Source organism: Balaenoptera acutorostrata, chromosome 19 (assembly GCF_949987535.1).
Source record: "Balaenoptera acutorostrata chromosome 19, mBalAcu1.1, whole genome shotgun sequence".
Classification (NCBI taxonomy): domain Eukaryota; kingdom Metazoa; phylum Chordata; class Mammalia; order Artiodactyla; family Balaenopteridae; genus Balaenoptera; species Balaenoptera acutorostrata.
Window position 1 is genome coordinate 63,699,162 of NC_080082.1, and position 233,765 is coordinate 63,932,926.

The following is a 233,765-nucleotide window of genomic DNA, read 5'->3' on the forward strand; positions in this document are numbered from 1 at the left end:
CTCAGACCCGGAAGTTCCAGCCCCTCCTCCCTCAGCTCCCCACCTCTTTTTTTTTTATAAATTTATTTATCTATCTATCTATCTATTTATTTATTTGGCTGCATTGGGTCCTCATTGCTGTGTGCGGGCTTTCTCGAGTTGTGGCGAGCAGGGGCTACCCTTCATTGCGGTGCGCAGGCTCTAGGCATGTGGGCTTCAGTAGTTGTGGCTCACGAGCTCAGTAGTTGTGGCTCGCGGGTTCTAGAGCGCAGGCTCAGTAGTTGTGGTGCACAGGCTTAGTTGCTCCGCGGCATGTGGGATCTTCCTGGACCAGGGCTCGAACCCGTGTCCCCTGCATTGGCAGGCGGATTCTTAACCACTGCGCCACCAGGGAAGCCCCCTCTTTTTTTGTAATTGAAGTACAATTCACATAACATAAGATTAACCATTTTATTTTATTATTTTATTTTATTTTATTTATTTTTTGCTGTGCCACGTGGCTTGTGGGATCCTAGTTCCCCAACCAGGGACCGAACCCCAGGCCCCTGAGAGCGCCGAGTCCTAACCACTGCACCACCAGGGAAGTCCCTAATCGTTTAAAATTATACAATTCAGGGGCATTTAACATATTCACAATGTTGTGCAACCACCACCTCTATCTAAGTTTCAGAGCTTTTTCATCACCCCAGAAGGAAACCTCGTACCTATTAAGCAGACACTCCCAATTCCCTCCTCCCCCAGCCCCTGGCCACAACGAAACTGCTTTCTCCATATATGGATTTTCCTATTCTGGACGTTTCATATAAATGGAATCATATAATATGTGCCTTTTCATGTCTGGCTTCTCTCACTGAGCATGATGTTTCTGAGGTTCATCCACGTTGTAGCATGCAGTGCTTCCTGCCTTTTCATGGCTAAATAATATTCCACCAATGCCAGCCATCTGGGGACTCAAGGGTCTGAGACCCGCTTTTCTCCTCCTCTGTGCTGCAGGATTTCCAGTGCCCCAGCAACTAGGACCTTCAGCTCTCATGTTCCTTGTGAGTTAAAAAAAAAAAAAAAGCAGAGAAACAGACAGACAGACACTATGAATATTTCTTGAAGGAGGAGGCCCAGCGATCAATCAAGAGTAAGATCTCCGCCTTCAGTGGGTTCCCAGCCTGGAGGGCAGACACACACGGATCCATAATGAGAACACAAGATGTTACAATGAAGGTAGCACAGTGCATGGGGGTCCCCAGAAGAGGAAGTGGCTAACTAGCAATGGTGCGTTTGGTTGTGGGGGACGTTTAGGAAAGTCTGATGAGCCACACTTAGAGGATACGTGCAAGCTTCAGCAAGGCCTTCTCAGTAGAGTCCAGATGGTTCCTGAAACCAGGCACCTGAGGGTTGAGTGCCTTTGTTTTGTCGACTAAAATAGAAATGCACGACCTGAGAGCTGTGAGATTCCGTTTTATCTGGGGACATACTGAGGACTGTGGCCCACGAGACAGCCTCTCAGAGAGCTCTGAGGAACTGCTCCGATATCAGCATCTACGTGATTTTGGAGAAGGGGTACATGCCGTCAAGCACACATCTCTGTAGAAAGTTGCTGCTACTCACGAGGAATAGATACCTTAGTTAATGACTTTAGTGCTTTTCTAAGTATGAGAAGATGCAAGAAATTGGGTTCATAAAATCTTCTCCTGAAAATATCTAACTCTTTGTTAGATATTTGGCCTGCTCTGCCAGTTTTCCCAGAGCACAGAGTGCCTCATTCCTGATCCCTGCCTTGAACACCCTTCAGGGTGTGTCGAAAGTGAGTAACTCCAGTGGCTAATGACTCAATCCTTGTAGAGCCAAGTGGAGAGCAACATTCCTTAGTAGGCAGTGTGCTGGGTTACAGACTGTGGGGTCCACTAGGAGAAATGAGCCGGGACCCAAAGCTCTCAACTGCCATAAAGGGCTTGGATGTTACCCTGAGGGTACTGGGGAGCCATGGAAGGTTCTTGAGCAGGGAAGACTGAGAGGAGCTGATACTGGTGGTGTGTAGACATGAAAAAGATATAATGATAGTAACTGTTACCCCATCTTACGTGTCAGGCACTACCCTATGTGCTCCACATGGGTTAACTCACTAATTCTCATGACAGCCCTAAGGTGTCGTTGCCGTAATTATGGACCAGATTCTCTAATCCTCATGAAAGTAGAATTCCTCGTTTCGTTTTCTTTCTTTCTTTCTTTTTCTTTTCTTTTTTTGGCCACATGCTTGTGGGGTCTTAGTTCCCCGACCAGGGATCGAACCCGGGCCCTTGGTGGTGGAAGCTCGGAGTCCTAACCACTGGACCACCAGGGAATTCCCAAATTCCTGGCTTCTTGACTCACTCCTACATGCTCCCCCCCCACCCCCACCCCAACACACACACACACACACACACACACACACACACACAGCCCAGCGATCCTGAGGAAAAAGCATCTGGAATAATTCCAAGCTTCCCACATCTAAGTGATACCCCAGAAGATCCAGAGCTTTCAACTTGGCAAGACTTGAGTTCGAATCCCACCTCTGCCATTTAAGAGCTGGGTGCCTGTAGAGTGTCCTACAGCTGCTGTAACAAAGTACTACAAACTTAGTGGCTTAAGACAACACAAATGTATTAGCTTCTGTTTCTGGCGGTTAGAAGTCCAAATGGGTCTTATGTGCTGAAATCAAGGTGTGCGCAGGGCTGAAATCAAGGTGTGGTCCTTCTGGAGGTTCCATGGGAGAATCCATTTCCTCCTCGTCTTTTCCAGCTTCTAGAGGTGCCTGCATCCCTTGGCTCATGGCCTCTACCTCCCTTTGCATGGTGGGAGGTGCTTCTGTCATCACACCCCCTTCTCTGATTCTGATAGTGACCCTTCTTTCATTTGTAAGAGCTGTGCGATTACGTTGGGCTCACCCAGATAATCCAGGAGAATCTCCCCATCTCAAGACCCTTAATTTAAGCTGCAAAGTCCCTTTCACCATGTAAGGTACCACCAACACACGTCCTGGAGATGAAGATATAGACATCTTGGGCGGCGGTGTTATTCTGCTCCCACAGGACCCTTGGGTGGGGTGGGGGTGGGGGGGTCTCAGTTTCCTCAATCTGTAAAATGGGGCACATCGTACCATTTGGGAGTCTGACTGCCTGGGTTTGGGTCTCCGCCTCTGCCTCTTGCTGGCGGTTTAACCTCCCCCAAGGGCTTCATCTCCCTGAACCTTTGCTTCCTCATCTGTGAAATGGAGATAATAGTAACTAGCAGGGGGCTGCAGCGTGGAATTGCGGAGCCAACCCACCTAACGCGCTCAGAGCATGTCTGACATGTGTGCGTTTCTTTTTTTTTGGCCGCGCCGTGCAGCTTGTGGGATCTTAGTTCCCCAACCAAGGATTGAACCCGGGCCCTCAGCAGTGAGAACACAGAGTCCTAATCACTGGACCGCCAGAAACTTCCCTGACACCTGTGTGTTTCCAAGAGGTAGCTGCTGTTCCTTTTGCCTTTATCTGGGGGTTCATGCTCAGAATCAAGTGAAAACAGAATGCGTGGTCCGCCTTTGATGGGTGCCTGGCACGTGGCTATAGTTCAATGCAGGACGCTTCCTTAGTTTAGCTGCCAGTGGCAGGAGGGGGAATCAGAGTTCCTGGAATTTTGTTTTGTTTTGTTTCCCACTTAGCAGATATTGGCTGAGGACCCACTGTGTGCCAGGCACTGTTCTAGACGCTGGAGATACAGCCGTGAACAAGCAGACGAAAACTGCGCTGGTGGAGTGGCGCTCTAGCAAGTTCTCACCCCTCTCCCCCGACCCCACCAGTGCCCTCCTTTCGTTTCTCAGAGACCACTGTCTCAGCCATGGCTCAGCGTCTTCCTCCAGAATCCTTCCTTCCTTCGTTCAGTAAATATTTCCCTGAGGTACCTGGGCTCCCAGGGCTGATCTGACCCAGCCCCTGTCCTCGAGGGGGTCCCTGTGTGCAGGGGATGTGTGCCCTAGTGGACATCACACAGAGCCCTGAAGGAGCCCAGGGGAGGGAGGGCTGGATACTACCAGCTGCTCTCCCTGCCAGGGAAAGTGTGCCCCCCACCTTGCCCCAGCTGTGCTTGTGCCTGTCTGATTCCTGCTCCTCTTTCAAAAGGAAGTAAAGATGCCAACTCCCAGGTGACCCTAGGCAAGACTCCCCCCTGCCCTGCTCTGGGCCTTGGTACCCACCTCCCTGCATTGGTACAAAGGCTAGGCTTACTGGTGTCCCTCTGGTGGCTGTTTGATATCCTCAGGACATCCCTGAGAGGACTGGGGGAAGGGCGACTCCAGCCTGGTGGGCTACTTTCAATTTGGGAATCAGGCTCCTCCCACTGTCCACTTGCAGGCTGGGGGCCTGGAATCTTCTGGATCCTTCCAGAAACAGGCTGCTATCCTGGCTCGGCTGAGGGGAAGAGGCCGTGGTCTTCCTCTGGGTGAGATGATATTACAGTTTCACTTTTAGGAAACTGCTTCTGCTTGGTGGTGGGAATCGTTTTCCCCAGCAAAGGGAACCTGCCCGGGTAGGGGATGAAGGCCTCTAGGCATCTGTTTTCTCAGCTGTAAAAGCAAGGATCATAATGGTGCCTCTGTCATGGCGTTCAGGAGTGAGTCCATGCAAGGACTTAAAACAGTGCCTGGCACATAGTGAATGCTGCATAAAGGTAGGTATTCACGTTGTGAGGTCCTCCAGGTTGTGTTCAGAACTTCTGCAGAGCGGGACTTCCCTGGTGGTGCAGTGGTTAAGAATCCGCCTGCCAATGCAGGCGACACGGGTTCGAGCCCTGGCCCGGGAAGATCCCACATGCCGCGGAGCAACTAAGCCTGTGAGCCACAACTACTGAGCCCGCGTGCTGCAACTAATGAAGCCCACGCACCTAGAACCCGTGCTCGGCAACAAGAGAAGCCACCGCAATGAGAAGCCCGTGCACCGCATCGAAGCGTAGCCCCCACCTGCCGCAACTAGAGAAAGCCCGTGCGCAGCAACGAAGATGCAAAGCAGCCAAAAATAAATAAATATAAATAAATTTATAAGATAAAAATACAAATAAATAAATAAATTTATTTTTTTAAAAAAAAAGAACTTCTGCAGAGCCTCCTGCAACCCTGAGAAGTTGTGCTGCTCTGTAGGGTAGGGAGCTCGAGCTCAGAGCAAGAGGCTTGCTGCGTCCCTGGGTCCTCCAGAAGGCAAATGCTGCTGTGGCGTTAGCAATGCAAGAGGTTTATTGGGGGTGACACCAGTGAAAGATAGAGGGGAGGGAGACGAGGAGTAGGCGGGGGAGTCGGTCTGCCACCTGTAAAATGAAAGGGGGGAAGGAAGGTATATTTAGGAAGAGCTTGAGACCATGCAACTCAGAGAGCTCAGCCCAACGGGGAGATGCAGAGCAGAGATTTCACTGCGGACAAATCCATAGGAACAGAAAGTAGGTTGGTGGTTGCCAGACGGGTGGGGAGTGATTGCTTAATCACTTCCTTTCTGGATGGCGAAAACGTTTTGGAACTTGATAGGGGTGATGGTGGCACAAGAGTGCAACGGTACCAAATGCCACTGAATTATACACCTTAAAATGGTTAAAGTGATGAATTTTGTGTTACTTGAATTTTATCTCAATTTAAAGAAAAAAAAAAAAAAAGATTGCCATTAGATGAGTCCCACATTGGGTGGAAGTGGTCAGGCCCCAGCACGGCCCCCACCCCAATGCTAAGTCATTGGTTGGGGGCTTCCCAAAAAGAACGTCGATCCAAAAAAAATAATAGTTGCAGGTACTGCAGCTGGGGGCTGTCAGCCAAATGCACTCCTCACAGTTGGGTAAGTTCTTTATTGAAGGGAGATCCATTTCGGCTGCCGTACTTCCCAGTGTCACTGGGGAGCTGGGGTCAGAACTCAGGTTTGTCTGGTTCTAAAATCTGGTTCTTCCTCCTACACAGTTGGTGGGAATGTAAATTGGTACAGCCACTATGGAGGTTCCTTAAAAAACTAAAAATAGAGCTATCATATGATCCTGTAATCCCACTCCTGGCTATATATCTGGAGAAAATTATAATTTGAAAAGATACATGCATCCCAATGTTCATTGCAGCACTATTTACAATAGCCAGGTCATGGAAGCAACCAAGATGTTCATCAACAGATGAGTGGATAAAGAAGATGTGGTACATATACACAATGGAATATTACTCAGCCAGAAAAAAGAATGAAATAAAGCCATTTGCAGCAACATGGATGGATGGACTTAGAGATTATCATACTAAGTAAGCCAGAGAGAGAAAGACAAATATCATATGATATCACTTATATGTGGAATCTAAAAAAAAATGATACAAATGAACTTATTTATACAACAGAAATAGGCCCACAGAAATAGAAAACAAACTTTTGGTTACATATACACACTACTATTTATAAAATCGATAACAAACAAGGACCTTACTGTATAGCACAGGAAACTATACTCAATATTTTGTAATAACCTAAAAGGGAAAATAATCTGAAAAATTATATATATATAACTGAATCACTTTGCTGTACACCTGAAACTAACACAACATTGTGAATCAATTATACTCCAATAAAAAAAAACAAAATAAGAAAATAAAATCTAGTTCTTTCCAGTATGCCATGCTTCTTCCTCAAATACCCATATCCAGCCAAACTTCCACCCAACCCATCCATTCATCTGTGCATATGTTCTTGCCTTTATGCATTTATCCAACGAGTTATTTACCCACTCATCCACTCACTTGCCTATCTATCCAGCCATAATTTCTTCAGATATTCTTCAAGCTCTCCAAAGCTCCATCTATCCATTCAACTATCCATTCACCCACCCATATGTTCTTTCATTCTTTAATCCGTTCGATCAGTTCTCTGTTCCTGTTTATCCTACCATCCATCCATCAATCCAATCATCCACTTTCCCATTGATCCAGTCCACTTAATCAACCATCTATTAGCTTCCTATGGCTGCTATAACAAATTCCCTCAAACCTGGTGGCATAAAACAACAGAGCAGAGTAAGGGGATGGCTGCGGTGGGTGGGTGATTCCAGGCAGGGCTGTCGGGGAAGGTCTCCTGAGGAAGTGACATTGCAGCAAAGACCGGGAGCAGGTGAGAGAGTGAACCCTGTGGATATCAGTGGGCAGAGCTCTCCTGGTAGAGAGAGAGCAGGGAAAGACCTGGAGATGCTTGGGACTTTCGGCTTCCAGCAAGGAAGCTGATAGGACTATAACAGAGTGAGCAATGAGGAGAATAGTAAGTGATAAATCAGAGGAAGAATGGAGGCCATTGTAAGGACATCAGATTTTAATCTAGGTGTGTGTCCATTGCCTATAGTTTAGGACGTCAATAAACATTTATCATCTCACATGGTTTCTGTGGGTCAGGAATTCAGGAGTGGCTTAGCTGGATGGTTTTGGCTTGGGGTTTCTCCTGAGATGGCTGTCAAGCTGTGGATGGTGCATAATCCTGTGAAAGCTTGGTAGAGACAGGAGGACCGTTTCCAGGGTGGTCACTCACATGACTGTCAGATTCAGTTCCTCTCTGGCTGTTGGCAAGAGGCCTCAGTTCCTTGCCCTTGCCTCGTGGATGTCCCCATAAGGTGGTTGCCATGACCTCTTGACATTGCACTGAGTTCCCCCAGAGGAGTGAGTGATCCCAGAGAGGATGGTGTCTTTGATAACACAGCAGTGGACATGCCATCTTTTCTGCAATATCCTGTTGGTTACACAGCTCAGCCAGGTTCAATGTGGAAGAAGCTACACAAGGCATGAATCCTGGGGAGGGGGTGGGGTGCAGAGTGAAGGTCATCTTGGGGGCTGGCTACCAGGGTATGAGTCCATTGCAGAACTTTGAGCAGGGTGATGATGCTATAGGTAGAGACAGATATATAGATAATTATGTACATGCATGTGTGCATATGCATAGGTATGTATATATAGATATAGGAATATGTATATAAATTAACACATAGTATGAATACTTATATTTTATTCTATTATTATATACATTTTGTTATTACACAAGTAATACATGAAAACAGAGAGACAACTCACCACCAACCATTTATTTTTTCCAGCTTTATCGAGGTACGACTGACAAACAAAAACTATGTATATTTAAGGCATACACCATGATGTTTTGATATATGTATACACTGTGAAATGATCACCATGATCAAGCTAATTAACACATTCATCACCTCACATAGTTACCATCTTTGTGTGTACGTGGTGGGAACACTTATGACCTACTCTCTTAGCAAATTTCAAATGTACAATGTTTTATTATTAACTATAGTCACCATGCTGTACCTTAGACACCCAGAACTCATTCATTTTATAATTCGAAGTTTGTACCCTTAGACCAACCCCCGTTCCCCCCTCCCTGTAACCACCATTCCACTCTTTGTTTCTGTGAGTTCGACTGTTTTTTATTTTTTATTTTTATTTATTTTTTTAAATGAATTTATTTATTTTTGGCTGCATTGGGTCTTCGTTGCTGTGCGTGGGATTTCTCTAGTTGCGGTGAGCGGGGGCTACTCTTCGTTGTGGTGCGACGGCTTCTCATTGCGGTGGCTCCTCGTTGTGGAGTATGGCTCTAGGCACGTGGGCTTCAGTAGTTGTGGCACGCGGGCTCAGTAGTTGTGGCACATGGGCTTAGTTGCTTTGTGGCATGTGGGGTGTTCCTGGACCAGGGCTTGAACCCGTGTCCCCTGCATTAGCAGGCAGATTCTTAACCACTGCGCCACCAGGGAAGTCCTCGACTGTTTTTTAGATTCTACGTATAAATGAGGTCATGCAGTATTTGTCTTTCTGTGTCTATCTTTTCTCACTTAGCATAATGTCCTCCAGGTTCATCCATGTTGTTGCAAATGACAGGATTTCTCCCTTCCTCATAGCTGAAAAATATTGCAATGTATGTATACACATCTTCTTTATCCATTCACCTGTCCACATACACTTAGGTTGTTTCCATGTCTTGATTATTGTGAATCATGCTGCAATGAACTGGGGAGTACAGATATCTCTTCGTGATAGAGATTTCATTTTGATATATACCCAGAAGTGGGCTTGCTGGATCACATGATAATTCTATTTGTAATATATATATATATATATATATATATATTTTTTTTTTTTTTTTTTTTTTTTTTTTTTTTGGCTGCGTTGGGTCTTTCTTGCTGCATGCAGGCTTTCTCTAGTTCTGGCGAGCGGGGGCTACTCTTCTTTGCCGTGCGCGGGCTTCTTATGGCGGTGGCAGAGCATGGGCTCTAGGGCTCAGGCTCAGTAGTTGTGGCGCACGGGCTTAGTTGCTCCGCGGCATGTGGGATCTTCCTGGACCAGGGCTCGAACCCGTGTCCCCTGCGTTGGCAGGTGGATTCTTAACCACTGCGCCACCAGGGAAGTCCCTATTTCTAATTTTTTGAGGAAACTCCAAATTTTTTCTCACAGTGGCTGCACCAATTTACATTCCCAGCAACAGTGTACAAGTGTTCCCTTTTCTCCACATCCTCCTCCCAATCATTTAATTTACACACACATAAAAGTAGATATCCCTTTCTCCTCAAAATATGATCATCCCGAATTTGCTGTTTTATAGCACGCTTTCCCCCTTAATAAGTCACGTGCCCCCTTGAGAGTTACCAAGCCCACGATATCCCTCCAGCAAGTGAATGACTGGTCTGAGGAAGCCACCTGCAACACAGGTGTCTCCTAAGGCATGCTTCTCATACGTTCTGGAACATCCCAATCACCAGTCTGGGTGATTCAGATTTAGGCGGTCAGGGGCGAGGTCTGAGATTCTGCATCTCTACCAAGCACCCACGGAATCCTGCTTGATGCCGCTGGTCCATGGCTACACTTTGGGTAGCAGCATCCTGAAATGATTAATTATTCAATATTCGACCAGCCTCTCTCAAGAGGCTGAACCTTGGAATCTATATGTTCACTACTTTCTCTAGGTGATTCTTTATTATTTTCTCTCTTTTTGTTTTTTGGCGGAGTTTCTTTCTTTTTTGGGGGGGGGGTGGTGGTAGAATATACATAATGTCAAATTTGCCATTTTAACCATTTTATTTATTTATTTTTGGCCTCACCTCGGGGCATGCGGAACTTCCCCACCAGGGATTGAACCTGTGCCCCCTGCAGTGGAAGGTGGAGTCTTAACCACTGGACCACCAGAGAAGCCCCATCTTAACCATTTTAAAGTGTACAATTCAACGGCATTATGCACATGTGCGATGCTTTGCAACTATCACCGCTCTCTAGTTCCAGAACTTCATTCAAAAAGGAAACCCCATGCCCAATATCAGTCACCCCCCATTCTCCCCAGCCCATGGCAATCACGGATCTGCTTCCTCCCGCCCCCCACCGCTTTGAGGCATGCGTGATCTTATTTTCCCGACCAGGGTTGGAACCCATGCCCCCTGCAGTGGAAGCACTGGAGCCCTAACTCCTGGACTGCCAGGGAATTCCCCGGATCTGTTTTCTGTCTCTCCAGATTCACCTATTCTGGATATTTCATAGAGATGGAATCACCCCATATGTGACTTTTTGTGTCTGGCTCCTTTTACCCAGTATGATGTTTTTAAGGTTCATCTGTGTTGTAGCATGTGTCAGAGATTTATTCGTTTTTCCGAGGTGCCTCTTATGTCATCTGTGGGTCGAGAACCAGCTGGATCCTGTCCGGGCAGTGAAGCAGCAGGGGTTGAGAGTACAAACTCTGTAATCTGGTGGTCAGTTACACCTCCTTGGAAAGCCTCACTCTGCTCATCTGTAAAATGGGGATAATAACAGCCCCTCCCTCACAGGACTATTTGCAAAGTGACTGGAGTGTGCTAAGATCTCAGTAACTGTTAGGTACTATTGTTCTTCCGTCTTGCGAATATGCTGTAATCGGTCCAACCAATCTCCTACAGCTGGACATTACAGCTCTTCCTATTTTTCTGCTTTTTCAACAAATGCTGAGACAAACATCTTTAAATATTTTAACACTTGTCCAGTTATTTCTTTGGCATAAAAGCCTGGAAGTGGCATTGGTGGGTTAAAATGTTATTTGTATTATGAAATATTTCTGACACGTAGAAAAAGAACAGACAGTGAATACAATGAACTAGGGCTTCCACCTCCGGGCTTAAAAAACAAAAAATTACGAATAACAATGTCCTGAGTAGCTTTCCTGGTTGCATTCCTTCCGCTCTGCCCCCAGGGGTCGCCACTGGGACTCCCCCGCCCCTTATCATGCCCATGCAAGTTTGTGTATAATTTCATGTGTCCACACACGACCCCTGTTTCATGTGTTTTAAAACTGCGTGCATTCGACTATGTAAACTTCTGCAACTAGCAGCATGCTTTAGGGTTGTCCAGGTTGATATACAGAGTGCTGGTTCATCCACTTTCACTGTAGCATGGTGTTCCCCTGTATAAATATGCCATGATCCATTTAAGTCATGCCTCATGTGATGGACATTTAAGCCGCTTCCAGTTTTTCACCCTTACGAACACCATTGTCGCAAGCATTCTTGTGCTTATTTTTTGTTCACATTTTTGAGAGTGTTTCTAGGGTGTACACCCGCTGGTGGAAGGGCTGCACTTTTAAGATTCAGACCTGCTGATAGGACTTTCCCTAAGAGCTGAGTTTTTTTGTTGCTGTTGTTTTTTTTAATTAATTTTTATTGGAGTTTAGTTGATTTACAGTGTTGTTTCAGTTGAGCTGAGCTTTTTATAGGGTCCTCTCTGCTTGTTGGCTCCCCTTCTCCGGGTGAGGCTGCATCTCTTCTCCGGAGCTGTAGCCATCCTTATGGGGGTGGGGGTACCTGGGTTGGGGGTGTCTCCGAGCTGGGGATAGTCCCAGATGGGGAAAGAACAGTAAGAACAGAGGGTGGGGGCCTGCAAGCACGAGTGAAGGACACCTAGGAGGGTGTTAAGGACCCCTCAAAGAGGGACCAGTGTGGTCCTTGTTTTATAGATGTGAGCCTGAGGCCCAGAGAGGGCAAGCCACTTCTCCAAAGTCACAGAGTGACGGATTGCAGAAACCAGCTTCATACATTCATTCCTTCAGCACAAATTAATGAAGCACCTATTCCGTGCCATGCATTGTTCCAAGAGCACAGGATATACAGCCGTCAACAAAACAAAGACCGCCTGCTCCAAGTGTGGGGCTTATTATTCCGGACGTAATTATGATGAATTGCTAATTATGTTTGCCTCTAGGACTGGAGCAGAGGGGTGATCCCAACTGTGGGCGTGGGGGGGGGGGTGCCCCATGGGAGCTCCCCATGAGTCAGGGCTTTCTTCAAAGCCCCCACCTATCAATCTCCTTCTTTCTGACCCTTTCACCCACAGAGTGTTACTGTGGGTACTCAAAATTAAACAGGTTATTTAGGGGAAGAGAAGGTGGTCTAGAAGTGAGGAAGAGAGCGAAAAGCCCTTTGTACCGGGCAGGGTTGTCAATAAAGTTTTGTCGCCTTGGCAACCGCTGGCCCAGACGGGCGGGGGGAAGGAGGTGCGCGCGCATTCGCCCCCCCTCCCATCCTCCCCTGCTTTCTCCCTCTGGTGGTCGAAGGTTTCGCCACAGAAAAGGAACAGGGAGGTCGCGACTCGATGGTGACAGGCGGAGACCTTAGCCAATGGAAGCATGAGTCGCTCCAAGGCCAACCAATCACATGAGGGCTCTAGAGCAGGCGGTACCCGCCTTCTTTCCACTTGGACCCAAATAACCCGACCCAAACCCGCGTTTCGCCCGGAGCGACGGCGCTTTCGGCCAATGAGGGCGTCAACTTTGGGCCGTGGGCGGGGATACATCTCCATGGCAGCGCCGGAAGGACAGCGGCGGCAGCCACTGGGTGCAGTTGGCGGCTCTCAATGGCAGCGAGGGCGAGGCGGAGCTTTTTAGGGGCGCTGACCGTGGGGCGGGCGGGGAGGGGCAGAGCGGAGCCCGGCCAATGGGAGCGGCGCAAGCTTCAGAGCGACTGAAGAGTGGCGGCGACCTTGGCCAATGGAAGGCCGTAAAGGCCGTTGTGAGGCGGGCCCGGCTGGGCAGACGGGAGGCGCGGCGACCGTGTCTGAGGAGAGCTGGAGAAGGCTGTGGGAGGTGGTGGCAGCCGCAGCGCGGGCGCCTGAGGAGGAGGAGGAGAAGCGGGTGAGGGGCGGCGCGGGGCCCGACTTCTGAGCCCCCTCTCGGCCCCCGCCCCGCGCCGCCTTGGCTCCCGGTCGTCCCCAGCCCCGACTGTCCCCCGCCCCGCCCGGCCCCTCCTCGTGTCCAGGCGCCCACGTCTCCTGGCCCTTCGGCGAGCCTCAGGCTGCTCTCGGCGCCCAGCCCCTTTCCTGTGCTTCCTTGCCCAGGCCCCGCTCTCGCGCTCCAGGCTCTTCTCTGGACCCTCAGCTCGCCCTCTGACTCTACACTCCCCTCCCTGGACCTCAGGCCCTTCTCCTGCACTCTCCCTGCCTCCCCAGGCCCCTGTCTGCTTCCCCCAATTTCCCTCTGGACCTCAGGCCTTTCCCCTGGATTCTCACTGCCTACCCAGGTCCTTCCCTGGAGTCCAGGCTCTCTTCTCGCGGCTCTTCTATGCTCCTCCCTGGATCCCTAGGACTTTCCCCTGTCCCTGTTTGCTTCTCCAAGCCCCGTTCTGGAAGCCCTAGGCCCCCCTATACCATCTCAGGACCCTCCCTGGACCTCCAGGTCCTTCTCTACTTTCGTTGGACCCCTGGTCTCCCTGCTAGCTTTCCTGGGGTCCTCCCTGGATCCCCAAGCCTTCCCACAGCCCTCGGTCTCCCCCGCAGGCACCCCCGCCCCTTCTGCCTGCCCCAGCTCCCTCCCTGTGGTGTCCGTATTACCCACTTGCCCCTCTGCAGCTTCCGTTCTGTCCCAGCGCCTTCCCGCAGCGCCCCCTCTTTATTTATCCCCAGCCTGCGTGCCTTCTCGACCCCCTTTCCCAGCTGCTCTAGCTCCTGATCTCTTTCCAGCTCCCCTTTCCTCGCTGTCCCCCATCTGCTGTCCCTGAAGCACCGTGGTGTCGGTGCCCACCAGGCCCTCTGCAGTCGGGGTTAGGAGGCTTGTTTTGTTTCGTTTTGCTAATCCCCGTCTTTCTCCTCTTTTTTTATGGGCCTCTTCTGCCTCTCCACACCGTTCCTTTCCTCTCCCCCCTCCCCCCGCTTTGTCCTCTGTGCCCCTCCCTCCCCCGGAATCCTTGGAGAGAGAGCAGGTGCTGCGAGCCTTCCGCTGCTCTCCCTCGCCTCACCCGCCCCCGACTTGGGCTGCCTGGGGTTTCACCCAGAGCCTTCTGAGGACTCCCAAGGGCTGCTGGGGATGGGGGTGGAGGCCAAGGCCAGGAGAGAGTGGGGATGGGTGGTGGGGCAGGAAGCCTTGGCTTTTTCCTCGGTGAGGGCCAGAGGTGGAGCTGCTGGGTCCCCCCTGACTTCCACCCCCTGCAGGACTAAGCCTTTAGGGTTATCCCAGACTACCAATTAATCAGCCTTCCGTGGGCCAGTTGGCACGTTTGCGTGTGTGTGTGTGTGGTGTGTATGGGGGTCCTGGGGAATCTGCGTGTGCGCACGGGGTCTGTGTGCGCGTGGCGGGGCTGTCATAGGTGCTTGGAGGAGATGCAGCTACTAACGATGGTGGCTGGCATTTCTTTGGGGATCTCCCCATTGTCAGAAGCACTTGTTGCATTTCACCTTCACCGAGAGCCCTGTGAAGTCAGTATTGCTTTTCTCCCTGCTTTATAGATGAGGAGACCGAAGGGCTTGCCCAAGTCTCCCACAACCTATAAGTGACCTAGAGCAGGCACACGCCCCGGGCGCCGCCCCTCCCCCTGCCCTGAGCGCTCCGCTCTCCGCAGGAGGCAGCATGGTGCCTGGGGCACCATGGGCCCCGACAGAGTGACAGCCAGGGAACTGTGTGAGAATGACGACCTCGCCACCAGCCTCGTCCTGGACCCCTACCTCGGCTTCCGCACCCATAAGATGAACGTCAGGTGAGGCGACCTGGGGGAGGGCGACCGAGGGCTCGGGACCCCTTCCCTTCCACTGCCACCCCTCAGCCCCATCCTCCTCTCAGCTCCGAGTGGGGGTGGGGGTGGGGCCTGGGAAGGCCCAGAGGGAATAGGCCAAGGCCCTGGGACCCAGGCGTGCCCTCTCCCCCAGCCCCGTGCCCCCCCTGCGGCGACAGCACCACCTGCGCTCAGCGCTGGAGGCCTTCCTGAGGCAGCGGGACCTGGAGGCTGCGTACAGGGCCCTGACGCTGGGAGGCTGGATGGCCCACTACTTCCAGAGCCGGGGCCCGCGGCAGGAGGCTGCCCTCAAGACCCACGTGAGGGAGCCCTTCCCTTCCCTCCCCTCGGCCCTCGTGTTCTCCCCGTCTCCTCTGCCTGCCCCGGGTCCCCCGCCCTGCCGGGCAGACCCTCAGCGCAGCTCCCCGGGACTCCCTGACTTCCTAGCCATTGGGACCATCTGAGGCAAGGCTCAGAGAATCCTAGGAAAAGAGAGCTGGGGGGCCCTCTGAGATGTAGTCTAACTTCTTCATTCGACAGATGAGGAAACTGAGGCCCCGAGAGGGGAAGTGAGTTCCCTGAGACCACACAGCGAGTCAGTGGCAGAGCAGGGCTAGAACCCAGGAGAGAGGGCCGAGGACGACCCCGCCCCACCTCCTCACCCCGTCCACCCCTCACCTCCCCCAGATCTATCGCTACCTCCGAGCCTTCCTGCCTGAAAGCGGCTTCACCATCTTGCCCTGTACCCGTTATTCCATGGAGACAAATGGAGCCAAGATTGTGTCTACCCGCGCTTGGTAAGAGGGCAGAACATGCCTCCCCGGGCCCCAGGCCTGACGGGAGGCATCCCTCCCTGGGGGCTGCTGGGGGAGGAGACCCCCTCCCTTCTGGAGGAGACTGGGCACTCGGCACAGGGCCACGAAGGTGTCTGTGTTGAGAGAAAGGAGGCCGGGTCTGGTCCCCCAAGACCCTCCTGGCCCACCACGGCCCTGCTGGGAGATGAGATCCCCTCGAGACCCAGGCTTTCTGGGGCTGCCAAGAAAGGACTGATCTTGCGCCCAGGACTGTGCTGTCCTTTTTTTCATCCCCACTGGAGCCCCTGCTGCGTAGCAATCGCTGCTGGGTACGGGGCAGGACGGTGAACAAGACCACCCTGCCCACTGCTCACGTTCTAGCGGGAAGGCAGGTGGTAGCTGAGTGAGCGCACAGGGCTGACCACAGCTGCTCAGTGAGTCCTGAGCCTGCCCGGGGATTTGGAGAGTGTTCCTGGGAGCCAGGCCTAGGCTGAGGCCCGAAGGATGAGCCGAAGGGTCTAGTGAAGAGTGTGGGGGCGCCTGTGGGGACTTCCGGGCGGGACTGGACTGCGGGAGGCCGCGGCAGTGGGCACTGGAGGCTGGAGGAAGCGAGAGCGGGAGAGGCTGCGGGTCAGGCTTTCAGGAGGTGGAGAGTGCGGGTCAGGCTTTCAGGAGGTGGAGAGTGCCGCGGGCGCCTGCCGCAGGTGTAGAGGCAACGGCGGGTGCATTTCAGAGAGATTCCGGGAGCTGGAACGCGGTGGCTGGTGCGTCCCATCGATTTCTTCCCGCCGGAGGCCTGGGATGAGGGGCCCCTGGCCCCAGCACTGGTGGTCAGGGAGGTGCTCACAGACCCACCACCTGGCTTATGGGCAGGAAAAAGAACGAGAAGTTGGAGCTGCTGGTGGGCTGCATCGCAGAGCTGCGGGAGGCCGATGAGGGGCTGCTGAGGGCCGGGGAGAACGACTTCAGTATCATGTACTCCACCCGCAAGCGCAGCGCTCAGCTGTGGCTCGGCCCGGCCGCCTTCATCAACCACGGTGGGGACAGGGAGGGGGCTGGGGGGCCGGAGGGGGGAGTGAGGGCGGGGGGGGGGGCGAGGAGCCAGCGGGGGAGGGGTTGTGCCCCGGCTTTCTGGCTCGCTGACCCAGTTCTCTTCTCTCCCCGCAACCCCCCAACTGGCTCCAGACTGCAAACCCAACTGCAAGGTGAGACCTGGGGACCCCCCTTCCCAGGACTGGGCACGAGGGAGGGGCTTTCTGGTCGGTGAATAGGCAGAAACTGTCCCGGGTCTCCCCACCTGACAAAGCAGTTTCCCACCCCTGGCTGGGCAGCACTGGCGCTTGTGCCTGCGATTGTCAGAGGAGGGAGGAAGGGGCTCTGGCTAAAGTCACACTGGAACCCAGGCTGCCACCTGCTGGCCGCGTTCTCCCCTCTGAATCTGGGCTGGGAGCTGGGCCAGTTGGGGGGGGGGGGAGTGTGGTGATGGGGAGACACAAAGTGCCCCGGGCTTCCCCGGGAGACACCCACAGCAGCTGTGATAGCAGGAGGCTGGGGAGGGCCTCCTGGGGCGGGGTCAGAGCAAGCCCTGCCCTGGAGGACAAGGACTCTTCCTGATAGGAGGTTCTGGGAGGCCACTCCCCACCCTGTGCTGCACGTGAGAGGGAGGAGTTGCGGGGAGATGGCCCCTGTAAGGCCTTGGGTGCGCACCCTGCCAAGCGTGGGGCTCACCTGGACGCCCGTGGGGCCCTAGGGGTGTGAGGGGGGGGTTTGAGTCCTGGCTCTGCCGCCCCGGCCCTGGTTTCTCTTCTCGGATGGGAAACGGGGAGAACTTGCCTCCTGGGCCAGTTGTGAAGGCTGGGTGTGTGTCAGCGTCCTGTGACTCTGCACACCGTTGCGTGGATTTCGGGGCACAGACGCTGGGTAGGATGGAGAGTGAAGCAAGGCTCGGTGAGGCGGGGGTCAGCCACCTCGTGGTGTGGGACCGCAGGCTGCATGGAAGTGACGCCGGAGCCAGGCGTTGAAGGAGGAGTAGGATCTTCCTAGGTGTTGAGGGCAAACGGGGCCGCTCTAGGGCATCCCAGAGGGGAGGCACAGTAGCTCCCGCCTCGTGTGTCAGCGCGAGCTGGGTGTGCCCCGTGGAGGCTCCCACGGGGTGAGTGAAGGGGGCTCGGTTCTCAGAGGCCCTGGTGCCGCTGCTCTGGGAGCTTCGGGGGCGGGGCTGGAGGGAGGCAGTGCATGAGCTGAGGCTGGCAGGTAGCCTGGGGCAGAGCTGCGCAGGAGGTGATGAGGGGCAGCTGGGGTCTCAGGGAGGGAGGGAAAGGGGACGCCCGACACTGCCCGCTCGGGAGGTGCTGGCCAGTCGTCCTGGCGGCGGGCGGGCGGGCGGGCGGGCGGCCAGGGCCACTCCCAGGTGTGTGTCAGGCTAGGATGGACAGATGGGTGGGCGGGCGGGTCACGGATGGATGGGAGTGCCGCCTCTCCCACATGAGGAACTTGGAGTGAGGAGCAGGCAGGCGAGAGGGGTGGCGATCCCGGACTGGGGCTGCGGATGGACACTGGCCTCGGGAAGGGCAGGCGGCAGAGCCAGGCCAAGGCGCACGTCTCGGCCACTGAGGTGCAGGCTGGCAGGGTGTGTCAGAGGAGCCCGAGAAGGAGTGCTGGAGGGAGCGGTGCTTGTGCGCGCTGCCAGGGCCTGGTTAGGTCATGTCCTGCAGGGAGGGTGGGAGCCAGCACAACGGGGGAGGGTCAGGGAGTGCATGCCGAGGGCAGGCCCTGGGCTGGGCTCTTCCCCGGGCTCTCGGCCGCTGCCCGTCCCCGGGGGGACCCTTGAGGCCAGGGTGCCAGGCCAGGCGGGGTGGAGCCAGGCCACCCCCAGGACAGGGCGCTGAGCCTCCTGGCCCCCAGTTCGTACCTGCAGATGGGAATGCAGCCTGCGTGAAGGTGCTCCGGGACATCGAGCCGGGGGACGAGGTGACCTGCTTCTACGGCGAAGGCTTCTTCGGTGAAAAGAATGAGCACTGTGAATGCTACACCTGCGAGAGGTGGGGATGGCCTGCAGGAAGTGACACAGTCCCCGGGATCCTGGGAACCAGAAGTGCATCCTCAGGGCCCACCCCTCCCTCCCTCCTCATTTCCCTCCCATCCTCAGGAGAGGCGAAGGAGCTTTCCGACTGCAGCCCAAGGATCCCCTGCCGCCCCGGCCCGTGGACAAGTATGAGCTCCGGGAGACGAAGCGGCGGCTGCAGCAAGGCCTGCATGGCCCCCGGGCCTGTGCCCACCCACCCCCGCTGCGCCGGGACCCGTTCTGTGGTGAGTGCGGGGCGGGGACCCTGTCCTGTTGGCCTGTCCTCATCAGCTGCTCCCCCATCCCCAGCCCCTTGTCTGCCCTCCTCTCGTCTTGTTCCTCCTGGTACCCCCACTCGGTCCCCCAGACAGGGTCTCACTCCTGAGCATCCCTCTCTTCATCTGTCCCCTCTGAAGAGCTTCGGGGGGCGGCGGCTGGCCTGAGCGGGAGCTGTTCCCCTCTGGAGAGGCCCTGCTCACACAGCTGCCCTTTTTTCTCCCCGCTCCCCCTCCCTTGGGCCTCCACAGCTGCCTGCCAGCCCCTGCGCCCCCCGCCCTGTGGCGCCCGCCCTGATGCCTCGCCCCTCTGGCTCCAGTGGCTGCCTCAGCCCCAGCTCCGGGTGCGTCCCCGGAGGCGCCGACGCCCCCAGCCCCGGCGGGCCCCGGCGCCCCCTGTTCTCCGTGCTGCCCGCGTCTCCCTGCACCGATGGGGAGGCTGCAGCCCCCACTGCTGCCTGCGGGCGGAGGCCCTGGTGGCCCTGGGGCCGGCTACCCGTGCCCGCTGGGCCCCCCAGCAGGACTGGCATTGGGCCCGGCGCTACGGGCTGCCTTACGTGGTACGTGTGGACCTGAGCCGTGTGGCCCCGGCCCCGCCTGCCACTGCCACCCCCGCCCCCGCCGGGACCCCAGGCCCCATCCCCATCCCCAAGCAGGCCCTTGCCTTTGCCCCCTTCTCCCCACCCAAGCGCCTGCGGCTGGTGGTCAGCCATGGCTCCATTGACCTGGATGTCAACGGTGATGGGCCGTGACGGGCTGGACAGGGAGGCCCAGGCTGGGAGAGGAGGGCGTCCCTCCTGGTCCCCTCCGCCCTGAGTTCTCAGTAACCGACCTCCAGAAGGAGCTCTTGGACCTCTGGGAGGGCGTTGACTTTCAACCCCAGCACAGCTCTGACCCCGGGGGCGGGTTGGTTTGGACACCCCCGGGGATCTGACCCCTGACCCTTCGTGACTGCTGACCCCTGAGCCACCCCCATCCTAGCAGGGAGCCCTGGCCATTGCCGCCCTCCCACCCTAGCCCCGGCCTCAGGGCTGAAGGAGCTGTTCCCTCCCCACCCGCCTTCTCCTGCCCAGGGAGCAAAGCCATAAGGGGTGGGGGCCGCCCCGTGGCTTCTCCAAAGAAGCCCAGGCCTCGGGAGGAGGTGGAACTGACATGGGCTGGCGCTCCCTAGACACTGCCCTACAGAGGGGAGTCAGTGTGCTCTCGGCTCTGTGTCTGAGGTGGGGGGCGACGAGGGGGCGGCCAGGGGCACGTCCCCACCCCCCCCGTGGGTCTCAGGGAGGCCGGTGCGACCTCATCTTTCTCATGGTGCTATCCCTGGTGCTACTGGGCTGTGGGGGCTCCCTCCCCTCCCCCACACCAGAATGGGGTATGTTGGGGGATTGGAAGCACTTGAACTTTCTATTTTATTTTATTAAAACCTTGTCATAAGCAGTGCCCTGGGAAGCATTTCATCTTGATTTACATTTTGAAGTGATGTCCGTTGGGAGGGTGAGGCCCGCCTTGCTGGGGAGACCAGACCGGGAGGAAGCAGCCCAGACTTTGGGCCCTGAAAGCTTTGGAAGGGTGGAAGGGCAGTGGGCTCTGAGGATGGCAGAGTACAGAGGCGCAAACTATGCTCATAAAGAACGCTTTCAGTCCCATCTTCTCACCCAGGTGGGGAGTCTCCCCATTTTTCAGATGAGATTAGTGAGGTCCAGCAACTAGAGTGACTTGTCCTGGGTCACCTGGGGCCAGGTCACCCTTGTCTGAAGTCAGAGCCCCTCCCAGACCTCACGTGTGTCATCTCGGTTGGCCTGGCTCTGTGAGGCCAGGACAGTGAATCTTCTTGTTTCTTCAGATCCAGTTCAGTTCTCAGTTCCCCAACCAGGGATTCAACCTGGGCCACAGCAGTGAAAGCCCAGAATCCTAATTACTAGGCCACCAGGGAACTCCCCCCAATCGTCTCTTTTTTTTTTTTTTTTTTTTAAAGGATTTTCTTATTTATTTATTTATTTATTTATTTATTTATTTTTGGCTGTGTTGGGTCTTCGGTTCGTGCGAGGGCTTTCTCCAGTTGCGGCAAGCGGGGGCCACTCTTCATCGCGGTGCGGGGACCGCTCTTCATCGCGGTGCGCGGGCCTTTCTCTATCGCGGCCCCTCCCGTCGCGGGGCACAGGCTCCAGACGCGCAGGCTCAGCAATTGTGGCTCACGGGCCCAGCTGCTCCGTGGCATGTGGGATCTTCCCAGACCAGGGCTCGAACCCGTGTCCCCTGCATTAGCAGGCAGATTCTCAACCACTGCGCCACCAGGGAAGCCCCCCAATCGTCTCTTAATTCTCACCTCAACCCCCATTCTACAGAAGGAAATACTAACAGCTTACAATTAGTGAGTGCTTCCTGGTACCAGGCACCCCCTGCAAAGCGTCTTGTGGATATGTTTTTCTTGTTCATTGAGGCCTCACAGCCATTTCATGAGGACAAGCCAGGAACGTCTGAGGGTTGTGTGTGGGCTGCAGGCCCCAGTTTATCTCCTCCATGTCGGCCGGCCTTGGAAAAGTTTACCCTGGAGGCTGACGAGGCCAGGCCATATGCATGAGGGACATGGGGGTGCTGAGGAGAGAGGGTGAACACGCATGGAGAGGCTGCAGGAGGACTTGGGTGGGCCGAGGAGATGGCCCAGGAAGGGGCACTTCCACAGTGGACCTGGGGATGGGGATGGGGACAGTTCAAAGCAGGTAACTTTTTTTTTTTTTTTTACTTTATTTTATTTATTTATTTTTTTAAATTATTTTATTTTATTTATTTTCGGCTACATTGGGTCTTGGTTGCTGCACGTGGGCTTTTGGCGAGCGGGGGCTACTCTTTGTTGCGGTGCGCGGGCTTCTCATTGTGGTGGCTTCTCTTGTTGCGGAGCATGGGCACTAGGGCATGCAGGCTCAGTAGTTGTGGCTTGCGGGCTCCAGAGCGCAGGCTCAGCAGTTGTGACACACGGGCTTATTTGCTCCGTGGCGTGTGGGATCTTCCTGGACCAGGGTTCGAACCCATTTCCCCTGCATTGGCAGGTGGATTCTTAACCACTGCGCCACCAGGGAAGCCCTTTTTTTTTACTTTAAAATTCATATTATTTATATATAGCCTGCTTCATCCCTTTCAGAATGAGAAAATGTGTCTTTCTTCCATGCAAATCCTACTGAACCCTCTTAGTTTTCTCCCTCAGGTTAAAAATGAGGGAGAGGGCCTCCCAGTCAGCAAGTGGCAACGAAGAGAATGAAGAGAGATGGTTGACACAGTCGCTAAAGAACTTGTCCCTCTAGACAAGCAGAAATTCATGGCTTCTAGACAAGTATGACAGCAGAGTAAGGAGTCTTAGCCTGGATGGACATTGGAGGTTCCGAGAACCTCCTGGAATCCTATTTCAAATGTAGTAACTGCATATTCACAGGCGTGTTCATGGCGCAGAGGGTTTAGAGCCTTCATCCAACTCTCAAAAGTGTCTGGAACCCAAAACACGAAGATTAGAAACCGGTGATCGGAGTCTCTCACCCTCAACACTGCTGCCGTCTTGAGCTGCTAATCCTGTGTCACAGGACGAGGAGTGGCCTCTCAGGCCTCTACCCGCGAGTTGCCAGTAGCATTCCCTTAGTGGTGACAGAAATATCTGTGATCATTGCCAAATGTACCCCTAGGGGTCAAAGCCAGCCCCCAGTGGGAACCACTGGGCTAGAGTGACAGGATGACGGGGAAGGAAGACCTCCAGGACAATACAGCTGACACTGATGGCAAGTCCTGTGCATCCTGGCATCAACCTTCACAGCAGCGCTACCAAGATCACCCCCCTGCCTTTGCAGGCAGTCGGGAGGGCAGGCACGTCTGCCTGAGGCCGCACAGCTGGTACGTGGACAGAGCCCGCCTTGCTGCCAGGTTTCTGCCTCAACCACCAGGTAGATGGAGCCCCAACCACGGTAGGGAAGCGAGAGGAGTGCGTGTTGGGTCCAGTGAGCTGGCGGGCCCTGGGATGTTCGGGTGGAGCTGGGGCTTGGGAAGCCCAGGGGGAGGGTCGAAGGGTCAGGGCTCAGGCTGAGAACCCCGTCATACACATGGGGGCCAGAGCAAGGAAATGGGGAACCTGGCTGGGGCCGGAGGAGGAGGGAGTTGAAAGAAACAGGAAATAATTACAGGCCAGGGTCTCAGGAAGCCCCGCTCTCTGCGGTGCCCTCCCCAAAGCTTTCTAAGTTCCCCTCCTTGGGTTACTGGGACAGCGGGGGAGCGAGGCAGGACATCCCCATCCTGGATCCCATTTCTCCCCTTGGGGGAGCTCTCTGGTGCTTTTACCCTGTGCACGGGGCTGACCAGATGCCTGCAGGAGCTCCAGGGCCCTGTTGATGGTGTTGGTCATCCTGGGGGTGCTGATCCAGGAGGGCAGCTGACGATCAGTCACCCCCGCCTCCAACATGATATTGGGCACCAGCATCGGGCCGACACGAGGACTCTTAAGTGCCTCAAGTTATTTATGTAGACAGAGAACCCGCACAGCCCGGGGACAGCTGCACTGGACACTGTTCCGGCTGGGGACGCAGCGTCACCCTCTCCACGGCCCTGTGAAGTCTAGGTGTTGTTATCACTGTATTTTAGGTGAGAAGGCCACAGAGCAGAGGGCTTAGGAAGTTCGTCTGGGGCCACAAGGCTGGCACGCTTCAGGGCCAGGACTTGAACCCATTCTCAGAGCTCAAGCAGGCTCTGAGATCCTTGGGATGGGAAAGAGGCAGACACCAGAGGGGAGGCTGGGGCCGTGCCCACTGGAGACTCAGGGCTTGTTTCAGCAGTGGCTTCCATGGGATGAGGGGGGCGGGGTGGGTGGAGACGAGGGCCAGAGCAGTGCCTGGAGGGTTCGTGGAGCAAAGAGTGAAGGGCACCGAGTGGTTTTGTGATTTTGACCGGGAAGCACCTGACCCTTTCGGTAGACTGGGAGGAAGGAGCTGCAGAGGGAGGGGAAGAGGGTAAGTGTGCGGTTGATGGGCTGGGGCTGGGAGAGGGGTAGGAGGGAGAGGAGGAGGAGAGCAGGGATGCAGGTTGTGAGGAGGGATGGGGAAGTCAGTTTCCTTTGTCCTGGGAGGCTGTTTCGGGACAGTGAGCTTGACGTTGGGGGTTTCAGGTTGTGGGCGGGCGAAGATGGCCCAGGAGCCTAGGAAGAGGTGTTCAGAGCCAGAGTTTGGGGCCTGAGAGTGTTGGCCCAGCCAGCTGGAGGTGAAGTGGGTCTGGCCCTGCCCTGGGTTCAGGCATCCATAGGGCAGTGGTGGCCAGAAGGGAAGCCAGCAGTGTAAGCATGCCCCAGGAGCGGTCAAGGGATGGTGGCAGGGATCCTGGCCCCAGAGGGAAAGAAGGGGGGACTGGGAGGGGCTGCTGGCCCGCAGGGCGAGAAGGCGCTGCCAGCTCCGGCGCTCTGGTGGGGCCAGGAGGCCGGCCGTGGCTGCACAGGTGTCAGGCCCTGAGCTTGGGTGCTACCTGGACGACCGCACCCAGTGCTCAGACAGCCGCCGGCCCCACTCGCTCGGTGACTCAGCGCTGCCTGGCCTGCGTGGCATCGCGGCTTTCCTTCTTTCCTGCAGCAGCGCCACCTCTGTGCGGGCCAGAGGTCTGCAGGTCGGGGGAGGTCACATGGACGACTCGCCCCTCCTGTAGCTTCCAGCCTGTCTGTCTGAGTCCACACCCCATGCCCTCGTTTGCCCCTCTGCCGCCCGGGTTGTGGTCTGAGAGGGGGGCCCGGGGCCAAGGTTCCGGGTGGAGCCGTCCTGGGAGATGGCGCACCTGGGCTGTGCCCTGGGTAGGGGGTGAGGGCAGCACAGAGGGGCGAGGGGAGGGGACGGAGCCAGTTCTGCCCTGAGCTCAGCCAGCCCCTCCCACCGTTCCACCCCTCCTGATAACGGGATTTTGCACCACCTCTGTTGACAGCTGGGGAAACTGAGGTGACGACGCAGGTCAGGAGGCTTGTCCAGGGCCACCCAGTAATTGTCGTATGATTGGTAATAGCCACTTTTGAACCCTGAGGTTGAATGGGGACCTCATGAGATCACTTCAGGCAGAGTCTGGGGGTCCAGGCTGCCCCAGGAGGCTGACAGCTTCAGGCAGAAAGTCAAATCCACCGCCACCCCCGTGCCCAGGACTCATGCCCATGTAGGGCAGGCTAGAAGCCCCAGGCTCCGAGCTCTGTCAAGGGTCACTCCTCCGCCTGGCTCGTGGGGGGGGGCGGGGGAGGGGAGGTGACATTTTGAGGGGCATCTGGAATCAGGATGAATCTCAGCATTGTGGTCCCTGAGCTTGGCTGAGGGCAGGCCCAGAGCCCGAGTGGGGCGGGAGCGAAGAATAATTTATCCTGGAGCTCTGAGCGTCCTGGAGGAGCTCGCAGTCAGGAGCGGGCTGGCAGGAGAGACTGAAGTGACGTGTGTTTGATCAGAGGAGAAGGCTGCTCCTGGCTGTGGACAGGGTGCTCCAAAGACCTGGGGGACCCGTGCAGAGCACCCTGTTGGGAGGGGCTCACGTGATGGGCTTGGGGGTGTACTGGGAGGGATGTGGAGTCAAAGGGGACAGGGGAGTGAGGGAGTGGCGGCGAGCCGGGAAGGGTCGGGAGCAGGGGAGGGAGTGATGGGGTCCGCGCTGGGTGGTATATAAAAGACTCCTTGGAACCTGAGATGGGATGGAAGGGGTGGGGCAGGAAGTCCAGGAGCCAGCTGGGGAGGTGGTCCAGGAGGGGAAGAGGATCCTGAAGGAGGTGGAGGGAGGACTTGGGTGACAGGTAGGTGTGGGGACTGAGAGGCAGGAGGACCCTGGAACCATCCTGGTGGGCAAGTGTTGGGACTCAAAGAGCCAAGGGGGACCCTGCTGAGAAGAGACTGCTGCCTGCCGGAGGGGGGAAGGTGGGAAGGGGGCGGGAGCGGGGGGGCTCAGCTTGCTCCTTCCCTGACTGTCCTCCCTCCATACCAGCCCTGATGGAGCCCAGTCCTCCCTCACCCCTCCCACGATTAGAACCAGTAGTGTTGGCTGCAGGGCACAGACAGGGAGGACCTCCCGACGCCCCCGCACCTCACTGACCAGACATTAAGAAGAAATATCAGCAATACCATAGCTTTATTTGCGGCTTAAAGATGGGGCGGGGTTTGGGGTGGTGGGGCCCATTCTCCGGAAGACGAGAGAATCGGGGGTGATGACGCTGATACTGATCCCTCGGAGAAGCCGCCCTCAGGCCGTTAGATTTTGCCAGCCAAAGTCCCGTCCTTGATCTCGGTCCAGCGCTGCACCTGGGGTGGGGGGGTAGGAGTGAGGAAGGTGCGGAGCGGGCGCTTACTCAACTCAGCCGGCCCGTCCACCCTCGTCCGGCCCGTCTGTGCGCTGCCCCTCTGTCCGCTCACCCAGCTCATGGGGCACAGCGCGTGGAACACGCGGAAGTAATGCTCGCAGGGCTGTGTGCTTCTCCCGCGGCGGTTCATTCTCTTGACGCAGGGATGGTAGTCTGCCGAGTGGGGCGGGGCGGAGCGGGCAGGTGGGCGGGGTCTCAAGCACACCCCGCCCCCTCCACGCCAAGGCCGCGCCCTCCAGAAAGGCCCAGCCGCAGACCCGCCTCCTCCCCGCAAGGCCTCGCCTGTCCTCTCACCCCACCCTTCCATGACTTGATCGCACGCCTCCAGAATAGGCCCCGACCTTCCACTGATCGGTCCCGCCCCTTTCATACAAGGCCCCTCCCCTCCCAGGTGGGCCCCGCCCCTTCCGACCGTGGTCCGCTCCACCTCCCACCCCAAAGGTCTCCGCCCCCGCGGCGAGTCCGGGACCCTCTCCTCGTCCTCAGGTGGGGCGCGCCCCTTCCTGCCTCCCACCTTCTCTCACCCGCTCCCCCTAATTTGGCCCGCGAGGTTTTACCCAGGAAGTTCTGGTAGCAGTTACGGGTCTGGTTCTGCTTGGGGAAGCGCGGGTCGAAGGGTGGCGTTGGCCATCTCCCCTTGCAGGGCTTTGGGCAATCAATACCCAACATCCACGAAGGCGGCGGCTCCTGCGGGGAGGGATGGGGTTCCGTGGGGCCTAGGGGGCGCCCCTCGCTCTGACCCGCACCCAGCTCCTGAGCCCCACCACGAAACCCAGACCCCGTTCCCACCCGTCCTGCCCTCACCAGGCTGTTGTCAGCGGGTCACTGGATCAGTTGTGCTTGTGGCTGCGTCCGGGGAACCCCTCGCTTCTGAGTCTCGAGGGTCCCAGCCCAGGAAAAACACGACCCTCCCGGCCGGATTGGCTGGGACCCCCGGAGCCCCAGCCAGTGGACGCCGTTGCGCCGTTGCGTTGGGTCGCGGGGCGGGGTCGGTGTGGACCCGCCTCCCCCGCCGCGACTCCCACCTCCGGCCCGACACCCCCTCTTGGGTCCGGCGCGCGCACACACAGGCACACGGGCGCTGCTCTTGCCGAGTCTCAGCCTCCGGCTTTTAATCTCTGCGAAGCTGGGCCACCACGCGGGCTCTCCCTCGACCCGTCCCCCGCCACCCACCCCCCCATTTAAAGATATAGATAGCTCTGGTCTCTACCGGAGAAGGAGCATCCCCGCCCGGCCTTTTCAGCACCCTGATTCTTAACAGTAGAGGTGCACAACACCTAGGGGCCTGTGAGGAAGAGGAAAGAGACAGGGTGGGGTCCGGGCTCCTGGACGCCAGCTCCAGGTATAAGGCTGATCTGCAGGGTTCAGGGGCTACCTGGCCTCGCTGGGCTCCTCTGGACACTTCGGCGACTGAGGTTGAGTCCCCTGCATCCCGCTATTGAGGCCGCTGGGAACGGTGCATGCTGCAGAGAGAGAGAGAGAGAAAGCCAGAGAGGGCTTTGGGGGATCGGCAGGGAGAGAGTAGTGCACTAATATCTCTTTCCTCTTAAGAAGCCCTCTTTTGTCCCACATCCTATACCAGCTTCCTCTTCAGGTCCCTCCTCCCCTTCCAGCAGATCACTTGGAAAGAGCTGGTCTACTCCTCCTCTCCGATTCCCCTCTTTACATACATATGTATGTGTACAAGTAGTGGGAAAATACACATCCCATGAAATTTACGATTGTAACAATTTTAAAGTGTACAATTCAGTGGCATGAATTACATTCATAATGTTGTGCAACCACCACCACTACCTAGCTCCCAGGACATACTCATCACCCCAAAAGGAAACCCCAAATCCATTAAGCAGTCACTTCCCGTTCCTCCCATCCCTTGCAGCTCCTGGCAGCCACCAATCTGCTTCCTGTCTCTTCGGATTTGCCTCTTCTGGACATTTCTTGCAAACGAAAATCGTACACTATGTGGCCTTTTGTGTCTGGCTCCTCTCGCTCAGCCACATGCTTTCAAGAGTTGCCTCACGGTGATCCACTTCCTGTGCTCCCTTAAGCCTGCCCCATTCAGGTCTTCGTCCCCACCAGGTCACCTCCTTGCTGTTACATCCAGAGGTCCTCTCTCGTCCTGTCTTCCTTCACCTGCTCGCAGGATTTGACACAGCTGCTCTCACGATGTTCCTTGTCATTTTCTTCACTTGGTGTTCAGGATGCTGTTCCGTGTTCACTCTCTCTGACTATGGTTCCCCTTTCCCTAAACACCTTGGCCTCTGTCTCCACCTGCAGTCACTTGCTGGTGACCTCCAGTCTCATAGCTTGCAGCAACCATCCATTTGCTGATGATTCCCCAAATCATTCCAGACTCACGTGTCCAGCTACATACCCCGCATCCTCACCTGACATCTCAGAATCAGGATGTCCAAAATGGAATTCCTGATCTTCTCCCTGACATCTACTCCACTCACAGCCTCCTTGACTGCTGCATCTTCCCAGTGGCTCAGATCCCAAACCTTGAAGTCACCCTCAATGCCATGTCAACATGCCCAATCCATGAGCTGATCCGTTGGCTCAACCATCAATACCTCCATTACCTCCATCCCTTCCCCTCTTGTCCAAGCCACCATCATCTTGTGCCTGGGTCATTGCAACTGCCTCCCCACTCTTCTCCCAGCGTCCACCCTTCCTCCTCTACCTTCTCCACACTTCAGCCAGAGAGAGTCCTTTCTAACATACAGCAACTCCAGCCATTCTGCTCAAAACCCTCCAGTTTGCTCAGCGTCAAACCCAAAGTACTTAAGTTGGCCCCACGTGATGGTGCCACCCTCGTGACTCCTGTGACCACAATTCCTACTCTGGGCTGTCCTGGAGCTCCCTCTTGGTCCAGCACATCGTGCACATTCCTGCCTCAGCGACTCTGCAGTGGCTGTTCCTTCTGAAGGGAACGAATTTCCCCAGACGTCCACATGGCTTCCTCACTCCCCTCCTTCAGATCTTTACACAAATGACATTAGCTCACTGAGGCCCTCCTGGACCACCCAATCCAATACTGGAAACTGCCTACCCCCACTCCTAATCCTCCCTACCCTGCTGTTTGCCCGGAGCCCTATCAGCTAATAATGTACAATATAATTACTGTGGATTTTATTGTCAGAGTTCCCAGCTTCAGCACTACTGATATTTTGTGGAGGATCATACTTTGCTGTGGGGCACCATCACGTACATTATGGGATGTTGAGCAGCATCCCAAAAGATGCCAGGAGCAGCCCCCTCCCCAAATTGCTCAATGCCATGTCCATAGCGCATAGAATGATGCCTGGCACATAGTTGACACTCACTATACACTGAGAGCACAAAGGAAAGTGAAAAGAGAAGGAATGATCCTCTCTACCTCGTGGATAACAGAGTTGACAATACACGTTAGCTGTCACCCCAAATACCTGGGCGAAGTAGCAAAGACGCCCACTTCCTCCTTTATCTTCTTCACCTTGGAGGCCGTGTCCTTCATACTCTCAATTTCCAAGAGAGTGGGCAAGAGAATCTCCAAGGACGACCCCACTGTGGCCATGGGGCACTGGTCCGGCACCCTCTTGGGCTCTTGAGATACTCTCCTGGGCTGTTGGGAGACCCTGGCCTCCATCTTTGAGACAGGGGTCAGCGAGGCAGGCGACTCGGTTACATCTTCCCACCTCATTGAGGGCAGAGGGATGGGAGTCAGGGAGGCAACATTCATCTTGGGGCTGCTGGTGGCACGCTTGGGGCAGGGGGACGCTTTGGAAGGCCCCTTTGGGTCCCGGGGCACCTCCTCCACCTCCGCCCATGGATGCGTGTTCCCCTTCGCCCAGGCCCCCAACTGTGACTGCTCCCTGACCACCACCGGCGTCTCCTCCAGCAAGGACACCTTGGTGGTGCGGAGGGGTACCGTGTCCATAGTTGGCATGGCAGACCCCTGCTGGGTTGAGAGCCAGGAGGGCAGATTGACCAGAGCTGATCTCAAGGAGGGATCCTTGGAACTGGCAATGATCAGCTTGTCAAGGGTGAGCCCTTCCACTGAGAAGGGCCTGGTCTGCCCCTGCGAGGCTTCCTCGATGGCCAGCTCCTGGGTCTTGACCCACTTCTTCTGCTGCCCCACCTCCTTGGATCTGAAGCCCGGCATGTCTAGAGAGATCTCCTCCTTCATCCTGCGGACTTTGTCCTCCAACTTGCCCTTGCCCTTCAAGCCATCCACGGTGATGTCCTGGGCTCTGCTGACCAGGACTTCCTCCGACTCCTTCTCGGTGGTGGTGAAAGGCAGCTCCAGGGGTGTTTTCTGAGTCCTCATCTCTACTGTGTTTGTCTCCTGGGTGCCCATCAACACCACGGGCTCTGGCTTCCCTTCAGGCTTGCTTTGCTCAAGCACATCTCCTCCGTGACTTCCCGCAGGCAACACGCCAGTGGTAGCAGGGTCCAATGTCATTTGGTATTGGGTAGGTAAGGTCAGAGCCTTCTGGGACAGGGTAGGTAGGAACACAGATTTCCTGTTTGGAGCAGAGGGGGACACAGCCTTTGGGGGAACAGCAAGTGCATGTGGGGCCTTCTGAGATGGGGCAGGCATGGCTGGGGCCTTGTGGGGAGTAGCCAATACATGTGTGGTCTTCTGAGATGGGGCAGGCATGGCTGGGACCTTGTGGGGAACAGCCGGTACATGTGGGACCTTCCGAGATTTGGAAGGCACGGCTGGGGTCTTGTGGGGAATAGCCAGTACATGTGGGATCTTCCAAGATGGGCCAGGTGTGGCTGGGGCCTCCTGGGGAGCAGCAGGAAAAGCTGGTGCTTTCCGGGATGGAGCAGGTACAGCCAAGAACTTCTGGGGCTGGTCAAGGATGAATGGAGCCTTACAAGAGGCAGCAGGGATGGCTGGGGGCTTCTGGGAGGGCGGCGGCCACAGTCTCTGCACGGAGTCCAGAGGCCTGGCCTGTTCGTTGCACCTGCGGAAGTCAGGAGGGTAGGCGGCTGGGCAGAGGGAGGACGTGGACAGGGTGCTGGCCTCCGGGTCCATCAGGTCGTCCATGTCCTGTTGCCACGGGTACATATCCAAGTGATCACAGGAGCCCAGCAAGGGCATTTCAGGGCTGTCCTCCGAGATACAGAGTGAAGGGGTCTGAAGTAAACCTGCCAGGCATGTGGCCCCCTCAGAATCAGAGCAACCCTGTAGGTAGATGGAGGGGAGGGAAAGGATGGTCAGGGCCAGTGGAGATGCCCAGACCCAGGTCCCCAGCCCCCTCCTCCCTCAGACCCAGGGGTCCAGACCCCCAGCCCCTCCTCCCTCAGACCCAGGGGTCCAGGCCCCCAGCCCCTCCTCCCTCAGACCCAGGGGTCCAGACCCCCAGCCCCTCCTCCCTCAGACCGTGAGTGGCCCTCCTCCCTCCGATTCTAGAGTTGGCCCCGGCCCTCAGTATATAGCTGCCTTGGAAGAGGATGCCATGTGGTCAGGTGTATTGGAAATGATGCTGAAGATGGTCCAAATGGTGATGCTGGGCTTCTCTGGTGGGATGGGGCGGGAGAAAGCAGTCTGAGCTCTCAGCACAAGGGTCAGAATTTCGGGGTCCATTCATGGAGGCAGAGGGAGGGGGTGTGCTCACCGGAAACTTGGATTTCGGCTTGAGGTCTCTCAGGGGAGAGGTCCGGTTGGGACCTGTAAGGGCAATTTGGTGTGACTTTGGCGGCTTCAGCACTAGGATCCCCACCCTTCCCCCCTGCCCTGCAGGGCAGCAAGGCCCCAAGGCTACTTCTTTTCTGTAGATTTCTTTCTCGTGTCAGCTTGCTCCTGCTGCGACCAGACGAGAGGCATGGAGTCACCCACGGCCTGAGACTTGAATTTGCTCTTGAGGGTCTGGCGGCGGGAGGAGGGAGGGAGGGCAGTCAGGAGGTGCAGCCCCGTCATTCCCTTCCCCGCCAGGCCCACCGGGGCCGCTCACCTTGGCCTTCCTCTGTCTCTGAGCTGTCAGAATCTTGTAAGGAAATGTGGGCTCGACAATCATGACTGGAAAGACAGGGGGACACTTCAGGTCAAGGACCCCAATGGGGATGACACGGTGCGGGGGGGAGGCCCAGAGGGGACTCCTGGGGGGCTCGGCCAGGGGAGAGGGGGGAGGATGCTGAGGCTCTGTCCGCGCCTGGTGGAGCAGAAGCTGAGACTCGCGGAGGGGCCTGATGGACACCCAAGCAGCTCACCTGAACGTCTGTGGTGGGGTGGGTCCTGTGGACAGGAAGAGGGGCAGTGACGAAGGGTGAGATCTTCCTGGTTTCCACAGCTCCGTTACCTACCCAGCCCAGGACTCCAGGGCCCCAGCCCCTCCCCACTCAGACCCAGGGGTCCGGGCCCCCAGCCCCTCCTCCCTCAGACCCAGGGGTCCGGGCCCGCAGCCCCTCCTCCCTCAGACCCAGGGGTCCAGGGCCCCAGCCCCTCCCCCCTCAGACCCAGGGGTCCCGGCCCCCAGCCCCTCCTCCCTCAGACCCAGGGGTCCGGGCCCGCAGCCCCTCCTCCCTCAGACCCAGGGGTCCAGGGCCCCAGCCCCTCCCCCCTCAGACCCAGGGGTCCGGGCCCCCAGCCCCTCCCCCCTCAGACCCAGGGGTCCGGGCCCCCAGCCCCTCCTCCCTCAGACCCAGGGGTCCCGGCCCCCAGCCCCTCCTCCCTCAGACCCAGGGGTCCGGGCCCCCAGCCCCTCCTCCCTCAGACCCAGGGGTCCGGGCCCCCAGCCCCTCCCCCCTCAGACCCAGGTGTCCAGACCCCCAGCCCCTCCTCCCTCAGACCCAGGGGTCCCGGCCCCCAGCCCCTCCCCCCTCAGACCCAGGGGTCCGGGCCCCCAGCCCCTCCCCGCTCAGACCCAGGGGTCCCGGCCCCCAGCCCCTCCCCCCTCAGACCCAGGAGTCCGGGCCCCCAGCCCCTCCCCGCTCAGTCCCAGGGGTCCCGGCCCCCAGCCCCTCCCCCCTCAGACCCAGGAGTCCGGGCCCCCAGCCCCTCCCCCCTCAGACCCAGGGGTCCAGACCCCCAGCCCCTCCTCCCTCAGACCCAGGGGTCCGGGCCCCCAGCCCCTCCCCCCTCAGACCCAGGAGTCCGGGCCCCCAGCCCCTCCCCCCTCAGTCCCAGGGGTCCGGGCCCCCAGCCCCTCCCCCCTCAGACCCAGGTATCCAGCCCCTGGTCCCTCCTCCCTCAGACTCTGGAGTGCAGGCCTCCTCGTCCTTCAGAGCCAGGGGTCTTGGCCCCCAGCTCCATTCCTGGGGCTCCTGTACTTCTGGCTTTTGGTCTTGGCGCCGTCTCGAGTCTAGAATCATAGCTGCCCCCAGGGGTCTGTGGGGTCAGGGCCCACCTGGCGGCGCCAGGTGGAGGCAGGAGGTGCCACGTGACCCAGGTCCATGGGGGGCGTGTGTAGGGTCCTGGGAGCCCGGGAGGTGGCAGGCTGCTGGAGCAGGTTGATGAGGCGGATCCAGCGGTCAAACAGGAAGCTGACCTCACTGTCAGGGGCGTCCAGCTCCAGGTAGTAGTAGCGGCCGGTGACCAGACGCAGCTTCAGGCGCCAGGCAGACAGGTCGTGGACGTAGAGGTGGGCCAGGTCCAGCGGGATCATCCTAGCAGAGGCAGGAGATGGAAGCGGTAGAGCAGGAGATGGGGGCGAGGTGGCAGGGGATGGGGGGATGGAGGCACCTGGTGAGGACGAGGCTGGAGCACTGCCTGCCCTCGGGGGGCTGGGCCATCAGCAGGATGTCTGGCAACACCAGGCCTGGCAGGGAGGCGGCCACGCCCATGGTCACTCGGTTGGCTCTGTGGTGCACGTACACTGGGGCCCCTCGACTGGTCACCTGGGGGTCCAGGGAGAGGGGCTGGGACCACTCCTTTCTCTTATGCTCCGCTGGCACCTCCACACAGAGCTCCCCCACCAGCCCCCCAGCTGCCTTGTGCCCTCCTGGGCCCAAATCCCCCAACCCAGGGGGTCTCCCTTCCCTCCTGCCCCTCTCTGCCCCCAGGGCACAGGGAGCCAGGGACCTGGACAAAGTTACTCTCGAACATGGGCAGCGGGCGGAGGGGCAAGTACTCGCCCTTCTGGAGGGTCTTCTGCAGCTCCCCCAGGGTGGGGACCCACTTCAGGGGTCCCTGGAGTGGCTCCAAACGCCTGACGTTCCAGAGCCGGTTCATGATGGCTGCAGGAAGTGTAGGTCACCCGGGGCACGGAGGCAGGGTGCCGGCCCCAGCCCCTCGGGCTTCAGCGGTTCCAGAGGGTGGGGCTTCCCCAGGGCTTGGACATGGCCCTGCAGGGGTGCTCAGCCCTGGCCTGGGGGAGGAGCCGTCGGTGGAGGAGCTTTGTGACCTCATCGGACACAGTTGCAGCTCTTCCTGGGAAGTCTCCAGGGGCCTTCGGCTCCCTTCCCCTCCAGGAACCTGTCCTGGAGTCTTGAGGGCTGGGCTGGGTGAATCAGAAGCCCCTGCTCCAGACCCAAACTAGGGACAACCCGGGGCCCTGGGCGGGTCCGTCTGGGATGTTGTAAGTGAATAATTAAACAAAAGGGTTTCTGACTCTTAAGAGGGGAGGCCTGAATTACAGTCCCAACTTGCCACTGACCCATCTCTAGACCCCGGGTAAGGTCTATACCCCCAGGAGCCTCAGTTTCCCTGTATCTAACTCGTTTGTGTCCGTGGCAACGGTTGCTGTACATTGGTTATAAGGAAAGGGACATGAGGTTTGGAATAAGCCAGACCTTTGGCAAAATCATATTCTGCCTCTCCCTAGCTGTGTGGCCTTGAACGACAGGCATCCCCGAGGGGCCTCAGCTTCCCTCATCTGTAAAATTGGTGGGTATTGGAGGATGCACGGGATCCTGTAGGTAAAACCCCACACTTAAGGCATGCCGCAGAGCGGGCGCACAGTAAATGGTCATTCCTGTCCCCTTCTGAGGGCTTTCGGGGTGGGGGGGTGCTGATATTCTGTCATTCTAAATATAGTGGTTATTATTTTTTTTATGTGTCATGCAAAATACATGGTCATTGTAAAAATTCTGGAAAATACAGAGAAGCACAAATAACGAAAGTCACCCACAATCCCACCCCCACCTTCTACCCTGAGGTGGCCATAGTCAACACTTTGGTGTATTTCCTTCTAGGATTTTTAGATAATCCATGGATTATATGTATCTATACAAAATGGGGATCACACAGTGGTTTGTAGCCTTGTGGCCTGCTTCTTCTATGCCTAAAGCAGGCTCCGTAGCGCCCCTCTTCATGGCTGGTATATTCCATCACATGGATGCACTGTCATTTATATAACCATCCCCTACTGTTGGACATCAGGGTTGTCTCCAATTTGCAGTTGTAAATACTGCCAAAATGAACAACCTTGAGCCTGCAGCCTTGTCCTGTACTAGTACTGTTGGTCACAGGGTAACCTTCTGGAACTATCCATTAAATATTTATTTATTGACTGTGAGACTAAGAACTCACAGTCTCTGGGGGACTGATGGTTTCCCCTCTACTTCCCTGTCCACGCAGGGCCCCCCCGGGACCCCAGCACTCAGCCCCTGGCCCCCAGAGAAATCACCTCTAAGTGGATGTGTTTGACAAATTTAATTCCCTCTTCTCTATCTCACAAAGGTTCTCACATTTTTGTACAAAAATCCAGGCCTCCTTTCCCCCTCCCTCCCCAACCCAACACAGAAAGTAATTGTTTAATAAATAATATATGCTCCTGCCCAAGCCCAGAGGGGTGGGGGTCAGGGAGACACCGTGGCCAGACTTCTTAGAGATCCAAGAATCCGGGACCCCGGTTCCCTCCTCCTCAGGGACCCCCGAGTCCACCTGCCTCCCACCCACCCCCTTAAATAAATAAGTATAAATAAGGCACAGATGCCCCCCTGCCCAGGTCTCCTGGAGGGATCGTCTCTAACTAGAGGGAGACAATGGTGAGGGCGGGGTCCTCTGGCTACCACGCCCCCAGTCCCGAAATAAATAAATAAATAAGGTCTGGCTTTGAAGGGCGCTGGTGGCTCTAGGTGGAGGGTCACAGACGAGTCTTCAGCAGCAGCAAGCCCCGCACAGCCCAGTCGAGCGTCAGGTGCAGCCCCCCAAGGATGGCATGGGCCGCCCGGACGCCTCCCCAGGGTGAGGCCGGGGGAGGCAGGGGGGGTGCCGGTGGGTCTGGGGGCGCCTGGGGCAGGGCCAGGCGGGACATCTGTCAGGAGAGGACAGAGGGTTAACATCAGGCCAGGGGTGCAGTTAGGGTCCGGGAAAGCGGGTATTTGGAGCCTGTACTGAATCAGGGTTGGGGAGGTCCACCTTGCATATTTCCACTGTGTCTCTGGCCTGTGAGGTGGGGTGTCTGGGTTGGGAATTCTTCAGGACGTTGGGTTCAGAAAATTGAGGCTGGGGCCGAAAGGTGGGGGTCTTAAGCCTGGGGTTCTAGGGCCAGGTTCAGAGGGCTGGGGGTGAGGTCTGTAGCATCAGGGCCAGGATCCTGGGGCTGAGGTCTTAGATGTGGGGTCTCATTGTAGGATCAAGCTCAGGGACTCATGTGTGAGAGCTGGGGTCTCAAGTCTGGGGTTTCAGAGCTGAGAGTTGGAATTTGAGTTACAGGGTCTTTGGGGTCAGGTCCAGGAACCAGGGTCTGAAGTCTTATAATCTCAGGGTCTTGAGTCTGGGGTTTTGAAAGTCAGGGTCTGGGGTCTTCTAGTTTGAGATCTCAGGGTCCAAGTCCTTGAGATCTGAGGTTTGCAGAACCAGGGTCTGCAGGCTGGCTTTGAGTTACGGTGCATCATCTGAGGGTCTGGGGTCTTGATGTGTCAGGATCTCAGGGCCAGGATATGGGTGGGTCTCAGGGTCTGGAGGTTCAGAGTTTCCTCGGCTTGGGTTCTGGATTCCTCCTGTTTTGGGACCGGGGTCTCCAGGTCTTGGGGTGAGGGTTTGGATTCTCAAATCTTAGGGCTTCAGGATGGGAGTCTTGGAGTAACAAGACCATGGGGTTTCCGAGTCTCAGGGTGAGAGTTTAGAGTTTCCAGGCAGGATTTTGGAGTCTGGGGCCTCAGGGACACAGGGTGAGGGTCTTGGAGTAGGCCTGGGGTCTGGGGTCCTGGGGTCTCAGAGCCAGGTGATCGTACCAGGAGCTGTAGCCGGCGCAGCAGCCGGTCCAACCGGGCCTGCAGGGCGCCCAGATCGGGCTCCAGGGTCCGCAGGGAAGGGCCTCCTGCCCGGCGCAGCCACTGCACGTGCCTCAGGTAGGAGAACAGGTCTGCCCGCAGCCGTGTCAGCACTCCCGGTAGCTGGGGGACGGGCGGGGTGGGGGATGGCGTCGAGGAGCACCTGGCACCTGCCCACTCCAGCCCCTAACCCCCTGCACCCCCTTCACTGCCCAGCTCCCACCTTTGACCCATCCCCTGCCCTTACCTGCAGGGCTCCCAGCGCCCCCGCACTCATGGCCAAGGTGGGGAGGGAATCCAGGTTGTGGTCTCCGTCAGCTGGGAATTTGTCTCTCTTGGGGGGAAAGAAACCGTGAGAGGGACCCTGCCCAGCTCCGGGGGTCCCTTCATCCCCCACCACGAGCCCCGGACTCCTTTCTCCCCCCCGTCTCTGCCACCGTGGTAGCCCAGACGCCCTCCCCGCTCTCGGTCTTGGCCCCAGCCCATCCCCTCCAGGCTCTCCTACCAGCTGTGCGGCCAGCTGCCGAGTGTCCGCCAGGAGAGAGCGGGTCAGGAGGACGGCGCTGTCCAGCTCAGCCCGAGGGTCTGGGGAGGCCCGTGGGGGGCCAGGAGGTGGCCCCGGGGCAACAGCTCTACCTGGCCACAGGCTCAGCGCGACCAGGACCAGGCAGCAAACACCTGAGGGAGGGAGAGGACAGAAAGGAGGCTCAGGCCCGACTGGGGGATCTGAGGGAGGAGGGGCTGGGGTGGGGGTTCTGAGTCCCAGGGCGGAGCGCCCAGGGCACGTCGCAGGGCCTGGGCTGGTTTCCCTCTCCCTCTCTGGCTCTGGTCGCCCCGCCCGTCGGAGCAGACGCGCCCCGGGGCGGGTAGACGGGCCGGGCGTCTCCCGTCCGCCCCCGGACGCCGGAATCTGGGCCCCGGGGCGGGGCAGGAGGGGGGAGACACAGGCCAGAACCTGCCCCCTCCCGGGGCTCAGGAGCCCGAGCCGGACTGAGAGCAGGGGAAGGAGACCTGGACAGAGGTCCGGGGGCCGTGACCCCTCCCCGGGAGACCCCCGCGTAGGCCCCACCAGAGTGGACCGCGGAAGGCCGGGCCGCAGCGCCGGGGATACCCCACAGCACACCTGGGCGGAGAGAGGCAGAGGCGCGGGCGCGCCGGGCTCGCGGCGGGGAGAGAGGGACCCGGCGGTGCTCAGCGCGGGGGCTCCGGCCCGCTCCCTCCGCGGCCGCCCATCCCCCAGCGGCCCCGCCCACCCCTCCCGCCAGCCAATCAGCGACCCCCGGGCCGCCCCGCTCCCGCAGCACACCCCCAGCCCGCCCCCTGGGCCCTCCCAGGCCGCGGTCTGTCCGCTCGTCCGTCCGCATCTGTCTGGCTCTCCTGTTTCTGTCTGCACCCCTGTGTCTCCCTCTGTCTTTCCTCCCCGTAGCTGGGGTCGGTGTTCTGGGCTTGCTCTCACCTCCTTGGCCTCTCTGCCTCAGTTTCCCTCCCGGAGCCTCTCTGTTGAGGTCCCTGGGAGTCTGCGTCTCTCGGTCCCCGCTGACTCCCTGGGGGGTCCCGGGCCCTTTGGGATCACCCCCTGGCATTCGTCTGTCTCTGTCTGCGAGTCTCCATTTCTCTCTGCCTCGCGCTGCCCTGTCGGTGTCTCTGCGTCTCTGATCCGTCCTTTCATCTCTCGCTCTGCCCGTCCCTTCTCTAGGCCTCCTGCTTTCTCTGAATCTCCTTCCCGCTCGCTCCGTCTCCGCCTCCCCATCGCTCCCTCGCTCTCCTCCGTCTCTCGGTCCGATTCCGCTGTGTCTGTCTGCTCCCCACCCTTCCCGCCGACGGTCCCTCCCTCCTCCCTCCCTGTCCCCCCTCCGGGAGCTTGAACCAACTTACTGTTCATGTCCCCACAGGGCAGGGGTTCCCCAGGGCAGGGGGCAGGGGGCTGGGGGCCTTTAACCCTTCCCTGTCCGCTGCCGTGGGAGCCCTGGGGGTCAGCTGGGCCTCGGCCTGGGGAGGGGAGGCATGTGCGTGTGAGCAGAGAGGGCCGCGGCAGTGAGGGAGTGTGTGCGCCTGGGGGGTTATATAGGGGGCCGGGGCGGGCGGGCGGGGGGCAGGCGGCAGGGGAGGGCGGCCTGACACATCCTGACTCACCCTCCCTGCCTGCCTTTTCCATTCCGACGGAGCCGGCTGCCTCGCAGGGCTCACGCCGCCGCGCTCGGAGGAGGGCACGGAAGGAAAAGTTGGAAAAGTTGAAAAGGGAAAGGGGGGGTGGTCGGAGAGGGGCTGGTGAGGTCATTGGCGTCCCCTCCCTCCACCTCCTCGGCCGGCCGCCGCCACCGGGGTAGACACGCGCAGCTCAAGAGCTGGGGCCTGGCTGCGGGGCGGGGGTCCGGCTGGACCAGGACAGGCAGAGAGATGGGGTGGCAGGGGGTGATGGGGACGGGGTAGAGGTGGCAACGGGGCCACAAGACGCAGGCCTGGCGGGCTGGAGGTGAGATGGGGTGAGACTCCCAGGGACAGAGAGAGATGGAGAGGCCGAGACCCAGGCAAGGAGGTAGAGACACACAGAGAGATGGGGACACGGGACAGAGGTGGAGAGTCTGAGGTGCAGAGATAGAGACAGCCAAGGAGACACGCTGCAGAGGCAGAGAAACAGGAGAGCGAAGTGAGGTTTGAGGGGCAAGATGAAGACAGCAGGAGACGTCTGGAGAGACCCAGAGAGACCCCCAAAAGGAAAAGGGACAGAGACAGGCATGCCAGAAAGAGGGGAGGCAGGCGGCAGAAAAGAGAGACACGAGGCAGGGTGACAGAGGTGGAGAAGCCCCAAGGGGCAGAGATCCTCCGAGAGATGCAGATGCTGAGATGACGAGGACTCAGCAGTGGGGACTGAGAGAGGGGGAGCCTTTCTCCAAGAGACAGGTTGGAACATGGTGAGAGAGAACCAGAGGCAGAGAGACAGAGACCAAGAGAAAGAGGCATCGAGACACCCAGTAGAGGTGAGACCTCGGGCACATGGCTTCACCTCTCTGTGCCTCGGTTTCTCCATCTGTGAAATAGGGATACCCCGGGCACGACCCCCTCCCGAAAGCCTGTGTGAGGATACAGTGAGTTCACTCCTGTAAAGCACACAACCAGCTCTCAGTAAATGCGAACCATTGCTATTCTCACCGTTGATTTTTATTAACATATCCAGGGAGACAGAGAAAAAGAGGGAGCCCCTGGGAGAGATGGAGATGGTGAGACACGGAGAGAGCAGCTGGGGTGGGTGGGGGGAGCTGGAGACCAGGATAGGGCAGGGAGGACACCATGTGGAGAGGTGGAGATGCGGAGAGGGGTGGGAGCAGGAGTGGGAGACACAGACTCAGGGGGACAGTGGTGCCGACACAGACGCACACAGGGAGTACCAGGTATACGGAGCAGAGGTGGCCCCGGGGATTCAGGGCAGAACGAACGAGTGAGGGACCATGACAGGAACCCAAGTCCCCAGGAGCACCCCGACCCCCAGGATAAGGGTGGCAGAGAAGGGTGGAGGGTAGTGAGAAGACGGAAGGTGACAAGGACTTCCAAAGGTCCCCCCGCAGACACCCCCCCCCACCGGCCCCTGAGACTGCTGAGCTGGCAAGGGGGCTCTGAGGATGAATGGCGGCTGAAGTCCTCCCCCTCCCATCCCCCACCACTTGGGGGGGCAACTGCTCAGGTCCCCAGGGAGGTGAGGTCACAGCCCCCCCATGGTGGGACATGACCTCATCGCCTCAGGTAAGAGCTCCCTCTGCCTCTCTCAGTCTGTCATGGCCACCCCTGCCAGGGCCCCCCAGGGGCCCTCCCCAGCCCCTGCTCATGCTGGGACCCAGGCCTCTGACCACTGGGTCTCCGCCCCCAGGGGGCCTGTTTCCGGCTGAGTCAGCGTGGGGGGGCCCAAGGCTGCGTCAGTGAGGGGAGAACTGACGTAGCCCCCCCCAAGACCGGTGGGGCCAGCCAAGGTGACTCAGGCCACCAGCCTGGGGGATGGACTGGCCTGAGGGGATGGGAGACTGAGCCTGGGGCCAGCCTGAGAGCCACGGCAGGGATCTGATGATGGCAGCCCCTTCCACCCCTCCGGGGAACCGACCCCATTGCTTTAACCTAGGAGTCCAAGAGCCCAGCTCCTCCTTCCTCAGACTCAGGGGTCCAGACCCCCGCCGCCTACTCCCTCGGATCCAGGAGCCCAGCTCTCAGCCCCCTCCTCCCTCAGACCCAGGTGGCAGGTGTCCAGGCCCGAAACCCTTGTTTCTAGAAAGGTAGAGAAAACTTGTGGCCATTCTGCAATTTGGGGGTGCTCTGTTGGGGAAGGTCAGGAGTCTAGGCATGGGTCATCAGTCCCTCACTAGTGCCATTCCCCTCGGCCTGCTCCGGCCCTCTCACCCCGGGGATGCGGGGTCGTCTTCCCTCACCGTGGCAGCAGGAGGCCGGTGGCTGCAGGACGGGAGGGCGGGGGCTGCTCAGGACTCCTGGGTCTTCCCCAGGGTTGGGGACACTCAGGCTACTTCTGTGGAAAGGAGGGCAAGAAGGAGAGACAAAGACAGAGACACGAGTAAAGAGATGGAGAGGCAGGGTAGGAGACTCACAATGACAGGAGATGACAGTGACAAACAGAAAGAGACAGGAGCACAGAGGCCAGAGTGAGAAAGAGACAGAGATGAAAAAAAAAAAAAAAAAATTGGGACCCATACAGACGCAGAGACAAGCTCAGGGGCTCGGAGACAAAGACTGGGGGAGACACGGAGCTGAGACTCTGAGGGGTGATGACAGCCGTGGGGGGGAGATGCCACTGGGATATGACGGGGGACCCCAGGGGGTCCTTGCTCATGTGCTGGCCCCTGGGTGAGGTGGAGCTGGCTGGTGTGAGGTCAGCAGGTCCGAGGCTGTGTGTGTCCGTCTGTCTGTCCCTGGGGGGTCCTGTCTGGCCCCTGGGGGGTGACGGGGCAGGCGGGCCGCAGAGGCAGCCCAAACCTGTCATTAGTGGTGAGGGCCGTGACGGCGGCCCCCCCAGCCCCAAGCCGCGGTCCAGGGCCCGGCGGCCCCGCCCCCCCACCCCCTCCTTGATCCCTGAGGAATCCCGGGAATTGGGAAGTGGGTCCAGATGATGTTGACACAGGAAACGGTCAGCAGCTGCCCGGCCTCAGCCCCACAACCCCTCTGACCCCCACCCCCGGCCCCCTGCCGAGCCCCTCGGACCTGTGTCATCTCTGACGAAGGCAACCCTGGGCCCACTCAGCACCCACCAGGATGTTTACGGGAGATGGGTAGGACGGGAGGCAGCCTCAAAGGGCTTCTTGAGAAATGGGGTCTGGACTCCTGGACAGCTGCCCTCAGACCTAGTCCCCTGCCCCGTCCTCCCTCAGACCCCGGGGTCCAGACCCCCAGCCCCTCTTCCCTCAGACCTGGGAGTTCTGACCCCCAAATGCTCCCTTCCCTCTGATCCAAGTGTCCAGACCCCCCAGCTCCCTTCTCCCTCAGACTCAGGATCTGGACACAGAGACACACCGCCCCAGGAGAGCTGAGCCCCCTCCTTACTGGCTGGAAAGCCAAGTGGAGGTTCAGGGGAGAATGAGGGATCACGTTCCCACCCCAGCCCCCAAGTTGGCCTCCTCCCCCACCACTGGGGTGGACCAAACCAGAAGCTTGGGGACCCCAGTCGGATCCATTTCCCTGTTTGCAGGGGGGGAAACAGACTGAGCTAGAAGGGGCTCGCTTCCCATGAGTCCCCTCCCCACCACCCGGGGCCTCAGATCTCTCCGATCCTGGCCCTCCCTTTACACACTCCCCATCAGGAGGCCTGGATGCCTTTGGGACCAGGGGACTCCTGAGCAAGAGCTCTGGCCTATGGCCTGACCCCCATTTTCTCATCGCCCTCTTGGGTCTCCTGGTTGCTAGGGGGCCTCCCTAACAATGGGGCTCAGTGAGGTCTTCTGGGCCTCAGGCCCCCTGCCCCTGGTTGCTAGGGGGAAGACTCCCTGGCAACCAGGTCTCAGGAGCCTTTGGGTCACCTCGAGCTGCCTTTCAGGAATGTTTACTAAGCAGAGGGATTCCCTGGCAAGAAGGTCTCAGGGTGCCCACTCCTTGGGTCCCCTGGTTGGCAAGGAGGAGATGTCTTAGACTCCCACCTGCTTTCTACCCAGGTTGCTAAGGAGGCTCTTCTAATGCCAGGGCCCCATCCCACCCACAAGGCCCCTTCCACCTGGTTGCTAAGGAAGCAACTCCCTAGCAACCAGGTGTGACCAGGCCAGTATGACCCCCCCCTTCTTTCTTCCCAATTGCTAAGTGGGCTCCCTAGAATTAGAACTTAGAACTTTGGGGGCCAGCTGGGCAGGTGGGTGGGGCCGAGCCGGTTGCTGGGGTGATGGCCTTCAAGGTCTCTCCCCACAGAGGCCCCAGGAGTCTGGGGAGGCGACATGGTGGGGTCTGGGATCCCAGCTTTGGGCCTCTTCCTGCTAATGCAGGGCTCAGTAGGTGAGGGGGCTGATGAGAGGGTCAGAGAGCTGAGCAGAGGGCCTCCTCACCCTCCATACAGCCTCCCAACACCGCTCTTTTCTTTCACAGACGGGAATGGAATCCAGGGATTCTTCTATCCATGGAGTGAGCAGTGGAGGAAACCCTGGGTCCCCTGGGGACAGGGAGCCCAGACTAGACTCTTGGGTCTAAAGGGAGGAGGGGCTGGGGGCCCGGACCCCTGGTCTGAGGGAGGAGGGGCTGGGGTCTGGACCCCTGGTCTGAGGGAGCAGGGGCTGGGGGCCCAGACCCCTGGGTTTGAGGGAGGAGGGGCTGGGGGCCCGGACCCCTGGGTCTGAGGGGGGAGGGGCTGGGGTCTGGACCCCTGGTCTGAGGGAGGAGGGGCTGGGGTCTGGACCCCTGGGTCTGAGGGAGGAGGGGCTGGGGGCCCAGACCCCTGGGTCTGAGGGAGGAGGGGCTGGGGTCTGGACCCCTGGTTTGAGGGAGGAGGGGCTGGGGGCCCAGACCCCTGGGTCTGAGGGGGGAGGGGCTGGGGGCCCGGACCCCTGGGTCTGAGGGGGGAGGGGCTGGGGGCCTGGAGTCCAGGGTCCAGCACGAAGTAAGCACTAGGCCGGCAGCCCCAGAGCCTGGTGTTCGGGTCAGGCTCTGTGAGGCAGCTGCCCCTTGCGTTGGTCCCCAGGCTGTGAGGGAGATGTGTGGGACCGGGAGAGCTGTGGGGGCCAGGCGGCAATTGAGAACCCGAATCTCTGTCTGCGTCTACGATGCTGCTACCGCGACGGGGTCTGCTACCACCAGCGGCCGGATGGTGTGTGCCGGGGATCCAGGGCCCCTGGGGTGGGGGCTGGTGGCAGGGACCCCTTGGTCTCACGGCTCCCTGCTTTGTGCAGAAAACATGCGGAGGAAGCACATGTGGGCGCTTGGCTGGACATGCGGAGGCCTCCTTTTCCTGATCTCCAGCATCTGCCTGTTCTGGTGAGTGGGGTCGGGGCTCGGGTGGGCTCCCCTGCCCTGGGGGGCGGGGGCAGGTGGACGGCACAGCTGAGGGTGTCCCCTCCCTGCCAGGTGGGCCAAGCGACGGGATGTGCTGCGGCTGCCGTGGTTCCTGAAGGGCAAGTGCAACCTGTCAGGGACCGTCTCTCTGTTATCCAAGGACCGGACACCAAGCGAAAAGAAGACGGCGTCCATTGGCAGCATGCTCACGGAGGGGGCCCTGGACGTCTCGGGGGGCACTGACGGGGAGGGCACGGAAGGGGGCGAAGAAACGGAAGCAGGGGAGGAGGAAGAGTAGAGGCACCCCTGGAGGGACCCCTCAATACAGATATAGCACAGAGATGCATGGTCTCTTTTCTGAGAAGCATGAAGCAGGGGGCGGATAAGACCCAGAGGCCGGGAGAGAGAGTGTTGTGTGTGTGTGTGTGTGTGTGTGTGTTTTGGGGGGTGCCTGGGCTGTGATCATGGGGGGTGTGAGCTGACGGGCGTCTGGGGTCCAGGAGTAAGTGGGGAGGATCCGAGCTGAGGGGGACTTGGGCTGATGGGGGCGGGCCTGAGCTGATGGGGGTCCTGAGTTGAGTGTAGGTCCTGGGCTGTGATTATGGGGGGTCTGGACTGAGGGGCTTGGGGTGAGTTGGGGGTGGCCTGGGCTGGGACTGCAGCTGGGCTGGGGGTACATGGACCACCGTGCCCCTCAGCTGTCCTTCTGCCGCTGCCTGACAGCCTCTGCTGCCTGCCCTTGGGATCCTGCCGCCCTTGGGCCAGTAGGCATTTGCCTTGCTTCCCGCGAATGCCCGGACAACTACAGCTCTCAGACTCCCTAGTGGCGGGACGGAAATTTTCCTGGAAGTTCATTACAGTTGAAGATTCACCCTGCTCCGTCCTCTTTCCTCTGCCCCTCCTCCCTCAGGTAACAGAGCTACTCCAGCCTACCCTCCATAAGTATTCCCCCCAACAAATATCTTGCAAGTCTTTGTCCCTCTGTCTGCATCTCTGGGGACCTCAAACCAACAGAGGAACCTGGGCTGAGGGAGGTCTGGACTCAAGGGGTGGGTCTGGGCTTGAGATCCTTGCCCCCCACTCCTGTCCCCCTCCGTGAGGGGACAGCGTGAAGCTAGGCTCCTAGGTCCCCAAGGGCTTGGGCAGCCCCTCCCTCACCCCTGCCCCAGTGCCGTCCCTCCCCAGACAGATACGCAGCACAGTGAGGCAGAGCCCTTTATCCAGGGGAGGATAGATGCGGGACACGTAGGCATCCTGGCAGCCAGATGATGACGGGGGCAGCTGCGCACCTCCATCGGGTCCTGACAGGTGTGGCCATGCGTTCGTCTGTAGGAGGGAGGGTGGGGTTAGTGGCTGCTCAGGACCCCTGCGTGTATCCCTGCATCCCAGGACCACCACCCAGGAGAAGGAGCCCCTTCCTCCCGCTTCAGACCCTCAGCATTGACTGACGCACTTGCTCATTGGCTCCTTCATTACTACGTGCCCTGACGTGCGGCAGCGACTGTGCCTTTAACTCACCGGAACCCAGTGGTACAAGGTGGGGAATGAGAGGCAAGGAAAGGCAGAGACGGAGACACTTACACACAAAAGAGAGAGACAGAGGGACACATATGGCGAGGGAAGGACAGAGGCACAAAGACAAAAAAAGACACGGGAGATAGACTGAGACAGACACAGGGACAAAGAGAAAGACAGGCAGAGACAGAGAAGATGAAATGGGGGGAGAAATGACATAGGATGGCTTAGGCTCTGCACATCTTCTCAACTAATTTTGGTCCCAGAGGGAGAGGGAAGTGACCAGAGCCAGGACCGACAGGCCCCTCTGTTACAATTCCAGTTCTCTGTCCCTCATGTGTTGGAACAACCTCACCCTGCCATTATGGAGTCCTGTGTTTGGAAAGGCCCGTTTTCCTTCTAAGAGGGGCCTACAGGCCGGTCAGCTTGGCCAGTTTCTGGCAAGTGGTTCTAGCAGCAGAGGTCTACCCAGCTGTGTTAGACTTCTGGGCAAGGTAAAGTGTTTCCAGGGGTAATTTTAACCACAGGTGGTTATTTCTGCATTGTATGCCAAATTTTGTGTTAGCTCATGCTTCATCTATGCATAAACTGTTTCCTCATCTGAACCACAGAACATAGCATAAGAATGGACTGACTATTTTCAAAATTCTCACAAAAAAAGGGTATATAACTATCCTTCTGGATGCAGAGAAGGGAAGTTAATTCATCACCTATAAAGAATGTCTTAGGACATTAGGATTTAATTCTTTTATGTAACCCCCATTTGAGAAACTGATTCAGTCACTCATCCATCCATTATTCCACTTATCCATCCACCCACCCACCAACCCATCTATCCTCTCATCTATCTACTTACCCATCTGCCCAAACATCCATACAACCCCGCATTCACCCATCTACCAGCATCAATCCCACCATGTCCATCCATCCACCCACCCGTCCATCAACCAATTCATCCATCCATCTGTCCCTCATCTATCCATCCATCAATCCAACCACATCCACCCATCCAGCACCTATTTATCCATCAAGCAATTCATCCATTTATCCCTCTATCCACCCACCCATCCACCTATCCACCCACAACTTCATCTACCCATCCATCCATCAATCAATCCATCCACTCATCCATCAACCCAATCCATCCATCCATCCATCCACCCACCCACCGGATCATCAACCTCTGACTTCCTGAGTTCACTCTTTGCTGGGGAATGCTAAGAACAAAGACACCAGAGACCCAGGCCTTACCCTCCAGGGTCTCCCTGTTGGGTGGGAGAGACAGTATCAGCACACACACATACAACACACAGTGATACAAGCAATAACAAGGGTAACTCAGACAATGTGAAGACCCAGAGAAAGGCACTGAAGTTGAGTTGGATCTGAAAAGACACCTGGGAAGTTTTCTGAGTGGAGTGCAGACAACAAGGGCACCCCCAGTGTAGGTGAAGGCATGGACAGAGGCCAGTTGGTGTGAGACAGCCTGGCCATCGTGGACTGAGGGAGGTCATTCTAACTGCAGAGAAGGCAGGAGATGTGGGGCTGAGATGGGGCGAACACACACATAGTGAGTGGCTTGGATTTAACCAGAGGGCAACAGGGAGCCATAGCAGGTCTCTGGCAGAGGAGTGCACTCTGGAGAGTGCAACAGGTACCTCCCTTTTGGCAAGAGGTGGCACCTTTTGGGGCCTCAGTGTCCTCCCTGGGGTGGGGACAGTAATAGCAGTGACCTCAGAGACTCTATTACACTTGGAGGATTAAATGGGAAACAGGACTCGGTGCACCTGGGGACTGGAGCACAGGGACGAATCATCTCCAAGTGTTGGTGGAGCTAAAGGTGACTCTCCAGCCCTCACGCACGTCTGGGGGCAGGGTCTCATTTGTCTCTCCCCAGTCTGCACCCATGCCTACTGTCTCTACGTCTTCATCCTCTGGGTCTCCGCTAGTCTTTGCTTCTCTGCCTTCCAATCTTGACCTCTACCTGTCTCTCTCTCCCCATTGTCTCTGTCTCTCCATCTTTCCCTCTCCATTTCCATCTCTCCTTGATGTCTCTCCATCTCTCCCCTCTGTCCTTCCCTCCCTCCCTCCCTCGCACTACCTCTCCAGCTCTCCGTCTGTCTCTTCATCTCTCCCACTGTCCTTCAATCTCTCCCGCTGTCCCTCCATCTCCCTTCTGTCCCTCGGTCCCTCCATCTCTCCCCTCTGCCCCGCCCCGCTCCCCGCCCCTCACCTCGGGCTCACTCGTTGCCCGCACCCGCCGCCCCAGGCCCGGCCTCGAGCGAGACGAGCTGCAGGCGCACGCGGCGGGAGCCGGGGGCGTGCGGCGGGGGCGTGCGGGAGGCGGCGCGCGCTCCCCAGGAGACGGGCGCGGCGCGCCGGCCGGCGGAGGAGGAAGCTGGCGCCGACCAGCGGCGGGAGAGCTTTCGCGCGAGGCGGGAGAGCGCCGAGGGTCGCAGGCCGTAGTCGCGCTCGAGCTCCTGGCGCGAGATCTCGATGTTGCCGGTGTACCAGAGGATCCAGCCAAGCAGGCTCAGGAAGACGAGCAGCGCGCCCGAGTAGATGAGCAGGTCGCCGAAGTCGCGGCCGCGCACCTGCAACTGCGCGAACACGCCGGTCAGCAGCGCCGCCATGCCCGCCACGTCCAGCGCCACGGCCAGCAGCAGCGCCAACCGGCAGCGGCCCAGGCCCGACGCGGGCACAGGCGTGCCCGCCGGAGGGGACGGTGCGCCAGGCGGGGGCCCCTGCGTGGCGCACACCGCTGGCGCCGCCGCCATGGCCCTGCTCCACCGCAGCGGCTGGCTCCGACGGAGAGCGTTCCGCGTTCCGGGTGCGGCCCGGTCCGGGGCGGGGTCAGGGGACTGCGCCAGGTGTGCCCGGCACCCGCCTGGTCACCTGAGCTGGGCTGGGTGCGGTCGGGCCCGGCCCGGGGGCGCCCTGGCCCTCAGAAGCCGATGCTGGGGGCAGCTGGGCGCACAGATTAGTGCGGCCCAGGGCCCCTGCATCCTAAGAAGCCTGAAGCAGCGCATGGTGAAAATCCGGGGTGCTCTAAGAGGCAGCAGGGCAAACCCCAACATTCCTGTTTGCTCAGATTTCTCCTGGGGCCTCTGGACTGTCAGGACTCATTACGGCGAAGTCCAGGGGCACAGAGATGGGCCAGACAAGGCCCCTGCCTTCAAGGAGTTTCTGGACATAATCACAACTCAAGGTGCCCTAATGGAGGTGACATAAAGCACCGTCATTCCTTCTGTTCACTTGGAGTCTCTCCAGGCCCTGTGCTGGTGAGGCTGAGGACTCAGAGGTATATCAGGCGAGGCTCCTGCCCCTTAAAGAGGACCCTGACAACAGAAAATAAACTTCCCTAAAGTGTAACGGGTGTGACATAGGGCGGAATGGAGGGGGAGAATAGGGCTGGAGTCCGCGAGGCACAGGAAATAAGCTGGGCGAACAGATATGCAAGCCCTAAAGGAACCAAGACCTTTCCCAGGCAAATCTCGTTTCCTCCAAACACACCTCGCCCTTAGAAGAAATGGGCGGCAGTCTGCGAGAAGGGTCCGTCCGGCTTCTCTCTAGACTCGAAATGGTGCAGGAGCTTAAGAGGACACAGGGGAGGGCGAATTGAGAGGGAGCTCCCGGGGTTAGCCGAAGGTTTCCGAACGTGGCTGAATGGAGACCGAGTGTTTCCGAAGAGATTCGAAGCGTGCATGGGCCAATAAGAGGGAAGCTGGCCGCCCTTCGGAAGAGTGTTTCCGGAGAGTTCCGAAAATGTCCGACCGAGCCTGCTGCCTTCGTCGGGAATAGCCGAGGGCCTACGAAGAACGTGGAAGCACCCGAAGTCCTTGTGTGGTTTAAATAGTTCACGCACTAACAAGTTCATTCATAAAACAATGTTTATTGAGCACCCACCCTGTGCCAAGCTCTGAGTGGCAATATTGGAGAGAAGCCGTTGAGGAAGGGGACTTGGGACTTCTGGAAAGGGACACACTCGGAAATCCAGCCGTGGAGTTCCGAAAACACACGAAGGGCCCTCGGAACTGTACCACTCCGCGTTGAGAACACGCCCTCGGGTCCCTAGCCGAAGAGTTCCGAAAGTCCCCGAACGGTTTGAGACTGACTGGAGGAAATAGCCGAACGTGGCCGAGCTGCCTCGGAGGCTGGCGGAAGGAGGCGGGGACAGGCGACGGCGCGCGCGTACCCTGAGAGGAAGCGGAAATGCGTGTTGCTATTAAAGGCGTCGCCCCGCCCCCCGCCTGCCTCTTTCCGTATCCGGCCGCCGCCACGAGAGGAGGTGAGTTGCTCCCGCGTGACCGCCTCTCGCGCCTGCTGCCGGGTGTCTGTGCCCTTGCCTGCCTGTCTCACTGTGCCCCTCGCGCTCTTGGCTTCACTCCGGCCCCGCCGCCTTAGGTCGCTGTGGATCCTCACCTCTCGTTCCTCGTAGTTAGTCTCGGCCGCCCAGGTTCAGCGCCGCCACCTTAGGCCTCCCAGCCCCGCCTGGCAAATTTCTAGGCGCTCTCGGCCCACGCGGTGCTCCCATTCGCCAGGTCCCCAAACGCACCCTTTCTCTGTTGTCCGGCGTCGGCCTGCTGCTCCCCTGACGTTTTCCCGCGCCTCTTTCTCCGCAGCTGCCGCCATGTCCGCGCATCTGCAATGGATGGTCGTGCGGAACTGCTCCAGCTTCTTGATCAAAAGGAATAAGCAGACGTATAGCACCGTAAGCGGGGCTCTGACGCGTGGGTCGGAGGGAGGGACCTTTACGATTGCTGTGCCCCCTTCCTCTTCATGACCGCGATGCGTCCTCCTCAGGAACCCAATAACCTGAAGGCCCGCAACTCTTTTCGCTACAACGGGCTTATTCACCGCAAGACTGTGGGCGTGGAGCCGGCGGCGGACGGTAAAGGGGTCGTGGTGGTCATGAAGCGGAGATCCGGTGAGCATTTGCCCTGGCTGGGCCCAGGCAACAGACCCCCCATCCGGGGCAGGGGGCTGTGGTTTTTCACTGTCGGGCCGCGGGAGTGATTCTGCTATTGGACGGAGGATTCCTGGGGTCAGGATGTTTGCCTGGGAGGCTGGTTCCTCTCCAAGCTAGCCCACTAGCTATGTGAGCTTATCATCTAAAAAGTGGAGAAATTAAAAGCACCTGAACTCCGCTGCGTGCTTGTCAGGGTTAAATTACAGGGTTGCACGGTTTGATGACGTTTTCAGAATAAATCCTTGAAGCAGGTGGAAGTCTGCCTCCACCGGTGGGAAAATTCAGGTAAACAGATGGGGAGCCGCCTTCTAGCTCCCGCACAGGAAGTGACAGCTTGGGTTTGAAGCAGTAGTTTGGCTCCCATTCTGGCTTCGAGGATTCAGAATGGGGCGCTCAGCATCCCACCTGCCTGTGTCTCAGGCACAGACAGGCCCTTTTAGAGTCTTAGAGGAGGTCAAGGGGAGGCAGGGGTGCCTCTGGGTAACAGCTGAGTCATGGTATCGCACCCGCAACACTTTTGTTTGTAGGTGGGCAGTGGGTTTTAAGAGATAGGAACGAGCTTTTTCCCGGGTCCCTGATGAGGACTGGTTTCTCTTTGGGTTCTGAGTCCTGTGTCCTGTTCAGTGACAGCAGCCGCCACGTCTGCTGCCTTCTGTTCTCAGAGGGAAGGGGGTTAATCTCCCTTCCAGAAGCACAGACCCAGGAGCAAGCAGTTGCTTATGCTTTTGGGCTTCTCAGGTTTCCACACTCCTGAGAACCCTGTTCTGGTGCGCTGGGTCCCAAAACCTTTGCTTTCCCTTCTTGGATTGTTGGGTGGCTTTTCCTGGGCTGTCAGGAATCGGGTTGACCTGAGGAGGTAACATGGGCTCTCCTCTGGGGTCAGAAGGCTAACATGAAATCTCCAGTATGGTACAGGGTCTTCGGCATCTGGGGGGAAACCCAGGAGCACAGGATCCTAGCCAGGACCCCATCAGGTCTTTGGCGCAATAAAGGGGGTGTTTTCCTTTTTATCCTGGGCAGGGGAGTCCAACTCCACCTGTGCACAGGTGAGGGACAGGTGTTTTCCCCAGGCCTCTTCTTACCCCTGGTCCTCCTGTGGCCCCACATCACCCCAGCCTCACAGCTTGGCGTTTCAGACACTTGTTGCGGAGCGGGTAGCTAGGGCCCAGGAGGGTGCGGAAGGGAGAGGAGCCAGAGCTGCTTTCTGGGGAGCGCTCGCCACCTGGTCAGCGTGGTGCCAAGTGCCCACCTCGCCCAGGCTCTCCTTGGAGTCACACAACTGTGCTTGTGACCTTGGGCAAGGGAGTCCTGGTCCCTTTGCCTCTGCTTCCCCTTCGGTGCAGTGAGATGAGCAGTGTTGTGTCTCAGGGACAGGCTGGGGAGGAGACGCCTATACAGGTGGAGGGCCTGGCCTGTGGTGGTTCTCGCCATCGTCCTGTAAGTTGATGCTTGGAGATGGGGCTGCCTCCCAGGCTGACACAGTCTGGGCACTTGGGTTCTCTGGGTGGGACTGTGCCCTCACCCCGGGGGTGGGCACCAAAGGTCCAGACCGTCTGACCCCTGGGGCCCCTCTTCTCCCCACCACACCAGGCCAGCGAAAGCCAGCCACTTCCTACGTGCGGACCACCATCAACAAGAACGCCCGGGCCACCCTCAGCAGCATCCGGCACATGATCCGAAAGAACAAGTACCGCCCGGATTTGCGTATGGTGAGTGGGGGCTGGAGAGCTGATGCCAGGTGGTGGAGGCGACTACACAGCGGGGACCCAGGGAGCCTGGCCAGTGCTGTGAAGGACGGCCCTCCGGTGACTGCGCTCTGGGGAAGAGGGAACGTCGCCCATCTGGGAGGCATGCGGGGGTGGGGGGCACAGCTGGTGGGGTGGGTGACCTGAGCCCGCCTTGCCTCCCAGGCTGCCATCCGCAGAGCCAGCGCCATCCTGCGCAGCCAGAAGCCTGTGATGGTGAAGAGGAAGCGGACCCGCCCCACCAAGAGCTCCTGAGCGATCTGTCCCCTTCCCCAATGCAATAAAGCTGTCAGCTGACTTGCCTCAGCCTCCTCGCCTTCCAGGCTGTGTCCCCAGGGGCTCCCCTACCAGCCGGCAACACACGGTCGTCCCATTGTCGAGTCTGGAGGGACCAGGTCCAGGTGGGGGAGCTGAGCCCCAGCTTTCGTGTGTGTCCTTGGCCCATCGTTTCTGCCCATCACGGAGGGCTGGCGTTGGTGTGAATTTTTACATTCGACGCTCAGAGGTGATTGTTCAGTACCGCAAAAAAAGGAACTGCAGGTTAAGTAAGATCTAGAATCAGCGTGATCCCATACTCTGCTAATGCATGACAAAGCTTCAAGAGAGACATAAAGTGGAGATTTTTGTTTTTTTAACGTTTAGTCTAAGGTTCCTGAGGGGTGGGCATCTAGACCAAGGGTCAGCGCACGTTCTGTTGTGTGTAGTTCTGTGGCCTGTGTCACAGCAGTGTTGGCAGTGTGGCCTTTGAAGGAGGAAGCATTTACGGTCTGGGTCTTTGCTGTCTGGGACCCCCGCTGTAGACCGTTTCTTCCTCCTGGGGTGGCCTGGAAACCCCAGTGGCAGCTGGGGTGAGGAGCAGGCTGGCCCTGCCCTCCCACGGCAGGTCCTGGGGCAGCTCGGCCTCTCCAGGGGGCTCTGCAGGTGTGAAGTGAGCATCCTAGGACTTGGGGGTGGACAGGGCCCTCAGTATGCCGTGGCCGTTGCTTCTGGGCCCAGAACTGCACTCACGGGCACCAGTGCAGCTCCTGAGTCCAGAAGCCTGTGGGACTCTGTCCACAACTGGGGGAGGGGAACATGAGCTGCACCAGCCACCCAGGAGGAAGGTGGCAGCCTCGGGCTTTCTGCCAGCAAGTGTGTCCTTACACAGCCTTTTTCTGGCGAGGAGCCCACCTGGCCTAGCGTGTCTGCCTCCGGCTGCACTGGGGGTGAGCCCAGCGTCCCTGCAGCTCTGGCCCTCACGTGCTTCCTGCTCTCAGCAGGTGACTGCCCTCCCCACTGCCTTCAGCTGCTCCTGGCCGCCCTCCGGCCCTCCCCCAGGCTGCGCCGCTCTGTCTCTTCAGAGGTCTCTTCTGACCGCTGGCTCTAACGTAGGTTCTCCTAGTTGCTTCCTTGTGTGTATTACAACCGTGACGTGGGCTCGTGGGCACTGCCTCTGGGCACCTGCCTGGGTCCTTCTGCCAGCTCAGCTGCTAGCTGTGTGGCCTTGGGCAAGTAACTGGATCTCTCTGCCTCTCGTCAGAATTACGTGGGCTAAGGCAGCGGTCCCAAACCTTCTTGGCACCGGGGACTGGTTTTGTGGAAGTCCCTTTTTCCACGGACTGGGCGAGGGGAATGTGGTTCAGGCAGTAACGCGAGCGATGGAGAGCAGCAGATGAAGTTTCGCTTGCCCGCCGCTCATCTGCTGTGCTGCCCAGTTCTGACAGGCTGCGGGCCAGAATTGGTCCACGGCCCGGGGTTTGAGGACCCCTGGGTTAAAGAATGCAGGTAAGTGTGGCAATTAGCTGTTGGCGTAGTGTTTTAAGCCTGTGACAAGCTGGATGGCGTCTCTGTAACTCTTCAGATGGGCCTGTGGCGTGCGTGTGTACACATATACGTACACACACGTACACTTGAGGAGTGACTGTTTTCTCTGACTGCCCCAGATGCCCCATGAAGCAGATGTCATCCCCACCTTACAGATGTAGAAACCGAGGCTCAGATGGGTAAAGGTCACCCACGTCATTGCTCGTGGTGTGTTTCCTGTGCACCTATTATGTGCCAGCCACTATGCCATGGGCCAAGGATTCAGGTCTCTGCCATCCTGAGGACCCTGTGCAGAGACGACAACCCTGCCCCCACTTCACAGCTCTGTGCTGGGGCCCAGGAGCTCCACACACCCAGACAGTTCCTGACCCCCCTCCCACCCCGCTGCCCCCTCCAGCCTTCCTCAGTGGGCGTGAACCTGATCCCTTCCTGCCGAACCCTCTTTCTCCCCTGGACCATCCACCTTCACCCCACGGGGGTCTGTCCTCAACCCAGCTGGAGTGGCATCCTTAGTTCCAGGTGGAACTTAGGCAACTTAACACCTGCTCAAAACCCTCCCATGGTTCCCATCCCACTGCTAGTGGAAGGCAGCCCCCTAGCCTTGGCTGGTCGGGCCCATCTCCACCCGGACGCCCAGCCCCCTGCTGTCCACCCAGCCCACGCGGTTCTGCCTGGGAGCGTCTGCACTAGCTGTTCCTCTGGAAGGTGCTTCCCCTCAGGGAGCCAGGGCCTCTTACTCTGACATGTTGCAGGGCAGTGAGGTCTCCTGACCACTTTTCTTCCCCTTTGGCCAGCATCCGGGTTCTTAGTTCCCCGACCAGGGATCGAACCCGCACCCCCTGCAGTGGAAGCGCCAAGTCTTAAACTTTGGACTGCCAGGGAAGTCCCTCTTCTGGCCACTCTTAAAAATCAAAATCCTCCCCCCCCCACCCCGGCTTCATTTTTCTCCACAGCACTGAAGTCCATCTAGCGGGTGTGTCCTGTGAGCCAGGACAGCCCGGCACCCAGCGTACCAGACGCACACAGCGCTGAGCATCTGCTCCCCGCCGTGGCGGCCGGCCGTCAGATGGTCCGTCTCCTTGTCTGCCCCAGAGCCCTGCTCCTCTAGGCCCTTAGCCCACGTGGAGTCCGGCTGGTCACCTGAACCCCCAAGATAACTACCTCCCTCTGTGGCCTGTTTCCTCCTCATAACACAGCCTCACTCAGTCTGTGGACCTCTAGCCCTGCGGGTGGCCGGGCCATCGGGGGTGGCTGGGCTGGGGATGCCATGCCGGGGGTCTGGATGGCACTTAGGGGAGGTGGAACCAGGAGGGCTGGTGGGAGGGAACAGGTCTCAGTCTTGAGGCTCTGCTGCTGGAGCCCAGTGCTGCAGGCATTCCAGGCCTCAGCTTCCCATCTCCCTCCTGGGGAAGGAGAGAGCCTGGCGGCAGGTGTGGTTTGTATGGGGGGCCATCTATGCAAACTTTGTTTTCTCACAAGTGATGTACGTCGGCATGGAAATTGGAAAAGCAAATAAAGAATTAATACAAGATTTAAAAAATCATAAATACCCAGACACATCATAGTAAAAACGCTGAATGCCAAAGACGGGGAAAATCTGGAAAGCAGCATGAGAAGAGCAACTCACATGCAAGGGAACTGCAGTAAGACTCACTGCTGGCTTCTTAGCAGGAACAGTGGGGCCAGGAGGCGGTGGCATTACCGGCAAGTGCCCAGAGAGATGCCCGCACCCCTCCCGTCCCCCACCACCCACAGCATCCCCCTCCAGTTCCGCGTGCCAGTTCCTACGCTTGGGTGAGTCACTAGTCTCTCTGCGCCTCAGTTTCCCTACAGGTGAAACAATAAGGTCGTTTCTAGCGTCTGATTCCTCAGGGCTCTGCATTGCAGAGATCCTGGTTTGGTTTGCTGCTGTTGTCTCCAGTGCTGATCTGTCTGCAGAGTGTAGGGCGCGCCCTCGGCAGCTGCCCCACACAGGGTCACTCAGAGCAGTGGAGACTCAGCGCTGAGACATGCTCTGTTCATGGGAGGGCCTGGCCTTGATTATAGTTCCATCTGCACCGATACCTCAGATACCTCAGGGCTCCGTCACTCCTCAACCTCTGTGCCCGTGACACGTGCATGTGAATAGACCTTACTTCCTAAGGCCCTTGAGGTTAAATGTGCAGAAAGCTTGTAACATGGCTGGCCAGGACAAGCCCACAGATCTTCCTTGTGTGAATGAACAGTTTAGTATAAATTATCTTGAGCAGATGGGCTCAAAACAATCACAAATGTCCTCCCGTGTCTGTAACTGTTCGCACACCAAACAATGCTCGTGTTCTTCTGAGCACTTTGAGGACAAATCCACACACGCTAGTGCCTGTGGCTCTCGGTCTGCATGAGTTCTGTGAATACACCGCTGTGTCCTCGGCCGCATTCCCTCCAGGCTGTTTCTTCCCAGTCCAGGAATTTAAAAAATCTCTTTGTTTCTCTTGTAGTCATTTGCTGTAGTAAAATCTATTCTTTACAGTCTTTCATTATGAAAATGACATGAGCACGTGGTTTGGAGACGTGCAAGGAGCCCCGGATCCCAGCCCCGGATCCGACCATGCCGCCTGGCATGTGGGATCTTAGTTCCCTGCCCAGATATTGAACCCGTGCCCCCTGCAGTGGAAGTGCAGAGTCCTCACCACTGGACGGCCAGGGAAGCCCCTTGTGTTTCATCTTGAAAACTGTTCACAGTCATCCACCTGTGGGCCTTGAGCACCCCAGGCCTGCTGAGTTCACCCTGACTGTATGTTACCCCCATGGCCCTTGGCCAGGTTTTCACAGCAAAACCAGCACATTTGTTTCAGCACCTTCACTTAGCGTAGCATTTATGGAGGAGATGCACCCAAGGGCGGCGGGGACACTGTATTGTCTTCACGATTTCTGTGTAACTCCAAAACTGTTGTAAAAAAAAGTCTTTTAGGGCTTCCCTGGTGGCACAGTGGTTGGGAATCCGCCTGCCAATGCAGGGGACACAGGTTCGATCCCTGGTCCGGGAAGATCCCACATGCCGTGGATCAGCTAAGCCCATGCTCCACAACTACTTCGTCTGCACTCTAGAGCCCATGAGCCATAACTACTGAGCCTGTATGCTGCAACTACTGAAGCCCATGTGCCAAGAAGCCACTGCAATGAGAGGCCCGTGCACCGTAGCAAAGAGTAGCCCCGCTTGCAGCAATGAAGACCCAATGCAGCCAAAAATAATTAAAAAAAAAAAAACTTTTAAAGATAGACTAAGATAGTGTTCACCTCTCAGGTTGAGAAACACCCAAAAGTTGGGTAAAAATCAAAGTGCACTTAGTGAGGCCGTTGTGGGGGGGATGGGCACACTTACATCACTGACAGCGTCAATTGGTACAAACCCACGGGGAACAGTTTGGCCATATCGGTACAGAATTACAAATGAATGTGCCCTCTGGCACAGGGATGTCACTTGAAAAGGTTGACTCTGTTCCTTGTGTGCCACGGGATCCACGCACAAAGGTCATTCCTTCCAGCTCAGTGTGGCATAGCTGAGGGCAGGGAAGGGCTGTGAGTGCTGCAGGACAGATGGCCAAGATGTGCTAAGTTGAAAAGCCCAGGTGCGATGTGCTGTGTTATACACAGATGAAACGCAGGACGTAAAAGAACATACGTTTATGGTTTATGGGAATTCCCTGCCGGTCCAGCGGTTAGGACTCCACGCTTTCACTGCCGAGGGAGCGGGTTCAATCCCTGGTCATGGAACTAAGGTCCCACAAGCAGCATGGTGTGGCCAAAAAATAAAAATAAAATAAAAAAAATAGAAAGAACATATGTTTAAATTTGCTTATGTTTGCATAGAATTTCCCCAGAAAAATACACAAGAACCTGCTGACACTGGTTGTCCCTGATGAAGGGACTTGGGTGTTGCGTGTGGGGAGATGGGAATGAGAGGGAGCCGTTTCATTGAAGAAGCTCTTGTTATATTTAAAATTTTAAAAAAGTCAAGTCTTTGCTTGCTTTTTTTTCTTAAGTCTTTGTTTTTTGAATGGGTAACATGCACATGGTATTCCAAGCTCTCTTTCTTGGGACAGTATTTGCAGGTGCTGATGTAACCTTCCGGAGGCATTCGATGAATATGCAAGCAAATACACATCCTATTTATTGATTTATTTTTGGCTGCGTTGGGGCTTCGTTGCAGTGCACAGGCTTCTCATTGCGGTGGCTTCTCTTGTGGAGCACAGGCTCTAGGCACGCGGGCTTCAGTAGTTGTGGCACGCGGGCTCAGTAGTTGTGGCTTGCGGGCTCTAGAGCACAGGCTCAGTAGTTGTGGCGCACGGGCTTAGTTGCTCCACAGCATATGGGATCTTCCCGGACCAGGGCTTGAACCCATGTCCCCTGCATTGGCAGGCAGATTCTTAACCCCTGCACCACCAGGGAAGTCCCACATCCTATTTAAAACAAAATTAAAACAAACAAAGACAGAAATGGTAGCCTATCTTGTACAGCATTTGCATGTTGCTCTTTCTCATGTATTTTGGAGATTGGTCCATATCTCATAATGAGCTTCTTCATGTTGTTAAAATTCTGAAATATAGCAGACACAGAGAAAAGCACACAAAACATATTTGTACACTTCCCTCCTGGGCTCCCTACTGGCTAGAGGTAACCAGTGTCCTGAGCTTTAGGGAAACAATCTTGCTTTTACAGCTTTACCACCAAGGTGTGTGTGTTTCGCAGCACAGCTTGGTTTCGACGGTTTTGGAATTGTGTGCGAAGGCATTCAGACTGTGGGTCTCCTGTGACTTGCTTGTTTGCCTGATGCTGAGTTCTCCATGCTGCGGGAAGTAGTGATGGCCCACTACTTTTGTGTTGTATAGTGTTGCTCCTTGAATGTACAAGCATGTTTATACTGCTTGCAATTAGGACAAATGTGGTTTTGCAGCCCATGGTACGTGTGCAAGAAGGCTGAGTAATGAGATACTACTGCGTCCCCACGTGACTTTTACCATTTCACGCTCCTGCCAGGGTCGCACTGTGGGCCAGGAGAGTATGTATCCGTGGCTCTGCAAGTGGCGTTGTCAGATCTTATCACTGTGGCAAGTTTCACGGGAGCATAGTGGTCTCAACTTTGGTTTACACTGCACTTTCCCCATCACTAGTGATGACAGGAATCTTTGCATGTGCTTGGTAGTCGGTGGGATTTTCCCTTTTGTGAAGCATTTGTGCAAGTGCTTTTGCTAACTTTTGTGTTGTTTCTTACTGATTTGTAGGAGCTCTTTATACATTTGTTTGGATTTGTCCTTTTCGACTGTATGTCTTGCATACAACCCCACTGACTTGTCTTTCATTCTACTTTAGATAAACAGAAGTCCTTGATTTAAAAAGTTAAATCAACTTCTCTTATACTTTACACAAAGTAAAATACACTGTTTTAAGTATATACTCTGTAAGTTTTCTTTATTTTTTTATTTTTTTATTTTTTAATTTATTTATTTATATTTGGCTGCGTTGGGTCTTCGTTGCTGTGCGCAGGCTTCTCATTGTGGTGGCTTCTCTTGTTGGGAGCACGGGCTCTAGGCGTGCGGGCTTCAGTAGTTGTGGCACAGGGGCTCAGTAGTTGTGGCTCACGGGCTCTAGAGTGCAGGCTCGGTAGTTGTGGCACACGGGCTTAGCCGTTCCGCGGCATGTGGGATCCTCCGGGACCAGGGCTCGAACCCATGTCTCCTGCACTGGCAGGCGGATTCCCAACCACTGCTCCACCAGGGAAGCCCTATACTCTGTAAGTTTTGACATCATTCTGCACCCTTGAACCCCGCCATAATCGGGATCTGCAATGTGCTCATCACACCCAAAGCCTTCCCACACCCCTGTACACTTTACCCTCCCCGATCTCAGCCAGCCAGTCATCTGCTTTTGGCCATTAGTGACTAACTTTGCCTGTTCTAGAATTTCGTATCAATGGAATCAAGTATTTTGTATTCTTCCATATATGGCTTCACTCAGCATGTTACTTTGTTTATGAATGTTTAGCTAAGTAGTATTCCACTATGTGAATTCACAATTCCTTTACTCATTCATCCATTGGTGAACATGTGGGTTATATTTCCAGGCTTTGCTGATCACAAAGGAAGCAACTGTGAAAACCAGGCTTACCAGGCTTTCCTTTCTCTTTGTATTTTATGATCATTTTTGACACTGTGTCCTAAGGCCCGGCACAGAGCCTGACAGAGGGCAACAAAATCTTTGGCCTCCCCATCTGTGCCTTCGTTGGTTTCTGCCAAGACGGACCACTCCCTACTTTCCCACCAGCCGAGAACCCCGACACTTGTCCGGGTCTGCGGCCCTTACCTGACCCTCCGTAACAGTCCAAGAGGTACAATGACCAGCAGGTCTGCCCTCCTGCAGATGAAGGAACAGGGCAGGGAGAAGGGCCATGCCGCGGGGCGCCAGCTGCGTGCAGGAAGCTGACGTGCGCCGGTCTCCCGCCCCCGCCCCCGGAGTGGGGGCAGAACCTGTGACCACGCTGGAACGTGCTCCTGCAGTCAAGTTATCACCCGGGGTTCATCAGCTTCATCTAATCAACTGGGTCCCACAAAAGAGGGCCGTGGGGTGAGAACCCCGGCAGCTTCTAGCAGCTGGGGATAGCCCCAGGCCCTACAACCCCAAGAAACTGAATCCCGCCAACTTTGAGTTTGAAGAGGACCCGAGAAAGGAACGTGCCCGGTGGATCCTCAGCTTCACTTCTGAAACCCGAGCAGTGACCAGCCCATCACAGCAACTTCCGACCAACACAAACTGTAAGACAGGTGTCTCCTCAGGCCTGGGATTTGTGATATGTGATACAGAAATCCACAGGAACATGTTCTGTTGGCTAGAGCTGGATCAAGTGCCCCAGCGCACGGCAGACAGACGGGGCTCCCACACCCACTGCCCGGCCACTGTGCCCATTTCAGGAGAACAAGGGCAGGAGAGATGAGCAGCAGGCCCGTGCCTGGCACTGCACCCCTCAGACAGAGGGTGCCCCGACCCCAGCAGGAGGCCCGCGGAGCTGAGGGCCCTGTGCTCAGCCCGCGAGGAGACTCGGGCTGGGGGGCCCGCTGCTCAAAGCCAGGCTGGTGGAGGCAACAGCAGCTGCTTTTCCAACTTTATTTAGAAAAACAAATCCAGGTCCGAGTGCCCCCGTGCCCTCCCCCACCCCAGCCATAACTTAAATAACTTAGAGACAGAGTTGGGGGCAGGCGGGTGGCGGTGGGAGAGGGAGGGAGGCGAGCCCGCTACAGCCGCCGCAGCGCCCGCTTCTTGTCCGTCTTCTTCTTGGCTGCCAGCTTCTTATCACGCTCGCCCGCGTGCTTCTTGGCCATGGGCCCCTCGGCCCCTCCTGGGCCCCCGGGGGCCACGGGGTCAGCGGAGGAGGCCACAGCCCCGCCGGCCTCGTCCCTGCCGCCGCTGGGCCCGCCTGCGCCCCCGTGGATCTCGGTGAGCAGGCGCGCGCGGGCGGCGTACTCCTCGTAGTTCTCCAGGAGCAGGCGGCCCGCCTCCTCGTTGAGGGCAGACTCGGGGTTCGGGTGGATCAGCAGGCACTTGATGGTCTGTGGGGAGAGCGCCAGGGTCAGGGGGGCCCCCCAAGCCTCACACGGCCGGCCCTGCAGCCCCCGCCACCAGTGACTCGCCCCAGCTCATTCAGCAAGTGACGGGGGGCTTCCCTGGTGGCGCAATCATTAAGAATCCGCCTGCCAATGCAGGGGACATGGGTTCGAGCCCTGGTCCGGGAAGATCCCACATGCCGCGGAGCAACTAAGCCCGTGCGCCCCAACTACTGAGCCTGCACTCTAGAGCCCGCGAGCCGTAACTACCGAGCCTGCGCTCTAGAGCCCATGCTCCGCAACAAGAGAAGCCACTGCAATGAGAAGCCTGCGCACCGCAACGAAGAGTAGCCCCTGCTGGCTGCAACTAGACAAAAGCCCGCGCGCAGCAACGAAGACGCAATGCAGTCAAAAAAAAAAAAAGGAAGTGAGGGGGACAACTTAGGAACTAGCAACTAGACAACTAGCTCTACATTACACTACAGGAAGATGCTTAAAGCTAGAGCTATCGCTGGCTTTAACAGGAATCTCAAGGGCAGAGGCACAAACCCTGGCTGGACAAGCTGTTAATACCCAAGAGAAAGGCACCAGGGCATAAACAGAGACTGATGCCCGAGGACAGTCAGAGGGTGGTCCAAGAAGGAAGTGAGTCTTCAATATTCCTTAATACGCCCTTTTTTTTTTTAAATTTTTATTTATTTATTTATTTATGGCTGTGTTGGGTCTTCGTTTCTGTGCAAGGGCTTTCTCTAGTTGCGGCAAGCGGGGTCCACTCTTCATCGCGGTGCACGGGCCTCTCACAATCGCGGCCCCTCCCGTTGTGGGGCACAGGCTCCAGACGCGCAGGCTCAGTAATTGTGGCTCACGGGCCCAGCTCCTTCGCGGCATGTGGGATCTTCCCAGACCAGGGCTCGAACCCATGTCCCCTGCACTGGCAGGCAGATTCTCAACCACTGCGCCACCAGGGAAGCCCAATCCGCCCATTTTAACTGCAGAGTAAATCGAGGCTGAAAGGTGTGACCAGCCAGCCCCCAATGGACCCTTCTAAGAGGAGTCTACACAGACAGCTGTGGCCCCTAAGCCGTGTTTGTTTTACCTCCACTTTCATTCTAAAAGGGAACACAGAACACCCCAGGAACCCAGAACTTGTCTGGCCTTGAGCAGGTGAAATGCTCTCTCACCTGTAAATGGGGGCAGTAACGAGTACTCTCCAAAGCACCTGGCCCAACACACATCACTGATAATCATGAGGGACCAGGATCACACCCTAATTCTGACAACTGCACCCCACAACCAGACTTCCCCACAGCTGCCCTCCCATGGCTGAGCCTGGGCTGGGCCCCGCACTGCAGGCGCTAGGGTCGCTGGGGACACTTGGGGTTATTCTGTGCGTTCATCTCTGGTGTTGCTGGCAGGCACCACTGGCGCTCCAGGGAGAGGAGGGAAAGGTCTGGGGTCTGTTTACCTTGGTGCTCAGTCCTCCCCCGGGCCCTGGAGGAAACCCCAATTCCCCATCCTCCCTACCAACTGCCCCAGGGGCTCATTAGAAATTCAGTGTTTGTTCTTTTAAATTTCACCTTGTGAGAGGGGTGGAGAGGCATCAGGTGACCTACATGCTTTGAGTGGCCTATGGGGACCCTGGAGCACGAGTCGTCTGGCTGTCTCCACCTCCGCTTGGCTGAGGTGGGCCCGGATGGTTCTCCGCGGGGTGGTCCCTGCGGCAGGATGTGCAGCAGCTTCCCCGTGGCCACCCACTAGGTGCTGGTAGCACCCCCAGCTGTGACAATTAAAACTGTCCCCAATGGAACAAAACCCCCCCTGGCTGAGAAACAACGGAATGACAATGGTGATGGTTGTACAAGCTGTGACTACTGAAGCACCAATGAACTGTACGCTGCTGGATACTGGAAAGTCTATCTTCACCCTAACCAGATGCTTGACTTGTACCTGTCAGAACACTACCCCGCTACACAAACCCATCACTTGTTCCACAGCAAAGGCAGCTGGGCACTGCCAACCCTTCCACAAAAGCTGGAAATCTGGATTCTTATGTGGAAGCCCCAACCACTTCAGCGTTGACTTTAGAAGAGAAACAAGGCTCCGTGGCTTGGACATCATTGGGACGCGCCCAGAAGGGAGGCCCAGGCCCAGGCAGAACTCACCAGCAGCACGTGCCGGATGCCCAGCTCAGCTGTCCAGTCCCTCTTGAGCACGTTGACGCAGATCTCACCGTTGGCGCCCACATTTGGGTGGAAGATCTTGGTCAGGAAGTAGCCCTTGGGCGGGGAGGCAGGAAAGTCCTTCCCCAGCAGGAGTTTCATGCGGAAGAGGCCTCCGGCATATGGGGTCCCCTCTGGAATGCAGAGAGGGGGACAGCGTCAGGAGGCACAGGCCTTCCAGGCACCCCCAAAACCCAGTCTCCACGGTCTGGCTGCGAGGCAAGTGCCCCACCGCCTCCTCCACCAGACCGGGGGGTTCTCGAGAGGAAGACAGGCCCAGGTTCCCAGGGGGCCACAGGCACCATCCCCAGCTGACTGACTGGTGGGCCCCACCCACAGATCCCTCTTCATTCCCAAGTGAAGGCACAGCACACCCTTCCCAAGAGGCACAGACACACATGCCTACTCAGCTCCTCGGAAAAACATCTATGTGGAAGCCTCTCAGGCAAATGTCAGGACAGTTGTGTCCACTCCGTGGTCTTCCCTGCTGCAGCAAACACTGGGAGCTGTTCCAGACCCGTGGCTGTTCCTCGTGCCCCAGCCCCCACGTCCAACCCATCACAGCCTGGGCAGCTGACCTCCAGGTCCACTCCTGAATCTGAGCCCACCTCCAAGTCCAGCGGAACCACTTCTCTCACCTGATGGATGCCCATGGTCAGTGGCTTCCTGACCAGCCTCCAGATTCTATCCCCACCCTCGCCGACATCAAAGTGAAGTCTGAAACGACCCACTGGCCCGGCTTTAAACCCTCCAAAGGCTTCCTTTCCAGACTCCTTTGAAAAGAGGCCTACAAGCCCTAAAAGATCTGTTCCCTATAAGCTTCACAAGTCATTTTTCTTCTGTTCCTCAGGAAGTCTTCCCTGACCCCCTCCCGACAAGTTCAACTCCAGACTAGGTCCTTCATCACATACTCTTCACTTAAATCGTAAAAATTCAACTGGTAACTTAAATGTAGTGCATGTGAAGCGACCTGCTAAACCACTCTGCAAGATCAAACGATCCTCTGTAGTCATTTGGTTATTACTGGTATCTCCCTGCAAGCCTGCATTTGGCTTGTTCTCTGCTTGGTCCCCAGAGAACCTAACACTGGTGGCAGGAAGGAGTTTGAGATGATCCAGCCTCCCCTCCAGGCCTTTGCTGACACTTCTCCTCACCTGGCATCCTCTTCCCAATCCCACTTAATTCCTACCCATACTTCAGGATGGAGGAAACACCCAAACCCAGGTAAGGCCCCATTATATGCTCTCCTGGCCTCCAGAATTTTTCTCACAACACTTACAGGGAAAGTATACACAATTACTTGCCATTTCTAGTGTCCTGCCCTGCATACTGCGAGCACCATGTGTAACAGGTGTGCCTGTCATGTCTACCCTTGCGTCCTCAGGGTCTGGCAGTCCACCCTACAGTGGGAGCCTCCTATCCTTGCTCTAAGATTGACGAGAATCTAGGAAGTGCACCTCTCCCTCTTGTTCCCACACTCACCAGGGCCCTCGATGGTGACCTGCAGGTCAGTGAGGTCCTCCTCATTGGGAAAGACCTTGATACCGTCAGGTGGGTCAGCTGTCAGTGTCGTCACCTCCTTGTACACCAGGCGGATGATATGGGGGGGCAGGTTCTCCACGTTGGAGTTCTAGGTATGGAGACAAGGGGGTGAGCCAGAGGCAGAGCTAGGGCCCGGTGCCTCCTGCAGGATCTAGGATGCAGTGGCACCCTAGTCTTACTCCTGCAGTCCCAGGCTGTCAATCACCCCGAGCTCCCAGAACCCCCAACCCAGGATGCTTCAGACGACCGCCCCAAGCTGATCTCCCACTAGAAATAGGGCGGATTGCCGAGGGCTTGCGGATGACTCCACTTTCCCCAGAAGACCCCAAAGCCCGCTCGTAGCTCCGCAAGGCCCCCCAATGATCCCGGGCAGGCCCGAGGCCTATGCCGGTCCCCCCTCCCCACCTAACCTTGGTAAGACCACCCTGGAAATCCCAACTCGGGCCTGAAGACGGCGGCGGCGCGTCGTTGTTCCCGAAACACCCACGGGCGGGCCAAAAAGCCCGGAGCTCGGCCGGGCCCTCCCCTCCCGCCCCGCCTACAGGAGGGCCCCTGGGCCCATCTCAGGCCCGGGATACCCATGTGGGCCCTCCAACCCCCCAAGCCGCCTGCGAGAGGCTCCTGAGACCCCCGCCTCCTTCTCTGGGGAGGGCCCAACCACCCCTCCCGGGCCTGGACGCCTCGCTCACCATGACTGCTGCCGGCCGGGGGCGGGTCCCCCCGGCCCCCTTCCTGCGCTCTCCGGCCGCCGGCCGGGGCGGGGGGCCCAACTGCTGCCGCTGCGGCCCTAGCGAGGCCCCGGTGGCCCCGCTCTGCTCCCCGCTGCCTCCAACGCCCGCCGCGAACCGCGCCCGCAGCTCCGCCCACCCCCGGTGCCCGGCCGCACTAAGCCGACCGCGCGCGCACCGCCGCTCTTTTATATCCGCCCACAGGCCGCGCCCCCTCGCGGCCCCCTCTCGCCGTGCCTCGACCCGTGACGTCAGCGCGCACGGCCCTCGGCGTTCGACGGGCTCGCTCCCTTCCAGCAAGCTGCGGGCCGAAGTTGGGGAGGGGGCGCTCCGCGGGCCGGCCAATGAGGGTGCGCGGTGGTCGGGGAGGGGATCCGGGAGGATGGAGTGGCGGAGAAAGGGAAGTAGAGTGGAAGAGGACGTGAAGGGCGACGCGACCGCTGATTGGCCCGTTTGAATGAGACGCTGGCGCACGCGCGCGCCCCGACGCCCAGGAGATCACGCACGCGACTAACGGTCGGCCGTGGAGCCTGGGCAGGACGAAGGGAGGTGGGACTCTGGCGGTTTAAAAGGACGATAGAAGGCGCGCCGGCCAATAGGGACGCGCAGTCGTGGAGTGGCGTCACGAGACGCGCGCGGGCCAATCCTTGACGGAGAAGGCAGTAAGGGGGTTGGGGGGCGGCGAGAGAAATGGTGAGCGACCAATGGGAGCCTTGCCTAGCGCGGACCCAGGCGCTCGCAGCCAATGAAGTTCGTTGGTTTTGTGTATGCAAATGAGTGTGCGCGGATGCCCGCTCCCCTTCCTCAGCCGGGAGTGGGGGTGGGTGCTGGGAATCGTTGTACGTTTTTTTCCGAGGCGCCATTTTGTGCTGAGAATGACCTGTGACCTGCGTGGTGTGTCCCGGAGGTTCCAAGACCAGTCAGCCCGGCGCTGAAGGCTTAGACGCCTGGCCGTCCAGTGTGTGACCTCTGGCCCCAGCCAGGCCTCAGTCTCCTCCTGTGAGGACTGTGCCCGAGAAAGAAGGAAGAGCCCCCAGCCCTTGTTGAGGGCCTGGCCCTGCCTGTGACTGACCGCGGCTTCCCGCCAGCCAGGCCTCGCCGGGACTCCCTTTCCCTGTCTGGGGAACCGGCCCAGAGCGCCCCGGGCGGCCCAGTGTAGGCGCCCTGAGAGCGGGAGGCCCGGGAGCTGACCCGCCTCCTCGGCTCCTGTGCGGTGCGGCCGCGGTGCCCCCCTCAGGCCCTCTCTGCCCTGTAAGAGAGGGTCCCGACAAGACCCCTCAGGGGGCCCCAGCCTCTGGAACAGGGGCCAGGAACGTGCAGAGACGCCCACCGCCGTAGCCATGACTAGTTTGTGGCAGATTGGCCGCACGCGGGCATCCCACGCGCCTCGCCTTGGGTCTTATCCCGCCAGGTGCAGAGGAGTCCGGCCCAGTTAACACTCGAGAACCCTGAAGGAAGAGAGGGGTCAAGTGACTTGCCCAGCTCCCCCCCCCCACTTGGGACATGGCGGAGGTGGTGGTCAGACTGAGCTGTATCTCAAAAGTCCACCCAGCAGACGTAACTGATGATGGTCATGAGAATGGTGGTGATCGATCCGGTGCTCGCTGGGCAGGGCACTGTTCTAGTTTCTTTGCATGCTTCATCTCATTGAATCCTTGCAACAGCCCTGTCGGGTGGATGTTATGATTCCCCTCTGGACACCCTCAGTCGTTCAGTACGCTTTTATTTTTGAGCACCTATCATGTGGCAGGCAGGATGCTCTGGGGATATGGCTGAGCGTAAAAGGAACAAAATCCCTGGGCGCTCAGGGAGCTGACATCTTTGTGGGGAAGCCAGACAGTAAACAAGTAAGTATATCCTATCATGTCAGCGAGTGATAAAGACGTAGAGGAACAATCAGTCAGGGCCGAGGGCATAGAAAGGGAGGGGTGGGGGCTGCTGTCTGAGGAAGGATCACTTGGGCTCCATACGAGAAGGTCTAGGGGAAGAGCATCCCAGAAAAGGGAACAGCCCGTGCAAAGGCGAGGCGAGGGGATCGCCCTTGGTGTGTTTGGGGCGCCACCAGGAAGCCAGTGAGGGTAGGTCGGATGGAGGTGCTGAAGTCCGAAAGGTAAGGGGGGGCAGCGGTTACGTCTCTCGCCAATGCCGAGGTGGGCGGTGTGTTGTCTTCACGTCCTGGGGAGCCATTGGAGGCTTTGACAGGACGGTGGGCGGTAACAGAGAGGGAGGCGAGCAGCTTGGTGGCAGTGGCGATGGGAGACGTGATGGGGATCGCTGACGTCGACAGGACCTGAGGGAGAAGGAAGGAATCGCCTGCACCTTAACATTGGGGTCGGCAAACCTTCTCAGTAAAGGTTTTTGATTTTGCGGGCCATCAGTCTCTGTCCCCCCGTACCCAGTTCTGCTGCCATAGCCCCGGAGTAGCCAAGCGCATGTGCAGATGTAGGGGCTGGCTGTGTTCCCATCAGCCTTTGTTTACAGAAACAGGCAGTGGCCGGGGTTGGCCCGCAGGGAGGCTGCTTTTTACTGACCCCTGTGAAATCCCAACAGGCCCCACCCCTGCTAAGAACTTTTCAGGCGCCCCCAACACACTGCGTTTCGAATGAATCCCAAACTCCCATGAGACCCATAAGTACACTCTCCCTGAGGCCCCCTTGGCCTCTTTCTGTCTGTCTCCCTGCGACAAGCCAAGCTCTGTCTGACCTGAGAAAGTTTACACGGGAGTGCCCTGTGCCAGGAGAGCCTTCCTCCTCCCGCTCTGTCCTCCTCATGGCCTAGGCTCAGCTTAAAATGTCGCCTCTCGTGGGACTTCCCTGGCAGTCCAGTGGTTAGGACTCCTCGCTCACTGCCAAGGAACTGAGTTCAGTCCCTGGTTGGGGAGCTAAGATCCCACAACCTGTGCAGCGCGGCTGGGAAAAAAAAAAGTCACCTCTCAGAGCAGCTTCCTCACCCCCACTCCCATGCTCTGTTTACTTCACCCTCTTTGATCTTCCTGGTCCATAAGAATTTATTATTATTTGTTTGCTTACGTGTTTGTCTCTGTCCCCCGATGAGTGCAGCCCCAGGAGAGCAGGGACCCTGTTCTTAGACTCTAGCAGAGTGCCTGACAGATCAAGGTGTTTGTTCAACAAGTATTTATTGAGCACCTGCTGTGTGCCAGGCACCGTTCTGGGTGCTTGGGATACGTAGGCAAACAAAGATCTTTGCCCTTGTGGGGCTTACTGTGGTGAGAGAAGACAGACACAGAAGTGAAATGTAATAAATAAAATACATGGTATGTTAGAAGGGAGCAAGTGCTATGGAAAAAGAGAAAAGTAGAGCAAGGGAGGGGCTCAGGGTGTGCCAGGTTGTGAATTTTAAGCCAAGTGGCCAGGGAGGCCTTACCAAGCAGGTGTCATGTGAACACAAGTTTGAAGGAAGGGAGGAAGTGAGCTATGTGCTCATCAGGGAAGAGCATTCCGGGCAGTGGGAACAGCTGGAACAGAGGCCTAGCACGTGCGAGGAACTGCAAGGAGGCTGGTTTGGTTGGAACAGAGTGGGCAAGGGGGAGGGTGTGGGGGGCTGAGGTTAGAGAGCTGTATGTGTGGTCGGAGTGGGGGAGCCGGTATCATTCAGGGCCTTGAAGGCCGTGGCTAGGACTGTGGTCTTGTCTCTGGGGGAGTGGGGTACCACGGCAGGGCTTTGAGCAGCGGAATGCTGGGGTCTCACTCTGACTGCTGGGCGGAGAAGAGAATGAAGGGGGGTGAGGGCGGAAGCAGGGAGGCCAGGCAGGAGGCTGTTGCAATAACCCTGAGAAGAGATGGTGCTGGTGGTCAAAGAAGATACATAAACGGCCAGTAGGCACATGACAAGATGCTCAGCATCATCAGCCGTCAGGGAAACGCACATCGGAACCACGGTGAGCTACCACGTTACACCACCAGGGTGGCTGTAATCAAAAAGTGAGGTGATAAGTGTTGGGGAGGATGTGGAAAATTGGAACCCTCACACAGCTGGTGGGAATGAAAAATGGTGCGGCTGATCTGGAAAACAGTCTGGCAGTTCCTCAGATGATTAAATCTAGAGTTACCATATGACCCAGCAATTCCACTGCTAGGTATATACCAGAGAAATGGAAACATGTCCACGTGAAAAGTCATACGCAGATATTCATAGCAGCATTATTTATAATAGCCAAAAGTGGGAACAGCCCACATGTTCAGCAACTGGTGAATGGATAAGCTAACTGGTATTTACTTACAATGAAATATTATACAACCATAGAAAGGAGTGAAGTACTGTTATCTGCTACAAAATGGATGAACCTCCAAAGCGCTATGCTAGGGGAGAGAAGCCAGTCACAAAGGACTACATGTTGTATGATTCCTTTTATATGAAATGTCAAGAACAGTCAAATGCATGCAGACAGAAAGTGGATTAGTGATTGCCTAGGGCTGGGGGATGGAGAGTTGATAGCTAATGGGTAGATTTTCTTCTTGGGGCGATGAAAATATTCTAAAATTGTGGTGATGGTATAGATGCACAGCTCTATGAATATACCAAAACACTTTAAATTGGTGAGTTTTATGTATGGCATGTGGGTTATATGTCAGTAAAGCTGTTATTTTTCTAAAAGGAATTTTTAAAAAATACTGAGATGGGAGGAACTGAAAGAAGGCCAGAGGGGTGGAGAAAGAGAGAGAGGTCTGAGGGAAGAATGTTCTGAGCCGGTAGAGGTAGGCATGGAGGGGCTAGGCTTGGTGGAGCCCTAGGGAGTCAATGAGGAATTCTCACCGGGACGTGTGAGTGGATTTGGTACTGATGTTGAGATTCTGGCTCAGGGCTGCTGGGTAGAGACTAGATTGGAGGACCCAGAGTGGAAGCAGGAACTCCAGCAGGGAGTTGGTCGTGGGTTGGGCTGGTGTGGTGGCTGTGGCCGAGAAGTGGTGGCCTGGTGATGGGCCTTTTGTGTTAGTTTGGGAGACTGGAATCTGCAGGGGATGCGCTGGGGGAGGGCTGTCCTTACTTTCCTAAATATTGGAGACCTGGAAACTTACTTTTGCTCAATGAAACCCAAATGGTCCCTTCAGCTTGAATTCTAGCTTCAGAAATTAATCTTCATTTCTTCTGTTCATCTGTATTAAATCACTAAAGAAATACACGCTTGGAGGGAAATTCACACAGTTACTGCAGTGCAAGAAGTAAAAGTAGGAGGTGCAGCTCTAGCTCTCCTTCCACTCCCGCATTCGCAGTCCCACCCCCTCAGGTACCCGCTGTTAATATCTGGGTGTCTTCCTCCCCACACTGCTTGGACGTTTACATTCCCACACATCCTCCCTGGGCAGCATGTACAGCGGTCCTTGATAAGAACACGGGAGTTTCTAGCATTCTCCAACTAACGGGTGTTTACGCCGGTCCAGTCTGTGGCTAGAAGCTGCAGTGAGCATCCTCAAACGTTTATCTTTGGGCAAAGGTGTGAGCTTTCCTGAAGGAGAAATTCCTAGAAGTGGAGCCTCAGGATCAAAAGAGCATGAGTGTTTGCAGTTCTGCCAGGTGGCCCTTGGCAGGGTTCTAGTTATTTAGATCCTCACCGTTAGGCTCTGATCCATTGATTCAAGAATTCATTTAGAACCAGCTGTTTGCCAGGCCCTGTTTCTGTGTGCTTGGGATACATCAGTGACCAAGACGGGAAGCAAGACACCACCTTCCTGGGGCTTCCATTCTGGTGGGGAGACAGATAAACAGTAAGCGCTAAACCCAGGGTGGCCAACTGTACGGGGTTGCCCAAGATGCTGGACTTGCAGTGAGTGCCAGCACTGGGAAAGTCCTGGGCTAGTGGGTAAGAAAAGTTGGTAGTATAAAAAGATATTACTATAAAAATTAGAGCAGTTAAGGTAAGGGGGTTTAGGAACACTGCGGGGAGTGGGGGAGAATTTTAGATGCGGGGAGTCAGGGTAGATCTTCATTGAGAAGGAAACAAATATTTAAAGGAAGCGAGGGAGCAAGTTTTGTGCTTATCCAGAGGAGAAAGACTATTCCAGGCAGAGGAAGCAGCCGATGTCAATGTTTTGATGCAGAAATGAGCCCGAGTAGTAGCAGTCTTCAAAATATGTGCCAGTCATGGGCAAAGGTGCCTCATCTTTCATCGGCATTTCCTTTCTTCCCACTGAGGCTGAGCGTCTTTTCATGAGAAAATGCCTCCATCTTTATTTCTGAGTTCACAGTCTGTGGTTGCTGATGTGTTCTCTGCCCCTTAGTGGCCTTAATATTTTTAAGCAAGTTGACTGTAAGGCTGTGGTAGGTACTTAGCAAGAACCACTTTCCTTTGTGCCCCTGAGCAGAGGTTAGCGCTCTCCCCCAGTGAGAGGGGCCCGCATTAATTGCTAAATATGCCTGCAGTGGATCAGGTGCTCCCTCTAGTGACAGACGGCAGCAATGAAGCGCGTTGCTCTTATCCCGCTCCGAAAACCCTAGACCGCAGAGCAGAGACTTCGTGTTGGACAAAAGCAAGCTTTAGTAACTAGGGGCTTCCTATAACGGCCGTAAAACAGACACCTCTGATGCACATCAAGATTAAACAGAATAGTGCCTGATGCCGGCGAGGGTGGGAGCAAATGGACGTTCTCACGTACATGGACTTGGCAAGGCTCTCGGAACTGCATCTTGGCGTTGTGTAGCAAAAGTCTTAAAAACGCACCTCCCTCCGACCCAGAAGTTCACCCTCCTGGGAGGTCATCCCAGGGAAAAGTAAGTGAATGCTCCCCATGGTGTGCAAAAAGATATTCCTCAAAGTATTGTTCATAGTAGTGAGAAATGGGAAAACCCTAAACGTCTGGTGGTAGGGGCTGGAATAAAAATTATGCTGCTGCCTGGGCTCCAAAAACGTGTGTCATGAAAGAGACTGAGGAGCTGTTCAAGTCCAAGGAGCCTCGAGAGACACAGTAACCAGATGCGACACCTAGTCCCGGAGTACCGGGGACTGGAAAGAGAATTGCTCCAAAGGACAATACTGGGACAGTTGGTGAAGCTTGAACATGGACTTCATCAGTGTTAAGTCCTTGATTTTGATAACTATACTGTGGCTGTGTAAGAGAATGTTCTTGTCCTTCAGAAATGTCCCTTAGGGGGCAACTTACTCTCAAGTGTCTCTGAAAAAAATATATATGGGAGGAAAACCATAAAGCAGTGTGATGAAATGTTAGCAATTAGTGAATTGACAAAAGCTGTACATGAGTTCTTGGACTTACTCTTGTAACTTCTGCACGTTTGAAACTGTTTCAAAATATAAAGTTGAAAAGAAAAGAAAAAAAGAAAGGCACATGCACACAACATCTGGTATAGATTTCAGAAGTTTGCAAGCCTGCCCCCTCAAACGCCGGTTAAGAATAGCTGCTCAAGCTGGGCCCATGAGCCACAATTACTGAGCCTGCGCGTCTGGAGCCTGTGCTCTGCAACAAGAGAGGCCGCGATGGTGAGAGGCCCGCGCACCGCGATGAAGAGTGGCCCCCGCTTGCCACAACTGGAGAAAGCCCTCGCACAGAAACGAGGACCCAACACAGCCATAAATAAAATAAATAAATAAAAATTTTTAAAAAAAGAATAGCTGCTCAGAGGCTGTATTTATCAACACAGTGGAGTTGCAAATTGAGCAAATGTTAGGTTACAAAGGCGAAAATGCTTATGCCAGATCTTATCCTTGACTTGCCTAACTAAAGCACGGTACATGTGGATCAGATTGCTTTCTTCTTGGCTGAACAGAAATGAAGTAGTTGACAGGCACACAGAGGCCATGTTGAATGAAAAATACATACGTTTAAGCCTTGGCATTACAACTCAGAGTGGAAGCTAATCACCTGCGCGGGAGGGGAATGAGACTCTTGTCTCCTGTGTCAAGCTCGCCCCTGGGCATCTGCTCAGTGAGGGGAATGGCAGTCAAAGCCGGCACCGTTGACGTTTACATTTAGACTTTAGTTTTTTAAAAGTAGGTAACGCACCTACAAAAAATTCAGAAGTGCAAGAGTGTACAGCAAAAAAGCCATCCGGTTCCCCTCTCCACAGGCAAGGCACGTCGGCCAGAGTAGGCTGCACTGTCCTGCAGTAACAAGCGGCCCCGAAGCCCCAGGTGTTAAAGCAGCAAGGGTTTGTATCCGGCACATCTGACATCTGGGGGGCAGGGAAGTACGGGCCTAGTCTGTGCCCAGGAGGAGACTCTCTGCGTGCTCAGTGATCCCATACTTAGTCACACTGCGTCACCACCCTCCCTCCCCACCCACCCCCAGTTTTCTATAGACAAATCGCCAGCACAAAGAGGCGATTTCTAAGAATGGGCGAACAACCCTTACACGCACCAGGTGGGGCATTTCACCAGTGATCCAACACCAGTACTTGAAGGCACCACCCCCCTCCCACCCCACTAACCTACGGTCAAACAGATGGACCTCAGCAGGTGAAATCTAGCCGGTGGTGAACACTTAACTGCACCGAAGGGGGGCAGGCTTTCTCAACCACAGATCACACTCCTTCCAGCAAGCGCTTCCCTGCGAGGATGGTTAGGTTTCATGTGTCCAGTTGGTCGGCTACAGTGCCCAGCTGTTGGTTCAAACACAGCCCAGGTGTTGCTGTGATGGTATTTAGTAGACAAGATGAACACCTACAGTCAGTTGACTTTGAGTAAAGGAGATTATCCTAGATCATATGGTGGGCCACGTTCAATCAGTCGAAGGCCTTAGAGCAGAAACTGAGGTTTCCTGGAAAAGAACAAACCCTGCCTCAAGACTGCAGCCTAGAAAGCCTGCCCGAGTTTCCGGGCTGCCTTACAGACTTTGGATTTGCCAACCCCCACGGTCACATGAGCCAGTTCCTTAACAGGAATACACACACACACACACACACACACATTGGTTCTGTTTTCTCTGGAGAACCTTGACTGATACAGAGTAGAGTCTAATATCTGAGAAGCAAACAATTAAATACACTAGAGAGGAAGGGGTTTTCTTAATGATAAAGTCAATGCTGAAATGCCCTGCACACACAACCCAGCGATAACAAGCAAACTAATGCTTTGATGTAATATGAGTCTGATATTTGTAAACAAACACGTAGATGCTCCTGAGGTGAGCTGTCCTAAAGTTCATAAAACCAAGCCTTAGAGGCACTTCCTGAGACAGAAGGAGGGGGCAATTCTAGTCATCACTGTGGAAATATTTTAATGCACTGGGTGGGAGGAGAGAGGTGTGGAAAATGCTTCCCAGTTATCATAAAAACTGACACTTAGACTATTCTGTCACACCCCGTTATGGGTTGAATTTTGCTCCCCGCCCACAAAGATGTTGAAGTCCTAACCTCCAGGACTTGTGAATGTGACCTTGTTTGGAAACAGGGTCTTTGCAGATGAAATCATTGGGGTGGGCCCTAATCCATCATGACTGGTGTCCTCATAAAACGAGACATTTTGCCAAGGAGACATACGTACAGAGGGAAGATGATGTGTCGAGGAATGCCAGCATTGCCAGCAAGCCACCAGAAGCTAGGAGGGAGGCACAGACAGATTCTCCCACACAGCCTCAGAAGGACTCAGCCCTGCCGACACCTCCCTCTCAGACTCTCAGCCTCCAGCACTGGGAGAGAATACATTTCTGTTTAAGCTGCCAGTTGTATGGTACTTTGTTACTGCAGCCCCAGGAAACTAATGCAGATGCACCCCACACACACACACTTCAATGATGTTCAGGCAAAGAATTCAAATATAAGGAGGCGCAAACAAATAGAATCTGCAAACAAATGCTTACCTGCTCAGAGGGAAGAAGCTTTCTTAGGAAGAAACTAAGGGTTTGAAGGCACCTCACACTGCACCTCCCCACGCCTGACTCCTCCCTTGGTGGCAGCTGGAGCAGCCCTGACCACCTACCTGCAAAGACACTTAGATGCCCGCCTTCCTCGGCCACAAAGGGGGCTCCCCAGTGACCTGCAAATGCGGGGATGGAAACCCATCCTTTCCCGACAGTATACTTGAGACCGGGGATCAGGAAAACATCTGTTTATTCAAAAAAATACCAACTTGCAGCTCGGCTGGCTGTCCTCACCAAGGAACTGGGGCAAGAGTCCGGTGTTGGGGGGAGGAATAGGGTGGGTAGGGATAAGGAAGCAGGCAGAGCTTTGGAAGTTCTTTTGGTCCAGAATTGATCTTCTTTCTGTACCGCCCTCCACTGCCCCCTCACTGGAATGGGAGTGTGTGTGTGTGTGTGTACGCACAAGCCTGTGTATGCATTTATGAGGTGGTGGGGACTGGTGGGGGAAGACTCAGATGGCGAGGTCCCAGCTCTGGAAGCATCAAGGGGATCTGGCAGGACATGCCCACTTCCTCACCCACCTCGAGACCTCTCCCTACTATGGCTTATTTAAGATAAGAGGTCAAGGCCCCAGGGTCAGGCAGCCTGTGTCAAGTGAGTGGGGGAAGGGGGCAAGATACTTGGAATCCAGGCCGGGAAAGAGCAAGTTGAGGGGGGCATACAAAAGCTGAAAGGCCCCGAATCCCCCAGTTCTGGGGGCTGGAGAAAGCTGGGGGCTCCTTGAGGGTGGTGAGCAGAGGGAAGGGGTCTGGGAGGGGTAGGCGCCCAAGCTGGCTCCTTTTGGGGGAAGTCACAGTCTGCCATAGGGACACTGGGCGTGGTGAGGCCCTCAAAGGGATTGGGGGAACCCACAGGAGCAGCTGTAAGCGTGGAGTTGAAAACCCGGCAAACTGGCCCTGGGGCCCTGGTAGATTGGGGGTCACCCCTCAGTTTCGTCAGTGTGGTGGGAGCTGAGGGTCAGTTATCTGCCCCTGGCTCCTGATGAGAGGGGATGAGCTGAGGTGCCAGGATTTGTGGGGAGAGAGGAGAGGGAGGGGGACGGCCCAGGGGAGGGAGAAGAGGCCCCCTCACCTCGCCCTGGGGGCTGGGAGAGGGGGCATGTAGCCCTTTAAGAGTGGGGGAATGGCCGCCCCAGAACATGGCTATATACAGAGAGAATTGGGGGCAAATTGTGCGTTGGGTGTTGGGGAATCCCCGAAACCCCAGAGGCTCCCCTGTGTGTGAGAGGGAGAGGAAGGAGAGAATGCTGCTTCTCTGCCATCTTGGGCTGATGCGGAGCACCACCCCCCGCCCCCACAGGTGCCACTGGCAGTGGCCGTGGCTCTCCAGACGTGCCTGCCCCACGACCAGGGCAGCAGAGAAAACCACTGAAGGCCTCAGGGAGGTCGGCAGCTGTTGGCCCAGCCCAGGGGGGTCTCTAGGGAGAGTTTGGCCCAAGCCAATGGGGTGCAGCTCTGGGTGGGGATCCAGGTAACAGGGATTGGGCAAGGGGCAGTGACATCACCTGAGGACTGGAAAGCCCCCCCTCTGGTGATGATAAGAGGTCTCTTTGTTGACCCTGTCACCGATCAGATGGTTGGGTGAAGGGCAGTTATCAGGAGGGACCTGGATGCCCTCACCAGGGGGAGATGGAGGACTGGCCAAGGCCAAGTCTATGGTGCGGTTGATGCAGGCAGGCGTCAGCCTAAGTCAGGAGCCCAGCAGTGACATCATCAGGAAGGGCCAGAGTAGGATGATGTCATCAGAGGGGGCCCCATCCCACTCCATTTTTGAGGGAATGGGAAAATGATGGGTATTGTGCTGGTTCCTCTTAAGGGAACAACTGTAGGTGACCCCAGAAGACAATTGAAATACAGCTGTCATAGTACTTGGCTCCCAAGCTGATGGATCCTGGAAGGTGATGATACATGGTTGAAGTGGATCCTGCTAAATGACATCATTGGGTGTCCTGGATCCTGGGAGATGATGATGCCATGGTTATGGTGGATTCCAGTAGATGGCGATACCATGGCGGAAATGGATCCCGGGAGATGATGACACTGTTGGGTGTCATGGGTTCTGGGACCCCATTGACTCTCATGGCTGCTGGGAGGTGGTGACATCACCGCTGAGTTGAATCCTGGGAGGTGATGACACCAAGGCTGTGCTGGATCCTGGGGCATGAAGACGTCATGGTTGAAGCAGATCCTGGGAGGTTGATGATACCATGATTAAAGTGGATCTTGGGAGGTGATGACACCATAGCTGTGCTGGATCCTGGGGCATGCAGACATCATGATTGAAGTGGATCCTGTGAGATGATGACACCACAATTACAGGGTATTATGGGAGATTGTGGCATCATCAGTCTTAGTGGATCCTGGTAGAAGATGTTACCATCAGCTATAGTGGATTCTGGAAGGTAATGACACCGTTGGTCATGGCGGATTCTGGGAGGTGATGACATCATCAGCTATGGTGAATCCTGGGAGATGATGACACCATGGTTGTGGAGAATCATGGGAGATGATGACACCATTGGCTATAGGGAACCTCGGGAGAAGGTGACACTATAGTTATGGTAAATCCTGGAAGAGAATGATATCCTAGTTGTGGTGGATCTTGGGAGATGAATACACCATAGGTCAAAGGGAATCCTGGGAAATGATGTCATCATCAGGCATGGTTAACACTGGACCCCAGGTGCAACTTACCACCAGGAGTGGTGGAAGTCTTGTGGTGCTGATGATGTCATCAGCTAGATCAATAGCAGGCATACCCCCACCTCCCCCCACCCCCAGCAGGAGGCCAGGACTTTGTTTACAGAGGTGATGATGTCTGTAGTGACGGCAGAGAGAAGTAGTGCCACCTATGAGTCCCAGGACTCCAGGAGCCTGGTGGGCCAGAGTGGCCTCCGTGGGAGCAGAAGCCAGTCTGGGAGTGCTGTCCTCCAGGAGTCACCCAGGACCCGTGGCCCAACCACCCTTTAGGTGAGGTTCTGGTGGAAATCCCGCAGGGCATGTCTCTAGGGTCAGGGGAAGGAGTGACCAAGCCAAGTCATGGTGGGACAAGGCAGAAACTCTGGTGATACCATTACAAGTAATGGCCTTCCAGAGCAGGCAGTGTCTCTGGTGATGACATCACAGCACTGGGGCAGAGCCTCAGCTGGGGCAGGGCCACTGCCAACAATCCACAGACGGACTGTCATCTGTGGCAGAGACCTCTCCGCCGGGGCAGCCTCCCCAGTGAGGACACCCCTAGATGACACCTCAGGACAGGGCACTTTCTCTGGTGACCCACCAGGATAGTCACGGACTCTGGGTGTGCCCTGCCGCGCCGGGACTTGGCAGCAGCAGTGGAGGTGTCTCACGGCGTGTGTGATCTCGGAGCAGGCAGTGGAGGTGTCTCACGGCGTGTGTGATCTCGGAGCAGGCAGAGTCTGGTGGTGACATTGCAGAAGGGGCCTCGTCTTGGAGATGTCCCCAGAGTGGGCTGCCATCTCTGCTGATGACATCACGGAAAAGGCACAGTCCCTCTGATGACATCATAGGGCAAGGCACCTTCTCTGGCGATGGCATCATAGGAAGGAAGCAGAGTCCCTGTGATGATGTCGTAGAAAGGAGGCCTTATGTCTAGTGAGGACACAGCTGGTGAGGCTCTTTCCCCTGTGATGTGTCCCAGGAAGATGGCTTTGTCTGTAGTGGTGACTTCAAAGACAAAGGCATCTTCTTTGGAAGAAAATATTTTCCTGGTGATGATGATGTCAAAAGAGGCCTTTTGGTGCCAGAGATGACATCATAAGGATGAGATTTATCTATGCAGTGACATCATAGGAAGGACTCTGTCTCTAGGGATGATGTCATAGGACAAAGGCATTGTTCCTCTTATGACATCACAGGAGGGACGTCTGTGTGATGACACCATGGAGCATAGACATGGCCTCTAGTGATGACCTTAAGGGTGGGCCTTTTCCTCTGTGATGACCTCATGGTAAGGAGGTTTTGTCCCTGTGATGAACAAAGACATTTTCGCTAGTGATGACCTCACATACAGGCCTCTTCCTCTGTGATGACGTCATGGGAAGGAGGTCCTGCCTCAAACTGTGACATAGGAGGAGGGGTCTCATCTGCCGTGACATCGCAGAAGGAAGCTTTGTGTCTGGTGATGATTTCATCCAAAACAGTGTCCTTGGAGGCAGCCCTCCCGGCCACTGCAGATCTGGTCCCAGGCCCCTGGAGTGTGTTGGGGGATGCAGGCTGGGATGGGGGCCCCAGGCTGCAGCCCCCAAGCCCCTGGCCCGACCTCAGACACTCAGACAGTCACCTCATTCTTGCTGGCAGTGCGGAGGTGTTGGGGCAGGTGATGGCCGGGGATGAACTGCAGCTGCTCCAGCGTGCCCTGGCGCTGGAAGGGCGGCCTGCGGGCCAGCGTGCCCCCACCTCCGCCGGTGTCTGACATCCAGGCGGGCTGCGGCGAGCCGTGCAGGCCGTGGTGGTGGTGGTGCGCGTGCAGGCCGGGCGGCGGGGGCAGCCCGTGCAGCGGTGTGGGGGGCCCCCCAGGCCCCAGCAGCAGGTTGGAGTGGGAGGCGGCCAGGCTGGCGCGGGCGGCGGGCTCGGGGGGCAGCGCGGGGCTGCGCGGGGGTGACAGCAAGTGCTCGCGGCTCTGGCGCAGGGCCTCGGGGGACGACAGGAGCAGGTGCTCCTGTGACACGAGGCGCGCGCGTGGCAGTGTGAACTCATAGCGTGCCCGGCCCCCGTCGCCCAGTAGGTGCTCCTGGGACATGACGCGCCGTGGGTTGGGCGCGGGCGCCAGGCCCAGCTCCTCGGGGCCACCCCAGCCATCCATGCGATAGCCGCCGCCTGTGCCAGGTCGCCGCAGCGCATGCAGGGGCAGCGTCCCGCGGGGCACCTCCGCCAGGTGCCGGCGCTTCAGGTAGGCCTCGTCCAGATCCTTCTCGGCTGGGGGAGAAGGAAAGAAACCACAGAGGTGGGTCCTCAGCCAGCCCAGAACGTGCTCCCTTCCCTGGGGCACCCCCCACCCCAGGAAGACCCCAGACACTACCTGGAACTTCCTGGTCATTAGCCTGGGCAGGGACACAATTTTAACCAGTCAGAACAGTCAAACTAGCAGAATGCAGATTCCCAGGCCCAGCTTGCAATGCTGCGATCGTAGACGAGGGGGGACCTTTTTTTTTTTTTTAATTGCCTGGGAACATCCCTTCTTTTGGGAGTAGAACCCAACTCTTGCTTTTGAGGAACCACTTTTCCTTCCCTTTCATCCTGTAGCACGTATTTTTCAAACTTGGAGATTCTACCCATTCATGGGTTGTAAAGTCAATTTTGTGGGTAGGGACCAGCATTTGGCAAAATGAAATAGAATAGAAAATTATCAGAAAGTGTCCCATAATAAGAGAATAAGGGTGAATACCATTCACAAAATTTTTATTTCAGTTTTGTGTGTGTTATTGATATACTAATGGATGAAGTGACATGATATCTGGGATTTGTTTTGAAATAATCCACCAAAAGATGGGATGGAGGGAGGAGAGATTAACAAAATGTTGCCCATTGTTAAAGCTGGGCGACAGGAACATGGGGCTCGTTTTACAATTCCTCTACTCTCGAGTGTGTTTGAAAATGTCCATAATAACAAGTTTCAAAACTTTACTGTAATTAAAAAATGTGCCAGTGTATGTGGGTCTCATGGGACACAATATAAAAATCCTTTCTTACTGTGGATCTCTGTTTAAAATGTTTGAAGGCTACTCCACTACCAGGGATCAGCCACTGACCCAGAAATGTCCAATCAGAGTCACAGTGATTGGTTCTGGGACAAGCATGTGACCCTTTTTTGGCCAGTGGGATCCAGGCTTGGGATTTTTGCTGGAATCATTGGGAGAGACTCTTCTGGTAGAATTGCCCTGAAAATTCTCAGGACAATCTTTGCCATCACAAGGGGGAGATTCTGTCTGAAAATGAAGCCAGCCCACTGTTCAGCAGAGCTGAGAGATGTAGAATCCTGGAGACAGCTTTTGAGCACCTGGGTTCAGCCACACCTGAAGCTTGTGGCACATAGACTTTCTGTTATCAAGCCAGCATAGTCACCTTTTTTTTTTTTTTTTTTAAGTTGTATTTCTGTTCTTTGCAAATACAAGTCCTGATGAATGCAATAGATCTTGGGGGGAGGACCATGGGTTTGCATTTTAAAAAAGCACCCCAAGTAATTGTGATAGAAAATTACCTCAGGTAATTCTGGAACAAACTTGGAGAAAATTCTAAGGCGGGGGGCGGGGAATCTAAAGCTTTAGAAGGCTATCGGGTCACTGTCCCTTGTCCTGAACCCAGGCCCTGACCCCGCCCCATCGCCCAGGTAGCTCCCCTTCCCGGGACTCACCCAGCCTCTTGAGGGAGGAGTAGCGGTTGAGTTCAGATTTCACAGCGGCCTCGTAGGACGGGGGCAGATGCGAGAGGTTGTGGAAGGACCGAGAGCAGGACAGCGTGGAGTAGTGCAAGGAGGGGCTGGGCGGCGGAATGGCCCGCCAGTCTGGGGCAGAGGGGCATGGCCGGGCTCAGTCCAGGCCCTCCTCCCTCAGACCCAGCAGTGCTGGCCCCCAGCCCCCTTAGAGCATTAGAATCTGGAACTCCAGCCCCTCAGAGCTGCAGCAGTCCAAGCTCCCTCCGCACACTCCCCCCAACCCTCAGGTGCTCTTTGCTGGGGAAGGAGGAGGAGGATGGGCAACTGGCATTTGCTCAGCACTCGTTGTGTGCCCCACCCCAGGCTAGAGGGGATGCACTCCATGCAGCTTCCCGCAGACCACTTCTGGCATAGAGATGAGAAAGCTGAGCCTCACTGGGTTACCTGGCTGGAGTGTGAGGACAGGCTCCCAGGGTCTCACACCTGCCCTATGCTGGGCACCTGGCTCCGGCTCAGTACCAGGGTGGGAAGGGAAGGAGCCCTGCCCTCCCCGCAGCCCCGCCCTGGTCCATACCCAGAGTGGCAGCATGGTGTTTGGGGCTGTTGACGTTGAGGTGCAGGTAGTTGTGGTGCAGATTATCTGTGGGGACCAAGAGGGGAGGTGGCATCACTGCCATTGCCTGCTCCCAGCTGGCACCGCTGTCCTGGTCTTGTGGAAGGATCCCCACTCATGTCCACTTGGTCCCCAGCTCTGGTCCCTCCTGCCTACTGACTCTTTGCCCTGACTTGCTTCTCCCTCCTGGATCATCAAACCAGCCTTCTGGCCAAATGGCCAGCCCATCTCCAAGATCAGCCCCACTGCGGTACTTCTGACATGTACACCTGCCCCTGTCCCTCTGCTGCTCGAAACTCTTCCCATGTCTCACCATCACCCATGGGACACAGTCTAAGCTGGGGGTGGCATCTGAGGCCTGTGTGACTTGTCCCCAACAGACATCTGCAGCCTCATCTCCCATCCCTCCCCTCAAGCTGTTCTTCTCTCTGATGCCCAAATGGTCCAGCTCAGTTCTGCCACAGGGCCTTTGCACATGCTGCCATGCTGTTCTCTCAGCCTTGAATCCCTTCCTCTCTCCTTCTTTGCCTGAAGACCTCCTACTCACCCCTCAAGATCCAGGTCAAATGTTTCTTCCTTATCACTACTATTCAAACCCATCTCCTCCCCTCCATTCCTGATCCCAGATCAAGCCTTGTCCTTTACTGCCTGGATCATCATGCCAGCCTCCTCTGGAGCCTTCTTCCTCGCATCTGTCTTCCTTCATATGGGTTCCAGAGACATAGTTCTTCCACCCGCTTCTGACTTTGCGGCTCCCTTGCTCTAAACTCCTCCATGGCTCCCCATTGCCCTCAGGACAAAGGCAGAGCCACTCAGCTCAGCCTGGTACTCAAGGCCCTTCCCGAGGTATCTGCCCACCCTCTCCTCAGCCTCAGCTCTGGCCACCTCTCAAGCTCTGCTCCAGCCACTCAGAGATCCCCCTGCCCAAGAAACTCCCGTAACCCTCCTGGCCACTGCTCAAACATCACGTTCTGAGGGAACCTCCTCCCCCTCACACCCAATGAGACCCTTTTCAAACCCTCTTCCAGCTACCTGGACTTCTCCACTGATGCACTCATCATAAACTATAAGAATAACAATAATATGAAGTGAGTACTGTTACGATTCTCATTTTATGGATGAGGAAACTGAGGCCCAGAGAAGCGAAGTCACTTGCCCTAGGTCACAGCGGTAGAGCCAGGATTTCAATCCAGGCGTCTGGCTCCCGACAAATTCTAATTCAGTTACTAAGTGCGTCCTTGTGTGTCACTGGCTGTTGGGTGGTCTGACATGAGTTTCTCAAGTGCAGGGGCTGAGAATGTCTAAATCTAAATCATCCATCGTAGCACCCAGGGTTCCCACCCAGGGTGCCCACAAGAGGTCAGAGAGGAGGTCTGGCTCACTGCCAAGTCCAGTGCATTGCCCAAAACAGGTCTCGGCTATAACGGTTCAGGGAAGGCAGAGACAGCAGGCTGTGGCTAGGGGCAGGGCCTGGGCGATGGGAGGTGGAGCCATCCATGGAGGGCGGAGCTACAGGGATGAGGGGTGGGGGCAGATGCAGAGGCAGCAGAGGCGGCAGCCGAAGCCCCACTTCTCACTCACCGAGATTGGAGGGCTTAACGGTGTTGTAGAGGTTCTTGGGCGTCCTCGGGGGCATGCTGTCTGGACCCCCGACCCCCGGGGTTAGGGAGCTGCTTCGTGCCCGGTCCGGGCGGGTCCCAGGCCCCGTCTGATGCCTCAGAATGTCCACCAGAGCCCTAGAAGTGGCAGAGGGATGGTCAGTGGCCTGGGGACTGGGGGTGGGGGTGGAGAGAGGGAGGGCGCAGGCCTCTTTCCCCTCCCCGTTCTCACCTTTGGGTGTATCCGTTAGCTCAGCTCGGCTTCTCGCCTTTGGCCACGCCCCTTGCTAATATCAATCTGAGCACCGCCTGCCCCAAGGTCCCTCGGACCACACTTCCCGCTTGAAGCGCCACTTCCCCTATTTATTTGGACCCTACCCCTTCTGCGGTCCCTCCCACATCGTCCTCTCTGTGGCCCTGCCCCACCCTGAACCTGGGACCTCACTCCTGTTCCTTTTGCTGCCTCCCCCATGGCAATAAAGGGTGCTATGTGGACCCCAAACCTTAGAATCACCGTTGACTCTTTTCTTTCCTGCACGGCCCTTAGCAATACTGTGGATTCGCCCTCCAAAATGTATCCCAACTCGGAGCACTTGTCACCACCTCTGCTGCTACCTGCCCCATCTCTCACCATTATTGCCACAGTCTCCAATTGGTCTCCCCATTTCTGCCCTTGTCCCTTGCAGTCTAGTTTCACACGCACAGCCCAGGGATCAGATGGTGACACACGGAGCTCAGGACACTCTAGTGGCTCTCCCATCACACTTAGGATAAACCTGGCCTCTGCCTACTTCTGTCCACCTCCTCCTCACCCACTGCACTCCAGCTGCATGGGCCTCTTCGCTGTCCTGCAAACGCTCCACCTCAGGGCCATTGCACTTATGGCTTCCTCTCTGCCTGGAATGCCCTTCCCACAGATATCTGCTTGGTTCTCTGTTTTCCTTCAAGTCTCTGCTCAGAGAGGCCTTTCCTGACCACTTCGTGTAAAACAACACCGTCCCTCCCATTCACAACTCGTTATGCTACTTTATTTTCTTCACAGCAGTTATCAATATCTAAAAATATATTGCACATGTGTTTTATTGCTTACTGTCTTAATGATAACGGTAGCCAGCATTTACTGAGGGCTTACCATGTGCCAGGACTCAACATGAATTAACCCAGGTAATCTTCATTACAGTCTGAATAGGTGGGGAACAATTATTAGGCCCATTGTACAGACGAGGAAACTGAGGCATAGAGAGGTTTAAGCAAATTTCCCAGGGTCACACAGCCCGCAGGCAGCTGACCTGGGATTGGAAACCAGGTTTACTCATCAGTGCAGGGACTTTGTTTTGTTCACTGCTGTGTTCCCAGCTCCTGGCTCACAGAAAGTGCTCAAGAAATATTTGTTGAATGAATGAAGGCCTGAGCCTACCCGGTCACTCCATAGACTGCCACTTAAGTCACGTATATTCTCATGTCCCGCCCATCTCTCCAAGGCATTCGCTTCTGCGCTCCCGGTGGCTGCCTCAGTCTCTGGCCATACGCCCTGCACCCTGCCCCCCCCCCCCCCCCCCCCGCCACCGGCCCCACTCCCTGATGGCTCCACCTCCCGTGGCCCCGCCCCCGCCCCCAGGTTCCCCACCCTCCGGCCCCAGAGCACACACACCTGGGTACGTTGATCTCCCGGTGGGCCCTGGGCGCACGGGACGCCTTGCTGAAGGCCACTTTGGCGCCGACGCCCACGGCCAGGGCGAAGCTGATGACCCCGCACACCACGTAGGCCGTGCTGCCCCCTGGGCCCTCGCCCCCACGCGCCCCGGCGCCACCCGCCCGGCCCCCTTCCAGCCACCCGGCCTGGCCGGGCCCGGGTCCCCCGCCCGCACCCCCGGCGCCCCCGGCGCCCCCGGCCAGTGGCGGCGGCGTGGTGGCCCAGCGCGGCGTGTCGTAGTTGGAGCAGGAGGCCTGCGCCAGGCGCATGTGGCGGTGCTCGCAGCAGAAGCGGTAGTGGCAGGTGCCGCAGCAGAAGCGGTAGGAGCCAGTGCTGCAGTTGAAGGTGGCGTCGTACTGGCCCATGACATCGTAGTAGCCGTGGCAGAGCTCGGCAGGAGGGGGCGCCCGTGCCGCCGCGCCGGCCGAGCTCGGGGTGCTGGTCCTGGTGCCGTTGGCCCCCGGGCCCGCCGCGCCCCCGCCGCCGGTCAGCGCCCCGGTCAGGCGCCGCAGGTGCGCCAGCAGGGCGGGCAGCGGGCCCGGGGGTTCGGTGCTTGTGGCGTTGGACGGGCGCGCCCCAGCCTGGCCGGTAGTCGAGGCCAGGAGCAGGAGGGTCCCGAGGAGCAGGAGGGCCGGCATGGGGCAGCCAGGCTGGGGGAGAACCGAGGCTGGAACGGTGGGCGGGAGAAAGATGGCCAGAGGTGGAGAAATGTGGAGATGGGGACCGGAGATGATGAGGAAGGCAGGCCAAGGGAAGGTAGAAGGACGGAGAGACACAAACCAGGAAACAGAAAAGATGGAGGGGACATGCATGGGCCCAAAGTTGGCAGTCCCACGGGACAGTGCACGGTGATGGGGGAGCAACAGAAGGATGTCCAGACACCGCGGAAGGAGAAAGGAAATGATGATGGCAGAGAAGAGATCAAAGTGAGTGGTGAATGGTGGAGGAAAGAATGGGAAAGTTGACAGTGACATCAGGGGTGCGAAGAAACAAGAGAGGTGGACAGAAGCCAGAGGAAAGATGTGATGGAGGGAGAAGAAACCATGGAGGCAGGTGAGGGAGAGAGGGCAGAGGGAAAAGCCAGAGGTGAGATGCAGGTGAGGGAGAGAGGGCAGAGGGGAAAGCCAGAGGTGAGAGGCAGGTGAGGGAGGGCAGAGTGAGAGGTGGGCAGAGTGGGGAGGAGGTTGGGAGGGGTCAGTGGGGGACCAAGGGGGGCAATGAAGGGAGACGCATGGTGGGGTGGGCAAGATGGGAGGAGTCGGGGAGATGGGGAAGGAGAGAGAAAGAAGAGCAGATGGGGAGGAGAGAAGGAGAAAGAGAGATCGGAGTTGAGAACCTGAGTTTATAGACCAGGAGGTGGAAAGAGGGAGTGCAGGGTTTCTCACCCTGGGCGCTACTGCCATCTGGGCACAGAATGTACTTGCTTGTGGGGGACCGTCCTGTGCATTGTAGGGTGTTCAGCAGCATCTGCTGGATGCCAGGAGCATTCACATTCCCCCACATCGTGATAACATAAGATGCCTCCAGGCATTGCCAAATATCCCCCTGGGGGGCGCGTTTGCCCCCAGTTAGAACTGCTGCCTTAGACCCACGTGGCCCTCAGTTCCCCCAATGCTTGTTTCTCTCCTGTATTTACGTCTGATAATCAAGGGATCTTGAGCCTCAGTCTCTGTCTCTCTCTGTGGTCTCTCTCTCTCTCACGCACACACACACACCCACGCTCACAGTTTCAGGTCTGACGTGTCTCCTTGCACAGCTGGAGAGTCAGGGTAGTAGTGGTTCATCCCCCAGCTCCACCATGTGCCAGGTGCCTGATACTGGATACACCTAAGTCCCCATGTGCCTCAGTTTCCCCATCTGTAAACCAGGGGTGAGGATGGCTATCACTGGGTGGTTGGAAAGACGAACCGATTTCATGTGTGTAGAGAGTTTAGAGCAGTGCCTGGCCTAGTGCAGGTGCTGTACTTATAGGAGGGTGAACAGGATGGGAGGGGCCAGATGGGACCGGTCAGCCCAGCTGTTTTGTACGGCAACAGGCTGGCAGGAGGGGTCCTTCGGCAGTGTTTACTGAGGCTGGGGATGCGGCAGTAGATGAACCACAGGGTTCCTCCTCTGTCTTTATGGGGTTTGCCTTCTGGTGAGGGGAGAGAGCCAGTACACAGACACAAATTAATGGGATGCACGTTGAAAACTGTTATGAAGAAACACTAAGAAATTATGAAGGCCATGAAGAAATAAAAGCAGTGCAAGGAGGTGGCAGAGAGGGTGGGTGGGTGGGCCTAGTTGAATAAATGTCGTTCGGTATTATTTTTATCCTTTGTTCCTTCCCGTTGAGTGTACGTGTATCTAGGGACCACACCATTATCAAAAACTGCTGGGGCCTGGGATGGGGAGAGGGCTATGGGAGGCTGCACTCAGGGCCTCAACGTTCCCTTTGAGCTCTGCTCCGGCCCCGCCCCTGAACTCGCCGCCAGACTGCCTGCTGGATGCCTCCACTTGGTGTTTAACGGGCATCTTAGAAGTGCCTGGGCCCACACTCTGGAAAGCAGTTTGGCAGTTCCTTAAAAGTTAAACATAGGGTTGCCACATGACCCAGCAGTTCCACTCCTAGGCATATGCCCCAAAGAATTGAAAAACATGTTAACACAAAAACACGAATGTCCTTAGCAGCATGATTTACAACAGCCCCGGACTGGAGACCACCCAAATGTCCATCAGTTGATGAATGGGTAAACAAAATGTGGTCTATCCAGTCAATGGAATACTATTCAGCCATAAAAAGGGATGAAGCACCAATACATTCTACATCATGAAGAACCTCAAAAACATTAAGAGAGAAAAGCCAGACACAAAAAGTCACATATTGTATGATTCCATTTATATGAAATGTCTGCAATAGTCAAATCCATGTAGACAAAAGCCGATAAGTGGTTGCCTGGAGCTGGGGGCAGGAGGGAATGGGGAGCGACTGCTTAATGGGGGCAGGGCTTCCTTTCAGGGTGAAGAAAATATCCTGGAACTAAATAGTGGTGGTAGTCGCACAACATTGTGAATATATTAAATGCCATTGAACTGTACACTTAAAATGGTTAAAATGGTAAATTTTATGTTACATGTATTTTACCACAGTTAAGAAACAAAAACCAACCAACAAAGGTCAGATGATGTCGCAGTGCCCAAGCAATGGTGCTAGGCTTTGAACTCAGGGCACCACCACCCACAGAACATGGATGCCTTATCCCACACAGAGAAACACGGGTTGTCATGCACACAGACACACCCCTTCTGAGAGTGACACGTGTGTGGCGATGTGGATTCCTTCATTCATACGAGGGCTGCCACGTATGGTTGGGCAGGTTGTGTACTGCACAAGAGGGTCTGGCTGAGAGGCTGGAGTCCAGCCGGGCTCTCCTTCCTAAGAATGCAGCTGGTGGGGCTGCATCCATCTGTGGGAAGGGGCACCTTTTCAAACACACGCAAGGGTGCCAACTGTCTGCTAAATCATAGATGCTGGGGAGCTGCACTGGGCTGGGGGCACCTTTGTCTCATCTGCCCCGCAGGGGTAGCAGTTTGCCCTCTCAGTCCCTGTGCTGTGCCAAGCCTCTAGCTGGGCTCCATGCACAGAATTCCTCCCTCTGCTAACAGAGTCCCATTGTCCCTTCCAACTTCACACACATGCACATACCCAGGGAAACGAAACTCTTGGCCGTTGACAACTCTGGGAAGTGGGGCAGGAGGAGCAGTGGCATACATCCCCTCAGACCCAGCAACACACGCACACGGCCCCTCTACCAATGGGGGTCCCGTAGCCTCCTGTCCCTGCCTCACACCTCCCGATGCAGGGCAGCACCTCCAGGTGGGGAGGAGACACACTGCAGACACAGCAGCTGGTCCAGACACAAGGATACAGGGGACCAGTTCTTCCTCTACCTCACACAAAACTGTACACAGACACACAACAGAGCTTACATACACACAATGACACAGAGCACAGGACACCCACACAGTGTCCCAGACACAACACGCAAGGACACCCAATGTCATCCTGGCGGCACACCTGAGCCTCCCTCCTCCCAAAACACACACAATACAGCTCCATGTGGACACACAACCATGCATTTCTGGGCATTCCCACCCACAGCACACAAGAGTCAGACACAATCTCAGACACCTTGACACACCGGGACCATACACAGCTCCAGAACATGGCCAGGGACCTGCCCCAGCCAGCTGCACGTGGGCACGCAGTGGCACACATCACAGCCCACAGTCACGCAACCTCGTAGGCACACACAAACCAGTGCGAACCCAGTGGTGGAGAGTCTGGAAGCAGGCATGTGGCCCTCCACCAGACACACCCAGACAGCACCCCCCACACACCAGAAGGCACACTCCTCCACAGCTGGAGAGGAATGCCCCCCAAACCCCGATCTCCCTCCCCACACCACACACACCTAGCAGCTTGGGGCCAGAACCCAGCACGCCAGCCCAGGACCTGAGAGACAGAGATGCGAGGACAGAGATCAGGAGAGCCAGTGTGAGGAGGGGTCCCAGAGCAGGCCCCACCCGGTCCCTGGGCTCCCGGAGAAGCCCCTCCTCCACCTGCTCCCCTGCAAGCGCTGTGCCTCAGTCCACCCCACCCCACCCCTCTCCTGACCCTGCCAGCTGGGCTCTGGGGGCAAGGACCGCCTTCTGAGAGGCCTGGCAGCAGAGAAGGAGAGCTAGAACAGGGCGCGGGGGCGCAGGGGGAGAGAGCCCTCGGGGTGGGGGTAGAGGCCCAGAGAGAAGGATAAAGACCCAGGGAGAGGGGAGCAGAGACTCAGGGAGAGGGAGACAGAGACCCAGAGAGAGAGGGACAGAGATGAAGAGAAGGGAGTACAGATACCCAAAGAGAAGAGGACAGAGCCCTGGGAGGGCAGAGACCCAGAGGGCGAGCAGTGATGGGGTGGGGGTGGGGCAAAGACCCAGAGGACTGGGGATCAGAGATTGAAGGAGAGAGAGAGAGCGAGCTCGAAAGAGAGAACCAGAGGAGGATAGAGACCCGCAGAGGGGAGGAGACCCAGAAAAAGCCAGAAGCCCTGACCTCAAGCAACTGGGTGCTGGAGAGGGGTCCGCAGGTGGCAGCGGGGTGGGGGCTGAGCGTGGGCGGTGTCCGAGTGCAAAGGGACGGCCTCCTACGAATATCTGGGTTTGAGGGTGGGTTTGGGTTAGGCATGTGGAAGAAGGCGGCATCTGGGTTCCAGAGGAGGCGGACCCGGCCGGAGGGGGAAAGCGGAGGGAGAAGGGGAGGGGTCTGGATGCGGGGGCGGGGATCCCAGTTCCGGGCGGGGGAGGCAGGGTGGAGGGATCCAGCGCCGCCCCCGGCTCGCCACCTGGGAGGTGGGAGGTGGGATTGAGGGAGAGATGCGGACCCTCCCCACGCACTCCCAGCGGCCCGCCCAGGTCCCTAGGCCTTCCTGTCTCTTATGTCTCTGTCTCTGGGAGTTTCTGCGTCTCCGTGTCCTTACCTCCTCCCGGGACGTCGCCTCCCACCTCCTCTACTTCAGCCTGCCGGCGGGTCTCTCATCTCTATCGGGAGGTGCCCTGAGTCGTGGCCTCTCTGAGCCTGTCTCTCTCTACGTGTCTCATCGCATCTATGCATCTTTCAGTCTCTGTCCCAAGTCTCCTCTGTGTGCCAACATTTTCTCCTTCCCTCTGCCCCGTCGGTCTCTGTCTCTCTACATCCTGTGTCTTCCCCGTTTCCACATCCCCATCTCTCGCTACCTCTTTGACTCCGTGTCTCCGTCTCTGTGTCTTTTCCCTAGGTTTGCTGTCTACAGATCTCTGTCCCTCTGAGTGTCTCTGTGTCTCCCCCCGACCGCGGACCACCAATCTCCCTCCCCGGGTCCCCCACTCTCGCTCAGGCTCAGGTTGGAGGGGCGGGGTGGGGGGGCGCTGCGGCGGGAGCTGTGTGTTCCCAGCGCAAAATAGACTCCTGTTGCCATGGCGACGCGAGCGCGGCCTCCGAGACGCGAAGCTTCAGGCTGGGGGGGTGAGGAGGGGGGGACACCTGGATCCGAAAGGCGGGGGCCGGGGGCGCCGGCGCCCGGTCCCAGGGGCTCCTGGAGGAGGGGGGAGGCAGGGACTCCTAGATCCCTGCGGAGAGAGGGGGTGCTGGGCGCTCTGACCGCGGGGTCCGGTGACCGGGCCTTCTGGGAGGGGTCTGGGATCCAGGGGCGGGGGGGGTCTCTGCTTCCCCAATGGGGGGCGGTCTGGCTGAGAGCTCTGATGCCTGGGTCCCTGGGGGACTCAGATTGCCTTCTTGGGCACCCAAGGATGCGGTGGGGGCGGGGGGAGGACTAAGACTCTGAAGGGGCTGAGGGGCCCTGACTGGGGGGTCCGTAGAGTCCCAACTCCCAGATTTCCAAGGGGGCTGCAGAATTCTGGGAGCCCCTATGTGGATCCCCGGGCTCCTGCGTCTTAGGGGAGCAGGGACCACTCAGATGAAGCTGTCTGTCCTTCCCATCCATTCATCCATTCATCCGCATGCCTGTCTCTTCCTTCCTCCCCGTCCCCAAGTCCCTCGTGCCTCAGTTTCCCCCTCCGCATCGGGGTGCGGTCACGCTCACCTCACTTTCCGGATGCGGGACCCTGGGGGAGTCGGGGGTGGTGGCGACGTGGGGGGCCGGCCAGGGGAGGCAGAGCCAGCGCGTGTCTGCGAGCCAACCCGGCTGGGCGTGTGCGCGCGCTGATAGGGGGGGCGACCGGCAGCGAGTTGGGCGACCCCGGGCCGGCAGTTCTTTTCCGTGCAGATGCGCGCCGGCTTCGGTGCAGATGTGACAGTGGCCAGCCCTCGCCTTTGCCTCGCGCCGGCTTGGAGTTGAGAAGAGGCACCTCCCCCTCCCCACCTGCTGGGGACCCCTCTTCCCCCACCGCCCGCAGCCCCCAGTCGCCCCCGGGATACCCCCCAAACCCAAGAATGGTTCAGTCCACAGTCACATCAATGTTTATTCTCTGAGACCGGGTCCCACACAGCCTGTGACACTCCCTCCCCCTTCCCTCGCCACCCCTTGAAGTGGCCCGGGGGCCGAGCCCCACCTCCAGCTCGGCTCAGCCAACCCCCGCCCAGCTTCCAGGAGTTTCATTTGCATTTCCGGGAGCTGCCGCCCAATGGAAAAGCGGCACCCACATCCCCTCCTGAGGGGGCGGTACCCCCGGTGGACTGCACCACTCTTGGGATCCAAGAATGGGGGGGAAAGCGCTTCTGCCAAGGTCCCAGGGACAAGAAGGTGGTCTCCCCTCAAGGCAGGGTAGGGAGTTCAGCGGAAGAGGGGGTTCTGGCCATGGAAGAGGCCCAGCAGCCCGCTGTCTGGGGCAGGCTCCTTGATGATCTTCTGGATCTGTAGGGTAGGGGTAGGGAGTCAGGAAGCGTCAAGGGTTCTCATCCCCATGACAGATCCAAGGGATACTTCTCCATTTTCATCTCCCTTGCCCCCTTAGTAGCAACTGGCCAAACCAACCGCTGCCTCTTCTCAAAACTTTTCTTGGGGCCTTTCACCATAGCCACCAGGGTTAGCACCTGGTCATCTGCCATCTTGGTCCACCTTGCTGACTTGGACCACTAAGGGTGACCGACTCTGTCCTGGGGCTTCTTGTCTGCACATGCTTCTTCTTAAGTACTCTCACCTCTCCTATCCCTCAACTCTCAAATCCAGTCTTCGCCTTGCCCCTCAACTCTGGACTCACTTATCCAGCTGCCTCTTAGATGTTGGTGGTCACTTGACCTCTCAACCTCATTGCCGCCACCTCCACCCCCATCAGTAGAGAGCTTGAGCAACTGCGCTCAAGCCGGATCCCCTCTCTGTGCTGCCTCTTCACACCTTGCACCCATCAGCAATCCCTGTCATGCTAACCTGCAGAGATTGAAAAATGAAAATAAGCAAAGCCTGTATCCCCACCGCTGCCTCCACCCTGGTTTCCCCCCTTCCTACCACATATCCATTAGCCACCTGGCACCACACACAGATCTGACAGTGTCCAGCCCCCCTGTGCAAACCCCCATGGCTGCCCCTCCCCACCCCCACCAAAATCTCTGGGAAGTCTCGGCTCTGGCTCCTCCCTGCCTCCCCTCCTCCCACACTCACCCTGCACTCACCATGCCCTGCTACCGTTCCCTGAACAAGTCAAGTTCAGTCCCACGTCCAGGCTTTTGCCCTAGCTGTCCCCTCTGCCAGGACCACTTTTTGGATGACTGGCTGCTCCTGCACTTTCAGGTCTCCACTTTAAGGCCACCCCCCAGGAGGGGCCTCCCAGCTGCCAGCCCCCATCTTATTTCTCACACATTCCACATGTTCCCTCCCCAGCTCCAGGCCACAATGCGAAATTGAATACAGACTGTCTTTTGCTATTGCCCCTGGACCTGCCACACTGGCTGGCACATAGTAGGTGCTCAATAAATGCTCAACAGAACTGAACTAAGAGGAGGGGAAGGGGCAGATCTCAGAGGGCTGGGAATCTCAAGTTCGGGCATGTCCCGTTATCCTAAGGGCCAAGGGTGTGAAGCAGTGGGGACTACCTGGTCAGACCTGGGTACTAGGAAGGCCACTCGGGTGGTGGGTGTGGAGGCTGGACCTGAGTGCCACAGACTGGAGGAGGGGGTGGCGGGAAAGGGTCAAGGGGCTCCCGTCTGCAGGGCCCCTGCTGGACTGTTCTCTCCCGTCTGCCTGGCTCCCTCCCATCTCTACCTCACTCTAAAATCACCTTCTTCCGGGAGGCCTCTGGACCACCTTAGGCAGCCCCTCCTCTGCACACCTGGCCCCCTCCCCTGCTTTATCTCTCTCTACAGTCCTCGTGGCCAGACAGCTTCTCCTTTCATTGATTTATGGTGTTGACCCGCAGTCTCCCCCCACTAGAACTTAGCGCCCCTGGAGGCGGCAGCCTTCTGTGTTCCCAGATGTATTCTGTGACTATGTGGTGGGTGCTGAAAAGATATTTGCCGTTTGCCTGGGAGATGGGGGAGGTCAGAGTGTGGGGCGTGGGGGTCAGTACCTCCTTGAACTGGGGGTGGGCGGCATCACGCACGAGCTGCAGAATGAGCCCTTCGCTGGTGGAGAGGAAGGCGCCGCTCTGGTGCATCCGGGACAGCGCCACCAGCCGGTCCACCTGGCTGCGGGGGGCGGGGGGGGGCGGTGTGTGTATGCGGTGTCAGCGCCTTGGTCTGGACACCCAGACACCTGGCAAACTCGGCAGGGATCCCGCCCCCTGGTTCTTCCTGGGAGCCCCAAACCCATCCCACATGCACCCCACCCCTGAGGGGACCCTCTCACCTGCGGGAGGAGCAGGCGTCCACCACCACGTGGACCTGCAGCCCTTGGTCCAGGAGGTCCAGGGCTGTGTGCTAGGGGCAGAAAGAGGTCAGGACTACCCCTGGACAAGAACAGTGATTGGGGAACCAGGATGGGGATGAGGGAGGCTCGGATCAGGGCAGGAGGTCCCCAGATTACAACAGGATCCTAGGCAGGATGGGAGCCCCAGGTAAAGAGAGGGGTCCTTAGTGAAGGTGAAAGTCCCAGGTCAGGAGGGGAGTCATGGGTCAGGAAGGGGAGGATAGAGAGTTCTGGTCAGGAAAGACACCCTTTTTAGGTTGGGGAGGTCCCAGGTGTGAATGGAGGTCCCCAAGGTTCAGCTGGGGTCTCACCAAGATGCAGGCTTGTGCCTCCAAGCCACAGAGGAGCACAGAGCGCAGCCGGGGCCGCGCGTCCAGCTCCTGCTGCACCACGGGCACCATGCTGAAGCAGGTCTTGGCCCGTGGCTGCAGACCCTCAGCCCCCAGCTCGGGCACTGTGGGGCCCAGGCCCTGTGGGTACTGCTCAGTCAGCACAACGGGCACATCCAGGAGCCGGGCCACCTGGGTTGGGGTGAGGAGCAAAGGTCTGAGCCCAAGGAAGGGGCTGGGGGCCCAACTCCTAGGTCTGAGGGAGGAGGGGCCGGGGCCCTGGACTGGGGGGTCTGAGGGGGGAGGGGCCGGGGCCCTGGACTGGGGGGTCTGAGGGGGGAGGGGCCGGGGCCCTGGACTGGGGGGTCTGAGGGAGGAGGGGCCGGGGCCCTGGACTGGGGGGTCTGAGGGAGGTGGGGCCGGGGCCCTGGACTGGGGGGTCTGAGGGGGGAGGGGCCGGGGCCCTGGACTGGGGGGTCTGAGGGAGGTGGGGCCGGGGCCCTGGACTGGGGGGTCTGAGGGAGGTGGGGCCGGGGCCCTGGACTGGGGGGTCTGAGGGGGGAGGGGCCGGGGCCCTGGACTGGGGGGTCTGAGGGGGGAGGGGCCGGGGCCCTGGACTGGGGGGTCTGAGGGAGGAGGGGCCGGGGCCCTGGACTGGGGGGTCTGAGGGAGGAGGGGCCGGGGCCCTGGACTGGGGGGTCTGAGGGGGGAGGGGCCGGGGCCCTGGACTGGGGGGGTCTGAGGGGGGAGGGGCCGGGGCCCTGGACTGGGGGGTCTGAGGGGGGTGGGGCCGGGGCCCTGGACTGGGGGGTCTGAGGGGGGAGGGGCCGGGGCCCTGGACTGGGGGGTCTGAGGGGGGAGGGGCCGGGGCCCTGGACTGGGGGGTCTGAGGGGGGAGGGGCCGGGGCCCTGGACTGGGGGGTCTGAGGGGGGAGGGGCCGGGGCCCTGGACTGGGGGGTCTGAGGGAGGAGGGGCCGGGGCCCTGGACTGGGGGGTCTGAGGGGGGAGGGGCCGGGGCCCTGGACTGGGGGGTCTGAGGGGGGAGGGGCCGGGGCCCTGGACTGGGGGGTCTGAGGGGGGAGGGGCCGGGGCCCTGGACTGGGGGGTCTGAGGGAGGAGGGGCCGGGGCCCTGGACTGGGGGGTCTGAGGGAGGAGGGGCCGGGGCCCTGGACTGGGGGGTCTGAGGGGGGAGGGGCCGGGGCCCTGGACTGGGGGGGTCTGAGGGGGGAGGGGCCGGGGCCCTGGACTGGGGGGTCTGAGGGGGGAGGGGCCGGGGCCCTGGACTGGGGGGTCTGAGGGGGGAGGGGCTGTACCTTGAGCATGCGGGCGGCCACAGAGACGATCTGGGGGAAGAACAAGACATGGCGGAACTTCTCCTGCATGTCGCACAGGAAGAGGATGGATGATCCAGGGATGACGCGTCCCAGGCCGGGCCTCGCAGCTGCCATGTCCTGGGGTGGGCAGGGGTGCTGAGGGAGTGAGGTCAGGCAGGGAGAGGGCGTCCCAGGCCGAGCCTCGCAGCTGCCATGCCCTGGGGTGGGCAGAGGGGCTGAGGGAGTGGGGTCAGGCAGGGAGAGGGCGTCCCAGGCCGAGCCTCGCAGCTGCCATGCCCTGGGGTGGGCAGGGGGGCTGAGGGAGTGGGGTCAGGCAGGGAGAGGGCGTCCCAGGCCGAGCCTCGCAGCTGCCATGCCCTGGGGTGGGCAGGGGGGCTGAGGGAGTGGGGTCAGGCAGGGAGAGGGCTCCTCTGCATGTCCAGGGTCCACACGCTTACACCCCAGGCTCCAACTGTGATCCTCCGCCCACCCCCGGGGGGAAACCGAGGTCTAAGCAGTGACGTGTCCTGACTGAGGGCCCGCTGCCCCGTAGCAGAGGGAGCAGGACTTGAGCCCCGAGGCAAAAAGAGCTGCATTCTCCCAGCTGCGCCACCTCCCTCCTTCCTGGCCTGGGGTCCCTCAAGTCTGACTGCCTCCTCTGAAATGTAGTTCACCCGTGTGGAAAACTCACCAGCTGAGCCCCCCTCCAGGTCTTAGAAAGAAAGGCTGGGGTACCTGTGGAGTGGAATATTATCCAGCCATAGAAAGGAACGAAGCAACGACACAGGCCCCAGCGTGGAGGCCCCTCACCGCGATGCTCAGCGAGAGAGGCCAGTCACAAAAGACCACACGCAGGAGTCCGTTTACGTGGAATGCCCCAAACCCAAAACGGCTGCGTCCATAGAGACGGAGCAGGTTGAGGCGCTTCCCCCTCAGGGCGGCGGGGGGGGGGGCGGGGGGGGGGGGTGCGGGGTGCGAGGAGTGGCTGAAAGGGCTACAGAGTTTCCGTGTGGGGAGATGGCAATGTTCTGGAACTAGACAGTAGTGACGGTTGCCCAGTATCATGAGCATACTAAATGCCTCTTAATTGTACACTTCGAAATGGTCGAGATGGTAAAGCTTAGGTTATGTGTATTGTACCACAATTTTAAGAAAAAGAAAGAAAGGGACTTCCCTGGCGGTCCAGTGGTTAAGAATCTGTGCTTCCACTGCAGGGGGCACGGGTTCAGTCCCTGGTTGGGGAACTAAGATCCCGCATGCTGCGAGGTGTGGCCAAAAAAAAGAGAGAAATATAAAAATTAAGGGGGAGGGGACTGGTAGAGCCACCTGGCCAGCAGCCCTTTTAAAGGGGAGGACACTGAAGCCCCTGGGAGGCCATGAAGGCCAAGGTGCTGTGGGGACTAGAGGGGTGACTGCCCCTCCCCGCCCCCGTCAGGGTGAGCATCTGGGCCCTGGACACCCCAAGCCTCACATGTCCCAGCCAGAGGCTTGTGTCCCTGGGTGCCTGAGTTGCTGCACAAGTGGGAGTCCTGGCTTTTGTCTGCAGCTCCCTCCCTCTCTGCATGTTACTCACTTGTTTGTTAATTTATTTAGGAAACGGAGACCCTGTGGACCCAGTGGACCCAGTGGAGGGCAAGCCGGCTGACACTCACTGGGGGGAAGGTTCAGTGCTGGCTGGTGAGTCCCCGCAGGCGTCTATGATTATTCTTTAAACTGAACACATCTACCATTGAAAATGTTTTCTATGTGTGACATATCTAAAGTTTAAAAACTAGTGGATGGCTAAAATGGTGAATTTTATGCTGTGTGAATTTTGTCTCAAAAAACAAATGGAATGGAAACTCCCTCAAAAACAAAACCGCACTGAATTAATTAATTGCATAATTACAACTGTGGCCAGTGCTAGGATCTCTAGGGAACCTAATCCATCTTGGCAGAGCTCTCCCTGCGGAAGTGAAGAGAGAGGGAAAGAAAACCACCTTTTTGAAAACACAGAGCTGACCCTATCTCTCAGCTCTCCCCAAGGCCCCATGGCTTCTCTCTGTCCTCAGGACTACGTACCCTCCTCCCACAAGGCGCTGGACCGGGACCTGCCCGCCTCGGTGGCCAAGTCCCACTTCAGGGCCTCTGCCCGGGCAGCTCCCTCCACCTGGAGTGCTCTCCTCACTCCCATTCTCGGCGTCAGCTCTCCAGGGGACAGGAGGGACAGGGTCAGGTGGGGGCGGGGGCGCTGGACCGTCCGGAAGCCTGTGACAGTGACAGGAGTCTAGAGCGAGGAGGAGCTTCTCTTTGGGCTGTAGGAGTGGGGATTGCAAGAACCCCTAGGGAGAACCATGTGCCCATATTTCTCAGAATTACGGATGCACAAACCCTGTGACCCAGAGAACTCACTCCTAACTATCCTAAGTATTTATCCTGCAGACATACCGGTGAAATGACACAAAGTTATTCATTACGGGACAAGGTTATTCATTACAGGACAAGGTTATTCATTACAGGACAAGGTTATTCATTATGGGCATCTTCCCAGAGCAAAAGAATAGAAATAAATCCAACATCCACGGTTAGGGTACTGGTTACGTAAGTTATGGTATATCCATACTATGGAATTCTTTGCAGCAGGAAGAATCACAAGGGAGATCTTTAAGTAACAACGTGGAAAAGTGTCCAAGAGATGTTAACAGTGAAGAAAAAAAAAAACCATAATAGTGTGTCTAACAATGCTCCCATTTGTGCCAAAATGCAAGAAGAAAACAAAGTGTAGGTACTGTTCCTATCTGTATCTGCTCTCTCTGGAACGCACATAAGGAACAGGCTCTTTCTGCAGGGACAGGCCTCTGAGGGGCGGAGTGTGAAGGACATTTGATTTTCACTGTGTACTAGTCTGTTCCTTTTGAATTTTGGACAATGTGTAACAGGTTGTCTAGTCAGGAATAAATACAATACAGTAAAGGATTTACATAAGGCAAGAACCCAGCAAAACCAACCTGTGGCATTAAAGTTATGATAACAGTTATCCTTGGGCGGCAGTGTTGAAGGAGGGGGTGCAAGGGGGGTTTCTGGGGTGTGGGGGACGTTCGGCTTCTGGATTTGGATGCTGTTCACACCAGAGCGTTCTCTTTGTGAAGTTATTTGAGCTGTATATCTGTGATTTCTATTTTCCTACATACGTGATATACTTCCATAAAAAGTTTTCAAAATATACAATAAAATAGGGAGGCCTCGCTGGCTGCGGTGGGGCTGGACTGGAGGTGGAGGCCAGGGCGAAAGTGGGGGCTGGGGTCCAGGTGGCCAAGGGTGAGGCCTGGGCTCCAGTTCAGGCAGCGGGGACAGAGCGGGGAGGGGGCAGCTGGGCCTGGCTGTGGTCAGAGAGGGAAGAAGGAAGATCCTCAGGTTGCCAGTGGTCCGAGGGTGGCAGGTTCCAGGGACTAACTGGGGACCTGGAGAGGGGAACTGATGTGGGGGAGAAGATGAAAATGTGTGTGTGGGTGGCGGTGAATGTGGGGAGGGGTCTCGGCTGGAGACAGAGTTGGCGGTACTCTGGGGAAGTGATGAAAATTCAGAACGCAGCTCTGGGTGGAGGGAGCCCGAGGCCGGAGGAGGAGGAGCGGCCCGAGGTGGGCGGCAACCTGAGGAGCGAATGGGGCTGTTTAGATCCCCACGTGGGCTGGGGAACCCGGTTCTGCAGCCGAGACTGGCTGGCGGTGTGACCTTAGGCAAGTTTTAGCTCTGTCTGAGCCTCAGTTTCCTTCTTGAGGAAATGGGAGCCAAACCCACCCACCACGCAGGGGTGACGCGGAAACTTGGTAGAGAGGGCGGAAGCGGCCCGTGGAGAATTCGAGCCCCTGGCTAGCCAATTCTGGAGGGCCCAGGCAGGAGTCCTCCCCCGGCTGTCCTCCACCAGCAAGGCAGGGAGGTCGGTCCCCCCGCAGCGCCAGAGGGGCCTTATCAGGAAGGCGCCGGGACGGGGCCCGGCCCGTCCGCCGCAGGTGAGGCCTGGAGCCACTTACCTCCCGCAGCCGGACTTCCGCCGCTCAGGCCCACCCGCGGGGTTCGCAGGCCTGGTAGATGTTTCCCAAAGCCCGGACACTTGGCCCGCCCCCGGCTCCGTCCGCGTCCCGTCCACCCGGGCTGAGCCGCCCAATAGGCACTCGTCTAGCTCTGCTCAGCCCCACCCCCCGCTCCCAGCCAATCCGCAAGCGCCGCTACTTCTCCCTGGGGGGGGGGGGCTGCGTGTGGGCCAGACTGTGCTTCCTGAGAGCGTGATTGGCCCGTCAGGGGGCGGGAAAGCAGCCAGTCTGACCAATGGGGAGTCGCGACAGGCGTGAGTGGCGGGCCTAAGGCGGAGCGGCGCGGTGGGTACCGAGAACGCGGACTCCAGCTGGAGGAGTGGGTGGGTCGCTACCTGCCCCGCTGTAAAGTTCAGACCCCGGGGGCCGAGAGGGAGGGAGGGAGGGGCTGTGCCCAGGGCAGGGGATGGCTTGGGGTTCGAACCCTTGCTCTTCTGTTTAGAGACAGAAACTTAGCAAAGAGACCCAAGCATTTTCCTGGAAAGGGTTAAAGGCGCGAGGAAGCCAAGAAGTCCCTCCCTCTCCCCGCACGTTCGTTCTCTGTGCCTCAGTTTCCCCATCTCACAGCACCTGCCTCCTACGGTGGTGTTCGTAATATTTAGACTGTGCTTGGAAATGGGGTTGAAAGAGAAGGAGAGTGAACTTGCCATCAGTCTTGGAATAAAATCCAAACTACTCCCAATTCATGGTGTGCCTTTGTCAGCCTCTCGACCTCACCTCTTACCACTCTCCCTCGTCTCACTCCACTCCAGCCATGCTGGCCTCCTTTACTGTTCCCGCAACGTCCCACCTCAGGGCCTTTGCACGAGCTGGTTCCTCTGCCTGGAATCCCAGACTTTCGCAGTACCAGCTCCTCCTTGTCATTCAAGGCCCTCCCTGACCACCCTACATCAAGTAGTCACCTGACCAGGTCGCTGTTCTATTTTCTTCACAGCACTAATGCCAATCTGAAATTGGAAATTTATCTCGTGTTTAAAAAAATGTATGGATGTACTCATTTATTTTCAGTACCCCCGACTTTACTCCCCTCCCATGTGAACTCCGCGAGGGCAGAGATGTCATCTGTTTTATTCACTGCTGAATCCTCAGCACCCAAACCTGGGCCTGGCACATGGTAGGCACTCAGCAAATCTTTGGGAATAGTAAGATGACACCAGACACTAGGCGGAGGTGCACCAGGGTAAGAGGGAGCGGAAGGGACAGTTGCCAAGGAGGTGGGGCTGGGAAGAAAGAAGGGAGGAGGTGGGGGAGGGAGAGCGTGAACCCCTCCCCCCCGAAGGGGCTGTGGTGGGGGAACTGGACCTGGGAGAAGACCCATGAGGCCGGGGTCAGAGGTGGGAGTCTGGGCTTGGTTCATATTCCCAGAGGCTGCCAGGAGGGTAGTGGATGGGACAGGGGGCTCCTGGGGGGGCGGTGGCTGAAGAGCTGTCACGGAGGGAGGGACAGTTTGGTTTGTCTGGGAGCCTGGGCTGGGTTGTGATTGGGTGTCATGGGGAGCGGGTCCCCCAGCCTTCAGGGATCCTATGAGAATGGCAGGCACAAGACACCTCTCACCTGCCCACCCAACCCCCCTCAGGAGCTGAGAGCTCTTTCCCTCCCCCCCAGGGCATGCAGGGTAGGGAGCAAGGGGTCGTAGAAGTGTGGGTCCTGCCTCAGGTCCGCCTGGCCCAGCACACAATGGGACAGGTCAGATGGCGCTGAGGGACACTCTGGGGGGACCACAGTGTCCTCAGAGAGGTCGTGGGTGGAGGCGTCCAGGGCAGCGAGACTCAGGCTGGGGCCGGCATGGGGTGCCTCAGTGAGAACCACAGCACAGGCCTCCCCCAGGAAGGGGGCTGGAGGTGGTGGAGGTGGCCTTTGGGGTGGCGGTCTCTGGGGAGGTGCCTCCTGGGACAGGATGGATATGGCCAGGCGCTGGGTGGCAGCTTTGATCTTGGCAAACTGCCTGCAGAGAGAGCCAGGCATTAGCTGGGTGACCACGAAGGATTCCCCTCCCATCTGCCATCCCAGGAGTGATTTGTCCCTTCTCTCCCTCCACATTTTTCTTCTCTGTGCTAGTGTCTCTGCCCCGGGTCCACTTTCATGAGTCTGACAATGTAATCGTTTTAACCCCATTCATAGGGAAGCTCTGAACAGCTGTGGGGTTTGTGCACTGCACAAGACAGCACATCTCGTCCAACACTACGCACATTTTTTTTTTTTAATTTTTTTTTTTTATGGCTGTGTTGGGTCTTCGTTTCTGGGCAAGGGCTTTCTCTAGTTGTGGCAAGCGGGGGCCACTCTTCATCGCGGTGCGCGGGCCTCTCACTATCGCGGCCTCTCTTGTTGCGGAGCACAGGCTCCAGACGCGCAGGCTCAGTAATTGTGGCTCACGGGCCCAGCTGCTCCATGGCATGTGGGATCTTCCCAGACCAGGGCTCGAACCCGTGTCCCCTGCACCGGCAGGCAGATTCTCAACCACTGCGCCACCAGGGAAGCCCACTACGCACATTTTTGACATTTAGATTTAATATGACTATATTCCAACATGTAGAAGTAAAAAATGTCTTAAGGAAGGGGTGCCTTTAAAAAAGTTTTCACACAAAGGCGCACTGTAGGCTGGCAATGTGACTATAACATGATGCCCTGTGCATTCTACTGCCTAAATAGTTATGAATCTGCATCTCCACCAACCCTCTCAGTATCTCCACTAACCCCTGGTTGGAGTCCCCAGCTTCCCCCACCTGGATGATGGTAATAGCCATTGCACAGGTCTCCCCCCAGTATTCCTAACCCCTCAGTAACAATGCAGACGGATCTCACAAACTGTTAGGGGCTGAACTGTGTCCCCCTAAAATTCATATGTTGAAGTTTTAACCCCCAGGACCTCAGAATGTGACTGTATTTGGAGACAGGGTCTTTAGAGAGGTGATTACATTAAAATGACACCATCAGTGTGGTCCCTAATCCAGCGAGAGGAGATTAGGACACACAGAGGGATGACCATGTGTGAAGCCAAGGAGAGAGGCCTCTCCCTGCCGACACCTTGATCTCGGACTTCAGCCTCCAGAATCATGAGAAAGTATCAATACCTTTCTGTTGCACCAGTCTGTAGTGTTTGATTATGGAAGTTCTAGCAGGTTAATGCAAAAACATAATGTTGAACAAAAGCGGTGAGACTTAGAGTAAGTGGATACGTGACGCCATTTCAATAAAGTTCAAAAACAGGCTAACTCAATCGACAGTGAGAGAAATCAGGATGTGTGACTCACGGGAAGGAGGTACTACCAGGGTCTCTGGGACAAGGAATGCCCTGTTCCTGGATCTGAGTCTTGGTTACGTTAGTGGGGCCCCTTTGGGAAAACTCATTAAGCTCCACACGGATGATGTGTGCATTTTTTTGTACTATGTTAAACTTCCAGGAAAAGGTTTATTTAAAAATGTATCTGATATTGTATGACTCTGTTTATGTGAAATGTCCAGAATAGGCAAATCCCTGGAAACATAGAGCAGATTCGTGGTTACCAGGTGCTGGCGGGGAGGGGAGGATGGGGAGGGAATACTAATGGGTACCGATTCTCCTTTGGGGTTGATGAAAATGTTCCAGAACTAGGTGGAGGTGATGGTTGCAAAACATTATGAATATACAAAATGCCTCTGAATTGTACACTTTAAAATGTTCAAAATGATGAATTTTATGTTATATATATATATTTAATTAATTAATTAATTTAATTTATTTATTTTCGGCTGCATTGGGTCTTCGTTGCTGCACGCGGGCTTTCTCCAGTTGCGGTGAGCGAGGGCTACTCTTCCTTGCGGTGCACATGCTTCTCATTGTGGTGGCTTCTCTTGTTGCAGAGCATGAGATATAGGCACGCGGGCTTCAGTAGTTGTGGCGCATGGGCTCAGTAGTTGTGGCTCGCGGGCTCTAGAGCACAGGCTCAGTAGTTGTGGCACACGGGCTTACTTGCTCCGCGGCATGTGGGATCTTCCCAGACCAGGGCTCGAACCCGTGTCCCCCGCCTTGGCAGGCGGATTCTTAACCACTGCGTCACCAGGGAAACCCAATATTATATATATTTTACCATATTTAGTGAGAACTGCCACTGTGACACTGTCTTTGATGCCAAGGAGAATAGTTATGCTCTGAGTGCCCCAGGGAAAGTTTTCAGTAATGGGAGGTCAGGTTAAATGACAGAGAGGGTGCGAGGGTGGGGACGGGGGACTGATTTAAGATTCATGACAACTACATGCCATGTATGGTCCCTGACCTGAACAAAGTAAGGATAAATGGTGTTTAGGGCTGAAGAGTCGTGACATTTGTGATTTACTTTTAAACTATTTAAAAACATATAGATGAAGGAAATAGGCTAAGATGTTATGGACAGTAAAATCTAAGTGATGTTACATGAGGGATCAATAGGTCAGTGGCTCTTAAACGTCAGTGCACAACAGGAAGGACACCTGGAGGGCTTGTGGGAGTGCTAGTTCCTGGGCCCCTGAGTTTCTGTGGGGGGGTCCGAGAATTTGCATTGCTAACACGTTCCCAAGCGATGCTGAGGTGCTGGTACTGCTGGTCTGGGGACCACCTTTTTAGAACTGCTGCCTCAGACAACTGTCTTGACTTTTCTGTGGGTTTGACAAATGTTCACAAAAAGTTAAAATTTCATAGCGTGGGTGGGAGGGGGTTCCTGAGCGAGCAGGGCCTGAGCGGACCTGGAGGGAGGAGGAGGGCGTGGGTGGGAAGATGCTGAGGAGAGCTTGTCTCTGACCTGGATCTTCCTAGGCTGAGCTTGAGTGCTGAGGGGAATGTGCTTCAGAGCTACCCGGGCTGCCCTCAAGGCCACTGGTGGGCAGCCTGTGTCTCTGGGGAGCATGTGGCAGAACCGGGCATGGGGGTGGGGAGGTTTGGGATGCTCTAGCAGAGAAGCTGGCCCTGGGGAGCAGGGAGGACAGACAGGGAGCCTGGGAGGCCAGAGGCTGGCATTATCACAGGGTCCAGATTGGGGCGAGGGCTGAAGATAGGGAGGGGTCCTTGAGCAGTTGATGAGGAGGCTGAAGAGGAGTTAGGAGGCCAGCTCTGGAACACAGGGCTGGACCCTGTTTGGGGACGTGAGTGTTTTCCTCTTCAGTGGTGTATGTGTGTGTGTGGAGTGAGCATTCTGGGTGCGGCCACAGCTGGGCATCCTGGTGGAAGGCGGCTTGCAGTGTGGGCGCAGTGGCTAGGCTGGACCGGGCTCCCATCTACTCAAATTTGGTTCCACGACCTCCCGAGGCAAGGTCCTGGGCTGGCTGGGAGGAGCCACCTACTTACAGAAAAGCAGGTCCTTTGGCAAGTCACTTTACCTCTCTGTGCCTCAGTTTCTTCATCTGAAAAAGGAGGATTATAAGAGCACCTACCTCCTGGGGTTACTGTCAGGGAGTAATGAGTTCATACTCACTGTAAGTGAGTACTGTGAGTTAAAACTGAAGTACTTAGAACAGTGCTCGGCACATATTAAGTATCAGATAAATTTTAGCGACCATCATCGCCATCACCATCATCCTCACCATCACCATCACCATCATCATCACCATTATCACCACCATCACCATCATTGCCATCACCATCATCATCACCATCACCATCACCATCACTATCATCACCATCATCCTCACCATCATCCTCACCATCATCATCACCAACACCACTATCACCATCATCCTTATCATCATCATCACCATCACCATTACTATCATCATTACCATCACCATCATCACCACCATCACCATCACCATCACCATCACTATCACCATCATCATCCTCACCATCATCCTTATCATCATCACCATCACTATTACTATCATCATCCTCACCATCATCCTCACCATCATCCTCACCATCACCATCACTATCATCACCATCATCATCCTCACCATCATCATCACCATCACCACTATCACCATCATCCTTATCATCATCATGACCATCACCATCACCATTACTATCATCATCACCATCACCATCATCATCACCATCATCATCCTCACCATCACCATCATCATCATCACCATCATCCTCATCACCATCACCACTATCACCATCATCCTCTTCATCCTCACCATCACCATCACCACTATCACCATCATCCTCATTATCATCACCATCACCATTACTATCATCATCACCGTTAATCATCCTTACTACCATCATCACCATCACCATCATCATGATCACCATCACCATCATCCTCATCACCATCACCATCACTGTCATCATTACCATCATCATCCTTACTATCATCATCGCCATCACTGTCACCATCACCATCACCATCATCCTCACCATCATCACCATCATCACCATCATCGTCAAGTCCCTGAGATGCTATATCCAGGCAGGACTATAAAGTGGTCCAGAGCTTGGGCTCTGGATTCAGACTGCCTAGGGTTGTATCAACTGTCTAGCTGTGTAGCCTTGGACAAGTCATTGGACCTCTCTGAGCTTCCTTGTCTGTAATATAGGGGAAAGACAGAACCTACAGTGTGAGTTTGTTGGGAGCATTAAGTGACGTAGTGTATGGCAAGGCCTTAGTACACTGTACCTGGCACACAGCAACCTCAAAAAATGGTTACTGTCAGAGGGTGAGGGGAGAGCACAGGGCAAGGTGGGATGGTGCTGGGTGGGTGTGAGAGGGGGGACAGGCTGAGCAGAGACCTGAAAGAACAGAAGTCTCCATCCACATTCCTGGAGACAGGGAAAGGCATTGTACCACAAAGGGAAGAGCATATGCAAAGGCCCAGAGGCTGAATGGTGAAGTGCTAGATGGGGAGCTGAGGCTGGCAAGGGGAACAGGGGCTAATAGGGCAGAGCCTTTGTCCTGAGGGCGATGGGGAGCCATGGGAGAGGGGCCAAGTGTGGTGTGTGGGTTAGAAAGGCGCTACCTTCAAAAAGCCCCAGAGTCGGACCCCATCTCCACACCCCAGTCCCCCACCCATCATCTGAGCCACCATCATCCCTCGCCTGGATCACTGCAGTAGCCTCCTACACAATCTGATCTCCGCTCAACAGTCAGAGGGATCCTTTCAGATTGTACCACATCCCAGCCCAGAGCCCAAGTCCCTCCAGAGGCCCATGAGGTCTCCACGATCAGGCCCCTGTTTCTTTTGAACCTAATTCCCTTCCCCTTTCACTCTGTTCCAGCCACCCCAGCCTTCTTACTTGCCCTCGCACACACCAGGGATGTTCCTGCCTCAGGGTCTTTGCACATGCTGTCCCCTTCCTGGGATGATCTCTGTCAGACATCCACAGGGCTCCTTCCCTCACCTCTCTCAGGTCTCTGCTCAGATGTCACCTCCTCAGTGAGGCCTTACCTGACACCTTACCTAAAATACCAACCCTCCCCCAGCATGCCCTCCGCAGCACTTATCACCTTCTAACACACTATATTGTTTGTAAAAATCGAGGTAAAATTCATATCACTTAAAATGAACCATTTTAAAGTGTGCAATTCACTGGCATTCAGGACATTCATGATGTCGTGCAACCACCACCTCTAATTAGTTCCAGAACTTTTCATCACCCTGGAAGGAAACCCGGTAGCTATTAGCAGTCTCTTCCCGTCACCCCCCACCGGCCCCTGGCACTCACTAATCTGCTTTCTGGCTCTGTGCATTTGCCCGTTCTGGATGTTTCACAGAAATGGAATGATACAATAGGTTGCCTCTTGCGTCTGGCTGCTTTCACTCATCACCGTGTCTTCAAGTCTCCTCCGCTTTGTCGCATCATACCGTATCATTCGTCTTTTTATTTTGGCCGTCCCTTATCAGCTGCCTGCCCACTGGAACACGAGCTCCGTGAAGACAGAGAATTTTGTCTGCTTTGTACTGATGGGTCGCTGGGGCCTGGCGCACAGTAAATGCATACTGGTGTTGATTGCATCCAGCTCCGGGGTCCACTTCTCTCTGTTCGGTCTGGGCCTGGTCTCCCCAACACCAAGGGCTCCCCTCCCACCCCGCCCCCCTCACCTGCAGATCTGGTTGTGCAGGAACCTCCTGCGGTTGGGCCTCCTTTTGGGGGGCCGGGGCCGCCAGGGGTGCAGGGTGCGCAGCACATAGGCGGCTGCCCCAGGCACGAAGGCACACAGCTCCCGGGGGCCGGGCTCGGAGATTCCAGGGGCTGCCGGAGCCCCGGGGTGCATGGCCAGGGTGATGTGGAGTAGCTCCCCACAATGCTGATCATAAAGCAGCCCCCCAAATCTGTGAGGGGCAAGGAGCAGCCAGGGCTGGGGGTTCAGGGCTGGGGGTGGGGGGACAGGAAGAGAGATGGGCTTTGGGAGGGGGGGTGGGCTGTGCAGGGAAGGGCCCTCCCCGGGCTGGCAGAGGCAGGGCCTGGGCAATTAGAACAGGGCCTTCGTCCTGTGCCCTCGCCTCATCCCTGAGGTTTGAGGCACCTGTAGGTGGGGGTCTGATATAGGAAGGCAAGGGGGCAGGGAGAGGAGGGGTCTTTCTGTGTGCCCCCCAAAGGCCCAATGAGCACATAGTTGGACCTGCGATCTGGGACAGTGCAGTGTAGGTGGGGGGCCAGAGAAAAGCTCCTGGAGATGGCCAATTAAGGGGACAAAGCCCTCATTAGGGAAGCGAGGCCAGGAGCCGAGTCAAGCGCAGCGATTAGCAGCGATTAGCGTGGAGGAGCCATGATTGCAGGCTAGCGGAGGGGCGGTGGGAGACTTGGGTGCGGGCTGGGAAGGAGGGGAGGTGGCCCCCCGGGGGCATGCCGGGAGCCCCCCGCTGTGGGCAGACATCCCACATCCACCCACCCACCTCCACACCCACTTGCCCATGCCTCCTTGCCTCCCTCTGCCCCAGGCCCGGCGCCGCGGGGAAACAGCCTCAGAGAGCAGCTTGCCGGTGCCCAAGGTCTTCCAGCCTGCAGGAGGGGCTGGCTTCGGGGGGAGGGTTGACCCCCAATCCTGCGTTTCATTTCATACCCGAGCTTCTGAGTGAGGAGGGGAGAGGGGAGGGGGGACACCTGTGGTGTGGGCCTCGCTGCTCAGGTGGGTGACATGGGTGACAGCCAGGCTGTGGCAGGAGGGGAAGAGAAAACATGGGCATGGTTCCCCCCAAGGCATTTCACTGGGGGACTGGGGGGCCCTGGTGTTTCCAGGGGGCTGGGCCGTGGCAGGGAGGAGGGGCTGGCTCCTGGGGCTGGTAGTGGGGTCCTCTTGCCTCTGGGAGGGTGTTGGCCAGAGTGGGGGAACCTGGTCTCGGCCGGTGCGGGAGGGGGCGTCTCAGTGTTTGCTCTGAGAAGACTGCATTGGGGGTTTGTGTCGGGAGGTATATGAGTGTCCTGCGGATGCCCTAACACATTATCGCAAACCTAGTGGCTTAAAACCATGCACAGGGGCTTCCCTGGTGGCACAGTGGTTAAGAATCCACCTGCCAGTGCAGGGGAAACGGGTTCGAGCCCTGGTCCAGGAAGATCCCACATGCTGCTGAGCAACTAAGCCCATGCACCACAACTACTGAGCCTGCGCTCTAGAGCCCGCAAGCCACAACTACTGAGCCCACGAGCCACAACTACTGAAGCCCACACACCTAGAGCCCGTGCTCTGCAACGAGAAGCCACCACAATGAGAAGCCCGCGCACTGCAACGAAGTGTAGCCCCTGCTCGCCGCAACTAGAGAAAGCCTGTGCACGGCAAGAAAGACCCAGCGCGGCCAAAAATAAATAAATAAATAAATTTATTTTAAAAAACCCCAAAAACCATGCACAGGGATTCTCTCGCAGTTCTGGGGGTCAGAAGTCCAAGATGGGTCCCACGGGCTAAAGTCAAGGTGTTGCTTCTGGAAGCTCTAGAGGGAATCTGTTCCCATGCCTTTTCTGGCTTCTAGAGGTCTCTCCCAAATTCCTTGCCTTGTGGCCCCTTCCTCCGTCTTCAAAGTGCATCGCTCTGCCCTCTGCCTCTGTTGCCCCATCTCCTTCTGACCCCGACCCTCCTGTCTCCCTCTTATAAGGACTCACTGCGAAATCCAGGATCATCTCCCCCTCTCAAGATCCTGAACTCCACCACACCTACAAAGTCCCTTTCGCTGTAAGTCACACAGTTGGAGGTTCTGCAGGTTAGGACGTCGGCGTCTTTGAGGCGGGGCACAGAGGGAGAGGCTTGGCCCCAGTGATGGCTCCTCCCGGGCTCCCCTCAAGGCCACGTTAACTGGGCCAGTGGTTGCAGCCACTGAGGCTGAGCCTGGGGCTGCCCCCGGCGCCCCCAGCACGCAGGCAGGGAGAGAGACACAGAACAGCGAGGGCTTCCCCCGGGGCTCCCCAGTGCCGACACGCTGCACCTCGGTGAGGCCCCCTGCCCCTGGGCACTCACAGGACGGCATTAGTGTCCCTGTTTCCCGAAGGAGAAACTGAGGTCCGGGCACACAGTCACCCAGAGTCACAGGCAGCTGAGCTGGGGAATTTAACCCACATGGGGAAAAAAACCCTTAGGAGGGAAACTAAGAACTTTCTAAAAGCTCTCATAGTTGTTAAATACTAAAGTATATTATTTCTAAGATCTATTATAAATATCCTTTTTAAAAAAATTAATTTATTTATTTATGGCTGCATTGGGTCTTCGTTGCTGTGTGCGGGCTTCCTCTAGTTGCGGGAGCTACTCTTCGTCGCGGTGCGTGGGCTTCTCACTGTGGTGGCTTCTCCTGTTGTGGAGCTCGGGCTGTAGGTGCACGGGCTTCAGTAGTTGTGGCTCGCGGGCTCTAGAGCGCAGGATCAGTAGTTGTGGCACATGGGCTTAGTTGCTCTGCGGCATGTGGGATCTTCCCGGACCAGGGCTCGAACCCGTGTCCCCTGCATTGGCAGGTGGATTCTTAACCACTGCGCCACCAGGGAAGGCCCTATAAATATCCTTTTTGTCCCCCAAATGATACCTTGATAAAATTATCAGCAGCAAATTATAAAAGACTCTGGCTCAAGAAGAGAATATACATAGGAGTCCTTCCTCCCACCCCCCGGCCAGGCAGCTTGTGGGATCTTAGTTCCCTGACCAGGGATTGAACCTGCACCCTCAGCAGTGAAAGCACGGAGTCCTAACCACTGGACCACCAGGGAATTCCCAACATAGGAGTCCTTTTGTTTATATATATATATATAATATTTGTTTATTTATTTGGCTGCACCAGGTCTTAGTTGCGGCATGCGGGATCTAGGTCCTTGATCAGGGATCGAACCCGGGCCCCCTTCATTGGGATCGCAGAGACTTAGCCACTTGCACCAGGGAAGTCCCAAGGAGTCCTTTTGAAATGAGAGCTACCAAATGTGATATAGTGTAATGTTAGGGAATAATTAAAAAACAAAACAAAACAAAACTCAGTGCCACCACTTGGGAGATCCTGTGTCCTGATTCCAGCTTCCATTACCTCACTGGTAAAACTGGGATAAGAAGGTAGCACAGAGGGGAAATGCTCCAAGCTCGCACAGCGAGTAAGTGGCAAGGCTGGGGTCTGAACTTGAGATAGCATAGGCCCGAGACCAGGCCTTTGCTTCCCAGGCCCGCTCACCATCCAGCAATGCCACAGGCAGCGTCGGCACAGCGGTGGCATCCCGGTGGGCAGTGGCAGTGGCAGAGGCCCAACCAGGTGCAGGGCTCAGGGTGGGGGCCACCTGGCAGAGGTTGCCAGAGGCCCAGTCCCTTGGGAGTGTACTGTGAGCTGCAGTCAGTGAGGCCAGTAGCGGCGGGTGGGCCAGACGCCAAGTGCTACCCGTGTGCCTCACCACAGCCGAGGACAGGGCAGCGTGGACACAGGTGCGGGGACATGACGGGCCCCCAGTGCTCCGCCCCCGGCCCCCGTGACTCCCCGTCTGTCTGGGACTCTCACCAGCTCTGGTGTTGTCTCTCCATCCCCCTTGCTCTCTCCTGCTCTGCCCCCTGGCTCTCCTGCCCCTCGCTGGGTTGTCTGCAGCCCTCTCCTCTCCACTGTGTCTCTGAGGACGCCGCCCACCACTCGTGTGCTTCTGGCTTCTCTCACCGTGTCTGTCCCTTTCACCACCTCTCGAGTGTCTCTCAGACTTTGACTGCCTCTCTGTCTTGGTCTGGGCAGACTGTGTGTGTGTGTGTGTGTGTGTGTGTGTGTGTGTGTGTGTGTGTCCTGGACACACGTGTGGTGTTGTGGGTTGGCATGGAAGGTTTCCCGTCCTGTTGCTCTCAGGCCCAGGGGGAGGGCCCAGGGTCCCTTGGAAAGGGGCTAGGAGGGGAGTAGACCCCCAGGTCTCTGGAGGATTGAAGGTCAGAGCTCAGGCCCCAGGACAGGCAAGGGGCCACCCCTGCATGGCTGGGGCATGACCTTTGCTAACCCAGCTCCAGGAGTGGGCTCACATCCAAGCCATCAGGAGCCAAGGGCAACATCTGCTGGCCAGCTCTGTCCCACCGCCAGACCAACCTGGAATACACCGGGGGCCACCGGCCGGCCGGCCGGCAGGGGCTGGCCTGGGGATGTTCCACCAGGGGGCGCCAACGTCCCAGGCTGGCGCTGGGTCTCCCCGCTGGAGCGTCCTCAAGGTGTGGCCCTTCTCCCCCTGTTTTCGATCTTGATAAGAGTCGCTCACAGCTGGGGGCTGGCTTCATCTGATGTTTGTTGAGGACCTGCACTTGCAGGTATGAGAAGGTATTCACAGGCTCCTTTCTCCTATCCTAGCCCTTGGAATTGGGGGTGGGTGGGGCACATGTAATCATTCAACAAACATTTATGGGGACTTCCCTGGTGGTCCAGCGGTTAAAACTTTGCACTCCCCATGCAGGGGGTCAGGGTTAGATCCCTGATCAAGGAACTAGATCCCGCATGCTGCAACTGAGAGCCCGCGTGCCACAACTAAAAGATGCCGCATGCCGCAACTAAAAAAAAAAAAAGAGATCCTACATGCCGCAACGAAAGATCCCTCTCGCTCAAGGAAGATCCTGCGTGCCGCAACTAAGGCCCAGCGCAGCCAAATGAATAAATTTTTTTTAAAAAAAGCATTTATGGAGCACCTACTGTGTGCAGAAGCTGCGGGTGCAGTGGTGAGCGAGACAAGTACCGTCTGTCCCTGTAGGAGTCTGGGAGGGAGATGTCTGTAAACAAGAAATTATGGTTCCGGATGTGCTGTGAGGATGCTGAGACTGGGCAGTAAGTTGGAGGCCAGACGGGGCAGGGGTGCTGCTTCAGTTGGAGAGGCCCTCTCTGAGAAGGTTATAATTGTCTTGCAACCTTAATGGAAGAGGTAGCAGCCAGGAGCTTCCCAGGCAGAGGGCACAGCAGGTGCAAAGGCCCTGAGGCAGGAGCAAGCTTGAAGGGAGTGAGAGAGGTAGAGTGATGGGAGGAGGTGAAGTCAGAGAAGTGGATGGGGGCCAGACCCATGGGGCTTTGTAGGCTAGGCAGGAGTTGGGTTATGAGGGCAAGAGTGATGGGGAGCCATGGAGGGTTTGGGACAGAGGTAGTTCCCGGAGCTCAGGGCCTTGCCCCAAACCTCCTTTGCAGGCCTCGCTGACCCTGCCCCTACATCCCTCTCCAGTGTGGGGAGGGGGAAACTGAGGTGACAGGGCCAGGCTGGGAGCCCAAACAAGGCTTGTCCCTCCTTGCCTTCACCCTGCTCCTATGCTGCCTCTCTTCACCCAGTCCAAGAGGGACTTTGTTCCCCTTAAAATTTATTGTAAAAATGTACAGGTGGCAGGTTCCTGGTGTCCCCAGCCCATAACTCAGAGGGGCCAACACTGTTGTATTTGTTTTACATCTTTTCTTCTGAGAAGAGCAATGGGCTGAATCATGTCTTCCCAAACTCGTGTTGAAGTCCTAACCACCATACCTCAGAATGTGACTGTATTCACAGATAAGATCTTTAAAGAGGTAATTAAATTAAAATTATGTCAGTAGAGTGGGCCCTACTCCTATATGACTAGTGTCCCTACAAGAAGAGGAAATTTGGACACAGACAGGTGCAGAGGGGAGACCATGTGAGGACACAGGGAGAAGGTGGCCGTCTGCAAGCCAAGGAGAGAGGCCTCAGGAGAAACCAACCCTGCTGACACCTTGATCTTGGACTTCCAGCCTCCAGAATAGTGAGAAAATAACTTTCTGTTGTTTAAGCCACCCAGCCTGTGGCACTTTGTTATCGCAGCCCGAGCAAACCAACACAAGAAGTGTATTAGTTATCTGTGCTGCATAACAAATTACCACAAACACAGTGGTGTAAAACAACATGCATTAATTTTCTCACAGTCCCCGTGGGTCAGGAGTCCAGGCACCACAGTTGAGCTGGGTCCTTAGCTCAGGGTTTCACAAGGCTGCAATCAAGGTGCAGGCTGAGGTCGGGGATCCTCTTCCAAGCTCACATGGCAGAATTCGTTTCCTTGCATCTGTAGAACCCTTGGAGGCTGGTGTCTTCAAGGCCAGCAGGAGAATCACTGATATTCCACTGCTCTGACCTCTAGACCCAATTTTAAAGATCTCGCCTGATCAGGCCCACCCAGGAAAATCTTGTATTAGTCAGGGTTCTCCAGAGAAACAGAACCAATAGGCTCTATCTCTATCTATCTATCTATTTATCTATCTGTCTATCTAGAGAGATTATATATATTACATATATAAAGAAATCTAGGAAATTCCCTGGTGGTCCAGTGGTTAGGACTCCGCGCTTTCACTGCTGAGGGCCTGGGTTCCATTCCTGGTTGGGGAATTAAGATCCCGCCTGCCACGCAGCCAAAAAAACAAAAAACAAACAGAGGGGTCTGTTTTCCCCACACAGGTGGGACCCTGTGAACTGTCCTCCTCCAGGGAGTCTGCCCTAGTTTCCCCCCAGGCTGGGTGAGGGGTCTCCTCTGGCCCCCATGCCCTGGGCGGCCTCTATGGGCTTCTGACACGCATGTGAGACCCGCTAGATAGGCCTTGGATGGAGCTGGACCCTGGGGCTGGAGACACTCCCAGTTAAGTCCCTTCCTGGTTGCAGGAATCACTGCCAGCTCTGTGCCTGGCCAAGAACCTTCAGAGAGCCTTACTGCCCCGCCAACCGCAGTGAACTGGGGATGATGCCCCTTCCACGTGGAGAGGCCTGGCAGGGCAGGGCAGGCTGGGGCACCCCATGAGAGCCCCCAGAGGTGCTGGAAAGGAGCATCCTCAGTCTGTGGGAGGCACAGGCTGGCCCCTTGGTTCCTTCTTCCTGGGACAGCTGACAGCTGTGACTTGGGGACTTCTCTTGCCTGCCCCCTACCCCCCCCCACTTAAAGTGTATCTCTGCTCTTTTTACTCCACTTATGTGAAAAAGGATATTTTATTTTATTTTTTATTTATTTTTTTATTGGAGTATAGTTGCTTTACACTGCTGTGTCAGTTGCTGCTGTACAGCAAAGTGTATCAGCCATACGTATACATATATCCCCTCTTTTCTGGATTTCCTTCCCATTTAGGTCACCACAGAGCACTGAGTAGAGTTCCCTGTGCTCTACAGTAGGTTCTCATTAGTTATCTATTTTATACATAGTAGTTTGTGTATGTCAGCCCCAATCTCCCAGTTCGTCCCACCACCACACCCCACTTTCTGCCTTGGTATCCATACGTTTGTTCTCTATGTCTGTAGGATATTTTATTTTTAGTCTCTGGCCTTGGGAGTCCTATCTTTGCCCCCAGACACCTCCTCTGGGGGGTTGGGTGAGGGCTGCTCCAGGGAGAGGTGTCCCCAACCCCAATCCTCTCTTCTCCAGTGAGCGCAGGCTGTGCTGTCACCAAGGTGTTGGACTGAGTGGCCAAAACCAGAATCGAATGTCCACACAGCAGGACACCCCCCCACTTCCAGAGGGAAGGGAGGCTGGCCGAAGGGCTCAGGTGTCTGGGGTCCAGGAGCACTTGAGGGGGCACGGTGAGTGGGACCTGAGCTCCCTCCATGCTCTGTAATCAAAGTGCGCAGGGCCCAGACTCTGGTCCTGGATGAGCCACCTTGGAGCTGGACTGCCCCAGAAGCCTGGCACACGTCCCCCACTACCTGGAGTGTGGCTGGTAGGGATGGGTGAGGGAGAGTGGGGAAGAGGGGAGGGCCAGGCTCCCCAGTTCCTACCAGGGTTTCTCCTCTCCTTCGACTACTTCCTTGGGATGGGGGTGCAGACCTTGCCAATCCTTTTGGCTGGGATGGGGGTAAATGCAGAGACACTCTGACGTGCACACAGGGCTTGTGGGACGTGAGTGACAACCTTGGGCCCAGGGAAGTGTTGGGTAGGTAGTCTTGGCCACCTTCAAAGACTGCAGTCCCCACTCCCATCCCTGTACCCCATGGGAAGAATGGTTCACCTGGCTGGCAAGGCAGGGGGCTCAGGGGGACTGGGGCTGGATGGGATGCCTGATCTAGTGGGAGGGGTTCAGCTGCGAAAAGTACCTGGGGCGGGGTGTTGTTGGCCAGAAATAAGAATGCCTGGGGGGACTTCCCTGCCAGTCCAGTGGTTAAGACTCTGCGCTTCCACTGCTGGGGGCGTGGGTTCAATCCCTGGTGTTTGATCCCCAATCAGGGAACTAAGATCCCGCGTGCTGTGTGGCGCGGCCAAAAAAAAAAAAAAAAAAAGGATGCCTGGGGACTGGACAGGCGTATGTCCAGATGTTTGCTTAGTCCCACATCAAGCCTTCACCCACTGCCCCAGCCCTGGACATGCCCCCACGCCCATCTCTCCTACTGCATTTTTTCTCTGAGACGCTTAGCGGCACATAGCATGGGATATGTGTTATTTATTATGTCTTGTTTATTGCCACCCTTCACCCCCTGTAGATTTTGTAAACTCACTGGGACCGAACTTTTGTTGCCCCCTCCCAAGCCCCCATTGCTATGTCCCAGCTGCTAGGGCAAGATCTGGGGAGGGTCCTGGGTAAGGACTGAGGGTCTGGACACTACAGAATCTGGACTGGGTGCCTCTGATAACTTCCTATGATATCTGTGTCAGCTGCAGAGGACTCCGCGTACGAGGCTCCATGAGGGGTCCAGCTCAGGGATGGATGGGGGGACAACTCCTCTTCCCATCCGTGACCCTGGAGAGCCAGACACGGTGTTAGCGTCCCACCACTCACCCCACAGGGCTGTTACTGCTGTCTTGAAAAGGAGCCTGTCAAATCTGCACAACTTTTTTTTTCTTCTTCCTCCCCAAAGAGGCCCCGGGCCCCGAGAGTGGGAGCCAGTTGCTCATAGGGGATCCTCGCTCCATCCCCAAGCCTCCGTTAGCGTTAGCGGCCAGAGCCTGATGTGTTGAGGAGCCTTGGATACAGACCCCAGGGGGCAGGGCCTGCAGGTCTCTCCTCTTCCTAGCTTTCCCCTCTTTACTCCTTAACAGCTCAGAACTCTCCTCAGGTGTCCCTCCCCGCCCCCCCCCCCGACCCCCACCCCGACCCCAGTGCCTCTGGCAGCTTCGTTTCTGGCAGGGGAGGTGAAAGCTGAAGTGAGAGGAACGTTTGGGCTGAACTGGAAGCCAAGGGTTTTATATGCATGAATTCACTGGAGATTTCATAAAGACCCTGCTGGGCAGGGACAGGTCCAACAGCTCAGATCACGCCTGAGTCCCAGCCTGCCTGGGGGCCTTGGGAAACTGTATGGGAGGCTGTAAAAATTCACTCATTCAACAGAGTGTCGTCTGCTTCTGATTAAGCCCCTTATTGGTTGTTGGGGACACCTGGGTGGCAAAGTCAGACCCCATCCGTCTGTCCTGGAACAGAGATGAGTGCCGCTGAGCATGTAATGGGACCCCACCTAGCACAGGGGCTTTCTGGTAGTTGAGAAGGGACGCGGTAAGGGTAGCCGTCAGGCTGAGGAGGATTGCCTTGGAACAGTGGTTCTCAACCAGGGGAACTGCAGCCAGGTCTGGAGACGGCTGTCATAACGTGTGGTGGAGGGGAGCCGGGTGGCGAGGAAGGCTGTCGGCCTCTAGTGGGTTAGGGTTAGGCCACTATGCTGCTAGCCACCCTACAAGGCACAAGACAGCCCCCACAGTAAAGAAAGGCCGGCCCAAATGTCACCAGTGCCATGGTTGAGAAACTAGTTGGATGACCCGCAGAAAAGTCAGTTTGACTTAGAGGCCGAGGCTGGTGAGAGCTGAACATGGGAAGGAGGGAGAGGGGATTCAGGACAGCCCGTTTTCCCCTAAGCCCCCAGGCTGCGAAGGAGGCAGGGGTCCCTGGTGCCCTGGGCAGCCCCCTGCATAGCAGGGCCCAGGTTCCCCAACAGCCGCACTAGCGAGGATGCAACAGACGCCCGGGAACCGCAAGCACGAGGGACCTTTGGCGGGCAGGAAGCACTGCGGGCTTCAGTTTTCCCAACGGGGGAAAAAATGGGAGCCCCGAGGCCTGGGCGTGGGGCCAGGCCAGGAGTGACCACATCCCTGGTGGGCGACGCCTGCTCGGGAACCGCGCTGCGGGGGAGGATTCTATCACAGACGAGAGGGAGTCGATGCTAATAAAGGGGAACGTGCGACCCTGCGTCCCGACCCAGCTTTCCCCGGCCTTGGGCCGACCCCCGCGACCGCTGCAAGGACCAAGTGGTCGGAGTCCCGAGAGTACTACAACTCCCAAGATGCCTCGCGCCGCCTGTGCCAGGAAGGGCCGACACGGCCGGCGGCCAATGGGGGGTACGGAGGCGGGGCCTCTGCGCACGTGGCGTCCTGACGCACGGACGGCGACGTCGGGGTTTGTGTGCGCGAGAGGCCGCCGATAAAGGTTGGGTGCCTCGCGCCGGGGGCCGTTGGGAGGGAGCGTGCCCCCGCCCCCTCCCCGGCCCCCACTCCTGCACCGCCGCTGCAGGGGCCCCGCCTTCCCATCGACCCCTGCGGGAAGGCCCTGGGTCTCCCCAGCTCATTCCCCGGTCGGGGCCGCAGGTGAGAGACCGGAGGGGCGGGGGTGGGGGAGGGACCGGAGGGCGGAGACGTTGGGGAAACGGCGAACGTGAAACCGGAAGGGATGCCTTAAAGGGAAGGGTGCTACTTCACCTCCGACTTTCGTCTGCCGGGCCGGCTCCGCCCCCTTAAAGGGCAAGGGGCTGCTTTTTTAAAGGGGCGGGGCAGGTTGTGCAGTTAATAAAGAGCTTCCCGCTTCCATCACCCCACACCTCCCACCCCCCGAGAATAAATTGTCTCTTTAAAGGCCGGTGACGGTGTCCCAGATACTGAAAGAAAAGCTTCTGAATCCTAGTGGCTTCAAAGCAGTCCCTAGTTTAGCTGAGAAAGGGTGGAGATGGTTGTGCAGGAGCAGGATCCTCTTAAAGGGGAAGTCGGGCCTGATGGAAGGGTGTGGCCCGGCCTTTTGAAGAGGATGCTCTTTACCAGATAAGATGGGTCCCGGCTGTTCCAGAGCACGGATGTCTCCTGTTTAAGGCATGCCGGCCTTCTGAAAGAGACACTTGCAGCTTCCTGGGATAACCTCTTAAAAGGACTTGCTTACATTTTAAAGGGGACGCTCATCTTTTTAAAGGGAATCTTTATGGCTTGTGCAAAGGGATGCCCAGCTTTCTTTCATTCAAGATATGTTCACTGAGTACTCACTCTGTGCCAGATATTATTCTAGGCGCTGGGATGCAACAGTGAACAAGATGCCACTAGCATCTAGTGGACCGAGGCCGGGGATACTGCTAACCAACTTGCAATGCAGGAAACAGCCCCCTGTCCGGCTCCAATCTCAACAGTGCTGATGCTGGGAAACTCTGATTATAAAGTAGGTTAGAAGGTGATAAGCCCTATGGAGAAAAAAAAATAAGTCAGGGAAAGAGAATGCGGCATGCTGGGAGGGGTTGCAGAGTTAGGTAGGGTGGTCAGGGAATAATTCCCCAAGATGACATTTCAGCAAAGACTTGGAGGTGAGGGAGGGAGCTTACTGGATATTGGAGGGAAGGGGGTACTAGGCAGGGGCCTGTGTGGGGCCCCAGGTGGGAGTGGGCATGCCTGACCCGGCCCTGTGACCAGAGTGCTCTGAGGGTTGGAGAGGCTAGCAAGACAGTCAGGGAGGGAAGGAAGCCATAGGCCGTGGGAAGTCTGTAGGTTCTTGTAAGGGATTAGCTTTCTGCTCTCAAATGGGAGCAGTGGAAGGCTTTAGCAGAGAGGAATGAAATGGTCTGTCTGTGTTGGCAGTTTCCATTCAGCCTCTGTGTTGGGAACAGACTGGGGGTAGGAAGAGTAAGGGTGGAAACTAGGAGAGCTGTCAGAAGGCTGTTGCAGTTGCCCAGGAGGGAGATGTTGGTGCCCTAGAAAAAGGTGGTAATGGGGGACTTGGTGGGAAGTGGCCAGATTCCAAGGACGCTCCTGCTGGACTAGGGGAGTCGGGTGACGGACTGGTCATAGAGAGTGAGGGAGAAAGAGGAGGTGAGGATGCCCTGGGACTTTGGGCCTGAGCAAGAATAACGGTGTTTTTGGAGATGGAGCAGACTGGGAGTGAAAGAGATATTTGCGGGGGCCAGAGAGGGGAGAGAGCAGGAGGAAAAACTGGAGTTAGGCTTTGGGCATGTTAAGGTTGAGGTGTCTATTAGGCATCCAAATGGCATAGTCCAGCAGGGGTGTAGGTTTCAAAGGACAGGTGGCACGTGGAGATCAATTTTGGAATTGTCCAATTTATAGATTGTGAAGTCCCAGGAGTGGGTGAGGGCTTCCAGGGAGAGTGTGGATACAGAATAGGAGGCTTGATAGAACCCTGGACTCTCCTGCATTCACAAGTAGGACTAGCACCCGAAACTGAGAAGGGTGGCAGGTGAGGAGCGCGGTATCCCAGAAGCCAAGGGGACTGGTTTAAGGAGAGAGAGAATAAGGCGTCCATTGACCACTGAGCAGAGACCACTGGATTTAGCAACTAGGAAGCCATGAGTGGAGGGGGCGGGGGGAGGATCTGATTGACAGGGTTTGAGATGGGAAAGAGCATGTATTGATGGCACTTTTAAGTTGCTTTGCTGCAAGGAGACAGAAATGAGGCCAGAGCTGGAGGAGGAAGTGGGGTGAAGGGTTTTTGTTTTTTTAAAGATGGGAGGGCTTCCCTGCTGGCGCAGTGGTTAAGAATCCGCCTGCCAATGCAGGGGACACGGGTTCGAGCCCTGGTCCAGGAAGATCCCACATGCCGTGCAGCAGCTAAGCCCGGGTGCCACAACTACTGAGCCTGTGTTCTAGGGCCTGCGAGCCACAACTACTGAGCCCACGTGCCACAACTACTGAAGCCCACGCGCCTAGAGCCCGTGCTCCACTAGAGAAGGCACCGCAATGAGAGGCCCGCGCACCGCAACGAAGAGTAGCCCCCACTTGCCACAACTAGAGAAAGCTCGCGCGCAGCAATGAAGACCCAACGCAGCCAAAAAAAATTTTTTTTTAAGTTATAAAGATGGGAGACCTGGCTTGTGGGTACACTGATGGGAACGGTCCAGGAGATGAGGAGAATCGCTGTAGGTGGGAAGTCAGAGTCTTTAGGCCCAGAAGTAGGCAGGCGGGAAGGGGTAGTGCAGGGTTTCTCAGCCTCAGCACCATTGGCGTTTTGAACTGATTGCTCCTTGCTGTTTGGGGGCTGGGGGTGGTGCTGTCCTCTGCCTCGTAGGACGCTGAGCAGCGTCCCTGGCCTCTGCCCACTAGATGCCAGTGGCACCTGCTCCTCCAGTCGACAGCCAGATAACCAGAACAGTCTCCAGGCATTGCCACATGTCCGCTGGGGTGGAGGGCGTGGTGGTGGTGGTCCAGGGAGCTTCCATTGCCCCACTGAGAACCACCAGTGTAGTTGTTGGAAGATGGGAATGTTCTCTTCTGGTTGCTTTTATTTTCTCAGCGACAAGATCAATGGCAGGGTCACCTGCTAAGAGCAAGAGGGGATAGGAGAGAGATTTGAGGGGAAAAGAAACATGGCAAGTATCACCTGGTGGGGTGGGTGAATGGACCAGAGAAATGCAGCATGAGCAGTGCAGGGTGTTGGGGAGGGAGCTTTGAGATCCTTGGGCACAAATGCAAAAGGAGGCTGAGGCCAGGCAGTTTCCAGTCACCAGCAGCATCTGTGCTGGATAAGGGGGGCAGTGAGGGTGTGGATGAGGGGGCGGAGGATGCAGAGCCCACAGGATCAATGGGTGGTAGATATGGCTGAACCTAGGGATTCTGGGTTAGGGTCCCAAGAGGGAGAGGTGGAGCAGGATGGGTGGTGGTGGAGAATGGATGCTCACAGAGGCTTTGTCTGTCGTGAAAGGGTTTGGGGTGTGGCAGTGGAAGCGGGTATTGAGGCAGGATGGGGATGAGGTCTTTAGAGGGACCAGAGGATCCAAAGCGCGGTGCTAGAGACCCCAGCCTTCTTCGAAGACACTGCCTGTCTTTAGAGGGACTGAGCATAGCCGGAAAGGCAGTACCTGGCCTCATAAAGGCCACGTCCAGCAGTCCAGCCTCCTGGAGGAGATGGCCGGCATGGTGGAGGGCGGGGCGACCAGCTCCTCCCAGTTTGCCATACGTTTCCTTTTTAGCACCCAAAGCCTTCCGTCGTGGGCAGCCTCTCCGGCCAGAGCTGACCTGCACTACAGGAAGCCGTAATCCTAAGGGATGTGTCCCGTGCCTCTCACAGGGCCACCCCGTGGGTTTGGGGTTGAGATAACCCGGTGTGTGGGCGGAGGTGGGGGGAGCGCCCGCCCTCGCCTGACCCGGAATCCCTCCCCAGGTGTGATGGTTGGCTCCCACACGGACATGGCGCCGGCCTCTACCGCAGAGGGGGCCGGGGAGAAGCCGGGCCCCGCGGCTCCGGCCCCCACGGCCCAGTATGAGTGTGGGGAGTGCGGCAAGTCCTTCCGCTGGTCGTCCCGGCTCCTGCACCACCAGCGCACGCACACGGGCGAGCGTCCCTACAAGTGCCCCGACTGCCCCAAGGCCTTCAAGGGCTCCTCGGCCCTGCTTTACCACCAGCGGGGCCACACGGGCGAGCGGCCCTACCAGTGCCCCGACTGCCCCAAGGCCTTCAAGCGCTCGTCGCTGTTGCAGATCCACCGCAGCGTGCATACCGGCCTGCGGGCCTTCACCTGCGGCCAGTGCGGCCTGGCCTTCAAGTGGTCGTCCCACTACCAGTACCACCTGCGCCAGCACACGGGCGAGCGGCCCTACCCCTGCCCGGACTGCCCCAAGGCCTTCAAGAACTCGTCCAGCCTGCGGCGCCACCGGCACGTGCACACGGGCGAGCGGCCCTACACCTGCGGCGTGTGCGGCAAGAGCTTCACGCAGAGCACCAACCTGCGGCAGCACCAGCGCGTGCACACGGGCGAGCGGCCCTTCCGCTGCCCGCTCTGCCCCAAGACCTTCACGCACTCGTCCAACCTGCTGCTGCACCAGCGCACCCACGGCAGCGCCGCCGCCCCCGCCGCGGGCGCCGCCCCCGCCCCTCCGCCGCGGGAGCCCGGCGGCAAGGTCTTGGTCTCGGAGGCCTACCTGCAGCGGCCCCTCCAACCCCCCAGCCCGCCGGCGCCCCCGCCGCCCGCGCCCCCGCCCGTGGTGCCCGAGCTCTTTCTGGCCGCGGCCGAGACCACGGTGGAGCTGGTGTACCGCTGCGACGGCTGCGAGCTAGGCTTCGGCAGCGAGGAGCTGCTCTTGGAGCACCAGCCTTGCCCCGGGCCGGAGGCGCCGCCCCCGCCCGCGGACGCGCCCTCGGAGCCGCGGAAGGCCGACCCTCCCCCGCCGCCCTCCCTGTCCCCGCCGTCCCCCCTGCCGCAGCCCCCTCCCGCCGCTGCTGCCCCTGGATTCGCCTGCCTCCCCTGCGGGAAGTCCTTCCGGACAGTGGCCGGCCTCTCCCGCCACCAGCACAGCCACGGGGCGGTCGGCGGGCAGGCGTTCCGCTGCGGCAGCTGTGACGGCGCCTTCCCGCAGCTGGCCAGCCTCCTGGCGCACCAGCAGTGCCACGTGGAGGAGGCCGCGGCCGGGCGCCCGCCCCCCCAGGCCGAGGCTGCCGAGGTCACCTGTCCCCAGGAGCCGCTTGCCCCCGCCCCCGCCCCGCCCGCTCCCGCGCCCGCCCCCGCTTCCGCGGAGCGACCCTACAAATGCGGCGAGTGTGGCAAGGCCTTCAAGGGCTCATCGGGGCTGCGCTACCACCTGCGGGACCACACGGGCGAGCGGCCCTACCAGTGCGGCGAGTGTGGCAAGGCCTTCAAGCGCTCGTCGCTGCTGGCCATCCACCAGCGCGTGCACACCGGCCTGCGGGCCTTCACCTGTGGCCAGTGCGGCCTTACCTTCAAGTGGTCGTCGCACTACCAGTACCACCTGCGGCTGCACTCGGGCGAGCGGCCCTACGCCTGCGGGGAGTGCGGCAAAGCCTTCCGCAACACGTCGTGCCTGCGGCGCCACCGGCACGTGCACACGGGCGAGCGGCCCCACTCCTGCGGCGTGTGCGGCAAGAGCTTCGCCCAGACCTCCAACTTGCGGCAGCACCAGCGCGTGCACACGGGCGAGCGGCCCTTCCGCTGCCCGCTCTGCCCCAAGACCTTCACGCACTCGTCCAACCTGCTGCTGCACCAGCGCACCCACTCGGCCGAGCGCCCCTTCGCCTGCCCTATCTGCGGCCGCAGCTTTGTCATGGCCGCCTACCTGCAGCGGCACCTGAGGACGCATGCCCCGGCCAACGCCACTTCTGGCCCCGCAGCCCCCGGCGCCGGCCCCCAGCCCCCTGCCCCACTGGCTGCCGCCCCAGCCCCGTCCGCCACCCAAGATGTCCACGTCCTCCCCCACCTCCAAGCCACGCTCTCCCTAGAGGTGGCAGGGGTCACGGCCCAGGCCCCGCCCCCCAGCCCAGCAGCCCCCAACTCCCAGACGTTTCTCCTGGTGCAGACTGCCCAGGGCCTCCAGCTGATCCCCAGCAGCGTCCAGCCCCCCACACCCCCGCCGCCCCCCGCCCCCCCCAAGCTCATCTTGCTGCCCTCCTCCAGTACTGGTGGTGGGGGCAGCGGTGCAAGGCAGGGCCCACGGGCAGTGGGGAAAGCTGGGCAGGGGGCTGGAGTAGTCTGGCTGCCAGGCCCTGGGGGGCTAGGGGTGCAGGGAGGGAGCAACACCGGGGCCAGCGCGGGAGCGCAGAGCCTCATAGTTCTGCAGAATGTGGGGGCTGGGGAGGCAGGGCCGCAGGAAGTGAGCGGGGTCCAGCTCCAACCCCTTCGGCCAGCCCCGGAACTGACCACGGTCCAGCTCCAGCCGGCCCAGGAGGTGACCACGGTCCAGCTCCAGCCGGCCCAGGAGGTGACCACGGTCCAGCTGCAGCCTGTAACGGGTCAGCTGTCCAATTCCAGTGGGGGAGCCGTCACCACTGAGGCGCCTAATCTGCTGGTGGTTCAGAGTGGGGCAGCGGAGGAGTTGCTGGCGGACCCCGGCCCGGGGGAGCCCGGTGACGGTGAGGCCAGCACTGGTGTGGTCCAGGATGTGCTCTTTGAGACGCTGCAGACGGAGGAGGGGCTGCAGAGTGTCCTGGTGCTGAGCGGGGCTGATGGGGAGCAGACCCAGCTGTGTGTGCAGGAGGTAGAGACCTTACCCTCGGGGCTGGCTGAGCCGCCAACCCCTGGCCCACCGGGACAGAAACTGCTCATTATCCGCAGTGCTCCGGCCACCGAGCTGCTGGAGAGTGGCAGCGTTGGGGGAGGCGCCGCTGCGCTGCAGCTGCTGGCCCCACCACCACCTGGCTCAGGCTCTGCTCCCGCGGGCGTCCCTGCGGCTCCTGCCTCCCAGATGGTACAAGTGGTCCCTGCGGGAGCTGCACCTGGGGGCATGACCCCCCAGGGCCTACCCTCCATCCAGATCGTCCAGACTCTGCCCGCAGTCCAGCTGGTGCACACGTTTTGAGTAGAACCACTGGTTCCCCTTCCCGCCCCACACAGAGACCCCGACTCACTGCCCGCCTGGGCTGGGCTGAGCTGGGGGGAGGGGAACTGCAGGCTGGGCTTGCTAATAAAGACCAGAATCTCCTCTCCTGTGCTTTTGTTTTATTTGTGGTTTGGGAGGTCACTGTCATGGCCATAGCCACCACTTGGGAACCTGGAGTCTCATCTCTTGCTTCCTGGTTCGCAGGTGACTTGCTTTGCGTCTTGGGGCCAGCCACTTCTCCTATGTGGGCTCTGTTTATCCTTTTTTTAAAAAGGGATGCAACGGTCACTATATGGGGGAGGCGTTGGAATCGAGAATTCTGGTCTGCCACTTGTTCTCTGTAAGTCACCCCACCCCTCCTCTCACGGAAAAATGGGTGGGTGGGAATGCCCATCCCGAATGTCACTGAGAGCCGGGGTGGGTTGGTTTGGGGTGGGGCAGTTTGGGAGCCAGTGGGCTCAAGATGCTGACGCGGCCCCTCCCGCGAAGGCCCTGGAACCAAAGAGAATAGACCCACTGAGTTCGCCGCCCCGCCCCCACCCCCTGCGCTCAGGTTGCTTAGGAACCAGGGGACTTCGGGAAGCAAACGTGCGTTCAGCGCGCGCCCGGTAAGTACCGCTCCCCGCCCCCACCCCCACCCCGCCGGGTCCCCCGCTCCCATCCCCTGCCCCTTCCCCCGCCTGCGTCCTACAGGCCCCCTTTCTCTGTTGCTCCTCCCCTTGCAGGGTTGCCGCTCCCCGCCCTAGTCCATTCCCAGCCCACGCCCAGACTCTCCCCCCACCCCCTGCCAGAAGCTTGGCAACAGTTGCTAAGGCCGAGAGCAGGCACCGCCCCGCCCCCCAGTGCGCGAGTCTGACGTCACTTCCGCCGCCGACCGCCTTCTCAACCCTGCTCCCCTCGCACCTTGTCAAAAGCGAAGCGACCCACAGAGGTGCTTGCAAGTCCTTGTTCCTGCGACAGACGCCGTTCGGGGGCGATTGGGGCAGAGAGGCTCTGGGCACTGGGGGGTGGGGAGCGCAGTCCATTCCCTGCCTGTGGGGGTAGTTTCGCTCACCCCCAGGGCCGCCCCGGAACCTGGAAGGGAGCCCGGTGTTGGCAGGTGTTGGCGTGCACCGGGCATTTAGGCGTAGATCGCTGGACACCACTGGGGGCCGGGCGGGCACCCCGAGAGACTTTAGAAAGGTCGATGGGTTGACGGGGAAGCCTGTCCTGTCTCGGACCTCTCTTGGGACCTGACCTGGGACATACTGTTGCTTGATCCGCAGCTCTGGGGCGCTTTGGGGACGAGAGGTGCCCTCCTGACGCTGACCGGCTTGTTTTCGCCAGGTGCACGCCTGCTCCCTTGGGGGCGCGGGAGCCTGGGGGCTGCCATGGCCCCCAGCCACCTGTCGGTGCGGGAGATGAGGGAAGATGAGAAACCCTTAGTGCTGGAGATGCTGAAGGTGAGAGCGGGCAGGGGCGCCAGTGAGCCTGGGAGGGTGGGGTGGAGGGTACCAGTGAGGGGGGGCCGGGACACCAGTGAACCTGGGAGGGGACGGGGACACCAGTGAGCCTGGGAGGGGGCGGGGACAGAATGAGGGGCTACCAATGAGCCTGGGGGGGCGGGGACACCAGTGAGTCTGGGGGAGGGTACCAGTGGGAGGGGCCGGGACACCAGTGAGCCTGGGAGGGGGCGGGGACAGAATGAGGGGGCACCAATGAACCTGGGGGTGGGGCGGGGACACACCACGGAGCCTGGGAGGGGGCAGGGCTGGCATTTGGAGTGGCTTCAGTCACCTTCCTGAGCCAGCCGTGACCCCCGGCGAGCAGTCTTTTGCTCCTAAGAGGGCCCCTGGGCCCTCCTCTCTAGTTCTTTCTCCCTACCCTGGGGATCAAAAAGGGTTTTCACCGCTGTAGGGCTGTGGAGCTGACCACACACCAACTCCTTCCCTATCCTGCCCACTTCCAGTCTTCCCTACGCCCCAGCCTCCTGCTTTTCAAAGTAGAGCCCTTGGGCCTCAGCCTGGCACTCGAGGACCCCCCAGGCGCCCCTCCAGCTTTCTCTCTTGCTTGGGGCAGCTCCTCCATCCAGCCTTCCCTGGTGCCCGGCGCCTGCCTCTCCACTGAAGTGGGGGCCCTCCCAGTTCCTAATTCACCAGCTCACTCATTCAGAGCCCAGCGTGCCAGCTGTGTGGTCCTGGCCCCTGCGCCACAGGCCTCAGCTCACTGCCTTCCTTTCTCCTCCGGCCCCGGATCCCTCCCGGGCAGGGCCTGCCTCCTCCCTGCCCCGTTCCTGCTGCCCACGGGAGCCCCCCAACGCTGACTGCTCCTCCTGCCCGCAGGCTGGCGTGAAGGACACGGAGAACCGTGTGGCCCTCCACGCCCTGACGCGGCCACCGGCCCTGCTCCTCCTGGCGGCAGCCAGCAGCGGCCTGCGCTTCGTCCTGGCCTCTTTCGCCCTGGCCCTCCTCCTGCCCGTGTTCCTGGCCGTGGCGGCCATGAAGCTGGGCCTGCGGGCCCGGTGGGGCTCGCTGCCCCCGCCGGGCGGGCTGGGGGGGCCCTGGGTGGCAGTGCGGGGCTCGGGGGATGTGTGCGGGGTCCTGGCCCTGGCCCCAGGCTCCAGCACTGGAGACGGGGCCCGGGTCACCCGCCTCTCTGTGTCTCGCTGGCACCGCCGCCGAGGCGTGGGCAGGCGGCTGCTGGCCTTTGCCGAATCCCGGGCTCGAGCCTGGGCGGGCGGCATGGGGGAGCCCCGGGCCCGGCTAGTGGTCCCGGTGGCCGTGGCAGCGTGGGGCGTGGCTGGGATGCTGGAGGGCTGTGGCTACCAGGCCGAGGGGAGCTGGGGCTGCATGGGCTACACGCTGGTGAGGGAGTTCAGCAAGGAACTATGACGCCAGACCCTGGGGGGAGGAAAACCAGCGCTTAGTGAGCACCTACTGTGTGCAGACACTTTCACACCGTCCTTCCATGAATCCCCAGCCCACCCAGGGCCCAGATGCAGGCCTGCAGAGGGCAACAGACCCCACCACAGCCTGACGTGTGTCTGTAGTGTTTGAACTTCTCAGAGAAGTCGGCCCATCTAACCCCTGCCTCAGATTCTGTCTGCACTGAGAAGTCTCCCCATCTGTCTGTCTGTCTGTCTGTCTGTCTGCCAAGCCTGTGCCGTTTGTGCTACGAGCCTGGGAGAGACGTGGGGCAGGAGGAGAGGAGGCCGAGCAAGCCTGCCCCCCACCCCGACCAGGGTTAGGACTTAGGCAGGGGCACCCCAAACCGGGACAAGGCCCCCAGGGAATGGGGTGGGGCTTGATGCTGTGCTTGAAGTGGGTGAGGCTGCAGAGGCAGAGAGAGGGTGAGGGGCGCCTCTGCAGGGGAGGGTTGTCTGCCTCCAGAGCCCCAGGGGAGGGAGGGGGGTGGTGGGCACACTGCTGCCCTCCCAGCCAGCCCCCCACCCCGGGAAGGTGAGAGCCCAGAGGGGCAGACAGACCCATCTGGTTTTTAACACCCGTTTGTTAATAAAGCCTGAAACTGCTGTGCGCCTGTCTCCCTCTCTCTGATGCCTTTTCCAGTCTGTCTCCGAAGCCCCCCTTCCGTCTGGCTCCTCCTTCCCCGAGGTTAATATTAATTGTTGGCGGCGGGGGTGCTGGACTGGGGGCAGGGGAGGCAATGAGCTCAAGGCAGCCCCGCTCCCTGCCAGCCCTCTGACTCACGCTCCCCATTACCGAAGTTTTTCCACCTCACAGCTGCTTAGTGCAGAGAGAGAGAGAGAGAGAGAGAGAGAGAGAGAGAGAGAGAGAGAGAGTGTGTGTGTGTGTGTGTGTGTGTGTGTGTTTAGTCGCCCTCCCCCACCCAAGCCTTGACCCTTGGTCCCCCAACCCCTGACCCCAGTTTCCTCGGGAGACACGCAAGTTCAACCACGGCTCCCTCAGACAGGAGGCTGGGGACTTTTGCGTGCAGATCCGGGGTGGGGGGATGGAGAGAGGAGTTTCTCCATCTCTTTTCCCAATCCAGGAAGTTCTTCCTGGTGTCTGGCTGCAAGCCCTCTTGCTGCACCGGGAGCCCCAGTTGTGCCAGGTCTCCAACCCCGGCATCTGATGTGAATCCACCCTTGATGCCCTCTGGTCCCAGCACGCTTCCCTGGCTGGACAAGAGAGGAGGCAGATGGGTGGGCACCCCACCCGTGCACCCCTGTCCCCCAACGTACGCCCCTGCCTGGATGCTTCCCTGCAGCCTGCCGCCCCCAGGCCGGCTCCCAAGTGGGTGTTTGCAGTTGGACACCCTCCCTCCTGCCTGCCACCGCCCTCCTCCCCAGGCCTCAGCCGCCGGCCAGCCCCCTCCCCGCCCCCCCCTCCTGTCCCCTGCTGCCTCCTCGGCAGCCTCTCTTCCTCTCTTCCTCCTGGCAGAGCGTCCAGCCCCTGCCTGCTCCTCCCTGGGTCCCGGGCGCCTCTGGCAGGAGCCTCCCTCCCTCCCTCCCTCCCTCCGGTGGCCGCTAGCTCCTCCCCTCTCCTGCTCCTCTCCCCGTTCACCCCATCCCTGCCCCGACTCTGCAAACATGAGGGTCTTGGCCTGCCTCCTCGGTGAGTGACCCTTCTCCTCGGGGACTCAGGGGCCTGGGCCCCTCCCTCTGACCCCTGAGCTCACCCACTGGAGAGCCTCAGACTTCCGGGGCCTCATCCCTGTTGCTTGGGGGATACAGGACATCTGGCCCTCCCTTGCCTGATCCCCCAGGGACCCAGCCTCTGGCGCCCCCGTCCTACCCTCTAAGGAGCCCCAGGGACCTACCTCCTACCCCCCCTCCCCCCACCCCACCAGCCCTGATCCTGTGGGGGGTCACCCATCATTTGACCTTTAGCCAGGCCCCTGGGGGAGTGCAAAGGGCCTGGGCCCCTGCCCTGACCTGAGGCATCTGGGGCCCCGCCCACCTCAAGGACCTGAACCTCACCAGGCCCTCAACCCAGAGTCCTGCTTCCCAGCGGCGGGGTTTCTGGTTCAGAGGCATGAGGCCTCACTCTGTCCACCCCTCCAACCTCCCTTCCAGTGGCTCTGATGGGGATCCAGGCTGTTGGTAAGTGGCCCCAAACACTTCTTCCATCTGGCCTCGCTCAGCTGCAGGCCCACCCCGTGCCCAGCCTCACCCTCCAATGGGACCCTGGTCGCCCCCATCCGCCTATGACCTCGGGCACCACTTCCCCCAGGACCACCTGGGCGACGGCTTCCTGCTTCCTACGGGGCACCACTGCTCCCCTGGGTACCCAGGAGTTGGGCTCCCCGTTAGCAGCCAGGACACTGGCCTCCCGGTGATGCCCTGCAGGACAGCCCCCAGCCCGTACGCTCCCCCTGGCCCCAGGGTCTCCAGGACATCACAGCCTTTCCTCTGTCCTCCCCAGAGCGGCTGCGTCTGGCCGATGGCCCCCACGGGTGCGCGGGCCGCCTGGAGGTGTGGCACGGCGGGCGCTGGGGCACCGTGTGCGACGACGGCTGGGACCTGAGGGACGCCGCTGTGGCCTGCCGCGAGCTGGGCTGCGGGGGCGCGCTGGCCGCCCCCGGAGGCGCCTTCTTCGGGGAGGGCGCGGGGCCCGTGTGGCTGAGCGAGCTGGCCTGCCGGGGCAGTGAGCAGCAGCTGGGCCTCTGCCCCCACCGCGGCTGGAAGGCCCACATCTGCTCCCACGAGGAGGACGCAGGCGTCGTCTGTGCAGGTGAGGGGCCCTCGACCCCCTCCAAGGGACACTGCTTCAGAGATGACCCAGGGACCCAAGTCCTCAGCCCAGTAACTCTGGGAATCCAGAAGTCCAGACACCCCACCCCTGACACCCCCTGCAAAGCCAGGACTTACCACTACCCTGGAGGGCCCAGCCCTGCCTCACTCAGGGCCTGCCCTCTTTATAGCATCTGGGGATTGCATGGCGGGGATATTGAATAATATCTTCCAAACTTAAAGGGAACTTTGAGACCAATAAACAAAGCAGTAAAGTACAACTATGGAGTTTACTGTGGGGAACTCATACAGGCAGGATGGATCTGGCGGGCAGTGATCCATTTATTTGCAGCTGTGCTTCACACCACCGCAAAGGGTGCAGGAAGATTTAAAGGGGCCAACGCTAGAGACAGAATCTGAGTACCAAGGGAGAAGCATGTTTTCCTCCCCCCAGGGGGTCTTATGACCATTATTCCTCATGGACCATTAATCCTCTGTGTCAGCAAAAGGCATCCTTCCTGTTTTCGTATCAGACCAAGGCAAGGGTAAAAGCTGATTGATAGGGAACCTCTCTGGCTTGGGCGTGTTCCTCGTGAGTGGGCTAAAGCTCAGCCATGCAAAGAGGGGAGGGGTTAGGGCCGCGGGCCTGAGATGGGGCTGACAAACCAGAGCCAGTGCGGCCCAGCCACACGCTGCTCTCCCGAAGGTCAGCGTGTGTCGGACTCCAGGGATTGGGACGACTCACCTTCAGTCCTGGATGGGGACCCCTGGCCGGGGCTGTCTGGGGAGCTGAGCCCCGGCTCTGAGGAGGCCCCGGTGATGCCTGGTGAGCCCCCCAACATGTGCCCTGTCTCCAGCTTCGGCTGTGAGGGAGAAGGGACAGAGGCCCGTCTCCTCCACAATCCCGAGGGCCCCCGCCAAGGCTCCCTTCAGACCCCTGGGGACTCTCGGGACTGACCTGCGGCCCCAGGAGGTGCAGCTGCCGATCTCCCTCCCTGCTGTCTCCTCACCCAGCCCCCCGCCCAGCCGGGACCCCCCAGAGCGGCTCCCGGAAGAAGAGCCCCCGGCCGCCCAAGCCCGCCAAGTCCACTAGGGCCCCTTTGCTGACTGCGGGAGCCCCCCGCCAGGGTAAGTCCGCGCAGGCCTCCCCTCTGCAACAAATCTGGACGGGGTGAGGCCCTAGGCCCCGCTGGACCAAACCGGGGACCCCCCCAGGTATGGGGGAGCACTGCATCCCCTCGGGATTCACAGTCAGGCCCAGGCTCCCCACCCGGTCAGGAGACCCGGGTGTCCACTCCCGGGACCCAGGACCTTGGCCTGCTCAGATCCTGGCTCTCCCCCTAACAGCCGGCTGGCAGGCCCATCTCAGGCCACTGACCCCCCCGCGGCTTGAATCCGCGTATCCCCAGCTGCCTCCCACGAGGCCCCTGACTGCCCCTCTCCCCGCCCGCCCGCCAGAGCGGCTGCGCCTGGTCTCCGGCCCCCACGGGTGCGCCGGCCGCCTGGAGGTGTGGCACGGCGGGCGCTGGGGCACCGTGTGCGACGACGGCTGGGACCTGCGGGACGCCACCGTGGCCTGCCGCGAGCTGGGCTGCGGGGGCGCGCTGGCCGCCCCCGGCGGGGCCCGGTTCGGCCCGGGCGCAGGGCCCGTGTGGATGGACGACGTGGGGTGCGGAGGCGGGGAGCAGGCGCTGCGGGACTGTCCCCGAAGCCCCTGGGGCCGGAGCAACTGCGACCACAGCGAGGACGCAGGACTGGTCTGCACCGGTACGTGCCCGCCTCCCCAGACCCCTCCCCCAGGGCCACGCCCCCTCCCCGCGAGCCGAGGTCACAGCTTTAAGGAGCGCTCCAATCCCCTTCCCTCCCCGCTCCGTCCCTTCCTTACTCCCTTCCTCCTTTCCTTCTTCTCTCTCTCCTTCCTTCCTTCTTTCCACACTTACTCATTAAGCCCCATCCACACCGGGCACAGACCCAGTTCTCGCTCTCCTGACTTTCAGGACGCAGCGGGCACAGGGCGGGGGTGGCCCACAGGTGTGGGGTGGGAAAGTTCAAGGGCTGCACGCCGACTAGAAGAGCCTGCCCGCCTACCCGCACAGGGGGCAGGAAATGCTTCCGTCGGTGGATGGGACAGGGGAGAGGGAGCTGCAGAGGAAGCTGGGAGCCGGCTCCGGGCCTCACCCCCACCTGCCTGGCCTCCCGGGTGGATGTCCTCGCCCCCCCCTTCGTGGATGCAGGACAGAGGCTCAGAGATGTAAAGCAGATGACCCAGAACTTGACTGCCGGGGCTGTCCCGCCGCACAGATGGATCTGGGTGTCTAGCGTGTAGGGTGTGGTGGGGATGGAGACCAAGGGGACACAGGTCGGGGCACAGATTGGTGGACCGGAGGCAGTGACGGTGGCGCCTCCGTGGGAAGCACGTGGGGGCAGAAATGGGGCCTCTGAAGCCCAGTTCCCAGGAGGTGAGTTGAGTCTCCAGCGGGAGAAGAAGTCGTTGGGGAGAAGAAGTGAACCCCACTGAGGGGCCCGGGAGCTTGGCGTCTTACCGACACCTCTGCTCCTCAGGGCAGCCCCGTGAGGGAGCTCGTCACTCACGGCTGGGTGAGGCAGGCAGGAGCATCTCACCCTCTCTGGTCTGTCCTTTTCTCTAGACACAGACTGCAGGCTAGAGAGATGGACTCCACACTCCCCACAGGTGACCCAACTCTCACCCCACAAAGACCCAACAGAAATGTACCCCCAGACCAACAAGAGGTTAACATCTAGACTAGTGGTTCTCAACCCCACTCCCCGGATGACATGGAGACATTTCTGGTTGCCGTGACTGTGTGGGGCACTGGGGGTGCTGCCGGACATCCTACTGCGCGCAGGACGGCCCCTCACAGCAGAGGACGACCTGACCCCCGTGTCAGGGGCGCTAAGGCTGAGAAGCCCTGCTTTACAGGCTGCAGAAGGCAGCTGGGGAGTGGGGACCTGCTCGGGGAAGTGGGTGGCGGGCATCAGGGCCGGCGACCCCAGGGCTCGCCCCTGGGGAGGCAGGGACATCGGGGGCAGTGGAAGGACCAGAGTTGGACTCTTGGAGAGCGACTTCCCAGCTCAGAGTCTTTTCCTCACTTGCAAACTGAAGATGGAATGGCTGCTTTCCAGCCCCATCTTGGGCGTGAAGCAGGACACCACATATAGCCTGTACCTGCTCACCCATCCTAGTCACCTGAGCACGTGGCCTGTACCCGCTCACCCATCCTAGTCACGTGAGCACGTGGCCTGTACCCGCTCACCCATCCTAGTCACGTGAGCATGTGGCCTGTACCCGCTCACCCATCCTAGTCACCTGAGCACGTGGCCTGTACCCGCTCACCCATCCTAGTCACCTGAGCACGTGGCCTGTACCCGCTCACCCATCCTAGTCACCTGAGCACGTGGCCTGTACCCGCTCACCCATCCTAGTCAACTGAGCACGTGGCCTGTACCCGCTCACCCATCCTAGTCACCTGAGCACGTGGCCTGTACCCGCTCACCCATCCTAGTCACCTGAGCACGTGGCCTGTACCCGCTCACCCATCCTAGTCACCTGAGCACGTGGCCTGTACCCGCTCACCCATCCTAGTCACGTGAGCACGTGGCCTGTACCCGCTCACCCATCCTAGTCACCTGAGCACGTGGCCTGTACCCGCTCACCCATCCTAGTCACCTGAGCACGTGGCCTGTACCCGCTCACCCATCCTAGTCACCTGAGCACGTGGCCTGTACCCGCTCACCCATCCTAGTCACGTGAGCACGTGGCCTGTACCCGCTCACCCATCCTAGTCACGTGAGCACGTGGCCTGTACCCGCTCACCCATCCTAGTCACCTGAGCACGTGGCCTGTACCTGCTCACCCATCCTAGTCACCTGCGTGCATACCTTAGTACCTGCTCGTCCATCACGGTTTCCTGCGTGCGTGGCCTAAAGCTGCTCATCCATCAGTTTCCCGTCTCTCTGTTCTCCTCCCTCCCCACGTCCAGGCCCGGCCCCCAGGCTGCGTCTGGCCGACGGCCCCCACGGGTGCGCGGGCCGCCTGGAGGTGTGGCACAGCGGGCGCTGGGGGTCCGTGTGTGACGATGCCTGGGACCTACGGGACGCCGCGGTGGCCTGCCGCGAGCTGGGCTGCGGGGGCGCGCTGGCTGCGCCTGGAGGCGCCTTCTTCGGGGAGGGGGCTGGACCCATCCTCCTGGACGATCTTCGCTGTCGGGGAAACGAGACGGCCTTGCGCTTCTGCCCGGCGCGGCCCTGGGGCCAGCATGACTGTCATCACCGTGAGGACGCTGGGGCCGTGTGTGACGGTGAGGGGGCCCTGGGAGAGGGGCCAGGGAGGGGGGCCTTGAGGGAGGGGTGAGAACTGGGGGGTCTTGTGTGTCTTCCTGAGGTGTACCCCAGGGCCCCGCACTCCCTCCGTCCAGACTGCCCACCTGCCCCATGTCTTGCTCATCGTGAAACCTCATTCTCCGTCAGGGGTCCTGGGATGGCAGGTGTGGGGAACCGCCTGCAGCACAGCAGCGGGTGGTGGTCACCTCTTCCCTCTCTCATGCCCCAGGTATGCCTCTGGGCTATGTCCCTCCCACGGCCCCCGCCGCGGTGGGCAGCAACAGCTCCAGGCCCAGGGAGGCTGCATCCAGGCCCCCACCCCCCACGGTGAGCCAGGCCCTGCGGAGAGCAGGCATTTCACCTCCGCCCGCTTCCCCTACTGCCCCTCAGGAGCCTGGGCCGGAAGCTGGTGAGTCCCTCCTGCTCCCCCCACCCCAAATGTGGGGCTTAGCTGCTGCTGCTGCTTCTTCTTCTTTTTTTTTTTAAGATTCTTTTCCATGTAGGCCATTGCAGAGTACTGAGTAGAGTTCCTCGTGCTATACAGTAGGTCCTTATTAGTTACCTCTTTTATATATAGTAGTGTGTATATGTCAATCCCTATCTCCCAATTTATTCCTTCCCCTTATCCCCTGATAACCATAAGTTTGTTTTCTACATCCGTGACTCTACTTCTGTTTTGTAAGTAAGTTCATTTATACCCCCCTTTTTTTTAGATTCCACATATAAGTGATATCATCTGATATTTGTCTTTCTATGTGTGACTTATTTCACTCAGTATGACAATCTCTAGGTCCATCCGTGTTGCTGCAAATAGCATTATTTTGTTCTTTTTTGTCGCTGAGTAGGGGTTTGGCTTCTGTTTCCTGCCCCCCCGCCACTCCCCACAGCCCCTAGGTGCTCTCCTTCCCTGCTCAGACTGTCTCGGGGAAAGGGAAGGGTGGAGGGGAGGAGACGGAGCCCACACTCAGAAGGCCCCTGCTTGGTTCAATGCTCTGCTCCGGCTGTCTTGAAACTCACAAGGCCGCCTCCTTCTCACAAATATCGAAAGAACTAGATCAGTGATGTTGTTTTAAAATACAGGCTTTAGGGACTTCCCTGGCGGTCCAGTGGTTAAGACTCTGTGCTTCCACTGCAGGGGGCATGGGTTGATCCTGTTTGGGGAACTAAGATCCCACATGCTGTGTGGTGCGGCCAACAGGTGAGACTACTGTCATTGCAGAGATAGTTGGTTTCTCACAATTCCCAAGAGGAGGGGGCACAGCTCCCACACGACGCAGGGCCACACGGGAAGCACCAGGGTCCAGCAGGAGGCAGAGGGAGTGAGGGGCGATGGTGGGCAAAGCCTTGAGTGTGGCTTCATGGGGAGGAATGGACAAGGCAGGGTGAGATGACTCCAGATCGGCTGGTTTGCATCATTTCGGTGGGTTCTGGAGCGCAGGGGCTCCTCCTGGTTGTTGGGTATGTGCCCTGGGGAGATGGGGCAGGTGGATGGTGGCTGGGGTGTGTGAGCCTGACAGGAGGTGGTGGGTGAGGGCTCTGGGTGGGTTGGTTTCATATGAAGGGCACACTCCAGTGGTTTCCTGTCTCTGGGAATCAGCAATCCCTCCAGATGTCAAAGCATCAGGTACAGCAAATAAAAAGCCATGATTAATACAGCCATCTCCTCAAGGTTGTCAAAGGCTGAAAAAGTGGGAACTTCATCACTATTAGCTGAGGCCTGCTTCCCCTTTTTCTGAATAATAATAATAATAATGATAACAACTGCCATAGACTCAGCTCTCACTGGCTCACGTGACCAGTGCTGTTCCAAGCCCCTTCATCAGGTAAAACTCCCAGCCACTCGCAGGGTAGGTACCGTCTGGTTTCCACGTTACAAATGAGGCCGCGCAGCTTAAAAAGTCGGAAAGCCAGGACTCAAATGAAGGCAATTTGTTCCAGAGCCCACTTTCTTTATTTTTTAAAAATTATGGTAAAATATACACAACATAAAATTGACCATTTTAACAATTTTTTGTTTTTCTGGCTGTGCCGCATGGCATGCGGACCTTACTTCCCCGACCAGGGATCAAATCTGCGCCCCCTGCAGTGGAAGCGCAGAGTCCTAACTATTGGACTGCCAGGGAAGTCCCATTTTAACCATTTTAAAGCATATAGTTTAGTCGTAAAAAATACACTCATAATGTTGTGCAGCCATCACCACCACCATCTCCAGAACTTTTTCATCATCCCAAACAGATACCCCAGACCCATTAAACACTCACTACCCTCCCCCCCATCTCCCCAGCCCCTGACACACACCATTTGATTTTGTGCCTCTGTGAATTTGCCAACCAGGCGCTGTATGTAAATGGAATCGTATGGTATTTGACCTTTTGTGTCTGGCTTATTTCACGGAGAATAATGTTCTCCAAGCTCATCCACGTTGTGGTGTGTGTCAGAATTTCTTTCTTTGTAACGGCTGAATAGTATTCCATCGTACGGATGGATGACATTTTGCTTATCCATTTGTCCATTGATGGACACTTGGGTTGTTTCCACATTATTGCTATTGTGAATAATGCTGCTGTGAATGTTTGCATACAGGTATCTGACTGAATGCCCATTTTCACCTGATTTTGGGTATACCCCTAGGAGTGGGATTTCTGGATCATATGGCAATTCTGAGTTGAGCTCCAAGGAACCACCCTGTATCCCTGACTTTTTTTTTTTTTTTTGGCGTGCCGCGAGGCTTGTGGGATCTTAGTTCCCCCACCAGGGATTGAACCCGGGCCTCGGCAGTGAAAGCACGGAGTCCTAACCACTGGGCCGCCAGGGAAGTCCCTGTCCCTGACTCTTTATTCCTGTGCCTGATGCAGACGATGGTACAGCACGGGCCTGGATGAACACTTGCTGCTGGGAAGGAAGGGTGGGTGAATGGAAGGAAGATGGAGCGAAGGTGGAGGAAGGTCTGACTCGAATTCTTTGGGTCTCTCCCACCCCAGGGTCCCCCCAGCTACGCCTGGTGGCCGGGCCCAGCAGGTGCTCAGGCCGGCTGGAGGTGTGGCACGGTGGGCGCTGGGGGACCGTGTGTGACGACAGCTGGGACCTGCGGGACTCGGCTGTGGTCTGCCGGGAGCTGGGCTGCGGTGGACCTCGGCAGCCAGACCCTGCTGCCGGCCGCTTCGGCTGGGGCGCCGGCCCCATCTGGCTGGATGACGTGAGGTGTGTGGGGACCGAGGCTTCCCTCGCTGACTGCCCTGCCGCTCCCTGGGGGAAGCACAACTGTGCTCACAACGAGGACGTTGGAGTTACCTGCACTGGTAAGGAGGCCCTGGCCGTTCGCTGGCTCCGGGAGGGCTTCCTGGAGGAGGGAACGGGAACTAACATTGGCATTAACATCGATTGAGCGCCCACCTCCTAAGCCCCCGCCCGTGACCGTATTCACACCTCACGATACGTCCAAATTGGTGGATGTTATGCCCATTTTACTGATGAAGACGCTGAGGCACAGAGAGGTTACACGGCAACTGAGCGGCACAGCTGGGATTCTTCCTCCTCTTCTTCCCGCCAAGAATCAAGGAAGTCTCCCACCTAGAGGGAAGCTGAAAAGGAAGAGGAAAGGAAGCAGGCATGGGGCACCAGGAGATGGCAAGAAGCCCGTGTGACGGGAGGGCCAGTTGAAGTAGACTCAGGCTTGGCCTGTGTTCATTCATTTGCCGTTATTTATCCAGCGCCAGACGCTGAGCTAGGTATTGGGTCCTCGGAATGCAACGAACGCGACCCTGGCCTTTGAGGCTCACAGTTCACTGTGAGAAAAGACGCCCCAACAAATTGCTGCAAACCCGTGTGACACATTATCATTTGGGAGGTCCCCAAGACCACCCTCGGGTTCCATAGTTTTCTAGAAGGATTCACAACAATCAGAAAAGCTGTCTCGCATTCCAGTGGTTAAGACTTCGCCTTCCAATGCAGAGGGTGCAGGTTCAATCCCTGGTTGTGGAGCTAAGATCCCACATGCCTCGCAGCCAAAAAACCAAAACATAAAACAGAAGCAATGTTGTAACAAATTCAATAAAGACTTTTAAAATGGTCCATATCAGGACTTCCCTGGTGGCACAGTGGTTAGGAATCCGCCTGCCAATGCAGGGGACACGGGTTCAATCCCTGGTCCGGGAAGATCCCACATGCTGCGGAGCAGCTAAGCCCGCGCTTCACAACTACTGAGCACACGTGCCACAACTACTGAAGCCTGCGTGCCTAGAGCCTGTGCTCCGCCAGAAGAGAAGCCACCGCAATAAGCCTGCGCACTGCCACGAAGAGTAGCCCCCGCTCGCCGCAGCTAGAGAAAGCCCGAGCGCAGCAGCGAAGACCCAACACACCCCAAAATTTAAAAAGTCAGTTGAGGGAAGAGGCATGTGGGGCTGGGTCCAGGAGAGACCCTTGTGGAGCTTCCTCACTTAATTCTCCCAGCAACGACGCATGACAACGCACGTGAAGTATTGCCAACCAGGGACGACCTCCCAGCCTTGGCGTCAAAGTGTTTATAGGAGCTCAGTCATGAGATGTGGCTGGTGGCCCACTGGCGGCCCGTAAGTCACACTGTTAGCAGAGATGATCTGGGTGGCTCTGGCCCCACAGGGAAACAACACACTCTTACCAGGCAGGACGTTGAAAGGGCTTGGAGGTTCCCCCCATCAGCCAGGGGCAAAGGGCCAAACCTTTCTTTGGACAAGATGAACCCTTGTCCTGCATCAGTAACCCTTGGCATCGCCCATGGCGTCTGCCGCCTTCCCTGTGCTTATCAGAAAGATGTAAGGTGAGCCGTGGCAGCTGGGAGGATGGAGTCAACCATTCCGCCTGAAGCTAAGGCGCTTTCCCCTTTCCCTCCCCTCCTGAGGGCCACGGGAGCCACCGAAGGGTTTTGAGCTGGGCAGTGACCTGGTACCACCCTGGTGGGGCGGTGAGAGCTGGGCACGGGGTGTGGGGGAAGACCAGTCAGAGGGTACGGGAAGCCAGGCAGTGGCTGGGCAGATGGAGAGGATGGGTCAGTGTGAGGGGGTGAAGGGGGGCAGTGACATCATGACTGTAAGTGCCCAGAGGCGGGATGGTGCTGGGCGTGCCTGGCCACCGTATGCCCTGGGTCTGGCACAGGGCCTGGCTCGTAGGAGATGCTTCGTAAACATCTATGATGTGAATGAATGCATGGGCACTTGGTGGTTGTCTGTAGGGGGAGATGAGAGAGAAGGAGGGGCCTGGTCGGACAATCACGGTGTCTGCTGTCTCCCCTGTCCTCCCCTCCTGTCTGCCAGGTACCCCCGGCCTGGACTCCATCTCAGACCCCTTCAGTTGGAGCTGGATCCCTGGCCTGGGTAGAGACCCGGATGCCTGGCTCCCGGGGGAGCTGGCCACCAAGCCCTCTGCGAGGCGGACCCCCAGCGTTCCTGAGAAAACCACCACCAAGGCCCCAGGGAAGATGCCCAAAAGCACAAAGAAGTGGGTGACCAAAAACGCAAAGAGACTGACCACTCAGCCCCCCGTGATATCAACCACTAAGTACTCCAGGGCCACGGGCACCCAGAGTCCCCCAGAACTGACCTCACTGACCACCGCCACTCCGACCACTGAGGCCTCCCGAAGACCGACCTCCGAGCTTACCACCACGCCGACCACGGAGGCCCCTCACAGGCTGACCTCACACACCACCGAAAGGCGGACTCCCCGGGCCCCCCGGGAACAGACCTCTAAGACCCTGGCAACACCGACTACCCAGGGTCCCCGAGGAATGACCTCTGAGGCCACCATGGAGCCATCGGCCGAGACCCCAGGAGTAGGTGCTCCAGAGTGCTCCAAAGACCCAGCCCCCTCCCCCACTGGGGCATCAGGTGAGAGGAAGGAACGTGGAGGGTGTGGCTGACCCCTCCTAACCCCTGCTGACCCCTCCTGATCTGGGCTGTCTACCAGCAGGCCTGTTCCGGGTTCGTCTGGCTGATGGGCCCAACCGGTGTGCCGGGCGGCTGGAGGTGTGGCACGCTGGACGCTGGGGGACAGTGTGTGATGACAGCTGGGACCTGCGGGATGGCATGGTGGCCTGCTGGGAGCTGGGCTGCGGAAGGGTTCGGCCCCGAGTGGGCAAAACCCACTACGGCCCTGGCACCGGGCCCATCTGGCTGGATGACGTGGGCTGCAAGGGAAGTGAGGCCTCGCTGAGCGACTGCCCCGCTAGGGCGTGGGGACAGCACAACTGCGACCACGAGGAGGACGTGGGGCTCACCTGCACTGGTACGGCGGGGGGCGGGGGGTCAGTGGCCAAGGAGTCAGGGTGGCATGGGGGTGGGGACCCAGAGTCACTCCAGGAGATTCGGGAAGGGGACTCCGGAGCAACGGCAAGGACCTCTGAGATGGGTCGGGGCTCTCCCCTTCCCCAATCTCTCCCAAGGCTATGCAGACGAGGAAGACTATCCCCCCTGGACCTGGGACCCCACCTCAGGAGAGGACCTGGCCAAGGGGACCACCGCTGCAGCGGTGCCTGCACACACTCTCTCCTGGGGCACCGCTGGGAGCCCAGGGGCCCCCTCCCCAGCGACGAAGCGCCTTCCAAGCACAGGTGAGGGGCATGGCCCGGGTGGGGAGGGGGCCTCCATAAACCTCTGTGCACCTCCCTGCCGGGCGTCCAGAAAGATCCTCCTAAATGAGCTGGCCTGGGTCTCAGAGACCCCAGAAAGGTTTTCCTTGGCTCCAGAGACCCTAAGAACATTCCCTTCTTGGGCTCGGCAGTAGCACTGTCCCCCAGAGCCTAAAGGAGACCCCATCCCCACCCCCTGCGGTGTGATTCGCGGAGAATCCGACCAGGCTCAGCAAAGCCCCGGCCCGCAGTCCTCCTGCAAGCCAGCCGGGGCCTTGGGAGCCCGTGCCCCTCGATCCAGAGCCTCGACGGAAGTCCCCCCAGACCTCACAGCCGAGGCCCACCCTGTCACCACGTTGTCCCCCCACCCCAGCCCCTCAAACCTGTTCTCCCAGCTCATGCTCTGGTCAGGGTCGGGCTGTGGCTCAGAGGCGGGGTGGGGACATCCGGGTCGAGGGTTCTGTCCTCAGCCTGACCCCCTTCCTCTGGCCAGTGGGAGCAGCCTCCAGCCCCTCAGCTCTGTCCCCCTCTGCCCCTCCGCCTCTGGCTCGCTGTCGCCTGCTTCCCTCCTTCCGCCTCTGCTGCCAAGGGCCTTGACCTTGGCCTTGACCTTGACCCCCGGGGCCTTGACCCCCCTCAGATGCTGCCCATTTCTCTACCTTCCTCTGTGTGTGTGTGTGTGTGTGTGAGATCTCTGTCCCATCCCTGCTCAGGGTCTCTCTTGATCGCCCTCAGCTCCTCTTTCTCACATTCTCTCTCTCTCTTTTTTTGCCCTCGCCCCTGTGGCACACGCGATCTTAGTTCCCTGACTAGGGATGAACCCGCGCCCCCTGCAGTGGAAGCGCAGAGTCTTAACCACCAGAGCCGCCAGGGAAGTCCCAAAGGAATTTACTTTACTTTTTAATTTCATTTTTAAATTTTTATTTATTTATTTCTCCCTCTCTCTTTTCCCTTTCAATTTCTCACCCTCCTCATCTCACTTTTTTTTCCACCGGCCCGTTCTTTCTCATCACCTTTCTCATTTTTTTTCTTTCCTTATCAAGTTCATACTCCCATCATTTCTATTTCTCTCTTTGTCTTCCCACAGTCAGCTTCTCTTTATCTTTTCCCCTCTGCGTCTGGCTCTTTTTTCTTTCATTTTCCATTTCTCATTCCCCCACCCCAACCCGTATCTCTTTCTCACTGTACTTCATGGCCAGCTTCTCTTCATCTCTTCTCCTGTGTCCTCCTCTTTTTATTTACATTTTCAGTTTCTCACGCTCATCGTCTCTGTTTCTCACTCTATTTTTCACGGTCGGTTTATCTTTTCAGCTCCGTGTCTCTTTTTTCTTTCGCTTTCTCTGCCCCTCCTCGTCTCTATGCCTCGTCAGCCTCTCTCACCATCTTTCCCATTTTTTCTCCAAGTCCACACCCCGTCACCCTTGTTTCTCCCTGTTTTTCGCGGCCAGTTTCTCTTTCTTTCCCCTCTGAGTCTTCCTTTTTCTTTCACTCGAACCGCCACGCCCTCCGCTCCGTTTCCCACTCAACCTCCCCCCACCCAGTGTCGGTTCTCCCCTCAGCTTTTTCTCCGGCTCCTCATCCTTCTCGCTGACTCTCCATCCTACCATTTCCCGCGTGGCGGCTTCTTCCCCCGGCTCTCCCAACCCCGTCCCCCCGCGACGGCCGCTCTCTCCCCCCAGGTGTGGCCACTTCTGTTCCCTCTCCGCGAGACCCCGCCCCTCGCGCCTTTTCCCGCGTTTTTCACACGCTCAACACGCATGCGCACTCCGAGGGCCTCTGCGAGAGGGGCGGGGTCTCGGATGGAGGGGTTGGCAGGGCAGACTTCAATCGCCCCGCGCCGTGTGACGTCACAGGCGCGGTGCGTCTGCTGATTGGCCGGCTGGCCCACGCCGCGGCAATAAAAGCGGGTGAAGAGGTTAGTGAGCCCACCGTCTGCGGTCTGCCTCGGTGTGGTGCTATGCTGACGGGGAGGGGAGGGGGGCGCGGAGCAGGCATTGGAGGTACGGAGGTTTGGGGTGGGGGGCACCCGAGCTGTTAGTTAGGGCTCAGTTTCCAGAGGTGATGCTCCTCGGTGCAGTGTGGCCAGGATTTCTAAGCCTTTGTTCTCTGCAGCCCGGCGCCACCTCCCCTATCCCTTAGCGCCCCCTCGTGGCGGAGAGGTCAGATGCTGGGCGCGAGGCACAAATACATACAGAACTAGGAATTGCGCGATGGAAATCTCAGGAGTCACGTGTACAACCTTAGTAATGGGAAGACTTGGAGGGAGGTGCGGGGTGGCGTGGGGAGAGGGGAAACGACAGACAGGAATTCCTATCCTTGTTAGCAAGGTGGCCTTGAAAAAAATGACTGCTTCTTTGAACCTCAGTTTCTTCCTCCGGAAAAAACGAAAACGGGAGCTCCAAGGTCCCTGGAAAGAGTCAAGGAGAGCTCACTGTGCCAGGCACGCATGATTCCAACTGGGTGACATAGGTCCTGGTGTTGCCCCTGTGTTTCAGGTGGGGGAAAAATGAGGCTCAGAGAAATTAAACTTTTTAACTCAGGAGCCATTATTGAGATCCATTTTAAACGATTTCGCGCACAGTTTGCTCGTTGGATTGGAAAAGATTCTGGAATAACTGAAGTCATTGCAAGAGTGAATTCTGGAGTACAGCTCGCTGGGTTCCAGCTGTGGCTGCGCTGGGATTAGAACAACGAGCTGGGTGACCTCAGGTCCCAATCCACTGAGCAAAATGTGTGTGAAATCATTTAAAACCGCAAAACATTGGTTGTTAAGAGTTATTTACCGTAAATGACCAACAGCTGCAGGATCCCAGGGACGGAGTGATTATTTCCAGTAGAGCGATTGGGAAAGACCTCGCAGAAGAGACGGTGTCATTTTCACCAGCAGATACCAGGAGGAAGGGGATTCTCAGAGGAGCAGAGGCTGGAGTTGAGAAAATTGCATTGCCTGTTTGGGCCACGTCGTCTCTGCTAGACTTTTAGCTGTCTTGTGTTTGGCTATGTCAGTTTCTATTGTTGCCACAACACCGCCACACATTAGGGGCTTAGACAACACAAAGTTTATTATTTTGCAGGTCTGGAGGTCAGAAGTCCCACCTGGGTATCACTGGCTAGAATCAAAGTGTCAGCAGGGCTGTGTTCCTTCTGAGGCTCGAGGGGAGGATCGTTCCCATGCCTTTTCTAGCTTCTAGAGGCCCCTCCACTCCTTAGCGCATGGCCCCTTCCTCCATTTTCAAAGCCAGCAATGTTGCATCTGTCTCTCTGGTCCTTCTTTTGTCTTTACATCTTTGTCACTACAGCTGGGATAGATTCTCTCATTTTAAGGATTTGTGTGATGAGATTGGGTCCGCTTGGATTAATGTAGTATAATCTCTTCGTTTCAAGTTCTGGACCCATAATCATATCTGCAAAGTCCCTTTTGCCAGGAAAGGTAACATATTCACAGGTTCTGGGGGTTAGGGCTTGGACATCTTTGGGGAGCGTTATTCTGTCTACCATGGGATCTGTGTTGTAGAGACTTAGTAGAGACTTTTTTACATACTTGTTGAATGAATGAATGAATGAACCAGTGAGAGACCGCTGTGTAAGTCTAGAGAGAGTGTACAGGAGATGAAGCTGGAAACTTATGAAGATTGAATTCTCACTTTCCGTTTCACTGAAGCAAAATTTCTTGAGGCTTCCAGGATGATGGAATTTGGAGACGCAGACATTAATTCGTGTCTGAAATGTTTGCTGTGTGGCAGGCATGAGTACTAACCCCTGGGAACACAGCAGTGATGCGCACAGCAAGGGAGGGGGAAGGGAGGGCTACGTGTTGTAATTTAAAATAGGATGATCAAGAGATGACTTACTAAGAAATTGCCATTTAAGTGACAGCCTCAAGAAGGAGAGGGGGGAAGCCATGCAAACATCTGGTTGGAGAGTGTTCTGTAGAGAGCGGACAGCACATGCAAAGGCTCTGAGGTGGGGGTGTGCTTAGCTGGTTCAAGAAACAGCAGCAAGGTCATTGGGAGGGAAGTGAAGTGGTTGATGGGGATGATGGCAGGAGGTGAGGTCTGTGGTACATTGTAAAGACGTCTGCTGTGATGGGGAACCTGGAGGGAGCTAAAGGAGCCGTCCAGACAGAGGGAGCAGCATGTGCAAAGGCCCTGTGGTGGGACCTTGGGAGACCGGCAAGGATGCTGGCTTGGCGGGAGTGGAGTGAGCCTGGCAGGGGGAGAGTGATCGGGGATGAGGCCAGTGTCTGGGTTTTATTCTATGTGCAGAAACCCTTGGCGTTTTAAGCACTTTAAGTTATGGAGGACGTGATCACATGTGTATTTTCTTTCTTTTTTGGGGGGGTTGGGGGGGGCGCGCCTTGCGGCATGTGGGATCTTTGTTCTACGACCAGCGATCAAACCCGTGCCCCCTGCAGTGGAAGCGCAAAGTCCTAACCACTGGACCGCCAGGGAAGTCCCCCACATGTGTATTTTCAAAGCAGTCGCTCAGGATGCCGCAGGGGGGGTGGATGTAGGTGTAAGAGTGCATGCAGGGAGACCAGAAGGTCCATGCAGACGTGACGGTGGCCTCAACCAGGGTGGCAGTGGAGACAGAGAAGTGCAGGTGTTCAAGCTACATTCCAGGGGTTGAGCTGTTGGGTTCGAGTGATGCGTTGGGTGCGAGGGTCGAGGAGAGAGAGGGAGGTAGGGGATGGGGACCCGCCTTTTACTGAACCAGGGAACACTGCGGGGTGGGTGCACAGGATCCAGAGTGGGAATATTAGGAGCTCCATTAGTGATGCGTTTGACACACCCAAGTGGAGACATGAGCTATGCAATCCTGGAGCTCCAAGGAGCGCCTGGGAGGAGGGAATTTGCAGCTGTGGGAATGGATGAGGCTATGCAGATGGACAGTCATGTCTAATGGAGTTTCCACACCCAGTGGGGAGGTGGGATGACTCATGGACTCGGGATATCGCTGTACGTCACGGCTGCGCAGGGGGGAGGGCATCCAAGATTAAATGCCAGATTACATTTAGAGGTTGCGTGGTAATAAGAGCATCAGTAATAGCTGATATTCATTGAATAATCTCCGTGTGCCAGGCACCATCTAAGTGCATCCCATGGTTGTTTGTTCTTTTTGGCCGCATCGTGTGGCATGTGGGATCTTAGTTCCCCGACCAGGGATCGGACCCATGCCCCCTGCGGTGAAAGTGTGGAGTCCTAACCACTGGACCACCAGGGAATTCCCCAAAGTGCATACCATGGTTTAACTCACCTCCTCCACGTGGAACATTATGAGATGAGTACTATCCTTATCCCCATTTTATAGGTAGGGAAATTGAGGTCCAGAGAGGTCAGGACAGCAAAGGGTAGAGTTTGGATTCAAACTGCAGAATTCACACTCATAACCACTCCAGCCACAGAGACTGGGAAGAAGCCTATGATAGAATTAGCTCTGAAGAACCCAGGAAGCATAGAGCAGGGTGTAACCTCAAGGGGAAGCAGGGAGTGGCCTTGGAATCAAATTCTAAATAAAAGCTCACGAGGGAAGGAGTGAGGTGAGACCCAGGAGATCTACCCCTAGAGGGAAGAGGTCCTCGTTCAGAAGCAGATAGACCTGCTGGGTCTGAAACCCAGTGCTGCTTCTTAGTTGCGTGACCTTAGGAAAGTTCCTTGCCCTCTCTGGGCTTCAGTTTGGTCATCTGTAGCGAAACTGCATCTTCTCTGCCCACCAGCTCCCCATGAGATTGCCAAAAATTTAAAATGTCTCTCAGTGGCAAGGATGAGGGGATAAAGGTGGGCAGTTTGACAGCATCTAGAGAGATGCCTTCCGCACGGCAGTCCCACAATTAGGTGTTGGGCAATTCTCACTCATGAAGAATCCACTGCAGCAAAACATTGGCCACAACCGAACCGCCCATCCACAGGAGCATGGATAAATCGGCAGTTGTGTGTTCATACAATAGAATATTACACAAGGTTAAAAAAAAGAAGGAACTAGAGTTATATGCATTTAACTGAAAGGGCAGCTTATCACTTGCCAGCCCTGCGACCCCTTGTAGGTGCCGCCACGATACCCATCATACAGGTGAGGAAACAGAGTCATGGAGAAGTGAAGTGACTTGCTCAGCCAGCTAGGAAGGAACGCAGCCAAAAAGCAGGCTGTGAGAAGGTGTTTGCTGTATATATGTATATGTGCAGTCTTCCTAGTTGTAGGAAGCTAACACATGTGGAAACAATATAGCATTGGGGAGTCCCACCTGTATAGCTAAGGTGTAAAGGCATGCTTGGGAACTATTAACTAAAGGCTTCTCTGACAAAGGGAAGGGATGTGATTGGGTCTCGCAAGGGTTGTAACTCTGCAATGCTGCTTCCTTTTTCTCGATGTATATTTTAATTAAAAAATCGAATCGATCACACACTAATGGATCATGAATGAGAATGTGGCCATATCTTAGAGCACATTTTGAGTACACACGGACCCAGGGAGTATGCCTGCACTTGGTGGGCTGACATTGTAACAGGAAGACAGCTTCAATTTGTGTTCTTTTTTTTTTTTTAAATGAGCTTTTTTTTTTTAACTTTAATTAATTAATTAATTTATTTATTTTTGGCTGTGTTGGGTCTTCGTTTCTGTGCGAGGGCTTTCTTTAGTTGTGGCAAGCGGGGGCCACTCTTCATCACGGAGCGCGGGCCTCTCACTATCGCGGCCTCTCTTGTTGCAGAGCACAGGCTCCAGACGCGCAGGCTCAGTAGTTGTGGCTCACGGGCCCAGTTGCTCCGCGGCATGTGGGATCTTCCCAGACCAGGGCTCGAACCCGTGTCCCCTGCATTAGCAGGCAGATTCTCAACCACTGCACCACCAGGGAAGCCCCTCAATTTGTGTTCTTGATGGAGTCCTCCTAACGCCCAGCATCTTGGAAAGAAATCTTCACAACACTGTTATTACTCGGTTCTCCCCGTATCTCTCAAGGTGGCGAGGATGGCTATGAGCCTTCTTGGACGGGGGACACACCTTCAGGAGAGGTCCCAGCCAAGGGGACCCCCACCGCAGGCATACCTGGACCCCCCGGCACCGCTGGCACCACCAGGAGGCCAGGCCATCCCTCTCTAGCTCCGAGGGTCCGTGGGGATACAGGTGAGGCATGTGGCTGGGGCGAGGGGACCAGGGTGTTTGTGTGGTGGGATGGAGAGATGGACTCCAGATTTCCCCATGGTGACCCAACTCTCACCCTAGAAAGACCAGGCAGAAATCTATCCTGAGACAAGGGGTTACTATCTATACCAGTGGTCTTCAACTGGGGGCAACTGGCAACATCCGAAGACATTTTGGGTTGTCATGACTGGGAGCAGGGAGGCTGCTGGTACCTGGTGGGTAGAGGCCAGGGATGTTGTTATACATCCTCCGGTGCGCAAGGTATCCCCCACAGCAAAGAATCATCCAGCCCCAGACGTCAACAGTGCCAAGGGTGAGAAACCCTAAGCTATACCATGTAAGTCACTCTGACAGATAAGAAAATGACAGGAAATCCTATAAGAGAATGGGCAAAAGATACAAACAGGTGATTTGCAGAAGAGGAAGCCCAAATGCCCAATGAGTATGTCTAGAAGTGCTCACATTCATCATGAATCAGAAAATTCAAATTAAAACAATGACGAACATGGAAAAAAATTTGAAAGGTAGATAATACCAAGTGTAGGTGAGGGTGTGGGGAGACAGGCATCCCCACTGGCTATAGCAATTCGATAAACACAAGCTAGTGGTCTTTAGTGAAATTAAATATGATTATACGTTATCACCCAACAATCCTGCTCCTAGATCTGTATTCCAGAGAAATTCTTGTACAGGCTTGTAAGGGAATATGTGTGAGGATGTATTAGGGAATTGGAGGCAAGTTAAGTGTCCAACAGTAGGGTAACAAAGAAGAGAAATGCAATGGTTACACATGATGGAATTCTATGCAATAGCTAAAGCAATGACGAGCTATATACACAGCAACATGGATAGGTATGAAAAACATAACACTGAGGGGAAGGTCAAACAGAATGAGATTTCCAGCAGAATATTATTTGCAGAAATTAAAAGCACAAACACAAAAATACACATACACTTATATATTAACATAAACACATCTATGCATTCTGTATTGTTTAAGATCACACATATGTTTAAGGCCATACGTGAAACACATTAGAGTGGAGGTACCTATGGGAGAGGACGAGGGGATGGACATTGGGGTTAAAGAGCAGAAAAAGTAAGATAAAGCAAGAGAAGACATTGCAGGGACTATTAATGACAACGTACAGTGGGGTATGAGTAGCTTAGCTCTCTGCACCTTGGGTCTGAAAAATTAAAAATCAGTACCACTCTAGGTTACTGAGTCCCTGTACTATCGAACTAAGCTGAGATTCTTGAAATAATAACTAGGCACAGTTAACATTCATCAAGCAATATACCATGTGTCCGGCGCTATTGTATGCACTTTATATGTATTACTCTTTAACATATTTATATGTGTTAATCCTCGTAGCAGCCACATGAGCCCTACATGAGTGATGTAAGTGCTATAATTGCTCCCATTTCACAGATAAGAGAAATTGAGGCACAGACATCAATGACTATGGCAGTATAAATAATCACGAGAATGCTTATCATGTGCTAGGCGTTGTGTAAGTGCTCTGCACACACACAATCTCTCTGAATCCTCATGATTACTCTGCAAGGGAGGTATGTGGATCATCCATGGTTTACAAATGGGGAAGAAACTGAGATTCAAGGCAGTTAAGTAACTTGCCCGTGATTACCCAGCTAGGAAGTAATGGAGCTGGGGTTTAAATCCAGGCAGCCTGGCTGGAGGCCAAGCCCTTTACTTAACTGCTCCTCTGACCCTGCAGGGGGACACGATGCACCTCAAAGACGCTGCAGGAAAGTGGAATTCTGTTGAGCTGTGCTGTTCAATATGGTAGCTACTGACACAGGTGGCTATTTAAATTTAAGTGAATCAAAACTTTGAAAAAGGAAGGACCTACTGTATAGCACATGGAAGTATACTCAATATTTTGTAATAATCTATAAGGGAAAAGAGTCTGAAACAGAATATGTATATATGTGTGTGTGTATATGTATATATCTGAATCACTCTGCTGTACACCTGAAACTAACACAACATTGTAAATCAACTATACTTCAATTTAAAAAAAGAAATCCATTCAAAGGTAAAAAAAAAAAAAAATTGAAAAAGGAAACATTCATTCCTTAGTTGAACTAGCAAGTGCTCAGAAGCCACAGGTGACCAGTGGCTACCATACTGGACATCACAGAACATTTCCATGACTGAGAAAGTGATACTTAATGGCCTAGACTCTGTATGTAAAGGACTTGGGTTCAGAGCTTGTCCCTGCAACTTTCAAACTGTGTGTGACCTTGGGCAAGTTACTTACCCTCTTGGCCTGATTTCTCTCATCTGTAAAAAGAGCTTAAAATTCACATTTACCTGGAAGCAGGGCCTGGAAGAGGGTAAACCTTCTCACTTTACTCGGGCCTAAAATTTGGGGGCATTCCAAACACTTAGTAATGAAGATAAATAAGATCTTAATACCATAGGTTAAAAAACAAATGAATGCAAAAACAATCCACGATGAACTAAATAAAATTTTAACTAAAGTCAGGATCTGACCTACCTCACCAGGATCTGACAGAGCCAATTTTAGGGGGGATTCCAGTGAGGCAGGTCGGATCCTGTCTTTAAAATTTTGACTTTTTGTGCATTGTAGATCTTCTGCATTAATTTTGATTGTTTAAAAATATGGCGTAAAGAGATTTGTCTTGATTACTGAGATTACTCTTCAGATTCCCCCTCATGCTATGCACCGTCTCCCACTCCCCTCCCGCTCTTTATCTCCCTTCATCCCATCTCTGCCCTTCGGCCCCCTCTTGCATCCCAGGCACCCCTCCACATCCCCCCTCCCCCCTGCCTGCCCATCTCCGCATCGCCCAGAGGGGAGGACGCCAGGTGGCGCCTGGAGACATCGGAGGAGGCGTGGAGGTGGGGCACTAGGGCGGATGAAGTCTGCCGGCGACCCATGACGTCACGATGCTTTCTGCCTTCCCATTGGTCGGCCCACCCCTGGAAGGCGGACCATGCCGCGGGGTGGGCGGAGCAGACTGACCTCCGCCGGCCGTCTTTCCTCCAACAGGTTCACTGAGGAAACCGTGGCACGAGCGACGGCTGCGGCCCACAGCGGCCAGGACTGCGCCCCCCACCACTTCCCCAGCTCCCTCCGCCTCAACGGGGCACCCGGGCCTTGTCCTGACCTCTGACTCCGCGCCGCAGCTCATCCCCACAGCAGCTTCAACGCCGGAGGTGACCTCTGACCCTCCCGCCACTTTGCCGCCCAGCCCAGACCCGGCCTCCTGGACGAACTCTCACCGCACCTTGACAACCCCTGGCCTTACCTTATCCACCCCTGATGCCACCGTGTTTCCAGCGCTGACCCCTGGGCTTTCACCTACTCCACCACCCACCATGCCCAAAGAACTGACCTCTGACCCCTCTGCACCAGCGGTGGTGACCCGCCTTTCCCCTACCTCAGAGCTGACGCCGGAGTCTGACACAACCCCAGCCTTGGACACATCTCCATACCCCAAAACAACTCCAGAACCTTCTAGTTTCCCAGACCCTTCCACAAGCCCTCACCCCACTACCATCCCTCACTCCACCATGACCTCTCACCCTACCACGACCTCTCACCCCACTACCACCCTTTACCCCACCACGACCCCTCACTCCAAGACCTCTCACCCCACGACGACCTCTCACCCCACCACAACCCCTTATCCCACCATGACCTCTCACCCCACTGCCACCCCTTACCCCACCCCCACCCCTCACTCTACTTCAACCCCTCACCCCACCACGACCCCTCCTCCCATCACCACTGCTCAACCCATCACAACCCCTTACCCCACCACAACCCCTCACCCCACCACGATCCCTCAACCCACCACGACCCCTCACCCCACCACGACCCCTCAACCCACCACAACCCCTTACTCCACCACGACCTCTCACCCCACTGCCACCCCTTACCCCACCCCCACCCCTCACTCTACCTCAACCCCTCACCCCACCACAGCCCCTCCTCCCATCACCACTGCTCAACCCATCACAACCCCTCACCCCACCACGACCCCTCACCCCACCACGACCCCTCCTCCCATCACCAGTGCTCAACCCATCACAACCCCTCACCCTGCCACGACCCCTCACCTCACCACCACTGCTTACCCCACCATGACTCCTCACCCAACCTCAACCCCTATGGTCACTGCCAAGTCCCTTCTAACTTCCTTGCGAACAGAACTTCCTTTTCCCTCTTCAGCACCAACAGTCAAGCCCAGCCCACACCCCCGGTTGACCTTCACGGGGGCCCCTCACCCCTCCACATCCCAGATGTGGAGCCTAGAGCCCTCTCCAGCAACAGAGTCCAGCCCCTGCAGGCCCTCTCCAGCCCCGAGCACAGACACGCTGTCCACTGAGAACTTCACACCACCCACAAGCCAGAGCCCCAAAGTAACCTCTCCACCTACCCAGACTCCACACTCAGCCTCCGACCCCACTGCGGCCCCTGACCTCCACCTGTCCCCTACGGCCCCCCCCTCGGATCAACCTCCCCCTGACCGCCTCACCCTAGGGCCAACTCCTGGTCAAGGCCCAGGCCCCCTTGGCCCATGTGAAACCCCACTGCCACCTGTAAGGGTCATGGCCTGTGATCCGCCTGCCCTGGTAGAGCTGGTGGCCGCTGTGAGGGATGTGGGTAGCCAGCTTCAGAGGCTGACACAGGCCCTGGAGCGGGACCAGCAGGAGCGCCAAGCCCTGGGACTGGGGCTGACCCAGCTGGTGGAGGCTGCCCAGGGTCTGGGGCATCTGGGTGAGGTTGTAAAGAGACTGGCAGAGGTGGCCTGGCCCCCCAGCACACCTGCACCAACCACTACTACCCCAGAGGAGGAAGAGAGGCCTCTGCGGGGAGATGTGTGACCTTATCTGGGGTCTGAGGGACTTAAGACACTCCCAAACCAAAATAGGAAAACCAAAGTATCTAATTAAAAACAAAATGTGAATGATGTTTCTGGGGGACGAGTGGAGGTGGAATCACAAAATTGATCTGTTTGTGAAAACAACAGGCACCATGTGAGGTGGTGAGGATGGTGAGGACGATGGTGATAGTGGTGATGAGTGTGATGGTGATTATGATGGTGAAGATGAGAATGGTGATGGTGATGGTGAGGATGAAAGTGATGATGGTGGTGATGATAATGGTGGTGGTGATGAAGGTGACCATGATGGTGGTGGTGGTAATGAAGATCATGGTGATGCCTATCCTGATGGTAATGTGATGGTAATGATGAAAGTGATGATAATGATTGTGATGGTGATGATAATGGTGGTGATGATGGTGATCATCATGCTAATGATACCAATGATGGAGATGATGATGGTGATGATGGTGATGATGGTGATGATGATGGAGATGATGATGGTGATGATGGTGGAGATGATGATGGTGATGATGGTGATGATGATGGAGATGATGATGGTGATGATGGTGGAGATGATGGTGGTGATGATGGTGATGATGATGGTGATGATGATGGTCATGATGGTCATGAAGATCATGGTAATGACTATTGTAATGATGGTGATGATGATGGTCATGAAGGTCATGGTAATGACTATTGTAATGATGCTGCTGATGATAATGGTGATGATGGAGATGATGGTGATGAAGATGATCAGGGTGATGATGGCAGTGATGATCATGATGGTGATAATCATGATGGCAGTGATGATGGCCATGATGAAGCCCCACCAGGGCAGAAATCTTTGTCTTGTTTACAGATGTATGCACAGCTCCTAGAACGGAGCCTGACACTGAGTGCACCCTCCATTAATATTTTTTGAATGACGAGTGCATAATAATAATACTAGTGTTCACTGGGCACCTCCTATGGGTCAGGCTCTGTTTTGAGGGCTTTGTGTGCATGATGTCATTTAACCTTCATGAACACCCACTGAGGAGGGTACTTTTACCACAGCTCGGCAGGGGGAGGGTGAACTTTGGAGCTTAAATGCCTGAGTTTGAGCCCTTGAGGGCATGACCCTGAGCCAGTTACTTAACTTCTTGGTCTGAGTTTCCCCATCTCTAAAAGGGAAAATGATAATAGTACGCACCTCAGGGGCCGCTGTGATGATTAACTGATAGATTAATACCTATGTGAGTGTGCTTAGCACAGGGCCTGGCTCTTGATAAATGCTCAATATGTGATAGATATTATTGTATTCATCCCCATTTTACAGATCAGGACACTGAGGCACAGAGACATTTGGTTGTGTACCCCAGGTCACTCAGGGAGCGTGTAGTAGAGTCATGATTGATACCCAGGCCTGTCTGACCCAGGGCCCTTGCTCATAAGATATTATGTGCCCAAATCAGATTATCCTGGATTCAAGGGTGCGTCCTGGCTCTGGGACTCTAGCAGTTAATTTCCTTTCTCCAGCCTCAGTTTTTCCACCTGTACAGTGGGGATAGTGGTCGTGCCTGCCTCCTGGGGCGGTTGTGAGGATTAGATGGGCTAGTGCAGGTGAGGACAGAGCTTAGCACATGTGCTCAGTTAACAAGAGTGACCATGACCGCTCCTAACCGTGCTTCTCTGTGCCCGATACAATGTGGACTCTTTATACACTACATCCCACCCTCACTATAGCCCTTGGAGGGAGGAACTTGACCCCTGTTTCAGAAAGGGCATTGAGGCTCAGAGAGGGCAAGCCCCTTGCCTCAGTCCACAGAGAAGAGCTGCGGGGACTCAGAATAACACAGTGCAAATTCCTCGGCGTCAGACTTGGCCTGGGGTTCCAGGTTAGGGTTCCACGATGGCCCCCCGCTGAGTGTCCTTAGGTGGGCCCCCTCCTCTCTCAGCCTCAGCTTGTAAATCGAGGGCTGTCTTGGGAGACCCCCCAACTTGTATTCTGGCTCCTGCAGCCTCAGACAGGGAACCATTCCCTCCTCCCCACCTCTCCCCAGACTGGAGCCTGGCTCAGAGGTCCTGGAAGGTCATGGAGCTGCTGCCCCCGCAGTCCTGCAAAGGCCAGCAGGGTCCAGTTACTTGCTGGGGGCAGGGAAGGATATTGTCCGAGGGTCTTGATAGATGAACTGTCTGCCCCTGTCAACAGATGAAGGAACATGCTGAGAATCCTGTCCCCCGGGTCTCATTAAGCCCTAAGACTTAAATAACTGCTGACTAGTAACCTGGGGAGCGCCTCTGCATACATTCCCCTTGCTGTCCCGGCTAGTCGGGGCTTCAAGGATGGCAACCCAACTTGGAAGCAAGAGGTCCCCTTTTTCGTTCCCAGGTGGGAGCAGGTGCACCCCTACTCCAGGTAGCCCCAGAGGGCCCCACTGGGGGTTCAGGCTCCTGGCGCCCCTCTGCAAGCCAGGGTTGGGGAAGCTTCTGTGCACTCGGGCCCGAGGCCCCTCCACCCTCTGCCACCTCCTGCCAGCCCTAAAGAAGCGGGTGCTTAATTACCCGGTCACTCTATCCCCGCTTGGCCAGGCAGCTAAGCCCAAACATCTGGCCCCGGGGCCCATGGCCAGGATAGGAGGCCAGCCCCCACCTACTGCTGGCCCTGACCCTGGACGCCTCCCACAGGACATCTGAGCCTGACCCTGTGCCTGCCAGCTTGCAACAAGCCCAAAACAGTAGCTGCAGAGGCCTAGCAAGCTTGATGCAGAGAAAACATCTGACAAAATTAACACCCATTCATGGTTTACAAACAGGCACACACACGCACTCTTTGCAAAGTAGGAGCAAAGGGAACATCCTTAATCAGACAAAGGGTGGAAAGGGAGGCACAGACCTGTCATTTCCCACAGGCGCTATGACTGACCACATAGAAAACCGCAAAGAATTGGACTTCCCTGGTGGTCCAGTGGTTAAGACTCCGGGCTTCCACTGCAGGGGGCACGGGTTCGATCCCTGGTCAGGGAAGTTCCACATGCCGCGTGGTGTGGCAAAAAAAAAAAAAAAAAAGAAAAAGAAACCCACAACGAATCAAGCGGACAAATGTTTAGCATTAATGAGAGTTTAGCTGGGATGTGGGAATCAATACTCTAAAATCGTGTTCTCACAATTCCTTGCAGCTCAAAGTGTGACCCATGGACCAGAAGGGTTGGCCGCCCCTGGGAGCTGGTTAGAAAAGCAGAATTTCGGGTGCCACCCAGACCCACCGGATCAGAATCTGTGCTTTAACAAGGTCAGGGGTTAGGGGTGCAGGGTGGGGTGGTGGTGATAGGTGGGTGCTGCCCAAGTCATCTGCATGTCTGTACTTGAGCAGAACTGAAAATGAACTAATGCAGAGAACAATGTCTCTGAGGCCCTACAAGCCTGGCGCCCTTCTGGGTCCCAGGTAAACGCTTTCCTGCAAGGAGGGTGTGGGTTGGTTGCAGCCCCACAGCTTTAACGTTCTGCGGCCAATAGTCGATCTGATGCGCATTGTGATTTTTTCGTTTTTTGGGGATTTTTAGGCCACACTGTGTGGCATGTGGGACCTGGTACCCTAACCAGGGATCAAACCCGGGCCCCCGGCATTGGAACCACTGGACCACCAGGAAAGTCCTGTGCATCATGATTTTTGATTTTGTGTTTTGCACTGGATGATTCTGTGTTTTGAGGTCGATGGGACAAGGACGCATTCTCTGGGCGCTGGGAGCGGGGGCTCATGCAAAGCCCCGCTTCCCCTATAGGTTCTGGTGGCCAGACGCCTGGCTGTCCAGCCTCAGGCAGGCTCCACGACCCCCTACCCCTTGAGGGTCTGCCAGTGGTTATCCTGGTGCCCAGGGAGCATGACATTCAGTAGCAAAGGGGGGGGGCGCAGGGAGGGAAAAAGCTTTTTTTTTAAAACAAGAAACCCCACGTTTTCTTTTTTTAAATATTTATTTATTTATTTGGCTGCGCCGGGTCTTAGTCACGGCACGCGGGATCTTCACTGCAGCATGTGGACTCTTGGTTGCGGCACGCGGGATCTAGTTCCCTGACCAGGGATCGAACCTGGGCCCCCTGCATTGGGAGCACGGAGTCTTAGCCGCTGGACCACCAGGGAAGTCCAGCGTTTTCATTTTGTACTGGACACCCACAAATTTTGTAACTGGTCCTGCTCGTATACTTGGGGTTCCCCAGCTAGGGTGTAGCCAGAACTTCCTTGGTGATCACGGGCCCAGGTACAGTTTGTGGGGTGGGGGGTGAGTGGGGGGTCAAGACCAAAGGCTTTGGTATCAGATTCTGCCACCTTTGGACTTTAGGGTCTTTGGAAAGTAGGGGCCTTGACAGTCTCGTCTGTAAAATGGAGAGAGACGTGAACGGGTCCTGTGTGATGAGTGGGTCCTGAATTCAGCGCTATTAGAAAAAGGGCAGGATTTTTCCGTTTTCCTTTTCGTTTTAATGTGAACTCAGAGGCTCAGAGAAGGAAAGGAATCTAATCAAGGTCACAGCATGAGAACCTTGGAAATGCCTGTTTTGGTTTTTTTCTTTTAAGCAGCCTCATTGAGATGAAATTTACATGCCAATTTCACCCTTCTAAAATTTTTATTGAAATATGGTTGATTTACAGTGTGTTAATTTCAGGTGTACAGCAAAGTGATTCAGTTATACGTACATCTATTCTTTCTTAGAATATATATATATATATTCTTTTTTAGATTCTTTTTTTAAAATTAATTAATTAATTAATATATATTTTTTATTTTTGGCTGTGTTGGGTCTTCGTTTCTGTGCGAGGGCTTTGTCTAGTTGTGGCAAGTGGGGGCCACTCTTCATCGCGGTGTGCGGGCCTCTCACGGTTGCGGCGTCTCCCGTTGCGGAGCACAGGCTCCAGACGCGCAGGCTCAGTATTTGTGGCTCACGGGCTTAGTCGCTCCGCGGCATGTGGGATCTTCCCAGACCAGGGCTCGAACCCGTGTCCCCTGCATTGGCAGGCAGATTCCCAACCACTGCGCCACCAGGGAAGCCCCCTTTTTTAGATTCTTTTCCATTATAGGTTGTTACAAGATACTGAGTATAGTTCACTGTGCTATACAGTAGGACCTTGTTGGTTATCTATTTTATATATAGTGGTGTGTATATTTTAACCCCAAACTCCTAATTTATCCCTCCTTCCCCCTTTTCCCTTTGGTAATCATAAGTTTGTTTTCTAAGTCTGAGTGTATTTCTGTTTCGTAAATAAGTTCATTTTATCATTTTTTTAGATTCCACGTATGTGATATCATATGATATTTGTTTTACTCTGACTTCACTTAGTATGATAATCTCTAGGTCCATCCAAAATTCACCCTTTTTACATGTACAATTCAATGACTTTTAATATATTCAGAGAATTGTGCAACATTTAGCACAATCTAATTTTAGAGCTTTTCCACCACTATCGCCACCCCTAAAACGAAAGCCTGTACCCATGAGCAGTCAGTCACTCCCCATTTCCCCTGGCAATCACTAATCTTTCTTCCTCTGTGGATACACAGAATCCTACAGGAGATCATCTTCTGTGACTGGCTCTGTGTTTTTGAGGTTCATCCATGATGTAGCACGTGTCAGTGCTTCCTTCATTTTTATGGCTGAGTAATACTCCACTGGATGGATAGACCACATTTCTTTTTTTTTTTCTGCACCACGCGGCTTATGAAATCTTAGTTCCCCAACCAGGGATTGAACCTGGGCCCTTAGCTGTGAAAGCGTGGAGTCCTAACCATTGGACCGCCAGGGAATTCCCTAGACCACATTTCTTTTATCCCTTTGTTAGTGGCTTGACATTTGGGTTGTTTCCACTCTCGCTATTGTGAGCAATGTTGCCGTGAACATTTGTGTGGAGGCGTGTTTTTATTTCTCATGGGCATTTACCTAGGAGCAGAATTGCTGGGCCATATCGTAGCTCCATAGTTAATTAACATTTTGAGGAACTGCCAGGCGGTCTTCCAAAGCAACTGCCCCATCTTTTACATTCCACCAGCCCCATAGGAGGGCTCCAACTTCTCCACCTCCTCGCCAGCACATGTTACTGTCTGTCTTTCCACTACGGCCCTTGCCTGGGTCCGAAAGCTTTTCGACCTTCCTTTCCATGTAGGTGTCCCAACTCGCATCTCCTCCAAGGGAGGGGCGGCCACCTCAGTAACACACACCCACATACTCACACTCATCCTTACTCTGTCACACTCACACCCACGCTCACACACGTGTGCTCAGGCCCCCAGTCCCCTCAAGACCCCTCCCCCAGGTCCTGATGGCCACAGGACACTCCTACAGTTTAAGAGCATCGACCTTGGGACTTCCCTGGCAGTCCAGCAGTTAAGACTCTGCACTTCCAATGCAGGGGGCGCAGGTTCGATCCCTGGTCGGGGAACAAAGATCCCACATGCCGTACAGCGCGGCCAAGAAAATAAATAAATAAATAGATAAATAAATAAATAAGTAAGTAAGTAAGTAAGTAAGTAAGAGCATGGACCTTGGACAGTTGAAGAGCTGGCCTGGATTTGAATCCTACCTCTGCCCAACCTTCTGTGTGACCTCGGCTGCTCTGGACCACCTGTGTCCACCCCTGAAGTGGGGAGGATCTAAGGGACCCCTTCCAGTGTGTTCAGGACATGCCACCTGCTGGGAGCTGCTTGAGGGGTAAGCGGCTTCATTCGAGTAAAGTACTACGATTAGTATTATGTGTCCTGTAATTAAGTAATGCTAAATTAGCACCACCCCATCCACCCTTGCCTCTTCCTCCAGCCCTCCTGCGGGGGCCTATCGCTGGGTCATTGTCACCTCCCCGTTAATCCCCAGCTGCTGCCACCAATTAGCACCCTCTGTGCCCACCCCCAGACCCTGCTCCTCTCCACTCCCCCGCCCCTCAGCCCCACCCCACCCCCCAGCCACCTCCAGCTTTTTTGGGACACATTCTTGGCCTAATTGCTTGGGTTATTTCAGATTCACGGGTGAGGTGGCAGGAGGTCCTGCTCATGCTCCCCCTACTGCACCCACCATCTTATTCTCCTCCTACTCCAGGAAGCTCACCTGGATTGCCCAGGACAGGGGCCCATGTCCCCAGGTCTCTGGACTGAACTTAGATTGAAAGGATCCTCGGGGTCACTCCACACAGGCTGCCTCCACCACACCCCTCCCCTCCAGGCAACACCTTGGTGGCCACAGCAGGGGCCCTGGGGGGTGCAGGGCCAGGGAGAGGGTGACACATGATCCAGCCCTGAGTTGTAGCCATTCTCTAGGCGGGCGGCCAAGGCGGGCACAGAGAGGAAGAGAGAGTGTTTACAAACAGGGCGGCTGCCAAGAAGGGGCCAGGGTGATGGGTGGCGGGGGGGGGGGGGGCGGTGTGTGAAGGAGAAGAGGGCCCAGCTGGTGACTGGCAGCTGTACCTGTGACTTGTCTTCCCCCTGCTACACACACACACACACACACACCACATGCAGGCCCAAAGCCTCACAGACACGTAAACATCTCACTGCACACAGTGAGATGCACGCAGACTTCCATTCTCTCCCCTCACCCAGGCAGTCACACGATTACATGAGCACACGGGGGCTCAGATGCTTGCGGACACACAAAACCCATGCACTCATGTCATCTGCATGGGGTGAGACACATTCAAACCCTCATGTCTCTCTCTCTCACACACACACAAACACACACCATTATTTACACACACACGTGGGCTCACACTCATGGACACACAGATACCCAGAAATACACGCTCAAGTTCCTACCCACCTGAGAACAGCTGGACACTTTCCAGCTCTGGTGGCTAATCCCTCTCCTTCTCACACATATGTGTGCAGAGTAGGTGCAAACAGTGCTGACACACTCACTCCCAGGCACGCCCACAAACGCACACGCGGAGCCAGCACCTCGCAGGAGCACCCGGTGGGACCACTGTCTGCCATTCTTTCTGCCTCTGTCTGTCTCTCCCTTTCTCTCTGTCTCTGTCTCTCCTCCACAACATGCTCTCCAGGGCACACAGGCACACACACGCCGGCCTTCTCTTTCCCACACTGCCAGACCGACAGCATCACGGGGACCTAAATGCCAGGTGGACTTTATTTGCAGAGAGCGGTTGGGGTGACAGAGAAGACAAAGCACATTATCAAGAGGGCGTGGGCCCAGCACGTGGGGAGGAAGAGGGAGTTAGGCAGGGAGCGGAACCCAGCAAGACAGAAAAGACAGGGGCAGGAAGACAGGCATACACGGAGGGAGGCCGTGCAAAACCAGGTGGGTGTGTTTACTGAATAAGCACCTGTGGACCACCTACACGGGGCAGGATCACCCCTTCTCCGTGGCATCCAACAGAGAGCAGGACAGGCTGAGATCCTGGGTCCCCGGGAGCCCACATTCCAGCCGGACATACAGAATAGCCGCCACTACGAATAAATAAATCCATCCTACGGCTGGAAGGGAGTGAGTGTCACAGAGGCAAGGGGAGCGGAGTGAGAGGAGGGGGCTGGGAGTGCAGGCTGGGGGGCGGCTGTAGTGTCCCGCCGGGGGGGGGGGGCGAGGGGCGGCCTGGCTGAGACAGCTTGGCAGGAGGTGCGGGAAAGCACCGAGAGCACCGCAGGCAAAGGGCGCAGCGGGTGCCAAGGCCCGGGGAAGGTGGGCAGGTGTGGACAGACACGGGGTGCTCTCGGAGGCCCCCTGCCCCCGGACCAAGGCAGCGGACAGACGCCCCGACGTGGGACATAAGGACAGAAAGGGGAAGATCGTGAGACAGAGACCAACAGACGGCAGAGCAGCCAGCCGCCACCCGTGAATGCGGAGGAGACCTCAGGATGGGGGCCCGGGCCGCCCCCGCGCTTCTCACTCTGGGTCCCCCTTGTCCCACTGGGGCACCTCCTCAGCCTCCCCCTCCCGCTGCCTCCAGGGCCGCCCCAGGTAGTCCCGGATGGAGCTCACGGGGCTCCTCCTTCGGGGGTGAGGGTCCAGCAGCCCCCACAGGAGAGCGTCGGCCGTGGGCGTCAGGCCACGCCAGGGCTGGGGACGGGCCTGGGGCTGGCCTGAGGCCTGCCAGGTGACGTAGTCCTTGTAGTAGGGGTCGGCCTCCACCAGGGGCTGGTCCCAGGGGAAGTAGCCCGTGAGAAGGCAGAAGAGCAGGACGCCCAGCGCCCAGGCGTCCAGGGCGGGCTGGATGGGCAGGCCCTCGGGGAGGGGCGGGGGGCCGCAGAGCTCCGGGGCCGTGTAGGGGATGGGCGGCCCCACCAGGCGCAGCAGGGTCCCGCGGGGCCGCGTGTGGCCGAAGTCGGTCAGCTTGACCCACCGGCAGGCTGGGTCGCACACCAGCACGTTCTCCGGCTTGAGGTCCCGGTACACCAGGCCGCGGGAGTGGATGTGCTCCAGGGCTGAGGCCAGCTGGGCCGCGCAGCGCTGGGCTGCTGGCTGCAGGAGGCCCACCTGTGGGTGACAGGTGTCAGGGTCCACCACCCTGCCCGCCAGCCAGAAGGGAATGGGGCCGTAGCGCTTGTCCTCGGCCCCGGGGAGCAGGCCCAGGGGATGGAGGACCCCAAATAGGGTGGCTCTGGTGAGGCCTGGTGTGAGCCCCGTGGGGCCTGGTGTGAGCCCCATGGGGCCTGGTGTGAGCACCGTGAGGCCTGGTGTGAGCCCCGTGGGGCCTGGTGTGAGCCCCATGGGGCCTGGTGTGAGCCCCGAGAGGCCTGGTGTGAGCCCCGTGGGGCCTGGTGTGAGCCCCAAGAGGCCTGGTGTGAGCCCCGAGAGGCCTGGTGTGAGCCCCGTGAGGCCTGGTGTGAGCCTCGTGGGGCCTGGTGTGAGCCCCGTGAGGCCTGGTGTGAGCCCCGTGGGGCCTGGTGTGAGCCCCGTGAAGCCTGGTGTGAGCCCCGTGGGGCCTGGTGTGAGCCCCGTGAGGCCTGGTGTGAGCCCTGTGGGGCCTGGTGTGAGCCCTGAGAGGCCTGGTGTGAGCCCCGTGGGGCCTGGTGTGAGCCCTGTGAAGCCTGGTGTGAGCCCCGTGGGGCCTGGTGTGAGCCCCGTGAGGCCTGATGTGAGCCCTGTGAGGCCTGGTGTGAGCCCTGAGAGGCCTGGTGTGAGCCCCGTGGGGCCTGGTGTGAGCCCTGTGAAGCCTGGTGTGAGCCCCATCGGGCCTGGTGAACCTCAGTAGGGTGCAGTGTTGGTTCTGTGGCAGCCGTGAACTCCTTAGAGGCCTCACGATTCCACAAGACCTGCGGGCCCAGTGGGGCCTCTGCAGGACTACCTGAGTCACGATGCAGTGAGTGTGATTCCTGAGGCCTAGCTTGGGTAGGGGCGTCTACGTGGGACCCCCTGAGCCGTGGGAGGCTGACCCACCTTGGGCTGGATGAAGGCGATGAGGTCCCCGTGCAGGACAGGCTCGGTCAGGAAGCTGTAGGAGTCGACTGACTCCACGCCAATGCCGTAGGCCGCCACGATGGCCGAGTGCGAGCCCAGGGAGAGGCCCACACAGAACTCGTACAGGAAGCCTCGGAGGGTGGTGGAGGCCTTCGGGAGCTGCTTCAGGGCCAAGGCTGTGCCTGGTGGAGCAGGGACAGAGGTGAGAGGTGCACGAGCCTAGGCCCGGCCCTGCTGCCCCTCAGCCTGGACTCTCCCCCACATGCCGCCCTCACCTCCTCCACCACCTGCCCCCTGCCAAGCCTGCCCTAAAATAGCGTGGCCACTGAAACAACACCAGTGGTAATGATAATAATAATAATGATAATAGTGTTCAGTGAGTTTCTACTCTGCTGTCTTGGAGCAGGTAGACCGGTACCACAAAAACTGAACTCAGAGCCTCCAATGACCTTATTGGGCCCCTTGTTCCAGCAAACCCATGCCAAAAAGCCATGTTTGAGGCAATCGGGGAAAAGATACCCTGAACTGGGTATTAGACCCCACTAAGGAATTATTGTGAATTTTGCCACACGTGGAAACAACCTCCTAGAATGTAAGCTCCCAGAAGGCAGAAACTCTGGTTTCTTCAATTTTTTTTTTTTTTCTTTTCCATTACAGTCCTTAAAAAACTGAAAATAGAGTTATCATATGATCCTGCAATCCTACTCCTGGGCATATATCTGGTGAAGACTCCATTCAGACACATGCACCCCAATGTTCATAGCTGAACTATTTACAATAGCCAAGACATGGAAGCAACCTAAATGCCCATTGAGAAGTGAATGGATAAACACAGAATGGAGTATTCCTCAAGCCATAAAAAAGAATGAAATCGTGCCACCTGCAGCAACATGGGTGGACCTAGAGATTGTCATACTGAGTGAGGCAAGTCAGACAGAGAAAGACAAATAGCATATGGTTTCTTCAATTTTTGAGTCACCAGCTGCCAGGGCCCAACCTTGCCCATCTGTGTGTGTGATGGGGGAGGGTCAGGTCCTTACCTAAAATGCTAACCATTCCCCTCCCCCTCCCCAGCTGGGTGCAGCAGTGCCTCTTCTGTTCACTGACAATGCCCTGAATTCCCACCATCAAGCACAAGCTGCCTTCGATTTTGAGGACCTGGATGAGGCCCCCTTACAAACCCTCTGTTCCCCATTATCGCCTCCAAGTTCTGTGATGACCCAGGTCTGCATCTTTTTGCACCTTTCTATGTTATGGGCTGACTTGTGTCCCTCCCCCCCCCCACTCCCCACTGCGAAATTCATATGTTAAAGTTCTCGCCCTGCAGTATCACAGAATATGACTGTATATGGCTGCGCCACACGGCTTGCGGGATCTTAGTTCCCCATCCAGGGACTGAACCTGGGCCCGCGGCAGTGAAAGCGCAGAATCCTAACCACTGGACCGCCAGGGAATTCCCTGGAGAGAGGGTCTTGAAAGAGGTAAAATGAGATCATTGGGGTGGTCCTTAGTCCAGTATGACTGGTGTCCTTATAAGAAGAGGAAATTTGGACACAGACATGCACACAGGGGAGACGGTGTGAGGACACAGGGAGAAGGTGGCCGTCTGCAAGCCGAGGAGAGAGGCCTCAGGAGATACCAACCGTGCTGACACCTTGATCTCAGACTCCCGCCTCCAGAACTGTGAGCCCCCCCCCCCCAGTCTGTGGTACTTTGTTATGACAATCATAGGAAACTAACTCACCCTCTCCCCATTCGTGCTGGGAGCTCCCTGAAGGCCGGGCTGGCTCAGACTCCTCCTTGGGGGCCCAGCAGCCCCCTGGACAGGGCTGAGCCCTGCAGTCTCCTTGGAAGGTGACGACCAGATTGGGGTCGGGGAGCACTTATTGCACAACCACCGTGTGCTGGCCTTGCTAAGCGCCTGGCAGACAGCACGGCTCTGCGTCACTCCCACGATGACCACTAAGCCGGCCACATGTGAGGGCCACGAGAGGGGGCTCTGTTTTCCTCCCCACTGTCCCCAGCAACTAGAGCTACCGACACGTCCTCAGAGAATCACAGTTCTTTCAGAGAAGGACTCATCACCCACGTTTTCAAAGGAGGAGGCTGAGCTTCAGAGAGGGTCGGGGAGTTACTAAGAACACACAGCCTGGAAGGGGCAGAGGCAGGACTTGACTGAGGTTTACAGACTCCCCAGCCTTGGCTAGCTTCTGCCTGGGCCCACACCACTGCCCCCCGCCTCTGTCCCCAGGCCCTTGTACCTTTCTGACGGTGGGTGACCAGCAGGACCCGGCCAAAGCGGCCCTGGCCCAGGGGACGCACATGCTGGTAGAGCTCGTCCACCTCGGCCTGGACCAGGGTCTGGGCGCTCAGCGCCATCATGTCCTCCAGCGCCAGGGCCGCTTCCTGGCCCTGCCGCAGCTCCTCTGCCGTGAGGCCCCCCAGGTCCTCCGCAGAGCCGTTCTCCACAGCCCCCATCTCCACCTGTTTCTCCTCTGATGGCTTCCCAGGCATCTCTGCAAGGGCAGAAGAGAGGGTGACCAGGACTTAGGTCCTGCCAGACCAGGGGCCAAGGGAGGAGGAGCTGGGGGCCCGGAGTTCTGGGTTCAGGGAGGAGGGGCTGGGGTCTGGGACCCCTAGGTCTGAGGGGGGAAGGGCTGGGGGCCCAGACCCCTGGGTCTGAGGGGGGAGGGGCTGGGGGCCCGGACCCCTGGGTCTGAGGGGGGAGGCGCTGGGGGCCCAGAGTTCTGGGTTGAGGGGGGAGGCGCTGGGGGCCCGGAGTTCTGTGTTGAGGGAGGAGGGGCTGGGGGCCCAGAGTTCTGCGTTGAGGGAGGAGGGGCTGGGGGCCTAGACTCCTGGGTCTGAGGAGGAGGGTGGAAGCTGATTGGCTCAGGCCATCGTGACTCATTTTCCCTTCTTATTAGAGGCATCTTGGGAGTGGGGAGACCAGTCGCGGGTTGGGGTGAGGTCAAGCCTGAGGCCACAGATGTCCCTCGCCCCACCCCCACATCCCTGCGCCACCTGATGGCCTGAGGATGAAAGATGAACCAGATAACTCGAGACACACCCCCACCTGTTTCCAAAGCAAACAGACTCCGGCCCTGGGGGTGGATGAGCAGCTTCAGCCCCCTAAGAGCAAACAGGTGCTCTCTGCCCCCAGGGCCTGTGCAGGGCAGGGTGGCTCACACCAGGGCCTGGGGAACGCCTGGGTCCTGGGTGGGAGCAAGCACTCGGGAATGATCACCAAGCCCTTAAGTGGTCTTGGGTCCAACTCAATAGCCCCAGCCCCTCCCCCCTCAGACCCAGGGGTCCAGACACCCAGCTGACCCCTCTGCCAGGACCTTATATAACTCACACATCTTGGGACCCCCCCGCCCGAGACTCTGTGTCCCTGACACTCAACCACTCTACAGTCTCAAGGTCTGTAATTAGCCCCTGATCCCCCAAAGAACCCAGGACTCTGACCACCTGCACAGCTTCACTCTCAGGCCCACCTCAGGCGGTCTGACCCTTGCCTCCTCCTGACCCAGGCTCCAACCTCCGGACCTCACCTTCTCCAAGGCTGGCCTGACCCTTCGGCTGCCCGCTGTGGTCAGTGCCCAGCACTCAGAGCCCAGGCCAGCAGAGGCCTGCCCTGCAGCAAGACCCCGCCCCCACCTAGGGGGTCGTAGCCCCGCCCCAGGCCTCGCCCCTTGAACCTCAGCGGGAGAGCGACATCGTGCGTTGTCTCCCAGAACTGGCTCTGGCCAGACAGATGTCCAGCCCAGGATGTCAGTCCTCCCTCTTCAGACCAGACCCCAGCCCCTCCTCCCTCAGACCCAGGGGTCTGGGCCCCCACCCCCTCCTCCCTCAGACCCGGGGGTCCGGGCCCCCCAGCCCCTCCTCCCTCAGACCCAGGGGTCCCGGCCCCCCAGCCCCTCCTCCCTCAGACCCGGGGGTCCGGGCCCCCAGCCCCTCCTCCCTCAGACCCAGGGGTCCGGGGCCTCCAGCCCCTCCTCCCTCAGACCCAGGGGTCCGGGCCCCCAGCCCCTCCTCCCTCAGACCAGGGGTCCGGGCCCCCAGCCCCTCCCCCCTCAAACCCGGGGGTCCGGGCCCCCAGCCCCTCCTCCCTCAGACCCGGGGATCCGGGCCCCCAGCCCCTCTTCCCTCAGATCCAGGGGTCCTGGTCCCCTGTAGAGGATGAAATCATTTCTCCAGCTTGCCCCTGCCTTGACCCCAGCCAGCTGCCCCATCAGTGCCCCACTGACAGGTCAGACACAAGTGTTTAGTAAGGGGCGTCCGGGGGAGGAGACATGGGGTCCTGTGTGGGGAAAGGATGAGACAACAAGATTCCAGAATGATGCAGTGAGAAATGACCTCAGCCTCGGAGCAGAGGGGCAGCAGGTGGTGCAGCCACTGGGAAGTGAAGGCCCCGCGGGGAGGGGAGGAAGGGAGGGGAGTCCCAGTTATGAGTCTGCAGACTTCAGAGTTGGGGGGGGGCAGGCAGGGGCTCCCAGCACTGAAGGAGGAGGCAGGGGCGGGGACCTGGAGGGTTGCACCCACCCCCTCAGTTTTCGAGCGAGATGATAAATATGAACTCACTTGATTCTTTTTAAATTTACGTTTTATTCCAGAATCATTTTTCGATATACAGGGCAGCGGCTTTGAGCTCCCATGTCTCCTCACCCAGCTCCCTGCCAGGTGAATCCCTCACCCAGCCGTCGGTGCGTTTGTCCAAATGAAGACAGTAGCCATCAGTCAAACGCTAGACGCTTCTCGTGTCCACCCACAACCTTTACCTGTCCCAGGGTCCAATCCAGGACACCCCGCTGTACGGAGTGAACTCACGTTTTTAAATCTAGAAAGCACGCAGGACAGATTCCCCAGAAAGAAGCAGGTCCCCATGACCGTGCTGGGGGCGGGGGATGCGGCCTTGGATCCACGCAGCCCCTGCCCTGCAGGCGGGAAGCTTCACAAGTCAGGGGTCTGTGTGCTGGGATGGGGGTGGCGTCAGGCCGGCCCAGGTGGACACAAGATCCCAGCAAGCCAGCCGCGGCCCTCGGCGTGGACGGGACCAGCACACGCCGCGGTGCTCGCGCTCTCAGGGAACTGGCGCAGGAGGCTCGCCGTGTGAGGGCAGAACCCGAAAGGACGTACAGGTGAACAAGGCCAAGTCCGTCCTGGGCAGCCTGCGAGGGGAGATGGAAAAGGTGGGGGCGCAGATCGCTGGGCTACAAGTTTCGGAGGAGCCGGAGAGGCCCCCGGGGCGGGGTCTACTTTCTGGAGGCCTGGAGTTGGGAAGAAGGCATTCTCGGGGGAGAACACAGGGTTTCCAAACGTCTGCAGGCAAGAGAGGGTGTGTGGGTGCCTGTCTGTGTGTTGATTTAGGTCCAGAAAGGATGAGTGCCTCCCTTAATGTCCCCCAGAGCCCAGGGAAGTGGGAGGGATGGAAGGCGAGGTTTCCATGGTGTTGGATCTGGAAAGCCCAGATTTGGTGCCGTGGCCACCGGGGTCACCTAAGGCCTTAGAGGAGAGGTGTGACCAAATCACAAGTCCATAAGCACCCAACATGTCCCCACCGTGCAGAAATGCATCTACGGGGGAAACAGCACCTTCCTTCAAGAAGACACGTTCAGGACAGAAGGGAGAGGAAGGGTGGTTGAGGGAGGAGGGGTCTAGACCCCTGGGTCTGAGGGAGGAGGGGCTGGGGCCCTGGGCTCCTGGGTCTGACGGAGGAGGTACCGGGGGTTCCGGACTCCCGGGTCCTCAGTCGGGAGGGGAATTGTGCATCCGAGTCCAGCCTTTGGTTGGGAGAGATGCAATGTGTTCCCTCTCTGTCCTCCCGGGAGCAGCTGTCTTTCCATCCAGGTGGCCATGGGGGCTGGGGGAGGGGCCTTTGGCCCTAGCTCTGGGCACCCGTCCCAGTCACCTGGTCAGGGCTCTCCGCCATCTGTCCCCGTCCTCCCACCATCTTTGTCGTCATTCTCCTCCTCCTCTGACCACTCTTCCAGGCTTGCTCCCCCCTCTTCCTCCTCCTCCCCAACTTCACTGCACATACTCCCCAAGCACCCAGGTCTCTCTTTGTTCTTTAACCCCCAATCATCCCCCAGGAAGTCCAGGACAGCCAGTGGGGGTCTCCTAGTCTCGTGATCCAGGTCCAGAAGCCCCTGGAGCAGTGCCAGAGCCGGGGGCGCAAACTGGTCCCAAGGGGGCGGTGGTTGAAGTGGCTGGGGCCTGTTGATCATCCAGCCAGCAAAGGCCTCGAACTCAGGGTCAGGGGCTAGCGCCACGTCCCAAGGGAAACAGGCAATGGCCGCACAGAAGAGAAGCACCCCCAGCCCCCAGGAGTCCACTGCTGGTCGCAGGGGCAGGGTTTCAGGGGGCAGCAGGAGGCAGAGCTCGGGTGGGGCGGAGGGCAGTGGCCATGGCGGGGCAGAGGTTGGGCTGCCCTCAGGCCGGGTCAGACCCAGGTCACCCAGGGCCACACGGCTGCAGACAGGGTCGAAGACCAGCACGTTTCCTGGCTTGACGTCCGCATGGACCAGCCCCCGGCCATGGAGGAAGTCCAGGGCTCCAGCTACCTGGGCCACCACCCGCTTCACCTGCAGCTCTGGGAGGCCCTGGAGTCAAAGAGAGAGGATGAAGTAAAGGCTGCCCTGGTTTCCTCTTTATGTTGCTTCTTGGGGTTCAAGAATCCAAATCCCCAGACCAGCGGCTACCTCTCGTGTCCCCAAAACATCCCCCAACAGCTTCTCCAGATCAGCCTCAACCACAAGCTGCCTCCACATCTGTACCCCTGTAGACCAACTCCCAGATGTTTTCCTCACTGGAACCCCAAATCTCACCAGAACTTCTTTAACTTCCATCAAACTTTGTCCTAACACTCAAACCCACTCCTTATATTTCTTATCTCCTCTAAACTGACCACCAAGATCTCCAATGAAAACCCAAATCCCACACTTAATCCTAATCTTAGGCCCATACTAATTTAGGTCCCATCTCTAACTCAGACCCAGTTCTAAAGTCCCACAGTTTATTTCATCAATCGATTGATAGATCGATCCATCCAGCTAGCCAGGCAGCAAGACAGCAATCCATCCATCAAACCAGTCATCCATCCAACGATCTATACAGCAGGGTTTCCACTCAATACCCATTCCACCAGCTCGTCAGCAATTCAATAATTTGTCCAGTTATTTAATAGCCAACATCCATCCATCCATCCCTCCGTCCTTCAATCCACCCAAACATCCGTCCGTTCATCCATCCACCAATCTTTCCATCCATCCATCCATCCTACTCTTTCCCTCTTTCTCTTCCTCCCTTCCTTTTTTCCTTCTGTTTATCCCCAAGCCTATTTCAAATCCAAAGTCTATTCCTAAAGATGACCCCACCCTAACTTCAAACTCAAGTACCCCCAGAATATCATGGATTCAGTCCTGACCTGGTCTTTCTAGAGAGAACTCCATTACAGCCCTTCTCCAACTCAATCTACATACACATCCTCAGCCATCTCTGCTTCACTCTGCAGCCCCAACCGTGCTCTTCTCCACACCCGTGACCAATCTATAATCAACCCTAAATTCAACCCATCCATCTCCACCCACACCCATTCCCAATGCCAATGCCAATTAAAATCCCATCTCTGTCTCCATCCCTACCCCCTCATCAGACCTGATCCATCCTCAACCCCAATCCCAACTCCCTGCCCTGGATGGATTAGGGTTGGGGTGAGTCATGGAAACTGCATTGAGAATTAGAAATAAGGAGGTGGTTTGGGGACTTAGGGCGGAGTTAAGGTTTGGGGGTCAGGGTTGGAAACAGGATTGGGGGAGGGACAAAGTCAGACCTGGGATAAGCAGTCCCAACCTCTGTCCCTTGCCTGCCTGCCTCACCTGTTCCTCCAGCATCCCGCTGAGATCCCCACAGGGCGCATACTCCTGGGCGAAGGCGAAGTGTCGAGGGGTCTCCAGGGGTCCTGCCAGGGTCTGGATGATGCCTGGATGTAACGAGACACAGCGGCCCACACAGAACTCTCTCAGGAAGGTGGTTCTCAGGACCGAGTCCCGAGGTAGGAGCTTCAGAGCCACAACCGGACCTGCTGGGGAGGTGGGGGCAGGAGGGAACTCAGGGCGCTCTGATCTTGCTGTGGGGCCTTAGGCAAGCCACTCAACCTCTCTGAGCCTCAGACGTCTTACGCATAAAACAAGAGGGGCAGGGCATAGTGTCTAACCTCTCTGTGCCTCGAGTTTCTCCATCTGTGAAGTGGGAGTTGGAGGAGACCTTCCCTGAGGACTCTTTCTGCTCTGCCTCAGATTGCTGTGTGGCCTTGCCCAACTGCCTTACCCTCTCTGGACCTCAGTTTCCTCTCGCATAAAGTAGGGGATGCGGCGACTTGAATTTCAGTCCAAGTTGTGCTCCCGCCTTGCTGCGTGACCTCAGGCAAGTCTCTCACCCTCTCTGGGTGAGTTCCATTTTTTGGAAGACCACAGAGCTCTTAACTTTCTGGAGCTGCATCAAGAAGCGTCCTCATCAGCTCCCCGCAAGGCTGCTCCCTGTCTCAGTGGTTTCAGAGGGGGAAACCTGGGGGACATCAAGGACTGTGCCCTTTGGTGACCAAACTCACCCCCTTGGCGAGGCCGGGCAAGGAGCACGTGGCCGTAGGAGCCAGAGCCAAGCTTTCGGATGAGGTGATACTGGACACGCAGTTTCCTCACTGGGGTCACCCTGGTGGCCGTCAGCTCCACGAGCCTCTGGAGGGCCGTGGCTGTGTCCTCCTGCAGGAGAGGGACAGAGGTGGGGAGGGGGTGAGTCTGGGGCCCACCTAGAGCAGCAGGGTGGGCTGGAGGCCCAGCCCAGGGCTGAGGTGGGGGGTTGGTCCCCAGAGAGGGTGAGTCACAATGACTCACCCGCCCTCAGGCCACCTGTTTTTGTGTCCTGGCGGGGTTATGGGTGATTGTCTCAGCGACCCTGCCCACTGCCATCTGCGGGAGCCACCAAAAGCCCCAGCCCCACTGGGGGCCTCCCCTGCCCACACCACCCCTGACTCTACCCCTCTCTTTCTCCATCCTCCTCTCTTCCTGGGTTTCCCGTTCTTTGTTTCTGCGTACATTTCCCCCGGGGGTCTTGGCCTCGCTCTGTGTCCTCGGGTTTGCGTTCTTCTGGGTCTTTGATGTTTCTCTGTTTCCCTGTCTCTTCTGGTTCTCTCTGTGTGTGTCTCTCTGTGTCTGCCCCCTGGCCCTCTCCACCTCCTGCATCTCTCTCTGTCTCTGTCTCTCCCTCCCTTGTCTCCTGCTTCTCACCTCCGGGTCCCCATCCTCCTGGTTCTCGGGGTCCCTGCGCTCCATCTCAGGGTGACCTGGTGTCAGCTGGACCTCGGGCAAGCACCACTGGTCTGCGCTCCCCAAAAGCAGCACGCCCACTGAGCTCCACTGCACCCCTGAGCAGAGCCGAGGCCTGGAGCTAATCTGAAGGGTCTGCCTCCGTGCCCCTCTGCGTCCGAGCCCAGAGACTTCCCTGCCTGTCTGGTCCCCTCTCTCCACACCTCCCTGTCTCTGTCTTGCCCTTGTTCTAGCTCCCGGGTCTCAGGGTGGGTCTCCCCGCCTGTCTGTGGGTCCCCGGCCCCTCACTCCTGTCCCCACGCTCTTCCCACTGTGGCCGCTGTCTGTCTGTCTGTCTTTCAGGATGTCCGCACTCTGTCCCCCACTCTGGCCTGCCCTCCCCAGTGTCTCTCTGTCTCTCTCCCGTCTTTGTTTCTGACTCTCTCCAAGCCTTTTGTCCCTCCCTTTCTCTGGGCCCGGGACAGGGGTGTGTGTGACAGCTCGGAGACATCCTGTCCCCTCCCACCCCTCCCTCCCCCTTCCAAACTTAGACCAGCTTGGACTCTGGGCTCTGGTCCCAGGACAGAGGGGACAAAACATATTATGAACCCCCAGGGGCTGGGCCTGAGGGCAGCAGACAAAGGGGAGCCCAGCCCCTTCGTACACCTTACCTGGGATGGGAGACCCAGGGCTCTGTGCACCCACCTGCCTCCGTGGGCCTCTGGGGACCAGGGAGACCACTCCCAGAGCCCCCTAATACCAAGAGTCCCCACCCCCAGCCGTCCCCCGTCAGACCCCGGAGCTCTTAATAGCTGAGAGAGACTCTGGGGAAAAGTCTTCTTTCGTGTACTCAGCAAGGCTCTGAGCCCAGCTCTGCGCTGGGGCCTTTATACTGCATCCTCCCAGCCTCCCAAAAGGGTGGGGATTTATCCCCAGTTTACAGAGCAGGAAACTGAGGTTCCGAGTGGCCATCGGCTTACGTGAGGTCAGAGGGGAGGAGGTGTGGGGTGACCCAGGACAGGCCTGTGTGACTCAGCCCGGATGCCTGCCCCATCAGGTTTCAACTACTACTACAACCTGCTATTAATAAAGATGCAGCTAGAAAGGTCTCTGGGCCTCTGGAAGGATCCCCAGGAAACTGGCTTCTGTGTTGGCCCTGGGAACCTGGGCAGGGCTTGAGGGGGGTGCGGTGCAGAGGCGGAACTTCCTTTGTTCTTAGACTTTTCGAGGCTTGTGGAAAGTTGCAAGCGCAGAACAGTGGAAAAGGAAAGCCACAGGGAACACCCTCCGCTCCACTGACCAGACTTCACAAACGTTACTTTTTGCCATACTCTCTTTCTCTTTTCTTTTGTGGGGATGGAGTATTTTAAAGTAAATTGCAGTCTATGGAAATCATCTGGGGCAAAATGATACACCGCCTGGTGTTTGGTTTCAAATACTCCAGCGCAGGAAAAACATGGCCCAAGTGAGGGTGGGGATGTTGCGTCAACAGCACGTGTTACTGAGCACAAACAGTTCCTTTACTCTTTACTTTTGGTTCTGCTAGAAATTTTCCCTCATGAAAAGCTAAAAGTGACTAAACTACAGACATCATGATAAATTCTGCCCCAATGCTCAGGTTTACGTTTCCATCAAAGGAAGGAAAATTTCCAGCTCAACTGCAAAACTTTTATCAATCACATCGAACAGCACTAACGGTAATTCCTTAAAATAAGCTAATGCTCAGTTTGTATTCTTCATCCCCCAATTTTCCCAATTTTCTATTGCTGCTTTAGTTGAGTCAGTAATCAATGTCAACATGTGACTTTGGAGGAACTTTTTTTTTTTTTATTTTGAAGTATAGTTGACTTACAATATTGTGTTAGTTTCAGGTATACAGCATAGTGATTCTTTTTTTTAAAAATAAATTTATTTATTTATTTATTTTTAGCTGCATTGGGTCTTCGTTGCTGCACGCAGGCTTTCTCTAGTTGCCGCGAGCGGGGGCTACTCTTCGTTGCGGTGTGCGGGCTGCTCATTGCGGTGGCTTCTCTTGTTGCGGAGCTCGGGCTCTAGGTGCGCAGGCTTCAGTAGTTGTGGCTCGTGGGCTCAGTAGCTGTGGCGCATGGGCTTAGTTGCTCCATGGCATGTGGGATCTTCCTGGACCAGGGCTCAAACCCATGTCCCCTGCATTGGTGGGTGGATTCTTAACCACTGCGCCACCAGGGAAGCCCGTGGAGGAACTTTTGATCACTCTGCCTTTTGTATTATTTGAATTTCCCCCACAGCATGTTACTTATTCAAAAACTAAAACTAAAATTAAATAATGCAATGATGACCCTTCATTCAATGCTTATCAGGTGTCAGGCCCTGGCTCTTTATTTTTTAACTTTTTAAAATTCATTCAAGACTTTGTGGAGTCCTCCCGACAAGGCTTGGATGAGTAGGATGATGGCTTCCAATTTACTGATGGGGAAACTGAGCCCTGGAGAAACGGAGGCATTGGTCAGCAGCCAGAGAGAGGCAGAGCCAGGATTCGCGAGGGTCCGGGGACCCCAGGCTGCCCTCTACCACGCCCCCACCCCACTCAGGCTAGAGCTGAGTCCCTCCCCTGGGGGGCTGCAGGGCCTGCAGGGCAGCTGCTGGGCTGGAGCCGAAAGGTCAGGCTGCAAAGCTGGCCACCTGGGTCCCCCAGCGGGAGGGTGAGAGGGGCCGCTGCAGGCCTCTGGCCCTCCCCAGCCCCCCCTCAGGTTCACTGATGATCCGGGGAGCTTTGCACCTCCCCATTTAGCCACACTGCCACGTGGGGTCACCCAGAGTGACCGCGAGAGGCAGGTGTGATGGTGCGGGGGGAGGCCCAGCCCAGGCCCCGGGGTGCACACACCCCTGTTAAAGCTGGGCTCTGGGCCTCCTGCCTCGCCACGCCCCCGTGTCTGCTGCTCTCCAGCTCCCACGGACTCCTCCTGTGACCGTCTCCTGCCTCTGTCCCCCCGGCCAAGCGTCCAGCTGCCTCCATGCCTCAGTTTCCTCCTCATGAAATGGGAGCAATTGCCGGTCGTACTCAGAGCATTATTGTCAAAGAAACATTTAAAGTTTGTAACATATTATAGACTGACAATACATAATGATTGTACCTGATACAATCACAAATGCAATATACATTATATATATATATATATAATATATATATTTTATATATATATATATAATTATATATACTATGGACTATCATATATATGATGTCTGGTATATATCTTATATATTATTTATATACTTTATACATTTTTCCAAATAAAATATTTACTGAAAGATCACATCAAGTATTAACTGCACTTCAAATGTTGTGCAGTTGGGGAATTCCCTGGCGGTCCAGTGGTTAGGACTCAGCGCTTTCACTGCCGAGGGCCCAGGGTTCAATCCCTGGTCGGGGACCTAGGATCCCACAGGCCACATGGCATGCCGGCCCCCCCAAAAAGAAGAAAAAATGTTGCACAGTTGATTACTCACCTGCCCACCCCCATATCCTTGGGCCAAAAAAAGAGATAAAAAGAAAAAGAAAAAAAAAAAAAACCTGTAACATTAAATAGATGTGTCTTGTCCGGAAAGAATAAGATGACAAACTAGTAGGGCAAATCTTGGCCATTAGCAGTTATCGGGGTGCGTCGTGAAGACTGGGATGCCCTCCCCGCTATGTTCACGAGAATCATGCTGTTTTCTCTCTACTGCACCCGGGCAGGGGGCTTTGTTCCTACAGACACTGAATAAATACTGTTAAACAAAATAATGGATGAAAACACTAGACATAGCATCTAGAACAGAGCGATTGCTTAGTGATATGATCGCTCTCAACAAATACGCTGATGGCAGTTACAACAGGCCAGATACTGTGCTGGGGGCTTTATTCACCCGTGCAGGAATCTCACGGAATCCTCACCATCTACCTGTCAGAGTGGCTCTAGTATTTTTCAAGTCACACGCAGGCCACATATGACCCCTCACTGTCTGCCTGTCTGACCAGGTCAACACAGCAGTACAAACCCTTGCTATGGTTCCTCGTGCAAAAGAATATTTCAGGCACACACACACAAAAATATCCCAAATAGCCATAATAAGCACCTCCATGTCCACAACTGTCCAGCTGAAGAAATATAACTTTTCAAATATAACTGGAACCCTCTGTGTACTTACCCTTCTCCAAATCCTTCCCTTCCCTCCCAGAAGTAACCACCATCCTTAAGGAGGTGTTTGTCGTTTTTCATGTTTACAAAAAAATACTTTTGCTACACATGTATGAATCCGTAACTGCCATAGAGTATCGCCTCGCCTGTTTTTAAATGTTGTATAAATAGCATCACGTCTCTGACCTTCCGCTTGCTTTTGTGTTTGTGAGTTTCATCCGTGTTGTTACACGGAGCTCAGGCTCTTTCTTTTGCAAAGATGTTGAGTAGTCTAGTGTATGGACATATTGTAGTTTACGGATGCATTCTTCCGAGCATGGACATTTTATTTTTCTCCACTATCGTGCTCTTGCAAGCAGGGCTGCAAAGAATATTCTGATACGTGTTGCCTTGTGCTGAGTGGTACACTTCATGGGGCACTGGCCTCAAAGTGGAATTCCTGGGTCGAAAGAAAAATGCGCAGCTAAATTCTTAGATATTGCCACATAGCTCTCCAAGGTGGCTGTATCTGACATCGCCTTTTTATTTTTTTATTTTTTTTAACATCTTTATTGGAGTATAATTGCTTTACAATGGTGTGTTAGTTTCTGCTTTATAACAAAGTGAATCAGTTATACATATACATATATCCCCATATCTCCTCCCTCTTGCGTCTCCCTCCCACCCTCCCTATCCCACCCCTCTAGGTGGTCACAAAGCACCGAGCTGATCTCCCTGTGCTATGCGGTTGCTTCCCACTAGCTATCTATTTTACGTTCGGTAGTGTATATAAGTCCATGCCACTCTCTCACTTTGTCACAGCTTACCCTTCCCCCTCCCCATATCCTCAAGTCCATTCTCTAGTAGGTCTGTGTCTTTATTCCCGTCTTGCCACTAGGTTCTTCATGGCCTTTTTTTTTTTTTTTTTCCCTTAGATTCCATATATATGTGTTAGCATACTGTATTTGTTTTTCTCTTTCTGACTTACTTCACTCTGCATGACAGACTCTAACTCCATCCACCTCATTACAAATACCTCCATTTCGTTTCTTTTTATGGCTGAGTAATATTCCATTGTATATATGTGCCACATCTGCTTTATCCATTCATCTGTCGATGGACATTTAGGTTGCTTCCATGTCCTGGCTATTGTAAAGAGAGCTGCAATGAACATTTTGGTACATGACTCTTTTTGAATTATGGTTTTCTCAGGGTATATGCCCAGTAGTGGGATTGCTGGGTCGTATGGTAGTTCTATTTTCAGTTTTTTAAGGAACCTCCATACTGTTCTCCATAGTGGCTGTATCAATTTACATTCCCACCAACAGTGCAAGAGTGTTCCCTTTCCTCCACACCCTCTCCAGCATTTATTGTTTGTAGATTTTTTGATGATGGCCATTCTGACCGGTGTGAGATGATATCTCATTGTAGTTTTGATCTGCATTTCTCTAATGATTAATGATGTTGAGCATTCTTTCACGCCTTTTTATTTTTATTTTTGCATCCACAGGTCTCTTGGAGAGTCTGAAGAAAGCTATAGAGACTTGCACTGTCTGATATGAAAGCCACTAGCGGTGTAGGGCTCTTTGACACTTGAAACATGGCTTGTCCAAACTGAGATGTACTGTGAGTACAAAATAGACCCCGGATTTCAAAGACGTAGCACGGAAGAGAGAATGTAAACTACCCGTTGATGATATTTATATTAATTACATGATGACATGATAATGTTTTGGATATACAGTCGAGCTCATCATCGGCGGATTCCATATTTGCAAATTTGCCTACCCACTAAAAATGCTCCTGTGACCCCTGAATCTAGAGCACAGTGCTTTCGCGGGCATGCACAGAGCAGCCAACAACGGGAGTCTCTGACACATGTTCCCAGCTAAGGTTGAACAAACTTGCATCCTGTAAACGAGTGTCCTTTTTGCAGTATTGCGCTATTTCTTGGTGATTTTACATTTTCAAACGCCTCCCCAAACATAAAGCCCAAGTGCTGTCTAGTGTCCTAAGCGTAAAACGGCTGGGATGGGGCTTATGGAGAAAATGCATTTTAGATAAGCTTCCTTTGGGCATGAGTTACAACACTGTTGGCTATGAGTTTAATGTCAGTGAGTCAACAATATGCATTAGACAAGGTGCCTTTAAGCAGAAATACACATAAAACAAGGTTATGTATAAATCAGTTAACAACAACAACAACAAAATTGTGACGAAAGTCTGGTAGGCAACTAATCCCGTATTTCCCCCCGGGGCAGTGGCTCAGGATCAGTTATTCAGTGTTCACTATGCCGTTATAGACCATCACTACCGTGAATAAGGAGAATGAACTATATTGAGTGATGCCAATAAAAAGAATATACTGTATTGAGTGAACTAAAACATTTTATCAAAATTACTTTCACCTTGTTTCTCTTTCACTTTTGTAAAAATGGAAACATAGGATTTAGCAGACAACATCCAGGTTTACGGTCCCTGCCAGATCTCTCTAGAAATCTAGAGACAGTGGGCTCAGAATCAGGGCATTCTCCATGTCCACTGGGCTGCAGGCCAGGGGTCTGGCTGCATCCGCTCCCATGTGGACCCTCACCCCCGCTTCCTGCCCGACTCCAGTCGCTCCCCCTAGAGTGAGCCCCCATCACCCCCCCGAAGGCATCTTCCTAACACTCAGAGATATCCTTTGTCCCTCAGCTCTCAGTTGCACCCCCTGGCTCCTCGTGCGTCACCTTTGGGAAGGAATCCAAGCTGCCCAGCCTGGCCTCTGAGCTCTCCCCACCTTATCTGCCGCTCCTCCCCATCTCACCGAACACCCCAGTCACAAGGAGGGACTCACGGTTCCTGGAGACACCCTGGATTCTCTCTCCCTCTCCTCGGGAAATGTGCATGAGGTGAGGAGGTTGACGGATGGCCGAGTGAAGGCCGTGTGTCATGACTTCATAAATCCCGCGTGCTTAGCGATAATTATAGCTAGTACTTACTGAACTCTGCGTATTACCGGCCCCTGTGCTAATCCTCGCTGCAGCGGGGAGAGGTAGGTCCTATTATTAGCTCCGTTTTATAGTTGAGGAAAGGGAGGCTCGCCGAGATTCAATCTCCTGCCCAGTGTCCCGCTGGGGGTCAACGGCGGAGTCGGGGCTCCCACGGGGACAGTTGGGCTCCGCGCTTCACACTCTGGGCCTGTCTGCTGGGCTGTGTGTCTGCGGGCCAGGAGCTGGGGACACGTGTGTGTGTCGAGGGTGCTGACTGTTCTTGTTTCCATTCAAATGCAACACGCGTTTCCTGGGGCCTGAGGTGACGCGCAGAGGAGCAGATAGGTTCTGTCCTCGCGGGAGGAATCTGGGAGGAGTGTGGAGGGTGTCGAGGACAGGGGTGCAGGCAGCTATGAAGCAGGGTGTTACCTGCTCTAACGGAGGTAACTCTGAAAGGTCCTGATGGGGCAACGGGTGGAGGAGAAAGAGGCTTCTGAGCAGAAGCCGGTCGTGACTGGGACCCAGACAAAAACAGATGAGTTACGGGACTTCCCTGGCGGTCCAGTGGTTAAGACTCGTGCTTTCAGCTGCCGTGGGCCCGGGGTTTGATCCTGGTCGGGGAACTAAGATCCCACAAGCCAGGCAGGGTGGCTAAAAAAAAAAAAAGAAAAAGGAAAAGAAAAGAAAAGAAAAACCGGATTAGTTACATTTAACTATGGAGCACTTGCCCGCTAGGGTGTATCCAACAGGGTTGCAGGTTCTGGGCACACATCAGAGAGCCAAGGGAACAACTGCCACCCTCAGAGGCAAATCTCAGAGACGGGGAGGGGATGAGTGGTGGCCCAGGGGATGGGTCACTGGCGGGGCGGTGGTGAGATGCCTAAGGGGTGCGGTGCTTCTTTTCAGGGTGATGGAAATGTTCTCAAAGTGATCGTGCTGATGGTCACACAACTCTGTGACAGCACCAAAAGCTCCCAAGCTGTACATTTTAAATGGGCATGTTGTGGAGTATGGGAATTATATCTCAATAAAGCTATAAAAAAATCCCCGTCCTGGCAGAGCACACATTCTAATCAGAGGCCCCAGCGACCTGACGTATTGGACACCCAGATCATTTTAACACACTCCCCTCCTGTACGTAACAGAATGATTTTCAGTCATTATCATGGAAGAACCATCAGCATCCTTCTGGATTTGTGTTTTTTCTTTCTTTTTTTAATTAATAAACTTATTTTTCAGAGCTTTTAGGCTGACAACAAAATTGAGTGGAAGGGGACTTCCCTGGTGGTCCAGTGGTAAAGAATCGCCTTCCAATGCAGGGGACGTGGGTTCGATCCCTGGTCAGGGAACTAAGATCCCACATGCCACAGGGCAACAAAGCCTGCACGCCACAACTACTGAGCTTGGGCGCCTCAACTAGAGAGCCCGTGTGCTGCAAACTACAGAGCCCACCTTTTCTGGAACCCATGCACCACAGCTACAGAGCCCACGTGCCCTGGAGCCTGCGTGCCACAACTAGAGAAGAGAAAACCCGCACGCCACAACTAGAGAGAAGCTGGCGCATTGCCATGAAGACCCCATGTGCCTCAACGAAGTTCCCGCGTGCTGCCACTAAGACCCGATGCAGCCAAAAATAAATAAAATAAATAAATTTAAAAAAATAAATCTTAAAAAAAAAATTGAGTGGAAGGTACAGAGATACACCCCCTGACCCCACCCATCATAGCCTCCCTGTTACCAACATCCCCACCAGTGGTACATTTGTTACAATCGATGAACCTATATTGACACCTCATTATCACCCAAAGCTCATAGTTGACATTAGGGTTCACTCCTGGTGGTGTACATTCTATGGGTTTGGACAAATGTATCATGACATGTATCCACCACTACAGTATCATACAGAGTATTTTTTGCTGCCCTAAAAATCCTCTGTGGTCCAACTGTTCATACCTCCCCTGCCATCTCCTGGCAACCCCTGATCTTTTTACAGTCTCCATAGTTTTGTGTTTTCCAGAGTGTCATATAGTTGGAATCATACAGCACGTAGCCTTTTTAGATTGGCTTCTTTCACTTAGTCGTATGCATTCAAGGTTCCTCCATGTCTTTTCATGACTTGATAGCTGATTTCTTTTTTTTTTTAATTAATTAATTAATTTATTTATTTTTGGCTGCATTGGGTCTTTGTTGCTGCGCACAGGCTTTCTCTAGTTGTGGCGAGTGGGGGCTGCTCTTCATTGCGGTGCGCGGGCTTCTCATTGCGGTGGCTTCTCTTGTTGCAGAGCATGGGGTCGTGGCACGTGGGCTCAGTAGTTGTGGTTCGCGGGCTCAGTAGTTGTGACTCACGAGCTCTAGAGTGCAGGCTCAGTAGTTGTGGCGCACGGGCTTAGTTGCTCCGCGGCATGTTGGATCTTCCCGGACCAGGGCTCAAACCCGTGACCCCTGCATTGGCAGGTGGATTTCTTTTTATCACTGAGTAATCTTCCATTGTCTGGATGTAGCACAGTTTATTTATCCATTCATCTCTTGACAGACACCTTGGTTGCTTCCAACTTTGGGCAGTTATACATAAAGCTGCTATGAACATCCATGTGCTGGTTTTTGTGTACGTGAGTTTTTGACTTATTTGAGTGGATACCAAGGAGCACGATTGCTGGATCATATGGTAAGATGATGTTAAGTTTTGTAAGAAACTCTCCCATATATAACAAATAATTTATCATCCTTTTCTGGATTTGTTACATTTGAAATGTATATATATGTATGTGTGTGTATTTAAATATATGTATTTACTTATTTTTTTATTTTTGGCTGTGTTAGGTTTTCGTTGCTGTGTGTGAGCTTTCTCTAGTTGCGCTGAGAGGGGGCTACTCTTCATTGCAGTGCATGGGCTTCTCATCGCGGTGGCTTCTCTTGTTGCGGAACATGGGCTCTAGGCGCGCCGGCTTCAGTAGTTGTGGCTCGCGGGCTCAGTAGTTGTGGCTCACGGGGTCTAGAGCTTAGGCTCAGTAGTTGTGACACATGGGCTTCGTTGCTCCGCAACATGTGGGATCTTCCTGGACCAGGGCTCGAACTGGCGTCCCCTGCATTGGCAGGCGGATTCCTAACCACTGCGCCACCAGGGAAGCCCTAAGTATATTTATTTAAAACGCCATGGTAACATTTGCAGCAAATGCTCAGAACTTAGACCAACAAAAGATATTTTGCAGGGAAGCACTGACCTTGTTTGCAATTGCCTGTGTGTGGTAAAAGTGAAAAGCGGACCAAACCTTTAATGGGTTTTATTCTTGCTTTTATATCTTCTGGGTGCAATATTCCCTTCCTACCTGCATCTAGGGCAGAACCCTTCCACAGTCCCCACCACGGAACGGCACTGAGGGGAGGTTCCACTTGACACCAAGTGGATAGGCAGAAATCAGGAAGTGGGGAAATGGGGACCCTTAGGCAGTGCTGGGGGTGTGTGTAGACTGGTGTGTCCTTCCGGGGAGCGAGATGGAAGACATCCCCAAGTGTGCGGACTCCCCTTCTGGGTGAACACCCTGTGCTGGTGACCTTCCGTTTGTCCATCTCTCTCCTCTCGGTCCGGGTCATCCCTGCTGACTGCGTTACCTCGGCTGCATCTGGCTTCTTCTTGGGTTCAGCCACTGGAAGGTGTCAGCAGGTTGTCGGTCAGAGGTGGGAGGAGTGCAGGACATGTGTTAGGGCTCCCAGGTCCCTCCTGGCCAGGCTGCCAGCGTGGCAGCGGCACTGACCTTGAGCAACTCGCTTCATCTTTCTGAGCCTCAGTTTCTCCCTCTGTCAAGTACGGTTGAGGCATGTTATACTCCTCCCCTCATTCGTGTGTTGGACGATTATTTGCTGTGTATCTCTATCCCCACTCTAAAGACATGCAAAGAGGCTCAGAGAAAGAATTCATCAGACGATTTAACAAGAACAACAAAAAGGCAAGCACCTACTGTGTGCTAGGCTGTGCTCTAGGCTATAGGAACCCAGCGGGAAAACCCAGCCACAGTTTGCACCCTGGAAGATGACACATGTAGGTAGGGATGGTTTATGGGTTGAAGCCCTAACCCCCAACACCTCAGAACACGACCTTATTTGGAAACAGGGTCATTGCAGGTGTAATTAGTTAAGAGGCGGTTGTACTGGAGAAGATGGGCCCGAATCCATTACTGCTGGTGCCCTTTCAGTAAGACAGCCAAGCGAAGACAGCAACGCATGGAAGAACACGACGTGACGAGGAAGGTGGCGATCAAAGTGACGCATCTATAAGCCAAGGAAGTCAAGGATTGTTGGTCAACCACCAGAAGCCAGAAGGAGGTAAGGCAGTTTCCCGTGCAGGTCTCCGAGGGAGCACGGCCCTGCCCGCACATGATCTTGGACTTCCAGCCTCCAGAGCTGTGAGACAGTACGTTTCTGTTGTTGTAAGCCACCTGGTTCGTGGTACTTTGTTATGGCAGCCCTAGCAAACCAAATACAGATGGATAACCTTGTAGCAATTAAGTAATCAAAGAAACCAACTCACTTTGGCAGTGAGTGCCCTGAAGGAAACAAAACAGAGAGATTGCATTTGTTTTCTGTGCTGGTAACAAATTAGCACAAATGTAGCAGCTTAAAACAGTACCCGCAGGACTTCCCTGGTGGTGCAGTGGTTAAGAATCTGCCTGCCAATGCAGTGGACACGGGTTCGAGCCCTGGTCCGGGAAGATCCCACATGTCGTGGAGCAACTAAGCCCGCGAGCCACCACTACTGAGCCCGCATGCTGCAACTACTGAAGCCCACGCGCCTAGAGCCCGTGCTCTGCAACAAGAGAAGCCACCAAAATGAGAAGCCCGTGCACTGCAACGAAGAGTAGCCTCCGCTCGCCTCAACTAGAGAAAGCCCGCGCGCAGCAACGAAGACTGAATGCAAACACAGCACCTGCTATTAGCTCACAGCTGTGAGTCAGGAGCTTAGGCTGGCTTGACTGGGTTCTCTGCTTGGGGTAGACAAGGAGGTTCCCGCCTCCTTGCTGGCTGTGGGCAGAATCCGCTCTGTTTTCAGAGGCTGTCTGCATTCCTTGTCGTGGGATCCCCTCCACCTTCAAAGCCAGCAACGGAGAATCTCCCTCCTGTTGAACGCCCCTCATGCTTTGAGTCTCTTTTTCCGGGAAGAGCCCCGTCTCTCTTGGAGGGTCACCTGATGAGGCAGGCCCACAGAAGACCCAGTTCCTATCTGAGATGTGGAACCTTAGTCCCAGCTGCACTGTCCCTTCACAGCAGCACCTAAATCAGCGTCTGACTGAATAATTGGGAACAGGTGTGTATTCACCCAGGGAGCAGGGATCTTGGGGCCGTCTTACCTGGGCCTATGACAGGGGATCGCTAGAGAAACATGGGATGCAGGGTGGGCCTCCTGGAGGAGGGGTGAGGGGGTCTTCCCAGGCAAAGAGGCTCACCCGTCCCAGGCCACGAGGTGAGATAGCTGGCCTGTGCTAGGAACCAGCAGAGTTGTTGAGGAGATGAAACCAGAAAATGCGTGTGAAGTGCCTGACACCAGCGAAGGGGCAAGATAATAAATAGTAGCTACACTTATCCCATTATTAGAAATCTGGAGGCCGCCCAGCTCTTGCGAGCTCTCTCCCTCTCTCTCTCTCTCTCTGGCCCTCCTTCTCCCGGTGACCTTGGGTGGGTCACGTCCCTGATTCCACAGCGGGGTCCACTAACACCCCGCTCCCTCCTCGAGACGAAAGAGCTGATTCAGGAGGAGGGCAAAGGAGGGCAGCTGGGGCTAGCGCAGCCGGGTAAGTGGCAGCAAATATTTATGGAGCTCGGGTCGGTGCCAGGCACAGTGCCGGGCGTGGCGAGATAAGGGGCTGTGGAGGCGTGGGGACTTGGCCTCGGAGGCTGAATTCCAAGCCGCCCGCCCAGGGGGCCGGGAGCAGGGGGAAGAAACTGCTGTGGGGCTGGTGCCTGGGAAAGGTGGGTGTAGCTCTGCCTGGCTGGATGACCGCGGGCAGGTGGCAACCCCCTTGACGCCTCAGAGCCCCTCGCGTGCTCGGGTCCCCAGCTCCTCTGGACCAAGTCGTCAACTCCTCCGCCTCAAAAGCCCTCCTTGGTCACCCGGCTGAAGTCACATCTCCCATCACACGCTGGCCAGAAGCTCCTGCTTGTTGCTCAGCACTGCTTCTCTCTCTCTCTCTCTCTCTTTTTAGTTTTGATTTTATTTTTTTACTGACGTATAGTTGATTTACAATGCTGTGTTAGTTTCAGGTGTACAACAAAGTGCTTCAGTTACACACACACACACACACACGCATATCTATTCTTTTTCAGATTCTTCTCCCTTATCGGTTATCACAAGATACGGAGCTCCCTGTGCTTGTTTCACTATGATGACACCTGGCATCCAAACCCAGGTGGGCTTCAGTGAAATACATAATGTGACATTGGACTATAATAGAGACTATTTATATGAGATAAGGTTGTAGTTGACTATCACCCGCAGTATAAAGGAAACCTCTGTGAATCCATACGGATACAAATAAATGATTGGGACTTCCCTGGCGGTCCAGTGGTTAGGACTCCGAGCTTCCACTGCACGGGAGACAGGTTCCATCCCTGGTTGGGGAACTAAGATCCCGCAAGATGCGTGGCATGGCCAAAACAAAAAAGACCACACACACACAAAAAAACAAACAAATGATTGAATAAATAAATAAACAGGGTAAGGAGAAGGGACAGAATTCGCCAGAAGTGTATCTGGATACTTCCCCTCCAGAAGGTGCAGCTTTCTTCCCCTCCCCTCCACGTGGGCCGCTGCTCAGCGACTTGCTTACGAAGAGTAGAGTCTGGAACAGGGAAGGCGCCACTGCACAGCGTGGAAACCACCAGGTGAGGCAGGTTAACGTCTTCAGTGATAGTCACGTGGGTAACGCGCAGCCCGGGAGCGCTGGGCACGTGGGCGTGGCCTTTCCTCCAGGGATGCCTCAAAACGGCCAGGGTCATGAACGACCAAGACAAGCCTGAAAGGTGACCACAGACCAGTGGAGATTCAGGAGGCAGGAAGTAAGGCCACAGTGGTGTCCTGGGTGGGATCCTGGGACAGAAAGCTATTAGGGACGACGAGTAAAATCTGAGGAAAGGGTTGCATCTGCCAGTATTGGTTGCTTGGTTTGGGATGGTAGGGACACGATAACATTTGGGGAACCTGGGTCAGGGGCACACAGGACGGCTCTGACCATCGTAGCAACTTCTCTGTAAATCTAAAAACGATTCTAAAAGAAAAAGTTTGTTTAAGAAGAAAGCCAGGCAGGCATAAGAGGACCTCTGCTCCCACTCTCTACCAATCTGTCCTCCAAATGGAAGCCAGAGGGAATCTGTTAAATCAGGAGAGGAATTTGTGCTACTCAGGTGTTCTGTATCTCTCAGAATTCATCAGATGGTAAGGTAACATGCATGCATTTCACGGAATTTAAATTTTATCAAGGACAAGAAGGTTCAATAAATATTTGATATCTTGTTATGTTATGCATGCTGAAGTATTTAGGGGTGATGTGGTCTAATGTTTGCAAATTGCTTTGAAATGAATTTTTAAAGGATAAATGGATGGGGACCGTCTGTATTTCCACTCAGTTTTTCTGTGAACCTAAAACGGCTCTAGATAGTAAAATTTATTTATTTTTAAAAAGATGGAGGACTTCCTTTGTGGCACAGTGGTTAAGAATCCGCCTGCCAATGCAGGGGACACGGGTTAGATCCCTGGTCCGGGAAGATCCCACATACCGCGGAGCAACTAAGCCCGTGCGCCACAACTACTGAGCCTGCGCTCTAGAGCCCATGAGCCACAACTACTGAAGCCCGCGCGCCTAGAGCCCGTGCTCTGCAACGAGAGAAGCCACTGCAATGAGAAGCCCGCACACCACAACGAAGAGTAGCCCCCACTCCATGCAACTAGAGAAAGCCCGCGCGCAGCAACTGAGACCCAACACAGCCAAAAATAAAAATTTAAAATTTAAAAAATTTAAAAAAGAGTTTGCATGCCACAACGAAGACCTGGCACAACCCAATAAGTAAATAAATAAGTATTTAAAAAAAAAAAAAAGGGAAAAGGGAAGTCAAATTATGCCAGCCTCTTGATGAATCCCTTTGGGGCTCTGTCTGCATTTCTTTCTTTTTTTTTTTTTTTTTAAGATTTTTTTTGGTGTGGACAATTATTTTTTAAAGACTTTATTGAATCTGTTACAATATTGCTTCTGTTTTACGTTTTGGTTTATTTGGCCGTGTGACATGTGGGATCTTAGCTCCCCGACCAGGAATTGAACTTGCACCCCCTGCACTGGAAGGCAAAGTCTTAACCACTGGACCACCAGGGAAGTCCCTCTGTCTGCATTTCATTTGGAGAAGAAACCAGAGTCTTTGCGAGTTGCTACTGGATCTGGACCCCCATCCCCCCCCTCCACTCAGGCTGGCCTCTCTGCCCCCTGAACACGCTGGTCACGTTCCCACCTCAGGACCTGTGCATCCACTGTGCACCTCCCCTGGGACATGTCCCCAGTTACCTGCGAGGCTCCCCCCTTCGGCTCCTGTTCGGACAGGCCTGCAGTTCCCACCCCACCCCCTCCTTGTCCTTCATCACTTACTTGCTCACTGCGTTTTCACGTCTGTCTCCTCCCACCAGGATGGATGCCCCACGTGGGGAGGGATTTGTGTCTGTTTCATTAGCCGGTGGGTGATCAACACCTAGGACGGTGCCCAGCCCGGAGTGGGAGTTCGGTAAGTATTTGTTGAATTGATGTCCTAAGTATATTTGTTTATCTGCATCTCTTACCAGAATGTAACCTTGTTTGCTTGTCCACTGATGTTTCTCCTACCTGTAAGCACATGTTGCTGAATGAATGAATGAATGAATGATGAGTGAACAAGGTTAGGGTGAATCCTTGTATAAGGGGTTAAGAGCACAGGCTTTGGCATGGGTAACAACCCAGACTTTGATTGGTGTCTGAGATTGGGGAGGGAAGATGCCGTCTTGTGGGACTGACCCCTTCATCTGTGGGATCTGACATCATCCACAGGTAGACGGTGTCAGAACTGAACCGAACTGTAGACACCCAGCTTTGCTGCGGAATTGCTCGATGTGTGACCAAATGTCACACACACATTTGGTGACCGGAAGTGTCAGAGGTGAAGTATTCCGTGAGTAGTGTTGTAGGAGAGTAGAGAAGGAAAACGGAAGAGTTCTTCTTTGCATACCTGGAGTAGTCATATTCATAGGGACAGAAAGTAGAAGGGTGGTTGCCGGGGGCCGCATGGAGGGGGAACAGAGAGTTACTATTGTTTAATGGGGACAGAGTTTCAGTTGGGGACGGTGAAAATGTTCTGGAGATGGAGGATGGTAATGGTTACAGGACAATAGGAGTGTCCTTAATGCCACTGAACTGTACACATAAATGGTTAAAAAAGGTAAATTTTATGTTATGTTTTACCTCAATAAAAAAAGAACTGGGAAAAAAAAAAAAAAAAAGAGCACAGGCTTTGGGACCACAATGCCCAGGATCATATCCAGATCTGCTACTTACTAGCTGTGTGACCTTGGGCAAGTCATTTCACATCTCTGTACTTGAGTTTCCTTCTCAGGAAAACAGAGCCCCCTTGGGAAGCCCTCATGCATTGCTGGTGGGATGGTAAGTGGAAAATAGTCTAGCAGTTTCTTAAAAAGTTCATCGTGGGGGCTTCCCTCGTGGTGCAGTGGTTGAGAATCTGCCTGCCAATGCAGGGGACACGGGTTCGAGCCCTGGTCTGGGAAGATCCCACATGCCGCCGAGCAACTAGGCCCGTGAGCCACAATTACTGAGCCTGCGCGTCTGGAGCCTGTGCTCCGCAACAAGAGAGGCCGCAACAGTGAGAGTCCCGTGCACCGCGATGAGGAGTGGCCTCTGCTCGCCGCAACTAGAGAAAGCCCTCGCATAGAAACGAAGACCCAACACAGCAATAAATAAAATAAATTAAAAAAAAAATTTCTTCCATCCTTAACTCCAAAAAATAAAATCCAAAGGAAACAAAGAGAATTGGTTTAAAAAAAAAAAAAAAGTTCATCGCAAACTTCCCACACACTCTGGCAATTCCGCTCCTGGGAATCTGCCCAAGAGAAACAGAAGCATACGTCTACAGGAAGACTTGTACACACGTGTTCATAGCAGCACTATTTATAAGAGCCAAAGAGTAGATACAGCCCAAACCCCCATCAATGATGAACTGATAAAAAAAAATGTGGTCTGTTCATATAATGGAATATTATTCAGCCATATAAGTAATAACGTGCTGTTACAATTTACAACATGGATGGACCTTGAAGACATTAAGTGAAAGAGGCCAGATACAAAAGGCCACATATTGTATGATCCATGTCTATGAAGTGTGCAGAAAAGGCAAATCTGTAGAGACAGAAAGTACTTTAGTGGCTGCCTGGAACTGCAGGTGGAAACGGGACGTGATGATTAATGAGCACAAGAGATCTTACTGGGGTGATGGAAATGTTCTAAAATTGGATTGTGGTGATAGTTGCACAATCCTGTGAATTTACTAAAAATTATTGAATGGTACACTTAAAATGAGTGAATTCTGTGGAATGTAAACGATACCTCAACAAAGCTGCTTAAGAAGAAAAAAACAGAGCCCATAATAGTATCTATCTAATGATGCCTGTTGTGAAGATTAAGTGAGCTAATCCACGTAAATCCCCTCAGAAAGAGATGTAGGGTAAATACTCAAGAAATGTGTTTTGTATTATTATTAACAAGTGTGTTGAGATCGTCCACGTAAGATGCTCACCACAGGGGAAGACAAGCAATAGAGTTAGATTCAAGAACACCACTACTATTGCTTCATAATAATATGAATTACTTGGTTATTTTACCATTTCCTGTGTCTGTCCCACGTACGTGGGCCTCAGTTTTCTTATCTGCAAAATGGGAGCACTGGGCTCCATCTCTAAGGCCCTTTTCTTGCCATAAGTTCTGTATTTTTTTCTAGGAATGTTTCTCTTCGGATGTGGCATGTCAAGGTTGAGGAAGCGTATGGGGTGGCGGAAGGTGGTGGGCAAACCTGTAGTGGCATGGGGTGCCTTGGGGCTTGGAGACCAGGATGTGTGTGTGTGTGCGGGGGGAGCTGGAAAGGTGGGTTGTGTGGCTGGGAGCTGATTGTGAAGGTCATATGAGCCTGATGTAGGGTTCAGGGCATGGAGCTGGTCCAGCCTAGGTTCAAATCCAGTGCCCACCAGTTCCTAGGTATGGGATTTTGGACAAGAGACTTCCGCTCTGAGTGCTGTTTCCACCTCTGGAAAATGGTGAGGATGTTTCCCATCAAGAACTAGGATTCCCTGAGATCATATTTATAGCAACCTGGGAGAATAATAATAACAAAGCAACAACAGCAAAGACCTCCTCCCAGGTGCCAACCATTGTCTTCAGCTCTTTCCACAAAGTAACCTTTTTTTTTTTTTGGCTGCGCTGCCTGGCTTGTGGGATCTTAGTTCCGCGACCAGAGATCAGAGATCAAACCTGGGACCTCGGCAGTGAGAGTGCGGAGTCCTAACCACTGGACCGCCAGGGAATTCCCCAAAGTAACCCTTTAATATGAAGGACTCAATTCATATTAGTGATCACAGAAGTAGGACAAGTGCCTTCTTAGCTTTAATCCTCAGTTTGCCCCTTCTATAAATGGGGCTGTATAAACGCCTCCCTCAATGAGTTTTGTCCATGAGACTGTGCTGAAAAGTTTTCTGGCCCACATTGGGATGTGCTAATAGGGAGCCTCTGAAGGTTACTGGGCCGGTGGGGAGGTGGCTGGCCTGTGAGGAAAGCATAGCCCAGCCCCCCTTCTCCCCAACACCCAAGGTTAAGTTACAGATTCTTGTAGGACCTAGTGCATTGGAGAACTTGGCTCATTTGGAAACCCTCATTTATTTGTGCCAATATTTGATTCTCATCCGTCTTCCCCACTGGTCTGTAAGCTCCATGAGGGCAGGTGCTCAGCTGGTCTTTGCCCGCAGCATCCAGCACTGGGTGATAGTGAACACAGGGCTGATCAAACAGGCTAGCACGTGTTGAGTGCTTCCTACGTGCCAGGCACCGTTCCAAGGGCTCGGCTAAGATGTGTCTCGTTACCTCTCGGACAGAGGGACTTCTGCAAAGCTCTGGTGGTCATCATCTCCCCTCCCTGACTCTCAGCGGTCCTCTTTCCAGCTTCCCTCCCGCCCTCCCTCTGCCTGTGTTTCATCACACCAGGGAAGCAAACTTCCCTCCTGAGCCTCGAAGACTCGGTTTGTTGCCCTGGAAAACAAGCATGATGTCACCCCTCTCCGGCCTGGCCTTACAGGTGTCAAGATACCTAAGTAGTTAGTGTCATTACCTGCATAGAGCAAGGGAGATGTGGGGAAGGCAGGACGTCAACGGGAGGAAAGAAGGCGTTTGAGGAGGATTGGCTTGGAGACATCCTTCCCCACCCCACCCCCACCACTACTAGGACCTAAACAAATGGGTTAAACACACACACACACACACACACACACACACACACACACACACACACACACACACACACACACACACACACACACACACACCTGGAGGATATGTAGAAAATGACGCTCCCCAACCCACCACCAATTCCTTGCGGTTTCTCAAACATGTTGCGCCCAACCACCTCACACATGGCCTTTGCCCCTGCTCTTCCCGCCCCTCCGCCTGGTTCTTTGTCAGGTCAAAAGGTCAGATGTCATCTCCCCAGAGGCCCTGCCCTCCCCACGGGCTCCCTTTTCACAGTGCCCTGTAGTTTTCTCGGAAGCCCTTACCGATACCTGATGTTACGTTGCAGATTGGTTTATTACGTAGGGCAGCAAGGTCCAGTGGAACTTTCTGCGACGTGGAATGTTCTAGATCTGTGCTGTCCAACAGCATAACCACCAGCCACAGGGGGATACTGGACACTTGAAACAGTGTGACCAAGGAACTGAACTTTTAATCTTATTCCATTTTAATTATTTTATTGTAAATGTATTGATATTATTCTCAAGTGGAAACAGCTGCCAGGGGCTAGTGGCTAAACCGTATTAGGCTGTGCAGAGCTACAATTCCAGCTCCTCATGGTGTGGCTTTCTTCGGGGCCTAGCACTGCGCCTGGTAAATGATGAATGAACGCAAGCAGGGATTCCACGTAGGGATCCCTGAAGATGCCCAGGGCAGATGGCAGCTTGCCTTCCTCCACTCCTGTTTCTTGTGAGTTTCCTGCTTGGCTGAGAGCGCCATGGTCCCTGATGTGCTTATCTGCATCCTTCCCGCTCTGAACCCAAGCTCCGAGCCTGGTGGACACATCCCTGCTCACCCAGACGCCCTCAGGCAGCCCTCACTCCCACAGACAGCCCCACTCTCTCGAGTTCCACGAACTCACATTTATTCACAGACAGACAAAGGGACAGGGACAGACCTTTGCTCACTGGGGAACCCCCCAGGGTCTGGCAGTTCCAAAGAGGTGATGGTGTCCAGTGTGTGTAACGGGGGACAGCCAGGCCGGGGGCCCCCCCTCCTCAGTGTCCATCCCTCTGGCCAGTGTCCTCCACCTCCTGAATCAGCGTCCTGCCTTCAGAAGTGGGGTGAGCAGTTTCTAACCAGCATCAGGGGGGTCTGGGGGTGGGCGATGGGGAGGGAGGGGCGGCCCAGCCTCCTCCCTCCTTAGTGTCGAGGGCTAGAAGGGGAGGGGTGGGTACACAGAGGAGGTTCCTCGCCTTCAACTTCCCTCCTCCATATTGCAAACCGGGGGGTCAAACGGAGGGGCTGAGGATGGGTGTGCGGGTCAGGAGGCCAGGCCCCCCAATCCGCGCAGGTGAGCCTTGCTGTCAATCTCTTCTTCCTCCATCTCGAAGGCTGAGTGGTCTTGGCTGTCAAAACAGGAGGCGCTGAGGAAGACGGGGGGTGCCGGCGCCGGCTGGGGTGGGGTCCCCGGGGAGGGCGGCTCCTCCTTGATGTGTGCGATGGGCAGCGGGAGCCCTTCCTCCTCCTGGCCAGCGGGGGGCGGCGGGGGCGGCGGAGGCGACGGCGGGGCCTGGGCCTGGAGCGCCTGCTGCGCGGCGGCCGCCCTCTCCAGCTCGGCGCGGTGGCAGCGTTGGTGGCGCAGGAGGCTGTAGGCGCGCGAGAAGCGCCGCGAGCAGTGCGGGCAGGGGTGCGGGGCCGGGCCGCCCGCGTGGACCTGCGCGTGGCGGGCCAGGTCGGCCAGCCGCTTGAACTCCCGCTGGCAGCGCACGCACTGGAAGGGCCGCGCCCCAGAGTGGGTCACCCCGTGCTGCCGCAAGTGCGCCCGGCGCCGGAAACCTTTGCCGCACTCGGGGCACCAGAATCGGGGCTCCCCGGCGGGGGGCCGGGCCGGGGCGGCATCCCCTCCGTTCTGACCGCCTTCTCCACCCTCCGAGGCGCCCCCGCACTCTGCCCCTTCGCCCCCCTCGGGCCCCTTCCCTGAGGTCCGTCCGCCCGACACCTTGTCGTCCTTCTTGCCCGCCGCGGGCAGCGGGGCCAGGAGGCTGAGCGCGCCGTGGACGCGACGGTGCTGGCGGAGGTAGGAGGCGAGGCGGAAGGCCAGGCCGCAGTCCGTGCACACGAAGGGCCGGTCGGTGGAGTGGACCAGCCGGTGGCGGGACAGCGACCAGGGCCTGGCGAAGGCCTTGAGGCAGATGGAGCACTGGTGGCGCTTGGGGCGGGGAGGGGGCCCCCCTTCGCCCTCCTGCTCGCCCTCGGGGCGCAGGCACGGGTGCGCTTTGAGCTCGCCCTTGGTGGCGAAAGCTTCCCGGCAGCGCAAGCACAGCAGCGTCCAGTCGGCCTGGAGCAGGACCTGCTTCTCCTCCTGCCGTCCGGCCGCCAGCGCCAGCTCGGCCCGCAGCTCCGCCGCCCCGGCCTCGGCCTCCTCCTCCTCCGACTCGCGGGGCTCCGCGCTCGTGGCGGCCGCCAGCGTGGCCGGCTCCCCCGCGGACCACGTCTCGGGCCGCGCCGCCGCCTCCTCCTCCTCCGCGGCGCCCGCTGCTGCAGAGGCGGGCTGCTCGGCGCCCTTGTCCTGCGGGCTCCAGCCGGACCCGGCCGCCTCCTTGGCTGCCCTCTCGATGGCCAGCTCGACCCCGCCGCCCGCGTGCTCCTGGGCCAGGTGGCGCCTGAGCTGGGCAGGCTCAGGGAAGGTGCGGGGGCAGGCGGCGCAGCGCAGCGGGGGCTGCGGCCCGTGGCCACGCAGGTGGCGCGAGAGGTGGGCAGGCCGGCGGAAGGCCTTGGGGCACAGGGGGCAGGCGTGGGGCCGCAGGCCCGAGTGGCTCAGCCGGTGCCGGGAGAGGTAGTAAGGGAAGCGGAAGAGGCGGCCACATGTGGGGCAGGGCAGGGGCGCCCGAGGAGCTCCAGCGCCCCCCCTGCCACGGCCTCGGCCTCTACCACGGCCTCGGCCACGACCCCGGCCCCGGCCACGGTGAGGTGGGCTGCCCTGGGCTGGTGGAGGAGGCTGCGGATCCATGCCTGTAAAGAGATAGGGAAGAGATGGAGATTTGGCGGGGGTGGGGGGTGTGCAGAGAGAGACAAGGAGACAGAGAGACAGGGAGAGGCAGAGAGGGTCAGATATTTAGCCGGGCAAGGGAAGGAGAGACAGACGAAAAAGGCCGAGATGAGAGGCAGAGACCAGGAGAAACAGAAAGGATGGTGAGAGGCAGAAAGCAGGAGAGAGAGATGGGGACACCCAGCAGAGACAGAGACGAAGAGAAAACAAAGAGATTTAGGCAGAGATGGTGCAAACACAGAGATCAGAGGAACCATGGCAGGGTGGAGGGAGGGAGAGCAAGACAGAGAGAGACAGTAGAAGAGACAGAGGCAGACAAAGTCAGTGAACTGCTTTTCCTCCAGGGGCCCCGCTGGAACGTATAGGGAGGGGCTGGGAAACAGCCCTTGGTGCCGGAGTGGAGGGGGTGGGATTCAAAATCGGGAGGCCCCGGAAATGGAGTGTGGGTGCCCAGTCGCCAGAGTCTGGGAGAGGCCGGGAGTAGGAGGGCTCAGACTCTTGGGCAGGGAGGGGGCTAGGGAGGGAGGGGGCGAGATCCCGGGTGCTGAGGTTGGGGGTGGGGTGTTGGGAGATGACTGGGGTCCAGCCTCTAGACTTCTGTACGTGGTGGGTATGGATTCCTGGGTCCCAGTGGTGGAGAGGGCTGGGGGAGGGGGCTGAGCTCCAAAGACAAGGGAGAGGACGGGGCTGGGGGCCCAGCTGCTCGAAATCTCCAGCGAGGAGGAGGCTGAGGGCCAGGGCCCTGGACCACACCCCCCGACCCCCGAGGAAGGCTGCTGAGGGTCGGGAGCCCTAGGTCTCCAAGGGGGGGGGGCCGATCTCCCCGCTGGGCCCAGCCTTTGGTTCCCCGCAGGCATGATCTGCAGAACTGGGGCCGCGGGTCGAGGCCTTGCATTTTTCTGAGCCCAGGGGCCTGGGGCTCGGCCCCGATGACTGGGCGCCCGGTTCTTACCTCCGCCTCCTTTGCTCCTTTCTTCCTTCCCCGCGGCCGGCCGAGCGCGGACGGTGGTGGCGGGGAGGGAGGGCCCCGAGCGTGGTGGGAGGTGGAGGAGGCTGGGCTCGGTGTCACCGCCTAAGCCTTCCCCCCGGAAACCCGGCTTTTCGTCCGAGCCTGAGAGAGGAAAGACTGGCTGGGAAGCCGGAAGATGGTGGACGAGGGGACCCAGGGGGCGGAGAGGCGGGGGGCGGCTTGGACTCCTGGGTCCTGTAAGGGGAGGGGGCTGGGGCCCCGTCCTCTGGGATCCCCGAGGGAGGAGGGGGCTGGGTCCGGCCCCCCTTCCTCCCCTCCCCAACAGACACACATATTCATTCATTCCTTCAACAAATACACATTTATCAGGTCCTGTCTGTGCCAGGCACTGTGTTGGGCGAGGGGGGTGGCCGGGAAAGGAGATGAATGAGGCAGTGACAGAGGCTTCAGGGAAAGTACCCGCAATCTGGGCTGGAACCTGACTGCAGCCTTCACGTGGCTGCCTGAGCAAGCGACTTTCCCTTCTCTGAGCCTCAGTCTCCTCTGTGATAAACCCCGCGTATATCCACTTGACCCTAAGAGACCAGTTACTCATTTTGCAGCATGTATTCACTCGATCCTAAGCCACCAATATTTACTGAGCACCTACTATGTTCTAGCTCTGTCCTTGGTGCTGGAGCTGCAGTGGCAAAGGCAGAGGCCACTGGACCCTGTCCACAGGGAGCTCAGGGTCTGGCGGAGGAGGCAGACAGACACAGATCCAATGGCCCTCCTGGAGAGTGTGCTCTAAAGCCAGAAGCAGGATGCAGTGGGATTACAGGGAGCAGAGACAGCACTGAGTGAGAGTGATCCCTGAAGGCTTCCTGGAGGCAACGATGTTTCCGCTGAAACCTGCAGGATGAAAGCCGAGGGTTAGGAATGGGAAGAGGGAGGCAAATGGAAATGGGAGAGACATATACCAACACAGACACTATTCTTGATAGTTCTACTCAGAAACATGCCACAAATGGTGTCTGTACCAGGTTAATTGTTGCAGTATTGTGCATGACTTCGAAAGGCAGGAAATGAGCTACATGCCCATCGGTCAGGGATTTGAGTGATAAATCGTGATTGATCCACCCAGCGGAACGCTATGTGTCCATAAAAAAAAGAATGAAGAAGTTCACTGTGTAAAAACATGGAAAGGCTCCAAGTGATAACGGAGAAAACATGGAAGGTTGAGCACAGCCTGCAGCCTGTTCTATCTGCACTTATCAGCGGGTTGTGTCTGGGAGAACTGGAAGGAGAGAGAAGAAACTGGCAACATTCTAACTCCCAGGACTGAAACTTACTACACTCTGTCCTTTTGTACTTTCGGAATTTGAAACCACGTGAATGTGTTTCATACTTAACAAAGTAAAGGAAAAAGAAACAAATGATGGGGGATAATAAAAATAAATAAAATGAAAATAAATGATAGCTGACTCTTGTAAGTGCTTTACAAATACAAACCCATTTGTTCCTCCTTACGTTAAGAAGTGGGTAACATTCTCCCATTTCACAGAGCAGTGAAGTGAGGTACTGAGAGGTTTCAAAGTAGTGAGTCTAAGTCTTTGCATTTCACAAAGAGATGGGAGAAATGATGGTGAGGAGCATGATTTTTAAAAACGTCTGGTCAATAATACTACATTTTTAAGGACATACACATATAGAGCAAAAGTCTAAACACATCCATGGAAATAATAAGCACCAAATTTGGGTTAGGGGTTACCTTTGAGAAGGGAGAGGCAATCAGATCTTGGAGGGGGGGAGGTCTATGGAGTCAGGTGTATCTCTTATGTTTTAATAAAACTGGTAGTCAATATATGGGTGTGTGTGTGTATACTTTTTATTTGTTGAAATACATGTAACATAAAATTTACCATTTTAACCATTTTGAAGTGTACAACTCAGTGTCATTAAGTACATTCTCGAGGGGAATTCCCTGGCTGTGCAGTGGTTAGGACTCTTCGTTTCCACTGCAGGGGGCATGGGTTGGATCCCTGATAGGGGAACTAAGATCCCTCCTGCCATGCAGGGCGGCCAAAAGTAAACAAAAACAAACAAAAATTCACTAGTTTCACTATCTAGTTCCAGAACTTTTTCATCACCCCAAACAGAAACCCGGATCCATTAATCTGTCATTCCCCATTCCCTTCTCCCCCCATCTCCTGGCAACCAATAATCGTCTTTCTGTCTCTTTGGGTTTGTCTTCTGTGGCTATTTCATATCAATTAAGTCATCTAGTATGTGGTCTTTTATGACTGGCTTCTTTCACTTAGCATAATGTTTTCAAGGTTCATCCACATTGTAGCGTGTGGCAGCACTTCATTCCTTTTTATGGCTGAATAATATTCCATTGTATGGGTATACTGTATTTTGTTTATCCATTCGTTTGTTCATGGACCTTGGGTTGTATCTACCTTTTGGCTATCGTGAGCAGTACTGTTATGAACATTTGTTACGTATAAGTTTTTGTTTTAATGGCTGTTTTCAGTTCTTTTGAGTATATACCTAGGGTGTGTGAGTGTGTTATTATTTTATTGTCTATATTTTGAAGCCTTAATATATATATTTTCCTAAATAAAAGAAAGAAACGAATTCAGGAATGAGGGTGAGGGGAAAGAAATTTCAGAGAGATCAGCGTGTTGTATGTGTGTGTAGGCGTGGGCGGAGGTGGGGATCATGTCCTGGGGGAGATTTGGGGCCTTGGATTGGGGCATCAAAGGCGGCCAGTGTGGTGGAGAGAGGCCGGAGCTGCACGAGCAACTATGTCCGGCCTCCTAGTCCAGGCTGAATGCTGGACGCATTCCGAGTGTACTGAGAAGCCATTGAAAAGGTTTTAAGCTGGAGAGTCACATGATCCGATTAGTGTTTTAGAGAAATTCCTGTGGGACCCGCGAGGAGGCCCGGCCGGATGCAGGGGAGACCGAGGCGGGGAGCAGGAAGGAGGCGGTGCCCGGGTCCAGGTGAGAGATGGGGGGCCTGGGCGGGGCCGGCCTCGGGCAGGGGGCGGGACCTGGCGCTGATTGGCTCAGGGCTGCCCTCCTGGATGCCATTCCCACCGCCTCCACCTCCTCATTGGCTTCCCTGCTTCGGCCCCCCGCCTCCCTCGCGTGCAGTCTCCGGCACCTAGAAATCACATCACTTCGTTCCTGCGCTGAACACCGTCCCGTGGCTCTCACCTCTTCCTCCCCACCTTCCTCATCTGCACCCCATGCCCTACCGTCTGAACCCTGGAAGCTCCCTTCACGGATTCCTGTCTTTCTCCCTCTGCTTCACTCTGCTCCATCCACACTGCCTTCTTTGCTCTTTCGGACTCAGGGCCTTTGCACGTGCAGTTCACTGCCTGGAATGTCCTTCTCCTAGGTTTCCATAATGTTTCCCTTACTTCCCTCATTTCTTACAGATGTCCCCAGAGACACCTGTCCCGTTCACGTTACCTAAAACAACCCTCCTGGGAATTCCCTGGCGGTCCAGTGGTTAGGACTCCGCGCTTCCACCGCAGGGGCCATGGGTTCCATCCCTGGTGGCGGAACTAAGATCCCACAAACTGCGCAGTGCGGCCAATAAATAAATAAATAAAAATAAAATAGCTTTCCTGGCGCCCTCTAGTCCTTGCTCTGCCCTGATTTTCAACATTGTACTTAGTGCAAACATTAGGCTACTTTTCCTATTTTGCCTATTTCCCCTTCCACTGGAATATAAATTCCCAGGGAGTTTATATTCCAGGCTTCGCCTGTGTAACTGCTCTACCCTCAGCAAGCCTCGCATATCAAGCAGTATTTGTGGGTGAATAAAGAGGGACGAAGGGTGAGGAGGAGTGAGGCGAACTCGGGCCTCAGGTTTTGGAGTGGGGGGCGCCCTGGAAGGGGAGAAGACTGACGTGGTGGGGAGATGCGAAGCGCAAGTGAGCGGGCGGTGCGGGTGGCTGGCTCCACCTGTCCGCGCGTGAGAGTCAGCTCTGCCCACAGAGGCGTCGGAGTCGCAGCGTCTGGCTAGTAATTGATGCTCTGGACCGGTTGAGATCGCCCCCAGGGTAAAATCCTCCCCCTCTGCCTTCGAGCCTCAATTAGCACATTGATAAAATGCGGCCACGGTGTCACGAGTTGGAGACGAGGTCCAGCCCACCACCTGGCACTGAGACACTCGGGAAAGGGGACGAGTCCCTAGTGCTACCCTCTCAGAAGAGAAAGGATTAGAGTGGAGGTGAGGTAGGCGGGAGGTCCCTATTCATCACCCCACTGCCAGGCGGCCATCTCCATGACAACTCTGGCACTTTTCCAGGCCCTCAGCTCTGGAGGCCGAGCCAGTCTCCAAGTGGGCAGGTCTTGTCCCTGGGGGCGGCACCTATATCTAAGGAGGCAGGTCTTGTTTTTCCAACGCGGAGGATTTTTTTTCCCCCAAAGGGGTGAGTCTGATCCCCCTTCCTGTGTAGTGGTGGCAGAGTGGAGAGGAATATTTCCAAGGTTGAGCGTTCCCAGGGGCCGACCTGGAGCCTTTTCAAATGGGCAATTGTGGATCTCCAGGCAAAAATGTCTTCCTTGAATGCCAAACTCTTACTTGTTTGCCTCCAAACTTATCTCCCTCCTTTAAATGTTTTTCCTTGTGAAATAGAAGACGTATAGATGAAAAGGGCACGCTAAAAACGCACAATTTAACAAATAATTATGAAATAATCACCAGATTAAGAAACGGAATGTTGGCAGCCACCCCACAGCCCATAGGAGGTTCCGCCATGTCCCATCCCGAACTTAACCCATCCAACTCCACTGTTGTGAGTTTTATGAAAAAAAAAAAGTTTTCCTTGCTCTTCTAGATGGCTCACACCCACAAGGCATCCTAAACAATACTACAGTTTAGTTCTGCTTGCTTAAATGTTATAGAAATGGAATGGTACTCTCTGCACCTGGTTTCTTGCGTCAACTTCTTTGTAACTTTCATTCATGTAATTTTGTGCATCTGTACTCATTCGTTCTCTTGCTGTATAGTATTCCATGGCATAATATACCACCATTTATTTATCCACTGTATTGTTGATGAATGTCTTCATCTGTTGGGGCTGCTATAACAAAATACCACAGACCAGGTGGCTTATGAACAACAGAAATTTATTGCTCACACTTCTGGAAGCTGGGAAGTCCAAGATCAAGGTGCCAGCACGGTCACCTTCTGGTGAGGGTCCTTTTTCTGGTTCATAGGCGTTCCTTCTTGCTGTGCCCTTACCTGGTGGAAGGGGCTAGGGGTTTCTCTGATGCCTCTTCTATAAAGGCACTAATCCCATTCATAAGGGCTCCACTCTCATGACTTAAGCACCTTCCAAAGGCTCCATCTCCAAGTACCATCACATTGGGCCTTAGGATTTCTTTTATTTATTCATTCATTTATTTATTTATTTATTTATTTTTGGGCTGTGTTGGGTCTCGGTTGCTACGCGCGGGCTTCCTCCAGTTGCGGCGAGCGGGGGCTACCCTTTGTTGCGGTGCGCAGGCTTCTCATTGCTGTGGCTTCTCTTGTCGCGGAGCATGAGCTCTAGGTGCGCGGGCTTCAGTAGTTGCAGCACGCGGCCTCAGTAGTTGCGGTGCACGGGCTCTAGAGCACAGGCTCAGTAGTTGTGGTGCACAGACTTAGTTGCTCCACAGCTTTTGGGATCTTCCCGGACCAGGGCTCGAACCCGTGTCCCCTGCGTTGGCAGGCGGAGTCTTAACCACTGTGCCACCAGGGAAGTCCCGGCATTAGGATTTTGACATATGAATTTGGGGTGACACAGACATTCAGCCCAAACCAGTGGACATTTGAGTTGTTCTGAGTTCAGGGCTGTACATTTTGCTGCTGTGAATGTTCTTATATGAATCTCCTGGTGCAGGTGAACATGAGTTTCTCTAGGGTTCGTGCCTATCTGTGGCATATGCACATCTTCAGCCTTATTAGAGCATGCCAATCTCCCAAGCATCTCAAATTTAAGAAGCTCAAGATGGAACTCCTGATCCCTCTAGCTTCCACCCGAACTTGTTCTCTCTCCGTTTTCTGGTCTTAATACAAAGCGGCACCGCGCAACCGGTTCCCAGCCCCGCCCCCATTCCTCCCTTTCCATTACGCACGCGCACACACAACACACGCTCGCACATTCCACCTCCAGAATTCATCTTGGGCCCACCTGGTTCTGTCCGTCCCTCTGCCCCAGGCCCCCACACCCCTCTCCTGGTGGACTGCAGTAGCCTCTGCTGCATTCACTCTGCCCCTGCAGTCCCTTTTCCACTCAGCAGGCAGAGGGACCCTCGGAAAGTGCAAGAGTGGTCACATCCCTTCACACTTACAGTCTTGCTTGCCATTGCCCACAAAGCACAGTAAAATGCCCATCTCGGCCCACCAGGGTCTGTGTACCGTGACCTCTGCTTACCTCTCCACCTCATCTCACCCCTCCCTCCCCTCCTGGGCTCATCCAGGTGTCCACCTGGCCGGCCCCTCCTCACTCTTCTGGTCTCAGATCAAATGCCACCTCTGCAGAGAAGCACCCCCCCACCTCCTCCCTGCTGGACCACCCCGCCTAAGGTGGCACAGCCCAGCCACTCGTTTTCTTAAAGAGTTATTTTGTTCACTGTTGGATCCCCAGAGGGGGTGACAGCACCTGGCACCGGAATGTAATCTAGCGCTAGGAGACAATCTACGGCCCGCCCATCCTTAGATGGGTGGATCCTAATCAAGGGGAAGGATCTAGCGGCTAAGGTACAAATTTGGTTGCCTGGGAGACAGAGTCTAAGGGGCGGGGCCTCTTCCTAGGGGTAGGATGTCTAAAGAGTTTGGTTTTCAGGGGGCGTGTCCTATGGGCCTGAAGGTTTCTAAAGGGTGTGTCTGGTCCTAGGGGGCATGTCCGTCCGTTGGAGGTGGATTTTGTAGTTAAGATGCAGGGTTCCACTTAGATGAGATCTAAACCATCTCTGATATTAAAAGGGTCATGCACTGTCTAAAGGACTCGAAATTTCTCAGGTGGAAGGAAAGATCTGCCTCTATTTAGGAGGCCTGTCCTAAATCAGAGGGGGAGGAATCCCCACTTACCTAAAGCCAAGGATCAGAAAGTGAGACGGCAATGGCTGACAGGACAAGGTTTATTGGGGTCCAGGAGACACTGGGGAGTGGGATAGGGGGCAAGGTCGAGGCTCACAGGGGGAAACCCCCTAGCCAAATCCCCCTTCCCCGTGGGGTTGGGAAGAACACAGAGACAAACTGACAGAGATGGAAAGACCAACAGGTGCTACAGCAGAGCGGGAGGGATACCCCAATGTCCCCCACCTCCCACTCGTGAGTTCACATAATGCGGAATGACGTGGACCTGCCCACACGCTAGAGGAAGGGGAGGAGTGTCTGCCGTATGCATTCTAAGGAGCGTGGGGCGCAGGTGGCAACCTGGCCCAGCCCATTCCAGTGGACAGGGCGTGGGGGTATGTGTATCTGGATCAGTCCATCCTACTGGGCGCAGGGATTTTGAACCAGGCTATTCTAGTTTTTGGGGGTGGGGGAGATCATTAGGGTCGTTCCATTCCTTAGTAGGGGAGGGAGACCTAATTGGGGAAGGGGTTGAGGGCAGGGGGCAACTACCCTGGTCCTCTTTCCGCATAGGGAATAAAGTCGGGGGAGGGGAGAGGCAGATTCCGGCTATATCCATTATCTGGGGGCACCAGTGACTCTGGTGGGTAGCATTTGGAAGGGATCCAGGGAAATCCGGGAACATGGTTCCCCCCCATTCTCCGGATCAAGGTCGTCGGAATGATGGCTCTTAGGGAGAGGGGCAGTCTTCCCTTGGGGGAGGGGTGCCCATCTTTTATTATTTGGGCCCTCAAGATGAGAAGTACTTGTGGAGACCCATTTCTCATTCCTAGGTCCCGCAGCTTAGGGGCCTATTGATTTGGGGGTGCTCAGCACGTATTCCAGGGGCCTGGAGCTTAGGAATCTCTCCACAGATCCGGGACCCTCGAGCTGAGGAATCTCTCCGTTTATTCGCTGCCCCCCAGCTCAGGGGCCCGTGTGTTTGGTGGCTCCACGTCTCCAGCCAGGGTCCCCTCATCTCGGGGCCCGTGTCTGCATCTGGAGGGCCGGGGCCTCCCTCGTGGTCCCTAGGTCCCTTGGCCCGGGCCCTGAGTCCAGCCCTTGGGAGGGGTGGTCTAGCGGAGGGGCGCACGGCCTGGCCACGTCAGTCCATGCCCCGGTGCAGCTTCAGGTGCCTGGAGAGGTTGCTGAGCGTGATGAAGCCCTTGCCGCAGATGTGGCAGGGGAAGGGCCGCTCGGTGCCGTGCAGCAGCCGGTGGCGCTTGAGGTAGCACTCGTGGCGGAAGAACTTGCCGCACTCCAGGCACGGGAACGGCTTCTCGCCCGTGTGCACCAGCACGTGCCGCTCCAGGTCCCGCGGCGAGCGGAACAGCTTCTCGCACTCGGAGCAGCCGAAGATCTTCTTGCCGCGGCCCGAGCCGGACGCAGGCTCCCCAGACGCGGGCTCCCTCTCCGGGGCGGGCGCCGCCGCCTCCTCCGCGCCGCCGCCCTCGCCGTGGCTGGCGCGCCGGTGCTCCTCCAGGGCCGCCAGGGCCGCGTAGAGGGCCCCGCAGTGGCCGCAGCCGTAGGTCGCGGGACGCGAGTGCGCCTCCAGGTGGCTGGCCAGCGCCGCCGCCGACGCGAAGAAGGTCCCGCAGTCGCACTGGTAGAGGGTGTCTTCCGACGGCTCGGCCGCGGCCGCGGGCGCAGGGGCCTCCCCGCCGCCCTCGGGGAGCAGCCCCCCCAACTCGGGCACGCCGCCCCCGGCGCGGCCCAGGAGCAGCCTGCCGTCCCAGGCCGGCTGAGCCTCGCCCGCCTCCGCAGCGCCGCCCTCGCCGGCCGTCTCGGGCCCGGCGCCAGCCCCGGAGACCCAGGCCTGCGCGGGGGGCGCGCCCGGCCCCTGCAGGTCGTGGGTCAGCTTGTGCCGCTCCAGCAGCGCGGGGGCGTTGAAGTCGCGCTCACAGCGCGGACACTTGAAGGGCTTCACGTCGGTGTGCGCAGCCCAGTGGGCGGCCAGCTCGCGGCCCTGGTCGAAGCGCCGCGCGCAAGCACCGCACGCGAACGGCGGCAGTGAGGCCGCCGCCGCGGCCGCCGCCTCCGCCAGCCCCCAGCTCCCCGGGCCCGCGCCTGCGCCCTCTGGGCCGTCTCCGCCGCCGGCCCCCGCGCCCCCGCACACCGAGCAGGGCCCCACGTTGCAGCAGACCGAGCAGGGAGCGCTCAGGGCGGGCAGGCCTGGGCCGGGCTGCAGCGGGGACGGGAGCACCCCGCGGTGCTGGCGCTTGAGGTGGCGGCCCAGGCTGGAGCGCGAGGAGAAGCGGAGCTCGCAGACTAGGCAGCAGTAGGGCTTCTCGCCAGTGTGGACGACCTGGGAGGGCGGGAGGAAGAGCCCAGCGTCAGGGCTGAGGGTCTAGCCCGCGGGACAGATTCTTGGCCTCCCAGAGAGATGCGGAGGAAGCTCCCTGCCAGGTCCACAGGGCCAAGATCTAGCTTCAACCCTCTCATTCTCGTTCTCTGCTTCCGGCCACGTTAGCATGCTTTTGGCCCCTCCAGCCTCAGGATCCTTGCACTTGTTGTTCCCTTTGCCTGGACTGCTGTTCCCATGGTGGATTTCTGCTCTTCCTTCAGGTCTCAGCTCAAATATCACCTTGCCCTGACCTTCCCCCACCTTGTGTGGTAGCCCATAGCTCTCCCCTCTTTACTCCTACATATCAGATGGTTATTATTGCTGTTGTTGTTTTAACTTCCTTCCCAACGCTTCTCCTTTTCCAGATCATCCTTGCCTGTGTATTTGCTTTCTTGCTGATTGTCTACCTGGCTATGGACCACTCGCAATGGAATGTAAGTTCTCCGAAGGCGTGGACTTTATTGATTTCACCTTGGTATCCCAGGTGTTGGGAGCAGGGAAAACATTCAATAGGTAATTGCTGAGTAAAGGAATTAAATACATACGTGGTAAATCTATCTTTAAAAACGGTAACGGAATAATGAGCACACAGTTGCAGACGCTGGCATATGAGAAGGGGCACGGGAGAGGGGAGGTGCATAGAGGTGGGGCAAATTTACTGTGAATGTTTTAGTTCCTGCGTTGGGTGTAGACTGAAAGAGAAACAACTCATGCTTTGACTGGTCAGGGCGCTTCGATGGAGGGGGAAGGAGGGAGGGAGGGAGACAGAAATTTTCTTAGGGGCCAGCTGTCTGTTGCCCATAGTGGGTCCCCGGGGCTCCAAGGGCGAGTCCAGCCCAGGGAGGCCAGCTTGGGGCCGGCCTGCAGGACTCACCTGGTGGTGCAGCAGGCCGGTGGAGTCTCGGAACCCCTTGGGGCAGGCGGAGCAGCGGTAGGGCCGCTCGCCGGTGTGCGAGCGCAGGTGGTTGGCCAGGTTGAAGCTGTGCTTGAAGCCTTTGCCGCAGCGCGGACACGCGTGGGGTTTGAGCGCAGTGTGCCGAGCGAAGTGGCGCCGCAGGTCCGAGCGGTAGCGGAAGCTCTTGCCACACTCACTGCAGTGAAACGGGACGCGGGGGGCAGCAGCGGGCGGAGCCGGGGCCGGGGCAGGGACCGGGGGCGCTGGCAGCGGGGCGTCATCCATGGTGGCGTGGCGCGAGGGCAGTGGCGGGTGGGGGCTCTCTCTGGAGCGGGGAGACATGGAGTGGGGTGAGGGAGCCACATCCCCATCAGCCTCCCCTATGAGGCTCTTTGGACTCACAGACCTGTGAGGCCCGGCCTACTACCTTCTAAGCCACGCCCATCTATCCAAGCCACACCTACTGCTCTTTAAGCCCCTCCCACTCTCCTACAACCCCTTCCACCACTCATCTATCTTCCTAATCACTTCCAAGTCACTTCTAAGCCACTGAATGCTTTTAAGCCTCTCCCCTTCTTTGTGAATGAACTCCCATCCCGCTCTAAGCCCCAATGAGTGTGGTTAAACCCCGCCCACTCGTGTTCAGGTCCCGCCTACCCCTTCCAAAGTCTCTATGTTGTTCCTGAAGCCTTTTATATTCCTTGACAAGCCCCTTCCCCTCTGAAAGCCACCCCCACTCTTCTTTGAAGATGAAAGTCATCTTCAGATGAAGATTGACGACATTCTTAGCCAAGGACAGTATGAAAATTTGGGGCTAAGCGCACCTGAGTCAACCTTTCAGGGAGACCAGGACTAGTCCTGGAACCTTGGATAAAGCCAACTGATTCTCTTTCCATCTGCAAAATAGGAATAATGGGAGGACCTACCTCATGGAGTGGTGGTGAGGACTAAGCAAACTTGTGGCCATGCGTGCGGCGTGCTTACTGACGCTTGTGCACAGCAAAGACTCAACAGGTAAGCTGTTCTGATTACCACTATCTGCTAAGCTCCTCCGAGTTTCCTCTTGAAGTCCCCCATCTCTTCCCCACTAAGATCCGCCTCCTAAACCCCACTCAACTTTTCCTTTAAACTCAGCCTTTAAGTAAACCCCTTCCTTTCCAAGACCACCTGCCACTCTACCTCTCTTGCCATCTCAGCCCTTCCTCTCTGACACCCTCCCCATCCTGTCATTTCACCTGCAATATAAAGACTTGCTATTTCCACTACAACGCCCCAAATTACACGCTTAAGCCCCACCCCCCTCACTATGTCCACCACTTCCTGAAAGCCACATCCCTAGACAAACTCCACTCCTTCTACTCTAAGCTCCTCCCACCTCCACACTGAACCCCTTTACCCCCTCAGCCCCAATTAGGACCCTTCAACCTAGGGTCCTCCTACCATTCTCACTGAGCCACGCCCCTTTGCCAAACCTCACCCCTTTGCCTAAGCTCCTCCCACTTTCTACCCACAGTCCCGCCCATTTCCACTCTAAACCACGCCCACCCATTGCTCCGCCCAAGCCACCACTAAGCCCCGCCTCCTCCCCACCCAGTCGCCCGCGGGACTGAGCCCCCCTCCCCAGTCAGCTCGAGGACCCAGGCCCCTAGAGCCGGCCTTTTTGTACCCCTCCCCCACTGTCCCTAAAAGGTGCGGCCCCAAGCGCCCGGGGCGGGGGCAGGTCAGGCTAGACCCGCAGTCGGGCGAGTCCACCTTGCTCGTACGGAGCGGGGGTTCTGGGGCCCTGAGGCGGCCCCGGGAGGCCGGGAAAGTCAGTCGGCTTTCCTCTTTAATTACTTACACCTCCCTCTGGGCGCCGACATTTTGGGCAGCGGGGGTAGCGTCACTTCCACCCGGGGGGCCCCTCGACTTCCGCCTCGGCTCCCTTCTCCCCCGCACTCCCCCTTTCTCCCGCCTTCTTGACTTCCCTCCTTCCCGCCGCCCTCCCTTCTCTCTCTTTCCCGTCCCTTTCCCAGCTACTGGAGGTTCGAGAAGCCAGGGTGGCGCCATCTTGGGTGAGGGCATGGAGAAGGGGCGGGGCTTAGGGTGGCCCCCGGCGCCATACAGATTAAGGGCAACAAGCTCAGCGCGCGCGGCCTCCTCCCTGCGGTATCGACGCTGGCCGGTGCTAACATAGATGAGGGCAGACATGATTCCCTTTTCGCGGCCTCAGGCTCCTCCTGGGTAGGATGTAGAGTTGCATCAGGAAAAGAGAGAAATCGAAGTTCGCCGATCTGCGATAGAGATAGGAGGGTAGAGCAGGCTCCATCTTGTGCTTAGGCTTCCAGTGGGCTTTGAAGCTAATCAGGCGCCATGTTAATTACGGGAATGAGGGGCCATTTTCCCGCTCTTTATCCTTTCGGTACCTTTCTTTGATTGGGTCACCCGGCTGGGTGCTTTGTGGGAGAAAAGACATTTCTATGTGTTTGGGATGTGTTGGTGGGGTAATTTCCCGTTCGGGGCCAGCGAGGGCGACGGGTGCGCAGGCGCGGTTTGCCGATGGGGATGTGACCGGCCCTTAGGACCCAGCGGGTCCCCTTTGTTCCCCGCGGGCGCGGGCCCGACGGGGAGGGGGAGGGGAGGGAGGGGCCGACCGGCGTCCGCTCCGAGGGGCGGGGCAGTCCCGCGCGCGCGCGCCGCCGAGGGGCAGGGCCCCCTCACCCCCGCCCTTTCCCACGCGCCGGCCCCGCGCCCCCGCGCGCGCACACTCGCGAGTCCAGGCGACATGCAAATGAGGTACCCGAGAGGCGGGGGGCCCGGGTGGGGGGAGGGGAGCGGAGGGAGGGGAGGCCCGGGGCCGCGCGCTCCTGGAGCGCGCCCCCCACCTGCTTCTGCTCTTGCGCTCGCTGAAGCGCGCGCGCCGACCTCGCGCCCCGCGGAGCCGGCCCGCCTGGGCGCGCGCGCGCAGACCCCCTTCCTGGCGGCCCTCGCCGTCCGCGGCCCGGCGCCGCTCATTGGCCGCCGCCCCCGCAGGGCCCGCCCCGCGCGGTCGGTGCTCACGGGCGCGCGCCTGCACCGGGGTGGAGGAGGGCGAGGGTTAGGGGCACCGTTCCAGAGACCTGTGTTCTAGTCCAGGCAACCCCAACCGAGCGAGCCGTGTGATCATGGAAAAGTGGCTGCCGTTCTCTGGACCTTAATCTGTGTGCTTGCTCCAGTGGGGTGCAGTGGCACCTGTAACCCCTAATCCTAACTGCACCTGTGCTCTCCTCCCCCTCCACTTTATTACTCCCCAGTCCCATGGTCCCAGGCTTTGCTGCTGATTGTGGTGTTGGTGATGGTAGTTCATTTGGTGCTTACTATATATATGCCGACCGACAGCCCTGCTGTATCCATTTTACAGAGGTGGAAACTGGCTCAGATAGGCAAAGCCACTTGTTAATGAACGGTAGAGCTGGATTCAAACGCAGGACTAAAGGACCTATGATGTCCCTTGGGTCCATTACTTCTCACTCCCTGGGCCGTTGGGGTCCATGAGATCAAGTCTTGGCCCTGCCACGTACCGGCAGAGGGAGCTTGGGCAACTGATTTGACTTTCCTGTGCCTTGGTTTCCCCATTTGCAAAATGGGCGTGATATACCCGTATTCAGAGAGTCGGTGTGAGGCTTAGCTGCTCACGGTGGTAATAAGAGCTAATATCTCCTAAGCACTTCCGTGTACCGAGCACTTTATGTGCGAGTAGGTGGAAATACTCATCCTGTTTTGTAAAAGGCTTAGCTGACGCTCAGAGAGGTGAGCACCTTGCCCAAGGCCACCGCACAGAGAGTAACAGACTCAGGAATCGAACCCAGAACCTCTGGCTCCGGAGCCCACACTCTTCAACAGCTCTGATATATGTCCACATCCACAACTCAGGGGCAAACGTCACCTGGGACCAGTCCCTTTCTTCGTCCAGTCCTGACCCCCCTTCTCTCCCTCTGTCACTTCTGTCAGAAGGAGGGACAAAAACATTTCTGAGGCCTCTGTAGCTCTTCTGTTTGATGGGTTCTCTGTTTTGAGGATCGAAATACTCGCCTGCACCCTCACTTGGACTCTATCCTCCTTGGAAGATTTTTCTGTATTTTGGCTCAAGTTGACTCTGAATGTCTAGGAGGGGTTAGGGAGGTCTGGGAGACACCTGTGGGGCTCAGGGCAGCGCCTGTTTACCAACCGGTACAGAATTATCTTGCTATTTTACCCACTAGCGTGGCTTTAATTGTGCGTCCAAGTGAATGTTGGCCACGCCCAGGTCGACAGACTCGGACCCAGGGATGGCGAGGTTTGGGGGGACAAGGGCGGCTCCATACCCCCCGCACTGACGGCCACCCCTTCTCTCCTCTTAGCCCGGCTCCAGTGCCCAGACCCAAGCCCCCCACTGCTCAATGGACACCCCCAGCCCAGACCCGTGGCCTTCGCCTTTGCCCGGGGAGGAAGAGAAACCTCTGGCCTTACCTCCTCCTGTTCCCCGGGGCCGCCGAGGCCGACGTCCCGGAGGGGCCACCTCCTCGAATCGGACTCTCAAGGCCTCCCTCCCTCGCAAGCGGGGCCGCCCCCCCAAGTCGGGGCAGGAGCCCCCACTGGCACAGGGGGTGACAGCCCCGGTGGGCAGCGGCGGTGGCAGTGACCTCCTGTTGATCGATGATCAGGGTGTGCCCTACACAGTCTCTGAAGGGTCAGTAGCAGGCGGGCCCGAGAGCTCTGGCCCTAAGAAGGCCCCGCACTTCTGCCCGGTGTGCCTTCGGGCCTTCCCCTACCTCTCCGACCTGGAGCGCCACAGCATCTCACACTCAGAGCTGAAGCCGCACGAGTGCAAGGATTGCGGCAAGACCTTCAAGCGGTCCAGCCACCTGCGGCGGCACTGCAACATCCATGCCGGCCTTCGGCCCTTCCGCTGCCCGCTCTGCCCCCGCCGCTTCCGAGAGGCGGGCGAGCTGGCCCACCACCACCGCGTCCACTCCGGGGAGCGCCCCTACCAGTGCCCCGTCTGCCGGCTGCGCTTCACCGAGGCCAACACGCTCCGGCGCCATGCCAAACGCAAGCACCCCGAGGCCATGGAGGCACCCCTGGGTCCTCGGGAATCAGGACCTGAACCACCGTGGGACGACGAGGGTATCCCGGCCACGGCAGGGGCCGATGAGGAGGAGCTGGAGGGGAAAGAGGTGGCTTGACCCCCACCCCCGGCCACCGCTCCCCAGACCAGGTTTAGAGCTGGGCGTTCAGCTGGCACTGAACCTGGGCAGGGAAACCGGGACACACTCTTGTCTGGTAGTCTTCCCGTTGTGGGAGGAGGTCGAGGGTGAGGACGTCCACTTCTGGGTCCTGCAGCCTTCTGCCACGCTCCCTCGGACTGACAGACCTGTGGAGGCAGGGGCTGTGGAAATAAATTTCTGCCTACTGGCTTCCTGTGTGTGTTCCGTGATGATCCCAGGGCTGGCGCCCCTCTTCTCCTCCCTTCAAATGTTCTTCCCCGCTACACCACCCCCTTGTCATGTGCCTCGTTAGCTTGGCGCTAAAGACTAGCTTGGGGGAAGACTTTGCCGCTTCTCCCATCTCCAGTGGACCTCAAAGCACTCCCTCTAAAGATCCACTCTTAAGTAGAACATTGAACCTTCGGTGCAAACGTGACTCTAGGTACCCCCCCCCCCCAACCCCCTGCGCCGTTCTAACCAGATTCCCGGAAATTCTGCAGCCACCACTTTGGCCCATCTCTGTCCTGGCACTGTTTGCAGAGAAACACTGAGTTGAGGGTTGTGTGCGGGACTGACCACTTTGGTAGGGCCGGAGGGGAGGGGCTAAGGGCTCATGAGGCGGCGCTGAGGCTGAGGGGCGAGGCTTGTAGGGCAGTTAGGTGAGAACTGTGGGCGGGGCTGGCTGAGAGCTGGCGTGGGGCTTAAGGAGGTGTAAGGGTTGGCGGGCAGACATTGAGAGCATTTAGAGGGAATGGATAGAGTTTGTCTGAGGGGAGGGGTTTCAAGGGGAAACTGCCGGAGAGCAAGGTGTTAGGAGAGGTAGGACTTGAACTGTTAAGATGCTGAGCGGTGGGTATGACTGCTATGCAGGCCAAGGGGAGAAAAGGGGTTACCTAAGAGGAGTAACGAAGGAAAGGCCCTGAGAGGGGGCGCTTAGGAGGAAGAGCTGAATAGAATCGGGCTTAGCTGCTTGAGGTGGGGCCGAGTTAGGGGCGAGGCTTACAGAGAGTATACGAGAGGGCCCGTGTAAGGTGTGGTAAAGCTGTGGTTCGAAACTTCAGCCTGCATCAGAATCACCTGAAGGGTATTTTAAAACCCAGGTCCTTAGGCCCTACCCCCAGGGTCTCTGATTCAGGAAGTCACAGGCAGGGGGATCTGAGAATTTACATTTCTAACAAATTCCCTGGTGATGCCAATGCTGCTGGTCTCCAAACCATACTTTGAGACCCACTGACTTCAGAGAACGCTTTGGAAGTTCGAGGCAGAATTAATTTAGCATGAAAGTCATATGAAAGGTGGGACTTAACTGCTATGGACGGAAGGGGCGGGGCTTAGGCGCAGGGGCGTGGTTAGGCCTAAGGAGCTCTGAGAGGAGGGGCTTATGAGGGAGAGCTGGAGTTCTAGAGATTAGGGGATTGGAGGCGGGGAAGAACAGGGTAAACTTCACGGGGCTGGGTCGAGGAGGACGGATTCTGAGACGATGGGTGGGGATTATGATAATAAAGCTCTGAAATAGGCGTGATTCGGGGACCTGGGCGGGGCTTAAATGAAATTTACAGGAGAGGGCGTGGCTTAACCAGATGTCTAGAGGATGTGGGCGGTGTCCTAAGAAGAGGCGGGCGCACAGGACGCAGGCGCACTATGCTCAGCTCGCCCACAGGAAGCGGCCGGGTCTTCCCCCGCCCGCTGGTCCGTGCCAACGCGCAGGCGCACTTCCTCTTCCCGGTCGCCGCCGCCGCCTCCTCTTTCCGCTCCTCCACGCCGGCGCCGCGGAGACGGGCGCGATTTCCGCTTCCGGGCGGGCGGCAGGCGGGCGGCGCGGGGCTGCCGGGGAGGGGGAGGGGGCGGCACTTCCGGTCGGGCCCTCGGGTCTCCCCGGAGCGGCGGCGCCTCCTCCGCCTCCTCGGCCTCCTCCCGGCGGAGACCCCGGCGCCGGTGAGTGACGGGGCGCGTGGCCCGGGGTCCCGGGGGCAACGTGGGCGGGGGGGCCCCGCCCTGGTCCCCAGAACGTTCCCATCAGTGCTTCTCCCGCCGAGCTCTCGCCAGGGGCCCCCCAGTGACTGCTCCCCCAAAAGACTACTCCAGATATCTCCCCATTAATGCCCCCATGTAGGACAGCTGCCAGAGCGACCTCATTCGTGGTGATCCCCCCAACTGCTGCCAGGGCCCCCCACGAAGGCTTTCTCATAGGATCCTTTCTACATACCCCCCCGTCATTGCTTCCTCCAGGACAGCCCCAAAAATGCCACCGGCATTGCCCGTCCCCATGCAGGGCAGCTGCCCGTGAACCCTCCCTTTAGTATCCCCTGTAGGTTGCCTCCAAAGAGTGTGGCATTAGTGCTTTACGGCAGATCTGTCTCCCATTATCTCTGTCTACACACAACAGCCCCCAAAGCTCCTAACCAGCACCCCCCCCACAACGCCCCCTTCATTAGTGTAAAAATACTTTGCATTCTGGTCAGTGGCCAAGAATGCCTTTTTTCCTTCTCCAATTCCCCCCCCCCCAATAATTCCCCTTGAGAATAATCCTTTCAATCACCGACACCCCTCACCCCCCCCCCATAAACAGCTCCGTCTAGAGTTGTGCTCTCACACCCACATCCTCTCCCCCTTTAGGTAGAAATAGCTGCCAGTTTAGCCCCAGGCTCCCATGAAACACACCCACCCCACCCTCCTTCGGGTCAGCCCCTGTCCGCTGTCTTCCCAGAGCAGTGCCCTGCGTGAGGCTTTCCCTCTCAGGATGCTCATCTTCCCCTGCCCCTGACAGCTCTCATCCTGACCTTCCACTTCTCACTCCCTTCTCCTGGACTCCCTGAGGAAGACTCCCAGCTCCACTAGGGCATGACTTCTTTTTTCCCTAGACATTCATTCATTCGCTCTTTACAGAATGAATATTCACTGTTCTAGGTCCAGGACGTACATCCATGAAAGAGAGAGAGACACACAGTCTTTGTTTTGTGGGCCTTTACAGTCTAGTTGAGGAGACAGATCAAAAGCAAGCAAACAAACAAGACCAATGCTGTTTTCTGGGTTTTCTGAGTCTTATGAGCTACTTCAGAGGTGAAACCTGAATTAGCAGAGGCAACTTTGCCATGTAAAGATGTGGGTGAACTGTTCCAGGCATCCAGGCAGAGGAAGAGCACGTGCAAAGGCCCTGAGGTGGCCATGATCATGATGATCAGAAGGGCAGCGTGGGAGGCCAGTGAGGTTGGAGCAGAGGAATTGAAGGGAAGAATGAGGGGAGAGAAGGTTTGCTCTCATAGGGCCTTAGAAGTGAGGGCATTGTGATCAGTCACCTGGCCTTTGTCAGCTCTACAGAGCCCAGAATGTTCTTCATTTGTTCATTCTTTCCTTTGTTCAACAACTGTTTAATGAACACCTATACACACTGGGGATGCAGCAGAGAACGAAACAGACAAAAACCCCTGTCCTGGTGGAGTGTATATGCCAGTTCATTGGGCAGAAAATTAAAAAGCAAACTACAAATGTTTGTGTGAAGAAAATACAGTAGGATAAGGGCATAGAGTTACAGGGGCTGCGGTGTCAGAGGGGGTGGCAGGAAGGTCGCTTTCAAGAGATTCCTGTGATCCTCTTGTCCCCCCCCGCCCCCCGCCAGAAAGCCACACACCAGAAAGTTACACCTGTGTGTAAACTCCTCTCTTGGACAGCTGTGGCCCACCAGGGGGCTGCCTTACTGCTCCCCTCCCCCGAGAGTAAAATGGTTACAAGGATGAGCCCTGGATCCCACCAGCCGGCGTATCTCTGAGCAAACTATTCCCTATTTCCCAGGCTTCATTCATTCACTTATTTAACAAATACTTGAGACAGGCCCTGTTCTAGGTCCTGGGGATAGAGCAGTGAACAAAACAGGTACAAAATCTTGCCTGCTTGGACCCCGCCTCTTAGAGCTGGAGCCCAACAGCAAGAAGACAGACAAACAGACCATATGGTTTGTCAGGTGATGCTGACAGGAAAGGAGAGAAAGGAAGGAGGCTGGGGCGAGCAGGAATGTTGGTTTGGGTGACAGGTTACAGTGGTCTTGGAGCACCTCACTGAGAAGACAGCATCTGAGCAAAGACGTGAAGGAGGTGAGGGAACGAGAGCCTTCCAGGCAGAAGCAACAGCCAGTGCAAAGGCCCTGGGGCAGGAATAGAGCTGGCACGTTGGTGGAGCAGCCAGGAAGCTGCTGGGGCTGTGGAGGTCATCTCTGATCCGCTTTGAGATGGTGTCACTGAAGGTTTTGAGTGGAGGAGTGACAGTGACATGGTTTGGCCTTAGTCCTCCTGTCTACTAAATGTGAACAGTAGTAATGCTTATCTTATGAGTCTGTTGTGAAGTCTGCTTGAGAGAAGCCACATAAGACACCTAGTGCAGTGCTTGTTAGCATTCAGGAAATGCCAGTGGCTAGTCCCGGGGCTGAGTGCCAGGGAAGTGGATGGGGCAAAGTATACTTCCAGTATAAGGTGGAGAGAGGGCTTTCCTTTATTTTGGAGAGAGAAATACCCGAAGACAGCATGGGAATTCCCTGGCAGTCCAGTGGTTAGGACTCCACTGCTGTGGGCCCGGGTTCGATCCCTGGTTGGAGCTAAGATCCCACAAGCCACGCAGTGCAGCCAAAAAAAAAACAAGGAAAGACAGCATGTTGTAAGGGTAACAGCGCGTACTCTGGAACCCCACTGCTTGCCTTCAACTCCTGGCCTTGCCACTTGTTAGTGGTATGACTTTAGGAGATTAACTGACCTCTCTGGCCCTCAGTCTCTTCCTCTGTAAAATGGGATTAATAATCCTAACCATCTTTTAGGGTTATTGGGAAGATTCATTGAGTCGACACATGTAAAGGATTTAGGAGGGTACTGGGCATGTAAAAAGCACTTGGTTCAGTGTTAACATGTTACTATATGTTACTATTATTGTTATTACAGACTAGAGTTTCATCACAAGGCAGCTTTGTTGTACCAGAATGGCCCACAGGTCCTGGCATCAGAGAGACCTGGAGTCCAATACTTGCTTTCCCCTCCACTGGCTACATGACCTTAGGGAAATGACCCCCCCCCCCCTTCTCCTCAGTTTCCCTACATATAAAATGGGTCCAATAATGGTACAGCACTATGATGAGGCATCAAGGTGACGGTACATGTGAAACTGGTCAAACAATAAACATGAGCTGTCATGATTGTGATTGCGGTCGCTGTGGGACTCCTGCCCCTGGGAGGGGCTCCCCCCATCACACCGCTCTGTGTGTGAAATCCGTGGCACGCCTCCCCTTAGAAAGATAGCAGTTGGAGGCTCGGGTCCCCTGAGAAAGGAGATGTCTCTCGTTTACCATTGGAAATAATTGTGAGCCTGAGCAGCTGTGTCCCCAGTAACACCCCCTTTGCCTCTCCCAGCAGCAGTCCTTCAGCATCTGCCCACCTGCCCTTGGGGCCCTCTTCGTAACATCACTTCCACCAGAATTCATTCTCCTGGGAACACCCTGCCAATATTAGCTCCGTCTCCACTAAATGTCCCCCTTCCTCCCTCAGGTAGCTCTGGTCAGCAATAGTCTCATCCCTTCGCTCATTCAACAAATATGTATCCGTAGACATTTACAGCTATAAATTTATCTCTGAGCACGGCTTTAGCTGCATCTTCTGTTTTGGTATGTTGCTTTTCCATTTCTTGTTCATCTCGTTTTCCTTGTGATTTCATTGTAGACCCTCTGGTGATTTGGGAGGGTGCTGTTTAATTCCCACATTTCAGCAAATATTTCTCAAGTACCCACACTGTGCCAGGTGCTGTGCTAGGTGCTAGGGGCCCAGTGGTGAACAAGACAGGCCAAGTCTTCACTCTCTTAGGTGAGGAGGCCAGACAGTAAATACACAGCAAAGGAAATACACGCAATAAGTTGGTGGCAATGACTGTGGTGGAAAAAATGCAGCAGGATGAGGGGCTGGTGAGTGGTGGGGTTAGAGGTTTTCCCTCTCTTGGAGATGACATCTGAGCAGAGACCTGAAGGAGGCACGGGAGGGAGCCTTGAGGTCTGGGGAAGAATGTTCCAGGCAAGAGGGAACGTCCTCACCACATCACTGCTCCATCTGTTCAGGATGGTAAATACCTCCCCCAGCCACCTGGCCCCTTCTATGAATGCCCCGCATAATGCAGAGAGCACCCCCAAATAAGGCTCCTGTCCCCACAGTTCCACCCTCCCCTTCGTCCTCCTCAGGGAACAATCCTGTATGTGTGTGTGGTGGTGGTGGTGGTGGTAGTGGTGGGGTCCAGCCACAAACTTGCTCTGTGACCTTGGCCAAATCACTTGTCCTCTCTGTGCCTCTGTTTTGTCAAATGGGGATAACAACAGGCCCCGTGTCACAATCTCATAGAACTGTGGTGGGGATTCAGTGAGTTAGTGTGCGTGACCTGCTTGGAAGCGTGCTGGCCTGTGGGAAATGCCCCGGCAGAGCTAGCTGTTAACCTGTGCTCTGATGGAGGCGAGCCAGGGCGGGGCTTCCTTCCTAGGACGCCGTCCCCCCATGCCCCCACCGTAGCACCCTAACTGCTCCCCTACTCCCTGCACCCTTCCTCCATGTACTTTCTCCCTGTCCCCCAGCCCAGTCCAGCGCCATCTCCCAGACTCAGGTTCTGCCCACAGGCTTCCCTGAGCCCCCAGGCACTCCTCTGCTGCTTCCAGAGATCAGCTTAACTAGGGGAGTGTGAAGGCCATAGGATGTTGAGTCTCATCCAGGGACACCCAGAGCTGGAGGCTAAAAATACTGACCTCCGGGCAGGGGTGGAGGAGACACTCACCTTTCACCTGTCTGGGGAGACAGCCAGATGGATGGGGGCTGATGGGCCCTGGCGTTGGTAGCCCCCACTGACCCCTGTGGTGGGCTGGGCGCAGAGCCAGGCCCCCAGCGAAGGGGGATGGCGGCCAAGAATCATGGCAGACCTTGCGGGCCCTTCTCCCACCGGCTCTCCACCCGCTCAGTGGAGGCATTTCCCGAGGTCCCTGGTGGGTCTGAGGCTCAGAGGTCAATTGCAGGAGATGAGGTTGGGGGGTGGGTAGACAGACATGGACAGCCGCAGCCTGGAATGAGAAGTCCTGTAAAGGAGGCGCCCAGAGAATAACTGCCATCCTGGAGGGTCCCCAGGGGCGAGGACAGGAACCCATGCTCCTGGAGCATCCGCCAGGCTCCTCCCAGGTGTGCGATGTCACTGAAGGTACAGATAGCTCCAGGGGCTGAACGAGCTCTGCCAGTGGCTGTGTTTCCTTACCTTCTGTTTCAGCCCCCTTAAGCCCCCCTGCCTTCTGGGGGTCACCGCCCCCTTGTAGAGATGGAGAGAGTGTGGGTCAGGAAGGAGACGGGACTTGAACCCAGGGCCAGGGCCCGCGTGTTTCCTGCCGTGTCAGGCTGCCCAGCCCCGCTGCTGTGACTTGTTCTTCCCAGGCAAGCAGAGTCTCCTTCCTACCTTGTAGTAAAAGAACCCCCTCCCGACACTGACTTCATTCCAGCTGTCCTCATTTGTCCGGACTTTCTCTCCGTGCTGCTAGCAGTGAGAGCGATAACTAGAATCCCGTCCAGCGCGCCGGGAAGCAGAACCGCACACACATAGCTTGCTGGAGACTCACAGCAGCCCTGTGAGGTAGGGAGGTGCTCTGTCACCTTCATTTGCAGATGAGGAAATCGAGGCACAGAGAGGTTCAGGAACTTGTCCGTGGTCACACAGCTAGAGAATGGCAGGGCTTAGATTCAGATCTGGCATTGTCTCCAGAGGCCACCCTCTTAACCGCTCTGATGGAAACTATTATTATCATTTGACAAAGGCCACACCTGAGGGGATTGAGAGGAGGGGGCTGGGGATAGTGTGTGTGTATTGGGGGGGAGGGGGCTCAGAGCGGAGGGCTTGGGGGGGCCCAGAGTGGAGGCCTGAGAGAGTTTGCACAATGGACTGACAGCGGAAGCCAGGGATGCTGGAAGAATTAGAATCTCAGGAGAGGAAGTCGAGGGCCTGCAGGGTCCGCAGGGTGGATAGAGATGTGTGAGGAGCCTAGACAAACGGGGAGCGATAGAAGGCATCAGAGAAACAGGAGGGAGACGAGGAGCGAAGAGGACTCAGAAAGGGGACAGGCCAAGGGGGAGAGGTCACTGGGGCCAGCGGAGCCAAGAGGAAGGCTGGTCTGTGGGGTGGAAGGACAGAGGGACGGGTGAGCAAGGCTGGACGATGAGGGAGGCGGATCTCGAGCCGGTGGGTGTGAGTCTTCCAGTGCCCACAGCCGGGGGACCCCGCGCGAGGCCCTGCCTCCTCAGCCCCGTCCTCCTCTCTGCAGGGTTCCCCCACCTCCCACCCGCCCAGGATGGAGGCCAACGCAGCGGGCAGCGGCGCCGGGGGCGGCGGGAGCAGCGGCCTAGGGGGCGAGGACGGGGTTCACTTCCAGAGCTACCCCTTCGACTTCCTGGAGTTCCTCAACCACCAGCGCTTCGAGCCCATGGAACTGTACGGGGAGCACGCCAAGGCGGTGGCGGCGCTGCCCTGCGCCCCCGGGCCACCGCCACAGCCGCCGCCCCAGCCGCCGCCGCCGCAGTACGACTACCCGCCGCAGTCCACCTTCAAACCCAAGGCCGAGGTGCCCTCCTCATCCTCGTCGTCCTCGTCGTCCTCTTCGTCGTCCTCCTCCCAAGCCAAGAAGCCCGACCCGCCCCTGCCGCCCGCCTTCGGGGCGCCCCCTCCTCCGCTCTTCGATGCCGCCTTCCCGGCCCCGCAGTGGGGCATCGTCGACCTCTCGGGACACCAGCACCTGTTCGGGAACCTGAAGCGCGGAGGGCCGGCATCCGGGCCGGGGGCGACGCCGGGGCTGGCTGCCCCCACGGGGACGCCCGGGCCGCTCCCCGCGCCCTCGCAGACGCCGCCGGGCCCCACCGCGGGGGCGGGCTGCGATCCCACCAAGGACGACAAGGGCTACTTCCGGAGGCTGAAGTACCTGATGGAGCGGCGCTTCCCCTGCGGCGTGTGCCAGAAGTCCTTCAAGCAGTCCTCGCACCTGGTCCAGCACATGCTGGTGCACTCAGGGGAGAGGCCATACGAGTGCGGCGTCTGCGGCCGCACCTACAACCACGTCTCCAGCCTCATCCGCCACCGCCGCTGCCACAAGGACGTGCCGCCGGCCGCGGGGGGCCCGCAGCAGCCAGGCGCGCCGCTCCCCCCGCTGGGCCTGCCCGCGCCCGCCGCCGCCGCCCCCACCTCGGCGTCCTCCGGCCCCCCGGCCACGCCCGCCGCCCCCGCCGACGGCAACGCGACCCCCGCCGCCCCTGCGGGGCTGGGGGTGCCCCCTCCGGCAGCGGCGGCGGCGGTGGCGGCGGGGGGCGGCGACGGCCCGTTCGCCTGCACGCTCTGCTGGAAGGTGTTCAAGAAGCCCAGCCACCTGCACCAGCACCAGATCATCCACACGGGCGAGAAGCCCTTCTCGTGCTCCGTGTGCAGCAAGAGCTTCAACCGCAGGGAGAGCCTCAAGCGGCACGTGAAGACGCACTCCGCCGACCTGCTGCGCCTGCCCTGCGGCATCTGCGGGAAGGCCTTCCGCGACGCTGCCTACCTGCTCAAGCACCAGGCGGCCCACGCGGGCGCGGGCGCGGCGGGGCCGAGGCCCGTGTACCCCTGCGACCTGTGCGGCAAGTCCTACTCGGCGCCCCAGAGCCTGCTGCGGCACAAGGCTGCCCACGCCCCGCCCGCGGCCCCCGACGCGCCCAAGGACGCGACGGCCTCCGTCCCGCAGCCCCCGCCCAACTTCCCCTCGGGACCCTACCTCCTACCCCCCGACCCCCCGGCCACAGACAGCGAGAAGGCGGCGGCGGCCGCGGCGGCGGTGGTGTACGGCGCCGTGCCCGTCCCGCTCCTGGGCGCTCACCCGCTGCTGCTCGGCGGGGCCGGTACCAGCGGGGCTGGAGCCTCGGGCGCCAGCGTCCCCGGCAAGACGTTCTGCTGCGGCATCTGCGGGCGCGGCTTCGGGCGCCGCGAGACCCTGAAGCGCCACGAGCGCATCCACACGGGCGAGAAGCCACACCAGTGCCCGGTGTGCGGGAAGCGCTTCCGCGAGTCCTTCCACTTGAGCAAGCACCACGTGGTGCACACCCGCGAGCGGCCCTACAAGTGCGAGCTGTGCGGCAAGGTCTTCGGCTACCCGCAGAGCCTCACCCGCCACCGCCAGGTGCACCGGCTCCAGCTGCCCTGCGCCCTGGCCGGGGCCGCCGGCCTCCCCGCCAGCCAGGGCGCGGCGGGGGCCTGTGGCCCGGGCGCTTCGGCCACGTCCGGGGGCGCCGCCGATGGACTGAGCTATGCTTGCTCGGACTGCGGCGAGCACTTCCCGGACCTCTTCCACGTCATGAGCCACAAGGAGGCGCACATGGCGGAGAAGCCATACGGCTGCGACGCCTGCGGCAAGACGTTCGGCTTCATCGAGAACCTCATGTGGCACAAGCTGGTCCACCAGGCTGCTCCCGAGCGCCTGCTCCCGCCCGCGCCCGGCGGCCCCCAGCCCTCGGATGGCTCCAGCAGCACCGATGCGGCCAGCGTGCTGGACAACGGGCTGGCCGGGGAGGTGGGGGCGGCCGTGGCGGCGCTGGCAGGGGTGTCTGGGGGCGACGATGCGAGCGGGGCGGCGGTGGCCGGGGGCGGCGGGGCTGCTGGTGCGGGCCCCGAGCGCTTCAGTTGTGCCACGTGCGGCCAGAGCTTCAAGCACTTCCTGGGCCTCGTGACTCACAAGTACGTGCACCTGGTGCGGCGGACCCTGGGCTGCGGCCTCTGCGGCCAGAGCTTCGCGGGTGCCTACGACCTGCTCCTGCATCGTCGCAGTCACCGGCAGAAGCGGGGCTTCCGCTGCCCGGTGTGCGGCAAGCGCTTCTGGGAGGCGGCCCTGCTGATGCGCCACCAGCGCTGCCACACGGAGCAGCGGCCCTACCGGTGCGGCGTGTGTGGCCGAGGCTTCCTGCGCTCCTGGTACCTGCGGCAGCACCGAGTGGTGCACACGGGCGAGCGGGCCTTCAAGTGCGGCGTGTGCGCCAAGCGCTTCGCGCAGTCGTCCAGCCTGGCGGAGCATCGGCGGCTGCACGCGGTGGCCCGGCCCCAGCGCTGCGGCGCCTGCGGCAAGACCTTCCGCTACCGCTCCAACCTGCTGGAGCACCAGCGGCTGCACCTGGGCGAGCGCGCCTACCGCTGCGAGCACTGCGGCAAGGGCTTCTTCTACCTGAGCTCCGTGCTGCGCCACCAGCGCGCGCACGAGCCGCCGCGGCCCGAGCTCCGCTGTCCCGCCTGCCTCAAGGCCTTCAAGGATCCTGGCTACTTCCGTAAGCACCTGGCGGCTCACCAGGGCGGCCGGCCCTTCCGCTGCTCCTCCTGCGGTGAGGGTTTCGCCAACACCTACGGCCTCAAGAAACACCGCCTGGCCCACAAGGCCGAGGGCCTCGGGGGGCCTGGAGCAGGGACGGGCACCTTGCCCGGGAAGGATGCCTGACCAGGGCGGGGGGGTGCTTCCCATCTGCCACTCCGATCAGGTGTCCCCTTCTGGACTCGCCCCTTCGGGAGGCCGAGCAGACTCTTTCCCCTCCTCTCTTTGTCCCATCCATCCTTCAGCACTTCAGACAGACTAGCCTCCTTCCAGGCCCATGTCATGCAAACTCAAGACTGAACCATCCCCATCTGGACCTCTCTGGCCCTCTTCTCCTCCTATCAGACGCTGAACTTAATCCTCCGTCCAGCCCCGTTTTGTAACCCTCATCAGCCCCCTGCCCCAGCAGCTGTTCAGTCCCCCAATAAGCTCGGTGGAGGTGGGCCTGAACTGCCCCTCCCCCTTCCTTTGGAATCTGGCCGGACAGTGGGGTACGAGCAGTTTGGGGGGGCACAAGGGGGGACTGGGCGCTCTTGGTTTGTGGGGGGTGGGGGGCGGGTGGCAGACGCGGCTTGTACAGAGCGGAGAATAATAAATCTTATCAACAGGGCCGCTGGAGTCCTTTCTTGCCTCCCAGGGGAAGGGGATTAAGCACCGACAAACCGAAGGTTGAGAACTTTTGTTTCCTGGGATTTCGATTTCCTGACACCTCCTGCCTCACCCTCGCTCTCTCTGCTTTTCCTCCTTCAGCTGGTAGTTACCAAGGGTTCACCATATCCAGGCTCTAGGCTTCCAGTGGGGCAAATGGGAGATGAACAAAACAGGTAAGTCGCTGCTTTCGGGATCTGACGATGTGCCTGGACTCCTTCCCCTTCAAGAAGCTTTTGGCATTTGTTCACTCAGCCAACATTTCCCCAAGGCCCCTGTCTGCCGGGTCCTTCGACGGACGCTGGGGAAACATGAATTGGACGTGTTCCTTGCCCTCGAGTGAGGTGGAAAAGAACTGGTAAGCCATTACTGTGTTCCAGCCTTGTGCAGACGCGTGTTTATTATACAGCTCGCTCATAGTAACCTCTCCCTCCAGGGTGACTTAGGGGAGCTTCAAAAGCCCTTTCACAGCCCTCATTTTGGTTCTTGGAACAGTGAAATATATGACCTGCAAGGTTCATTTAGTTATCCTACTTGTCGGAAGAGGATGCTGAGGTCGTAGAGAAGAAAGAGGCTCCAAAGATACCTAAGAAGTTCGTGGTAGCACTGGGACTACAGTCCGGGCTCCCTCAGTACTGAAACCTGAAGACAAAGCCAGTTCAGGGCGCACTGCCTGGTGAGTCCGGTTTGACCCACGAGAGGGCGGCAGTGTGGCCACCATGCTCGAAGGCTGGAGATCCAGCAGGCGACAGACCTCGTACCAGGGCTCAAAAGTCACATGGATGTGGAAGACCACAATATAAAGGACATGGATGTTTCACCGGGGGCTGAGAGCATGGAAGAGTCACTTCATCAGGCTAGGGGGCTAACCAAGCTTCCTGGAGGAGAGACGCCTGAAGGACGACAGAGCCACAGGAGCTTGCCAGGTAAAGTGGGCAAAGAATTCCAGGTGGAGGGTTTTGTGTGTCTAACTCAACCCAGCTGTTCCAGAGAATTTCAAATAGATTGGTATGGTCTGAGAGGCTGGCGGTAGGAGGCTGGATCCTGAAGGGCCATGAATTCCAAATAGCGGAGCTTGGGTGATCTTGTAGGCCCGGGGCTGGAAGCTGGCAGCTGCTGGATATAAGACACTGACACATTTGGTTTAGCCCATACATTAAAAAAAAAAAAAAAAAAAAAAAAGGCTTAGTTGCCAACATTTGAAAATCAAGAGATTTTACATAATACGAACTAATGCAACTTCTGAAAAATTTGGAAGATCTAGCAATGCAGTGTGCATCCTGCCGGGGCCAAGTAGCCGTTGCTCTCTTTGGACGTGGCATATATTCTCCAGTTTGCTGCCATTTCCCTAGCACTGTCAAATCCCAACGCTGAGCCCAAGTGTCAGTGGTCCTATCTCACCTCGCTGGTCCTGGGGTTTCCCCTCAAACCCGGCCACTTTCCTCACTTAGTTACATTGCCACCACAGTTCCTGTAGGCACTCACATTTGGAATCCCTTCTCACGGCCACAAGGAGCTGTGGGTTGGTGACAAGGTTGGGATCTGAGTTTGGGAAGGATGGATCCACGTGGCCACAGTATGGAGAATGAAGAGGGCAGGGCGTGGACGTGTGAGACCACTGTTGGCTTGGTCTACAAGAGCAGTGATGATGAAAAGAAGCGTTCGGATTCCAAAGATACTTGGCTCAACAGCGGGAAATTGACAGGGAGTCAGATAAATGGATGAAGGATGAAAAAGACTCAAGGAACCTGCCAAGGCTTCTGGCTTGTGTGGTGATGCCAGTGATGGGAAACGTGGGCATTTCCTTGGTAAAAACTGAATTCTGTTCCCCTTATGAGTTGTCTGTGGGACAGCTCATGGGGGTGTTGGGTGAACAGGAAGGGGTGCAAATCCAGGGCTCTCCCTTCTTTAGTATCCTGACACAGGAGTCCCTTCGTTTTGCCAAACTTCCCTGACCCCCAATCCCATAGCTGAACCACGTAGCTTCTCTGAATAGCCAGACGCTGTCCACCCCATTCTAAAGATGAGGAAACAGAGGTTTGGAGAGAGTTGCAACTCACTGCTGAGGCCAGGACCACGGTGTGGCCCTTCTACCCCCAGCCCTGGAACACAAGACCAACATAGAGAAAACCCTTCATAAAGTCCTTTAATGGGAATAGAACTGGAAGCTTCCCACCTCCAGCTCCTCCTTTGCCCAACCCCCCAGTGACCCAACTCCTGTTCCCCACCCGCCAGACGCCAGCCAGGCCACCACACTGCCACCCACCAACCATTCCTTGGCATAGCTTGGGACCAGGCTGTAAGCCGTTTGCTTCAAATTGGGAGTGAAGGTAGTTAGAGAAACTTGAGGCTACTTTGTAGACCTGGGGGACCATGGGCTCTGAGCCTGAAGCTTTAGGAGGGGGATGTTAGGTGACTGTTCGTAGTCTGGGTTTTCAGTTGCCTTGGAAGAGGAGTCTGGGTGGCTTAGGGAGGGACCACATGGGAGCAGGGCTAGCAGCTCCTGCAGTCAAAATTCTTACGGCCAGGCTTCCAACCTTGTGACTTGAGCGCTCTTGGCTATGACTTGGGGACCCTCTGGCTTTGAGGTGATGGGGTCCCAGTCTCTTTATGGAGGACCCGGTGGGCATCTTCTGCCTGAGGATGGGTAGGCATCCCATGGTCAGTGCAATCCAGTGAGGTAGGCAAAAGGTTCCATCCTAATCCCCCCTCTGCAGTGCTCAGCTCTGCTGCCGCAAGCTGTGTCTTGCGCAAGGACAACCCGTCAGGGGGGCAAATGGGGCAATGAAATCGAGCCCGTGTTCCTTGCATTTCGCTGGGCATCCACAGGGCTGCCTCTGTGCCTTCCTCTGAATCTCGTGCAGGTGCTGTGTGGTTTGTGAGCGTCCTGAGTCCGCTTCTCCCTCTGCTTGCCCACACTGGCCGCTTGTTGCCATCTCCGTGGGCTCTTATGTCACCTCTCCCCTTCCTTCCCTGCCTCCGTTTCCCACCCACCCCTCCCCTGCAACCTTCTGCCTACCTCCCACGTTCCTGTTCTCCCAGACTACTGGTCGATCTCCACCTTCACTTTGGTGGTCTCCCCACGTCCCTCTTCCAGAGTGTTTCCTGCCCCACACCCACTCCCTGACCCCTCGGCCCCCGATGCCAGCTGGCTTCCAGAGTCTCCCAACCCCGGTCCCGGCCCGTGGAAGTGGGTGCGCTGATGCTTTCGGAAGTTGGAGGAGTTGTTGAAAGTGCGATCGCAGAGGGCGCAGCGGAAGGGGCGCTCGCCAGTGTGGATGCGGGCGTGGCCGCTGAGCACCGAGGACTGGGTGAAGCCCTTGCCGCACACGCTGCAGTGGTAGGGCCGCTCGCCCGTGTGCACCCGCTCGTGGTCTCGCATGTCTGAGGAGCGGCGGAACGGCTTGGCGCAGAACCTGCAGGCGAAAGGCTTCCCCACCGCCGCGCCTGCGGCCGCCGCTGCCATCACCACCTCCGACCTCTCCTGGGGCACCCCGGGCCGCTGTTCTTGAGCCGCCGCCGCCTCCGGAGGCCTTTGAGAGGTCCCCGGCTCCACCCCATGTCGGTGCTGGTGCCGAAGCAGAGGTGCCAGGGCCTTGAAGGCCCGGGGGCAGAGCGGGCAGCGGTAGGGCCGCTCCCCCGTGTGCAGGCTGTAGTGGGCACGGAGGCTGGCGGGGCCTGGACAGCTGTGGCCACACACATGACACCGGCTTGGGTCCCCACCCTGCCCACCACCCTCAGCCCCCGCCAGGTGGCCGTGTTCGTGGAACAGCAGCTCGGAGACCAGCCGGAAGACAGCTGGGCACAAGGCACAGTGGAGAGAACCTGGCTCCGGGGGCTCAGGTACCAGCGTGGTGTCCGTCACCTTCACCACCTGGATCTCGATGAGGTCACTCGGGGGAGTGGCCGGGCGGCTGTCGTCAGGCACCAGGACCTGGGTGAAGGGGGGGGGAAAGAAACAAGGAGCCTGTGGACTCTGCCTCACGGCCTCCCCAACACGCCTTATTAAACACACTTATTAAACACACTAAAACACACTCTGTAACATACTGAGCCCCTTAATTTCTAGATTCGGCTCTCCTTCCTCTGAGATTCTGCCTTATGACCACCAAGACTTCCCCTCCTGTCCAAAATATATCACAAATCCAGCCATTTCTCTCCTCCACCCCACTTACAATTAAGCCAATCGTTTCTTGCCAAGTCCCCTGACCCTCTGAATGACTCTGTTCCTACGCCTGCTCCCTTATAACCCACCTCCCCAAAGCAGCCCGAATGACCTTTTGAAAACGGAAATCAGACGGCAGTCATTTTCCCACTCAAAACCCTCCCATGACTCCAACTGCTCTTAAAATCCAAAAGCGCCATCTACTATCCATCATGATCTGGCTCCTGCTTCTCTCTCTGACCCTAGTATAAATATAAGCCGGCACACAGCTTACTTTTCTCGTCTAAATTTAGCTCCCCTACCCCCCAACTCTTATCAGCTCACTCTTTTTTATAGAACGTAACACAGTAAGTCTCATCTATTGTCTCTCTTCCCTACCCGACTGCAAGCTGCAAAAGAATACAGTTTATGTGTCTCATTCACCTCACCATCTGTCTAGCCCAAGTAGGAGCTGAGTAAATGTCTGTTGAATGAACGGTTGTCCTCAGATACTCTCCCATCCTGAATGGGGTTCCAAAGTCACCTGGAGCAGTCATTTCTCCCCCCAGATCCTCCCCTGGGCATCAGGACGCATCACTCAGACCCTTGCAGAATCATCCGCCCACCCCAACGTGCATGCCCCAACCATAACCCCACAAAGACCCTTTGTCTTTCAGGGTCACCTTCCCAACCTTACACCTTAGAATTTCTGAGGCCCCGCCCTCTGAAGGCTCCGCCCCCTAATTAGACAAACTTCATCCCTGGGACTCCTCTCTCTGAACCTATCACCAGCTCAGATGTTCCGCCCAACCCCCTCCTCAGGCTCCACCCCCACACAGGCCCCGCCCCTCCACCTTCATAGGCTCCGTGCTAAGCCCCACCCCTCGCCCAACCCGAGAAGCACTGCCCCCAGGGCCGGAGCCCTAAATACCTTCCCCGCCCAGCCCTAAGCCCCGCCCTGGCCCCGCCCCCCCCGCCCTGCGCCCTCCTCCCGCCTCGAGCCCCGCGCCCAGGCCCTTTCCTCGCCCGCACCAGGTCCGGAGGCTCCGGGGATCTCGGCTCCGGGGCCGCTGACCTCGGACTCGGGGACTCCGGGCGCGCAGCGGCCATCTTGTGCCCAGGCCCCGCCCCCGAGTCCAGTGGTCGCTCCGGGAGGGGGCGTGGCCTGGGCTGGCGTCAGCGCCTCGGCGCAGGCGCACTGGAGGACCGGCCGGGGTTTCCCGGGAGCCGGGTCTCCCCCTCCTCGGGGAGAAAGTGATGAATTTCTTCCTAATAACCTGTCAGTTCCCGCAGGAGACAGCCTGCGTGGGGCACTGGGTGGTTGCGAACTAATTCGAATTTCTCTTTTTAACCTGTATGAGTAAGCTCTGGCAGTCAGTTGACACTGACCAGAGTTGAATAACCTTTGTTCTGTTTTCATGTTACACGTTTTTGTGGTCACCTCCTCTGCATGGCTCGTGATAACCTAGTGAGACAAAGTTTATGAATGTAAGGTTTTTAAAGTCCGTTTGCAGAAAGATATTCAGCAAACAGCAACACTGGTGGTACTGGGATTTATTTGGAGAAGTCCTTAGGTGGTGTGACGTTTGGGAAACGCTTTTTTTTTTCAGCCACGCGCAATGGCATGCGGCATCTTAGTTCCCTGACCAGGGATGAACTCGTGCCCCCTGCAGTGGAAGTGCGGAGCCTTAACTACTGGACCGCCAGGGAAGTCCCGGGAAATGCTCTTTGGGAGGAAAGAGCCCAAAGACTGGTGGTTTTCGGCAGCACCAAGGACAGGGCTGAGATCTTAGCCCTACAACTGTTAATTTCATGGCCTGGCTGCGTGACCTTGGAGAGGTCAACACACTTCTCTGGACTGTGCCTGCATTTTCTCATGTACAAAACTGTAGAGGGTTGTAAAACCTAATAAGAAAGAGATATGCAAGATCTTTGGAACAACCTTAAGTTGTTTTCTTGGAAGGGCAGGGTAGGAGATGCTAAACATGAAGGTCATTCCTAAATTCTCT

At 56.7% G+C, this 233,765-nt stretch overlaps 22 protein-coding genes and 1 non-coding gene across 47 annotated transcripts in view; 9 read left to right on the forward strand and 14 right to left on the reverse strand.

Annotated features, from left to right (window-relative positions):
- TMEM150B (transmembrane protein 150B) overlaps positions 1-14 on the reverse strand; it is a 3,545-nt gene extending 3,531 nt beyond the window's left edge. The window contains exon 1 of the mRNA XM_057533745.1: positions 1-14. This exon is cut by the window's left edge and continues 382 nt beyond it. The gene's annotated coding sequence lies outside the window, so the exon portion shown is untranslated.
- Positions 15-13,042: 13,028 nt separating this feature from the next.
- Positions 13,043-20,551, forward strand: KMT5C (lysine methyltransferase 5C). 2 transcript variants are annotated; one of them, XM_057533584.1, is made up of 9 exons: positions 13,043-13,133; positions 14,720-14,967; positions 15,137-15,302; positions 15,670-15,779; positions 16,650-16,813; positions 16,962-16,981; positions 18,681-18,817; positions 18,925-19,085; positions 19,368-20,551. In XM_057533584.1, exons 2-9 carry the CDS (start codon positions 14,858-14,860, stop codon positions 19,865-19,867), a joined length of 1,368 nt encoding a protein of 455 aa, XP_057389567.1. In that variant the 5' UTR covers positions 13,043-13,133; positions 14,720-14,857; the 3' UTR covers positions 19,868-20,551. The 2 variants fall into 2 exon arrangements, with proteins under 2 accessions (XP_057389567.1, XP_057389566.1); XM_057533583.1 differs by having other exon boundaries at positions 13,048-13,133; positions 14,833-14,967.
- Positions 20,552-26,200: 5,649 nt separating this feature from the next.
- On the reverse strand, positions 26,201-27,573 carry LOC103005093 (cytochrome c oxidase subunit 6B2). The gene is made up of 4 exons (XM_007181354.2): positions 27,253-27,573; positions 27,006-27,135; positions 26,501-26,601; positions 26,201-26,389 (listed from the first exon to the last, which is right to left on the reverse strand). Exons 2-4 carry the CDS (start codon positions 27,115-27,117, stop codon positions 26,339-26,341), a joined length of 264 nt encoding a protein of 87 aa, XP_007181416.2. The 5' UTR covers positions 27,118-27,135; positions 27,253-27,573; the 3' UTR covers positions 26,201-26,338.
- A 109-nt stretch (positions 27,574-27,682) lies between these two features.
- GARIN5B (golgi associated RAB2 interactor family member 5B) lies at positions 27,683-35,124 on the reverse strand. The gene is made up of 10 exons (XM_057533746.1): positions 34,460-35,124; positions 34,121-34,275; positions 33,786-34,044; positions 32,650-32,674; positions 32,394-32,458; positions 32,205-32,308; positions 32,058-32,110; positions 31,883-31,959; positions 29,877-31,624; positions 27,683-27,911 (listed from the first exon to the last, which is right to left on the reverse strand). The coding sequence occupies exons 1-10, from the start codon at positions 34,607-34,609 to the stop codon at positions 27,884-27,886; spliced, it is 2,664 nt and encodes an 887-aa protein (XP_057389729.1). The 5' UTR covers positions 34,610-35,124; the 3' UTR covers positions 27,683-27,883.
- A 907-nt stretch (positions 35,125-36,031) lies between these two features.
- On the reverse strand, positions 36,032-39,621 carry IL11 (interleukin 11). Its single transcript, XM_057533649.1, has 5 exons — positions 39,472-39,621; positions 38,102-38,274; positions 37,844-37,930; positions 37,558-37,719; positions 36,032-36,635 (listed from the first exon to the last, which is right to left on the reverse strand). Exons 1-5 carry the CDS (start codon positions 39,476-39,478, stop codon positions 36,465-36,467), a joined length of 600 nt encoding a protein of 199 aa, XP_057389632.1. The 5' UTR covers positions 39,479-39,621; the 3' UTR covers positions 36,032-36,464.
- Positions 39,622-40,032: 411 nt separating this feature from the next.
- On the forward strand, positions 40,033-45,355 carry TMEM190 (transmembrane protein 190). Of its 2 annotated transcripts, XM_057533645.1 has the most exons (6): positions 40,033-40,574; positions 40,772-40,814; positions 44,158-44,193; positions 44,747-44,872; positions 44,955-45,039; positions 45,130-45,355. In XM_057533645.1, exons 1-6 carry the CDS (start codon positions 40,506-40,508, stop codon positions 45,353-45,355), a joined length of 585 nt encoding a protein of 194 aa, XP_057389628.1. In that variant the 5' UTR covers positions 40,033-40,505. The 2 variants fall into 2 exon arrangements, with proteins under 2 accessions (XP_057389628.1, XP_057389627.1); XM_057533644.1 differs by lacking the exons at positions 40,033-40,574; positions 40,772-40,814 and having other exon boundaries at positions 43,952-44,193.
- Positions 45,356-46,258: 903 nt separating this feature from the next.
- TMEM238 (transmembrane protein 238) lies at positions 46,259-49,794 on the reverse strand. Its single transcript, XM_057533656.1, has 2 exons — positions 48,806-49,794; positions 46,259-46,383 (listed from the first exon to the last, which is right to left on the reverse strand). The coding sequence occupies exon 1, from the start codon at positions 49,347-49,349 to the stop codon at positions 48,813-48,815; it is 537 nt and encodes a 178-aa protein (XP_057389639.1). The 5' UTR covers positions 49,350-49,794; the 3' UTR covers positions 46,259-46,383; positions 48,806-48,812.
- Positions 49,795-50,717: 923 nt separating this feature from the next.
- On the forward strand, positions 50,718-53,592 carry RPL28 (ribosomal protein L28). Of its 2 annotated transcripts, none has more exons than XM_007181352.2 (5): positions 50,718-50,860; positions 51,195-51,283; positions 51,376-51,499; positions 53,132-53,250; positions 53,452-53,592. In XM_007181352.2, the coding sequence occupies exons 1-5, from the start codon at positions 50,785-50,787 to the stop codon at positions 53,539-53,541; spliced, it is 498 nt and encodes a 165-aa protein (XP_007181414.2). In that variant the 5' UTR covers positions 50,718-50,784; the 3' UTR covers positions 53,542-53,592. The 2 variants fall into 2 exon arrangements, with proteins under 2 accessions (XP_007181414.2, XP_057389641.1); XM_057533658.1 differs by lacking the exon at positions 50,718-50,860 and adding an exon at positions 50,952-50,976.
- An 8,615-nt stretch (positions 53,593-62,207) lies between these two features.
- Positions 62,208-67,650, reverse strand: UBE2S (ubiquitin conjugating enzyme E2 S). Its single transcript, XM_057533652.1, has 4 exons — positions 67,114-67,650; positions 66,365-66,512; positions 64,826-65,016; positions 62,208-62,669 (listed from the first exon to the last, which is right to left on the reverse strand). Exons 1-4 carry the CDS (start codon positions 67,114-67,116, stop codon positions 62,355-62,357), a joined length of 657 nt encoding a protein of 218 aa, XP_057389635.1. The 5' UTR covers positions 67,117-67,650; the 3' UTR covers positions 62,208-62,354.
- A 13,022-nt stretch (positions 67,651-80,672) lies between these two features.
- On the reverse strand, positions 80,673-87,914 carry SHISA7 (shisa family member 7). Of its 2 annotated transcripts, XM_057533549.1 has the most exons (5): positions 87,235-87,914; positions 85,567-85,721; positions 83,947-84,012; positions 83,352-83,501; positions 80,673-81,916 (listed from the first exon to the last, which is right to left on the reverse strand). In XM_057533549.1, exons 1-5 carry the CDS (start codon positions 87,912-87,914, stop codon positions 81,270-81,272), a joined length of 1,698 nt encoding a protein of 565 aa, XP_057389532.1. In that variant the 3' UTR covers positions 80,673-81,269. The 2 variants fall into 2 exon arrangements, with proteins under 2 accessions (XP_057389532.1, XP_057389533.1); XM_057533550.1 differs by lacking the exon at positions 83,947-84,012.
- A 6,331-nt stretch (positions 87,915-94,245) lies between these two features.
- On the reverse strand, positions 94,246-102,421 carry ISOC2 (isochorismatase domain containing 2). 6 transcript variants are annotated; one of them, XM_057533647.1, is made up of 8 exons: positions 102,296-102,403; positions 99,459-99,544; positions 98,977-99,019; positions 98,286-98,423; positions 96,953-97,162; positions 96,582-96,652; positions 96,304-96,421; positions 94,246-94,655 (listed from the first exon to the last, which is right to left on the reverse strand). In XM_057533647.1, the coding sequence occupies exons 4-8, from the start codon at positions 98,418-98,420 to the stop codon at positions 94,575-94,577; spliced, it is 615 nt and encodes a 204-aa protein (XP_057389630.1). In that variant the 5' UTR covers positions 98,421-98,423; positions 98,977-99,019; positions 99,459-99,544; positions 102,296-102,403; the 3' UTR covers positions 94,246-94,574. The 6 variants fall into 6 exon arrangements, with proteins under 6 accessions (XP_057389630.1, XP_057389631.1, XP_007181410.2 ...); XM_057533648.1 differs by lacking the exon at positions 102,296-102,403 and adding an exon at positions 100,347-100,461; XM_007181348.3 differs by lacking the exon at positions 99,459-99,544 and having other exon boundaries at positions 98,977-99,020; positions 102,296-102,413.
- ZNF628 (zinc finger protein 628) lies at positions 99,940-128,227 on the forward strand. 3 transcript variants are annotated; one of them, XM_057533474.1, is made up of 2 exons: positions 99,940-99,962; positions 124,964-128,227. In XM_057533474.1, the coding sequence occupies exon 2, from the start codon at positions 124,969-124,971 to the stop codon at positions 128,107-128,109; it is 3,141 nt and encodes a 1,046-aa protein (XP_057389457.1). In that variant the 5' UTR covers positions 99,940-99,962; positions 124,964-124,968; the 3' UTR covers positions 128,110-128,227. The 3 variants fall into 3 exon arrangements, with proteins under 3 accessions (XP_057389457.1, XP_057389455.1, XP_057389456.1); XM_057533472.1 differs by lacking the exon at positions 99,940-99,962 and adding an exon at positions 121,023-121,185; XM_057533473.1 differs by lacking the exon at positions 99,940-99,962 and adding an exon at positions 121,242-122,017.
- Positions 103,928-110,517, reverse strand: C19H19orf85 (chromosome 19 C19orf85 homolog). The gene is made up of 2 exons (XM_057533747.1): positions 110,345-110,517; positions 103,928-104,300 (listed from the first exon to the last, which is right to left on the reverse strand). The coding sequence occupies exons 1-2, from the start codon at positions 110,515-110,517 to the stop codon at positions 103,928-103,930; spliced, it is 546 nt and encodes a 181-aa protein (XP_057389730.1).
- A 693-nt stretch (positions 128,228-128,920) lies between the features above and the next one.
- NAT14 (N-acetyltransferase 14 (putative)) lies at positions 128,921-131,642 on the forward strand. 2 transcript variants are annotated; one of them, XM_057533601.1, is made up of 3 exons: positions 128,921-129,061; positions 129,457-129,572; positions 130,452-131,642. In XM_057533601.1, exons 2-3 carry the CDS (start codon positions 129,501-129,503, stop codon positions 130,998-131,000), a joined length of 621 nt encoding a protein of 206 aa, XP_057389584.1. In that variant the 5' UTR covers positions 128,921-129,061; positions 129,457-129,500; the 3' UTR covers positions 131,001-131,642. The 2 variants fall into 2 exon arrangements, with proteins under 2 accessions (XP_057389584.1, XP_057389585.1); XM_057533602.1 differs by having other exon boundaries at positions 128,989-129,061; positions 129,396-129,572.
- Positions 131,643-131,772: 130 nt separating this feature from the next.
- On the forward strand, positions 131,773-156,848 carry SSC5D (scavenger receptor cysteine rich family member with 5 domains). Of its 4 annotated transcripts, none has more exons than XM_057533467.1 (14): positions 131,773-132,683; positions 133,145-133,171; positions 133,494-133,802; positions 134,508-134,627; positions 134,816-134,929; positions 135,260-135,568; positions 137,803-138,120; positions 138,372-138,551; positions 141,124-141,441; positions 143,431-144,003; positions 144,083-144,400; positions 144,558-144,725; positions 151,698-151,862; positions 154,922-156,848. In XM_057533467.1, the coding sequence occupies exons 1-14, from the start codon at positions 132,218-132,220 to the stop codon at positions 156,760-156,762; spliced, it is 5,226 nt and encodes a 1,741-aa protein (XP_057389450.1). In that variant the 5' UTR covers positions 131,773-132,217; the 3' UTR covers positions 156,763-156,848. The 4 variants fall into 4 exon arrangements, with proteins under 4 accessions (XP_057389450.1, XP_057389451.1, XP_057389453.1 ...); XM_057533468.1 differs by having other exon boundaries at positions 144,086-144,400; XM_057533470.1 differs by lacking the exon at positions 151,698-151,862.
- An 8,530-nt stretch (positions 156,849-165,378) lies between these two features.
- SBK2 (SH3 domain binding kinase family member 2) lies at positions 165,379-169,646 on the reverse strand. Its single transcript, XM_007181346.2, has 3 exons — positions 169,394-169,646; positions 167,112-167,314; positions 165,379-166,208 (listed from the first exon to the last, which is right to left on the reverse strand). The coding sequence occupies exons 1-3, from the start codon at positions 169,644-169,646 to the stop codon at positions 165,618-165,620; spliced, it is 1,047 nt and encodes a 348-aa protein (XP_007181408.2). The 3' UTR covers positions 165,379-165,617.
- Positions 169,647-171,746: 2,100 nt separating this feature from the next.
- SBK3 (SH3 domain binding kinase family member 3) lies at positions 171,747-176,828 on the reverse strand. Of its 5 annotated transcripts, none has more exons than XM_007181343.2 (4): positions 176,414-176,828; positions 175,738-175,888; positions 175,007-175,209; positions 171,747-173,731 (listed from the first exon to the last, which is right to left on the reverse strand). In XM_007181343.2, exons 1-4 carry the CDS (start codon positions 176,456-176,458, stop codon positions 173,045-173,047), a joined length of 1,086 nt encoding a protein of 361 aa, XP_007181405.2. In that variant the 5' UTR covers positions 176,459-176,828; the 3' UTR covers positions 171,747-173,044. The 5 variants fall into 5 exon arrangements, with proteins under 5 accessions (XP_007181405.2, XP_007181404.2, XP_057390331.1 ...); XM_007181342.2 differs by having other exon boundaries at positions 175,007-175,212; XM_057534348.1 differs by having other exon boundaries at positions 175,007-175,110; positions 176,222-176,828.
- Positions 176,829-183,302: 6,474 nt separating this feature from the next.
- Positions 183,303-192,807, forward strand: LOC103002655 (uncharacterized). Its single transcript, XR_003623335.2, has 4 exons — positions 183,303-183,458; positions 186,073-186,204; positions 192,199-192,293; positions 192,593-192,807. It is a non-coding gene; the product is annotated as an uncharacterized LOC103002655 (transcript).
- A 4,143-nt stretch (positions 192,808-196,950) lies between these two features.
- ZNF579 (zinc finger protein 579) lies at positions 196,951-200,159 on the reverse strand. The gene is made up of 2 exons (XM_057534345.1): positions 200,047-200,159; positions 196,951-199,057 (listed from the first exon to the last, which is right to left on the reverse strand). The coding sequence occupies exon 2, from the start codon at positions 199,053-199,055 to the stop codon at positions 197,367-197,369; it is 1,689 nt and encodes a 562-aa protein (XP_057390328.1). The 5' UTR covers positions 199,056-199,057; positions 200,047-200,159; the 3' UTR covers positions 196,951-197,366.
- Positions 200,160-207,174: 7,015 nt separating this feature from the next.
- FIZ1 (FLT3 interacting zinc finger 1) lies at positions 207,175-213,389 on the reverse strand. Of its 3 annotated transcripts, XM_057534342.1 has the most exons (4): positions 213,269-213,389; positions 212,245-212,677; positions 210,384-210,729; positions 207,175-209,470 (listed from the first exon to the last, which is right to left on the reverse strand). In XM_057534342.1, exons 2-4 carry the CDS (start codon positions 212,592-212,594, stop codon positions 208,271-208,273), a joined length of 1,896 nt encoding a protein of 631 aa, XP_057390325.1. In that variant the 5' UTR covers positions 212,595-212,677; positions 213,269-213,389; the 3' UTR covers positions 207,175-208,270. The 3 variants fall into 3 exon arrangements, with proteins under 3 accessions (XP_057390325.1, XP_057390326.1, XP_057390327.1); XM_057534343.1 differs by lacking the exons at positions 212,245-212,677; positions 213,269-213,389 and adding an exon at positions 211,331-211,457; XM_057534344.1 differs by lacking the exons at positions 212,245-212,677; positions 213,269-213,389 and adding an exon at positions 211,229-211,351.
- ZNF524 (zinc finger protein 524) lies at positions 212,341-215,818 on the forward strand. 3 transcript variants are annotated; one of them, XM_057534351.1, is made up of 2 exons: positions 212,341-212,458; positions 214,763-215,818. In XM_057534351.1, exon 2 carries the CDS (start codon positions 214,802-214,804, stop codon positions 215,585-215,587), a length of 786 nt encoding a protein of 261 aa, XP_057390334.1. In that variant the 5' UTR covers positions 212,341-212,458; positions 214,763-214,801; the 3' UTR covers positions 215,588-215,818. The 3 variants fall into 3 exon arrangements, with proteins under 3 accessions (XP_057390334.1, XP_057390333.1, XP_057390332.1); XM_057534350.1 differs by lacking the exon at positions 212,341-212,458 and adding an exon at positions 212,512-212,627; XM_057534349.1 differs by lacking the exon at positions 212,341-212,458 and adding an exon at positions 213,025-213,179.
- Positions 215,819-217,410: 1,592 nt separating this feature from the next.
- ZNF865 (zinc finger protein 865) lies at positions 217,411-227,487 on the forward strand. 2 transcript variants are annotated; one of them, XM_057534454.1, is made up of 3 exons: positions 217,437-217,543; positions 221,131-221,246; positions 223,914-227,487. In XM_057534454.1, the coding sequence occupies exon 3, from the start codon at positions 223,941-223,943 to the stop codon at positions 227,088-227,090; it is 3,150 nt and encodes a 1,049-aa protein (XP_057390437.1). In that variant the 5' UTR covers positions 217,437-217,543; positions 221,131-221,246; positions 223,914-223,940; the 3' UTR covers positions 227,091-227,487. The 2 variants fall into 2 exon arrangements, with proteins under 2 accessions (XP_057390436.1, XP_057390437.1); XM_057534453.1 differs by lacking the exon at positions 221,131-221,246 and having other exon boundaries at positions 217,411-217,543.
- A 1,021-nt stretch (positions 227,488-228,508) lies between these two features.
- On the reverse strand, positions 228,509-232,911 carry ZNF784 (zinc finger protein 784). The gene is made up of 2 exons (XM_007181341.2): positions 232,789-232,911; positions 228,509-231,546 (listed from the first exon to the last, which is right to left on the reverse strand). Exons 1-2 carry the CDS (start codon positions 232,864-232,866, stop codon positions 230,656-230,658), a joined length of 969 nt encoding a protein of 322 aa, XP_007181403.2. The 5' UTR covers positions 232,867-232,911; the 3' UTR covers positions 228,509-230,655.
- Between the last annotated feature and the right edge of the window lie 854 nt (positions 232,912-233,765).

Bases quoted from the DNA above. Each gene is read 5' to 3' on its own strand.
- KMT5C (XM_057533584.1), top strand. From the start codon at position 14,858: ATGGGCCCCGACAGAGTGACAGCCAGGGAACTGTGTGAGAATGACGAC. The intron at 16,982-18,680 runs GTGAGACCTGGG...CCTGGCCCCCAG, and splicing joins ACTGCAAACCCAACTGCAAG to TTCGTACCTGCAGATGGGAA. The intron at 18,818-18,924 runs GTGGGGATGGCC...TCCCATCCTCAG, and splicing joins GAATGCTACACCTGCGAGAG to GAGAGGCGAAGGAGCTTTCC.
- LOC103005093 (XM_007181354.2), bottom strand. From the start codon at position 27,117: ATGTTGGGTATTGATTGCCCAAAGCCCTGCAAGGGGAGATGGCCAACG. The intron at 26,602-27,005 runs GTAAAACCTCGC...CCCACTCGGCAG, and splicing joins CTGCTACCAGAACTTCCTGG to ACTACCATCCCTGCGTCAAG. The intron at 26,390-26,500 runs GTGAGCGGACAG...CCCCCACCCCAG, and splicing joins CGCTGTGCCCCATGAGCTGG to GTGCAGCGCTGGACCGAGAT.
- GARIN5B (XM_057533746.1), bottom strand. From the start codon at position 34,609: ATGAACCGGCTCTGGAACGTCAGGCGTTTGGAGCCACTCCAGGGACCC. The intron at 32,675-33,785 runs GTGGGCCCTGAC...TCCTGTCCACAG, and splicing joins CCTCCACCTGGCGCCGCCAG to GACCCACCCCACCACAGACG. The intron at 32,459-32,649 runs GTGAGCTGCTTG...CTGTCTTTCCAG, and splicing joins ACCCCACCACAGACGTTCAG to TCATGATTGTCGAGCCCACA.
- IL11 (XM_057533649.1), bottom strand. The intron at 37,931-38,101 runs GTAGGAGAGCCT...TTTCCCCCCAAG, and splicing joins GGCAGCTGGCCGCACAGCTG to AGAGACAAATTCCCAGCTGA. The intron at 36,636-37,557 runs GTACGATCACCT...CTCTCCTGACAG, and splicing joins TGCGCCGGCTACAGCTCCTG to ATGTCCCGCCTGGCCCTGCC.
- TMEM190 (XM_057533644.1), top strand. From the start codon at position 44,010: ATGGTGGGGTCTGGGATCCCAGCTTTGGGCCTCTTCCTGCTAATGCAG. The intron at 44,873-44,954 runs GTGTGTGCCGGG...TGCTTTGTGCAG, and splicing joins CTACCACCAGCGGCCGGATG to AAAACATGCGGAGGAAGCAC. The intron at 45,040-45,129 runs GTGAGTGGGGTC...CCTCCCTGCCAG, and splicing joins TCCAGCATCTGCCTGTTCTG to GTGGGCCAAGCGACGGGATG.
- TMEM238 (XM_057533656.1), bottom strand. From the start codon at position 49,349: ATGGCGGCGGCGCCAGCGGTGTGCGCCACGCAGGGGCCCCCGCCTGGC.
- RPL28 (XM_007181352.2), top strand. From the start codon at position 50,785: ATGCGTGTTGCTATTAAAGGCGTCGCCCCGCCCCCCGCCTGCCTCTTT. The intron at 51,500-53,131 runs GTGAGCATTTGC...CCACCACACCAG, and splicing joins GGTCATGAAGCGGAGATCCG to GCCAGCGAAAGCCAGCCACT. The intron at 53,251-53,451 runs GTGAGTGGGGGC...CTTGCCTCCCAG, and splicing joins ACCGCCCGGATTTGCGTATG to GCTGCCATCCGCAGAGCCAG.
- UBE2S (XM_057533652.1), bottom strand. The intron at 65,017-66,364 runs GTGAGTGTGGGA...TCTGCATTCCAG, and splicing joins GGTCACCATCGAGGGCCCTG to AGGGGACCCCATATGCCGGA. The intron at 62,670-64,825 runs GTGAGTTCTGCC...CTCTCCCCACAG, and splicing joins GCATCCGGCACGTGCTGCTG to ACCATCAAGTGCCTGCTGAT.
- SHISA7 (XM_057533549.1), bottom strand. From the start codon at position 87,914: ATGCCGGCCCTCCTGCTCCTCGGGACCCTCCTGCTCCTGGCCTCGACT. The intron at 84,013-85,566 runs GTGAGTGAGAAG...TGGTCCCCACAG, and splicing joins CGTTAAGCCCTCCAATCTCG to ATAATCTGCACCACAACTAC. The intron at 81,917-83,351 runs GTGAGTCCCGGG...CTTCTCCCCCAG, and splicing joins CTCCTCCCTCAAGAGGCTGG to CCGAGAAGGATCTGGACGAG.
- ISOC2 (XM_007181349.3), bottom strand. From the start codon at position 98,420: ATGGCAGCTGCGAGGCCCGGCCTGGGACGCGTCATCCCTGGATCATCC. The intron at 96,653-96,952 runs GTGAGACCCCAG...TTCTGCCCCTAG, and splicing joins AGGCACAAGCCTGCATCTTG to CACACAGCCCTGGACCTCCT. The intron at 96,422-96,581 runs GTGAGAGGGTCC...CGCCCCCCGCAG, and splicing joins GACGCCTGCTCCTCCCGCAG to CCAGGTGGACCGGCTGGTGG.
- C19H19orf85 (XM_057533747.1), bottom strand. From the start codon at position 110,517: ATGCACCCCGGGGCTCCGGCAGCCCCTGGAATCTCCGAGCCCGGCCCC. The intron at 104,301-110,344 runs GTGAGGGGGGCG...CTCTCTCTGCAG, and splicing joins CTGCACAACCAGATCTGCAG to GCAGTTTGCCAAGATCAAAG.
- ZNF628 (XM_057533474.1), top strand. From the start codon at position 124,969: ATGGTTGGCTCCCACACGGACATGGCGCCGGCCTCTACCGCAGAGGGG.
- NAT14 (XM_057533601.1), top strand. From the start codon at position 129,501: ATGGCCCCCAGCCACCTGTCGGTGCGGGAGATGAGGGAAGATGAGAAA. The intron at 129,573-130,451 runs GTGAGAGCGGGC...TCCTGCCCGCAG, and splicing joins TAGTGCTGGAGATGCTGAAG to GCTGGCGTGAAGGACACGGA.
- SSC5D (XM_057533467.1), top strand. From the start codon at position 132,218: ATGCCCTCTGGTCCCAGCACGCTTCCCTGGCTGGACAAGAGAGGAGGC. The intron at 133,803-134,507 runs GTGAGGGGCCCT...GCTCTCCCGAAG, and splicing joins CGCAGGCGTCGTCTGTGCAG to GTCAGCGTGTGTCGGACTCC. The intron at 135,569-137,802 runs GTACGTGCCCGC...CCCCACGTCCAG, and splicing joins CGCAGGACTGGTCTGCACCG to GCCCGGCCCCCAGGCTGCGT.
- SBK2 (XM_007181346.2), bottom strand. From the start codon at position 169,646: ATGCCTGGGAAGCCATCAGAGGAGAAACAGGTGGAGATGGGGGCTGTG. The intron at 167,315-169,393 runs GTACAAGGGCCT...CTGCTCCACCAG, and splicing joins GGTCACCCACCGTCAGAAAG to GCACAGCCTTGGCCCTGAAG. The intron at 166,209-167,111 runs GTGGGTCAGCCT...TGTCACCCACAG, and splicing joins TCGCCTTCATCCAGCCCAAG to GTGGGCCTCCTGCAGCCAGC.
- SBK3 (XM_057534346.1), bottom strand. From the start codon at position 176,458: ATGGAGCGCAGGGACCCCGAGAACCAGGAGGATGGGGACCCGGAGGTG. The intron at 175,213-175,737 runs GTGAGTTTGGTC...CCACCTCCCCAG, and splicing joins TGCCCGGCCTCGCCAAGGGG to CAGGTCCGGTTGTGGCTCTG. The intron at 173,732-175,006 runs GTGAGGCAGGCA...CTTTGACTCCAG, and splicing joins GCGGGATGCTGGAGGAACAG to GGCCTCCCAGAGCTGCAGGT.
- ZNF579 (XM_057534345.1), bottom strand. From the start codon at position 199,055: ATGGATCCGCAGCCTCCTCCACCAGCCCAGGGCAGCCCACCTCACCGT.
- FIZ1 (XM_057534342.1), bottom strand. From the start codon at position 212,594: ATGTCTGCCCTCATCTATGTTAGCACCGGCCAGCGTCGATACCGCAGG. The intron at 210,730-212,244 runs GTAAGTAATTAA...TCCCCGCTCCAG, and splicing joins GTCGGCGCCCAGAGGGAGGT to AGAGAGCCCCCACCCGCCAC. The intron at 209,471-210,383 runs GTGAGTCCTGCA...CCGCCCTCCCAG, and splicing joins CCGGCCTGCTGCACCACCAG to GTCGTCCACACTGGCGAGAA.
- ZNF524 (XM_057534351.1), top strand. From the start codon at position 214,802: ATGGACACCCCCAGCCCAGACCCGTGGCCTTCGCCTTTGCCCGGGGAG.
- ZNF865 (XM_057534453.1), top strand. From the start codon at position 223,941: ATGGAGGCCAACGCAGCGGGCAGCGGCGCCGGGGGCGGCGGGAGCAGC.
- ZNF784 (XM_007181341.2), bottom strand. From the start codon at position 232,866: ATGGCCGCTGCGCGCCCGGAGTCCCCGAGTCCGAGGTCAGCGGCCCCG. The intron at 231,547-232,788 runs GTGCGGGCGAGG...CCCTTCACCCAG, and splicing joins CCCCGGAGCCTCCGGACCTG to GTCCTGGTGCCTGACGACAG.